Genomic DNA, 278,433 nt, shown 5'->3' with positions numbered 1-278,433 from the left:
TGTGAGTGGAGGAGGGGCAGAGGGAGAGGGAGAGACAGGGAATCTTAAAGCAGGCTCCATGCCTAGCGCAGAGCCCCATGTGTGGCTCCATCTCTCGACCGTGAGATCATGACCTGAGCCAAAATCAAGAATCAGACACTTAATGGACTAAACCACCCAGGCACCCCTAAAAGAACTCTTTTTCACATACCAAACCTGAGGTCAAATTCATTAATCAAGTGCCTAAAAATTAGATTCAATCGCAGATTGCATCTTTGCTTACTCTTCAGAACGCTAAATTACCTACTCCTACATGCTGGAGTCCCGGCTCCTTGAAATGATGCCCGTCACTTCCTGTGTGTCTCATATTACATAGTTATTTTTTAAGAATTTTATTCTGCTGTATTGTTTTTATGTCAGTAAGCCACTTTAAATTCTCTTTGGAACAAAGCAGGGTATATATAAAGAAATTAAATGTCTGGAAAGGATCCTAGACCCAGGAACTAAGATGTGCCACTGTTACCTGTAGGATCTGGAACAGGTCACTCAAAAGTTCTGAGTCTCAGTTTTCTCATCTGCAGAATTATAGGGTTAGCACAAAATGATCTCTAAGGGTTTTTTTTTTCTTATTCCGATCTTGGGGTGCTAGAATTGCCAGTCAATGGAACACATAAAAATCGAGGAAATATCTAAACAGCCACAGGGCTGAATATACTCAGTCGGCACTTAACATTCATTCCCACTTCCTTCCAGTGTGCATTTCTGTACTGCAGAGGCTGCAAAACTAAAAATTACATTATCCAGTCTCGCAGCTAGGGTCCTGGATACAAATGAGGACAGCTAGATGCATTTGCATGAGATTTTAAAGGTGGAAATGAAAGAGGAACTATCTTGGTGCTTTTGGTTGCTGTTGGGAAACAATCTCGTGGAGCGGCTAGTATCCTGTCTCCAGCTTCCTGGAGCAGGAGGCAGCTGTAAGGGGGGTAGATGTTGCACTCCATGCTCTAGACCTAATCACTACCTTCCACTGAGGGTTGTCAAGAAACATTTGTGAAAGCAGTGTTCGTGGCTTCCCAGGCCTGGCTTTCTTAGCACCCATCTTATATTTTGTGATTGAGATTACAGCACCTTGAGAAGGTCATATCCGTGATGTTCTACAAGCATTGCTTGTCTCCTGTTACAGCCTGATTCTCCATTCTCCTAATGGTTTTGTGAGTAACCAGCTCCCTGTATTGAATTCCTTTTTCCTTAAACTACTGAAGGGGATCAAAATATTTTACCCCAAAATATTCTATGTTAGCATAAGCATTATTTCGAATTGAAGGCAATTGAGAAATAGCAGACACAGAAAAACTCTCTACTCTCTTCCCTTATGCTTAAAAGCAGGGTATAAATTTCCCTTTGAGAAGGTGCCTCCTCCCCCCTCTCCAATACCAGGAAAAAGAGACAACTCTTTGAGGCTGTCAAATGCAACACTAACTTGAGTCTACAAAAACAAGTCTTACTAAAATAACCTTAACTTCCATTAGTCTCCCTTCATATATTCACTTTCCCACAATTTGCCACCCCTAGAAGCCCAAAAACTTTGTCTTTGTCTTACCACTTCTTCACAGATTTATCACTTTATTGTTAAAATGGTATGTAAGCTCTCAGGCCTAAACATATCTTTGGGTTTTCACTTCCTTTTCTGTGAGACCCCCATATACACATAAAAATTAAAATATTAACACCAAGGGGCACCTGGTTGGCTCAGTTGGTTAAGCGTCCAACTCTTAACCTCAGCTTGGATCATGATCTCACGGTTCATGGGATTGAGCCCCCACGTTGGGCTCTGTACTGATGGCATGGAGCTTGCTTGGGATTCTCTCTCTCTCTCTCTCTCTCTCTCTCTCTCTCTCTCACTGTGTGTGTGTGTGTGTGTGTGTGTGTGTGTGTGTGTGTCTCAGTCTCTCCCTCTCTCTCTCAAAAATAAATACATAAAGTTTAAAAAAATTAATATTAACATCAAATAAAATTTATGTGCCTTTTTGCCTGTCTTTTGTCAGTTTAATTTGCAGGATTTCGGTCAATGAACTGTTACAAGATACAGGAAAAAGTTGTGTTTTTTTAACCCTACAACACCTGGAGTCGTTTTTGATGTCTTTCTTCTAGCCTAATTTATTTTCAGGTTCTAGTTTCTTCTTCCCTGGTTCTTGCTAAGTTTTATTTGTCCGTGTATAATTTGTTTACATGATGCAAACCTGGTTTGACAAGTGAAAAATGTAATCAAATTGGTCCTTTGAGACCTTTTATAATACCCATTGCAAGGACTTCTTTTTCCTTTTTTTTCCCTTTGAATCAAGTCAAATGTTCTTCCAAACTTATTCAGCACTCAGTGTGATTATCTCTGTGCCATGGCACATAATGACCTAGGGATTTTCTTTGGAAACTATTTATAATGTTTCTTTCTGCATTTCTTTGCCTCTGGTTTAATCTGCTATTTTGAGTTCAGGCTTTTCTCCTGATATCTGAATTAATATATATATATATGATCCTGAAAAACAGGGGGGTACCTTGTGGCTCAGTCAGTTGAGCATTCAACTTCAGTTCAGGTCATGATCTCCTGCTTTGTGGGTTCGAGCCCTGCATTGGGCTCTGTGCTGACGGCTCAGAGCCTGGAGCCTGCTTCGGATTCTCTGTCCCTCCCCCACTGATGCTCTGTCTCTGTCTCTCAAAAATAAACATTAAAAAAAATTGTTGAAAGATCCTAAAATACATTATCCACTATATATTTTTAACTTTTTACTTTGACATAATTGTAGGTTCACAAAAAGTAGCAAAGAAAGTCTCTAACTTTTCTAACACACATCATGCCACATTATTTCCCTCTTCAAAAAGCTGAAGTCAGAAGTGACATCATGGAAAATGGCAGAGAAGGAAATTCTATGGCTTCATCCCTTCATAAAAGCAATTAAGAGTGGTGATGGTTGCACAACAATGTGAATGTAATTAATGTCACTGAACTACTAAAAATGGTTAAAATGTCAAATTTTATGTTCATTTATATACATTTACTATAATAAAAAAATTGAATTATGCATGAGACAAAATCAACTTAATAAAATTGCTTAACAAAATTGTCAATCAACTTTTGCAGAACTCTGGAATCTAGTCAAAAATTAACAGCAATCAGGGAAAACCTAATGATGACAGAAGCTACCACACTTTAGTAAAAGCATTGTGGTATTTCAGGTTGCCCATCTACCGTGGCCCATCCCCAGAGTAGTAATGCCCAAGAAGTTAGTAGCATGCATTCCTGGTATAGGTTGGCAGTGTTGGAGGGAGTGATATGGATATGAGTCTCAAAAAAACTGTGGTAGTGTGTTTCAACTTCTTTGGTAGCTCCCTAAAGGACCAGCCAAGGGCCTGTCTTTGTTTTGCTTGACTCCGAGCATTCCCAGGTCTGGGGTGACTTCCCAGGCAGCATTTGCAGAAAGTATTTAAAAGCACAAGCATTGGCCATGGGAACCTGGAGCAAGGGATAGCAGTCAGGACAAGCAATAGACAAATGAGAAAATCCCAAGGGGGAAAAAAAACATAGGGAAAAGTGATACATGGAGGATAGGGCTTTTAAAAGCTCCTACACAGTACTAGGGAATTGATAAGACCAGGAACATTCCCAGAGCTGGATATATGGTCAGAAAAGTCCTGAAAAGACTTGAAGCTTTTACTCCCGACTGACCTTCAGGCTCTGAGCAAACAGGAAAAGGCAGAGTTGTAAATGGCCTGCCTAGCTGTTTAAGAAGTATTCCCACACAGAGCCAATTTTCAGACTTGGAAGAGTGTTTTTCATTTTTCTTTTTTGCCTTTAGGCATTTAAGGAAATTCTGTCAAAATACTAGATGACCATTAAGCTAATAGAACACAGATTTCTGTAGCCACACACAACAAAGAATACAGATTTTATTAAAATTGTTTAGAAAGGCCACTAAACAAGCCAGCAACAACTCAAAAGAAGCCTCATTAACAAAACTCAGGAAGTGGAGAGAATCTGATCTTCAAAGCTGTCACATTATAATATTAAAAATGTTCAGTTTTCAACAAAATATTGTGAGTTATACAAGGAAACAGGAAAGTATGGTTCACTGACAGGAAGAGAAAAAGAAAGTAATGGAAACTGTCCCCGAGGAAACACAGGCATTGGATTTACTAGACAAAGACTTTATATCAACTGTCTTAAAGATGCTATAAGAGATTAAGGACACCACAGACAGAATCAAAGGAAGCCAAGAGAGTGATGTCTCACAAAAATGATCTACGCATTCAGTGCCATCCTTATCCAAACCCCAACAGTACTTTTTACAGACATGGAAAAGTTGATCCTAAAATCCATATAGGTTTGCAATAGCCAAATCATCTTGAAAAAAGAAAAATTTCCAACAAGGCTGCAAAAATCATCCAGTGGAGAAAGAAGAGTCTCTTTAACATATGATGCTGGCAGAACTGGATGTCCCCATGCAAAACAATGATGTTGGACCCTACTTCCCACCACAAAAAATCCACCCAACATGGATCGAAGACCAAAATGTAAGTGTTAAACCTGTACAATTCTTTGAAGAAAACGTTGAGGAAAATCTCAGTGACCATGGATTTGGCAGTGGATCTTAGACGTGACACCAAAAGTGCAAGGAACAACAACAATAAAAAAGATAAATTGGAATTAATCAAAATGAAAAATGTTTGTGCACCAAAGGACACTGTCAAAAGAGTGAAAATATAACCAGAGAATGGGAGAAAATATTTGCATGTTATATCTCTGATTAGAATCTAGCATCCAGAATATGTAAAGAACTCTTACACCAACCCCAGGAAGACAGTAAAATAAAATAAAATAAAATAAAATAAAATAAAATAAAATAAAATAAAATAAAATAAAATAAAATAAAATAAAATAAAATAAAATGGATAAAGGACTTAAATAGGCATTCTTCCAAAGAAAATATACCAATGGCCAACAAGCACATGAAAATATGTTCAACATTACTAAAAATTAGGGAAATGCAAATCAAAACCACAATGACATTCCACTTTATACTCACTAAAAGGGTTATAATTTTTTCTAATGGAAATAGTAAGTGTTAGCGTGACTGTAGAAAAATTGGAATTCAAGTACTTTACTAGTGGGAATGTAAAATAGTGCAGTTGTTGTGGAAAACAGTTTGACAGTTTCTCAAACAATTAAGTATAAAATTACCATATGACCCAACACTTCCAATCTTAATTATATCCTCAAAGAATTGAAAAGAGGCACTCAAAATCTTGTACATAAATGTTCATCACAGCATTATTCACACGACACTAGCCAAAAGGTGGAAATAACCCAAATGTCCATGAAATCATGAATGGATAAGAATGTTGGTTTATCCAAACACTAGAATATTACTCAACCATGAGAAGGAATGAAATACTGATACATGCTACATACGACATGGATAAACATCAAAATCATTACAGTCGGTGAAAGAAGCCATTCACATAAGGTCACAGGTTGCATGATTCCATTAAATGAAATACCCAGAATAGGTAAATCCTTAGAGACAGACAGTAGATTCAGTTGCTGCCAGCGACTAGTGGGGAAGCAGAGTAATGAGTGACCGTTCAATGGGCACAGGGGTCCTTTTTAGGTGATGAAATATTTTGGAACCAGACAGAGGTGACAGTTGCACAAAATTGTAAGTGCCCCTGAATTGTTCATTTTAAAATTGTTAATTTTATGTTATGTGAATTTTACCACAATTTAAAAAAGCAAAAACTGAAGCCCCTTTCCCTTGTCTACACAACAAAGTACAAACTCCTCACTTACTCTGGCATTCTACACTTTCCATTATCTGACTCTGTCTCTTTCCAGCTTTGTCTCCTTCCATATCCCAAACTCATCAGAGATGTACTGGCAAATGTGTGAATCTTTTATGCCCTCACTCACCTCCACACCATTGCACATGAAATATCCTTTCTTTCTCCTCCCTACTTTGCTTGACTAACTCCTACTTCTTCAAGGTTCTGCTCAGATTTACCCTCTCTGGAGAGCATTACCCACCCCCCACCCCCCAATCTTACTCCCTAGCTCCAGCTGGAGTATAGATTTAACGGTAGGATCCTACAACACCCTTTGCACACTACAGTTGTCACACTGTCTTCTAATTACCTCCTCCTCCAAACTGTGAGGTTCTCAAGAGCAGAAATTGTGCCAGAAATATCTCCTGGCAGTAGTTCTGGCACACAGCACATGCTCGTGAAGTGTTGAATTGATCAATTTTCTCCGGCACGCTTTTTGAACCTAACTTCTGTTTCTTCACCTTAGACTATAGTCTAATACAGTCAAGTGTCCTCACCATCGTGGGCCACTGGTCACCAGGAGCCTCAGAGAGTGTGGATCCTCATAGACACATGACCTCTGAAGAAACATCCCAGCACTCATGCCCTTTTTCTAGTGGATCAGTAAAGCCAGTTCTTTATTCAATGAACACAAGGGGAAGGACACAAGGACCTTGAAGTCAAAGGCATAAAATCCAAGTTCTTGTTGCACCATTCACTTGTACAACCTTGGCCAGGTCACCTATGCCCTATGGGATTCATTTTCCTCATCTATAAAATGGGGATTAAAAATAACTGCCCTGTCTTATTCACAGAATCACTTGAGGATTAAAATGAAATCAATGTATTTGCATAGATTCTATTTTCTAAATTTTATAGCCCTCAACACTTTTCAAGTCCATTCCCAAGAGGAATTTAGAGTCAACCAAAATTGACCATCTTCCCAGTCAAGGTCAGCAATTTTTTATTGAACACATATAATATAACTAAGTAAAAATTCTAACACAGTAAAGAAATACGAATGATTATGTATTCATCTTCCTTGTCTCTAAAATAGCATTCTTGAGACTTATTCTTAGAAATAGTCATGTTCTGGGGAGTTTCTGTCCCACATACATGAATAACTGAGGTAATAGGGATAAGCTGGAGGGTCTGCCTGATCCTGCTATCCTGGTACCTGATCTGTGACTGCATGTTAGGAAACAGGATGCTGGGGGGCAGTTACGCCCATGTTCATGACACAATGAAAGCTGTTTAAACTCCTACCCAGATCTGACAGTATAACCAAAATCCACAATAAATCACTCCCTAGCTTGAGACTGGAGTAAATTCTTTAGAGAATGAAGTTGATTTTAAGCTTTATTGAGGAAAGATTGCCTTATACTTTCCAATGAGCTATGTTTTTAAAAATATCATTCTTGCCCTGATATATTCATGACCCCATTTCAGGACTTCCACTAGTGATGTGTTAAGGGTCACTTTAACCTGTCCATTCATCATAAAAACCTAGAGTCAATTAAGATTGACCACCTTTCTCAGCCATCGTCTACAATTTTTTTCTTTGCTGTTAATGGCTAGCCCATAACAATAGTAAAATGGATAAATAAAGGCAATCATTAAGTGGTTACTTTAGGCTCCTTTTGTATTTGCTTGCTATGAAATAAATAACAAATCCAATGTAAATAAAGTTATTCTTGTCATAACCAATTTTAGGGGCATGAAATGGTCTAGGAAAAAGTTTCAGGCCACGTGAGTCACGAAAGCTTGATAAAGTGAGGGGATGACCACTTCTTCAAATAGCAGAAATATTGTCTTCTACTTTCAATTCGCAATAGTCTGAAAGCTGTTCTCTTTTCCATCAAAATTAAGAGCTGCTTTTATTGCTTCCCTCTTCCCTCAGACTGTCCTTACCAACAAAGCAAAGCATAACTAGAGAGAAGAAGGTGAAAAACACCTAGACACAACTCTTTCCTGGGCAACAGCACTTTACAATCTGCACAGAAGATTCTGAAGTAAAGCCAAGTTTCTTAAGTTCTAGTTGTGCTTGAATCCGTGCAAGAGTAAATTAAGGACAGTGATAGCCTGAGCAAGGGACAGATGATGCATGAAGGCTAAGTCTAAGTTTAGATCCAACTCTAAACATTGAGCCATTACCAACTGTCCACAAAATTAATAGTAAATTCTTATGCAACCTGGCACAGAGCAGGGAAGAACGATGGAGTAGAATGACCGAAGGAGATGAAAGATGTAGATTTCCTAAATGAGGAGAGACTGGAAGTTAACATCCCAACCCAACCAACCCAACCAATCACAGCCACACTGGCCTGAAACATGTCTTTACCCAGGCCATATCCCTAGCAAATTCCTACTCTTTCTTCAGGACTCAGTTCACTTACCATCTCTTCTGTGAATCCTTTCATTCCCCAGATGTTCCACTTCCTGGTGTCATAGATCTTTGTTCATTTCCCTATTAAAGCACTCACCACATTGAATTGCAAAATCTTGGCATACTTGCCTGTTTCCCATGTCTTATAGCTTTGTGTTCCTTGAACTCAGCAAACTGTCCAGCATTGAGCAGAGGCTCATAAATGTTTTTTGAACAGTTAGTGAATCTCCCATTCCCCCTCTCACCAGCCAGCTATCTACCTTCACCATAGCCTTGAAATCTCAGGTCTTATTTCCTTACACAAGGTCCCAGATTATAATCCTCTTTGAGATACTAACATAGGGAACTAAGTTTTGGCTGCAAGATCTTAACAGCATCATTAATTGTGGTCATGGGGAACATGTAGGTTGCCTAACAAAAGCCAGAATGTATGGCCTTACAGTCTTGGCTACCAGTGAATTTATATCAAAGACCAAAAAGTAGACCAAGACGTCTAAATATAAGTTCACGCATGCTCTGCTCTACCCACGGTGGTAGAAGAAAGATAAGACAACTACACAAAATAAATACTACCCTGCATGCTTTAAGATTTTTCAGCAGACTTTCTGGTGAAGATGTATTATGAGGATGGATAGAGAAGGGAGGAAATAAATATCTGATTTGTTACAAGTTTGGGTTTATGATAGCATATATACACTGCGCTCTTCTAGCATGTTCTGTTGTGCCTGGAAGCCAGGTTGCATGGCTTAGTTTTTTCCTTGCCACTCCTTATCCATTTCCTACCCTTCTGTGTCTTGCTCTCTGTCCTAGGAGGCTGCCCAGGATTGATGCATCATTGCCCTCTGGGAATCACCAGCCAAGATCACAGAGCAGAGAGAGACTGCAGTCTATTTCCCCTGCCTTAGGGGCTCCATGACAGCTCCTCTTCCACGCCCCAGCTCTCCCCAGACTTGTAATCCTTTTCCTGGTGGTGCTGCCTTCTGTTTCCTGGAGAAAGCCTGACTGATAGAATAGTCGCCTGCCCGCAACTGGAAAAACATGTGTATAAGCCCATTGATTTTTGCCCATTTCAGAAAGATCACAAGCTTTGGTAGAACAATAGATAGTTCCTCCTGGCAACTGTTTTGAACACCGACAATCTGACCCCACCAGGGACAAATGTCTGAAGCTGCACCTCTCCTTACTGCCACAACTGACCTCTTCATGCACAACCATGGCTCACTTCCTTTCACTTCAGTAAACCTGCTGTAAGCATCCTTACTGGTTCTTCAGTGTCAATAAAAAAAAAAAAAAAAGAGAGAGAGAGTGAATATCTAGGAAGGCTCTTGTGGCCATGTGTTATCTGTGTCAGATTTTACTTGTGTTCTTTTGTTTAAAAACACTTTGGATTCCCTTGGGATTATTACTGATGCAGAACCACATTTTCAAAAAGATTCTTTAATTCTTGACAGAAAAGCAGCTCACCTGTTCTCTGACCATTTTTCAAAATGGATTGAGTTTCATCATTACTTGCACCCCTCCCTTTCCAGGTGCTGGATGCTTAGAGTAGATCCCTCAGGCATAAGGATGGTGTTGTCTGTCACTTCTAAGTGATACTTCCAAGTGCTTTTCTCTAGAAAGGCAGACTCTTCTGGGAGTGAAAGATGATGAATGCCAAAAATTGTTTTTCAGATGTTTGCGGTTTAATGGAACACAGAATGTGCATTGTCGGGTAGCACCAATGTTCATTTTTAAGCTTTCCTTATGTTACCATATATTTGCCTAAAATATTATGTAACTTTGGCTTTCTATATGCCTACATTTCTGTGCAATGTTCTTAAGACTCCAGACATTCTAAAGCCCATTTTAAAAATCACCACCACCACCAACAACAACAAAAAATTTAAGTCCTTCGGCAATTGCATTCAGGTAGGAGCGAAGAATTTAATTTGAGGCTCAAAAGTAAGGATGCTTACAGGAATCCCAAACATGGCCCAGTACTATATGCCTGAGAATTGCTTCGTATAAATACCCTTCTCATTGTGTTAAAACAACTGTTTCGGATATAAATAATATCTACAACATCAGCCATATTCAGAGACACAGACCCTGGTGTTATTGAGATGAATAGTTATTCTCAGCGGTGGGTCCTTGAAAACCTGATTTTTTAGTCTGATGGCTTTCAGTCAGCAGGTATTTTCTGGGTTTCTACGGCATTCGTGGAGGCTAATGTCCCCCACCCACCTCAGAGGGTCAGAAGACAATATTAACTTATCCTTTGTTCTGTCTAGAATTTGCCATTAAACTAGTTAGCATAACAAGAGGGAAGGAAGAAAGAGCAACACCCCTGCCCTTGGGGACATCTAAGAAGCCCGAGCACACCAGGCAAAGTAAGCCCACTAAAGCTAGGTCCATATGAAGAGAATGTTCCCCAGCACTATTAGAATGGCCAAACAGGAATGCAGCCTAAAGAAGTTTATTTTGACCCTCTGTACTGTATGTTTAGGAGAAGAGCTGATCAAAATGAATTTGAATTCACTTTACCACAAAGCCCTTCTACATTGTCATGGCTAGAAGCATGTTAATTAGTCATGAAGACCACTGGAGTCCATATCATTGCCTTTTGAGCACATTATATTTAAGCTAATTAAGCAGTTATTGAACCTATAAAACTGTATCTACCAAGCACTATACCAGATACCTGCATAGAGGCTTACAGGAATACAGATAATCAAATATGGGGGGGGGGCAGGGATGGAGGGGCCCCTGGGTGGCTTAGTCGGTTAAGCCTCTGACTCTTGATTTTGGCTCAGGTCCTGATCTCATGGTTCATGAGTTTGAGCCCCACATCAGGCTCATGCTGACTGTGGAGCCTATTTGGGATTCTCTCTCTTTCCCTCTCTTTCTCTCAAAAATAAATAAATAAACTTAAAAAAAAAAAAGTCAAATATGGTTCCTGATCTTAAGACTACTACCTGGCTGGGAAAAGCAATCATAATCAGATCAATATGGTTGGGGAGAAATAAGTTCATGCCCAAACAGGTTGATTGTTTGGAGTAGGGGTTGACTCCTTTGGAGCTAAGGTAGACAACCATGTCAGTAACAAGAATGAGCTTGAGATGATCAAAATGCTTCCCATCTAGCTGTTTGGTAGTATAACCTGTCTCTCAGGTAAATCCTAACTGTCCTACCAGATCCTTCCAGAGCTGCAATTTTACTCCTTTTCTTCAGGAGGAACTAAGCTGTCTGGGATGCTCAGTTTACAGAAATGGCTTATGGAGCTTTAAGATGGACGTGATTTCTATCTTTTTAAAAAACTAATTCTACCTTACTCACAATCCAATGCAAGTTCCTCCAGACCTAAGGAAATAGTTTTCAAAGCACATTTTAAGGGTCTCTTACATCAAAATCAACTAGGTACATGTTAAAATTAAGTTTTCTGGACTGTACTAACCTCTAAGACCTACTAAACTGGTAGAATAGCTCAAGAATCTTAATTTTAATAAGTATCTCAGGTTGTTATGCCTCTACCACCAACAGTTTGATAACCTGTGTTAAGGGGCTTTGTTTATTTTTTTTGGCATCTTCCTAACCTTATTCTTACCAATTAAATCTATATTAAGAATCATCCCGGCTCGGGGGCACCTGGGTGGCTCAGTTGGTAAGCATCTGACTTTGGCTCAAATCGTGATCTCAAGGTTCATGATTTTGAGTCCCACATCTGGTGAGCACGAGCCCCACATTGGGTAAAACATGAGCCCTGCTTTGGGTAAAACATGAGCCCTGCTTCGGGTGAACCCCACTTCTCTCCCTTTCTCTCTCTCTCCCTCTGCCCTTCCTGGGATTCTCTCTCTCTCTCTGCCCCTTGTTCACTTGCGCCCTCTCTCTGTTTCTCAAAAAAAGAAAAAAAAAAAAAAAAAGAATCCTCCCTGCTAGTTACGTTGTTTTCTATGTTGCAGGAATTACTAGCCCCAAGGCCCTTGGATTTCTACAAAACCCCTGGATGGACTTCAAGACAAAAACCCCTGAACATATATGCAGAATTGTATGCAAGGGTATGTTTTTTTCTGGGGTAAGATTTCATAGATATCTTCAGATTATCAAAGGAGATCCAAGACATAAAATAGTCAACCCACTGCTTTATGGAACTGATTATATGTAAACCCTAGGTCCCCATTGTTGAAATTAGTTTCCCCATGGAGTCAATACATGCATGCATACAAAGCAACCTAAGCAACAGAATTCTCAAGCTAATAAAATGAATCGACATTTATTGAGCATCCTGGGTGATTATGATGCAGTGAACACATATTCATTTCTCACAACAACTCTTCAGCTCCTTACAGTGGAAAGTAGCATTCTCGCTATTTATGTTCCTAATAACAATAATTTATCAAGCATTTACTATTTGCCAAATTTATTCTAAGCACTTCGCATAGAGAAGCTCATTTATATCTTACAACACCTCTATAGCTAAAGTGGGTTCTACTGTTACCTTCATTTTACAGATGAGGAAACTGAGACTTCCCATGAACTCCTTTCCCCTCATTTCCACATCCTTAATAACAATAATAGCAAAAGCAGTAGTAGTAATAATAATAATAATAATAATAACTAACTTTCATTGAACTCATTATGTGCCAGGTACTATTCAAAGCACTCGTTTTAGAGAAGAGGAACCTGAGGCCCAAAAAAGCTTAGTAGCCTTTCAAAAGCCAGCCAACCAGCAGTAGAGAGAGCCAGGATTCAAGTTCCAGCCTGCCCAGAGAGCCCACATCCATCAGGCTCTCTACTATCACAAGTTCTGGACTCTGCCTTACTGAGGAATTAGTGATCAGGAGGGCCTGAGTTTCCGTGGATGCGCCTCTCCAGTCTAATGGATTTCTTTTCTTTCCTCTTTTAAAGCTCGATTTACGCGACAGGCTGCTGGGACTAGCCCTCCCCCCAAGTTTCCACCGGCATCCTACTGCCACCTTGCACTGCAGATGAGTCCCAGGTGACAGTACACCCAGCCACGCTCGCTCGGCTCTACCCGGGTTCCCAGACCACACAAGGTCACACCAGTTGCTCCGGGATGTTGGAGCTCTCGGTTACAATCACAGACACAATAGGACCCGACAGCCCTGCCTGCTGGCAGGAGAACTGGGCAGTATCATATTTCAAGTCTTGCCTCTGCCTAATGCTTTGAGACCATTCAGAGCCCGGTTAAAAAAACACAGTCACGACTCTCCTCGAGGCTGGGGCTGTTGATTTTGTTATGTGAGATCACTTGAGGAATATAAAACGCAAGAGAAAGAGTGGCAAAAAGGAAAAACAATAGGTGGATAGATAGGGTCATACAAAAGTCACAGAGCAGAGGAGGAAGAGCCCAGCACAGCGTTCTGCTCACTTTGAACCTAGGGTTTAAGAACCTAAGGAATTAATTCTTATTTGTTTGAATCCCTTCCCAACTATACAATGTTTACTTGCACAGTGGCTTTTAATTCAGCACGTGTGTGTGTGTGTGTGTGTGTGTCCGTATGTGTGTGTCTATAAAAGAGGCTAAACTATGACTCTCTTAAAAAAAAAATCTCGACAGAGCAGTGTTTCAGACCCCAGCATACACACTGCAAAGGTTTTGTGTTCAAAGCACACAACATTCGTATGGCTGACCATCTACTTATGCTGGGCTTTTAATGTTATGCAAGACTTTTTCCTTCTTTATTCACCACTTAGTGACCATGCTGATTCAACATTTTATAGATGCATAAATTTTCCTTTAGAAGCTGTGCCGAGAATGTGCACCTCCCTGGGCCAGTTTCTTATTGAAATCAGATGATGCAGAAAGCATCCTCTCACATTTCGGTGAGAGGCTGCCCCCTAGTGAAAATTTTCAGCTACACATTCAGCCTACAAATTTATTGTTGCAAACACTGCAGAGGTTTCTTGACACAAAGGAGAAATGTCCTTCAGTTGCCAGGGATGTGACAGCGTTGTGTAATTTAACCATCAATCAGATGTTGCTTTCCTTTCAACTTCCCCAGCCTATTTTTGGTACGTCTCGGTGTTCTGTAAAGTTTTCTTTGATATTTCAAGATGTCTCTGATTTTAAAATATACATACAAGATAAATACAAAAACATAATATAAATAAAATATTCTGAAATATAAACAAAAACATCTTCATGAAACAAAGTGAAAGATGATGACCAGTGCCCTTTCCTTGTTGTTTTGACAGTGAGCTGTATGTGTATTTCCATTTCTACTTATTTCATTTGGCTATCTCATGGTATTCTTTCCTATCGAGGGTAGCTACGTAAAGTAAATGATTTTTGCCTTTAGAAGGTGACTGTATCCATATTCTAAATACTTTAGTGGTCAATGCCTCTATTTTTTTTTTTTATTTTTCAATGTTTATTTATTTTTGAGAGACAGAGAGACAGAGCACGAGCAGGGGAGGGGCAGAGAGAAAGGGAGACAGAATCCGAAGCAGTCTCCAGGCTCTGAGCTGTCAGCACAGAGCTGGATTCAGGGCTTGAACTCACTAACCGAGCCATGAGATCATGACCTGAGCCAAAGTCAAAAGTCGGACACTTAACTGACTGAGCCACCTAGGCGCCCCACCTCTATTTTTAATTGAAGTCTAACATTTGTCCTCATGCAGGTCTTGGAAATAATTCAGATGAAGCATTCTACATAGTGCCTTACAAGCCTTAACTCGTTACTACAAAATTATCCAGTTTAGACAAAAGTTACTTTGAATGCTAAACAAGAATACGGTTAATGTTTTGTTTACGGATTATTTCTACATTGCTGTACAGAGATGAAATAGTTTTCATGACAAGGTTAAACATAGACTCTCCATTAAAAGCTAGTGTTGAGAAACTTTAAAAAAGTGGCCAATTTGACCTTCTTTGTTATTGTTTCTCCCTCTCCCAGTACTCCCATCTATCTAACATCAGTAGAAACGATACTATGTTGCCTGAACTAACCTTTTTGAAACTTTTAAGACTTAAAGATTAAAAAAATCAGTGACTGTGAACAATTGTTATAACATCTGGGTGTTTGGAAACACTCCGCTTTGCTCTTCTGCTGTCTAATTTTGTACAGATGCCATCCAAGATTAGAATCAAAGGGTGTTCTTCATTTTATTTTGGTGATTCTTCCATGGATTTTAAGCTCTTTAGAATCAAAGTTCTTTTAGTTTCTTCTACTCATGTACACTGATGAATATCCTCCATTTTGTAGGTGGTGAGGACTAATTTGGGTGAAACTCACAACAACGCTATGGCAGAGGTATCAGTATACTGTCTTTAGAGTTAATGAGACTTGGCTCAGAGAAGTTGGGTCACTTTCCCAAGGATACACAGCTCATTAATAGCCATCAGAATTCAAACCCTAACCAGTTGAGGCCAAGCCCTGTGCTCTTTCTCATCAAGATTGTTCTACATCCTGCTTTGGCTTGTTGTTTACTAAATCTTAAAGGCATAGGCCATACTGTCCTTACTTAAGAGAGAAAATTACATCAAGGAAGACTAAAAAGCCAGGAGGTGCACACAAATGTCAGCATTTCTCTGTTAAGGTCAGTCAGATGTGCTAAATTAAGAAAAGCTACTCTTGTTGATTTGGGGGAAGAATGAATGGGAGCTGTCCCTAAGCAAGTGAGAAGTATTGGTAATGCCTCTCTTCAGGGAGTCTCACTGAGGCTGCACCCTTTTCCCCAGTCGTGAATAAGTTATGAAGGTGAAATTTCTCTACTTACACAAAGACATTGTCATAATGCAAAAGAAGGGGGCTTCAGATAGACATTGCTAAGAGCAGATGGCATTATCTGAAACAACAAACAAACTGCCCCTTGTGGGATTATTGTATCATGGGAGCTCAAAGAGCTGCTCAAACAACAATATCCATAAATTGTGATTCAGAATTGGATTTGAAATTTCACAGCTGAGGGAATATTGGCAATATTTTTTCCTTCGGTTATTAAACTGAGTAGTTGGTTTTTCTTTGTTTTCTTTTTTTGTTTTTTGTTTTTTGCCTTTTTGTTCTTTTGTTGTTTTTTGTTTTTTTTGTTTTTTTGTATTTTGGGTTTTTGGGTTTTTTTTTTGTTTTTTGTTTTTTGTTTTTTTTTTTGCTTTCTTTTGTTTTGTCTTGGTCCATTACCTACACTCAGGATGAACAACAACAAAGAATTGTTGCTTCTGGAAATTTCTGAATCTTACAAGAATGCTTAATCTGCCTTTTAAAAAGTCATAGCCAGGTGATCCACAGTTATTTTTCTTTTTAAAAAATATGAATTCAGTTATGCGAAGAAGCAGACAGTGGTCAATGAAGTAATTGTTCAGCAAATATTTACTTGCTGTCTTTGGGAGAAACATCCTTACTTCCCTTCCTGGTGGTTTTTCTTGACTATGTGATTTGCTATGGCCATTGGAAGGTGGGTGTCAGAGTATGCCAGGTGCAAGCCTAGGCCGTGAGAGACATCACATTTCTGTGCTCAATCCCCTGGCCCTATCTGTTCACTGACACCTTCACGCTTATTCATAGGACAGAGTCCCAGTAAAAGCCTATTTACTATTATCCTAACAGGCCCTGTTATCTCATTTCCCAGCTACTTTACAGTAGGCAAGGCAAAATTGCTAGATGTAAACTTGCTGGTAACAAGGTAAAAGGTAACTGCATCACAGAAGGAGGAGACAGAAATACCATAAAAAGTAACACAAGCTTTCAAAATCATAGGAAGCTAGGACAAATTAATAGGAAGATAAAATCCCTAAGTGTGTCATTTTCCCAATAGGAAATAAATAAAATAGAGGAGTTCAATCAATTCCAAATAATTTACTTCGAAAATTGCTTAAATAGTAGTTCTTAGGGTTTTTGGAGTATAATCCATTTTGAAACACCTGTAAAAAATATGGATTCTCTCTTTGGAAGAAAATGCACGTGAGGAAACACCACAAAATCTTCCATATAATTTTAGGTTGTTCAGTCCCTAGAACTGATTCATGAACACTGGGATTTAAACCACTATTTTAAGATTAAAAAAAAAAAAAAACAATTTTACTTCCAGGAGGGGTGTAATTTAATTATCAGAATTTTTTTTATTCTTGTGAAACATAATTCCAGATAAATGAGGCATCCTGGAATTCATAAAGCTATAAATAGGTCTTTGCCAATTACCACCCTATTACTGCATAGACTGGCCCTGGAAGAGATTAATGATCTTTACATCTCCTAGGACTTCATGTGATATTCCACATCTCTCAACTTCATTTTTATGAACTTCAAGTTTACAAGAGCTCAATAATTAGATCATTGTTCTATACTTTCATGTCACTGGTCCATTGCTTGTTAGAAAAATAGAAAGCCATTGGATCCATTTTATTCTTTTTGGTAATACAATAAGGGATTTTTTTCCCACATCTGCCCCTTAACTTAAATTTCCTCTGTGAAATATGAGGCATCCATCTTGCTTTTGCTTATGGAAACCTCTACTTTATGAGTAGATATTGAGTTTTCAATGTCAGATCCTTGAACATTTATTTTTCCAACTCCTTATTCTCTCATTCAAAAGAAAAAAAAAAGAGCCCCAAACTGACAGTTATTATTATAGATATCACAACAGTTCACCATTTTGCAGCCACAATTGGTAGTCCACAGGATCAAATTCATAGATTTTAAAAACCAAGGTGGGAGGATAGCAACGATTCTTAGTAAGATTACTGGCATCATGTGCCATTATGACTAAGAATACCTTAATATTATTACATTTTCAAATCACATTTATATTTTATTTCAATTATTACATTCCCAAGAAGGGAAGAAACGTAACATTAATTGCATGCCTACCATGGACCAGCACTGAATTTGAGTCCTTAAACCCTTATCTCATTTAAATCACCATAACACTTTATAAAGTTTGAATTATTATTCCCATTTTACAGATGATGAACCTGAAATCAAAGAAATGACATGACTTGCCCAAGGTCACACTTCATAAGTGACAGTGAAAACTCTTATACCCAGGTTTATCTTATACCCAGGTCATTTCCATTACATCACTGTTAGAGAATAGAAATGACAGGGAGGTTTTGATACCCTTTTTGAAAAAATCTAAAGGATTATCATGTAGAAAAGAGAATAGAATTGTTCTTTGCAAGTCCAAAAAGATGGGATTTATAACCAATGTGTGAATATAAGAAGAGGCAGACCTGGGTTCAATGTTAAAAGAATATTGATGAGTGTCCCTGAGAGGGTACACTGTGCCCACCAAGCTCTGAAATTGATGTTCAAAAATTGAAAATTATTTTTTAAAAAAACCCCACTCGAATACAAAGCTGGGGATCTGAGCAGATAAAACTGCCTTTCGATCACTTACCATCACGGACCCCCTGTACTGCAACAGCACCACGAGGGGCCTGGGGCAGCCTTACAGATTCCTAGTGACCCCTCAAAACATGGGGAACAAACGAATGCCTTCCCTTAAGGCCAACTGTTTGAACACAGCTCAGTGAGGGCTGGAAAAACCATAGGAGCCTTACAGTTAAAGTGAAGAAACTCTGTATTCAGAGCCTGTGTGTCAAGCTGTGGCCCACAGATTCCTGGCGGTCACCGAGGCCCTTTCTGGGCATCCATGAGGTTAAAACTATTTTCATAATAATACCAAGGTATTGTTTGCCTTTTTACTGTGTTGACATTTGCACTAATGATGAAAAAGCAGTAGTGAGTGAATTGCTGGTGCCTTAACCCAAATCAAGGTGGAGACACCAAACTAATCTTAGTTGTCTTTGTATTCTTCCTCACCATACACTCCCAGTGTTGTTTATTTTTTATTTTTTGAAGTTATGTATGCCTTTATTGAAAGTATTCTCTTCTCCCTATATTTACCTCTAATTTTTATGTAGTAGTTGCTTTTTTTTAATATGAAATTTATTGTCAAATTGGTCTCCATACAACACCCAGTGCTCATCCCAATAACCAATATGATAAATATTGATAGGCATAATCCACAGAAACAAAACTATTGGGCCTTCAATAACTTTTAAGTGTATAAATGACTTCTGAGACCAATGGTTCCTGTTTGAGAATGGCTAGTCCAGGTCAATAATTTGAGATAAATGGGGACTCGGATGGTGTAGTCGTTCCCAATATGAGAAGACTCTATGCCCAGGAACCAGGCAGGATTGTGTATTGCAGTGAGTGCCAACATACTACATACTCCAGGACCAGATGTCTCTCAGATGCCCTGATACTATGTAAACATGCATGGCATTAAAACCCGCCACCAGAGAGATGGATTTGACTGAAATGCTGAGTTTACACCTGAAATAATTAAGAAGCCTGGAATTGACCAGATTAACTTTTCTGTCACTAGGTACAATGGCAACAAAAGAGAGACAGTCCTGTCCAGTTGTTGAGAAACAAAGAAAACTATATTGTTTGCAGACCTATTTACATGGCTTTGAAACATCTTAGCTACTGGAGTCAATAACAGCCTCTAAGTAGAAGCCAAATGACCACTGGATAGAAATGACGTAGCGGCTTCAGCTCGAGGGGAGATTAAGACAAGTGCTGGAAGTCCTTTGCCGAATCTTCAGAATTCTACACATTTGGTGTCACAGAACCCCCTGTCAAATAGATAAGGTGTGATTATTCCCATACAGAAAGAGAGACCAAGACTTAGGAGGCACGACTGTACCAGGGGTGGCCAAGAGAGTAGATCCACCAAGTCTCCATTAATGCAACAGAAAATGTGTGATCAACTGGGGAGACTGCAGTTTGTGAAATAACTTAATTCCCTCTGACCTTCATTGAACAGATATTCACCCCATACTTATCAAGAACAGAGAGAATATTAAGATGAACCAGGATGGTCTCCACTCTCGAGGGACCTCAGTTCAGTTTGGATGGAAGGTATGCTCCACTAAATGTGGAATCTGTGGCACAGAAACAAAGAGCAAAGACAAATTCATTCTGATACTACGAGTTAATGTTGAAATTTCCAACCTTCAGTTACAGGTCAAATAGAAACATTCAATCACTTCTCCATAATCCTCTTCATCCTCTGGCCACCGGGCTGGTTTGAAGACACACACCAGATCTGATGAAATTCAGCAGGTCTTTCTACTCTGCATCTCTGGGGGGGCCCTCCACAGGACTTCACTACAACCCATCATTCACAGCCCACAATGATATTGGTGCCCAAAGTAATTGTGCAAGTGGTTATTTTTCTTTAAATACTCATGAGAATTGGCAGGAAGGCAATGTATTTTGCATGAGGAAATAACAGTCTGTTAAACCAAATTGCCCCAGCGGTAGTCTCTTTTTCCTCTTTTCCAGGATTCCCGACTTTGTGACTTTGGCTGGTGGATGAAGTGCATTCTTTTCCTGAGATGAGTTCCTATTTCTCAGCTCCATCTCCCGACATGCATCAAGGGTAACCAGCAGCTTTGTATTCTGAAAATACACTTCCTGGCTGCTCTGTCTCATCCAAAGATTGCTATCCCGCTGCTTTTCTAAGTGCAATTAATATTAAAGCCACGAGTGTTATAGATGACTGATTGTACTAAGCTTTATGCTTGGGTCCTAGACACTAAATAAATCACAAATTTTTCTTTTGTTCACTAAGGCATAATCTGTGTTGGGAATTTCAGTCAATCATCTAAAAATATATATACATATTGCAATACCTGTTATATTTTATATATTGATTATCCCCACCAACCCAGCCCTCCCCTGCCTTAGAAGAAAAATAAGACACTGTGTCAGTAACATAGTAAAATGAAAAACAGATGTTCATGGTTAATGGTATACCAAAAGAGAACTATGTACATCTGAAAAGGAAGAAAAAAAAAGATAACACAAGCCTTGGTATTTGGCTTTAAATGAATATTTGATTCCCCAAAGGTGTGAACTATGGTTTAACAAAAGGAAAGAACTTCTGGGAATGGTGCCCTCTTTCTCCTTCAGATGTGTGAGAATCTAAATGGTTTATTTATACAGAGTGCTATGTATTGATTACATTATGTTGAATATTATGTGATACAGTAACCATTAAATGCATTCTGATTTCTTCTGGTTCTCTTTGGTTCTAAAATAACCTCTCAGTTTTCAGATTGTGATGAAGCAATGTTATCAAAATTGAATTATATAGTTGAGCTATAATTGAGTATTTGGTTCCAGCCTAGAAAGAAGTAGTCCAGAAAGACAGCTCTAAATGACAATTGTGTGTGAGTAAAGAGAAATTTGGGATCTTATTCCTCTAGGCAGAGATGTACCACACTAACACCCTCTCAGGGCATCTCTGAGCAAAATGTCAGAGGTATAAAAGTCCCTTGAAAAGACCTGGAAGTATTATTTCTCTTAGGGGAAATGGGAGCTCTAGGAAGGTGAAAACCATGTTTGTGTTGTTCGTCATTTTATCCCCAGAGTCTAACATAATAGTTTATAGGATTAAATAGGTGATGGGCATTAAGAAGGGCTCTTTTTCAGGATGAGCACTGGATGTCATATGTAGGAGATGAATCACTGGGTTCTACTCCTAACACCAAGACTACACTGTATGTTAACTAACTTGAATTTAAATTAAAAAAAAAAAATAGTACATAGGAGTTGCTCAATAATTGCCTGTTAAGTGAATGAATGAAAGGGACCACTTAAATGGCAGGGCAACAAACCACAGTGGATCATTGACTCTGACAGTTCCAGAAGAGCTGGAGGTAAAGCCGACAAGGTGTTGCTGAGCCCTGAGCGACAGAGATGCACAAGAGCTATACTGGAGCTGCCTCCCACTGACCCTTGGGAGCCACCTGAGTGTACCTTTTCCCAACTCTGCATTCAGTGATTTTGAGCTGGCAGCTTGAAATTGGCCCTGGTGGAAGGGAAAGCAGCACAAATCAGCCTTTTTTCTTTTTTCTGAAGACAGCCATTTTTCTGGCATGCCACTGGCTTATATAATTACTAAACTTGTGTTACCTCAGAATTCTAACACGAGACAGTCCTCCGAACCCTGACCAAAACAAGGGGTAAAAGAAGGGTAAAACTGGACCAGAGACGATGAAGATGAAGGGCCTTCCCACCCTCCTTACAAGTGATGAAAAGGCTTCTGATTTATCACTGGGAAAGTTAAAATCATCTAGAAAGGTCTCAAATATCCCAAGAATCCTGGTTTTCTTTCTCTTTCAGTCCACAAGAGCTTATAATTTCAAATGTTGAATTGAGAACACAGCCTCCCTTCGGGCCTAAATTTAATGGCTTGTTTTTTAACTGAACAAATATTTGTTGAGTGCTCACCACATGCCAGGCATGAGGGTAAAAACTATAGTGTATCATTTGCAAAAGAGCCCCAATTCTCCACTCCCCCTATATCCAAACTCTTTGTAATTTGACTTTCCAGTCTCTCTACAAAGGGGTAAAGTTTATTTCTCCACCCCCTTGAATCTGATCTAGTCTTGAAATTTGCTTTGACCAACTGAATACAGAGGAAATGAGTGTGCTAAGTCTGAACTTAGTCTCAAGAGGTCTTATCCCCCTCACCCTTGTCTTTGCCTTGAGATACAGAAAGCACACAGCCAAGTCATCCAAGCCAAATTTATTCTAGATCGTCCAACCCCCAATCAACCCTAGAGCTAACTGAAAACATGAGAATGAGCCCATCTGAGATCAATGAGCTTCACCCAGAACAACAGAACTGAGTCTGGCCAATCTTGGAGATTCTTGTGAAATCATAAATGATAAATGTTGTTCCTTTAAATAATTTATTGAGGTGAAATTTACATAATTCAAAAGTAACTGTTTTAAAATGAACAATTCAGTAGTATTTAGAACATTCACATTGTTCTATCACCTCTATCTAGTTCCAAAGCATTTTTGCCACCTAAAAGGAAACTCTGCATCCATTGAGCATTTTCTCCCCCATTTTTCCACTCCTTGCAGCCCCTGGCAATCGCTAATCTGCATTCCATCTCTATGGATTTACCTCTCCTGGGTATTTCACATAAATGGGATCATACAGTATGTGCCATTTTATACCTAGCATAGTATTTTGGCGGCTCATCCACATTGTAGCCCATATCCATACTTCATTCTTCCTTGTGGCTGAATATTACTCCATTGTATGTATATACCACAATTTTTTTTTTACCCATTATCCAGCTGTTGGACATATGGGATGTTTCCACCTTTGAATTTCATGTCCATACACTTGTTTGAGTACCTGTTCCTGTTACTTGGGGTATATTCCTAGGAGTGGAATTGTAAGATCATCTATATTCTATGCTTAACTTTTTGAGGAGACATCAGATTGCTCCCCACAGCAGCTGAACTGCTTTACATTCCCACAAACAATGTACGAACATTCCAGTTTTTCCACATGCTTGCCAACACCTGTTTTCCTTTTTATTATTATTATCATAGCCATGCTAATGGGTATGAAGTGGTACTTCATTATGATCTTGATTTTTATCTCCCTAATGGCTAAAAATATTGACCATCTCCTCATATGACAGTGAAATTTTAGAGTGGTTTATTATGTAGCATTACCTAACTAATGGGGGGGGAAACAGGTAAGCAAAATCAGAATGCCATGCCCTCATGAGGCAAACAGTCTAGTAATAGTGACAGACTATAAACCGAATAATTATACAAATGAAGGCATAGTTAAAACTTTGGTTAGTGCTATGAAGGAGAGGTCTTCAGCAGGCTGAGAGCACACAGGAGACCTGAAGTGGAATGTCATGGAAGGTTCTTCTGAAGAAATGACCATTGGACTAAGATCTAAAGAATGAGTAGGACTTAACCAGATCAAGAAGGGAATGAAAGGAACATGTAAAAATAATGGGAGGGAGTATGGCAAAAGGAAGGGTTGAATGAGGGCCAGTGGGACCCGAAGAAGACAATGCTAAAGAAACCAAAGATACAGGTAAAGGATGAGGCAGGAAATATAAGTGGAGGCTAGACCATGTAGGGCCTTGAAGGTCAAGAGAAGGAACTTATCTTTGTCCAAGAGCAGTGGGATACCATTAAGGTTTTTAAACAGTGTGGTGACACAAAACAAATGTTATGTTTTAAAAAGATGATTACCATTACAGGCTTGAAAATATATTGAAGGAGGGAAAGAGTATAAGTTGGAAAATCATTCAGGAGATTATTGTAATGGAGCAGAAACTTTGATTTGGCAGTGGTGGTAAATATGGATAGGTGAAAGTATTCAAAAGGTGTTTCCATAAATTCACCTGGCCTTAGAGATGGATTGAATAAAAGGAGAAACAAGATATCACAGATGACACCTGGGTTTCTAACTTGAGTAAATGGATATAAGATGTTGCTCCTCCATTGAGACTGGAAACACCGATTGAGCACTACATTTGGGACCAAAGATCTAGAGTTTGGTTTTAGATATGTTGAGTGTGAAGTGTTCTCTAAGTGGAGCTGTTCGGGGACAATTATACATACAAGTCTGATGCGTAAGTGAAAAGTTAGGCTAGGGATACAAATTTGTGAATCATGTACATGGTGGGGAAAATTGAAGCCTTGGATGTGGATGAGATCTTGTAGGAAGAGAATGGAGAATGTCAGCAGAGGAAAGCCAGGACTGAAGCTTAAGGGTCCAGTTGTCTGTGGGGAGGAAGATGAGCCTGAAAGAAAGACTGAAACAAGGCACCTGGAAAGATAAGTGTAAAGCTGGAGTCACAGAAGCAGAGAAGCCAGTGTTTGAGATAGGCAGCATGGTGCGCATTGAAATGCTGATGAGAATTCAAGTCAAACAAGGACCAAAATGCGTCAACAGATTTGTGACAATCGTGTACTGAGCAAGAGCTTGAGCAAGAGCTGTTTCTGTGGAAGTGGCAGGAGCCAGGAAGGGTGAACTGAGAAATGAGTGGAAAGTGAGTAACTCTTTAGAAGTACTTTGACAGTTACAACACCATCTTCCTGAGCTCATCACATCCAATCACTCACAAGTCACTGGTCAGGGTCCATTCTGAGATTTCTTGCCAGCAACTCATTCTGAGTCCTGCCTAGCCTAGGCTTGTTTGGAGGTTAAAGGAGACTCCCACTCCAAGTCTCACTGAGCAGAAGACTGTCTCTCTCTTGGAGAGGGAGTAATTTTAATATATTAGAGTATGAAGTGACATTTGCTGTAAATAGTAATTTAGTCTAAATAGAATCCAACTCGAAAGGATACAGAACTCTTGTTAAGTCGGATAAGTTTCCTCAGTGTGCCAAAAATTATCTGGACTAGAGTAAATTCTAGCCAAGTATGAACTATATCTTCATTCAACAAGCATTTATTGAGCTTCATAACATTGTCTCCTAACAGGTAGAGATGCACAGTAAAATAAGATACAGCCATTTTTCCCAAGGAATTTATAATATAAAAGGGAAGACAGAGAAATAGACTAGTGGTTACATTGTGGAGTGGTAAGTGTTCTCAGAAAGCAAACACAGGAAGGGGAAACTCGATCACACCGAGGTTCCAGGGAAGTCTTCTGGTAGACATCCTTCTCAAGTGATATTTTGAAGGGTGAATAGATAAGTTTGGAGGATGAAGAAGAAGAGCAGGACAGTAAAGGGTCTTCTAGGTAGAGAGAACAGGCTGTGCAAAGGCCCAAAAGCAGAAAGCAGCATGGTGCATTAGGAAACTCAACATAGTATATCAGGATAACAAGGAGATAGAGGTAAGCCTTGCCAGAGCATGAATAACTCTGTATATTAGTGTGTGAGTCAAGAATCTTTTGGTTTTAGGTCTTAGGAAAAACAATTCAAATAGCTTAAATAACAAAATTTGGAATGCAGTGACTCCAGTTACTAGGGAGTTCAAGAGGTAAATTATTTTTCCAGTATAGCTGGTTACAGAACTCATAAGGAATCTCTTTTCAACTCCCAACCTAGTTGGCCCATCCCTCAACTAATCTCTAATAGTATCACTGGTCAGGCCTGGGTCAGATGCCCACTCAGTTACATGGAATTTAGTCAAATCCATCCAAACTATGTGGATTGAGAGTGGGGCATGAAAAAATCATAGGTGTTTAGCTGACCATGCAAAGGACTTTAAACTTTATCCTAAGGACAAGGGCAGTCACTGAAGGATTGCAAACAGGACAGTGGAACGATGAGGTTTTCATTTCAGAAAAATCTATGTAGCACTATAAAGCAAATGGGTCAGAGGAATTCAAATTCAAGGCAATTAGAGCTCCTATAGTTGTCCAAGGGATAGTGGTTAGACCTGAGCAATGGCCATGAGGACAGGAAATCATCTTCCCTTCATGGAATCATTAAAAAATCTATCAGCCAGCCACAATGACATGGATTTTTTTTTCCAGTTTCCACCTAGATTTTAGGCAGCAGGAGTCTAAGATATCAGAGATACAAGTCAGGAATGGTTCTTTGCTGGCAGACACCTCTAAAGGAATAGGCCAGATTTCAAATCCATCAGCTGCCTTGACTCTATGACTCTATATGGATTCAGGACAACTCAACCACACATGCTTATGCTTCCTATTACCAGTATAAGGGTCCTTATATTTAAGGATACAGCGTGTTTCTTTACAAGCATCTGAAGAGTTATCCTCCAATTTATTCAACTGGAAATAGAAACAGGAGCAATGAAGAGTCATTGCCTATCCCTGATTTCAGTTTGGGGCATCAGCCCACACAACATTGCCTTAGATTTATGGGAAAATTCTACATATGGTGGTGTTAAATATATACAGTATCTTCAGCTTACAAAAGCACTTTCTGATATGTTAATTCATTGAATCTTTCCAGCAACTCTATGAGATAGGCAGTAGCATCCCCATTTATAAAGAATCAGAAGCTCAGGGAGGGGAAGTGAATTGCCCTGGGTTATGTGCTAGTAAGTCACTGGTCAGGGAGGACAGGTCTTTGGGCGAGAGTCCTATATCTTCTATGAAACCTACTTTTAAAAAAATTTTTTTTAATGCTTATTTATTTTTGAGAGAGCAAGAGAGAGACAGAATATGGGCAGGGGAGGGGCAGAGAGAGTGGGAGACACAGAATCTGAAGCAGGCTCCAGGCTCTGAGCTGTCAGCACAGAGTCTGACACGGGGCTCTAACTCCCGGACCGTGAGATCATGATCTGAGCCAGTCAGTTGCTTAACTAACTGAGCCACCCAGGTGCCCCATGTGAAACCTACTTTTGAGTAATGGTTGTGAGCAAAGACTCTGAAGCCAAATTATCAAGTTTGAAATTTTAGCTTGCTATTGGCTACCTGAGTGTTTTAAGCAGCATATTTTATATATCACCGGCCCTCAGTCTCCTGAACTGTAAATAGAAATTTGAAAAGAAAAATCTGGTTGACAGGGTTGTTGTGAGGATTAATTGAGTAAATAAAAATAAATAAAGTGACCTTATAATACATTGTCTAAAATAAAATACTTCCGAAAGTGAAAAGGAGCACTAAAAATAAGTAAAATACATGTTATTTCTGAAATATTTATTTACTGATCAACAACCTTTTTTTATTTAGTGGTGGATCTATAAAATAGTGCTATTCAAAATGATTTCAGAAATAAATTTTTTCAAAGAAAATAAAATAACACATATCTGTACACATTAAAGCCAAAAAACATTTTTTTGAACTTCTTTATGTCAATTTTCTGAACATTTAGAAAAACGATATAAGCAGAATACTCATTCCTGGCACAGAGTCACGTATTTTAAACAGTTTCTTAACCGTATTTGTCGCCAGTCCCCGTAGGCTAGTAGCTTCTCTCCCAGACCTTGGCACGTCTGCCTAGTCACCAAGCGGCCAGTAGGAACAACAAATGGTATCCTGTCCCCTAACTCCACCCAGCCTGGAAAGAGTCAGCTGTCCCTACGTGCTCCTGCCTGGGAGCACTTCATTTTAACAGTGAGCGTTCTGAATGCAGACCATGAAAAGTAAGCGCTACTTATGTGGTGTCTGGAAGATGCTGGAAAAAACGAGATGGGATCATCATTGGTTGATTCTGTCATAGGTTAGCAAAGCAATGCTAGAAAGTTATTCTGACTTATGTTAATGCAGCTATCAATAAAAATACTGTTAAAAGATGAAAAATCCAAGATCAATGCTATACTGACCAGAATACCCCAGGGCTCCCTTCAGGTAAACTGGCCGTATAGTCAACTAAAAATAAAGCACCAGAACAGAGTCTGGCTCACAGTAAGCGCTGAGTAAGTGCTAGCTATTTATATTGGTTTAGCCCTGATTGTTGCTTTTATCCATTTCTGTGCATTTACTATCAACAATGTGCTGTGCTTTATAAACATCATCTTGTTTAATTTTTCCCAAACCTCCCCCTTTTGCATTTATTTACTTTATTTACACTAACTTGCTCTTCCTATTCCCTATTCCTGTAGCATTTTTAGTAAGAAGCACAATGTATTAGACAAAATGTATGCACTAAATATAGATTCCAGGTGTTTCCTATATGTTAGTCACCTCCAACGCAATACTCTAAACTCCGAGGTCACAGGCAAATGGATCAATCACAGTTCTCAGATAGAAGCAATAGGAACCAACTCTGACTAATTAAAGCAGAAAAAGGAACTTGTTAAAATGTATTATGTAGGGCACAGAATCTTCAGGAGGTCTGGAAAATTAGGCTTAGAGGCTATACAGCCAAAAATGAGGCCACAGATCCCACCACAGAACTGGTCGGTCTTGTGAAGACAAATTCCCAGCATCAATGGACACAGCCCTCCCAATGCACACCTCCAACAGCCCCATTGCTGGACACTGGACACTGCAAATAGAACTGTTGCCACAACCACCTCAGAAACCTCTGTGTTGCAGCCGCTGTGACCACCACCCTCCCTAGGGCAAAATTCAAGTGTTCTAGGTTTCTTTGTTTCAATTGGCTTCCAAAAAAGGGGTCACTGCCCCCAGATGGTAGAATCGAGAGATCTTGGTCTGCTCAGGCTGCTGTAAGAAAATACCATGGACTGGGTGGCTTAAACATCAAACATTTACTTCTCGCAGGTCTAGGAACTAGCAGATTTGGTTTCTGGTGACAGCCCTCTTCCTAGCTTGCAGAGAGCTCCCTTCTTGCTGTGTGATCACATGGCAGAGAGAGAGGGAGAGAGAGAGAGCAAGAGAGAGAGAGAACAAGCTCTCTGGTCTCTTACAAAGACACTAAGCCCATCATGGGGTCCCACCTTCATGACCTCTTCCAAACCTAATTATCTCCCAAAGGCCCCACCTCCAAATATCATTACATTGGGGGTTAGGGCTTCAATATATGAATTTTGAGGAGACCCAATTGTTCAGTCCATAGCACCAAGTCATATGCCCATGCTCCAGTTGTAGAAAAGGCCAGGAAAACAAGCATTTGGCATCTTCACATTCTTTGGCGATAGGAAGATGTTGCTTCATAAGATGAAAACTCCCCACACATAGGTAGAGAGTTAAGCACTGGACACTCAAAAATCATGACAAATGTCTTCTATAGCTATGGCTTGCATTTCTTTCGTATCCTTCTCAGAACTGAGCACCATCAAACCCTGAAGTTGCTGACATCAAAAATTATCACTGACATTATAAATTACGAATGTGATGCCATGGGGACCAATTTAATTAATTAATTAATTGCCTCTAGCAATACAGAAGTTCAAAGTAGTCTACAAATTTCCTGATAAACTCAGAAAAAAGGAGATAACTATACCTACTGTAAATTGCTTTGGTCTCTTTCCTTTAAAGCAAAGTAGGAAAAAAGTAATAGAAGGGAAAATGTGTCTCTGTATCCATTAATTAAATGACTGCTTCCCAGTAGAACACTTGACACCTTAATAGTCATGTTCAATTAAACCTCAAATCTTTCCCACCAGATCCTCCTGATTCAAGACTGCTGAAGCAACAGGCATCAGGGCATGGCATCTTTAGTATCATAGTGCTGAGCAAAAAACACAACAGAAATGATCATAAAAAATCCCAAGGACCATAATCCAAAGAAAAGCTGAAGAACACAAAACATACAAGTTGACCCCGAAAAACTTGAAATGAAAGATTTCAACTGTCACGCATCATACCAGCCAAGGCTGCAATACTAACTGAGACATGTGACTTAATAAGCGGTTGGGAATCATTCCCAGACACCAGGCACCTGCCTTTCATGGTTCCCATGCTAGACTCTGAGAACTCACCAAACACTTACATGCCAGGCACTTTTCTTGGTACTTTGATGACAAATCAAGGTACATAAAATGTCATCCCTAATGCCCCCCAGACTTATAATCTATAGGAAATGAGACATCAAGAATTCAAACTGCTGTAGATAGATAGAACATAATAGATGTCCTAAGGGCTGTACCAAGTGCATGAGGATTCAGTGCAGGGAACGAGCAAGGGACTCAAGAAAGGCAAATGGCAGGACAGACACAATTCCAAAGCCTCCTTCACAACTGAAAGTCATTTTCACAGGTTATTAAAGAGCGGTAAGGCTAGACCAGATCCTATTACTTACCCAGGACAACCCCCTCTTCTTTGCACTTAAACAAAGGGAAGCTTTCAACTAAGTGAGCAGCAATGCCAGAACTAGAATGCAGACTTCCTGACTCCAGAACCTGTGTGAATCCTCCATAATCATGAGACACTTAAGGAAAAGAAATCTTTCCTGTCCTTTCCTGTCCACATAAACACCACTTGGGTCTTTATACCTAAATATGGAGAAAGGCCATTTGTTCTTGGCACGTGGTGGCGTGGCACTGAGGTGCAAATGTTTGGGGAGGAGGGTGATCACAGGGACTCTGAGAGACTGACCTGGTATCTTGCAGAGACAACTGCTTAGCTTAGCGGAGACACTGACAGACACACTGTTGTATAAAAGCCCCTCAGCACAGAAGTTCCGAGACAGTTGGGAGGGGTTGCACAGATTGCCAGCCTCTCATCCAGGGGACTGAGGCTCTGAAGTGAGAATTGAAAATTCAATCTGAAATTGAGCTGATTTGGCTATAGTCCTGCCCAAGCAGGTATGAACTCAGGTGTCTCAGCTTCATGATGTCGTCAGGTGACACCCAAGGACACAGTGTGGGGTAAGCTTGGCAGCAGCATGGGAAAACATGAGAACACCACACACCTTGTCCACAGCCAAGAAATCAGGGCCACGGAGGCTTAATTGGGCTTTGAAATGAGTACTTCACGAAGGGGGAGGTTGATTCCCTTTTGGTTCTGTTCTTTCCAACTCTGGCAAAAGATTCCGCCCAGTAATTAGCTGGTAATATTCCACATCATTTCCTTCCCAGGAAGCTTCAGAGCTTCATATACCCTTGATACACTCATGCTAATTTTTCTTTTTTTTTTTTCTACTCTCTGGGCATGGTGTTTTTCCTGTTTTTGTTTTGTTTTGTTTTGTTCATTGTTTGTTTTTGGTCCCCAAAGAAGTTCATAGTCCTCATTCAGTAATCTAATGGAGACTCCTCTCTTGATTTTCACATATTTTCTTTCTTTGATATCATGACCATGAACCAGCTGTTAACATGTACCGTGACCTCAGGCTGGAGTTTGTTCCTAGGTCTCCATAATGTCACTAAGCTACTTGCTGGAATGTAGTAGACATACAAATGCCCGTGTCGTCACCCCATTGGCATAAAGAGTTGTGACTGCTTTGGTCTCAGTCCTGCTAGCACTTTTGCTGTCACCAAAAACAAAATGATTCTCAACACTTAACAACTGGCTCCAATTATCCCTTCTGCAAGTTCCCGTATCCTTAACTATTATAAACTTTGTGAAGATACCTCTATAATAATTTCCATCATGCTCCGAAGGCTGCATGGCATGTCTTTTTATGGAACATTTCCTAAACCAGGCGTCACACTAAGGTTTCCTTTCATATTGACCAGACTGAATTCAAGAGAGAAGGGAAAGCAGACTTCTACCTGAAGTCCAAACATCCCTGAATTGTGATGACTGGTGGCGGGGAGACAGTAATCTCTGAGATGAGAATCAGTCATCATGGCACTTTCTAGATGCAGGTACCATGCCAGATGCCTTGGGAGCACCACACGAATTGTTGTTTTTGCCCCTAAATCCTTTGAACTGGTGTGTCAGAAGGGACCAAGAAGCAAACTGATTGTTGTGACTTGGAAAGAGGAAGCCACAGAAACTCCTGGGCCCGTGTCTGACAAGCTGAGTGTGCCTCAGTTTCTTCCATCACCTCTTCACAGGGCAAATAGACTGGAAAAGATCTTACCTTAGAAACTTTACAGTGTCTACAGATGCAAGAATCCTTTATACAGGACATTTGTCTTTGAGTTCCTGGCAGCAAGTGCATTTTCTCCTCACTAGTGATACTCCCTTCTTGTGAAGGAGTTTCAGCTAGGTTCAGAATCAGGACAGAATGATCAGGAGTAATTCTCCTCCCTCCTCCAGCCCTGCAGGCAAGTGCAGTCTATCTTGCTGGCAAAAGAAAGTACACCAAGTAAATGCCACCCTCTGCTCTCTTTATGACTCTCAGGCTCCCAGTCCCCACATCTAGGCCTTTGGTTGGGGTGGGGGCAGCCTGATCAGCATGGTGGTGAGTTTTTTTCACATGTTACAGAATAAATTAAAACCAGAGAGATTTGGGTTAGATAGTAAGTTAGAGTAAGGAAGAGTTTCCTAACTGGGAGTTTGAAAATGAAAACATTGGCAAAGTATTCCTCTGGACTCCTTTAAAATTAAGATTGATAATAATCACCTTGTGTGCAATGAAACCAGACTATAGAGGAAAGAGAAACTCACATTTTCTGTTGAGATGTTATTAATCTGTCACACATGTATACACTGGGCACCATGAAGGAGGTATGGATGTACCCATTTTACAGATGAGGAAACAATGACTTTCTCAAATTCATAGATTAGAATAGAAAGTCAAAATTCATGATTTTTTCAATATAACAATTTACCCAAAGAGAGCATGTTATCATTTCATTAAACGCCTATTTTACAATTCCTTACACTCCTCGTCTATCACCATCAGACCCTCTAATTCTTTGCCAATAAACCAATATTTGCCTTACTAGAAAACATTAGAGGTTTTTAAATATCTTGGGAATTAAAAGGACTTTAGAAGAACACAAAAAGAAAAACAAACAAAACAATAAAATAACTGGCCAAGTAAAATCTTTGAAGGAACAACATGCAATGGCCTGACAAGGGTGATAGGCCCTGGGGACAGTTTCATGAAAGCTGTCTCAGCCACAGATGCTGGGGGCTGTATGATGAGAGCAGGGAAGAAATGAAGAAGTGAGCAGGGATATGGAGCCTTGACACAGGTAGCAGTCCTCCACTCTACACACTAGAAGGAATGGTGGCGAACTCTCAGAGATCCTGTCTTGCCAACAGAGATCTCGGGAGCTTAGAAATCAAGTTCACATAAACTGGTGCAGGTTCCTCTGATCAGCTCATCCCACCATGGCTCCCTTGATTGCTAGGATCTGGAATAAACAGACTGGGTTCAGTTTAAGAAGGTCCCAAGTCCATGCTGGTACAAGCATGATTTTCTCGTGTCATCTCAAGACAAGGTACTCTTCCGAAGGTTTGGTCACCCAGAATTTAAGATGTCTATGAGAGGACTGGCCCTCACTGACCGCCCATGTCCCTCTAACCCATCCTTGATTGGCTTCCAGAGGGGGCTGGCAGATGGGGTTCTCCCCAGGGCAAATATATGGCCACTTGATGCTACCTCCAGCTCCCTCGCCCTGGCACACAGCACCAATTGATTGTAGGAAGCCTCAGAATCCTTCTCAGCATAGCTCTGGACAGCCACCACCAATCATTTGGAATTGGCATCCAAAAGGACATCAGTTTTGTCAAATTATCCCAGGGTCCACTGAACAGTGTTTCCAATCTCCCTGTCAAATGGTTTTGCGTCTCCATCCTCCCAGAATCGGAGTCATTATCCAAAGAAACATCCAACAGAGGATGAAAGAAGAGCCTTGTTCATTACTACCATAAGAAAAAAGACTTGAAAGTAATTTAAGCGTTCAACAACAAAAATATATTGTGTGCTTCCATACGCCAGACACTGTGCTATTCTTTACAGGTAAAAAGAAGAGGAAGACATAGTTCTTACTCTCAATGTGCTCACAGTCTAAAAAGAGATAGAAACTAGTAAATCATGATGCATTCTCTGATAGCTACATCTCAATCAGCAAGGCCAAAAGGAGACACAGCCTTATCTCCTGACTCACATACACATGCAGACACACACACACTTCCACACATTCTCAGCGGACTGCCTGAGGCACCTCATCCTTCCCTCTTATTTGCCAACAAGTATTAGTCTAGCTTCGGAAAGCTACCAGCTAACTGAACAAGAGGCCCCCATGACCTCGGGCTGACTAGAATATATGGAAACGAGGGATTAACACATTAACACATGATTTGGTAAAGAGTTCCACTTGGCTCTCCAGTTTCCAGATTTTTCTCCTGGACTTCTTAAAACTTCACAAAGAAAAATTTTTTTTCTCAGTCCAAGTATGTTGATTTCAGCATCCCTGCTTTGGACTAACTTCTAAGGACTCATCTCAAGCTTTATGGTGCATAAGAATCGCCGTGGGATTTGTCAAAATGCAGATTCTTATTCATGAAGTCTGGGACTTATTACATCTCAACATTTCTTCCATCTCTGGATCTCTTTGTGCTGCATTTTGAGGAATGTGAGGAATGCTGGGAGTCAGTATTATAGTGCAGTGGCCAAATACAAGGGCTTTTCCTGAATTCAAGACCAGTTGTGTGACTTCTGACAAATTACTTATCCTTTCTTTGCCTTAGTCTGAATCAATAAAATGGGGATATATATGGTTCTTGTAAGGATTAAATGAGAAAATACATGTTAATTGATTGAATAATGCCCAGCCCATAGCAAGCACTCATTTAAATGTTAGAAAATTTTAGTATTCCTTCAAGTCAATTTTATGCCTCACTAATTCACTCTTCTGTTATACCCAGTCCATCATGTTTAGTTTTGTTATTTCAACAAGGATATTTTTCATTAATTGGTTCTCTTTTATACTATCCCATTCTTGATTCATGACATCTTACTCTTATTTGGTAAGCTCTGTTCTTGTTTTATAGACTTTCACTCCTTTATTATCTCTTTGATGCTATCAAATCATATTTACATTTTTAATCATGTAAAACTGCTGCATTTTCTTTACTTACTCAAATGTAAACTCTTTCTTTTATTGCGTTTTCCCTTTATATTTGGAACTTTTTAGCTATGAACTCATTATGGCCAGGGGAGTTTTCAAGGCTTTGTACTGGATTGTGATTTCCATATACGAAGTTTGTGTGGGACACAGTGCTGGTATACATCTAGCTCAGATAGCTGTGCAGAGAACACCCTGCCAGAAGGGACCATTTCAGAACTTGTTCCTGCAGCAACAGCACAGTTATAGCCCTTAGGCTTAATACAGGTGTCACTGCTCTGACTCCTGGGCTGGTGTTGGCTGCTAAGCTCCAGCTTCTAGAGGTTTCCATTTGTAGGCTATCAGGGCAGTTCCGTCCCTAGCCAACCTCTGGCCTCATGCAGGCCCACCTTCTCAGAGCCTCTTCTTATAGCTTCCAGGCTTAGCCTTTATTCAACTGTTCTGGGCCCTCCCTGGGACTTTTTTCGTCGCCTTCATTCTCAGGCTCTTCTTGTGCTCTTTATCTCTTCCCATCCTCACTTGTTCCACATGTTCCCCTTAGCTCTGTCCTCAACATTACAATTACATTTAGTGACAAAAGATATTTGTTATCAGAAACACTTAGGGAGAGTTCGTTTTCCCCTGCCTTCCTCTAGAGCCCCAAGTTGCAGAGGCTTCCAAACTTGCCACACTGCACTCTTTCAAAAACCTTCAATCCCCCAATCCTGTCATTTACCCTCTACTTCCCCTCCCTTGCAAGAGACACCCCCACCAGAAGCTACTTGGGCTTGGGCAACACTGATCATTTGTCAGGACAGTGGGTCTTGAATTCCAGAAGTGGGGATGGGGGACGATAAAAGTGCCAGGAAGTAAAAGAGGTTGCCGTATTCAAATAGATCTCAGCTCTCTGCACCCGTTCTCCTTGCTCTATGGTTTTCTCTTTATAATTACTAAAGAATTCCCCTACAAGATATGAGTTAGATAAAGCACTGCAGAACTTATTAACCATCATGACACTGTCATGGCAGACGCCGTTTTCCTCTCTCATATAGTATGGACTGGACTTGATAACTTTTTCTTCCTCCAATTATGTGTATATGAAAAACTACTTGTGAGTGTGAACGTGTGTGTGTGTGTGTGTGTGTGTGTGCACCACATACACACACACACACGACACACTTCTCAAGATAAAATAAATTGTATGGTAATAACAGTGGCTGCCTTCTTCCACGATTCATTTCCCCCTTTTCCATATGCTCTCTGCCTACATAAATACCTTTGCCTGTTCATTAATTCCCTGGTAAATGTATTCAATTCTTCCCTCTGTTCCTTTTTTCCAACACTCCAGTTGCATTTTAGAAGTTTTAGCTCTAACCTTATGCTCTCTGTCTCTCTAGCCCTGCAGTGATTGTCACTATCTTTCTGTGTTTCTCTTTCCTCAAAGTCTTGTAAAATATAACATACTGCAAAACAGTGGTGTTCCTGGGATTTAGCATTTGGGGTGGCAGATGGGGTGGTAATGAATCTGCTTGTGGGGGCTGGGTGCATCCCCCAGCACTCTCAACCCATTGCATATATTTTGAACTGGAAATATTAAAGATAATGGAAGTAGAAGCACATTTTGTGCCATTTAATCTATTTAGGAGTAGATAAGAAACTTTTTACCAATACTTATTCCAACACGACTAACATAGCTAAACGAAATCCCCTTGGTAGCAAATAGCCATGAGATATTTAGCTTTTGTGGTCTCACTACAACTTAACCATATATTCTTTATACTGCATCATGCCACTCAATGCTGAACGAATGCATGATGAGTGATGAATGAATGAATCAATGAATAAGTGAGTGAGTGAGTGAGTCCTGGACCCAAGGCACTTCAGTACTGCCAGTCAACTCTGATTGCAAAATAAACGGTGGTCACTTAACCACAGATCTGAAAAATAGGAGAGTTCTGGGGTGAAAAAACAACATTGGGTTCTAAATTTTTTTAATGTTTATTTATTTTTTGAGAGAGAGAGACAGAATGTGAGCAGGTGAGGGGCAGAGAGAGAGAGAGACACAGAATCTGAAGTGGGCTCCAGGCTCTGAGCTGTCAGGACAGAGCCAGACGTGGGGCTTGAACTCTTGGACTGTGAGATCATGACCTGAGCAGAAGTCAGACGCTTACCCACCTGAGCCACCCAGGCGCCCCACATTGGGTCTAAATGAATATTTTCATCACTTAAATATGTAAAACACTGCACAGCAACAATTCTCCTCATGAGACTAGAAGGCATATCAGTTTATTAGCCCATCTGGCAACGGACTGAATGGAAACAGACTAAAGAGGCCAATGTCGTATGGGCTGTTGTTGTCAATCTAGAATTAGAACCACGAGTCTTTGAAAGTTGCATTCTCTGCTCGGTAATCCATACTTTTTTCAAATACTAATGTACAATTCTTTTCCCCAAGAAGTAATGAAACTGTGCACCAGGAAAAAAACTTTATTATCACTTACTCAATATTGAATACCTCTCTAGGATAGACACTGAACAGGTGCTTTTGGGTTTTCTAGAGTAGAAAAACAGACTTCAGTTCTACCCTCCCTTGTGATGTAACCATAGTGAAGTTAGAGGATTACATCAAGCACTGCAGTTGGTATAGAATATCCTAATTACGATTCCAAATTGCACTAAATGCTTTTCTAAATAGCAAAAATCCCAGATAAATTAATTTGAAGGGACATATAAAATTGCAGTCATAGGGAGATAAATATTTCATTAGCAAATCTTTCCATTTTGCCTGACCACTTCTAAGTAACTTTTAGATCACTAAGGACACACACACACACACACACACACACACACACTTCTATGGCTTATGAAAAAAGAAAAAAAAAACATTTCCATTATGTTCTGTTTCTTTTGAAGAATTCCCTGAGGAATTCTTCTAAAGTTGAGGCAAATCAGCATACACAAATACATCCATTTACAATCTCCTTGGAAACTAGAATTGCTGGCCAATTCAGGCAGCAAGCAACAAAATGTTTTCTCCAGGTTTACTTGAAGGGAGAAAAATATTGTGAATATGCAAAGGAAGGTATATGTTGGGTTTCAGGGTTTTATGTGCTATCCTCTAGGGGCCTATATTTCCATGCACCAGAAAGACTGCTGCTTTATGCCAAGTCTACCTGCTGTGCTATCAAAATGAAATAAGGCAAAGAAAAATGATGATAATAAAAATGACTACTATCTATAGAGCACTTAGCAGGTGCAGACACTAGACTTATATTATCTCATGTAATTCTCACAGCCACCTTAGGAAATAGGCATTCCCTCCCTCATTTTACAGAACAGGATATTGAGGCTCAGTGACATTAAGGAACTCGCCTAAGGTCACACCACTAACAAGTAATGAGGCTGGGGGGACATCGCCTCAGTTCTGTGTGTTCTCTGACTCTAAAGCCATGCAACGGCTCCTGTGCTCTAAACACAATGCCACATTCCCGCACGCACAGTTGTGTTGTCAGTAAGACCTCCTCAACTGTCCCTCCACAGTTCAATGATGTAGTTAATGCCAAACTTCAGATGGAATTTTCCACTGAAAATGCTTAAAAGCCACTACAGGTTTTCAGCGGAAACACAGAACCACTAAATAAAGGGGCTGTAACCACAGATCACGTGGCCACCTATTTACCTGTTCCTCGTGACTCACTTCTGCACAAATCTATACCGTAAGGAGAAAGCCACAAGGAGGAAAGTAAATTATTTGTGCTCTACCCCTGGGTGGACAAAAAGATTAAGAGGCATCCTGACACACTCACGCACACACAAATGGAAAACACAGATTTGTTTTGACAGCCTATCATACTACAAAAATATTTATGAATGTAAGCTGCAGCAAAGTGCATCCATCCTCCAAAAGCACACGCACCCCGCCAAAGACGGCTTAGATGTGGGGAAGGTGAGAACACCCCTTCAAAATTAACTGCCCTCAGGCTAAGGGGGTGCGCAAGCGGGAAGCCTCCTGCTTTCCATTATCAGGATTTCTTGTAATGTCGTTCTTCTCACAAAACACTCTTATTTTTCACATCCACTGTTAAGTGACCACCCTTTATTTTGCAATCAGAGAGTCGAGCTGGCAGAACCAAAGTGGCTTGGCAGCTGCAGACATGCAACTCAACTGAACAAACAGATTCTTAAGTGATGCTTAGATGGAAGAACTTGGACAGGATTCAGATTTTTTTTTTAAATTCATTTAAATGTGTGATTGAATCCTGCTCGTTACCCTCTCGGCAGAATATTATATATTCAGCTCTTTATTGTATAATAATGTCGAGGATGGAAAGGAAGAAAGGTACAATATTACCAACTCTTCTTATTATAGAAGGAGAGCAGCTTTGTTTATGTCATAAACAATAGTCAATAAATGCATATAACAAGTTAATTTTTCACAGCAATCCATACCCAGAGCTTGAAACATGTTATTTTATTCTTTGGTCCAAATTTCTTGAGACAAATAAATCCTTCTGTATAGTAATCATACTAAAATCTTGGAGCAAACAGTGTATAAGAGCTTACAGGCCCAATCGCAGAATGTCACTTAGTGCAGATTGGTGACAGGTTAATTTCATTACAGCACTGCCCACACACCTCTAACCCAACTCTTCCTCTCACTGCTCCAGCCAGGCAGAACCTCTTACTTTCCACAACTTTCCCAAGCATGCTCCCTCTTGCTCAGTCTTAGGATCATTGCACTTACTCTTTCCTCCTCCCCAGATAGCCACATGACTTAAACCCTGACCTCTCTCAAGTGTCTGCCCAAATGTTGTTACCTTATGTCTTCACAAATCATCCTCTATCCTCCTAACCCACTTAATTATTTTCTACATATTGGAATCTTGTGATATGTATTTATTTGATCTTCACTTTCTTCTCTTAATCCTTTATTCGCTGCAGCAACCCCAGTGCCAAAAGTGGTACTCACACAAAGCGAGCACTGATGAATGAATGAATCAATGAATGAACGAATGAATGTCGCCAGAACCAATTCAGGGCTGGGAAAGGGTGGGGTGGCTGCCTAAGGTGTCAGTCTATAAAAGGGGGCACAAACATCATTGGAATGGTAAGGCGATGGAGAGTATTCATTTTAGAATTCTCATGAGAAATCTTTCCAATGTTTAGGATTACTTTGATGAACCACATGGGGCAGAGGAAGGATGAGCCTCCCCACATGGAGGTATTAGATGAACTACCCCCTAAGAAGGATAAATACAATTAGCTATAGGGCCTTTCTTCTACTGAGTAGAGTTCACACCATTGGGTCAAAGCAGAATTGCCTGAGTCTAACTAAGGCCCAAAAGAGCCACCAGTGGTTTTCCCTTCCCTCCCTTTCCCCATGTCCTGCTCAGCCTCTCTTCTGAATCAGTGTTGCATGAATAGTTAAATAGTGCTGTCGTCAGTCTTCTCTGTGTATCCACATACCTCTCCTCTGTTCAAGGACCTGCAGAGCTTCTCAGTTACTTTTTGGGTCCCATTCAAACTCCCCAGCCTTGGCATGCAACCCCTAGAAGCCAAGTATATTACTTTACATGGCACAAAGGACTTTGCATATAGAATTAAGATTACAGACCTTAAAATAGAGAGTTCAGGAGATTCTTCAGTTGGGCCCAAGGTAATCACACAAGTCCTCGAAAGTAGAAGAGAAAAGCAGAAGAATGAGAGAGATATGGCAGAAGAGGGAAGCATTGGAGTGATTCAAGATGTAACAAAGACTCAAAGTGCCATTTGTTGGCTTTGAAGTTGGGGGAAGGGACCATAAGCAAAGAATGTAGGCAGCCTCTAGAAGCTGAGAACTACCTCCTTCCAACAGCCAGCAAGGAGACAGAAACCTCAGTCGTATAACCACATCGCCAACTCTGCCACAACCTGAATAAGCCTGGAAGTGGATTCCACCCCAGAGCCCAGCTGTACCAACACCTTAACCTTGGCCTTATGAACTTGAAGCAGAGAAACCAGTCGAGCCCACTGGATTTCTGACCTACAGAACTGTAAGATAATTTTGGATTGTTTAAACTGCTAAAGTTGTGGTAATTTGTTATGGCAACAACAGGAAGCTAATTCAAGACCTTTAGCAAACTGAATCCAAGTTGTATATCCAAAACATCACATTGCTCTGAACCATGAATCCACTGCTCCAGTCACCCTGGTCTCCTTTCAGCCCATAAACATGCTCGTTTGTTATTAATCCCACACTCTGTCTGCATTCAAGCTGTTCTCCTGCCACGCCAGCTCAAATCCAGTCCTCCAAGCCTGAGTCAGACCCACACCCCACCTCTTTCACCTTTTAATCTGGTTGCCCAACAGGACCTTCCACTTAGGGACTTCCAAGTATCACACTACGCTTTATAGAATTATGTAATTTTGTCAAGTGTCTTATCATTTTCTTTCCCAACAAAACTGAGCCTTTCATAAGCTGAAATCATATCTCCTTTGTGTCTGGCAAGGCACAGAACAATGGATGCACAGTAAACATTTCCTAGAAACTTGCTCACTTCGCTTTAAAATACCCACTTGGAGATTTTTACTTGTAGTGCATTCTCAAATCGGCTAACATGAGAGAATTAGAAAATATTTGTCTTTTTGCAACATAGTTGATTGCAGCTTGTATCACAGATCAGATATGCAGCATCCTAACAGATTTAATCCAATGACAGGAAGCAGTTACTTTCACTTATTTCTATTAGCTGGATGTTCCTTGCCAGGACAGAGTTCTCACCTGATGCTTACTTTTCCATTCCACCCTGATTCCAAGGAATTTAGCTCTAACAGCACAAAAGCCATAATCATACCATGTGGGGACCTTAGTGAGAGCGGTATTGTGTCTCATTGCCTAAACAACATCTCTGACTCCTATTGTGGTAGATAGACCAGAGAAACAATGACTCCTCCTTTCCTCTCAAGAATAAGTTCTCACTTTCCATAATAAAAAGAATTGGAAGATAGTGTCTTGATACTAAGAAGTTTTCAATTAGTACACATACATCGCTCAGACTTGCTCTATAAATCTCATAAAAGCAATCTGAAAGGCAAGCAAGTTGTGAAATATTTATTATACTATCCCATGCTTAAAAACATGTGTCTGTAAATTTTGTTTACCTCACATATAGCATCATCACAGTCTCAGATGATAACCACCAAGTTCATACCTCCATTCGGTAAGAAAACATGATTTTTTTCATAACAATGTCAACAGCTTTTTTTTCTTTTCTTTTCTGTTTTTTAATGCTAATAGCTTTTATTATAAATTGTGCCCATTTTAACACAGTCATTCAGGGAAGACTTACTGTTACCTACTATGTGGTTAAAACCTCTCACCCACTGTGTGTGGTTGACTAAGGGATTAAAACTGTTTTGCCCTTCAGGACTCCTGGGTGGTTCACTTGGTTAAGCATCTGACTCTTGGTTTCGGCTCAGGTCATGATCTATGGTCTGTGGGTTTGTGCCCCACATCAGGCTCCATGCTGACAGCATGAATCCTGCTTGGGATTCTCTCTCTCCCTCTCTCTCTCTCTCTGCCCCTCCCCCACTCATTCTCTCTCTCTCTCGCTCTCTCTCTCTCTCTCGCTCTCTCTCTCTCTCAAAATAAATTAACTTTAAAAAAAAATAAAAAAACTGTTTTCCCTTTCATTTTAGCATATGAAGCACTCTTTTATCTAGTTCCTCCCTAACTTTCCAGCTTTGGTTCCCATCATTCTCTGACCCCAGGGTCTCCAACAGCTCTCTGTAGATTCTTACACATGAATATATATCATGACGTCTGGCCTTTGTGGCCTTGTTCATGCTGTCCCTTTTGCCTAAAATTGTTTTATCTCGTAAGCTCCCAGCCTAATTAACCCCAATTCAAACTATAGAATTCAGTTACATGCCACCACCTCCAGGAAGTCTTCCTTACCCCTCTTTTCACTTAGATGTTCCTATATCCCAAAAGACTACAGCTTTCTTGAGGGGAGGAATGGAGTCTTAATCATTTTTTTTAGTCTTGGGACCTAAAAAGTACCTGACACGTAGTAAGTTCTTAAATAAATGACGAATGAAAAAGTTTCAAATACAGTGGTTGTTAACAACTCTTTAAGTAGCTCATAAGAAAGCCAAAACATGGATGCAAATATTAAATATCATAATAAGAATAGGATGGGATAAGTATATTAGCTTCCTAGAGCTGTCATAAAAATTACCACAAATGTGGTGACTTAAAACAGAAATGTATTCTCTCATAGTTCTGGAGACCAGAAGTCCAAAATCGAGGCACTGGCCCACACTCCCTCTCAGGTCTCTGGAGTCGAAATTCTTTCCATGACTCTCTCCTGGCTTCTGATGTTTGCTGGCAATCCTTAGTGTTCCTTGACTTGTAGCCATATCACTCCAATCTCCACCCACATGTTCACATTGTCTTCCCCTCTGAATATGTCTTCTCTGTGCGTTTGTCTCATGAGGATATGTGTGCTTGAATTGAGGGCCTACCAGCATAATCCAGGATAAACTCCTCTCTCAAGGTCCTTAACTTAATCACACCATTTGCCATATAAGGTAATATTTACTCTTTATCATATAGCATAATACCCATAGGTTTCAGGGATTAGGAGGTGGACGTATGTTTTTGGAGCCACCTTCCCATTACAATAGGTGTAAGTTAGTGGGGTATCACCCAAGAAGAGTCATAGAATTTCAGAAGAAAGAGTGAACAACAGGTTGGAGTGATGGCCACATGGCCTTAACACTTTAAAGTGTCAAGGTAATTTTCTGTTCTCACCATGGTTCCTCTAAGGTAGCACAGTGATGTTGATCCCATTAAAAAAGAAACTGAGGAATGGAATGGATAGGTGTGTATTACAGAAAGGTCAAGATCAAAATTTAACTCTCCTCTCCTCAAGTCTTCATTTATTATCTATACTCTCTTACCATCCAAAATGGATTTAAGAGGGATTAAATGACAGACACACCACAGAGCTTCTTGCCATTATTTAAGGGATAGTTTTTAATTTGCCTTTGTTTTATTCCAGCTGAAGTTTTCACAGCATAGATGCTAATGCTATACACTGGACAAAAGGAGTGCAGCCAGGGAGGCTAGGTACTTTCCATCATCAACAAATATCTACTTAGAATCTGCCCTTAGTGAAATATTTTGAGGAATGTTGAAGACGAATTAAGCAGGCATTCAAGCTCAAGGAGCTACCATGTTGTAGAAGATACATGATCAGGTGACAAGTACAGGTAATGTGTAGCCCAGATAGAATGCTGTGGAAGTTTAGAGCAAGAGAGATCACTCCTGGCTGAAGTCAGCAGGGGAGGCTCCATGAAGCAGATGGCATTAGAATAGGGCACTGAAAAGAAAATACTTCACTCAGTAGAAAGGGAGCTGGAGAAGGTCGTAAAGTGTGCAAGGGCAACTTAAGCAGAAGGGAGAATACATACAAAAGCATGGAGGCAAAAGACTCCGAAGTGTATTGGGAAACAACAAGAAATTCAGGGTATATGCAGGAGGTAAAACAAGAGGAGATAAAAATGAAAAGAAAATTCGTTATATGTGGTCCTTGACTGTCAAGCAAATGATATGGACTTTATTAAATAGGCAAGGAGCTGTCATTAGAGATATTTTGAATAAGGAAAAGACATAATCAGACATAATCAGAGTTGTTTGGGAAGATTACTCTGGCAGTGGTGTGAAGGATGTGGAAGGAGGGGGAGGCGAGATGCTCAAAGATATTTGCAATACTAGAGCCAAGAGCTAAATAAGGGTCTTAATTAGGAAGGCAGCCCTGTGAAAGGAACAGAAGAAGTGAGAGCAATTTCAAAGGAAAACTCAATAGGACATAATGACTTATTGGGAACATGTGATTGGAGATATAGGAGGCATATAGAGTTTGAGACTGAATATAGTCATTCAAAATGGCGACGTCAGTGGAAGAATTTGAAAAGTCAGGAGGAGGAACCAGCTTAACAGCAAAAATTATTAACTTAGTTTACAAGTGTTAAATTTTAAGAACTGGCAGGTCATAAGGCAAAGATGCCAAGCAATGACATGATTGGAATATAAATGCAAAACTCATCTGAACATAACTGAAGTCAGAAATTTATAACACTACAAAGGGAGAAAGAAAATACCCTAAAGCTTAAAGAATGTCCATAATTAATGAATAGTAGAAGGGCAGAAGCTAGCCAAGATGGACAAGACCAAAAAGAAATGGTTCCACCAAAGAAGTAATGAGAGTCCAAATGCGGAAGAGAAAAGAATTCAAGGTAGAAGAGCGTTTCAGAGACCAGTCATGAATATCAAGTACTGAAAATTTCAAAAATGTATTATCAAGGCACAGACATTGCATTTGTGTGTAGGATGTCTTTTGTTCGATGGCTAGCGAGTCCAAACTGCAAGAGAATAAAGACTAATTGGTAATGAATAAAGATTGCAGATAAATTTTTCAAGAAGTTTAAAGATAGGGGCACCTGGGTGGTTCACTCCGTTGAGCATCCCACTGTTCATTTCGGCTCAGGGTGATCTCAGGGTCGTGGGATCCAGCTCCACATCGAGCTCTGTGCTGAGCATGGAGCCTGCTTAAGATTCTCTTTCTCCCTCTGTCCTTCTCCCCCCTACCCCCCACCTCTCTCTCTCAAAAAAAAAAAAAAGAGGAAGAAGAAGGAAGAAAGGAAGAAAGGAAGAAAGGAAGAAAGGAAGAAAGGAAGAAAGAAAAGGAAAAGAAAGAAGTTTAAAGATAAAATACCAGGGGTGCCTGGGTGGCTCAGTCGGTTAAGCGGCCGACTTCGGCTCAGGTCATGATCTCGCAGTTCGTGAGTTCGAGCCCCGCGTTGGGCTCTGGGCTGACAGCTCAGAGCCTGGAGCCTGTTTCAGATTCTGTGTCTCCCTCTCTCTCTCTGACCCTCCCCCGTTCATGCTCTGTCTCTCTCTGTCTCAAGAATAAATAAACGTTAAAGGAACGTTTCCTTTCCATTATTAAAGGAAAAAACAAGGTCAAAAGAAAGTTGACATGTTTAGGTGTTTGTGTTTTTTTTTTTCTTTTTAGAATAAATGCTTATATTCTAATTAGTGTTCATCTAGTGCCTACATTGTGCCATTGTGCTACTTGGTGAGCTCTGAAGAGACTCAGAGTGTGATTCTTACTCACGAACAATAAAATTGGATAAAATAGAAATGTAAATGCATTGCTCAACACAGTGTGCTAAGTACTGCAATTATGGTAGGCAGAAGGCAGTGGGGGCCCCAAAGAGGGGCACTAGGCCGGTCTGAGGCAAGGAAAGGTGATGGTGCCCTGGGACCTCCTGGGCAGGTGCTGCCCATTGAGTCTTAAAGGACAAGGACTTAGACTGACATATTTAATAAAGAGCAGGGGAGAGAAGGACTGCCTGTGTTTTCTTCAAAAACAAAGAATCATACAGGAGGGAAAAAAACAGGAGTTGATGAGGAAGACAGAAGGTAAATAATGGCAGCTTAGTTCTGCATGAGGTAGGAAAGGATGAGAGTGAACAGACCAGCAAAGGAATTTGCCTTTGCCGGGAGGAGACAAGAAAAAGGAGGCAGAAACTGATAAAGAAACAGGGCCTAGGAAGGCGGTTAAGGAAAGAGACTGAGGGACCCAGGGGTTCTGCCTTGTTCCTTTTGGGGCAACGCAGGTCAACCACACGCCAAGAGCAGGGTGGGGCTGGGAAGGGCGGAAAAGTGATGATTACTAGGTTAATAGGCTTTCATTCTTTTTAAATAAAAACATGTATTCAAATTGAAGATGATTTGAGGCTCAGTCTCTTCCTAATGCATCTTGTGTGAGAAGCAATTCAGTGTGACGGGGCAGGGCTTGCACTCTGGAGCCAGGCTGACTGTGTCTGATGTTTGTCTTGTCTATTCCTCATAGTAGCTGTGTGATGCAAGTGGCTTTATAATATAAATACTCTCCCTGTGCCTATGTTTGCTCATCTATAAGTGGGACCAGTAATAGTACCTAACTCACAGGTTTATGGTGAGGAATAAAAGAATTAACACCTGTAAAGTGCTGAGAACAGTGCCGGGCACATAATACATACTCAAAAATGTTAGCTCTTACTATTACTAGCTAGACCAGTGCTACCTCCTAGAACTTTCTGAGGTGATGGAAATATCCACTATGCTGTCCAACACAGTAGTCACTAGCCACATCTGGCTATTGAGCACTGGAATTATGGCTTTGGGTTTTTGCTCATTTAAACGCAAAGAGCCGCATGTGGCTCTGCAGAGGAAGGAGCAACCATTTTAAACAGGGTTTCACTGGTGCAAAAAGGATGCTGCGTCCTATCCCCTAGGGACCCTGGTCCTGAAATACTGTAGAATAGGCCCAGCCAATTAAAGATACTGTTGTAGCTCCTAAGACTCAGCTTTGTTGGTGCTGATGATCAAAGACAGTACAGAGAAGAGACATGCTCACACCCCCTGTAATTTCAAAGGAGGTTTTAGTATCTGGTAGGATATCTGTTAGATAAACAAGAGGAAAGTGGCATATCTCCAAGTGAACGGAACAGAGGTTCGCCAGCTTCCTGCGTAAGTGGGTCAGTTGAGAGCCATTAAGAAACAACAGCTGGAGTTCTAAGAGAAGCAAGAGCTTCTACCCAGACGCAGTCTTGAGTCCTGTTAATATCTGCTGACAATGGAGTAATTTCACATCAGAGCCACCAAAAGAGCCACTATCACAGTCTGTGCAACAACATGAAACTCAGTCTACACTATTGATAAAACACAAAAGGAGGAGAAAGGTTATCAATGAATAATGCATTTCCTTTTGTGGAAGCAGGAGGGAAAAAAAAAACAAATGGATCATTAATGGGCTTAATGCGATTAGGGTCCACAGTAGAGGAGGGGTAGACAAGGGGGTGCAGGGAGCGCCAGCTCCTGCCAGCAAGGCCACCAGCACAAAAGGCTAGTGTGGAGTGGGAGCGGAGGGGAGGGGTGAGGCTTGTAGGGGCGTCAGTTTGGAGTCCTGGCTTTCACTTTCCAGTATTTCAGTCTCTTCCTGAATCCAAAATTGGCTGTGTTATCTCTGTGTTTCTAGAACAAAATATCGTAGTGGTAAAAACGGCGTATTCCTGAGAACTTAGGAAAAGGAATTATCACATTTGAAAAGCTTAATTAAGATGGTAGAGTGAGAGAACACACTGTTACTATTATTGCTTTAAAAAGAATTTTTAGAGCAGGTAAACTTTTTTAAAATATTATATTTTCCTTTTATTTGTTATATTTTTTAAATATTCCCCATTTCTTTGTGTAAGTCTGAGGTCTTAGCCTATATAATATTCCATGGCCTGAGGAAGCTTATTTAACTTCTTTGTGAAGTAGGTCCTCTGCCAATAAACGCTCTTGTTTTGTTTGCCTAAAAAAAAAAAAAAAAAAAAGTTTTAAAATGGTCATGTGAGGGGGGCGCCTGGGTGGCGCAGTCGGTTAAGCGTCCGACTTCAGTCAGGTCACGATCTCGCGGTCCGGGAGTTCGAGCCCCGCGTCAGGCTCTGGGCTGATGGCTCGGAGCCTGGAGCCTGTTTCCGATTCTGGGTCTCCCTCTCTCTCTGCCCCTCCCCCGTTCATGCTCTGTCTCTCTCTGTCCCAAAAATAAATAAACGTTGAAAAAAAAAAATTTTAAATGGTCATGTGAGGAAGTGAAGAATAAAGCAACTCAAATAAAAGGACAGGAAGTCATTAAGTGAAGAAAAACTATTCTTTTCTTTTCAAGTTTATTTATTTTGAGAGAGAGAGAAGAGTGCAAGTGGAGAAAGGGGCAGAGAGAGGGGAGAGAAAGAATTCCAAGCAGGCTCTGCACTATCAGAGCACAGCCCAACGTGAACTCGAACTCACCAACCATGAGATCATGACCTGAGCTGAGATCAGGAGTCAGATGCTTAACCAACTGAGCCACCCAGGTGCCCTGGAGAAAAAAGCATTTTTTGGCATTGTGAAGAAAACAGACACAAAAGTTGCAGGCTGTAGCAGCTGACTTTATGCAATAGGGCACTTCCCGGTAGAGTGGCATACCTTGAGCTTTTCAAAGCGAAATGCTTGAAATTTACATTTCGCTATTTAGGAAAACATGCTTGAAATTTACAACATTTCACTATTTAGGAAAACTCTGTGTTTAATGGATGTGTACATGGGGGAAAAAAAAAACCCTTTCTGGTGTAAATAATCCTACCTGATCAATATCAAATCAAATGCAGGCGTTTCTCTTCCTGTTCTATAGAGTAGTCACAGGAGGCCAACAGACCTGGATGCAAACCAAGCTCCAGTTATTTGTATATGTGATCTTGGGTGAGTTGTTTTACCCGATGGGGTGTCAATTTCCTTAGCAGTAAATGGTGATGCTAACACGTACTCATGGAATGTTGTAGAATTGAAAGTAATGGGGCAGCCCATATAAAATACCCAAGAATGACTGGATCCTAGTCGGGGTTGGATAAGCGCTAGCTGCTCTGTCCGGAGGGGGTCAGGGTGTGGGCACTCTCCTGAGAGGAACCAGACTGCACACAAGCTCTGCACAGCTAAGGGCTAACAAACTTGACCCCTATTTAGACACAGAAACCAAGAAATCTTGGCTCTAGGGGATTCCTTCTCCCAAGGAAGTACGCGTGTTCTGGTGACTCTCTCAGGCCTTCTGGATAAGCCAGAGGAGACCCTGGTGATCAGGAATAAAGGACAACTGCTACTTCAGACTCCAGATAAAGTCCTAACTCCCAGCAATCCCCCCTGAGACTGTTAGGACTCTTGCTCCCTCCGACCAGTGTCAGCATTGAACTGTGACCAATACTGACTCCATCTGCCATCCCAGCCTCCAGCATTAGGCAACTGCTGCAAGCCTTGAATTCTCAACTGGTCTGGTAAACTTATTGCTCCCATCTAAAGCAAGAATCATTGCCTAGTCCATCAGATTTTAGGTTTCTATTTTCTTTTTTTTAATTTTTTTTAATGTTTACTCATTTTTGAGAGAGAGACAGACAGACTCAACATGAATGGGGGAGGGGCAGAGAGAGAGACACACACAGAGAATCTGAAGCAGGCTCCAGACTCCAAACTTTCAGCACAGAGCCCAACGCAGGGCTCGAATTCACAAACCCTGAGATCATGACCTGAGCCAAGTCGGATGCTTAACCGACTGAGCCACCCAGGTGCCCCTTACATTTCCATTTTCAAGTATTATCTTTCCTAACATTGAACAATGTGTGTTCGTACTACAGCAGAAGAAGTAAAAGCATGTTTTAGGGAAGCAAGCTGCTAGCCTTGCCTGAGGCAGGCAGTGGAGTTGGATAGTAATCAAGGCTGGCTATGGGTGGCACAGGGGGTGAGCAGAGGTCAGGAAAAGTTAGACACAGTTTGGGACAAGTAGTTGCCCTGGAGTTAGCCAGGCCAAGCAAGACACAGGTTACAGTCACCTGACGGCAGAGCAGACAGAAACCAGAGCTTAGACACTGACCTTCAGGCAGGGAGGGCTCCAGGCAGAGACAATCCTTTTCTTATTCTAGGTGTTCATTGGAGAAGGTGACCTGGAAGTTTCATCAGCTCAGATTCCTCCTGGAACTCTCTAGAGGGTTCTACAGTCTTTAAATTTGAGGTATAGTCCCTAGGACATTGGAAAACATCCTCTTGTCCCATGAGTCTGTGGTTCCCCTCAATAGGGAAAACAATCTTCTAGCCTTACTAAAGCCTCAAGAAGAACTTTATCTTCATGTATCTTACCACCCTTAGAAATGTTATGAGTAATCAAATTTTCCACCATCTCTCCTCTTCCTGGGGCAGGAACTTAACCTCAGGCTAGAATAGTAAAGTATTTAGAAAGTGCATGGTGGAAGGATGCTGAAAACCTGGCTTATTGATGCAAAGCAATTGGCAGGATAAACATGAGAATGTTTGGGAAAGATTGAAAGTAGAGTTCTCTTGACCATCTAAGAGTCCTCTCTACAGCAGCCATCGACGTGCATGTGTGGCTGTGACACCATAACACAATGGCATGTCCTCATTTTAGGATCCAGCCCTAAAACACAAGCACAGTCTCAGTGGTGCAGATCCACGGGAAGAAAGTCCACTGCCCTGACCCTTGAGGATGAAGCCTAGTGTTCCTAAGCATTGCATTAAGGATAGCTCTATGGTACAACATGATTCACTGTTAGGCCTTGGAATTCTCTTAGAGATTAAAAAACAAACAAACAAACATTTCACGTTATCTAGGGCCTGTATGCCATTTCTATCCAGTGCCTCTGTATTTTTCAGAAGCATCCAAGAAAACCATCGCCTCCCCCACAAAATAAATGAACAAGATGCTAAACAGCCTGAGCTGCCTCCCACTCCCCACCTCCCACCTAGAAAATTAATAAGAATTTGAGTTTTATGGTGACCCAACAATGAGTTATATGATCTGGAAGAACACACCCATCTCCCCTTTTCTGAACCCAGGCCTCTCGGGAAATGCATGTAATGTCACAGAGGGCTGATCCTCATCAGGAAGATCTAGAATTTCTAAAACTGTTGAGTTCCTTGTCAGAAAGCCCACATTCCTGTGAAATACAAATAACTATAGAGAAATGCCCTGAACTCAAATTTGTTTCCATTTCAAGGGAACTGGAACAAAGGGTCACTTTGAAATGTAAGAGCAAGATAGGAAAAACAAATAGCAGCCCAGATGTTCTATCCTCCCCCCCTCCCCCAACCCCATGCTAGTAGTGAACGTCTTGCTAGTGCTGACTCCAGGTGAGGTCTGCATTACAATAACGGGAACACACCTGTTAATGCAAACCACCTGTGCTCTAACTCACATGCACTCTGGCCCCAGGTGGGCCTCCATCACAGGAGCACTGGTTCTTCCCCTTCGCTAATAGAGCAGCATCATGAACAGATGTGGTCAGAGTAATATCCAAAAAAGGATTAAAATCGAAGTCTCTGGCCCATTCCAAGGGTGTCCTTGCCTTCCCCCACCCCACCTCTGTACCCTAATAAATTCTCCTTTCCACTTCTTCCAATCCTTATCTTCCCCCCCCCACCCTTGCTTTGCTCTAGGAATTTAAGTGGGACTTGTGGTGAGGGGGGGCCACAGCTCATATTTCAAGGGCTCTGAGCTGGAAAAACACACCAGCTGCTTTCCACCCACTTTCGTCCAACAGAGGCCATCTCTTTCCATCTATATATCTCAATCCCTGTTAATTGCATTTATTACCTGTGATGTACTTCACATGCTACATATAGTAGAATTCCCTAAGAACTATTCCCTTTAATTCATTATTTTAAAAAACATTTATGGAGCTTTTATTATGCCAAATCAATACATTACAATGTTTCTCTCCACATAGGGTTTTGTAAAACATACAGACAAATATGCAAGACCCACTATCTGAATATTACTCATCTCTGGGCTATAAGAACTCAAAACAGCCCCAAGGGCAATCACCAATTCCTTGCGCACAAGCTTACCTGCAAAATCTTTTTGTTTTAGACATGAAACAGGGCAGTCTAGCCAGCCATTATCTCTGAAGTGAATTATGTGCCTTTTACCAAAGCTTGGCTCAATATCCCCCTTCTTACATTTCTTGGCTTTGTTTTGTGTGTGTGTGTGTGTGTGTGTGTGTGTGTTGCTGTTTTCTTTTCTTCTTGAAAATTATAGACATGGTAATTCACTTGCGATGCACCGAGAATCTTAATCTGGCACCAGTGTTACTGGTAAATTGCTTCCTTTTAGCATGAGAGAGGGCAGCTTGCACTTCCTGCGATGGATCATATAGCCATCTCCCTGCCTAGCCACAGTAATAAGCAGACGCTCACATTTTTAAATATAACAACCGTGGTTTCTTCTCTCAGAATAACAAATGAAAGACACAGCGGCTTATTTTTGAGCCGGAGGAGAGAGAATCCCCACAAACCACCGAAAAAAAGCACCGCAGTTAGCATGGATATTTGGGCAGACTAGGGGAGAAGGAAGTACAGAAAAGAAATCATTTCCTGTTTATTATCCCCCTATCAAATTACAACAGTTCACTAGCAGAAAGCAAGAACCCTGAATTCTAAACGCTGGGCAGTGAAGGCTGGACAGCACTGTCATCAGGCAGAGTGTCAGAAGAATATGCCATCATTTGTTGTATAAATTTGTTCTCTTTTCCCTGTTTCTTAGTTTTCTAATAAGAATGGCAGAAGAAGGAGGAGAAGAAGGAGGGGACGGGGGGGGGGGGGGGGAGGAGGAGGAGGAGGAGGAGGAGAAGAAGAAGAAGAAGAAGAAGAAGAAGAAGAAGAAGAAGAAAGATGCCTCCAGTTAAGCAACTTCTTCAGGGTCACTTAATGTTCTCATTCAGGGGGCTTGGCTGTTGCAATGTTTCCTCCACAACTGCAAATTGGATTATAACAGCCAGCCCTGGAAGGTGGGACTCCCCTTATTCTGCATGCATTTGCCACGTGGCATTACCCAAGAAAATGAGCATAGTGTCTCTCTCATTTAAGTTTTTTAATGTGAATTTATTTTTGAGAGAGAAAGTATGAGTGGGGGAAGGGCAGAGACAGAGAGGGACAGAGGCTCTGAAAGCGGGCCCTGTGGTGACAGCGGCGAGCCTGATGTGGGGCCGGAATTCACAAACCCGGCAGATCCTGACCTGAGCCGAGGTCAGACGTTCGACCCACAGAGCCACCCAGGTGCCCCAGTGTCTCTCTCATTTAGAGCAAACTTCCTGAGACCAGTGAAGGACAAGCCTCCTGTTACTGAGGGCCCCTCCAACTTTTGAGTTAAAGATACTAACAGCTATGCAAATGCAAAAGAAAATGGGGTTTTTTTTGGCATCTTCTGCCTAATGTCAGGACGTCTGTAACATCCGTGCCTGGGAAGCCATCGCCAGCGTGTACTGCCTTTGTAGCAAGGCGCCGAGACTTTCGGACAGGAAGGTGCTCTGCAACAGGCAAAGGAAACACATTTCTTATGACATCGGAGCTTTTTGCAAGCGGCTAGTATTTCATATTGTGTGAGGGATATACCTTCAACTCCTTCTGCTTGTCACTTTTGATGTTTTGATTCTAGCTACCAAATCAGCAATTAGGCCACTGAAGAACAGGACCTGCTCTTGCTGTGGTCCCCCTTCATTTTCGCTCGCCTGTTCTCAACGTTACGAACTCTAGGTTGCCAGAGAGAAAACTGCTGGGGTTTCCTCTAAGCTGGACAACGACCTCACGTGCAGTCACTGCCTCCTCCTCACGTACAGTGTTTATTGCTCACGTACGATGTTTATTGCTGCCCTGCTCGCACTCCTCAGCCTGCCTCTGCCTTACTCTGAAAACTGGTCAGAATCTTCGCATTTCCAAGAGAAATGCCCCCTCTCGTGGTCACTACTGAATACTGCAGTTCTCTCTTCCCGCCGGAGCGCTGTGAACTAACCTAGGAACACCAGTGCGCCCAGAGTCGGAAAAAAAAGCTTTAAGCTTTTGCTGTGAGAGCTAAATCCTCTATAACTGCATCCAGCTTTCAGATGTAGATTGAACCATATGAATTGTTGACAGTCAACTACTTCTGACCTGTAAAAATGACAGTTTCATACAGTTCAAAGTCATATGTAAAAATAAGCCAGGCAGGGAAACTTTTACCAACCCCTATGGTTTTAGCTGAGCCCTATGAATACCAGCCAACGATGGAAATCCTTCTATTCTAGTAACTACAGTGAGGAGCTTTAAACACAACAAATAAATAGTTTTCAAGCCCCAAATGCTATGTACTTTGCAAGCCCTGAACTTAACCTTCTGTTTCTTGTCAATTGGAAGTTGATTATAAAGAGCAGGCATAGAAAGTTGGACTTTCCTAGATCAGTCATTTATTTGTTATGGAGCATTTGCCAAATAAGTGACAAAGTTACCTCTAGCCCAGCACAAGTAGCTGGTACTCTGAACAGGCTTCTTTACCTTAGGCAAAGCAAACAGAGTAATGCTAAATAGGGCGTCAGGGTTCTCTCATAGATGTGATTATTTTTGTAAGTGCGACATTTATTTGTTTTTAATATGAGAAATTAAATAATGCGTGATAAATTATGTTAAGCAATCTTTTCCAATAATGGCAATTCATCATGCTAACAAAATTTTTAAATAAAACGTTATGTTTAATTATTCAATATTAAAAAACATTGATGTCAAATGGGAATAAGCCTCTGTCACCTCATATTGGAGACTTTTTATAATAAATAAAGAGGTCCCAGAAATCAATGAGAAAAAAAATCAACAACTCAGTATGGCAAAGAATGTGATCAGACAATTTACACATTTTTTTTTAAAATGTGTTACACACATGAAACTAAAAGGCAACCAACGGAATGGGAAAAGATATTTGCAAATGACATATCGGACAAAGGGCTAGTATCCAAAATCTATAAAGAGCTCACCAAACTCCACACCCGAAAAACAAATAACCCAGTGAAGAAATGGGCAGAAAACATGAATAGACACTTCTCTAAAGAAGACATCCGGATGGCCAACAGGCACATGAAAAGATGCTCAACGTTGCTCCTCATCAGGGAAATACAAATCAAAACCACACTCAGATATCACCTCACGCCAGTCAGAGTGGCCAAAATGAACAAATCAGGAGACTATAGATGCTGGAGAGGATGTGGAGAAACGGGAACCCTCTTGCACTGTTGGTGGGAATGCAAATTGGTGCAGCCACTCTGGAAAACAGTGTGGAGGTTCCTCAGAAAATTAAAAATAGACCTACCCTATGACCCAGCAATAGCACTGCTAGGAATTGACCCAAGGGATACAGGAGTACTGATGCATCGGGGCACTTGTACCCCAATGTTTATAGCAGCACTCTCAACAATAGCCAAATTATGGAAAGAGCTGAAATGTCCATCAACTGATGAATGGATAAAGAAATTGTGGTTTATATACACAATGGAGTACTACCTGGCAATGAGAAAGAACGAAATATGGCCCTTTGTAGCAACGTGGATGGAACTGGAGAGTGTGATGCTAAGTGAAATAAGCCATACAGAGAAAGACAGATACCATATGTTTTCACTCTTATGTGGATCCTGAGAACCTTAACAGAAACCCATGGGGAAGGGGAAGGAAAAAAAAAAAAGAGGTTAGAGTGGGAGAGAGCCAAAGCATAAGAGACTGTTAAAAACTGAGAACAAACTGAGGGTTGATGGGGGGTGGGAGGGAGGGGAGGGTGGGTGATGGGTATTGAGGAGGGCACCTTTTGGGATGAGCACTGGGTGTTGTATGGAAACCAATTTGACAATAAATTTCATATATTGAAAAAAATAAATAAATAAAATGTGTTACACACATGTAAAGAATCTCAATGTCACTCAAAGCAATGAAAATTAAACCTACATCACGATATCAGTTTCACCTCTCAGATTGTCAAAAGCTAAAAACTTTGTTAACATACTCTAGACAAGGTTGTGAAGAAACTGGCACTCTTATAACATTTCTGGTATAAGTATAAATTGGGGCACTCTTTCTAGAAAGGACAATTTAGCAAAAACTATCAACATCACAAATATATATACCCCAGGCTGTGGCAAATTTTGTGTCTGGTAATATAGCCTACAGATATGCTTTCACACATATAACACAATGTACATAAAAGGTTATTAATTGCAGAAGTACTTATGATCGTACAAAATTACAAACAACCAGAAGTCAACTAAGAAGAATAGTTATATCGCTAGTCATTAGGCAAATACAAATCAACACCACAGACACCACCTCACACTTGTTAAAATGGCTATTATCAAAAAGACAAGAAGTAAATGTTGGTGGAGATGTGGAGCAAAGGGAACTCTTGTGCACCACTGGTGGGAATGTAAATTGGTGCAGCCACTATGGAAAACAATATGGAAATTCACCCACAAATTAAAAATACAAGTAACATATGATCCAGCAATTCCACTTCCGGGTATTTATTGGAAGAAAACAACAATACTACCTTGAAAATACATCTGTACCACCACGTTCATTGCAGCATTATTTACAATAGCCAAGATATGGGAACAATCTAAGGGCCCAATGATGGTAAATGGATAAAGAAGATACGATATTATATATTATATATAATACATATCTTAAAAACTCAAAAAAAAGTACAGTTAAACAAACAGAAATATATTCATATAATGAAATACTATGCAGCTGTTAAAAAAGTTGGAAGCTCTCATATACCAATATAAAGCAATATCCAAGATAAAAGGGGTGCAGAAGTGTGCATAATATGCCATTTTATTGTTACAGAAAATATTTTTTTATTTTTGCCTTATAAATATAAAGAAACTCAAGAGAATACACAAAAAAGTAATAACATTGGATAATGGAAAAGGCAGATTATGGAAAGAAAACATTTACTTGTATTCATATGGGGGTAGTGCATATGAAATTATCACATATACAAAAATTAAGTGGAATAGAATCATTTATGTCAATAGGTTAGGGGGAAAAAATCCCTTCTTTTATCTTCAACAAATTTAATAAATTGTATGTTGATGTGTGGGAAGAGTAAGTAAAACTGTTTAAGGGGCGCATATACTTCCTTCCTGCTGACAGACCCTTTGTCTGATCCCAAACAAGCTAAGGTGCCGCTTCTCCGTACGTGAACAGGAACAGAATTTGAGACCCCGATTTGAGCCCCTGACCCCAAGATAAGAGTTCTGCTGAGGGCCACCTTTTTCTCTAAGACCTCCAACCACTTTTAGTATAAGCAGATGTCCAACAACAGGCAAATGAGTCAGTGTCACTCATTTCCATATGAAATGAGCTTAATACTTAAATTATTTAAGTTATTTTAAATAACATTCTCAGTCTTTCAGAGCACTTTTCCTCCTGCTGCTGCCAGTACTCACACATTAATTCACAATCATGAGCCCTACTACCTGTTAGGTGCTATTCTAAGAGCGCCCAAGTAGACAGCTCATGAAGTACCCCAAAAACACAGGAGCTTGAATGATGTACCATCTAGGGTCAAGATTTAACCCCAGGACCAGTTCACTCTTTCTTGTTGACCTTCATGAAGTTGGAATTTGTTATTTATGGCTTAAGAGTGAGATCACATACATACCCCTACCTACAAACCCAGAGAGAAATCAAGTTAAAGAGGACCTTATAAGGAGATTGCTGAACTCGGCAATGTGATGAATGGTTCTTGTGCCTTTTTCCCCCTGAAAACAGTGTAGTTTTTTAAATGTAAACACATGCATATACAGCACTAACTAGCTATGGGACTGGGCAGGATTTTCACTCTCTGATTTTCCTAATCTGTCCCCTAAAAAACGGAGTTAGAGCCGTGTGTCTTAAACTTTTTTTCATTATCACACCCCCCCCCCCAAGGAGCCTTTTTAGATCCTTCTTCCCTATCAAGGGGTACCATAAAATGTTACAATTAAACACACTGCATATGTTGTATGTAACTGTATGTATATCTTTATACATAAAGAGTACTTTTTTTTTTTTTTTTTTGCTCCCTGTGATGGTTAATTTTATGTGTCAACTTGACTGGGCTAAGGAATGCCCAGATAGCTGGTAAAATGTTATTTTGTGGTATCTCTGTGAGGCTGTTTCTGGAAGAGATTAGCATGGGAATATGCAGACTAAGTAAAGAAGATTGTCCTCACCAGTACGGGTGGGCATCATCCAACTTGCTGAGGGCCTAACTAGGGGGAAAAAACAAAGTGTGAATGTGTTCTTTACTTGAGCTGAGACATCCATTTTCTCCTGCCTCATACATCAGCCTCCATGGTTCTCAAAACTTCAAAATCAGACTGAATTGCATCACTAACTTTCCCGTTTATCCCACTTACAAACAGGCGATTGTAACACTACTTGACCTTCATAACCATGTGAGCCAATTTTTATATCTCTTTTTATAGTATCTATTTATCTATCCATCCATCCATCCTGTTTGGATCTCTTTCTTTGGGGAACACTGACTAATACAACCACCAAGAATCAAATTTGTGCCTCCACTGAGAATAAATGAATTATATCCCCAAGGAGAATCCACAAGTTTCCTTCTAGTTTTAAAACTGAGGGAGTAGAGCATGCTGTAGAAATGCATATACCTAAGCACTAGATGGGTTTGAGTCCAATTCTGACACCACTACTTGCTTATCATAGGACACTGAATAAGTTATTTCACTTACACCCATGTGTAAAACAGGTGTAATGACACCTCGTATGGGGCAACCAAGGCAACTAACATCAACTAAGGCAAAGTGGGTGAAGCCTCTGGCACTGCACCTGGCACGCTGTAAGCAATCAATCATTGGCACCTTTTCATGTGCCTGACTTAAAACAAATCTAAACCTTACCTCTATATCTAAAAAATAAAACACTGATGACAGTAACATGCGCAGTAATCATAAATGATGATTTGATGACCTTTCATTTGTGCTGGCACGGTAGCCTACCCAAAATGCTGACTTCAAAATTCTACCCAACTGCAAGGCCACCATCACATGTCACCTGAAACCTTCCCCAGTTGCACCAAATGTAAATCTTCCCATTCTCTCAAGTCCCATACTATACTTGTTTATAACACCGTTGGGTATCAACCACATTCTCCTTTATGATTTATATAGATTTTTTTAATGTTTATTTATTTTTGAGACAGAGAGAGACAGAGCATGAACGGGGGAGGGTCAGAGAGAGAGGGAGACACAGTATCCGGAGCAGGCTCCAGGCTCCGAGCTGTCAGCACAGAGCCCGACGTGGGGCTCGAACCCACGGACCGCGAGATCATGACCTGAGCCGAAGTCAGACGCCCAACCGACTGAGCCACCCAGGCACCCCTGATTTATATAGATTTTTAAGTGCCTTAAGGACAGGAAGTCTGTTCCATTCGTCTGTGCGACACACACACATACACACAAACTCGACATAATTTTCAGTAAACTGTTGTTTGATAAACAAACTAATGCTGTACATTTGGATCCCAGAGATTAAAAGTAACATGAGTACTTAAAAGTAAAAAGAAATAGGTATCTCAATATCTGTGTTCAACATAATGACCTAGACAAGTAACTAAAATATAGATAGACTTGAGTTTGTTTTTGTCATTATTTATTCCTAAAATCCTAAACATGAATCCCAAGTAAAAGCTCATCTTTTCATATTGTAGAGATCGGTGAAAAGTCCTTCTGGAAATAGTCCATTTGTGAGGCATATACATTTTTTTAAAAGAGGCTCCTGCAAGAGGGTTAGGCTGCTTTCTAATATGTGTCAAATTTGAATTCTATTAAAAGTGTACTGAGTATCTGAGTAACAGTCGGAACAGTGTTTTGATCCCCCATTCTATCACTATTACTGATGATCGCTCTTTGTGGCCTCCTGCCTGGGCTAGGGGAGATTCTGTGATAAAAGAAACACATACGTCAAATGTAGTAGCAGAAAGCTAAGTGGAGCCAGAAAGAGAGAGTGACTATGTGAAGCATTTGTTTTTTAGACCCTATGATGTTTTAAGCATATACCTAATGCTTTTTACACATGCTGAATAACCAGGCTAATTAAAAAGCCCATACAGCTCTTGTTAAAATCTGTTCAAATTTTTTGGAGCACCTGTTATAACAGAATGCCCACAGACTTGATAGTTTAGAGCCAAGACACCTGCTACCTTATGTCTCACAGTATGTTCAGTTTTATACTGTTAGCAAAAAAATAAACACTTTTTGACATTTAGCAATCTTATACAAGTGATATGAAATAATCAGGAAAGAATGATAGTTTAACCCTTCTTGTGCTGCGCTGGGCAACCACACCCTTCTTATTTGGAAGTGGATTTTGATTATTTTCCTGAGAAATTACTTATGATTTCTTTAATCAACCTTAATCATGCAAGGTTTTCTAAAGAGTCTGGGTACCTTCTTGGAAGTATGAAGCAGGGAATTTTCTAGTTAAAAGTTCTGTAAGGCCCTTAAAGAAGCACATTACTGTTTTGACTTTATCAACTGTTTATGAAATTTTTTTTTTTTTTTTTTTAAATTTTTTTTTTCAACGTTTATTTATTTTTGGGACAGAGAGAGACAGAGCATGAACGGGGGAGGGGCAGAGAGAGAGGGAGACACAGAATGGGAAACAGGCTCCAGGCTCTGAGCCATCAGCCCAGAGCCCGACGCGGGGCTCGAACTCACGGACTGCGAGATCGTGACCCGGCTGAAGTCGGACGCTTAACCGACTGCGCCACCCAGGCGCCCCCTGTTTATGAAATTTTTAACAGCTTTGATATTATTATTCCTGATGAAAGTTTTACAAGAACATCTATTTGAAAATGCATTTACTTTTAAGGAGAAAATATTATAAAAATTCTCCACAGCTAAGGAATTTTCATAGTCCAGGCATGTACATAGGAACGTTTAAATACTTCTTAGATTCAATCTTATGGTTGGTAAACAAATCTTATAAAGATAATGTGAGAGTGGTTTTCAAGATACATAATTTATAAATAGCTGCCATTTTATCTATAGTATTTAAGTACCTTGAGGTGGAACGTGTCTTATTTGACCATAAGTCCAGAGTTGGTTAAAAAAAAAAATTAATTTTATGCTGTAACCAGTTTAAAATTTAATTCATGTTAATGACATTTCTATTAAGAAAATCTGCCTTTGATCTAGCGATCCCACTTCTAGAATTATGTCCTACAGTAAAGTCACACACATATGTAAAGACTTATGTACAAGAATGTCATTTTCAGTATTGTTCATAGAGCTAAAGATATGAAACAACATAAATGTCCATTTATAGAGAACCAGGTAAATAAATTATGACAAACCAATACAAAAGAATATTATGAAGTCGTTAAGTGAATAAAGCAGGTATGTGTATAGTATTATGAAGTTATCACTAAGATATCGTGTTAAGAAAAAAGATGTACAAGCAAATTAGTAAGCACACACACCATTTGAAAATTTATAGCAATACAGAATATCTTTGGAAGGAAACAATAAAAGGACAATACTGGTTAACTCTGGGGGAGGGAGAAATGTAAGGATAAGAAGACGGGTGGGAGGAACACTTACGGTTCATTAAAAAACACTTTTGTGGGGGCGTCTGGGTGGCTCAGTCAGTTAAGTGCCCAATTTCGGCTTGGGTCATGATCTCACAGTTCCTGAGTTTGAGCCCCACATCCGTGCTGACAGCTATAGCCTGGAGCTGCTTCGGATTCTGTGTCTCCCCCCACCCCCCAACCCCGTTGGGCGTTCTGTGTCTCTCTACCCCTCCCCCACTCGTGCTCTGTCTCACTCTCTCAAAAATAAACATTAAAAAAAAAACTTTAAACGCTTTTATAGCTTCAGCTATTTGTATTGCATATACATCTTACCAATTCAAAATATTTTCAGTTGCAAATTAAAATAATCCATTAAATTTGGGAGAAAAAAATGTGATGCACTATGGGCATACTTTAATGTAACATAATATCCTAAAGTACTTGTAAGTTTCCAGACTGTTACTTAGCTAACTCCAAATCAGTATTTAACAATATAAATCACAATCTAATGTCTAATTATGATGGCGAAAACAGCTTTTGAATGTTGAATGTGTATAGCTGTATTCAAATACAAGCTGTTTTGACTTTTAACCAACATACCAGAACTAGGAGTGATTTTGTTGCATAATTAGAAAGCAACCTAGAATACACTTTTCTAAGATGTTTTTAAAGATAATGAGAAGCATTTTTATTTTTTTTTTTTAATTTTTTTAATGTTTATTTATTTTGGGGACAGAGAGAGACAGAGCATGAACGGGGGAGGGGCAGAGAGGGAGACACAGAATCGGAAGCAGGCTCCAGGCTCTGAGCCATCAGCCCAGAGCCTGACGCGGGGCTCGAACTCACGGACCGTGAGATCTTGACCTGGCTGAAGTCGGACGCTTAACCGACTGCACCACCCAGGCGCCCCATGAGAAGCATTTTTAAATGTTTAAGAGAAAAGATGTTTTAGCTTCTGGACACCTATCAGAAGAGAAAAGTAGGATTCTACCTCTATTGGGCATCATAGTTCACCATGAACCTTGTCATTTGGGGCCAAATGCATCCCCAAACTGGAATTCCTGAGACCTATTTCCTCATATGGACAAGAATAGGTACCACGACGGTTCCAGGGCTTACAACTACCAAGCCGTACATGGTGTTCATCCCCATAAATCTCCACACAAGTGATCAGGATCCACTCTGGACAATATAGTGAAGCAGATGACTTACCTTCAGACATTCTTTCTCATTCATGGTGAGGGTTTTTCGTCTTTCAAAAACAACTTTTTCACCCTCAAGAGCCCAGCAGCAACCAGCTCTCCAAAACCATCAGATAAACACACTAAAATTATAGTATACTTAATGTTTATTTGCATTTTAAAAGAAAGTACAAAATTATTTGGAATTGGCTCAAGTAGTAAGTTCTGGTGAAGGGGTGGCAGGCTTTAGTGGAACAGATTGAGGAGGATGAATGAAGGTGGATAGCCTGAGACCAACACTCACACCCATCGGCCTTCTTGGCCAATGCTTGATTGGCTGTAAGGGTTCACATTACCACTTCATGCAAGTAGCAATGCCCCACTGGTCATTAGTAATGCTCACCAAACATTCCTGATAAGCTTCTTTCTGGCCCAAGGTGGGATTCTATTTCCTGGCTCCTTTGATGGGCGGCACCATGTAACCATTCCTGACTATTGTGATATGAGAAGAGGTGAGGTGTGACACTCTGGGCCAATGTGAGACTCTGCAGAGCTAAGTTGCCCTCTGCCATGGAGGTCAGCAACCCTCCAAATAACAGAAGCTCAGTCACCTAGGTCCTGGAGAAGGAAACAAACCTATGTGAGCAAGAAATAAACCCTTGTTATTTTAAGCCACTAATTGGAGTTATTTGTTATCACAATATACTCCAGCCTCTCCTTACTGATACATATGGGAGACACTGCAACCAGACCTAACCGACTCAGAATAATAGTCTTTAGGTTTGCTAGGTAGTAATTATGCTGAGTTATCAAATGATAAGTTTGATTTTTTTCGTCCCTTTAATTTTATTAAACACTTTTTACTCACTCACTAAGGTCCTTTTCCAAACACAAATTTTGACAACATCCCTGGAAAGTTAGAATTACTCAATTTGGAAACTGAGGAAATGAAACACAGTGTTTCTTTCTCTCTCTCTCTCTCTCTCTCCTTCCCTCCCATAGTTTGATGAGGAATTCTCCTTGAAAGAAAAAGAAAAGAAAAGAAAGAAAAGTGGATAGCCTAGGAATATATTTTTATTAAAGTGCTGTGTAAAAAAATGGCCTATTCTTGGGGAAAGTTGGCATAATTTCAGGGCACTCTAAATTCTTTAGTTTGCTAAATTGACCCAATGGAGGAGAAGAGGTCACACAGCCCTGGAATAAATTATTACAGGCAGAGAAAGTCTTGGAAAAAGCAGAACTCTAGGCGCCTGGGTGGCTCAGTTGGTTTTGGCTCAGGTCATGATCTCACAGTTTTGTAAGTTTGAGCCCCACAGGCTCTGTGCTGACAGCACGGAGCCTGCTTGGGATTCTCTTTCTCCCTCTCTCTGCCCCTCCCCAACTCACACTGACTCTGTGTCTCTCAAGATAAATAAATAAACTTAAGAAAGAAAAAAAAAAAAAAGAACTCAAATCTAAGATCAGCATCCCACATCTGTATAGATAGCACTTTACAATCTGAAAAGTTTTTTCTTCTATATGACCTTTCTCAGGCTTTCTTCATCTTGCACGTGTCTTCTCTTTGTATGTGTATGTCCACCCAACAACACTGAATTTTCTAGGACATGTTCTCTTAATTCTGCATTATTGTCATGGAAATTGAAGCTCAGCGAGCCTACCTAAGTGATTAACTTGTCCAAGATCTCAGAGTCAAGATTCAAAATCAGATTTTCTGAGTCCAAGGAAGTCTCTCACCGCTCTACTCTGCTTGCAGAAATAGGGAAAATGGAAAGAAAAAGCCCAGAGAAATCTCAGCCTATGGTCAGGGAAAGCTTCCTGGAAGAAGTGATACCTGTGCACATGCCTGTCACTGCACTGCCAGGTGTTGGTTTTCCCACTAATCAGTGATTATCTTCAGTGTGGAGCTTAATGTTTGTTAAATGAATAAACAGATGTATTGAATAAGTAAAGATGTTATTTTTAGATGTACAATGAACTTTTATTCTTAAGAGAATGCACATTTAATTCCTGAAATCATAATCCTAAACCATGACCCCCAAGCTTACCCCCAACAATGGTAGGACCCGTTTTGGGAGCCCACACATCACGTCATTTCAACGTTTTTTTTTTAATTTTTTTTTTGGGACAGAGAGAGACAGAGCATGAACGGGGGAGGGGCAGAGAGAGAGGGAGACACAGAATCGGAAACAGGCTCCAGGCTCCGAGCCATCAGCCCAGAGCCTGACGCGGGGCTCGAACTCACGGACCGCGAGATCATGACCTGGCTGAAGTCGGACGCTTAACCGACTGCTCCACCCAGGCTCCCCGACACACCACGTCATTTTAGAGTAGAGAGCAAGCTAACAAGCAGTTAGCTAAAATATGTTCTCTTCTTCTACCTTAACAAATACATCTTCATAACAATCAAAAATGCTTAAAGTATATGTCAAGCTATGACTTTTTATAACACATTTGGAAAATACCAGGAACAATGGAATTTAACTTTTATCATGTGTGCTGTTGGTAGGTCTGTGATGTTTGGGTGAGAAATAAAATGAAAATATGTATAATTCATAAATTATGTATGTGTTCTATAAAATATTTCTCACTTGTTTTAATTTCAGTAGAATCACTAATACTGTCGTTATAATCAAGGTTTTCACATTATTTATGCTTTATTGACAGTAATGCCAAATGAGATCATCTGTCCTGAGTCACTTGTTTTGAAGCAGATTTCTGTTTGTTCCTGTCTGAAGAAACTTTACTCTGCTGAGGTAATCACAACAGGAATTTTCAAATTACCAATGCAATAAATAATGAATAATATATACTTATCTTGCTCAAACATTGTAATGGAGTCACCTAAGATAAATTACTGTTATAAAAAATGTTACAAAATGTTCTGACTTTTACTGCATGCATAGTTAGCACGTATATTACAAATTTTATTTTCTCCCAAAGCACTACATAGATCCATTCAGTAATGTGAAGAATCCATATTCTTTACATGCTTCGTGAATTTTAAGTTTATACCTACATATATACAAATTTGCATAATATAAATTATTTAAATATATAAATATTGCAGAATTTCTGCAGCCTAGTGCAACTCTTTCAAATACTGCTAATTTATGAGCACTTCTGGAACCATAAACTGGAACAAGAATGAAGCAAGAAAATAGACATTTGGCACTACTGAGATACGTCATCATTTAAGAATCCATTTTGGGGCACCTGGATGGCTCAGTCAGTTAAGCATCCGGCTTCGGCTCAGATCATGATCTCACAGTTCGTGGGTTGAAGCCCCGCATCAGGCTCTGTGCTGACAGCTCAGAGCCTGGAGCCTGCTTCGGATTCTGTGTCTCCCTTTCTCTCTGCTCCTCCCCCACCTGTGCTCTGTCTCTGTCTCTCTCTTTCTCTCTCTCTCTGTCTCTCAAAAATAAATAAACATTAAAAAAAAAAAAAAAAAGAATGAGTCACCAAGTTATAGCGGCACCCGTGTGTTCCTTGATGACTTTATTTTATGTGTAAAACATGGGGCCCTCAAAGTGTGGGGCCTGGTCAGAGGCCCCTTTTGCCTGGGCTAAGAGATGTATTGCCAAAGATCCATTGCAGTGATGCTGAGGGACAGTCCAAAGGGGTTTAACCTACTTCTGGAAATTCTTCAGAAGATATTTTGCCAGACCCCTTTCACTTTAGCTCGTCATCGATTGTTCATGGTTAAAGATACGTAAGGAAAGTAAAATAGTACTAGTAATCTTTAGCACTTATATTCTCAAGCATAGATACAAGCATTCTACATACATTATCATACAACCAACGAGGTAAATAATCTCACGGTTCCCCCTCTTATAAGTGAGAAAATTGAGACACACAAAGGCTAAGTAATCAGCTTCAGATCACAAAACTGGTAAGGTGGAGCTGGTACTTAGAATAAGAAAGCCTGCGTCCAGAGTCTTCACTCATAGAACAAAAGTTAGTCATAATCCTTTTATTCCATGACTTCCTCCCTCTTCAGTTCTTAATTTGTATTTGCTTCTTAATTGCTTAAAGCAATTTTTCAAAAAGTACGCGGGGGAGGAGGATGTGGAGAGGGTTCAGCTCGCTTAAGTTGAAATCCTAGCTCTACGGCCTACCAACCGCATGGCCTTGGAAGTCACACTTGCAAAGCAGAGATGGTCAGAGTACAGACCTCACAGGGTTAGTATAAGGAATAAATGACTTATTAATGTAAATTGCTCATAATAGTAAGTGCCATGCAAATATTTGCTTTTGTTGGTGGTGGTGTTACGTATGGTCCATTTTCTGAGCTCTCCAATAAGGATACAAATAGTACCTTCCTCAGAAGTTTGTTGAGTATTAGATGAGTTGAAACATGGGCATGTGAAACAATGCCCCACACAGAGAAAATGCTGTTTGTTTATTATATCATCATCACTGTTTGTTCTTTTTTTTTTTAAGATTTTATTTTTAAATAATCTATATACCCAATGTGGGGGGCTCGAACTCACAGCCCTGAGATCAAGAGTCGCAGGCTCTACCAACTGAGCCAGCGAGGGGCCCCTGTTATTATGATTCTTATGCGTGATGTATTTTCTGAGCCTCCTAACACATGAGAAAAATCTCATTTCTTTCACTCATGAATGAAAATTCAGCTCAATGTAAGTGGTCGGGTCACTGGACATCTGTGCCTGGGAATTTTGCCTACCAGTGGCGCCCATCTCCACCTTTTCCTTCCCCAGCACCCTGAGGCACCAGGGGAACTCCCAGCAGTGCCTGGAGCTATGGAGATGTTTTGAGACTACTTAAGTGATGAGCAGAAAGAACACTTGAGGGGAGTGAGAGGGTAAAGCGAAAAAGAATGAAGAAAGATAAAAACAGCAAAGCCCTGGAGGAAAGAATTCCAAGCAGCCATTAAAGGATTAACTGTAGGAAGGCAGATGAGCACATCCTCATCTGCAGTGTGACAGATCTGAGAAAGCTGTGAGGATTGGGAATACCGAGAAGTTTGCAAGTTTGTTGCTGGAATGTGGGGAAACTTCTCTCTGGTGACCTCACTTTTCCCTGCAAAAATAGGAAGTGAGAGTCACCTGCCAGGAGTGAGGATGCAGAAGTAGTGAGGTCTGGGTTTTGAAAGAGAGAAGAGAGGAAGTTTGAGATGGTAGTTGTGGAGAAGGGGAGATGACGGGCAGTGCTGAGGGCCTATATAACTTTACTCTGGCCCCGCAGCTGTGGTGTGGTTGCGTGGTTTCCTTCAGCCATGCTCAGAAATGCTGCCTGGGCACAGGGAAGACAGACAGCCCGGGCAGAGCTTTTGCAAAGCTGTCGCATTGGAAAGAAAATAGAAGTTTCAAGATATTGACAAGACGTAGGATGAACTGATAAATCATAGCAGCTAGATTAAGTTGAGAAGGAAGGAATTGGAAGAGAGGAAGTGGGGTTTCTCTCAGGAAAAATGAGATTAAGAGCAAAGAAGTTGGGAGTAGACTAGTGTGAAGGTTGCGAGGCAGTATAACTACAGTCAGTACAGATTTGAATGTATTTGAGAAGTTAGCAGGTCTGGATTATGACAACTTCAGGGCACCCCCCAGGGAGGCAAGAAGGAGGATTGGAGGGAAATGAAAGTGAAGGTCCCTAGAGATGAGAAATAAAGAACCTGAGAGTCCAGGCAATTGGATGGTGTGCAAGTTACTAAGGTTGCCATAAGAAAGCACTACAGACTGGGTAGCTTAAACGACAGAAATTCATTTCCTCATCATTTTGAAGGCTAGAAATGTGAGATCAAGTGTCATTAGGGTTGATTTCTTCTGAGGCGTCTCTCCTCAACCCATACCTGGCAGGCTTCTTCCTGTGCCTTCACATGGTCTTTCTTCTGTGTCTAGATCCTACTGTCTTCTTGGAAGCATACCAGTCATATTGGACTAGGGCCCATCTCAATCATCTTATTTTACAGTCATATTGTGAAACTTGAGGTTTAGACTTCAGCATAAGAATTTGGGGAAGACACAGTTCAGCCCATGACTGATGGGTCACCCACAAAGAGGCTGAAGACACTCAGAATGATGGTAGAAAGCAAGATAGAGACGAAGAGGATGAATGAGACATTAAACTCTTTAGTGATTGAAGGACTAACTAATCAGTTTTCTGCCCTTTCATGGAGGTTAGTCTGCTTGCATATTAGGATTTGAAACCCATTTTCTTTGTGCAGTATTTTTTTTCATAGACACATAACCCATTTTAGTTTTTTGCCACAGTCTCAGTTTTTGTCTTTTACCAAAAGACAGGATGTATGGCTGGCACAATCCCGTCCTCTTGGGCATTGGTGTGATCCTCTCACTGACTGTACAGCAGGAGACCTGGTTGATGTGCAGAGTTCCTGGCCATGCCCTATATCTGACAGACACCCATCTTGTGTAACAGTGCAAGACTGAAGGCGAAGCCACTCTCATCCCCTGGCTCGATTCTCCAATACTCTGAAGGGCATGAAATAAAGCTGACTCTACAACACACACACTACTAGAACTGTTAGAACTTTCTCATCTTCTACTCTTCTTTGTCATAATAAAAGTAATATCCACCTTTTATTGTACCCATTGTACCCAGGTCTGTGAACTGAGCTGTATATTTATTATCTCATTTAATACTTATAGCAATCCCAGGAGCACCTAGGTGGCTCAGTCAGTTGGGCGTCTAACTCGTGACTTCAGCTCAGATTGTGATCTCACAATTCATGCGACGGAGCCCCATCATTACTCACTAGTAATGAGCCCCACTGTCTCTCTCTCAAAAAAAAAAAAAATACATACACATTAAAAAAATTATAGCAAGCCCAGATGAGGAAATTGAGAAAAGAGATGTTAAATAATCTACCCAGAGTCACCCAGCCAGTAAGTGGCAAGTCTGTCTGGCTCTTAAGTACTCAACTCAACTACAAAACTTTATTTGTGAGGACCAAATGTGCCCAGATGCAATGTCATTCCACCAATCTCATTTCTTTCGAGATGTTTATGAATTGATTCCTGCCAGAATGTTTATGAAAAGTGAGAATAAAGGAAAACAGTATGTCTCAAAAGGTACTTCCTATGCTGTCCTTTTTCTTCCCCCCAAGGGGTCAATTTACCAGGGTCAATGGAGAAATACATGGCTTTTTCCCTCCTTTCAGCTTAACTGGCTTATTCTATTTCAGGGGGCAAAAATTGGTTAGGTCACAAATTGTCTTGCTCAATCTACTTTCATTTGGCTTGTGGTAATGGGTAAATTGTTCACAGGTTTTAGCAATAGATTATCTGTCAGTTTTTATTTTATCATGAGGTAATGTGAGATTTTGTCTTTTGTCAATGTCTCATAGACATTGTAGTGTGAGATTGGGAGAAACTGAATCAGCGGCTAGTATTTGAATGCTTTTTTATTATAGAATGTTTACAGTGGTGGGGAGGGTCTAGCCTCTTCTTAACTTTCTATCATCTTGGAAAATCACCAGAGTCATTGATTAATTTGGTGTTTGAGATGCTGAGCTAATGTCGGGAGGGACAAACACCAAATCATAATGAGAGTCCACCTACTCATTAATTAAGTAGGTTTTACCTCTTTGTATTTGTGCTTTAGAGATTGGGAATAGAAGGATCTAAGCAGAATATAGGGAGTAATTTCTGGCTATGGAAATTTGCCTTTGCAACACCCACTCTCCTGGACTTGGGTTCAGACTAATAATCAAATTCATGAGACACAAGAGACTTTATTTATCTCCAAAGTGTTTTAAGAAAGAATCAGAACAAGTTACAGCACAGTATACAATTCACAAGTAAACAAATACAAATAACATTTTGTATAGTCAAGGTGTCATAACTCCCAAGCACATCTCCCAATGTCCAGTGCAAAGTCAGGATGACAAATGATGTTGAGTGGACAGAGGCCCTCTCAGCTCAAGGACAGCATCATTTCGGGGGTACCTTCAGCTTTTATACTTAGCTAATTATGCAATCCCCTCTGGGGTTCAGGATTAATGACCATTCTCTCAACCATAGGTGTAGGTACTTGTTTTGGAATATGTTATAGGATTCTCATTTATTTTGGATCTGGCATAGGGAAATTCCTAATAGTTCCTTTAGTTGTGTTTCAGGAAAGATAAGATCAAGCATCAAATCCTCAGGCGCACTGAGGCTAACGAGCCAGAACCTGATATGAACCTTTCCTTGAGCCTGCAAAGCCAACTACAAAAACAAGTTTCCATTACCTAAAAGTTCACTTACTGTATAAGGAGCGTTTTTCATTGTTCAAAAGACCAATGCATCTTTTAAAAAGGGGGGGGGGGGTGGGTAAGAGAAGGATTTCAATTCCTGAAATTCCTTTTTTATTTTTAACGTTTATTTATTTTTAAGAGGGAGAGAGACAGAGCGCAAGCATGGGAGGGGCAGAGAATGTGAGAAACACAGAATCCCAAGCAGGCACCAGGCACCCAGCTGTCAGCACAGAGCCTGATGTGGGGCTCAAACCCATGAACCGCCAGATCATGACCCGACCAAAGTCAGAGGTTGAAAATAAATAAATATTGGCTCTCTAACCCAAAACAAGTTTAACTCTAACTAGTGTTCAAACAAGAACATCCAGAAACATAGTAATTGGAGTAAAGTTTGGGGGAATCCAATTGATCAGAAAGCCCTATCAAGAGGTTATTCGAAAAATTAAAAATACAATTACCATATGATCTAGCAATTCCACTTCTAGGTATTTATCTGGAAAAAAAAAACACAAAAAAACACCAATTCAAAGAGATACACGCACCCCTCTATCCATTGCAGTATGATTTACAATAGCCGAGATATGGAAGCAACCTAAGTTGATAGATGAATGGTTAAAGATGTGATGTTTGAGGGCTCGAGGGGAAGATGGCGGCGTAGGAGGACGCTAGGCTCACCACGCGTCCTGCTGATCACTTAGATTCCACCTACACCTGCCTAAATAACCCAGAAAACCGCCAGAGGATTAGCAGAACGGAGTCGCCAGACCCAAGTGCAGACGAGAGGCCCATGGAAGAGGGTAGGAAGGGCGGCGAGGCGGTGCGTGCTCCACGGACTGGCGGGAGGGAGCCGGGGCGGAGGGGCGGCTCGCCGGCCAAGCAGAGTCCCTGAGTCTGGCTTGCAAAAGCGGAGGGGCCTGATGGACTGTGTTCTGACAGCAAGCGCGACTTAGCGTCTGGGAGGTCATAAGTTAACAGCTCTGCTCAGAAAGCGGGAAGGCTGGAGGACAAAGGGAGGGAGAGCTGCTGAGCCCCCGGACGACAGAGCTCAGTTTGGTGGGGAACAAAGGCGCTCGCCAGCGCCATCTCCCCCGCCCATCCCCCAGCCAAAATCCCAAAGGGAACCGGTTCCTGCCAGGGAAATTGCTCGCTCCGCGCAAATACCCAACTCTGTGCTTCTGCGGAGCCAAACCTCCGGCAGCGGATCTGACTCCCTCCCACGGCCACAGGGCCCCTCCTGAAGTGGATCACCTAAGGAGAAGCGAGCTAAGCCTGCCCCTCCTGCCGCCGTGCACCTTGCCTTCCCACCCCAGCTAATACGCCAGATCCCCAGCATCACAAGCCTGGCAGTGTGCAAGTAGCCCAGACGGGCCACGCCACCCCACAGTGAATCCCGCCCCTAGGAGAGGGGAAGAGAAGGCACACACCAGTCTGACTGTGGCCCCAGCGGTGGGCTGGGGGCAGACATCAGGTCGGACTGAGGCCCCGCCCACCAACTCCAGTTATACACCACAGCACAGGGGAAGTGCCCTGCAGGCCCTCACCACACCAGGGACTATCCAAAATGACCAAGCGGAAGAATTCCCCTCAGAAGAATCTCCAGGAAATAACAACAGCTAATGAGCTGATCAAAAAGGATTTAAATAATATAACAGAAAGTGAATTTAGAATAATAGTCATAAAATTAATCGCTGGGCTGGAAAATAGCATACAGGACAGCAGAGAATCTCTTGCTACAGAGATCAAGGGACTAAGGAACAGTCACGAGGAGCTGAAAAACGCTTTAAAGGAAATGCAAAACAAAATGCAAACCACCACGGCTCGGATGGAAGAGGCAGAGGAGAGAATAGGTGAACTAGAAGATAAAGTTATGGAAAAAGAGGAAGCTGAGAAAAAGAGAGATAAAAAAATCCAGGAGTATGAGGGGAAAATTAGAGAACTAAGTGATACACTAAAAAGAAATAATATACGCATAATTGGCATCCCAGAGGAGGAAGAGAGAGGGAAAGGTGCTGAAGGGGTACTTGAAGAAATAATAGCTGAGAACTTCCCTGAACTGGGAAAGGAAAAAGGCATTGAAATCCAAGAGGCACAGAGAACTCCCTTCAGACGTAACTTGAACCGATCTTCTGCACGACATATCATAGTGAAACTGGCAAAATACAAGGATAAAGAGAAAATTCTGAAAGCAGCAAGGGGTAAACGTGCCCTCACATATAAAGGGAGACCTATAAGACTCGTGACTGATCTCTCTTTTGAAACTTGGCAGGCCAGAAAGAATTGGCACGAGATTTTCAGTGTGCTAGACAGAAAAAATATGCAGCCGAGAATCCTTTATCCAGCAAGTCTGTCATTTAGAATAGAAGGAGAGATAAAGGTCTTCCCAAACAAACAAAAACTGAAGGAATTTGTCACCACTAAACCAGCCCTACAAGAGATCCTAAGGGGGACCCTGTGAGACAAAGTACCAGAGACATCACTACAAGCATAAAACATACAGACATCACAATGACTCTAAACCCGTATCTTTCTATAATAACACTGAATGTAAATGGATTAAATGCGCCAACCAAAAGACATAGGGTATCAGAATGGATAAAAAAACAAGACCCATCTATTTGCTGTCTACAAGAGACTCATTTTAGACCTGAGGACACCTTTAGATTGAGAGTGAGGGGATGGAGAACTATTTATCATGCTACTGGAAGCCAAAAGAAAGCTGGAGTAGCCATACTTATATCAGACAAACTAGACTTTAAATTAAAGGCTGTAACAAGAGATGAAGAAGGACATTATATAATAGTTACAGGGTCTATCCATCAGGAAGAGCTAACAATTATAAATGTCTATGCGCCGAATACCGGAGCCCCCAAATATATAAAACAATTACTCATAAACAGAAGCAACCTTATTGATAAGAATGTGGTAATTGCTGGGGACTTTAACACCCCACTTACAGAAATGGATAGATCATCTAGACACACGGTCAATAAAGAAACAAGGGCCCTGAATGAGACATTGGATCAGATGGACTTGACAGATATATTTAGAACTCTGCATCCCAAAGCAACAGAATATACTTTCTTCTCGAGTGCACATGGAACATTCTCCAAGATAGATCATATACTGGGTCACAAAACAGCCCTTCATAAGTTTACAAGAATTGAAATTATACCATGCATACTTTCAGACCACAATGCTATGAAGCTTGAAATCAACCACAGGAAAAAGTCTGGAAAACCTCCAAAAGCATGGAGGTTAAAGAACACCCTACTAACGAATGAGTGGGTCAACCAGGCAATTAGAGAAGAAATCAAAAAATATATGGAAACAAACGAAAATGAAAATACAACAATGCAAACGCTTTGGGACGCAGAGAAGGCAGTCCTGAGAGGAAAATACATTGCAATCCAGGCCTATCTCAAGAAACAAGAAAAATCCCAAATACAAAATCTAACAGCACACCTAAAGGAAATAGAAGCAGAACAGCAAAGGCAGCCTAAACCCAGCAGAAGAAGAGAAATAATAAAGATCAGAGCAGAAATAAACAGTATAGAATCTAAAAAAAACTGTAGAGCAGATCAACGAAACCAAGAGTTGGTTTTTTGAAAAAATAAACAAAATTGACAAACCTCTAGCCAGGCTTCTCAAAAAGAAAAGGGAGATGACCCAAATAGATAAAATCATGAATGAAAATGGAATTATTACAACCAATCCCTCAGAGATACAAACAATTATCAGGGAATACTATGAAAAATTATATGCCAACAAATTGGACAACCTGGAAGAAATGGACAAATTCCTGAACACCCACACGCTTCCAAAACTCAATCAGGAGGAAATAGAAAGCTTGAACAGACCCATAACCAGCGAAGAAATTGAATCGGTTATCAAAAATCTCCCAACAAATAAGAGTCCAGGACCAGATGGCTTCCCAGGGGAGTTCTACCAGACGTTTAAAGCAGAGATAATACCTATCCTTCTCAAGCTATTCCAAGAAATAGAAAGGGAAGGAAAACTTCCAGACTCATTCTATGAAGCCAGTATTACTTTGATTCCTAAACCAGACAGAGACCCAGTAAAAAAAGAGAACTACAGGCCAATATCCCTGATGAATATGGATGCAAAAATTCTCAATAAGATACTAGCAAATCGAATTCAACAGCATATAAAAAGAATTATTCACCATGATCAAGTGGGATTCATTCCTGGGATGCAAGGCTGGTTCAACATTCACAAATCAATCAACGTGATACATCACATTAACAAAAAAAAAGAGAAGAACCATATGATCCTGTCAATCGATGCAGAAAAGGCCTTTGACAAAATCCAGCACCCTTTCTTAATAAAAACCCTTGAGAAAGTCGGGATAGAAGGAACATACTTAAAGATCATAAAAGCCATTTATGAAAAGCCCACAGATAACATCATCCTCAATGGGGAAAAACTGAAAGCTTTTTCCCTGAGATCAGGAACACGACAGGGATGCCCACTCTCACCGCTGTTGTTTAACATAGTGCTGGAAGTTCTAGCATCAGCAATCAGACAACAAAAGGAAATCAAAGGCATCCAAATTGGCAAAGATGAAGTCAAGCTTTCGCTTTTTGCAGATGACATGATATTATACATGGAAAATCCGATAGACTCCACCAAAAGTCTGCTAGAACTGATACATGAATTCAGCAAAGTTGTAGGATACAAAATCAATGTACAGAAATCAGTTGCATTCTTATACACTAACAATGAAGCAACAGAAAGACAAATAAAGAAACTGATCCCATTCACAATTGCACCAAGAAGCATAAAATACCTAGGAATAAATCTAACCAAAGATGTAAAGGATCTGTATGCTGAAAACTATAGAAAGCTTATGAAGGTAATTGAAGAAGATTTAAAGAAATGGAAAGACATTCCCTGCTCATGGATTGGAAAAATAAATATTGTCAAAATGTCAATACTACCCAAAGCTATCTACACATTCAATGCAATCCCAATCAAAATTGCACCAGCATTCTTCTCGAAACTAGAACAAGCAATCCTAAAATTCATATGGAACCACAAAAGGCCCCGAATAGCCAAAGGAATTTTGAAGAAGAAGACCAAAGCAGGAGGCATCACAATCCCAGACTTTAGCCTCTACTACAAAGCTGTCATCATCAAGACAGCATGGTATTGGCACAAAAACAGACACACAGACCAATGGAATAGAATAGAAACCCCAGAACTAGACCCACAAACGTATGGCCAACTCATCTTTGACAAAGCAGGAAAGAACATCCAATGGAAAAAAGACAGCCTCTTTAACAAATGGTGCTGGGAGAACTGGACAGCAACATGCAGAAGGTTGAAACTAGACCACTTTCTCACACCATTTACAAAAATAAACTCAAAATGGATAAAGGACCTGAATGTGAAACAGGAAACCATCAAAACCTTAGAGGAGAAAGCAGGAAAAGACCTCTCTGACCTCAGCCGTAGCAATCTCTTACTCGACACATCCCCAAAGGCAAGGGAATTAAAAGCAAAAGTGAATTACTGGGACCTTATGAAGATAAAAAGCTTCTGCACAGCAAAGGAAACAACCAACAAAACTAAAAGGCAACCAACAGAATGGGAAAAGATATTTGCAAATGACATATCGGACAAAGGGCTAGTATCCAAAATCTATAAAGAGCTCACCAAACTCCACACCCGAAAAACAAATAACCCAGTGAAGAAATGGGCAGAAAACATGAATAGACACTTCTCTAAAGAAGACATCCGGATGGCCAACAGGCACATGAAAAGATGTTCAGCATCGCTCCTTATCAGGGAAATACAAATCAAAACCACACTCAGGTATCACCTCACGCCAGTCAGAGTGGCTAAAATGAACAAATCAGGAGACTATAGATGCTGGAGAGGATGTGGAGAAACGGGAACCCTCTTGCACTGTTGGTGCAGCAAATTGGTGCAGCCGCTCTGGAAAGCAGTGTGGAGGTTCCTCAGAAAATTAAAAATAGACCTACCCTATGACCCAGCAATAGCACTGCTAGGAATTTATCCAAGGGATACAGGAGTACTGATGCATAGGGGCACTTTGTACCCCAATGTTCATAGCAGCACTCTCAACAATAGCCAAATTATGGAAAGAGCCTAAATGTCCATCAACTGATGAATGGATAAAGAAATTGTGGTTTATATACACAATGGAATACTACGTGGCAATGAGAAAGAATGAAATATGGCCTTTTGTAGCAACGTGGATGGAACTGGAGAGTGTGATGCTAAGTGAAATAAGCCATACAGAGAAAGACAGATACCATATGGTTTCACTCTTATGTGGATCCTGAGAAACTTAACAGGAACCCATGGGGGAGGGGAAGGAAAAAAAAAAAAAAAAAGAGGTTAGAGTTGGAGAGAGCCAAAGCATAAGAGACTGTTAAAAACTGAGAACAAACTGAGGGTTGATGGGGGGTGGGAGGGAGGGGAGGGTGGGTGATGGGTATTGAGGAGGGCACCTTTTGGGATGAGCACTGGGTGTTGTATGGAAACCAATCTGTCAATAAATTTCATATATATATATAAAAAAAAAAGATGTGATGTTTGTGTGTGTATATATAAAATGGAATATTACTCAACCATTAAAAAATGAAGTCTTGCCATTTGTGGTAACACAGATGGACCTAGAGGGTATTATGCTGAGTAAAATAAGTCACACAGAGAAAGACAAATATCACATGGTATCACTTATATGTGAAATGTAAAGAATAAAACAAACAAAACAAACATACTCCTGGATATAGGAAACAAACTGTTTGTTACCAGAGCAGGCAGATGTGGGGGATACAAAATAGATGAAGGATATTAAGAGGTACAAACTTCCAGTTATAAATAAGCCATTAGAATGTCATGTACAGCATAGGAAATATAGTCAATAATATTGTAATAACTTTGGATAGTGACCGATGGTAACTAGATGTATTGTGGGGATCATGTCATCATATATAAAAATATACACCTGAAACTAATAGGATATTATAAGTCAATTATACTTTAAATTTAAAAAAAAGAAAACCCTATCAAAAATCAGACACATACATTTATTGATAACTTATTTCTGCTGTTTATTGATCTTACACAAAGGAAGATATTGCCCATGATGTAGATACTTTTATTTCTATATGCGTGTACTATATGTGAATGTGCAAAGAACATTATATTATTTAATCTGTAAAGCATAAAATAGGTTTCTTTTATATCCTTTTGTCCTCAACCATCTGTTACAGTTATTTTTCCTAAAAAACACAATAATTAAAAATTTCATTATTAAAATGAATAAATATACGTGTGTGTGTGTGTGTGTGTGTGTGTATGTATGTATATATATATATATGTATTTACTAAATTTTTCAAAAATTCCTGGGGAAAACTTTATTATGCTTTTAAAATCCTTATTATTTTGACACGTTTCATTGCTAAATAAAACTGTTTTAATTTAAGCTAAGAAAACTAATTGGTATCAGATACTAAAAGTTCTTGTAAATTGTTGGAAGTGTTAGTTCTGGGAATAGCATTTTTATATTTTTCATATTGATTTGCCTTTGAGACAAACTGCAACAAGAAAGCAGGTGATAAGCCTTTGTTAATGCCTCTGGGAGAAAATGCTGTAGCTACAGACTACTGTTGATAAACAGATTTTGAATTAATTAGTTCTACATAATTATGTGAGCCATCAAGTCCCTAAAATCAAATGCAACTTGTCTTATATCGCTTAATATATAAAGGAGAATAGAAAAAAATTATCTTTCATAACTTAACCTCTTTTAGAGTATAGTTTTAATTTTTTAATTTTAATTTTTTAATAACAATGATTGGAGTTTTTAAATGGCATATGTGCAAGGCATATTAAATATTTATTCTCAGATATGTAAAATGAGATAAGAAGCGATTCACTTTGTGTTACATTAGTGACAGAATTGGGTCTCAGCACATGCTACTATTCCAGCCTCATACTTGGTAGAAATTATATTTTGTTACCAGAAAATGCCAAAGCCAACATCCTGAGAGAAATAGCCTGGCAATATAAGAGTCAAGCTTTCAGTAACATATTTTTAAGAATTTTTCCCACATAGCTGTAACAGCAACAACAACAAAAAACTTTTATAGAAAAACAGAGGAAAATGCTTTAAAAAGCAACAAGCAGGAAAAAACTTCAAATATTTCTGAGAGACATAAAAGAAGCCTCAATAAATGGAGACAAAATGACATAAGAAGATTTAATATTGTAGAGATGTTAATCATTACCAAGTCAATACATATGCTTAAAATAATGTAATTAAAAGTTCAATCAGATTTTTGGAATTTGGATCAATTTTTAAAGAAATTAACTAGAAGAAAAACATGGGGATAAGAGATACATATTTTTAGTTTTTTTTAAAAAAATTTATTTATTTATTTTGAAAGAGATACGGAGAGAGAGAGCAAGGGAGGGGCAGAGAGAGAAGGAGAGACAGAATCAAGCAGGCAAGAAGCCCGATGCAGGGATGCAGGGCTCAAACTCAGGAACCGGAGAGAGATCATGACCTGAGCCAACACCAAGAGTCTGACCCTTCACGGACTGATCCACCCAGGCACCCCGAGAATAAGAGATACATTTAATTTTTTTTAACGTTTATTTATTATTGAGAGACAGAGTGTGAACAGGGGGAGGGGCAGAGAAAGAGGGAGACACAGAATTGGAAGCAGGCTCCAGGCTGCGAGCTGTCAGCACAGAGCCCCACGCGGGGCCCCCACGGGGCTCGAACTCACAAACCGCAAGACCATGACCTGAGCCGAAGTCCGACGCCCAACCGACTGAGCCACCCAGGTGCCCCAAGATACATTTAAAAGATTGGTGTTAGGTGGGGCGCCTGGGTGGCTCAGTCAGTTAGTTAAGCATCTGGCTTTGGCTCAGGTCATGATTTCATGGCTGTGAGTTCGAGCCCTGAATTGGGCTCTGTGCTGGCAGCTCAGAGCCTGGAGCCTGCTTCAGACTCTGTGTCTCCCTATATCTCTGCCCCTCCCCTGCTCACGCCCTGTCTCTCTCTCCTTCAAAAATAAATGTTGAAAAAAAAAATCTTTTTAAAGATTGGTGTTGGGTAACTTGCTCTACTAGAAACTGAAATATATTATAAAACCACAATAATTTTTAAAAAATGATACTGACTAATGTAAGAATAGGCAGAGAAAAAAAAAAAAGACATGGCCCAAAGACAGACCAGCATAAGTTAAAATTTATCCTAAAGACAGAATCCAAGATTTGTACCCAATTATTTGTTTTAATACTTTGTTAAATAGCAAAAATCGTAAGAAACCCCTAAAATAGTCAACCAAAGAGGCTGATTAAAGAGTGATGGCATATCTCTTTAGGTGATGAAGTATTACATAACCATTTAAAAGCATAGTTTTAACAAATAAATAATTGCATGGGAAAATGTTCATGAAAAAATATTCAGTGAAAAACACATGATCCAAGGCTATTTATATATATTTATATATATCTTATATTTAAGTGTATATAAACAAAAAATACATACTCATTTATATTACGCACATTGGATTTTTTTAAAGATTTAAAGGAATTACATCAAAGTATTAAAATTAGTTAACTGTGTATAATTATGTTACTTTTTACTTTCTTTTATACATTTTTTTGTATTTCCCAATTTTCCTGTAACTGTTGTCATCTAAGAGATGTAATGTCTACCTCTACCTCAATGAAAGAAAGAATGGGATACATAAAATATTTTAAAAGCTGGTTATTTTATTTTATTTTATTTTATTTTATTTTATTTTATTTTATTTTAGTAGTGAGGTTATGGCTTATTCAACTCTGTTGGTACTGACTTCAGCCACTTAAAATGCAGTCTTATTTCTCTGTTGCTCACAATTCCAAAAACTCAATGCCATGTTTTCTTTTGGTTACTGCATGAACCACCAAACAACCCGACAAGAACATATAAATAATACATAGGCCAATGTAAGGAGATATTAATTTGCTGTTTCAGATCTGTTAAACAATTATATTAAGTCTAGTTTTACACTTCTCAGTAGAAAAATCCTATTTTTTTTTTTTTAAGTAGATTTAGTACCCAGCACAGAGATCAACGGAGGGCTGGAACTCACAACCCTGAGATCAAGACCTGAACTGAGATCAAGAATCAGGTGCTTAACCAACTGAGCCAGCCAGGCGCCCCAAGCCTATATATTTTTTTAATACCAGGATAATAATTCTCAGTAGAAAAAGGCTTATTTATAATTTGTCTTTGAATCATCTTCATATGTATTTTTCTATACATAATAGACATTCCTAACTCAAATTTATTTGAGCAATGAGGAAATGTATGACCCCATATAAGTCTGGAGTTTAGGTGGACTGGAAGTGGTCTGATCCGTGGTTCAGTTATATCAAAAGGGCCCAAGCCCATTCCACTTCTCCACTCAGGCATTGTTACCCTGTCAGTTCCCAGGCTGGTTCCCTTCATGGGAACAAGAAAGCTACAATGGCTTTAGTCATAAAAATGTCAAGAGGAGTAACATAGGCCACCTCTTCCTATGTCTCTTTCTTAGAAGCAAGAAAACCTTTCACAGAAGCTCTCATTACACTACTCAAACTTCCTTGGCCAGAACTGGGCCATGTGGCCAATTTTAAACTAATGCAAGGGCAAAGGGATTAACATAATTATCATAGGCAATATAGGAAGACAGGATATGTATACACAATCTGGGTTCTGCTGTGGAAAAGGAAGATCGGAGTGGAGGCAGGAACAGGGGTGGGATGAGGGTAGAGTGTGTGGCATGAATGTTGAGTAGGCAATCTTTTATGCTCCAAGCCTCCATTGCTGATAATGACATGAGATGAGGGAGGATTCTTTTTTAACTAAAGATAGTAAGAGACATTGTGATAGATGCTAAAGTTCTAACAGCAGATAGGACCTAAACTTTCTCCTCCAGGAGCTTACAGTTTTAACAAAGAAGATATACAAGTAAACAGGCAACTAAAACAGGGTGCTACATCATGGAGTCCAAAAAGCTCCTTGGATGGGGTACTTCATCAGCCTTAAGTGCCTAAGAAGGCAATATCCAAGCATATTCGAAATTTGGAGAAGAGGAAGTCCTGTGGCAATCAAGAGGTTGGCATATTTGGGGAACCAGAAAGTGTTGAGGCTAAAGATGTAAGACTAGATCAGGTAGGGCCTTGAAGGCCATGCTAAGAAGCTTACATTTGATTCTGCAGAAATTGGGAAGGCAGTAAAATATTAAAAACAAGAAATAACGTAATCTGATCTCCTTTCAGAGCATATACTTCATCTGCAATGTGGAGAATAGACTGAAAAGAGTTAAGCCTATGTTTAGAGATCATCTAGATGCTTTTGTAGTAATCCAGCCCAGAAATCCAGAAATTAGAGGATGATTTGAGTTTCTGGTTTAGGCAACTAAATCGATGCTGCTACTAGAGACAGAGATAGGAAACTCAAGAGGGTAAAACAAGTGCAGGAAAAGATTATGAGTTTATTTCAGACATTATGAGTTTTAAATTCTTATGGGACATCTAAGTGGAAATGTGCAGTAGATAGTACTGTTTGGTTAGGCTTCTTAAGATTACACATTATACGACATTATTAAACTGCTATTAAATATCCCCCATGAAAATCTCATCAAATAATATTAGTAGTTGCCAGATTATTCAGGCATTTTCTTTCATTTCTAGCTCTGACATGATTTGAGTGATATGATGAGAAAAGTCATAGCAAATGTTTTGCATGCTGACAATTTAAACTAATAGATATTTTTAGATGTTGTGTAAGAAAAGAGCTCTGAGCTAAAAATGATGCTGACATTTAAAGGCTTTCTGTAAACTTCAGAAACGTGTAGCCTTAGACACCAAGGCTAGTAGTTTAGAAATAATGCTTAGCATCTAAACTTAATGCCTTTTCAACTTTGCTTTCTGTATTGGGCTCAGATGTTTCTACCCCTACGCACTTTTAAAATGTTCACTCTTCTATGTTAGGCCCTAAAAGCCTCACTTACATTGGGTTCAGAGTATTTCTGGCATGTTTGTCCTTTATAACAAAGCCCTTTGTCCCTCTTTTCAAGTGTCTCGGCAGTGCAGCAAGTCTAGGTCTTGTTCCCCATGAACAAATGGTCTTTTATCTTAAAAGAAAAAGTGGACATAAATCTTTTTAAAGAGTCATCCAAGCTATATTTTCAATAATATTTTTGTTTTGTAGAATTTTGCTTATTTCATGTTATGCAGGTTCTTGGTAGAAATTTGAAAAATACAGAAATGTATAAAGAAAGTAAAACTGGGGGTACCTGGGTGACTCAGTTGGTTAAGCATTGATTCAACTCTTGATTTCAGCTAAGGTCATGATCTCAAGGTTGTGAGATCAAACCCTACATCAGGCTCTGCATGGGGCTTGAAGCCTGCTTAAGATTCTCTCTCTCTCTCTCTCTCTCTGCCTCTCTCTCTGTCTAATAAAAAAGAAGAGTAAGTAAAACTGAATCATAGTAGTACCACCCAGAGGTAACAATGAGACCATTTTTAAAGCTTTTGGTGCATTTTGTCAAATGTTTATTTTCAGGAAGTCTGTACAAATCTATACTCTCATCACTCATTTATATACGATTTAGTTCAGAGTAAATGACTTGTGGTTTCCTTCTCTACTAAACACCATTAGAACAAGTATTCTTTAATGTTTTCATAGTTCCTAATCCACATTCTTATACTCTGAGGTTCACCAGTGAGGTTTCCTCTGAAGCTACAACCACCTGGGAGAAGGAAAGAGCCATTGATTTGGGGCTGGAGAACCAGGCTGTAGTCTTAGCCCTTTTACATACTATACTCAGTGTTGAGTCTGACAATCTAACTTCCTCGGGTCTTAGTTTTCTCTGTCCAAATGACAAGACTGTATTAAAGATCTCCATAGTTCCTTTCAGTAGGGAGAATAATAACAACAACATGGTGCACCTGGGTGGCTCATTTGGTTGAGCATCCAACTCTTGATTTTGGCTCAGGTCATGATCCCGGGGTCGTGGGATCGAGTGCTGCACTGGGCTCCACACTGGGTATGGAGCCTGCTTGGTATTCTCTCTTTCCCTCTGCCCCTCTTCCCTGCTCGCACTCTCCCTCTCTCTCTAAAATAAAAAGGATAAAAATAAATAAAAATAACACTAACAAATTTTATAGGTAAAACAACAAGAATTTTGCAAACAGTCTGATGTTCTCAGTACATAATGTTATAGGATCTGATCTAAGAATATAGCGTTATGGTCTTCTCTAAGTAAATGTGTCTTTCTTTGACAAGTTAGTATCCTTCCTCTGCAAGCAGATTCTGAAGCTTAGATAGGACCAAACTCAGAAGTAGTAGGCTGGTCAGCCACCTTCAGGATATAGATAGAACCCAAAATCTCCACCCAACCTCATTTATTCCACCATTACAGCTTTACTCCTCATATCTATAAATAATATAAATAATCTTAAGAGCAAACTCATAATCACAGCCTTTAGGAGGCTAGGCCTCTACTGGGAGTAGGCATCCTGGGGCCATTTAAACTAGTTAGGGCCAATGATATAAAACCATACTACAATCCTTCAGAAATCATCACAAGACAATGTCTATAAACATTGAAGAAAATTTGATAGTACAACCAAAAGTCACTTTGCCTTTGTTTCACCATTACCCAGGGGCAACCAAAAGTGTTCTCCAGCCATTTCATTACTTTCCAGATTTTCCAAGCTTTTAGTTCATCCATATCTAAATCCTAAGAGACATATTTGTTGAACAGATATGCAATTGCCAAGTGTCTTGTTACTCCAATGAGAGAACACAGGATTACAGCAAGGCTTTGGAGTAAAGGGCAGCAAGTGTGATCATGCCAAGGCTGCCTAGAATGGACCTCAGGGGGAACCTGACCTTGGTTGTTAAACAGGTCTCAAATGCGCACTGCTCAACTCTTAAACCTTGGTAGCCCACTGAAGCCTGAAATACTAGTGCAAAATTAAATTTGATTTTTTTTACCTTCTTAGAGAAGGTAAATTTCAATGTTTTCACCTAAATAGAATAAATGAAGTTTATAGGCAGTAGTTTTCATCTAAATATAAAATACGCACGTTATACGTACACTCACACATATATTTAAGTGATAGAAACTTTATCTAATACTTCATGAAACTGACTGTCTCCTTTCAGAGAACTGAAAACTGGCTAGAGGCAGCTTTTTTTAGGATAAAGAATAAAAAACAAGGGAGAGAAAATTTTTTAAATCTCAGATTGGCTGGGGGCACACAGTCAACCTTATTTGGAATGAGAAGGCCCAGGATGGTTTGGCATTTGGGAATTGGCTGACTGGGTATTCTGTGTTTCTGGCCAAGAAGAGCATTTCCAGGGACATGAAAGTTATCTAAATGTTATCTGACTCACATAGCACCCTGGGCAAGAGCAGCTCCATCTTGGACCTAGAAAAGTATTTCCAAAACCCATAACCAATTAAATCAATATTTTTAAAAGTAGGACCCAAGGATGAGTATATTTTTAGGGCTTCCCAGGTGATTCCAATATGTACTCTCAATACAAGATTTACCTCAGCTAAATTTACCTCAGATAAAAACCTCAATACAAGGCTAAGACCCTCAATACAAGATTTACCTCAGGTAATTATTATATACACTTGAGCTTATTATGTTTGAGTAACACAGAGCCAGAATATATGAGAACAATTAATGCAATGAATCTTTCACAGACCACCCACCCCAGAGACCCAACTACTTTTGGCTCTTCTCTTCTTGTGGGGTACCAGCTGTGGTGTTTGACATATCCCTACCTGAATCCTCAATCCCCAGCTTGGGATTCCCGAGATTACCCCCAGGGATTCTAACACACCTCATAACATATTTTGGGGTTTTTTCTCAGCCTACTCTGAAACCACTTAGCTCAGAATTCCTGAAAGGAATTCTCTCCCCATTAGCTCTCCCCAATCAGCTAAGGCGATTGAATGTAAATTAATGTGAATCTTCTGGGCTCTGTTAGTTCTATGAAGACTTTAGAAAAGTCTAGAACATTAAAAAAAAAAGTCTAGAACATGCCAGCTTCGAGGGATGATTGGGGAAGAGAGGAAGATAAGGGAAAACCTCTGGATCCTCCTGAATTTCAACTTCTCTCTTCCCTCTATTCTTTGATATGGACAATTCACATTTTTTCCGTGTCTTATATGTCTTACATAGGGTATCATAAGAACACAGTGCTAGAATGATTCCCTTGGCAAAAAGACAAGCACCCATTCAACATCTCCACTTAGTCGTCTATGCTTTCTCCTTGGGTGTCCATAGGTGTCACAGTACAAAAAATGATATATTTGAATTATCCTGTTAGGATTTTTCTCATGACCAATTTATGAATATCCACTATGATTTCTAAGCAACTGGCCTTCCAACCTCAAGGCCAGAATTTTGAAGTATTGTGGTTTTCATTTTGTTTTGTTTTAACTTAGAATGACTATATTTACACCTACACATTAGGAAGGTAAATGTTGCTTGTGTGCTACCATTGTGATGAGCATATTGAATACAATGATTGTCAAGGAAAATTTCCAGGTGAAATTCCAGACAACAGACTACAAAGTGTAACCATATATAGCCGCCCCTTTCCTACTGAGTCATGACAAAGCAGGTAGTTAAAAATCATGTTTAGTCTTGTGTCTTTATCTCAGACCATAGGAATCTTCCTAGCAAAAATCTGTTTTTCTTGAAGAACAACTTCAGTTTCCTTGGAGAGTCACTGTGCCCAGATTTGTAGTTCAAACACAGCAGCTCTTTATTTCTATCATTTTCCTTTTTCCTAGCTTTGTCTGCAGGCTCATGTTGCTGCAATTAAGTCTCCTCACTTCATTTGTTCATTGTACACGTTGTACATACTCTGAATCATCTGGCAATACGAAACCCAATTTACCTATTATGCCTACGTGTTACATTTTGTTATCTCTGGGACTGCATTGTGCTTCCATGATTATGACTCAATAGAATTACAGCTCAGTTCAGATCTCCACCACATGGAAAGAGGTTCGCAGGGTTTGTTTACAAGTAAGGATGCCATATGCTCCTCTAAGAAAAAAATACGCTAATTACCAGGGAAGAAATGAGTCAAGAAAACAGGGAACTGCTGCAGACCTACTAAGTAAACAGGGAAGGTGCTTTTGTGCAATGGGACTAAACGTGGTGAATCCATCCCTTGTGTTTTCTTGTTCAGTTGAATCTGCACAGAAAAGGTGAAAGCCAGAAAAAGCCATTTTCTAGCAGTGGCTATATATGCAGATTGACACATTTCATATTTTAGCTCCAAACTGCCTCACATCCTTGTTTTGGTTACAGTAACCTTAAATGTAAAGTAAGATATTGAATCAAAAAAATCTGTGTACAAGAGCAACCTGAACTGAGCGATGACAACTGACCAAATAAAAGTACGCCTTCTTTCTCCTTTACTTTGCTTGAACTTGCGTCTCTTCTCTAAGGTTCCATCTTCACACTAAAACTTGTTGCTGGGGAAAATGTTAAGTTCAGTCAATCATTTGTCTTCAAAATAACTGCTGGTGTTTGAGTTCAATTCTACAGGGTTTTTTCTTTCCTCCAGCTGGTTTGTAATTACAGATAAAGCTTTGTTTAAGGGGGGAAAAGAAAAGAAACCACACAGCTTTTTTCCGCAACACATTGGCAGGAAACTCTGGCACGGTGAGCTATGCCTCCAAGCAGAGTTTTCATACCAAGGCACCTTCCTCCACACACTATCCAAGTACACATTACTCAAGTCTCTCTTCAAACACAGACATCCACACAGAGCTTCCTCCAGAAGAAAATCCAGGCAATGTGTTTACCATTCATAACCATTTATGACTAATTTGTAACTAACAACCATTTATAACTTGGTATCCCCATCAGTTGGGATCTGAAATGGCAGTGCGTAACAAGGACAGTCCTCAACAAGGGACAGTTGTCAGAAACTTTGTAAAGTAGGCAAATAAGCAGGCTTTGTCTCTGTTTTGCTGGCAGAACTAAAATGAGAGAAAAAAAAGAAGGGGTGGTGGTGCCTGGGTGGTTTAGTTGGTTAGGCCTCTGACTCCAGCTCAGCTCATGATCTCACGGTTCATGAAATGGAGTCCCACATTAGGCTCTGTGCTGACAGCACAAAGCCTACTTCAAATCCGCTATCTCCCTCTCTCTCTGCCCCTCCCCAGCTGGCTCTCTCTCTGTCTCTCAAAAATAAACATTAAAAAACAAAAAAAGAAGATCAAAACAACAGGTGAAAAGAAAAGAAAAGAAAAGAAAAGAAAAGAAAAGAAAAGAAAAGAAAAGAAAAGAAAAGAAAGAAAAAAGAAAACATAGGGAAACCTTTAGCAAATGGCCCCTTAATGACGCAAAAACTTCTGGGGGCTAACTCCACATCTAGTCACTTTAGCCTAATGTTACAAGAATTCCAAAGGGGCAAACACTTAACATTTAGCCATTGGGTTTCCCATAAAGCATAAAGCTCCCCATCTCCTTAGCTCTCATGTTACCCAACAAGGAGTCAGAAAGGTATATAACCTTGAAACCATAAAGACCCAAGTTCAATTTATGTAGCACAAATAAGTCTCAGCTTCAGTTTCCTCATCTTCAAAATGGAGATGATAATTTTGTAGCAGCATCATGAGTATTTGGGGGATATTTTCTCACCATTTATTTGCCTCTGTCCAGCAGAAGGATATAACACCCACCATACTCTCTCTCTCCAACAAGAGGTTGAATGTTGGAAGAACAAATATTATCTTTGTGTTGGAAAATTTAACAATAGCATACAGGTTCTCCTGGAAATTTTTCTCCTGGAAAATTTCGGTAAGCACAGTGACAAAATAGGAAATAAAACACAGAAGTAGGTAACTATGGCAGAACAAGACTTTGTTTACTATGGGAATAGAGTGGAACCATAAACGCTCTCGTGAAGTCATCCTTCAATGTGATTTAAAATTAGGGCAAAGAACCAGCTACTTCACTCTGCCCATACTGCTGAGACCACCAAACTTCAGATACACATCTTTTTGCTGGTTGTATAATAATACAAAGTAAAAGTACCCTTAGGCAAGCCCAGTCAACATTCTTGACAATTTGGCTTGTCAAATTGGCTTAAACCTGGCTGGATTTTGTGGTCAGGAGTCACTCTTCATGAAACATGCAGTCCCTTTAACCAATAGAGTGGCCTTATAACTGTCCCTTTTATAGATGAAAAATGTGGTATAAATCAAGAGGTCCGAGGAGATTTGATTCTCCCTAGACTGTAAGTCCTTTAAGGGCAGGGACCAGAAGCTATTTTCCATTATATGCTCTATGCATACCATAGTGCCTGGCATATAATAGGTGTTCAATAATATTTTTTAATGGACTAACTAATAATTGAATAAACAAACAGTCATGGCTTTCTCTCTTCTAATCTCAAGTAGAGGGTGTACCAGTAGCATTGAAACTAGAATCTAAAAAAAAGACACCGAACATCCTTGGTGTCACATTTCCTTTTTTCAGTTTGGATACCTAATGCCTCAAAAACAATGTGAAGTTTTTTGTTAAGTGAAATGTATACATACGTGTGGCCCAACAATTCCACTCCTAGGTATTTATCTGAGATAAACAAAAATATATGTCCATAAAAAAGACTTGTACAAGAATTTTCATAGTAGTTTTTGTGCAAGAATGTTCATAGAAACTTTATTTAAAATAGCCAAAAACTGAAAACAAGGCAAATGTTCATTAGCAGCTAAATGGATAAACATATGGTGCTATATCTGTATAAAGAAATATTACTCTGGCACAAAAACAGACACATAGACCAATGGAATAGAACAGAAACTCCAGAATTAGACCCACAAAAGTATGGCCAACTAATCTTTGACAAAGCAGGAAAGAATATCCAATGGAAAAAAGACAGTCTCTTTAACAAATGGTGCTGGGAGAACTGGACAGCAACATGCAGAAGGATGAAACTAGACCACTTTCTTACACCATTCACAAAAACAAACTCAAAATGGATAAAGGACCTGAATGTGAAACAGGAAACCATCAAAATCCTAGAGGAGAAAGCAGGAAAAAACCTCTCTGACCTCAGCCGCAGCAATTTCTTACTTGACACATCCCCAAAGGCAAGGGAATTAAAAGCAAAAATGCACTATTGGGACCTCATGAGGATAAAAAGCTTCTGCACTGCAAAGGAAACAATCAACAAAACTAAAAGGCAACTGACAGAATGGGAAAAGATATTTACAAATGACATATGGGACAAAGGGCTAGTATCCAAAATCTATAAAGAGCTCACCAAACTCCCCACCTGAAAAACAAATAATCCAGTGAAGAAATGGGCAGAAAACATGAATAGACACTTCTCTAAAGAAGACATCCGGATGGCCAACAGGCACATGAAAAGATGCTCAACGTTGCTCCTCATCAGGGAAATACAAATCAAAACCACACTCAGGTATCACCTCACACCAGTCAGAGTGGCCAAAATGAACAAATCAGGAGACTATAGATGCTGGAGAGGATGTGGAGAAACGGGAACCCTCTTGCACTGTTGGTGGGAATGCAAACTGGTGCAGCCGCTCTGGAAAACAGTGTGGAGGTTCCTCAAAAAATTAAAAATAGATCTACCCTATGATCCAGCAATAGCACTGCTAGGAATTGACCCAAGGGATACAGGAGTGCTGATGCATCGGGGCACTTGTACCCCAATGTTTATAGCAGTACTCTCAACAATAGCCAAATTATGGAAAGAGCTGAAATGTCCATCAACTGATGAATGGATAAAGAAATTGTGGTTTATATACACAATGGAATACTACGTGGCAATGAGAAAGAATGAAATATGGCCTTTTGTAGCAACGTGAATGGAACTGGAGAGTGTGATGCTAAGTGAAATAAGCCATACAGAGAAAGACAGATACCATATGTTTTCACTCTTATGTAGATCCTGAGAACCTTAACAGAAGCCCATGGGGAAGGGGAAGAAAAAAAAAAAGGTTAGAGAGGGAGGGAGCCAAAGTATAAGAGACTGTTAAAAACTGAGAACAAACTGAGGGTTGATGGGGGTGGGAGGGAGGGGAGGGTGGGTGATGGGTATTGAGGAGGGCACCTGTTGGGATGAGCCCTAGGTGTTGTATGGAAACCAATTTGACAATAAACTTCATAAAAAAATAAAAAATAAAAATAAATTACATTTCCCTGAAGAAAAAAAAAAGAAATAAAGAAATATTACTCAGCGATTGAAAGGAACACACCTCCGTTATGTGCAACATGATATCTTGAATTTCATTTAAATGGAATAATACAGTGTATACTCTGGCTTCTTTTGCTCGACATAACGGTCTTAAGATCTGTCCAGAGATTGCTAAAGTTCGTCTGCAATGGTTCAATACACAACAGCCGATTGCATGCATCTCTTCCCAACCCTACATTTAGTAATGTCACATTGGTAGCTTGAATTTGCCTGTGGTAGGAGTATTTATACCATGGAATCAACAAATGCTACCCAGACCCGGGATTTTTTTTTTTTTTTGAGAACCAATGAAACTAATATTGCATTTCAATTTTTCAAGTTAAAAAAGGTGCAGGAGTCCTCAAATCATTCTACTGGTTCATCCTCTGATGTTTGCACATTCAAGCCATCACTAAAAATAAAATGCCTCACTTAGGATCCAATGAGTACTCCTTAGGTACATTTTACCTAGAAGACTCGTAATCCATACAAACTCTCAGCTTAGCAAACCGCCCATTCAGGATGAGTCCCTGGTTTGACACCACCATGCTCCTAAAGACACCTAAAGACCTAAAGACACAAAGGCTTCAGACACCAGTTTCTGGTTGTGTAAGCCAGTCCCTTTAGAAGCAGCTTTCGTCTTATGCCATTGGGACTAGCAGTGGAAATTTCCTGCTGATGAAAGAAAACTTCTCCCACACTCTTCTCCCACTGCTTTGCCTTATCTGCTTTCACTTTGCTGGTTTCTTATCTTGGTCCTCAAATCCTTGATTTCATAACCTCAACCTGGACCCAATGGGATTTCTCTAGAGAGCTATGACTTGGCTCATACTAGGCATTCACTTGTAGGGAGAACTTTTTTTCCCTCTCAAATAATTCTTACAATAAATTGCATAATGAGCCAGAGTACAACGTCCTATACTAATACCTTGAATAATAACAAAAATTTCCATTTGTGTGATTCCTAAGGCCTTGCCATTATTAATGATTAGTAGTTAAGTATACTTCACAGTCTATAGAATGCTTTCATGTATTATCTCTTTTAGCCCTCGTTTTAGCCCAGAGAAAGAAGTATTAATATTATTATTCTCCCTTAACAGATGAGGAAGCTGAGGCTGACAAAAGGTTAGGTTAGGTTTCAGAATCATTTAACTAGTAGGAGGTAGACTACAAGCAAGGCACTCAAAGTAGGTGCTTCTATTGACCACGTAGCTGATCTTGAAGAATGCATGGCGGCTTCAACTTTGTAAAGAACATTTAGAGGCTTAAATCTTATGAATATGTGTGGTGGCTTCAATCTTGAGACCCTGAAGTATCTCTAAACCTTCAAGACATCTGAATAATTAAGTCCATCTAATTACAGGTAATTTTCATTTCTATGACAGTTCCTAAACTGTATTCAATGGAATTGGTGACAGGGGAGTTTCCTTGTTAATTCAACAATTTTTATTATAAGATAATGTACATTTATCATTATAAATTCACTGTTATAAAACTCCTCGACTTTAGTGCCCCTTATGTGTATCCTTCCAGAAAGTGTATTTGTATAAACAAGCATATATGTAAAAAGGCTGTGCTGTATCATTGTCCAGGCCTGCCTAAGTACACATGCTGGGTTTTTCCTTCCTGACTCTCAGTGCCCTGGATGTCAAAGACCTTGCACTACATTTCTAGGAGGGAAGAAACCACACTGGACAATAAAATGGATCGAGACAAAGTGCCAAATCACAGCTGGGGGGGGGGGCGGGGGTCACATCTGTTAAACAATCCACAAGCCATGTGCAGGCAACTTTCTGTGCAAGACACTCACCAGAGCGATAATACAGAAACAGCAGAACAGTCTCTCAGCACAGGCTATGGGTGGTGTTCTCTGGATGGTGACAGATGGTCTGAACTGGCTGGGCTCCCATGGGAGTCCCTGCTGCCTGAGACTGGCAGTATTTAGCTGTCTGAAGATGGTGACTCTGCTATCCTCCATATGATTCTTGCATGGCCAGTAGCCTCACCTTGGGTCCTACCATCTATTTCAAAAGACTTTTCCACCCACTCTTCTCACATTTCAACCATCCCAGGTGACTTTCAGCAGCTCGTGTCCATTGCCTACTATTGAGTTATTCATCTTTTTCTTATTGATTTGTAAGTGTTCTTTGTATATTAAAGGAACCAATTCTTTATTTGCCACATTTGTTGAAGTTATTTTTTCCCAGTATTTGTCTCTTAACTTTATTAATAGTGTGCTTTTTTTCTATTCAGAAGTCTTAAATTTTTACTAGTCAAATGTATAAGTATTTTCCTTTATTATTTCTAGATTTTGTGCCATGCTGAAAAAAGCCTTCTCTGCTCCAAGATTCTTTTAATTGCCCATGTTTTTGTCCAGTGTTTCTACAAGTTTATTTTTCACATTGAATATTTTATTTGTCTGCAGTTTCCTTCAGCTATAGAGTGATACAACTTTATATTTTTCAGATGGCTAACCAGAGCCCCAACATTTTTGCTGAAAATGGGTATTTGCTCCTCTAATTTGAAATGCCAACATATTAAATCCTTGACAAACTTGGGTCCATTTCTGAACTCCCATTTCTATCCATTGGTCTGTTTAGTTTCAAAGTTTTTAAATGGCTATAACCTTATCATGTTTTTTGGTGAACTGTTCCTCACTCCTGGCTCCACCCCCATTACTACTCTTTTGTTTTACAGTTTTCCTGTTTCCTTCCCTACCCCTATTCCAAGGCAAACTTTTACTAGCATTTTGCATGATGTCTGACCTCAGGAATGCAGCAAGAAATGGAAAATGAGAGGTTAGTGCTTGATAGTGAGGTCATACAGACTGTAGACTTGACCCATGGACTCTAATTTTATTTATCTTATAGTTGGCTGGCACTTAAAACGGGACGTGGCCAGTTATTCACTGGCCTGTCCAAGCATGTCATATAATTGTTCCTCCAACTGCTAGCAAACAGGCAGGCTATATTGAAATCAGTTCTTAGATAAACAATAGGCAGCAGGGAAATCTAAGTATATTGCTCCTGCCACTGCAATGCTGGTAGGTAACACTATGGGATGAGAGAGGGAACAGGCAATGATCATTATATTTGCCATTAAAAAAACATAGGGCAAAAAGAAAATACGTTCCTCGTCATACCTCCAATGCAAGAAACCAAGGTCATTGCAAATAGATAAGCTAGCCTATGGATTCAGAAGGTATAAGCCAAGCTGGAGCGGAGGATGTGAGAATTTGACTTTCGCATGACTATGTGGGTCTGGTGTACACTTCACAGGGCTTGAAATCCTGCTAGAAAGGTATCTCCTTTCTGGTATGGATAGCACTAACATTAGTTGGAATATTACAGTCTTACTAACCAGATCTTTTGTTAGAAAAAATAAAAATATAAAATTTTTTTGTGTGAGGTATGTTTGAAAAACCTCATTGTGAAATCTGCATTGAAGGTCATTCTGCAAACTGCAATCTAAAATAGGGAGACAGTTCAGAGTAGGAGCAAGTGGCACATCTGTGTAACGGAAGCAGTTATGCCTTCCCCAAGCTTTAGGTTTCATCTGTAAACCTGAAACCTCCAAACAGTCACTAATGTTGTATAAGCTATCAGAACTGCGATTGCTTCCCCCACGGAGCTAAGTTTTACTTAGGCTTTCTCATCACAGTGAACAGTTTTAAACCAAATGCTTCTATTCTCTCTTTATTCCCTACATCCCTACATCCATACAACAATAAATAGCATTCAAATAATATCACACAACTTCTAAGCTTCTTTTGAAGGTGGGACACTTTGAGTCTAAGATTCCTTCTGAGCCACTACTCTTGGTTTTAGAAATGGCTGCCAGGAAATCATTTGATATCAGACTCCAGCCAAACTCCAAGATGGTAAGTGGACAATTGCTTCAAGTGGGGGAAAGATTCTTTCCCCTTTTGTCAGTTGGAAGATTCCAGGGGTCTTACATCATTTAAACCAAGATCCATGGTGATATCAATCTCAAATTTCTTCATTTATTTATTCAATGCACTGATAGGCAAGTCCCGCTGTATTCTCGAATGGAAACATTAGAGAGTAAACAAGCATAATTTCTTGATAATGAGGGACTTTTTATCATCCTCGTACAAACATTACATGATCCCTTCCCTTGCTGCCATATGTATAATTTATCTTTTATGAAGAGACTCACAGATCCATCCCTAGTATCTCACGTTGTGGTCACAGTTGATTAACACCAAAATACGTCAAGAGTCTTTAAAATGCACATGCCCTTTGACCTAATAATTCTACTTCCTCTATTTTATCCAAACTATAAAATTAGTGAGTGAAAGTAAAAAAATTACATATCAAAAACTATCTCTAATAATAAAAATTGAAAACTAAAATGTCCAATAAATGTTTACCCCATGATAAATTATTATATAAATATTAAAGAGCATATTTTCAAATAATAGTGATATAGAAATATATACCAACACTAATGTGAAGTACTTATTAAAATATTTAGAGGGGCACCTCAGTGGTTCAGTTGGTTGAGCGTCCGACTTCGGCTCAGGTCATGATCTCACAGTTCATAGGTTCAAGCTCCGCATCAGGCTCTGTGCTGACAGCTCAGAGCCTGGAGCCTGCTTTGGATTCTCTGTCTCCTCTCCCTCTGTCCCTCCCCTGCTCATGCTGTCTCTCAAAAATAAAATAAATGTTAAAAACTTTTTTCAAAAAAAAATTGGGGGGTATTTATAAAGGTATAAAATATTCATAAAAATATGAATATATAAATCCAAATTTCCTCTAGGTCCCATAACTTGTTTCTAATAAAGGCCAGTAAATCTGAATAATCATTAGTTATAAACTTCAAAGCCACAAGGTCTCAGTCTTCCTTCTGCTGAATACCCCTTCAGAAGTCCCCAAAGGGCACATGGGTTCTCTAAGATGAAGAGCACAGGCAGGATTCAAGCTGGCATGAGTGCATGTGTCATTTCCTGCTCAACCGGGAACTTCTGCTCTCTTAGCAATCAGGCCCTGTGAATGGGAAGGAAACAGAGGAACAAATCCCCTGCAACCACCTTACAGAAAATTACCAGAAATTGCACATATGACTTCTGTTCATGTGTTGTTGGTAGGAAATTTGCCACATGGCCACACCCAGCCTCAAGGGAACCTGGGAAATGTGGATTTTAGTTGAATGGTCATGTATCCAGGAAGAAGAGCAGAATAAATTTTGAGGTCAACCAGTAGCATACCATATCACATTACAGGCCTTTGAAAAAAAAAATTTTTTTTAACGTAGGGAGGAAATATACCCAAATGTTCACAGGAACCATTTCTAACCAGCAGGGTTCATGTCAATGTTTCTCTTTACACTTTCTGAATTGTCTAAACTTTCTGCAATGGCTATTTCCTTCATAAGGTAATAAAAAGCATTACTAATTTAAAAGAAAAGAACTAGAAATAAATATTCTAAAATATTACCTCAATTATATTCAGAAGATGAAACTACATGTAATTTTTGTCTTTATATTTTCTGAACTTTTTATAATTTATTTTTCATGTTAGAAAGCAGTTCAATAAATGTCTTAACTCCTGCAGGGGCAGGTAGAAATGTTATTTTGGCCTATATTTGGGTTTCACACATGGTTGCAAGTACAGTGTGCTTCTGTCACAACCCTCTGTTTTCTTTGTTTTAAAATAGAAAGTAAGCCTGTTTGTATATGACTTTCAGTAAGATGGTGAACAACATGAAAATTCTTCAACCTGCTCCCCAAAGCAATCATGTTAAGCAGAGAGTATGTGCTTCTATTCTAGAATGGAAGCCATATTGAACTGCTAACTAGTTCTCTACATAGCAAGTTTTACAACTCCCCCTGTCTTCAAAACAAGTTCTCACCTCCCTGATCAGCTATCTTCTTGGGACATTGTTGTCCCTTCTATCCTCACACTTAGCCTATATTACATTTAAGCAGGTTTTATCCCACTGAGGTAAGTTCACCCTACCTACCCACCCTGGTTTCCACTGTTGGAAGCTCAAGATGTTACCTTCCCCAGTATATTTACATTTCAGTGGGACATTTCTGAAGACCTAAAGAAATCAATTCTGAAGAGTTAAACCATAGAGACTGATCAAATAAGAAACTAAAATATTTTGGAAGAGATAGGACTCTCCCAATAACATTACATCCTACCATGAAGGTAACACCTTATTCATAAGGATTAGCTCTGTCTAGGAGCATGTACAATGGAGAGAAACCAATTAGAACAAACTTAAAAAAAAAATGTAGGTCAGATGCCTTTCTGTACACTTATTAATAATGAGCTATCAGAAAAATAAATTAACAAAAAAAGGAAAGAGAAATTAAGACAACAATCCCATTTGCACTTACATCAAAAAAAGAATACTTACATTTAACCAAGGAGGTCAAAGACATTACTCTGAAAATTATAAGACATTGATAAAAGAAACTGAAGATGACATAAATAAATGGGAAACTATACCATGCTCAAGGATTGAAAGAATTAATATCATTAAAATTTTCATACTATCCAAAGTAATTAATCTACAAATTCAATCCCTATCAAAATAACAATGAAATTTTTCATAAAACTAGAACAAATAATCCTAAAATTTGTAGGGAGCCACAAAAGACCCCAAATAGCCAAAGTGATCTTGAGAAAGAACAAAAATGCTAGAGGTATCACCCTCCTTGATTTCAAATTATACTACAAAGCTATAGTAGTCAAAACAGTATGGTACTGGCACAAAAACAGACACATAAATCAATAGAATAGAATAGAAAGCCCAGAAATAAACTCACATATATGTGGCCAACTCATCCATGACAAAGGGGGAAAGTATATACAACAGGGAAAGACAGTCTTTTTAATATATGGTTCTGGGAAAACTGGAGAACTACATGCAAAAGAATGAAACCCTTTGAAGAAAACTCCTTGAAGAAAACATAAGCAGTAAACTTTTTGACATTGGTCTTATCAATACTTTTTTGGACCAGTCTCCATGGGCAAGGGCAACAAAAGCTAAAATAAACAAATGGGACTATATCAAACTAAAAAGCTTTTGCACAGTGAAGGAAATCATCAACTAAATGAAACAGCAACCTACTGAATGGGAGAATATATTTGCACATCATACATCAGATATGGGGTTAATATCCAAAATATATGAAGAATTTACACAACTTAATATCAAAAAAGCAAACAACCTGATTTTTCTAAATGGGCATTTTTCAAAGAAGACATACAGATGACCAATAGGCACATGAAAAGATGCTCAAGTTCAGGAAAATGTAAACCAGAACCACAATGAGATATCACCTCAAAGCTGTTAGACTGGCTATTAACAAAAAGAGAAAAAGAGTAAGTAGTGTAGACAAGGACATGGATAAAAGGGAACTCTTGTGCACTGTTGGTGATAATGTAAATTGGTGTAGCCAGTGTGAAAAACAGTATGGTGGTTCTACAAAAAATAAAAAATACAACTACTATATAATCCAGCAATTCCTCTCCTGGGTATTAATGCAAACAAAACAAAAATGCCAATTTGAAGACATAAGTGTATCCCTATGTTCAATACAGCACTTCAGAAGCACCCAAAGTGTCCACTGACAGATGAATGGATAAAGAAGATATAAGATACACACACACACACACACACACACACACACATACACACACAATGGAATATTACCCAGCCATTTAAAATGAAATCTTGCCATTTACAATAACATGGATGGAACTAGAAGGTTTTATGCTAAGCAAAGTGAGTGAGATAGAAAAATAGAAAAAAAAACAAATACTATATGATTTCACTTATATATGGACTCTAAGAAACAAAACAAATGAACAAACAAAATGAAACAGAAGCAGACACACAGACACAGGAAACAAACAATCGGTTACCAGAGGGAGGAGAAGTTGGAGGAGGCAAAACTGGTGAAGGGAATTAAGAAGTTCAAACTTCCAGTTATAATATAAACAAATCATGTAATAACTTATATGCATCATAATGTGCAACATAGGGAATATAGTTAATTACACTGTAATAACTTTGTATGGTCACAGATAGTAACTAGATTTACTGAGATTATTTCATAATATATAAAACTATCAAATCACTATGATGCATACCTGAAACTAATAGTTTATTATTTGTTAATTATACTTCAATAAAAAAAAATAAATAAAAGACATAATGAATATAAACACATTCTCGGTCATCTGGGTGACCAACCACCATGTGATTTCCTTGCCATGTTTGTGTTTTCCATCATGGGAGTGTCATAGCACAATCCTCTAATCATCAAAGTCTAAAGGGGTAGGGATGAGAGCAGCGTGAATGCACATTGGGGCTGAGAGCAGGTGAAAAAAAAGTATAGAATTCTGTTCATGGAAGTGTAAGCCCTAATTACCCCAAACTCAGACTGGGGAGAGAGGGTATGTACCCTAAAAGACTAATTCGAGACCCATCAGAAGAATGCAGAGAATAGCATATAACACATCCATGCTTTTCTCCATTGAGTCACTCTCAGTCCACACAAGCCCACCGAGGTAGACACCTGGGACTGTGGCCCTCTGGTCTTCTCTCTTTTCTCCTACAGCTTTTGGTCTCTTTCCATCACTATGCCTTTCTTCTGGATCCAGGAATAAAAGAGGTAAAGAAAGAAGGGGTCAAGGAAAGACAGTATCCTTTTCCTGGCACAAACAATGATTCAAACAGAAAAGTGGTAGAAAAACTAAATTAACCCTGCCCCCAGACTACCCCACCCCAAGATATGTAATCTTACCAATCTAGAAAGAACCTGGGTCATAATTGTCAGTTCCAAATTCATGTTGTAAATTTGATTTAGTATCAGCAAAACAACGTCCTTTCCATTAAATGGGTGTTGCTATTTAATTTTTTTTTTTAAAGTAAGCATCAGTTCTCTGGAAAAGTTACAAAGTTCTAAAATATTTCTCCTTTCCCTCTTCTTGCCTGCCTTCTCATTTATCTTTCTTTCCCTGGAGTATTCACACCTGAACATCACACAGAATGCAAATATCATTGTAAAAAAAACCAAAACAGGTAATAGAAACACTATTTATCAGTTATAAAATCACTCTGAATAAGAGTTACTGACATTCTGGATGACTAATGTATACCTTCATGAGAAACCGCCCAGACTGACTGGTTTCATTGACCTTCAACATGATGATTTGGTGGGGAGGAAAGAAACAAAGAGACAGAATGAAAGAAAGAAATATTTCTGTCTCACTATGCATCTTACATTAAGGTTCCAGAATGTCTTTTTTCTTTCTCACCTCCCCACTTCCAAAATCTACTGAGTGCTTTGCTGTCGGTAATTCATTTTCTCATTCAATTATCCTGACACTATGATTCTTCTAAACACAATGTTGTCATTTCTTAATCATTTGTCTTGGCACAAGTCCTTAATTTCCTTTAGTTTTTCTTCTTTCTCATCTGAGAACCATCGGCTGCATGGATTCCTGGAAGCTATTCTGCATCTCTTTTTGTAAAGACTAAGACAAGGAATTAGCTAGGTCTGATACATTTATCAGTCAAATTATCCTGGGATTGTACTTTATAACTACTGTTCTATTTATAATATAAAAAGAGCAAGCTTTATTTCCCTACTTCCAGCTTCAATTTTCCTAAACTAGATTCTTATTTATAAAATACAATAGACAACATTAAACATAGGTGGATAATGCACTTATTTTTTAAAAAGAAAGAGGAGGAAGAAAAGGAGCAGGAGGAAGAGATATTTGCTTGAAACCTTTAATAACTCAAGACTTTGTAAAATAATCCAAAGACTATGGATGTCTTTGTAGATGTAGCTTTTATAAGCCCCAACCCTTTATAGTCTTCAGTTCTTAGAACTTTTTTTTACTTTCTTTTGTTGTTGTTGTTGTTGTTTATCTGAGCTGACAGCGGAGAGCCCCACGCGGGGCTTGAACTCACAAACCGTGAGATCATGACCTGAGCCAAAGTTGGATGCTTAACCGACTGAGCCACCCAGCCACCCCCTTTTTGACTTTCTGAATTAGGAATTATTACAATGTTTGCATCCATACCATTAAATTCCCTTTAAAGCGTTGGTCTAGGCAACTGTGCTAAAGTTATCATTGTCTAGAAAATATTTTAAAAAGAGTCTTTGAAGGGCGTCTGGATGGCTCAGTTGGTTGAGCAACAGACTCCTTGATTTCAGCTTTGTCGTGATCTTACAGTGGTGAGATGGAGTTCTGCCAGGGAGTGTGAAGCCTGCTTGAATTTCTCTCTTCCTCTGCCCTTCTCCCCTGTTCACACTCATTCTCTCTCTGAAAATATAAATAAATAAATAAATAAATAAATAAATAAATAAATAAATAATAAAAATTAAAAAAGCCCTTATTACAGTCTATTTTTATGATACGCTAACCAAGTAGGTCACTGCCAATTTCTGACTGAACTAAGAACCCTTTCTAGTAAACGGGTCTTCTGGAAGAGAATGGCATTATCCAGAGCAAAGTGTTCAATGCTCATGAAACATATTTCTTTGTTTTAATAGAGCCCACTTCCATTGTCTCCCCTAAAGGAGAACAGTCCCCACAGAGTCTAGAAGAGCACCATGACCGAGCACCAAGATATAGAATAAGGCTAAGTCATTGAAGCTGAAGCCTCCTTTCTAAAATAGAAGGCATCGTTGTTATTTGTTTTGTAATAAGGATGAAGAGCATTCTTAATGTAAAGTTTGAAAATCTGTGAACTGGTAATGCATTGTTAGTCAGGACTAAGGGATTTTTTTTTTTTTGCTTGTTTTTGAAAGATATGCTCTATGAAATCATGAATATAGGACCTGTAGAGAAAATGTGGTTGCTGTCACTATCTGGAAGGCACACTAGGGAGGTCAAAGACATCTCAGGCCTGGAGAAATGCAGATAAACTGATAGAATGAATGGCTGCTCCTTTTGTAAAAGCTGTTGATTTCCTTAACAACTTGCAATTCTAGGCTTGCTGTTGGATGCTTTATTGATTGTTGTTTATAGCAGCATACAATGAAAGAATATAAATACGTGGACGGGTTCTAAAAGGGACTTGCGGGAGGAAGATGTAGAATTTTTAAAATAAATCTGAACAGGGAACATACATGGGATCATTCATTTTGACATCCAAAACTAATTCCACATTATAAAATAAAATAAAATGCACATTTGCCTCCACGTAGTAAATGCTGCCCAGATTTTTATGGCCCTAATAAAAGGATTAAGAATATTCTATCAGTGTTTATCCTTTGTGATCAGTTGTTTATCCCGTGTTAAACAAATATTGTGGGAAGAATAAATGGGAACAGGCTCTAAAACTATTCCTTGGATTCTCATCAACAGAAACACAGAGAGACAGCAGAGCTCAGAACTTGGACAGATAAAATCCAACAGGAAAACCAAAAGGAAACTGACTAGAATTTTAAATCTTTAACAATGAATAGAGTCATGGGTATAAATGCAAACCTGATGCTGCAGAAAATAACTTGGGATTTTTTATTCCAAAAAATAAATATATCAACTTGCCTTTCCAAGGAGATCCTTAATGATACATGTGCCAGGGTAATGTATGCATGTATATATATAATGTGTGTATTTTATATATAGTCTTTTTTGAAAAAAGCAAGAGGGGAAAAAAAGCACGAAGAACATATAACATATGGCATTCCCTATCGCCTCAGCTGGTGTTTGCCATTTCCTGCTTGTAACTTTCTTAATTTTACATCTTCTCCTCAATTTCAGTATACTAGACATTTTAATCAGATTTAACATTGGTCTTCTCGGTTTTTTTCACTTGCTGCCCCTGCTCATATTAATCTCTTCAGTTCTATGACTAGGCCTCTTCGATTTGAAGAAAAACTAGTACTTACAATGCCTAGGGTGTCTTCATAAATAATCAATAATGTGCTTATCATGATGTGGCTGTCTGGGTAAGCTCTGATCAGATGCAAGTGGCAGTAAAATAAATGCATGTTCTAATATTTTAATTAAATTTTATGAAATTAATGTATGTGATGTTAGCAAGAGTACAAATCAGTGAGTGGTGTGGAAGCCACCTATGAAACAAACAAACAAAAAATGTAACTTACTTCAAGTAACTCAAGCATTACCCATCAAAGATGAACCTCAGTTTTATCAACTGGCCCTGGCCAAAGCCACACTACATGAAAAAGCAGTTCTCTTTAAGAAAGACAGGAAAACAAAACTGGTCATTTGACCTCAGGCAAACAGGTTGAAGACCTAACTAACATAGGCTGTTGGGATCCTGTCCATGGCTGTAAAATCTTCCACACCAATTCCAAAGTCAAAAGTGAAAGCAAACCAAAGAAAACAAAAGGTGAAAGCCATTCCCCAGATTCTTTTTTTTTTTTTTTAATTTTTTTTTTCAACGTTTATTTATTTTTGGGACAGAGAGAGACAGAGCATGAACGGGGGAGGGGCAGAGAGAGAGGGAGACACAGAATCGGAAACAGGCTCCAGGCTCTGAGCCATCAGCCCAGAGCCCGACACGGGGCTCAAACTCACGGACCTCGAGATCGTGACCTGGCTGAAGTCGGACGCTTAACCGACTGCGCCACCCAGGCGCCCCCATTCCCCAGATTCTAAAATAAATACCGAGCTGTTCTCAACTAGAAATAGGACTTACTGGGTGATCTCCCATTCCAAGCTTCTTACTGCAGGCCGAAGAACATGACAGTCGTCAAGGGTTCTTGCAGTTTGCTTCAGCAGTTAATTCTGCCTCTAGGCACCCCAAGGAGTATTGCTGGCAAAATCAACGAGTAAGTCACCCAAAGCACATTCTTTCACACTCTGGCAGCAGTTTCTAAGATCAGGCAATTATCAGTTAAGGAATTAATGTGACCAGCCAGGGCTCCATGTTGACATATCAGGTGTTAAGATTTTCTGGAGGGATCCTGAGTTAATTTCTTAAAAGTGGTATACATATAATATGCAGGTATCCCATCACATTTTCTCAGCTTCACTAATCAAGGTGGTTCTTAGACTTCACCTTGTCCTAAATTTCTCACCACATATAATTACAAACTCACCCTTCCCTATGTACCTCCCCACAGGGTTGTCTAATCAAGAGGATTATGGGTTACCTCTTCACAGGTCCCCATGTACCAAACAACATAGACATATTTCCTTGGTTATAGAAATTAAAACCCTTTTTGGGGGAGCACCTGGGTGGCTCAGTCGGTTAAGAGCCCGACTCTTGATTTCACCTCAGGTCATGATCTCTCAGTTCATGAGTTCAAGCTGCGCATTGGGCTCTGTGCTGACAGTGCAGAGCCTGCTTGGGATTCTCTCTCTCTGCCTCTCCCCAATGCTCTCTCTCTCTCTCAAAATTAATAAACTTTTTTTTAATATTTTTTGGTCATAAATATTCAGTTTAGAATTTTTTAAATTTATTCATAAAAAGATCCTTCATTATCTTATGTCAATGTAAAATTAATTTCTCCACAAAACAAAATCACCAGACAAATTCAAAATTAAAACATCTCAGAGTCTCACATGGATTGGAGTTCCAAAATTGGTAGCTATAATTATGACTAGGTGTCAGAATGAAATTTTAAGGCAAGAGAGTCTTCAAGTCTGTAAGAATCATGACTGAATAATGCTAGATATAAAAATTTACATTATATTATGTAGGCACAAGGATAAAAATTACACAGCTAAAGAGGTCCAAGACTTAGCCCATCCTCACATACATTTTGACATTTCTCTTCCTTGCCCTCATACCTTATCCTAGCCCAGAATTCATAAGAAACCAAGAGCTTAAGGCAATTAAGTACAACCATCTGTAAATCACCCAGAAAATGACTCAAAGTGTAGTATCAGAAGACTGACAAGAAGGAAATTCTTATGATAAGAATTTACAGCATTCAAGAAAAAAAAAAAAAAAGCAGTGAAGCCAGATGTCAAAATATGTATTTAGTGACTCATAAAATTTCATTGCCCCAAAGTGAAAAAACAGATACCACAGTTAGGCAACATTTTCAGCAGATGCCCTTAAAATACTTCTAACTTCAAAATAGTTTTTTAAATCTTCTTGAAGTACTTCCTACCCTTTTATATTGCTCTTATTTTATTGACATTTTCTTACCACTGTCCTACAGGATTAGGAGTGGACCCAGGAGCAGAAGAAATCAAGATAAACTGGATGTCAAATTCCCATACTCTGCTTATCCACATCTAATTCAAACTTGCTCCAATGTGTAGTCAAATGGGATCGACTGGGCGATGAAATGGAAGCGGAAGATGGATCCATTTTAATTATATCCCTCTCCTCCATCTTTGTAAAAGGCAATCTGTAACATATGCCTCTTACATTTAATATTTTAACATTGTTTTTAAAACTTCAAAAGACAATAGAACTGAGTACTCCACACTGGAAAAGCTGGAGAAAACCCCAGGCATGAGAAGAATCTCCCCAACTCCCTCAATCACCAAGATTTATACTCAGTTAAAACTGCAGGCTCAAGGTTCACATATGTCCACAGATGTGTTTAGTTAACCAGAGTGACTTTCAGTCGAGTTTCACTCTCCAATTTGCCACAATCCCCACCACTGCTTATTATATTTCAGAGTCACTTCATACATTCACCTTACCTATTAGTCCCTGTATACATCTCAGATTTTGACCCTTGCAAATGAAGATTTATCCTCATACACTCACATAAACTCAGCATTGGCAGGGGATTTAGGCTGAAACAATCATCCATTAGATTATTGGATTCTCTAACACATTTCTGCCTAGTTTTTTTGCATGTCAGAAACACCAGAACCTTAACAAATATAGATGCCTGAGCCCCCTCCCTGATATACTGAATTAAAATATCCAAGGATGGAAGTGGGGGGCAGGGGGAGGTTCCTGACCATCAGTGCAGGTGAATCTGATGAACAGCTAGGGTTACAAACCATTTCTTGATTATATTTAGTAATAAAGAACTCACTGCTTCCCAACAGGTCTTTGGAGAAGAACTTAAGAAAATTCTCTCCTCGGGCAAATCTTAGTGTTCAGACTAGAGATAGAGAAGTTACCTGCCTCAGCCCTGGAGTGGCTTGACAGTATATCAGAGAGCCTTGTCAAAACTTGCAGGGGTTTGTTATAGAAGCTAGTCTTCACTTCTTCCACTTCCTGCCATATGTTTCATTCCCCGCTGGCTCCATTCTGAGAAAATTTTCCATCTCTGTGTCCATGTGAAAGCTAAAGTTACCTATTCAGGTGTTGCAGCTGTCATCGATGATATCCTGGTGATGGGATGAAATAGATTTTGCTTCAGAAACTATGAAAAGAAAGTCAGTGCACAGAAATGACACATTATGAAATGATGAAGTACAACATCTGGCTGAGAAGTGAGTCATACAGGTGCCATTAACAAGACAAACAGGAAGCTTCTTTATTAAATCGCAAAGTTAAATTTCCAGGCTATTTTGGACTTTCTCTACACAGGCCTATTCACCAAGTTGACCAAAACATTACAATGGATTTGACCAGATGTTCAGGTGAATTAACTGAAATGGCTGATTATTATAATGTAACAAAGATTCATCCATATGATTGTTAGCAGAAATTTGATAACAGAAGGTCCAAAAAGACATCATCATAATACCAAGTAGAAATATACTGTATAATACTTTATACCTTTCAGAGCACTTGCTTACAGAGAATCTCTTTGAAACTTTAAAAAAATCCTTTTGTCAGGTGATGATAAACCCATGCTATCGATAAACAAACAGAGACTCCGGTGAAAGGACTTACCTAAGTTTAGTCAGTTAGAATCAGAGCCTGCACAATTCCCAGATTTCCTAAATGTAAGGCCGTGCTCAAGTTCTGAGGGCCTGCAGATTTTACATTATAAAAAGAAGCTTAAAAAATGGCAAAATTGTTAACTAACCTAAACCTAACCATAATTCTGGAAAACATGTGACCAAATAGGAAGAAATGCAGTAAAAAAAAAAAAAAAGGAATTGTAAAACAACCTCTATCCCTGGCTGCCAAGGAGACAGTCAGTTTTAAAACCAAGCCCTAAGGAACTACTGGTGATGTAAACATCTGCAGCCAGTCCCCAGGCCCTTTAGGAGCCAGTGGTCAAGGGCACAGACTCAGGGCAGAGAAGAGAAGAATGACACCACCTTATGGTTGTACAGCACTTTATACAGTGACATGGAAGAAGTGAGACGCATTTCCCTGCCAGGTAAACACTGGCTGAGGAATGTTGAGGCACAGGGACATTTTGGGAAAGAAGATGCAAAGTGCAGCTGGAAGGGCTTTTTGAGCCTCAGCCATGACAGTGCTTCCTGGTGCCCAACGGTGATAGGGGTGGAACCGAGGTTCAAGACAGATAGTTTGAAAACACAGGACATAATGCATTACTTGATTCTGTCATATCTGATTGAGCAAACAAAGTTAAGTCATGGGAAAATGAGGAAGAATGTCTCTTAAAAATCAAGATCTTAATGCCCTAAACGATTAAAGCCTTGGATCATTCATCTGAGACAAGAGGAAATTGACAGTGAAAACAGCAGCGCCCTCTATTAAAATGTTGAAGGGATGAAATGAGGTATGGAATGGTTCCCTCTTCCTATCTAATTCCTTGTTATTTAGGATATTTTATTGAGAACACTGCTATAAAATTATTAGTAGATTGAAAATTTCTTATTTCTTTTTACCCTCCAAATTTTGTTAATTTTCAGTGTTGATTTTTAGGATGGAGGAATTAACTCAAAATGTTACGTATCCTTATATGAATACTCCTTAATGGGATATATATGTTTTAGGAAAAAATCAACATATATAATTGATATATATATATATGTTCTATATATATAATTAATATATTTGATATAAAATTAATAATTATATATGGAATATATATTAATAATTATATATAATTACATATGGAATATATTCTAGCTCCAGCTTAAGGAAAGGCCAATGCAAGCAATAAAATTCAAAATTATTAAATGGATAATTATTAATGATTATTTGCCTACATTAATTCAATATATATTTACTAAGTACCTATCCTGTCAAATACTACATAAGACATAAGGATGCAAAGATGAGGAATACAAGACCCCCTGCCCTTGAAAGGTTTACTATAAGAGGAGAAGCTTTCAAGGCTATGAGAAAAAAATGTATTCAGGATATAGTAGAGAAACACAAACCAGTAATCAAAACTCAGGTGATAAATAACCTTATATTCCCCCCTAAGGAATCTAGACTTTTTATGATGGGCAAGGAGAACCATGGAAAAGTTTTAAACAGTGAGTGATTGTTAAAATAATGTTTTGTAAATAGCAACACTCCAGTAATGGGGAACAGCGTAGCTTGAAAGGATTACGACCAGAGATAGGGAAACCACATAGAAGACTACTGCAGAGCCCACAGAAAACATGATCAGGGCTTGAACCAGAGTCCAAGATGGAAGTTAAGCGGGGGTAGAGTAGAGAGCAGGAAATGTGTGCCATTAAGGTACCCTATTAAACATTTTTTACAACCATACTTTAGAGGAGATAAGACTATTAACTATGGGAATTTCCTTACCCAAGAAAAGAGACTTCTTCTACAAGGTAGAAGGAGATGTCAGGAAAAAGAAATATGGACAAAGGACTTAACTAGACACTTCTCCAAAGAAGATATACAAATAGCCAACGTGCACATGAAAAATGTGCAACATCACTAATCATCAGAGAAATGCAAACCAAGACTACAATGAGGTATCACCTCACACCCATTAAGATGGCCACTATCAAAAACAAAACAAAACAAAACAATACAAAAACAAAAACAACAAGTGTTGGCAATAATATGGAGAAATTGGAAGACTAGTGCCCTCTTGGTGGGATTGTAAAATGGTGCAAACTGCTATGGAAGACAGTATAGAGGTTTCTTGAAAAATTAAAAATAGGGGCACCTGGGTGGCTCAGTCGGTTAAGCATCCAACTTTGGCTTAGATCATGAGCTCACAGTTCTTGAGTTTGAGCCCTGCATCGGGCTCTGTGGTGCTGTTTAATCAGACACAAATAAAATTCCTGAGGATCTCAAAAAAATAATAATAAATAAAAAGAAAAAATTTTAAAAAGAAAAATTAAAAATAGAACTACCATATAATCCAGCAATCTCACTTCTGGGTATATATCCAAAAGAACTGAAAGCAAGGTCTCAAAGACATTTGCACTCCCATGGTCATAGCAGCACTATTCACAATAGTGAACAGCCAAAATGTGAACGCGACCCAAATGTCCAACAATGGATGAATGAATAAACAAAATGTGGTCTAGACATACAGTGGAATATTGTTCAGCTCTAAAAAGGAAGGAAATCCTGCCTCATGTTACAACACGGATGAAACTTGAGAACATTACACTAAGTGAAATCAGTCAGTCATAGAAAGATATATACTGGGGCGCCTGGGTGGCTCAGTAGGTTAAGCAGCCAACTTCGGCTCAGGTCACGATCTCGCACTCTGTGAGTTGGAGCCCCGCGTCGGGCTCTGTGCTGACAGCTCAGAGCCTGGAGCCTGTTTCGGATTCTGTGTCTCCCTCTCTCTCTGACCCTCCCCCGTTCATGCTCTGTCTCTCCCTGTCTCAAAAATAAACGTTAAAAAAAATTTTTTTTAAATAAAAAAAAAAAGGAAAGATATATACTGTATACTTCCATTTATATGAGGTACCTGGAGTAATCAAATTCATAGAGACAGAAAATAGAATGGTGGTTGAGAGGGATTTGGGGGAAAGGAAAGTTGTTCGTGGATACAGAGTTTCAGATTTGTGGAAAAAAACTGTTCTGGAGATGTGTTAACACTACTGAACTATACACTTAAAAATGATCAAGATGGTAAAAAAAAAAAAAAAAAGAGGAAGAAGGAGGAGGAGGAGAAGGGGGAGATGAAGAAGAAAACAAGAGATCAAAGCAAATGCACCCACTTCCCCCACCGCCCCCCCCCCACCTCCTCAGGGGTAAACTTTGGATGGGTTGTGCAATAGATAGAGGATAGGAGAAGCCCCAAAGTCACATGGAGCCTCGACGGACACGGTACCTGAACAATAGAGAAGTTACTGAACAAGGTGCCTGACCAGATGGGCCTAGGAGAGTACTTTGTTCCCCAGGGCCTGCACGTGGCTGCAGCGGTCACAGAAGATTGTTCAGGGTGTTGGTTGTCACGCCTGTGAGAAGTTCACAAAGATTATGGGTGAAGAGACTCTAGCAGAGCCAATACTAAGCCAGGGATCACAGCCAGAAGCCAGAGGTTTTGTCTCACTGTAAATAAGGTGAAGGCCAAGTCAGCAAACAACTATGTTACACGATAGTTACTGGGGCCAAGGGCACTTCAGCAGCTCATCAGCAAGAATAGAGTGCAGCACAGGGTAGACACCCTACCCCTCCCATTGCCTAAAGGATAATTAGAATCTCCTCTCGCCTAGATGCCTTCTTGAGAAGACAAAAAGAGAAGAAACTTGAGAGGAGAAAGGAGGAGCAAATCCAGGTTTTGCAGCGCCCAAGGCTTATACAATTTAAGGACTCATCTTTCAGAAAAAGAATACAAATTTGTAAATGGAGAATTGCTAGGGCCATTCCCAAGAATTTCAAGGCGGGGCGGGGCTGGGGGAGGGGGGATCACAGACAAGTGAGGGGCCCTGAAGCATAAGCTTCCTTTAAATTCACTTCTGGGAAGAAACCCTGAAAAACTGAGTAATTGTCAAAAAGAGACTGTTTTGAATCCACAAAGATGAAAGAGCCAATGCACTCTGCCATCAGTGGGAGTGAGGTGTCCAGAGTACAATAAAATCAGTCGTAGAAAATAAAGTGAAAATATGCATCCTAGTGTATAAATTTCCACCACCTACTACATCTTCTATGTTCAGAGACTTAAAAGTCACTTTGTAAATTGCTCAAAAAGGTATAAGCTGCTGGAAGTCGGATTTGAGTTGTGTTGCTGACTTTAACCCAATGCATGCCCAAAACAATGAGGGATGTAAACCATTTGAAAGTAATAAATGCGAGGGTAGTTAAGATCACCTGGTATCTACTTCCTATGAATATTTTTCACTTTTCCTGGAATTGTGGTATAGACAGCTGAGCTAAAAGCTACTCTATGACAGTGGATTCTCAAAGGGTGCATGAGGTCCTCCCCTTTCCAAGTACAAAGCTGTCTGAGACTGGATTTTTTTAAATATACACTTCAACCAAAACAACATTTCACAACAGATTGAATGCAGGAGCAGACATGCGAATCCAGCTGTCTTCTATTAAGCCAAAAAAAGATGGAGATTTGCAAAACTGTAACAAAGCCACTCTCCTCACTAATTTTTTTTTAAAAAAACTATATTTAGGAGCGCCTGGGTGGCTCAGTCGGTTAAGCATCTGACTTCAGCTCAGGTCATGATCTCACAACTTGTGGGTTCGAGCCCCACATCGGACTCTGTGCTGACAGCTCAGAGCCTGGAGCCTGCTTCAGATTCTGTGTCTCCCTCTCTCTCTGCCCCTCCCCTGCTCGTGCTCTGTCTCTCTCTCTCTCAACAATAAATAAACATTAAAAAAAATTTTTAATAAATAACTATATTTATATATGAATGTATTATAATACAAATTGTTACTTATGTTAACAGCATAAACCTATCACATTACTTTAATAAATATGTTTAAATTTTTCTAATTATGAAAAATATTAACATAACCCACATTAACCAAAATTCTTTGGGATCCTCAACAATTGTTAAGAGTGTAAAGGGAGCCTGAGAACCACTGGTCTGTGAGAAGCAAGGTGAATGTTAGGTAGCCAGCTTTATTCCAAAGGAATCAATAATGAAATATCGTTCTACTTTTATAGAATGGAGGATCCAGTATTAAGGAACACACAAATAGTGCAGATGCCACATTAACAGTGGCTTTAGGTCTCAACTTTAATGTCAGCCTCTTAGAAAAGTCTTCCCTGATCACCCTGTCCAAAGAAGCCTTCCCTGGTCTCTGTCTCCCTCTCTGTCTCTCTCTCGTTCTCTCTCTTTCTGTATGTGTGGTGTCTTTACCCTATTTCCTTTAGAGCACTTTTTCAAAATGTCTAATGATCTTATTTCTTTCTTTGGTTTTCTACGTGTTTATTTTCTGTAGTTCCCACTCTTTTCTTGCTTATTTATCTATCTCTCCCTTCGAATATCAGTCCCATGCAGACCCTGGATGTCTTGTTCAATCCTCTGTTCCAATATCTGAGTAAAGATCCGACACAGTAGGAGTTTAAATAATATTTGTTGATTGACTGAATGAACTGACTAAATCTATTAAATACTCACTTCCAGAGCTATGAAATGAGGAAAAACTGGGGCGCCTGGGTGGCTCAGTTGGTTAAGCATCTGACTTGGTTTTGGCTCAGGTCATGATCTCATGGTTTGTGGGTTCCAGCCCTACATGGGGCTCTGTGCTGGCAGTGCAGAGCCTGCTTGGGATTCTCTCTCCCTCTCTCTCTCTGCCCCTCCCCCACTTGTGTTTTTTTAATCTCTCTGTCTCTCTAAATAAACTTTTTTTCAAATGAGGAAAAACTGAGAAACCCAGAGAACATTTTTAAATGTGATATTTGCTCTTCTTTTCTGAATTAGCAAATGCTTCTTAAAATATTAAAGGAGCTGCTGTTTTCCCTATAGTTTTTCTTGTGAAGCACTGTGGTCTTGCCTATAGCCAAGTCTACTCAGACCTCCAACCAGAAATACTTTCTGTTAGTGGAAGATGGCAACCAACGGCATATCCCTAGGAAACCTGCTGGAGTGCCTCTGAGACTAACAGAACTTTTGTTATATATTTACCTCTGACCAGATTTACCACTTGCTGCTTTTTGCCTAATTTGTTCTAATAATGGTAGCTCAGATTTGACCAGCATATCAAAAAGCTCCACACCTAAACATGTACATACACGCACCACACACACATATAGAGAGAGAGAGAGAGAAAGACCTGAACACAGGCTATGCTAAACATAAATTTCTATCAAAAGAACAGGGGCACCTGGGTGGCTCAGTTGGTTAAGCATCCAACTTCGGCTCAGGTCATGATCTCATGGTCCGTGAGTTTGAACCTCACATTGGGCATTGGGCTCTGTGCAGTCTCCCTCTCTCTGCCCCTCCCTCACTCACACTCTCCCTCTCTCTCACACAAATAAATAAATATTTTTAAAAAGGTAAAAAAAAAAAAAGAAAGAAAGAAAGAAAAAGAAAAAAGAAAAAAGAAAAAACAAAGAACAGACGGGTGCTAAAGGACTTTAAGTGCTTTCACCCAGGTAAGGACACTTGTTATTTATCACAAAGAACATATAGCACCATGTATGCAACCAGCATTCCCTAGGCAGAGAATCTGATCTTTGCCCACAATTAGTTTGCAAACAGTACCATTCATGTCATCATATGACATCTGGGCCAGGGTCTACATAGGCCTGCATGGTGTAGCTCCTGCAAAGTTACACCATAGTTATAGCACTTGGTACATGTCCTATATCTGCCCCCACTAACAGTATGACCTTGCTTAAATCACTAAACCCTGTGCTATGGTGTTTCCCATTTACAGAACATAGAAGATAATACCTGTCCCAGGCGCTCCCCCTATAAGGATGTTGTAAAGATGGATGAGATTAGTGATGGCAAAGCTCTTTGTTTGAAAGGTGCTATTTCAATCCCACGTACTATTATTAGGGCTTTCTGCAATTTCTCAGCTAATGGACTGTGCAACAGATGGGGCCTAGACAACGTTTGATATTGATATTTCCCTTGGATTTTTTCTTTTTCCCACCTCTCCTATTTATTATTTATTAAAATCCTAGCTCTGATCTACATAACCAGAAAAAAAAAACAAAAACACAGAAGGCTTCTGTGTTTGGACTGAATTTGTGAAGATCACCCTACCCAGACAGTTACAAATCTATCAGGGCGATGCATCTGTAAGTGCACTGGGGTCTTAGCAGCAGAACAACTGACAGAACTGGATTGAGCAGCTACAGAGCTACTAGGATTTAATGCAGTCGAGTGGATGGATTATGAGTTACTTTCATTTCTTTTAAAACATTCTTTTTTGGTGTTTGATGTTTATGAGATAAGAAAAAAAGAAAAAAATTTTAAGCCCTACCTATACTCAAAACACCTATCTGGGAGGTCTAATGCGAACCCTTTCGACTAAACTGATAAAGTAGCATGAACTATTAACCAGAGACATACTGGTCTTTTACAGTTCCCCAAGGAGGGGATCAGGAAGACTTACTAATGGGTGCACTGGCCACTCACTAGGAGATAAGAGAAGAGGGGCAAAGGATTACATCTGGCAGGTGGAGGTATAACAGCACAGATACTAAAGGTTTAAAAGCAGACTGACTCATGGGCCTGACAGACAAATCTCATGTCCGGTAGCTTCCCCCACCACCTTGCTTTCTGCTTAAAGCCACTTCTGACTAAACCAATTCCATTTTGAGTACGATTTAGTCTTCATCTTAATACAAGTTATTTCAACAGTTAACTCACTGCCATGATGCCACTTTAAACTGAAAAACACACATCCAAGATTTCAGAGGGAGACGATGCCCAACGAGGACACTATTTGGCCCCCATTTCGTTTAACCCAGTCACTTAAAAGTTGCTGCGGCTGGGGGAAGGAAGTCTCCAGCCGAACAGGCTGCTGAATTGAGAGAAAGGAACAGGTTGTGCCTGTTTATTGCTGTTTGGTGTTGTTCCCAAATCAATGGATGCTAATTGAGAGGGATCGTGGCTTCATATTGCATGACACTCTGGGTATACGATAGGAAGTCTCAGGAGGGATGTTTTACATTAAAGCTAATGTTATACTCCACTTAATTAGCATTGCTGTAACAGATTTCATTTTTCCCTGTTAGGAGAAGAATGTGCTATGTTACAGTTTTCCTGCTGCAAAATACTAAACTATATGATGGAGGTGAAGAAGTGGTTTGAGAACTGAACAACTTGCTGGCAAAGCAGAACCAGACGGGATGGCATTTCACTAATCGAGATGAGTGGTACGCTAGCCAGATGGGAGAAATACAGAAGGGAACAATGGAAAGAAATCCTCAGAATGACACCATTATTTCGGAAATTATTATAAATCAGAAGGGGTTGGGAACCTATAAGCAATTCCAGATTAAAAAAAAAAAACTAACAAACGAGTCAGTCACTCTTGAATAGTCTGTGGTAACAAACATTAAGGATGCTGAGGACTAAAACTCCTGAATCTCGTGTAATTCATCTGTACCTGATGGGAATATATTAGGAATAGCAGAGGTGGGAATAGCCCCTACTTTTGCCAGATATCACTGCCAGTCAGCACACCGATTGCTCTACCTTTGACCTCCTTAATTTCATCTCTGACACTGGCTGTTGCTTTGCTCCCATTTACACATAAGCTGTGCAGCCTTTACACGTTAAAGTTCCTTCCTTGCGTGCCAGAGTAAGAGGTGCCATACTGGCTGCCCATTCCCCAAAGCGTTGGTGACTTTAGCGGCAGCAGACGTGAAAGTACAAGACTGGTTGTTTCTGGACTGGCCACCAGACACCAAGCCCTGGCCATTGCATAAGTACAACCGGGCCAGAGAGGCTTTCACAGATTGATAGAGCAACAAGTTGCCCAGACAAAGAAATTCAAGCTTGTAGTTACACCTAAATTGGTTTACTTAAGTGAGCTTATCCTGCTCATGGTCTCAGGAGAATATTTCTGAGGATGACCCATACTCAGCTGCCTACCTCTGCCAAAGAGGTCTGTTGTTATCCCAGAATAAAGAGATGATTATTCAGTTCTCTGATACAAGTCAAAACACTCACATCTTCTGCTCACAAGGAGCCAGCAGAAAATGGGTACTGAGCTGGGAGAACAGGTGTGTTTGCGCTTGGAGGAAGCAGCGAGGGATATGAAAACGACTTAGCAGCTGGTGAAAAAGAAGATTGAAATTGTGCCAGGCAAAGGGTGTTTTTTCCCTAATTATGCAAAAGCCTTAATTCCATTGATCATGTTGTTCTCTTCTTTCTCCATCTAAATAATATAAAATCTATGTAACAACTCTTTTGGGAAGTCAAAAACATTGCCAGGGATGCCTATTAAGGGAATGAGGGTCAAGAAACACTCTTTAGTGGATAACCTTGCTATTTTCTCAGGGTTTGTGAACCATGGTAAGCTTAATTAGAAAAAATAAAAGATGTAATAAAATGAGATGTAGTCATTAAAGCTAAAAAAAAAATGGCATAGAAAGAGTAACCTCGGGAAACAACACCCAGGAAACCTCAAGGCTCTTTTTTCATTTGCACTGTTAGTTAATTGCTGGCATTCATTCCTTCACTCATTTGACAGAAATTTATCAAATATGTATTTTGTGCCAGACACTGAGATACACGTTTAGATACCACAAAGATGAAAAATGTGTTTTCTGCCTTCTGCAGTGGCTCACAATCTGAGGTTGAAAAAGCACTTCTCCCCTTCAGCCGAGCTGGTGGTTGGGGCGGTCACTTAGATATAACTTCATTCTATTTGTGAAGGTTAGTCTGACCTTTCATTTCAGGTGCAAATTGCATTCTTAAAAGTTGAATCTTAGTTGAATTCTTCTGATGATTTGTGAGAAACCCAGCACATGATTTGAATTGAGGGCAAGGACCTTGCTCAGATGTGACCATGCGACCCAGAAGGCCCACGTTCCCCCTCGGTTTGCTTTGTGGGTGTGTAAGTGATCCTACATGAGCACCCAGCCCAGATATGCTCACCATTTCCAAACCCGAATAAAGTAAAAGAGCAAAATAAGACCCAAAACAGTAAAATAAGAAACCATCCTCACCCCCAACTTTCACACAAAAAAAGAACAACTGCTTGAAAGCAAGTTAGCAGCATCATTGCCCCTAGTCTCGGTTCTCTCTCACTCAAGAAGGCAACATGTGCCACACCACCCAGGAGTTAAGGCCACCTTCTGACTCTACAGCTTGTGGTTGCAAACCAGCATTACACATCTCTCCACACTGTCAGAAACTGCATCAGCAGACCTCAGAGCTGGAAACAGCAGTCACAGTATGAGGTTCCATGTCTCTCTGTTTGACTTATAAAATGTCAATCATTGTGTGGTCTCAGATACATTGACTTACTCACTGTTTGGTAACATTGCAATGACAATGTGTTTTAAATATATGCTGGAAGGACAATTTAAACACTTGACAGCAGTGAGAGTCAAGACAGACCATATTTTCCTTTCTGAATCTAGTATGCAAGAGAATCTGCACATACTGCCAGTGTTTTATTGTCATTTACATAGTCTTCAAATGCAAAAGTGTTGGTTAAGCAGGCATTTCGCTGGTTGGTTTTACCTTGAGAGCCTGATAGAGGGAGGAAAAGTTACTGGATGAAGAGAACAAAGAGAGCAGGAGCCAAAGGCACCAATCTGCAGGTTTCCCATTCATTTTGCTTGCTCTGTGTATATCCCATGTCCTTTCTTAAATCCCACTTCTACCCCCGGGCTACCATCCTGGAGCTTATACCCTTAAGTAGTCCATGCCCTAAGGTAAAAATGGTCATCCACTTTTATCAGGGGACAGGATCCAAGGAGAATATAAAAAAAGAAAAGGTATAAAATACATTGCGGCAGGATAATTCATTCAGATATTAAAACAGGCTTTATTCTAAAATTACTTTTCCCCCCTCAGCCCCTTTTGAGAAAAAGAGCCATGCCCTTTGGACTCCTTTGCTCCAGGAGTCCACATGTTTTCTTCTTGGCTTTGTTTTTCAAAAATTGTGAATTCCTTGAAGGTATTAAGTTATGAGGATGCTGAGAAAAAAAAGTTGGCCTGACAGAGAGAAAAGGTTTCCCCACATCCAGAAAGAAAGTGAGGAGCCTAAAACCTGCACCTTCTTCCCTAGATAGAGCTTCAGCAGGGATGTCCATGCAGAAGGTGTCACAGAAGCAGAAGGGTAAGCTGCTTCAAGGGGACCTCACTGGCTTAAACAAAAGGCATTTCAGTGGTGACCATAATGGATGATACTGGCTTTGCCCCATTTTCTGGGCAAAATTTAAACCTCCGGGAGGAAGAAAAAGGAGCACAATAATGACAAAGATTTGGTTTCCTATTTGCTCAGCAACTTATAGAGAATAAAGTAATATGACACTTGTTGGTCACACAAGTTTGTTATTCCAAATTCAGTAATTTCAAATAAAAACAAAATAAACTAACCACATTTGTTAGCAGTTAATTCTACTTAGGGGTGCCTGTGTGGCTCAGTTGGTTGAGTGTCTGACTCTTGATTTCGGTTCAGGTCATGATCCCAGGATCGTGGGATCAAGCCTCGTGTCCAACTCCACACTGAGTGTGGAGTCTGCTTAAGATTCTCTCTCTCTCTCTCTCTCTCTCTCTCTCTCTCTCTCTCTCCCCCCCCTCCCTCCCTCCCTCCCCCTCTCCCCCCCCCCTTTGCCGATCTCCCCCACTCACACACACACACCCACTCTCTCTCTAAAGATAGATAGATAGATAGATAGATAGATAGATAGATAGATGAGAGAGAGAGAGAATTCTACTTAGGTGTCTTTTTCTCCCAGGGTATGTGTGGCTGCTGTTATTTCTTCCTTGGCTATAGTTGGTAGAGCAATGCTGATTTCTCCAAGTGCCATAAATTTGTGGTCAGAAGACCTAGAGTCTATTATTTGGCTGTTGATTCTATTCCACAAACTTTAATTGAACACTGTTTTGTGGTTACCAAGAACCGTGCAGGTTGTGAGATATTACTCTATTGATTAAATAACAAGTTAGCCTGCCACAGTTTCATGATTGTTGGCTGATGACATGAGACTCTTGGGTCAGAGACAAGGGTTTTATTACTCATAGCACAGCAGGCAGCACGAGTAGCATATTTTATCATTCTTCCTTGTCTTCAAGTCCCACAGTGGCTACACAGATGGGCCTAGATGGGTGCTTGCACATGGCATGAGTTGCACTTCAGGAAAGAAAACTTGAACTTAGGGAACTTGAATCTTTCATACTGGACAGCAAGCATAACTGATTATATATATATATTTTTAATATATTTTATATATATTTTACATATTATATATATATATATATATATATATATATTCATTTTTGAGAGAGAAAACATAAGCGGGGGAAGGGCAGCAAGACAGGGGGACAGAGGATCCAAAGCGGGTTCTACACTGACAGCAGCAAGTCGAGCACAAGGCTCAAACTCATGAACCATGAGATCGTGACCTGAGCTGAAGTCATCTGACTGAGCCACCCAGGTGCCCCAAGCATGCCTGCCTTTTGCTCTAGGGAAAACACTATCTCTGTCTTCAAAGGCTGCCTGCTTTATAAACCTCATTGAAAAGACATTCTAGAGCAAAGGCTAGTCCATGTCTCTGTTCCCAAGACATGCAGAAATATGACAGACACATGGAAAATTATCTCCTGGCAGTGTTAAGTCACTTGCTGTAGCACTTATAAAGGCTAAAGAAGCATGACATCAACCCTCAAAGAATCCAGTAAAAGAGATCAATTAGTTGGTATGAGACTATAAGCAAAGAACTTCACTTTTCAGTGTTTCTCTTTCTGTGATTATAAAATAGAAGCGATATCTGCCCACTCACTGCTTATTTTGAGAAATAAAGGAAAAGGAACAGTCTGACAATGCTTTGAGTTTCATGATGGACACTCTAAAATAGAAAAACATCATATAAAGAACATACTGGTTTCTAATCACACTTTATTTTCTGATGCCCTTGGAGGAAATGTGATAAACATAAAGATATTTCATTCTGATAAGGTAGAGATACTGATTCTTTTTTTATGCTGAATGTGTGTGTAAGCCATTAATATTATCAAACTGCAAAGCTGACCAGATATGTTTAAATGCTCTGTTCCAATAGCAATAGAAATCACTGTTCAGATTTCTGGGGAAAAAAATCAAATACATTTGCTATCTCTGTACCACATCACTTTGTAGCTGGAAAAGACAACTGATCTGTGATCCCTGAGTCTGCCTTAGACTGTCTTCCCCACACTTTTCATCATCCACACACACAGCTGACAGGTCTGCCTCCTTGTCTGTCTTCCAGTTGGGGGGTAGCTGATCTCCTCTTCATTCTCCTAGTCTTAACTTCCTTTCTGCTGCCTACCTAGTTTTCACATAAAGTCAAAACTAGATTTTACACTTACAGATACAAGAATCATTAGACTGCACATATTATCTTTAGAAGTTTACCTAAATTCAGATATAGAATCTCCAACACTCTCTGGCCAATTCTAATACTACATGTCTTAAAAGATGCCCTACCTTTCCCTGAAGTCAGTGTTTATCCATGTGCTCTATAACCCCTGCACAAAAAATGCTTAGGCCCACATCCCTGATCTAGTTAATCAAAGCATCTGAAAATAGAGCCAGTAGTGTGCATTTTAACAAGCATCACAGGTGATTCTGACAGCCACTAAAGTTTGAGAACTCCTTTAAAACAATCACCAATAACTTCAATAATTATACTTTTCTTCTAAATTGTAGAATAAAAGACAGAAGCATGAGCCATTCACTGAAAGGCAAAAAAAAAAAAATTCAAGAGGCAAAAATATTTTTAAGGTTTATTTATTTATTTTGAGAGAGAGGGAAAGAGAGAGAAGAAGAGAGAGAGAGAGAGAGAGAGAGAGAGAGAATCCCAAGCAGGCTCTGCATTGTCAGCATGGAGCCCGATGCAGGGCTTGAACTCATGAAATGCAAGATCATGACCTGAGTTGAAACCCAGAGTTGGATGCCCAACTGACTGAGCCACCCAGGCACTCCAAGGCAAAAATATTTTTAATTAAATAGAATGATTTCTAAAGACCAAATGTATTTTAATAATGTATATACATGAATAATAGCCTGATTACTTTCATTAAAAGGAAGAGTCTACAAGATTAAATATCCAACAATAGGAAAACAGTTAACTACAGTGTAGTGCATTCACTTAATGGAATATTTTGCAGTTGCTAGAAGTAATCATTATGAAAACCATATATAAAAAATATCTCTGAGAAAATAAACAAAAATGTGTAGCACAAACTGCATGCACATAATTACTATAACTAAATATATGTAGGTATTAGGGAAAAAACTAGGAAAGGTCAGAGTTATAAAAATTATATGTGACTTGTCCTATTTGTTTTCAAAAATACATTTAATGTTACAATTTTCCTAGAATTTAAGCTAAAGAAATAGATTGTGATAGAACTTGGGAATCCAAATTGCGATTTAAATCTTCTGACAATTCTACCAACTAGATTAACAACACTATTTGGCAGGCATTATGAAACAAGGGACTAGGTAACAGTGACGAATTCTGCTCACCTTGATTTCTGATGGAGTCAGGTTTCACTCTAACATATTAAAATCTTTTTATTGCCCATCATCTTCTCACTAATATCAAACCATATACCATCAAGACTTCTTCTCAAACTAGAAATATAAATTCTCTCCCTCTTCTCCCCCTCCGCCAATGGCCTCCAGTATCTACATCTGTTCACTGTTACGCAATGAATAGCATAAAGACGCACCCTCCAGAAAATACTTGCATTTCTGCTCTCTAGAAATCCACAGGTCATCTGTCCAAACTTAGAATTCACAACAATTTTTCTCTGCAGTGTAGAAGTGACTGATTGACCCATCAAAATTGGACGTTTTGGGGGTTTTTTGTAGTTGTTTTTAGAATTTCAACCTAAGAAGGGAAAATTTTTTTCCCTCTACTTTTAAGTTGAAACATATGATATTGAGAATCTCAGGATGAAATACTCTTCTTAAACCAGCCCCTTATTTTATACGCGGTAAAACAATATAAATAAAAAGAAATCTTATACCAGGACGACACGAAAGTTTGTTCACGAGTTGCAGTACAAAAGAGCTCAGGCAAGAGGTTGAATGGCAGCCAACATCCAGCCAGAACTCTGAGCATTAGCTCTGTTCTTTTGTTGAGGTAACACCTGGAAGGGAGTGTACATTCTCTGTTGAGAGAAGAAATCTGCTATATGTTTGTCTATTTTTAAAGCTCCTTGATTGCATGATTTTCACTCCATCAAAAATGCCTGCCCAGGAAGAGCTTTAATATAACAGACAACCTGTGAATACAGAATTGTTCCCTTTTTCAGAGCTTTTTTTTTCCCCCCTTCCCTGCTCTTTTAACTGTACTGGGAAACAAAAGAGCTGGATCAAACCCTGCCAAGGCTACTCCTGGTGCTCAGCTTCTTCAGGGCACACAGACTCTGGAACAGAGTAAGACTTGGATTCCCTGGACTTAAGGGAAATAATCCTCAATTCCAGTGTCTGTCCTAACCAAGCACAATTCCAGAGAAACTCAGTATAATGATGCTGGTGTCTCTGAAAATGGCATAGCTCCTTCTGGATACAGAGTATAAGATGTAAGCTAGCACTATAAGTGCTATGATACTTATAATAAGTAATGTATACTTATATAATTATAATAATACTTATAATAAGTATATTTATGAACTTTTAAAGTCATAAACTGTAATATATATACATGTGCCTAACACACACTACCTAGGACAGTCATCTACCTAAAGAATCGTACATATTATTATCATCAGGATTGTATCTCTCAACTACACTCTAAATAAAGAGGAAATTAGTCAAACATTAAACTGGAGGTGGGGATATCCCAAAGTAATGCCCTGGGTAAGCTTCAGACTAGCTACAAAACTGTATTTTCCACTTGGCTAACCCTTATCCAGATTAGTGAATGTTCACACCAGACTTAGTATTGAAACCATAACTTGTGACAATCATGTGCCCATACAGCTGTCCCAAACCACCATAAGACTGCTTCTGAGTGGCTGCACCAGTTTGCACTCCCACCAACAGTGCAAGAGGGTTCCCGTTTCTCCACATCCTCTCCAGCATCTATAGTCTCCTGATTTGTTCATTTTAGCCACTCTGACTGGCATGAGGTGGTATCTCAGTGTGGATAAAGAAATTGTGGTTTATATACACAATGGAATACTACTTGGCAATGAGAAAGAATGAAATATGGCCTTTTGTAGCAACGTGGATGGAACTGGAGAAGTGAGATAAGTCAAACAGAGTAAGACAGATACCATATGTTTTCACTCTTATATGGATCCTGAGAAACTTAACAGAAGACCGTGGGGGAGGGGAAGGGGAAAAAAAAGTTAGAGAAGGAGGGAGCCAAACCATAAGAGACCCTTAAAAACTGAGAAAAAACTGCGGGTTGATGGGGGGGGGAGGGAGGGGAGGGAGGGTGATGGGCATTGAGGAGGGCACCTCCTCAATGGGATGAGCACTGGGTGTTCTATGGAAACCAATTTGACAATAAATTTCATATTAAAAAAAATAAAAATGGGGCACCTGGGTGGCTCACTTGGTTAAGCAACCGACTTCGGCTCAGGTCATGATCTTGCAGTTTGTGAGTTTGAGCCCCGTGTCGGGCTCTGTGCTGACAGCTCAGAGCCTGAAGCATACTGCAGATTCTATGTCTCCCCCTCTCTCTACCCCTCCCCTGCTCACATTCTGTGTCTCTCTGTCTCTCAATAATAAATAAACGTTTAAAAAAATTTTTAATAAAAAATAAAATAAAAATAAATAAAAATAAATAAATAAATAAAAGACTGCTTCTATAGTCAAACCCATCTTACAAGTATTACTGATTTTTTTAATCATTAGTATTTTTTATAGAATCACTCATTTTTAAAACTTCCTCTAGTTCAAATCCAATAAAAACCACAGCGTTGATTTCAGTTATTCAATATTTAGTGTCCATTTTTGTTTTTGTTTTTTTAATATTTATTTACTTTTGAGAGAGAACGTGCATGCACTAGCAGGGGAGGGACAGAGAGGATCGGAAGCAGGTTCTGCGCTGACAACAGCCAGCCTGATGTGGAGTTTGAACTCACAAACTATGAGATTATGGCCTGAGCTGAAGTCAAATGCTTAACCAACTAAGCCACCCAGGCTCCCCTTTCCATTTTGTGAAATTCATTAAAAGAATGTTCTCATGAGCTCAGCCTTAGTGATTTAAGCAAGCAGTCTTGAAATATTAAATTATAGTGAAGAAACAACCCCAAAATGAACTTTTAAGAAGAGTTAGTCCCACCAGTTTTTAGAGATATACAAGTTTCTCAGAAACTCATAACATTTACATTGAGTGTTAAATCTGAACTAATTTCTGAGAGTGTTTCAGGCTACAATTCTATTCCAATTCCACCTGGGTCGAACTCAAATCAATGCTCAAACACCATGTAGCTCACTGAACTCTCTTGAACGTCTTCAGGCTTAGGACAATACGACCCTCCACCTAAACTTGCAAAGACTGCCAGGGCAGAATCAGCAGTTATAAGATTGATAGAGAGTCTGGGAGTTAAGCCGGCATTTGATTCTTCAGCTCCACAGGGAGAGAAGGATGGGAATCCCTTCCCACCATAGGATGGGAATCAAAAGTTTACCAGAAAGAGAATGACAGGAGGTGATGTGAAGTGAAGGGAGTCTGATCACAGCTGTACACATCTACCTGTGTTTCACATGAAATTTAGTTGTTGATTCTTTTTTTAATTTTTTTTAATGTTTATTTATTTTTGAGAGAGACAGAGACAGAGTGCAAGCAGGTGAGGAGCAGAGAGAGAGGGAGACGCAGAATTCGAAGCAGGCTTCAGGCTCTGAGCTGTCAGCACAGAGCCCGATGCAGGGCTCCAACTCACGAACCGTAAGATCACGACCTGAGCCGAAGTCATATGCTTAACTGAGCCACCCAGGCGCCCCAGTTGTTGATTCTTAAAGAAACAATTGTCAGCCATATATCATGTTTAAGAAACATCATTACAGACATAAAGGAAAATGATCTCACAGGTCCTTCGGCCCCATGGGGAACATAGCATGTGTGCCATAGAAAGACCATAGGCCCTGGAGAAAGATATACCTGACTTCAAATCCTGATCTGGGATTTATTATCTATGTCCAAGTTACTTAGTCTCTCTGAGCCTCCTTTATCCTCAGAAAAATATCTAATTCACAAGGTTGTTATGAAAACAAAGTGAGAAAGTCTTGCCCAGCACAGAATGCGTACCCAATAAAAGTTAGTCTTTTGCTCCTTTTCTTTCCAGGAATTTACAAACTAGGTGTTAATTAAAAGAATTTCCACATTTCGAAGATTAGACTTTTGTGGAGATGATCCACTTTAAGATGGTCTAATTAACACCCATTCTTCACCTTCATCCATGCATGATCAGGTTAATCACTGGCACGAGGTCATAGGGCACATCCAAGCCTCGCAATTCTTTTTTTTTTTTTCTAATTTTTTACTTATTTTTTAAGTTTATTTATTTTGAGAGAGAGAGAGAGAGAGCACACGAGCGGGGCAGGGTAGAGAGAGAAGGTGAGCGAGAGAATCCTAAGCAGGCTCCATAGAGTCTGATGTGGGGCTTGAACTCAGGAACCGTGAGATCATGACCTGAGTTGAAACCATGAGTCAGACGCTTAACCGACTGAGCAAACCAGGCACCTTTAAAAAAGATATTTCTAATTAAATGTTTACACTATTTTTTGTATTAATTTATATAGCATATACTTATGCTGTGGTAGAGCTGCTTTTTCTATGGAGTATAGATACTTATTAGTTTTTCCCCTGCAGGTCTTTATTTAAAAAATCCTTGAAGAAGTAAAATATTACAGACTTCACCATGCTGTTTGCACATAACCATCAACAATCGACTTGGGACAGACCTCAAACCAATTAAATCAGAATCTCTGGGGATGGTACCCAGGCACTGGAGGGTTTCTGAGGCTCCCCAGATGATTTTAATGAGCAGCCTGAGGGAAGTGGAATGGAGGGGCAAAACTACTTCTCTCCCCTTTTGTTTATGAGACCTCAGAGCCCTGCTCCCCACTGATTAATCTTTGAGTCCCAACTCCAGCCAAAAGCTGGTTGGGAACTTACAGGAGCCTCATCTCCTCCCAGGAAGGAGCCCTGTGAGTTTGCAATGACTTTCCAAGGCACACCCTGGCAGCATTTCCTATGATGCAGCTGTTCCTTTCAACCCTCCTGACAAATTGGCCTGCCCCGCGTCCCAGCCACACTCGACTCCTCTCCTAACCTTGTGCTAAGAATGCCCCCATCTTGCCATAATAGACAAGGTTCCGTCTGCTAGTCCTCGGGTCCTGTTTTCCTCAACAGAACGAGAATCGCCTGGGGATATTGTCAAAATGCAGGTTCTGGTTGAGAAATGGAGAGGCAGGGCCGTGAAATTCTGTAGTTTGACTAGTCTAATGGTGCTGCTGCTGATCAGCCAACCACACTTACGTGGCAAAGACATCAATGCTTTTCTCATCTCTAAATTCTAGGGCGGAGCACAATTCTATTGTTCCAAGACCATTTTCTTTCGCGAGACATTCTTTGTTGATTAAAGCATGGCTCAAATGGAAAAGCACAATCCATTTTACAAAAACCCACTTTTATCTTCAATTCACAGGAGGCATTATGATGAGAAACAGTTTTCTGTATAAATACACAGGTAAGTACAATCTGGAGCAGTATATGCTATGGAGCATTGGCCTGAAATGGCAAATATACCAAATACATCGCCACCACAAATATGTCCACTACTTCTCTTTCAGATTCCTTGGCAGATATCAATGACCATTCATAACATTCTATTTCTTTGAGCCCATGTTTAGCCTTAGAATTGTTCCAGAGCAGTGACCTACCCAATATCCAATATTGGCATCCCTGATAGGGATATAACATAATGGGAGTTCAGAGGAGGAAACCACGGGCTCCAAGTAGGGGCATTTCCTAAAGGGAGCTGATTTTGTTCAGCCTTGCCAGATAATTCAATAGCATCTCTTTCTTTGTGACACTAACCAATCAGTGATGATAAACTAGTGTTTTTAAGTGCTCACACACTTATGATAACATTAACTATTCATTTTATCTGTAACTAAAATCATAATTTGTACTTTATCAATACTTCTTATAAAATCTTTGATTGTTATCTTCCTGATTTACTGTTAATAATAAGAAAACAACATTTTCAAATGGTATTCAGAAATAGCATTGATAGGAAACCCATAGGTGACATTTATGACAGGCTCAGCACCTGCTGCTGACTTAGGGAATTGGGTCTGAAATTTGATGCCATTTTTGTCCCACACTCTGTTTGCCACCATCCAAAGAACATGGTCTCTTCCTGATTAGGTTTCCTGTTTCTTTGTCAAGGGTATTTCACTAGATAGTGTGGTGGCTTATCTCAAAACTTCCAGAATGTTTCAATTTTATAAACTAGTAATATTTTCAAAAACATTTTGGGGACCAATATAAGGTTGTTAATCTTTAATTTGCTAAGCAAAGATATAAAAACAAAGAACGGCTATTCACTAACACTGTTGTTTTATTTTTAAAAAAAACACATATTGATACCAAAAAAATAAACTAAGAGAGAACAAATCTCAGAATAAAAAGCAGTTCCTTAAAATAAATAAATTTAGGTTTAAAGAAAAATCACTACATTATCCTTCTCATTTCATATGGCCTGGTTAAAACTTTATTATAGACAACTGTCCTTTGGGTACTATAGTCCTAAGTGACTGGAACTTTTGACATCAGGTAATATTTTTCTCATCAATGACACAGACTAGGGTCTTTGCTCAAGGCATGAGTAGGCTCTTTCTGAACCAGGTTTGAAAATAAATACCTGCCCAAACCACTCATGTGCATATCATGCTTTTTGTGCTCTGTGTGGTCGACACCAAGCTGGTCCTGGAGGTCCACTTTCTATGTTTTTCCCAACTCCACTTCCTTCTCCCATCTGCTTGTCCATATTGATAAGTTCTATCACGTCCAAGCCATGGCAATCTTCTAACTATTGAGGAAATGCCAGGTTATGGACAAAAAGAGCTTTTTCCTTTTTTCAGTTTTTCCAGGAGTAGAATCTCTGATTTCCATTAAGTTGCTGCAGACTGTTTTACACTTTGGGGCTGCATTTATGAGCCCATTTATGAGCAGCTCACACAGTATAAGTACCTAGAAGAGGGACAACATTCTGAGTCTCTGTCAGGATTTAATTTTCTCATCATTTTTCAAAACTTGCATTGTCTTTGAAGAGAAGGCAAACCTATGTCTTCTCCCATGTTTTAAAAATGACTTCAAGGGGCGCCTGGGTGGCGCAGTCGGTTAAGCGTCCGACTTCAGCCAGGTCACGATCTCGCGGTCCGGGAGTTCGAGCCCCGCGTCAGGCTCTGGGCTGATGGCTCAGAGCCTGGAGCCTGTTTCCAATTCTGTGTCTCCCTCTCTCTCTGCCCCTCCCCCGTTCATGCTCTGTCTCTCTCTGTCCCAAAAATAAATAAACATTGAAAATGACTTCAATAATAATAAAGATGAAATCGAAGAAAAGACTTTTGGAATTAGATACCTTAACCTTTGAAATCTTTATTGGTTAGCAAACTGTGAAAGCACTGGCAGGATCTTTCCTTCTGCGTTGTGACAACGAGATGAATCATAGTGAGGCAAATTCAAGGCCCCAGACACCAGATCCCAAGCAAAGGAGAAGCAGAAATCAGGCCCAGGTTGTAATCAAGAGTAAAGCAGAAATAGCACAGGAACACAGGTTGTTTGAGTCTGGTGGTCATGCCAAAATTCAGAATATAGTAGATCAGAATTAGGCCATTAGTTGAGGATCAGGAACACAAAAGATCAGACATCAATGGATGCTAAGTGAAGCCTCTTCATTCCAGCTTTCTGGGAAAGACGCCTAAGAGACCTTAAACAGGGCTTCTGGAAATGGTCTCCTTGTGAACTGTACCCTGCAAAATAACTCCAATGTGCTCAGTCTATCCATTTGCCTGTATGGAGGGAACCACCCTGAAAGAATGATGAAAGGATCTGAGACTAATCCACACCCTAAACTGGTCCAACCATATTGACGGGAGCAATACTCTGAGAAGACAGGTCTGGAAATTGAGCCAACTTGTTCTGTTTTAGATATACACTACGTCTAAACTTTGTGTTTAAATGATCTCAATAGTAAAATTACTGACCTATATAGCAGTATAAGTAGGCTTGTTCCTGTTGCCTCTGATTCTCCTCTAAAGCCCCAGAGCAGAGAACACTATGAAGAGCCACATTACCTATAATTTTGCTCTGGGGTCACCCAAAAAAGTTGATCTAGAAACTCAATCCCAAAAATAAAAGGAGGCAAAGTGATGAATAGCAGAGAGTTGTTCGGAGAGAGTAGTCAGCATGTAGTGCATTCTCTCTACCCATCTCATGGTAGAATTCAGAAAAGTATTCACAAACACACAACCCTTCAAGCCAGATAAGGAGGAGAGCTTCCAGAGAATCTGTCAGGGGCCTGGCTTGTGTCAACCAAAGTTAATGGGGTACAGAGACTCTTACCTGGAAAAGTTTAGAAGCAAGAGGCCAACCTGGACCTGGCCTTGAAAACAGAGCAAGGAGAGAGGATCATTGTGGATCCTAGAGTTGAGCAGAGCAATGATGGTCCAAGTGGACACTGTGGGAGGTAATGAGGTTAAGTCAAGGTCCCAAAACAGAGTCTCTGTAGGATGTACTGTTCAAGCAGGGACTGAGGAGTCATAGTAACAAGGCAGATAGAGATTGTATTTTTCACACCTGGGACATGACAAATGTCTCGAGACAACTGGGTATCTGTCTTACAAGAGGCACCCAGAGTCAAATGATCACTCCAGCCAACCAGTAGTACATCTTCTGTCCCATACCTCTCCTCCCTCCTCACAACCCTGCACCCATGTCTGGAAGATGCAGAGGTAACATAGACAGGAGACTGGGAAATGAAAGAGCAAGACAAGAAAATAATGAAGAGGTCTACATGTCCTCTTTTGCCCCTTTTCTTACTGCAGGTCCTGAAGTAAAGCTGGGAGAAAAGTTTGTTGTTGTTGTTGTTGTTTATATAGAATAATACTATTTATTTATTTTTTTATTTTTATTTTTATTTTTGAGAGAGAGCACAAGTTAGGGAGAAGGCCAAAGGGTGAGAGAGTCTCAAGCAGGCTCCATGCTCAGCATGGAGCCGGATGCAGGACTTGATCCCATGACCCTGGGATCATGATATAAGCTGAAATCAAGAGTCAGATGCTCAACCAACTGAGCCATCCAGGCACCCCCTAGAAAAAGAACTTTTAAAACCTAAAAGAAGACTTTGCATTAAATATGGCAAGGAGACTGGATACATTTTAGGACTTACCCAGACTTCTTCAAGGGTCAGGGAAAAATTCAATTAAGTACAGATAAAAAGCAGTGGTGGGAAAAGAAATTAAGTTCAGTTCATATAATGTTATTAGCTATATTATGTCCCATCAAATTCATATGTTGAAGCCCTCATCCCCAGTACCTCAAAATGTAACTGTATTTGGAGAGAGGGACTTTAAAGAGGCGACTAAGTTAATATGAGGCTCTTTGGGAAAACCCTAAGTCAACCTGACTGGTATTTTTATAAAAAGAGGACATTTGGACACAAGTCAGGGGCATGTCTGCATAGAGAGACCACTGTGGGAAGAGGAAGCGAGAGGGCAGCCATCTACAAGCCAAGAAGAGAAATCTAGAACAGTTTTCTCCCTTATGGCCCTCAGAGGAAACCATCTCTGCCAACATCTAGATCTCCATCTTTCAGGTTTTCTCCAGAACTATGAGAAAATAACTTCATTATTTAAGCCACCTAGCCTCTGGTATTTTGTTTTGGCAGTCCTAGTAGATTAACATCTCTAAAATACCAGCTGGTGGAGGGAAAAAGTTCTTCTGCTTACTAACTTAAATGCTGTAGGTCTTGTAGCCACACAAAACTTCTGAACCACACCTCTAATCAAATTTAAAATTAACCTAAAAAATCAAGTTAAAATTCAGTTCCCTATCTTTTTAAGAAATTTTACCATCTTGCTAGAAAAAGGAAATAAAATTCTCTATCTTCAATCTTCACATTCCATAATATCTGAAATATTGCAGCCTCATACTGCTTCTTATCATGTGTCAGAAAAATAAACACTTATCCCCACATAAAATAAGTGAACTTTTCTCATTAACATAAGTGCATGTTTAGAAAGGAGTACTACTTGTGAGGCTTTAATTGTGTTTCTGAAGCTAGAGAAGAAGAGAGACTATTGAAAGCTCAGTCTCATACCATTTGTAGAAAAGTTGCAAAAGAGAATGGTGATTAAAGATACAGAGCTTCAGTTAAAGTCTCCTCCTCAGCCTCTTGGTAGGACTTACTGCCTTACTACTCAGTGGGTGGATGGAAATCCTGATAGATCTCATGCCCTACTACTTACTGGATATCTCCACACAAATGCTCTACTCACTGCTGAATAGCCATGTCTATAAAACTGAACATCTCTTCTCTGCCACCATGATCCTGTTCTCTCTACATCTTTTCATCTGGGTTCTAGCATGGTTGGGAAGATTCTGCAAAATGACATATTTGTGTGTGGCAGCTAAAATGGTGCTTGGACAGCAGCTACACTCACAGTCACGGGCATTACCAACTTCCCAATCACCCTGCTGGAAATCCAGTAGCCTTATCAATGCTCCCTTTCCCTGGTTTCCCACATTTAGTCAGTCCCCATACTCTGCCAATTTTACAGTCAGGTAATTATTCCTAACTGATCTTGCCTCTAATCTGTCTCCTCTCCACTAGATTCAATTATGTTATTCCTCTCTGTATCTCACATAGTAGTACAACATGATTTGCTCTATTCAATTAGAGCTTTCAGCTATTAACAAACCATTCACGCTAAAGCCTCAGAAATAGCATTGTATACACAAGGTGCCTCCTCTAGTTGACAAATATAAAAATATAATGGGAAATTCCAAGAAATAAATATTTAAGTTACTTTTATCTTCAAAAATTTACGAAGCTCCAGAGCTAGATGAGCTGTGACACTACCTGTTTCCAAACCACACCCCCTCCCTCTGGCAAGGAGCGCCCCACTGGAGAAAGTCTTTACCAGCTCACTGCCCCCAAAACCTGCTGGGCCACCAACTGGACTAAGACTATGGCTCTTACCTAGGCAGTTTCCTTGACAAGCTCCCACTCTACTCCAGCCAATCTCATTCAAAGCTACAAACCCAATCCCCACGGAAATGTTACCTGCTTTTATTTTTTTTAAATGCCTATTTACTGAGGGAGGAGCCAAGATGGAGGAACAGCATGAAAGTTTTTTTGTGTCTCGCGTCTATGAAATACAGCCAGACCAACACTAACCATCCTGCACACCTAGAAAACTGACCTGAGGATTAACGCAACAATCTGCACAACCTGAACCACAGAATTCAGCAGGTAGGCGGGGCGGAGAAGTGAACTGGGGGAGGGAGAAGCCACGGAGGGCAGGGAACCATTTTTGCATGCAGACAGAGAACGGAGACAGGGGTAGGGGGAAGAATACAGGAAAAGCACCCCCCCAAAAGCAGCTGGAGAGAAAGTGGACAAGTGGAAACATCTGCAGGGACTGAACTAAAAAGGAGAAAGGAGAAAGGAGAGGGTTTAAATTCCATTAAGACTCTATAAACAGGGAGAGTGCAGAGTCTGAAACTCCGCGGCTCGATACCTGGCAGTGCTCTGGTGAGCGCGAATCCCCAGGAGCAGAGTGAAATCCGGAGGTCTTTGGGCCACGCGAGGAGAGCTGGTTCCCCTGCTGGGAGGACACCTGGTAGAGGCTGTGTGGGTCCCCCAAAGGCAAGGCCCTAGTGGACCCAGGAGAACAATCACTTTCGCTGGTGCTGGAACAAGGTCGCTGGGGGTAAAGCCTGGTGCCAGATGTGTGTTGAGATTTTCCATAATTCCTGAAACGCTGCCGCTACTCGGTGATGTGAACTTTTTCTGGAGCGGGCTGGCACCCGGCCGTAGTCTCTGGGAGTCGGCACCAGCATGGTTCCGCACACATTACTGGGTGAGGCCAGCACCCAGCCGTTGCTCCGTGAGACCCTTCCGCAGAGGGGCTAAACGGGTCAAAGCCACAGTACCTCAGAAATAGGAGGTCAGGAAAAACACCTGCATCTGAGATAAAGCCCAGGAGGGAGGTTCTGCCTGGGGCTTGGTCACAGACAGTGTAAAAGCAGGGAGTGGACGGAAGCTGAATACAAAGGACAGGTTCGAGGTTGCTGACGGGGCAGATCAGAGTCCTGATACTAGAGACTGGATAGATGGGTAACTCCATTTTCATCACTCCTGCGCATGCGCACACATCTACAAGCGCCAGAACAATCCACCCCAGTAAGCTAAGCAGCACCATCTAGTGGAGAATGGAGCCATTACACTAAGCCCCGCGCAACTGGGCCAACCTTGCTCTTCAGGAACACAAGTCTCTCCGCTTGCTTAGTTGATGGACTATAACGAGCTTCATAGTTTGACTTCTAGGGGAAAATGAAGTAATTTCAGTCGTATTTCAGTCTGTTCACCAGTCCATCTATTCAATTTTCTTTATTTTTTTCTTTTTTCTCTTTTTTGTTTCTTTTCTTTTTCTTGAATACAGAAAGAGATGGCACAAAAACAGACACACAGACCAATGGAATAGAATAGAAACCCCAGAACTAGACCCACAAACGTATGGCCAACTCATCTTTGACAAAGCAGGAAAGAACATCCAATGGAAAAAAGACAGCCTCTTTAACAAATGGTGCTGGGAGAACTGGACAGCAACATGCAGAAGGTTGAAACTAGACCACTTTCTCACACCATTTACAAAAATAAACTCAAAATGGATAAAGGACCTAAATGTGAGACAGGAAACCATCAAAACCTTAGAGGAGAAAGCAGGAAAAGACCTCTCTGACCTCAGCCGTAGCAATCTCTTACTCGACACATCCCCAAAGGCAAGGGAATTAAAAGCAAAAGTGAATTACTGGGACCTTATGAAGATAAAAAGCTTCTGCACAGCAAAGGAAACAACCAACAAAACTAAAAGGCAACCAACGGAATAGGAAAAGATATTTGCAAATGACATATCGGACAAAGGGCTAGTATCTAAAATCTATAAAGAGCTCACCAAACTCCACACCCAAAAAACAAATAACCCAGTGAAGAAATGGGCAGAAAACATGAATAGACACTTCTCTAAAGAAGACATCCAGATGGCCAACAGGCACATGAAAAGATGTTCAGCGTCGCTCCTTATCAGGGAAATACAAATCAAAACCACACTCAGGTATCACCTCACGCCAGTCAGAGTGGCCAAAATGAACAAATCAGGAGACTATAGATGCTGGAGAGGATGTGGAGAAACGGGAACCCTCTTGCACTGTTGGTGAGAATGCAAATTGGTGCAGCCGCTCTGGAAAGCAGTGTGGAGGTTCCTCAGAAAATTAAAAATAGACCTACCCTATGACCCAGCAATAGCACTGCTAGGAATTTACCCAAGGGATACAGGAGTACTGATGCATAGGGGCACTTGTACCCCAATGTTCATAGCAGCACTGTCAACAATAGCCAAATTATGGAAAGAGCCTAAATGTCCATCAACTGATGAATGGATAAAGAAATTGTGGTTTATATACACAATGGAATACTACGTGGCAATGAGAAAAAATGAAATATGGCCTTTTGTAGCAACGTGGATGGAACTGGAGAGTGTGATGCTAAGTGAAATAAGCCATACAGAGAAAGACAGATACCATATGGTTTCACTCTTATGTGGATCCTGAGAAACTTAACAGGAACCCATGGGGGAGGGGAAGGAAAAAAAAAAAAAAAAAAAAAAAAGGACGTTAGAGTGGGAGAGAGCCAAAGCATAAGAGACTGTTAAAAACTGAGAACAAACTGAGGGTTGATGGGGGGTGGAAGGGAGGGGAGGGTGGGTGATGGGTATTGAGGAGGGCACCTTTTGGGATGAGCACTGGGTGTTGTATGGAAACCAATTTGTCAATAAATTTCATATATATATAAAAAAATACAGAAAGAGAAAAAATTCATTTTTATTTTCAACTTTTATTAAAAATATTTTCTTTAATTTTTTTCTACCATATTTTTTACTTTTGTGTAATTTAATTCAAAGTCTATTTTACTTCCATCATTTGATTTTGATCTACTTCAGTGTATTCTCTTTATCAAATTTTCAAATGATTTCCTTTTTTTTCTCTCTTTCCCCTTTTTTCTCTAATCTATCAAGCCCCTTTCAACACCCAAGCCAACACACATCTAGGATCTAGCATCATTTATTCAATTTTGTGTGTGTGTTTGTTTTTAATTTTTTAATTGTAATATTTTTTTTAATTGTAATATTTTTTTAATTTTAAGGTTTTTACCTCATTAATTCCTTTTCTCCCTTCAAAATGATGAAATGAAGGAATTTACCCCAAAAGAAAGAGCAGGAAGAAACGACTGCCAGGAACTTAACCAACACAGATACAAGCAAGATGTCTGAGCCAGAATTTAGAATCATGATAACAAGAATACTAGCTGGAGTCGAAAATAGATTAGGATCCCTTGCTGTGGAGATAAAAGAAGTAAAAGCTAGCCAGAATGAAACAAAAAAATGCTATAACTGAGCTGCAATCTCGAATGGGTGCCAGGGCAGCAAGGATGGATGAGGCAGAACAGAGAATCAGTGATATAGAGGACAAACTTATGGAAAATAATGAAGCAGAAAAAAAAGAGGGAGATTAAGGCAAAAGAGCACAATTTAAGAATTTGAGAAATCATGGGGTGCCTGGGTGGCGCAGTCGGTTAAGCGTCCGACTTCAGCCAGGTCACAATCTCGCGGTCCGTGAGTTTGAGCCCCGCGTCGGGCTCTGGGCTGATGGCTCAGAGCCTGGAGCCTGTTTCTGATTCTGTCTCCCTCTCTCTCTGCCCCTCCCCCGTTCATGCTCTGTCTCTCTCTGTCCCAAAAATAAATAAAGGTTGAAAAAAAATTTAAAAAAAAAAGAATTTGAGAAATCAGTGACTCATTAAAAAGGAACAACATCAGAATCATAGGGGTCCCAGAAGAGAAAGAGAGAGAAATAGGGGGAAAAGGATTATGTGAGCAAATCATAGTGGAAAACTTTCCTAACCTGGGGAGAGACACAGACACAGACACAGACACAGACACAGACACAGATCCAGGAAGCTCAGAGGACTCCCACGAGATTCAACAAAAATTGACCATCAACAAGGCATACCATAGTCAAATTCATAAAATACTCAGGCAAGGAAAGAATCATGAAGGCAGCAAAGGAAAAAAAGTTCGTAACCTACAAGGGAAGACAGATCAGGTTTGCAGCACACCTATCCACAGAAACTTGGCAGGCCAGAAAGGAGTGGCAGGATATATTCAATGTGCTGAATCAGAAAAATATGCAGCCAAGAATTCTTTATCCAGCAAGGCTGTCATTCAAAACAGAAGGAGAGATAAAAAGTTTCCCAGACAAACAAAAATTAAGGAAGTTTGTGACCATTAAACCAGACCTGCAAGAAATTTTAAGAGGGACTCTCTGAGAGGAGAAAAGATAAAAACAACAACAACAACAACAACAACAAATAAATAAAGACCAAAAGCAACAAAGACTAGAAAGGACCATAGAACACCACCAGAGACTTCAACTCTACACGCAACATAATGGCAATAAATTCCTATCTTTCAGTACTCACTCTAAACGTCAATGAACTAAATGCTCCAATCAAAAGACATAGGGTAACAGAATGGATAAGAAAACACAATCCATCTATATGCTATTTACAAGAGACCCACTTTAGACCTAAAGACACCTTCAGATTGAAAGTAAGGGGACGGAGAACCATCTATCATGCTTATGGTCAACAAAAGAAAGCCAGAGTAGCCATACTTATATCAGACAATCTAGAGTTTAAAATAAAGACTGTATCAAGAGATGAAGACGGGCATTATATCATAATCAAGGAGTCTATCCACCAAGACCTAACAATTGTAAACATTCATGTGCCAAATTTAGAAGCACCCAAATATAAATCAATTAATCACAAACATAAAGAAACTCATTGATAATAATACCATGATAGTAGGGGACTCCAACACCCCACTTAGAGCAGTGGACAGATCATCTAATCAAAAAATCAACAAGGAAACAATGACTATGAATGACACACTGGACCAGATGGACTAAACAGATATATTCAGAACATTTCATCCTAAAGCAGCAGAATATGCATTCTCCAGTGCACATGGAACATTCTCCACAATAGACCACATACTGGGACACAAATCAGCCCTCAACAAGTACAAAAAGATTGAGATCATACTGTGCATATTTTCAGACCACAACGCTATGAAACTCGAAATCAACCACAAGAAAAAATTTGGAAAGGTAACAAATACTTGGAGACTAAAGAACATCTTACTAAAGAATGAATGGGCTAACCAAGAAGCTAAAGAGGAAATTAAAAAGTTCATGGAAGCCAATGAAAATGATAACACCACAACCCAAAACCTCTGGGACACAGCAAAGGCAGTCATAAGAGGAAACTATATAGTAATCCAGGCCTTGTTAAAGAAGGAAGAAAGAGGGGCGCCTGGGTGGCGCAGTCGGTAAAGCGTCCGACTTCAGCCAGGTCACGATCTCGCGGTCCGGGAGTTCGAGCCCCGCGTCAGGCTCTGGGCTGATGGCTCAGAGCCTGGAGCCTGGTTTCCGATTCTGTGTCTCCCTCTCTCTCTGCCCCTCCCCCGTTCATGCTCTGTCTCTCTCTGTCCCAAAAATAAATAAACGCTGAAAAAAAAAATTTTTAAAAAAAAAAGAAAAAAAAAAAAGAAGGAAGAAAGATCTCAGATATACAATCTAACCTTACACCTTAAAGAGCTGGAAAAAGAACAGCAAATAAAACCCAAACCCAGCAGAAGACAGGAAATTATAAAGATTAGAGGAGAAATTAATGCTATCAAAACAACAACAACAAAAAAAAACCCAAAAAACAGTAGAACAGATCAATGAAACCAGAAGCTGGTTCTTTGAGAGAATTAACAAAATTGAGGGGCGTCTGGGTGGCTCGGTCGGTTAAGTGTCTGACTTCAGCTCAGGTCATGATCTCATGGTCCGTGAGTTCAAGCCCCGCGTTGGGCCCTGTGCTGACAGCTCAGAGCCTGGAGCCTGCTTCAGATTCTGTGTCTCCCTCTCTCTCTGACCCTCCCCCGTTCATGCTCTGTCTCTTTCTGTCTCAAAAATAAATAAAACATTAAAAAAAAAGAATTAACAAAATTGATAAACCACTAGACAGTTTGATCAAAAAGAAAAAGGAAAGGACCCAAGTAAATAAAATTAAGAATGAAAGAATAGAGATCACAACCAACACAGCAGAAATAACAACAATAATAAAATAATATTATGAGCAATTATATGTCAATAAAATGGACAATCTGGAAGAAATTGACAAGTTCCTAGAAATATATACACTACCAAAACTGAAATAGGAAGAAATACAAAATTTGAACAGACCCATAACCAGTAAAGAAATTGAATTAGCAATCAAAAATCTGCCAAAAAACAAGAGTCCAGGGCCAGATGGCTTTCCAGGGGAATTCTACCAAACATTTAAAGAAGGGTTAACACCTATTCTCTTGAGCAGTTCCAAAAAATAGAAGTGGAAGGAAAATTTCCAAACTCTTTCTATGAAGCCAGCATTACCTTGATTCCAAAACCAGACAGAAACCCCACTAAAAAGGAGAACTATAGACCAATTTCCTTGAGGAACATGGATGCAAAAATCCTCAACAAGATATTAGCCAACCGGATCCAACAATACATTAAAAAAATTATCCACCACAACCAAATGGGATTTATACCTGGGATGCAGGGCTGGTTCAATATCTGCAAAACAATCAATGTGATTCACCACATCAATAAAAGAAAGGGCAAGAACCATATGATCCTCTCGGTAGATGCAGAGAAAGCATTTGACAAAATACAGCACCCTTTCTTGATAAAAACCCTCAAGAAAGTAGGGATAGAAGGATCACACCTTAAGATCATAAAAGCCATATGTGAAAGACCCAACACTAATGTCATCCTCAATGGGGAAAAACTGGGAGCTTTCCCCCTAAGGTCAGGAGCAAGACAGGGATGTCCACTGTTGCCACTGTTTTCCAACATAGTATTAGAAGTCTTAGCCTCTATAATCAGACAAAGATATAAAAGGCATCCAAATCGGCCAGGAGGAGGTCAAACTTTCACTCTTCGCAGATGAGTGATATTCTATATGATATTCTATATTCTTCGCAGATGAGTGATATTCCATATGATATTCTATATGGAAAACCCAAAAGATTCCACCAAAAAACTGCTAGAACTGATTCATGAATTCAGCAAAGTTGCAGGATACAAAATCAAGGCACAGAAATCGGTTGCATTCCTATATACCAACAATGAAGCAACAGAAAGAGAAATCAAGGAATTGATCCCATTTACAATTGCACCAAAAACCATAAAATACCTATGAATAAATCTAACCAAAGAGGTGAAAAATCTATACACCAAAAACTATAGAAAGCTTATGAAAGAAATTGAAGAAGACAAAAAAAAATGGAAAAATATTCCATGCAGCTGGATAGGAAGAACAAATATTGTTAAAATGATGATACTACCCAAAGCAATCTACATATTCAATGCAATATGTATCAAAATAACACCAGCATTCTTCACAGAGCTAGAATAAATAATCCTAAAATTTGTATGGAACTAGAAAAGACCCCAAATAGTCAAAGCCATCTTGAAAAAGAAAACCAAAGCAGGAGGCATCACAATCCCAGACTTCAAGCTGTACTACAAAGCTGTAATCATCAAGACAGTATAGTACTGGCACAAGAACAGACACTCAGATCAATGGAACAGAATAGAGAACCCAGAAATGGACCCACAAACGTATGGTTAACTAATCTTTGAAAAAGCAGGAAAGAATATCCAATGGAATAAAGACAGTCTCTTCAGCAAATGGTGCTGGGAAAACTGGACAGCGACATGCAGAAGAATGAACCTGGACCACTTTCTTACACCATATACAAAAATAAACTCAAAATGGATGCAAGACCTCAATGCAAGACAGGAAGCCTTCAAAATCCTCGAAGAAAGCAAGCAAAAACCTCTTTGATCTTGGTGGCAGCAACTTCTTACTCAACACGTCTCCAGAGACAAGGGAAACAAAAACAAAAATAAACTACTAGAACCTCATCAAAATAAAAAGCTTCTTCACAGTGAAGGAAACAATCAACAAAACTAAAAGGCAACCAATGGAATGGGAGAAGATATTTGCAAATGGCATATCAGATAAAGGGTTAATATCCAAAATCTATAAAGAACTTATCAAACTCAACACCCAAAAAACAAATAATCCAATGAAAAAAATGGGCAAAAGACATGAATAGACACTTCTCCAAAGAAGACATACAGATGGCCAACCGACACATGAAAAAATGCTCAACATCATCAGGGAAATCAAAACCACAATGTGATACCACTTCACACCTATCAGAATGGCTGACATTAACAACTCAGGCAACAACAGATGTTGGCGAGGATACGGAGAAAGAGGATCTCTTTTGCACTGCTGGTGGGAATGCAAACTGCTGCAGCCACTCTGGAAAACAGTATGAAGTTTCCTCAAAACATTAAAAATAGAACTACCCTACGACCTAGCAATTGCACTACTGGGTATTTATCCAAGGGATACAGGAATGCTGTTTCAAAGGGGCACATGCACCCCCCATGTTTATAGCAGCACTATCAACAATAGCCAAAGTATGGAAAGAGCCCAAATGTCCATCGACGGATGAATGGATAAAGAAGATGTGGTATATTCCTGTGTGTGTGTGTGTGTGTGTGTGTGTGTGTGCGTGCGCGCGTGTGTGTGGAGTATTACTCCGCAATCAAAAAGAATGAAATCTTGCCATTTGCAACTATGTGGATGGAACTAGAGGGTATTATGCTAAGTGAAATTTGTTAGTCAGAGAAAGACAAATATCATATGACTTCACTCATACAAGGACTTTAAGACACAGAACAGATGAACACAAGAGAAGGGAAGCAAAAATAATAGAAAAACAGGGAGGGGGACAAAACATAAGAGACTCTTAAATATGGAGAACAAACTGAGGGTTACTGGAGGGGTTGTGGGAGGGGGGATGGGCTAAATGGTAGGGGGCATTAAAGAATCTACTCCTGAAATCATTGTTGCACTATATGCTAACTAATTTGGATGTAAATTAAAAAAACAAAATTTAAATTTAAAAAAAATGCCTATTTATTTATTTTGAGAGAGAGAGTAGGGGAGGGGCAGAAACAGAGGGAGAGAAAGAGAATCCCAAGCAGGCTCTGTACTGTCAGCGCAGAGCTTGATGCAGGGCTCGAACTCACGAACCATGAGATCATGACCTGAGCCAAAATCAAGAGTCCGACATTTAACCAACTGAGCCACCCAGGCACCCCTGTTACCTGCTTTTAGAGGATACCCATGTCATGGGCCTAACGTATGTCCATTTTCTACTGATTCTGATTATTATAGATTCTCTTCTTAAGAGACACCACGTCATGTGGTGGTAACAGCATAGGTTCCAGAGTTGGACCAGACTTGATTCTAATCCTGGTTTCAGATTAGTAGCTATATGACTCTTGTACCTCTGTTTTCTCATCTGCAGAATGAGAATAAAATTTACTTCATGGTGTGGTTGAGATGACTCAGTAAGGTAATGTATTTGTATATTGCCACCAATGTGGTAGCTGGCATAATGAAGTTACTTAATAAATATGTTTATTTATATTCTTTATTAATTTATTTTTGTCTCTCTCATCATATACCTTAAATTACATTGAGGATCTTGGAAGAAAGCCTGGAGTCCTGCCAGCAATGACTTCACCTTATACTAAGTATTGTCATAAATTTCTTTGTTTAATGTCTTGTACTATAATTCTTATAAGTGCGTTGGGCCAAGGTATTCGATTGGGTAGTTTCCTCAAGTTTCTGGGTAGAAATCAACTCAAGAGAGGAGTAAATGAAATCTGTTAACTTATTTCTTTGAATTAGAGTCTTGCTACCATAAAAAGTTTTTCTTAATGTATAATGCCAAAGAGGAAATTCTTCCTTCAGTAATATAAACTCATTCTGTGTGACCACCCATTCAGCAGTAATAAAGAATGTCAGGTTGCAAAGCCAGTCTTATATTTCTCTATGCCCCAGATATATCATGGACTATCAAGTGCCTAGCAATGGCATAGCACTTCTAGCAGTTTGTGAGGGTACAAAATACACACAAGTCATGGCCTCTGCTCTCAAAATACATAGGACAGTTATAACAATGAAGGAATGTATAAAATAAGCTAACTTATATGCCTCAGAGTCTCAGTGCTAGAAAAGTTCAGAAGAGAAAGGAAAGTTTTCTAATGGTAGGGGAAAGTTTCACCTTTGGGCAAAAAGGACAGCTAATTCAATTAAATAGAATGTCCCAAATGAATGTGCCATCAAACACTAAATACATTGTATTTGTTTCTGGATAGCTTCATTTTTTTTCTTCTTAAAAACCCTACCTCCTCCTTTCATACTTCAAGAATGCAAGGAACCCTCTCTGTGCAGCCATCCTGAACACAGCCATCCTTCTTCACATTCTTCCTTCTCACGCCCTCACCCTCACTTTACCTGCTTTTCTTCTCTATTATCTCCTGTGTCCTATCCCCTAATAAACAAGCTCTGTGTAAGAAACTCAATCCTGCCAGGGGATAGAATCAGGAAGTATTGGTATGTTAGAGTTGATTGACATTTGAGGCACTGGAGAGTTACTCTTCCCTTCATTCACTGTATGCAGCCAAGGACTTTCCATCTTCTGGTATCATTCAGTCATTTATTCTTTCACTTAAGAGGATACAAGCCACTCTATCATATACAAAGTTCCCAGTAACTGTATTTCTGCCAAATTTCCCTTATTCTTAAAAATCATATCCTCTGCCTCATTTCCATGTAATCAGTTTAGACAAAATCGAGAAATGGGTAAAACTATCTTTTGTACTCACAGACTCCTCATTCTTCGCCATGTTCCTCTTCAGTGACCACCTCCAACCTAGTTTCTCAAATATTTCTCATTGTCCTTATCAATAGTTAGCATTAGAGTCTCAGCCACCTTGAGGTTTAATGGCCCACAACAGTATAATGGTTCTCCTTAATGGATAGATTTAATTGGGTTCAAAGTCTTGTATTGTAAATAAAGGTCAAACCTATTTCAGACATCACTCAAGGACGATTTGGTGAGCCCCAAGATTTTGGTGGGGACCACGCCTGAAGAGACATTTTGTAGTTAACACTGTTTTACCTACCTTCAAGTAATATAGATAATATGCTTAGTAAAAGCTACTGTTAAATATTGACATAACAGAATATAATGAAAACAAATCCCTTACATTCAAAAGTGTGACAGCTAAAAATATTTTGTCTCCCAGTTCCAAAGCCACGCTTTATTTTCTACTCTGAAAAAATGGAGCTAAAATATTGAAACAATTCTCCTTTTCAGTGAAGATGATGGTAACCTTTGTCAGTGCAGGGATCTGGAGAGACATTATGAGAGAAATAGGGCTTCACTTTCTGAGTCTGGTGTTTCCTATTTGCTTCTTCTGGTTCCTATCTCACTGCTTCCAGCTTTACGTTTGGGGTTCACCCAGTGGCACACACCCCCACTGAGTTTCAGTGGCAAACATATGGATGGCTTCCCATCAAGTCTCAATAACATCTCTATTGACAGTTTCCCAATGAGTCTCGTTTGTGTCAGAAGTCAGCATCCCAGTCTTGGCCCACCTACATTTAGGAGGAGTGTTTCAACCTCTTTCCTCAGCATCTGTGGATCAGTTCTGGCCGGGCAACCAAGCAAAATTCTCTGTAATCCAGTGATGTGAAGCCACATCCTTTCCAATGTGGCCAGAATTTCAGCCTTGGAGAGGAAGGCTCTTTTCCACGTTGTTCCTTCCTTAGGTACTCTGAGTCCTAGGGTTTTGTTTTGTTTTTAGTTGTCTTTACCTCTTTATAGATCATCAGCTGCTATAGTTAATAATTCTTTATATTAAACTTTTCCTATTCAAACTACTGTATGTTTTCTGTTTCCTGATTGGACCTTGATTGATATAAGAGGGAGGATAAGAGATGTTTGTCCCTAAAAAATAAAGGTTCAAAGAATTTGTTTAAGGGGCACCTGGATGGCTCAGTCAACTGAACATCTGACTCTTGTTTTCAGCTCAGATCATGATCTCATGGTTCGGGGGTTTCAAGCCCTTTGTCAGGCTCTGTACCAGTACTGCACTACTGGTGTTTGGGATTCTCTCTCTCTCTCCCTCTCTATCTGCCCCACCTCTGCTCACCTGCACTCTCTCTCAAAATAAATAAATAAACAAACAAACAAACATTTTTAAAAATTTATCTATGGGAATAGGGAAGAGGGACCCTGGCCAATTAGGTTTCTAAATTGAGGTATAATTGACATATAACATTATACTAGATTCAGGTGTACAACATAATGATTCAAGATTTGTATATATTGAAAAATGACCACCACAATAAGTTTAGTTAATATCCATCACCATATATAGTTACAGTTTTCTTCAATGATGAGAATTTTTAGGAGCTACTCTCTTAGCAACTTTCAAGTATGCAATACCGTATTAACTATAGTCACCATGTTGTACATTACATCTCCGTGACTGATTGATTTTATAACTAGAAGTTTTTACTTTTTGACTCTATTCATCCACTTCACCCACCCTTGACCCCCCACTTCTAGCAGCCACCAATCTGTTCTCTACATCAATAAGCTCAGTTTTTGTTTGTTTCTTTGTTTGTTTGTTTTTAGGTTCCACATATAAGTGAGATCATACAGTATTTGCTTTTTTCTATCTGGCTTATTTTACTTAGCGTGATGCCCTTGAAGTCAATCAATCCATGTTGTTGCAAATGGCAAAATTTCATTCTTTTTGATGGCTCAACTATATTCCGTTGTATATATACACCACATCTTCTTTACCCATTTATCTATTGATGACTACTTAGATCATTTCTATATCTTGGCTATTGTAAATAATGCTGCAATGAATATGGAGGTGCAGGTATCTTTTTGAGTTAGTGCTTTCTCTTTTATCTATAAACACCCAAAAATTGAATTGCTGATCACATGGTAGTTTAACTTTTAACTTTTGGGGGGAAATTTTTTCACCAATTTAAATCCCCACTAGTTACACAAGGGTTCCCTTTTCCCCACATCCTCACCAACACTTCTTATTTATTGTCTTTTGATAATAGCTTTTCTAACAGGTATGAAGTGATTTTTATTTGCATTTCCCCGATAATTAGTAATGTTGAGCCTCTTTTCATGTGTCTATTGGCCATCTGTATGTTTTCTTTGGAAAAATGACTATTCAGATACTCTGCCCACTTCTTTAATCAGAGTTTTTTGTTTTTTGTTTTGTTTTGTTTTTGTCACTGAATTTTATGAGTGTTTTATATATTTTGGATATTAACCTCTTCCCAGATATATAATGTACAAATATTTCTTCTATTCAGCAAGTTGTCTTTTCATTTTATTGATGGTTTCCTTTGCTGTGCAGAAGCTTTTTAGTATAATGTAGTTCCACTTGTTTATTTTTGCTTTTGTTGCCTTTGCTTTTGGTGTCAAATCTTAAAAATCATCAAGACCTATATCAAGGAACTTGCCACCTATGTTTTTTTCTGGGAGTTTTGTGATTTAATTGGACTTTATACATCTGTTTCTGCAAAAATATTAGCACAAAATAGGCCACAAACAGGCCATGTTGGAAATATAAGAACTGCAGTCATAATATTTTGCACATGGTATTCAGACTTCCAAACTTTGAGAGACAGAGAAAGAGAATACCTGTCTCAGGGAGTTGTAAAGATCAGTACCTAGGACAGTGCTTGCCAAGTAGCAAATTCTCCAAAAGGCTGTTTTTGTGTGTGTGTGGTTATTGCTGTTATTCATGACTTCTTTCTTACTATATGAGTATTATGTCAAGATTTCAATTATGAGTAACAGAAAATCCAACTCAAACTACCTTAAACAATAGAAAAAGACTTTGGGGATTACATAATAACAAAGTCAGGAACTTCAAAGTTGATTGATTCAAAGACTCAGAGATACCATTAAAGATTCATTTTTGTCTATCACTCTTTCTGGACACCCAGTGGTGGCTTATCCTAAGGCTGAAACTTTTTGTACAGTTAGGCTGGCTGTCAGACATAACAAGTTTTGTGCATCCTTGTTTACTCTCAGTGAGAAAGTGACCTTTGTATTCCAAACAAGAGTACTGGGATTCACCAAGATCATTGCTTACCCATGTATCAGGAATGGAATTAGCTTCCCAAACAGCACATAGGCTATAAGGGGGAATAAGAAAAGTCAGTATGGATGCTGCATAGATGAACCAAAATATATTGCTAAATAATTTAATTTCCTCTGTCAGGTTTTCCTGCAGTCCTTGTACATATTCACATTATGATTTTTACAGAGACAGTAAATAAAAATATGACAAGGAATAAAGAACATAACAAAAAACCTTTTATATAGTCTTACCATGTGCTCAGTGTTTTAAATGTTTTGCATATACTCACCAATTTGATCCTCAAAAGTACCATAAGATTTAGACAAGAAGCTATTCAAGAATGGAATCAGGATCTGGAATATAGGCAATATGGCTCAGGTATCTATGCGCTTAATGCTTCTGCTATAATGCCTCTTAACAAAGAGGTGATTTTCAATTCCTCTGATGTGTTAAACAAAAAGCTTGGTTCTATGGTACCCTCTCCCCAGAGGTGATCAGCATAGAGCAACTGGTGAATGAAGGACTAATGAATAAATGAATGGCATGGAAAAGCAGTGCTTCTAGGATTTTTTTCCCCATCCAAACAATATTTTAAAACTTGAAACCCAATGACAAGAGGCAAAACACAACACCAATAGGGTAAATAGAAAAAGTTCTCTAATCACATCCCACTCAGCTTTCAAACCTTTACAGCATCCTCAAATTATAAAGTCAGAGATGATCAAGTACTTTGGAACTAGGTTGTCTAATGCCAGTGGAAATCTGTCAACACCATCAATCAGCTGCTTGATATTGACAAAATCAACCTCTTGGAGTCTGTTTCTCCTTCTTTGAAGTGAAGGGATTCAACCAGGTTATATGAAAAACAACATGCACACACACACACATGCACACGCATGCACACATACACAATTACTCTTACACTTCCAGCACTACTTCAATCTTTCCTCCTCAAACAATAGCTTGTGATTTTACTTAGAACCATGTTTATTGACTCTTTCATCGTGGCTCTGGCATCCCTCCAAATATGAACAAATTCAAAGGCAACTGGTAAACCAAAGAACAAATAACACACAAAGAGCCCTGAAATCTTTCTGTGAGCTTCAACTAGTTAAGCCTTCCAGTGACCCCCCCCGGAATCAAGCTAAACAGTTTCCAAAGGGCAGATGTCTTTGAAAGTTTGACTTATTTTCTTAAAGCCATAAAAAAACCCAGAGTTTATGGATTATCCTTTTTGTCTCTCCCTCTTTTCTCTCTAATTTCTATCTCATTGTCATTGCGTCTTAGAGGTTACAGATGGGTTAACATGGGTTTTTTTTAATCTCCTCATTTGTAGAAAATTACAAGTATGAACTATTAATCCTGCTAATATTAGAAAATATATCAGGACTAAATTACCGTACTGTATGTGTTTGCATAGAAAATTATTGATGACCTTAATGACTTTAAGCATCTCGCAGTAATTTCAATTTCATGAATTCATAAATCCAAAAGAAATATGTTTCCAGTAATGCAAATTTGTTTTCTACCATTTATAAATTCTGGATCTCTGTGAAGGAGCCAAGTAATTTTTATTTTCTTTGTTCCAATATCTAAACCATTTTTCTGGGTTTCTCAGTTTAGAAAGAAAATGACTGTGAGACTCATTCTTTTGGTCGGTGGTTCTCATTAACCTTGGACAGGAGAAATCCCAGTATATAGATCAAAATAAAAAGGCTATTTGGCAATAAACTAAATGTATCACTACCTTGGCCACTAAAAGAGAAAGTAGGATGCATAACATCAGACGCAGACATTTCAATAGTGAGGTGCATTTATTCCTTGGTGAAATTTTGTCAACTTATAAGATTTTTAATGGAAAGTTAGATAGTTCACGTTGTACCCTGAAGAAAGTACCATGGGTTTTGCTTTTGTGTGTGACTTACTAAATTATACATAACAGATTAGAAAGGAAAAAATTGAAGGATAATTAAATCTTCACAATCAAAAGGTGCACTGTCATTTTTCTTAACTAATGACATTGAATCTGCTCCCAGTCTGCCCTATTTTCCTAAATTGATATTTTAGAAAAGGCATGAAGTCTAATTCACTATTCCACTCTCAGAAAAAAAAACCCTTCTGCATCACCCTCCTTTTCCTTTCCCATCTTCTTGTTGTCTCTGATTACACCATTCTTACATGCCCTTCCTAAAGCCAAACTAGTGCATATCGAGCAGGGATTGGAGGTGATATACTCTCTATTCATTAACTTCTTGTCAGTCTGGCAGCTTTCAAAATTAGGCATAAGAAGAAATAAAAATTGGTAGGGAAAACATCTGAACTTCTTTTCACCTCTAAAATTCCATAGTATCAGTGAATGAAAAGATCTGTATTAAATAATGTGCCCTATAATGGACATCAGCCTGCCAGCAAGTGGAGGCTAGAAAATTCTACTGCTTCTACAAATACCATGCCTGTAACAAGGATCCACCCTGAAGTTTCCCATGTGATCCATCATCTGAACCAAGTTGCTCAATCAGATACCTATCCCATGCAGCCCAGCTGTTTAACTAGCTTCTTGGCCAGAGTTGCAGGTACTTGGTGTCCCCTCATGGAGGAGAGAACCTATCCCTGAATCCCAGTCAGCAATGAAGGGCACTGGCCTTCCTGCCCTCCACTTTTCCCAGGGAAGACTCTTGCTTTCCTAGAATTTTTCTTAGGAAGACCTTTCACCCAGATCTGCCCTGAGAACCCTGCCACCCCAAGGTGGCATTATTTGTTCATTATATGTTCATTATTTGATTAGAAACTCCTTGGCCACTCTCCTCTGCCTGAATGGGAACCTGACTTTTGCCTCTCATTCTCTAATTTGGGCTTGGAGCACCCTCCCATCTCCTCCTGCCCAGGTCATCGTACCCTAACCTTTGCCATATTGGCTTGGTGCCATTTTGCTCCTTCCTCCCCTGCAGTAATCTCCACATTTCTATCAGCCTGGTCACGGGGTTTATGACTCTGAGAGGAAAAAAGGAGGGGGAGGGAATAGGAAAAGGAACTGATAAAGACAACAGAGTTAAGAACTTACATCTACCTCACATGTTCTGCCTAGAGCCAGAACCAGTCGGTGGCACAGGTTTTAAATACCATACACTCAAAAAGATTTTCAAAAATCTCTAACTACAGCTTCTCTGTCTTGCCTCAAGACCCTCTTGCAGCCAGTGCCCCTCCAGGTTGAGGCCAAGTACTCAGGACTAGCCTGCTCTGCAGGCGCTTGGACATCAGCCAAGCTCACATGCCAAAGTAAATAGAAAAGGGAAAGGGCACAGAATAGAGAGATCAAAAGGGCATTTCCCAGTTAAGACATCAGCACCACTTTTTTTTTAAGGTGTATTTTTAAAATTCTGCTCATGGGAAAATATAAATTTTTGAGAAGAAAATTCTCCTTCCACTGTTTTATTTTGTGGTACTTACAGTATTAGATAGGTTTTATTTTTCCATTGTATACAAGAGAGTTTAATGTTTGATATCAGTAAGATAATTTGTAAAACACAAAGTTCTGAAAGAAATTAATATTTCACTGTATGTTAGATGAGTAAACGGAATGTTTTTCATTACAAGCTAACTCATCATTTTAGACATTTTTAAAAAGTATTTCCTTTTCAGGGGCACCTGGATGGCTCAGTCAGTTAAGTGTCTGACTTCAGCTCAGGTCCTGTCTCCCAGTTGGTGGATTTGAGCACTGGGTCGGAGCCATCAGGCTCTGTGCTGACAGCTCGGAGCCTGTAGCCTGTTTCAGATTCTGTGCCTCCCTCTCTCTCTGCCCCTCCCCCACTCACACTCTCTGTATCTCTCTCTCTCAAAACTAAATAAACATTTTTAAAAATTTTTAAGTATTTCCTTTTCATAGAATAATGTCATCATGGGTAGAAATATCTCAGACTTATTTAACATCTAATTTAAGAGAAGGCAATGTTTTAAAGTAGAAAAGAAACTAGGGGCGCCTGGGTGGCTCAATCAGTTAAGCATCCAACTTTGGTTTAGGTCATAATCTCACAGTTTGTGAGTTCGAGCCCCACTTGGGACTTCACGTTGACAGTGCAGAGCCTGCATGGGATTCTCTCTCTCTCTCTCTCTCTCTCTCTCTCTCTCTTTCTCTCTCCTCTCTCTCCTCATAGGATTCTCTCTCTCCCTCTCTCTCTGCCCCTCGCGCACTCGCACCTTCTCTCTCAAAAAGTAAATAAAATAAAATAATTAAAAAAATAAAAGTCCTTAAAAAAGAGAGAGAGAAGAAAAGAAACTAGACTGACAATCAGAAGTTCTAAATTCTAGTCATTCTTCTGACCGTGGAACTTCTGGTAACGTCTCAAATTCCTCATCTGCAAAATGCAGAAATTGAACAAAGAGACTCTCCACCTTTTGTTGTTGTTGTGATTACGGTCATTTTCCTGCTCAATAACTTGCTGTGCTGAGAGTATAGTACAGTAAAAAAAAAAAAAGTGCACTTGGATACAAAGCCTCAGATGCCTCTAACTTTCTTTGTGACTGAGGATTTACCCTCTCCTGTTTCCTCATCTGTAATAAAAAGGAAATGGAACATATGGTGTCTCAGGACATTTCCAGCTCTAAAATTTTATAACAAAGAAAAATGTCTGTGGTGCCTATGCTGCCTTCCATTTGCATGTAAAACTCGATGTTTTGCTCCAAGTGGCCTGAGAAGAATACACGCATTTGTGGAGCATTTCCCCAGTGTGCTAGAACATGCACTCATCCATATGAACAGGGCACCTCAGCTCCCAAGGAGAAAGCTGAATTAAGAGCCTTTTTTGCTTCACCTTTTTCATTAGTCCCTGAGATGATGCTCTGGCATCCAGCATAAACTTTATTATTACCAGGCTTCATCCATGTGACCTCTGAAGGCCTTGAAGCAAAGACAACCACCCTCAAGTCTAGTCATTACCTGCTGTTTATAAATATGCCGCTTAGGTTGAAAAATGCCTTCTTAAAAGCCAAAAAAAAAAAAAGCGCCATTTATCAAATGAACTTTAAAATTCTCTTGCATGAAAATGTGTTTCATACAAAAATATTTTTGTGTTTACAATTTCCGGATTTTTGTTAAAATGCCCTAACTATTCAAGAAAAAGTATCTTTGATTCAGAAGGAAGTCAGGGCTATAGTCATGGGTGGTTTACAGAACATTTTCTGGTAGTCTTTACTTCATTTCAATATCTTGCCACGATTGGCTGTTGAGAGCTACAAATAAGGAAGTCTTCAATTTAGGGGATTTCTCAGTGGAAGTTCCCAGTTCAACACAAGGGAGAGCTCAGGACAGTTTGGGCGGCATTGCTAGAGTCTGCAGATAAAGTTTCCAGACTCTGTAACTGCCTACGTCTTTCAAGAGCACTACTCTGTGAAGGAAGACTTCTAACTTGGAAAAGAGATAAGCCAAACTTGGGCTGTTCCTACCAATTCTCAACTAGCAAGGTGGACTGGATGTCTTAGACTGAAGCGTTGCAGATTTGTTCCGCTCTTGCTTCTGCAAAGTGAGTAATTTATGACATGATTCGATAATGCCTTGTATTCATTGTCATAACTGGAAATTTGGCCTTTAAAAAATACGGCCCCTAGCCAAGACCAAAGAAAATTTTTGAAAATACTGTGCTCTTTTTACATTCCTCTCAACTTTTAAGAGCAAATGTATGTCTCTACTTGAAATAATTTTTTTAAGTTTATATCTGGAATATAGATCTTCTCCAATGAGTGGTTTTTATAACATAATGTAAGACTTGAAAGATATGTATTTGGCATATGTTAAGGTATAATTAGCTTACTAGATTTAAAAGTAAAATAATACTGTATATATTTGTACTTCTGGGGAGCTAAATTCTTAAAGATCACTTCTGGCCTGATCCAGTGTATCCATTCAAAAATTAACTCAAGTTTAGTATTTTTTCATCTCCTAAGAAACATATGCTAATGAATATTTTTTTACAGTAAAATATTAACCTTATAGACAACTTTGCATTTCCTATCTTAAAACATTTAAGAGTTCACCATTACGGTAATCCAGGCTTATTTGATTACCAATTGGCTGTTATATTCACTATCAAAAATGAATATTTAAGGATTGTGTACTATTTCTTTAAGTTTTTTCTTAAGGATAGTCCTAGGAAAAGTTGATAGTTTGGACAGATTAAACATCAGAAATCATTATTAGCATCAATAGCTGCCATTTATTGAATGTCTGCTAGAGAAAAAGTTACAGGATCTTCCAGCTTGTAAGTGGCAGACCCAGGGCTTAAACCTGAGCCCTGAGGTTCAGGGCTGGACCTGACTGAGGTTCCTGCAAGCAGCTAGTAGGGCCCTACGGCCAACATCCAGTTATTTCCTTAAACACTTGTGACAGTAAAAGACATGGCCAAGTGGAAACTTTTAAATACATTCGTTAAATTCTGCCAAGAAAAAACAGTTCTAGCTGGAATTTCATGGAACTTAGGCACTAATTGAAGGAAAAGATCATCCTTACAATACAGAACCTTCCTGTCTGCACACATTATTTTTCTTTCCGTATATTAAGGCCTTGGGAAACATATAGGTTCTTTGTTTATTATCAAATGTATTCCAATATATTTTATCGTTTTTGTGTGTAGAGTTAGGGACGCTATTGGAGAGGGATGTTCTTTCCTCTGTATTTTCTAACTAATTACTGCTATCATTTAGGAGAGTTCTTTATTTCGTATTTTTATCTTGTATCCAGCTATTATATTGTTCTTCTATTTGTTCTAAATTAGTTAGGTAATTCATATGTGATGCCTGTTTAGGAAAAATATAATTTTTTCTCCTCTTTTTTTTGTTTTACTTCTCTCCAAAACTTCTAGAACAGTGTTTAATAACAGAGGAGATAGCAGCTAACCATGTCTTGTTCTGATCTCAGTGGGAATTTCCCTAGTGGTTAACATTAAGAATGACGATGGCTGTTGGTTTGAGATAAATACATTTATCATGAAAACCAAGTAACTACCAAATCTACTTCTCATTCTATTTTAGTAAAGGTGTGTCAGTACTTCATGTTAAACAAATTCAATGTAATTTTGGTATTATTATAGACAACTCTATGGTTTGTCTACTTTAAAGTATATAGTGCTCTGCTGTTACACAATATGGTAATTGCATTATTTAAAATTTCTATGTTATCAGGGCACTTGGGTGGCTCAGTCAGTCAAGCTTCTGATTCTTGATTTCAGCTCAGGTTGTGATCTCATGGTTCGTGAGTTCAAGCCCCACATCAGGCTCTGTGCTGACAGTGTGAATCCCTGCTTGAGATTCTCTCTCTCTCTCTCCCTCTCTCCCTGCCCCTCCCCTGCTTGCACTCTGTCTCTCAAAACGGATAAATAAACTTAAAAAAACATGTTATAAAAAATCATGCCTCCATCATAAAGGTAGATTTATAATATAAAGCATATTTAGTTATTGCTTTAGTTAAAATAATAAATTAGTTGATCAAAATGAACCAAGCCAAACCTACACATTTCCTCATTTTCTCTTTATCCACATGCTTAGATGCCTCTCCTCTATTATTTTGGCTTCACAATTTAGTTCGCAGCTCAAATTAACAGAAAAGAATGAAAACAATGTAGCATAGCCAAGGAACCCTATCCAGGCAGAGTAACCAGATACTCAAACAAAGCAGCTGTTCCTACAGCTTTGTGCAAAAAAGCTTTCTCCTTATTATGACTGTGCTAGTTGTAAGCCACAACTCTGTTATAACCAACAGTGGTGTGCAAAGTATGTGTCCAAATTAATTAATTTTATGACTGCTTTGGATTCTGTGTCTCCCTCTCTCTCTGTTTCTCCCCCACTCATGCTCTGTCTCTGTTTCTCAAAATAAATAAATGTTAAAAAAAAATCAAATTAATTTTATGCCAATTTATATTAAGAAAATGTATGCCAAAAGAGAATTATCTGGGGGCGCCTGGGTGGCTCAGGTGGTTAAGTGTCTGCTTTGGCTTAGGTCACGATCTCGTGGTTCATGGGCTCGAGCCCCACATAGGGCTCTGTGCTAACAGCTCAGAGCTTGGAGACTGCTTTGAATTCTGTGTCTCCCTCTCTCTGCCCTTCCCCAACTCGTGCTCTGTTTCTCTCTCTTAAAAAATAAGCATAAAAAATTTTTTTTAATAGAAATTAAAAAAAAAGAAATATCTGTAATTTACTGAGAACTTTTGCTTTCATTTTCACAAGTGAAATGAATCTGTATTTTTATTTTCTGATAAAAATACCAAAGTTTTCTATGTTCTAAAAAGGTTTAATGAGAGTTTTCTGTTCCTTGAAATATTTAAAGAGCAAATCTTCACACTGTTTATCTTTGGCACCCACTTTTGGATGTAGTTCTTTAAAAGCTTTCTGATATTTTCTATGGTTATTGATATTGTTGGATTTTATGCTGTTTTTTTCACGCAGTTTAGGTTGCTTATAAATGATCCTTGTCATCAAATTTTTCAAAGGTATTACCATACACAGTATTCTCGTACTTTTTCATAATCTCCACAATCATGTAGATAACCCTTTTTCATTACCAATTTTGTTTATTTATGATTTCAAAGGGTTTTTTTTTAATGTTTATTTAAGAGAGAGAATACATGGGCATGAGCAGGAGAGGAACAGAGAGAGAGAGGGAGACAGAGGATCCAAAGCAGGCTCCGAGCTGACAGCAGAGAGCCTGATGCATGGCTCAAACTCGTAAACTGTGAGATCATTACTTAAGCCGAAGTCAGATGCTTAAATGACTGAGCCACCCAGGCCCCTCATCATTTTAAGTTTTCAAAATAAGTTTGCAGTTTTGTGTCCTCTTTGATCCAAGAATTATTTAGGACAACGAAGTCTTTTTTCAGTTAATAGATTTTGTTTGTTTAGAACAGTTTTCGATTTAGAGAAATGTTGAGCAAACACAACAGTTTCCATACACCACCCCATCACCCAGTGTCCCCGGTTATTAACATCTTACATTAGTATGGTACATTAAGGAACCAGTATTCGTACATTTTTCTTAACTCAATGCATAGTTTATTCAGATTTTCTTATTTTCTCCCTTTTTGAAAAATTGAGGTAAAAGCCACATAACATAAAATTAAACTTTACAAAGTGAAAAATTCAGTGGCATTGACTACATTCACAAGGTTGTGCAACCAACCACTTCTATCCAGTGTTAAAACATTTTTATTACCCCAAAAGAAAACTCTGTTGTCCATTAAGCAATGCTCTGCTTTTCTTGCTCCTCTCAACCTCTGGCAATCCATGTTCTGTCTCTATGGATGGACCTGTTCTGGATATTTCGTGTGAGTGAAATCATGTAACATGTGACTTTTTCTGACTGGCTTCTTTCATTTAACATAATGTTTTCAAGATTCATCCATGCTGTAGCATGTGTCAGTACTTCATTCCTTTTATGGCCAAGCAATATTCTATCATATGTATATACCTCAATTTGTTTATCCATTCATGTATTGTTGAGTAGGATAGTAGGGCTACTTTCACTTTATGGCTATTGTAAATAGTGCTGCTATGACTATGCATTTACATGTATATGTTTGAGTACCTGTTTTCAATTCTTCCTGGGTATATACCAAGCAGTGAAATTGTGCAGTCATATGGTAATTCTCTTTAACTTTTTAAGGAGCAACCAAACTCACTTATTAGCTCTAGTAGCTTTCTTGTGGATTCCTCAGGATATTTTCTGTATATAAAATAATGCCATCTGTAAATATAAATATTTTTGCTTCTTTCTAATTTACATGCCTTTTATTTCTTTTTCTCATTTAATCCCTCTAGCTGAAACTTTCAGGACAATGTTGAATAGTAGTGGTGAAAGAAAACATCCTTGTCTTTTCCTGATCTCAGGGGGAAAACTTCTGGTCTTTCATCATTGAGTATGATGTTAGCTATGGGTTTTCATAAATTCTTTTTTTTGTGTTGTAGAAGTTCCCTTCTATTCCTAGTTTTCTAAGTCTTTTTTTTTATTCATGAAAGGATGTTAGTTTTGTTAAATGCCTTTTCTGCATCAGTAGAGAGCATCATGTAGGGTGTTTTTCCTTTATTCGATAATGTAGTGTATTTCATTGATTTTTTTTCTTTAACCATCTTTGCATTCCAGGGAAAAATCACATTTTGTCATGATGCATAATCTATTTAATATGCTATAGAATCCAGTTTACTAGCATTTTGTAGAATCTTAAATCTTTATTCATAAATCATGTTGGTTTTTAGTTTTCTCTTTTTCTGGTGTTTTTGTCTGACTTTGATATCACAGTAATGCTGGCTTCATAAAATGAGTTGGGAAGCATTCCCTCCTCTTATATTTTTTTAAAGCATTTAAGAAGGATAGATGCTAATTCTTTTTAAAGTGTTTGATAGACTTCTCCAGTGAAGCCATCTGGTTCTGGACTTTTCTTTGTTGGGAAGTTTTTGATTACTGATTCAATCTCTTTGTTATAGGTCTGTTCAGGTTTTCTGTTTCTTGTAGATTTAGTTTTCATTGTTTGTGTGTTTCTAGGAATTTCTACATTTCAGCTAGATCATCTTATTTGTTAACAGATAGTTGTTTATAGTATTGTCTTATAATCCTTGTTATTTCTATTTGGTTGGTAACAACGTCTCCACTTTCATATCTGACTTTAGTTACTTATTATTCTCTGAAAAAGTTTTGTCAATTTTGCGGTCTTTTCAAAGAACTGACTTAGCCTTCATTGATTCTTTTGTTTTTCTATTCTCTATTTCATTTATCTCTGCTCTAATCTTTATTCTTTCCTCCCTTCTGCTAGTTTTGGGTTTAGTTTGCTTTTTTTTCTAGTTCCTTGAAGTGTGAAGTTAGGTTATTGATTACAGATCTTTCTTCTCTTCTATTGTAGATGTTTACTACTATTAATTTCTCTCTGAGCACTGCTTTCACTCATTCCATAAGTTTTGGTATAGTACAATTTTGTTTTCATTAATCTCTAAGTAAATCTCATTTCCCTTGTGATTTCCTCTTTTGATTGGTTGTTTAAGAATGTGCTGCTTACTTTGCACATATTTGAATTTTCCAGTTTTCCTTCTGTTAATTGGCATCTAGCTTCATTTCATTCTGGTTAGAAAAGATACTTTGTATGGCTTCAATCTTTTTAAATATATTGAGGCTTTTGTGTGTGTGTGTGGCCTACCATTTGATTTATCCTGAAGAAGTTTCCATTGAGAGTAATGTGTCTTTTGCTGTTGTCGGGTGGAGTGATCTATAGATGTCTGTTAAGTCTAGTTGATTAATACTATTATTCAAGTTCTCTCTTTTTTCATCTTCTGTTTTCTACCCATTATTAAAAGTGGTAAAGTAAAAAAAAGCGATAAGTAGTAAAGTCTCCAACTGTTATTGTAGTACTGTCTGTTTCTCCCTTCAATTCTATCAATATTTGCTTCATATATTTGGGGGATCTATTGTTTGGTGTGTATATGTGCATAATTGCTGTATCTTTTTGATTAATGGCCCTTTTGTCAGTGTATAATGTCCTTCTTTGTCTCTTGTAACAGTTTTTGATTTGAAAGCTATTTTGTCTGATGTTAATATAACCACCCCCATCTTTCTTTTGGTTACTGTTTGCACGGAAAATCTTTTTTCCATCATTTTACTTTCAACTTATGTCTTTGGATCTAAAGTAAGTCTCTGGTAGGAACCATATCATTTGATCATGTTACATTATCCATTCTGCTAAGTTTTGCCTTTGGATTAGAAAGGTTAATTCATTCATATTTAAAGAAATCACTGATAAGGAAGAACTTATTTCTGCCATTTTGCTATTTGATTTCTGTATGCTTTATACCATTTTTCTGTTCCTCACTTCTTACATTAATGTCTTCTTTTGTGTTTAATTGGTTCTTGGCTTTGTACCACCTTATTCCTTCTCATTTTATTTTATGTATTTTTTTCAATGTTGTCTTAGTGCTTACCATAAGGATTACAATTAGCAACTTAATTTGTAACTATCCAATTTGAATTAATACCAACTTAACTTCAATAATATACAAAAGCTTTACTCCTATACAGCTTAGCTTCTCTCTTATGTTGTTGTAATAACAGATTTTTATCTTTATACACTATGTACACATTAATGTAGATTTATGATTTTTAGAAGCATTCGTCTTTTTTAAATCATGTAGGAAATAAAAAGAGGAGTTATAATCATGCTGGCTTTCATATTCACCAATGTAATTGCCTCTGTCAAAGTTTATTTTTTGTAATGCTTTGAATTACTGTCTAGTAGCCTTTTATCTGAGCCTTCAAGACTCCCTTTATCTACTAGCACTGAACTCCTTCAGTCTACCAGCACTGAACTCATTCAGCTTTTGATTGTCTCAGAACATCTTAAATTTTCCTTCATTTTTGAAGAATAGTTTGTCTAGATAGAGAATTCTTGGTTGACATCTATTTTTTTTTTTAGCACTTTAAATATGTCATCCCACTGCCTTCTGAATTCCATGATTTCAAAGTGAAATTGGCTGTTAATCTCACTGAGGCTCCCTTGTGCATAATGAGTCACTTCTGTCTTACTATTTTCAAGATTCTTTCATCTGTGGCTCTCAATGGTTTGCTTATAATATGCTTTGGTATAGATATCTTTGAGTTTATCCTTCTGGAGTTCACTGAGTATAACATTCAGAGTTTGACAAGAGAGAAAGGGAAGTGAACCATTAGGAGGCTAGTATGATACATTAGAATTGATGGTGTCTTGAACAAAGAGTGGCAATAGAAACAGAAAATGGCTATGAAGACAGTGTTTAACAATGAGAACAGAAAGTATATGCATGCAAGAAATGTTGCAGAGGAGTACTCATATGAGTTACCTTATTGGGGGACTGATTAAATGTCAGGAAGTAAGAGTTTTATATCTTTGTTATATGGGCAATGTTTGCTTTTCATCCTTCCTCTCTTAATGTGAAAAAATAACCATAAAAATTTGAATTCTACTTATAGCTACTTACCTTCACATTAAAAAAGAAACTAAAACAATATATGTTCAATTATTATTGTTAAAAGGACATCCTATCTATTATTTCTTATTCCTACATGTAGAAGATAAGAAAATTAGTAAATTAGAACATTTTACTTCCTGCCACTTCTCTTCCACCCACTTGAGTTTTTGTTTCTATAAACAAGAATTTTAGAATACATTCTTATTAAGCTATTTATTTATACTTGCACCTTATGTCTTCAAAGTTACTTTTAATAGCCTCATTATATTTGCTACAGATTTTTACTTAATCCAATAATTAAATCATTTCCAATATTTAGAAATATTTCTTTTATCTCAGAATTTTACCTTTCCTTCTTTTTAAAAGTTTGATTCCCTTCTTGACCAACACAAGTGTATCTTCAACTATTTCAGGAAATGGGTGGTATATTTGTGAGCCTTGAAGTATCAAAGAATATCTTTGTTTTCATTTCCTATGTGAATGACAACTTGGGTGGGTATCGACTTTAAAAGTTAAACCTTTCCCATGCAATTATAGATGTTATTCTGTTCAGCTTCTGAAGCTTAATGTTGAAGATAGTCTATTTTTTTCTATTCTTCTTTCTTTGCAAGTAATTTATTTTTTTTCTTCCTGTATTCTTGTTGAATTTTTGCTGTACTTTAGATATAAGAAAACTTCCCTCATCTCTCAAGCCTGAACTCAAGCCTCTCCAGTGTGTTTTCAAAGTACCCTATACTTAACCCGTATTGTAATATTGTAATACCACATTGTGGAGCAATTGCCTGCTTCTTCTATGTGTGTTACCCACAACAGACAGGAAGTTCTTTTAAAGTAGGACTGTGTCTTAGTCATCTTTGTAGCCCCAACTTTTAGCACATAGCAAGCACTCACAAAATATTTGCTGAATAAATAAATTGATAGATCATTTAATATCAAAATTGTATCAGGATATGTCCAAGTGTTTGGTCTCATTCCATTAATTACGTTTCAAAACTTAGAGTCCTTTTCATCTCCAATTGCTTTGGATACATCTTCTGATGTTTCTATAGTTGGTATTTCTGTTCCATTTACTCTGATCTTTTCTCCAGGAAGAAGGTAGAGAACTATCTTTCCACTATTCCATTTCATGGTTTTCTTCTGTTTGACCTTTCCATTGACACTTGAGAGAGTTTTTCAAGCTTTTACTCTAATCATTGATTAATATTCTGTAGTATTGATTCCATCCTTGATTATGTTCAAATAATATCTGAATTTTGCCATTGCATGTTTCTATAATCTTAACTTATCCAACTTTGTTGTTATTTCTCCCTGCCTCTTAGCTAGGTCCTTCCTTTTCTTCGTCTAATATCCTGTCTAATATGACATCTCTTTTTTCATAGAAAATGCAAAGCAGATTTTTTCCATTTACTTATGCTTCTGGTAAACCATTTTCCAAAGTGTTCATTTTCTTTGCATTTTGAGAACTCTATTTTCTTCCTTTATACAGCATAATCTTTCAAAATGGATGCTTTGTCTTGTATTTTCTCATTCCCAGCATTCTATAGCCCTTACTAACCAGATATATGGATTTTTCTTGGTTCTTCTCATTATCTGCTCGATTTCTATTAGTTCCTCAGCACAGATATAGAGCTGAGAGACAAGTAGACATGCACAGGTCACAGCTACACTTTTGCCTGAAGCTGACATTTATCAATTTTGTCACTATAGGTATTTACCTGAGCCAAAATCCCTTACCCTTATTGCCTAGTTATTTCACTATGAAGAGGAGAATTCCTGGTTAATCAGCAGCAATCACTGGTCTTTTCCTTGATAGGAACCATAGATTAAAAATCAAAGTCTCAGAGAGAGCCCAACACACAGCTCTGTCTGCTCATCCCTTTTCATTATTGGCTTCACATACCCTTAAATATGGAACATTTGTCCACTCTCATTGGGATCATGTTGGTATACTTCAAACCACAGCTCCAAAATGGACAACAGAGAGAAGTATTATTGGGTGATATTTGGGCAAAGAATTGTCAAATACTATGTGAAGGTCCCACATAGTAGTGGGACTTAATTGCTTAGTTGACTAGTAGGTGCCATGAGGCAGATAGTTTTATTACTATTCTTCAGGCCAATTATAACCATTACTATTCTTTATCTTCAAGAAACAAAGGTTATGTCCATTTCAATCCCACGGGTCTTGCAAATGATTGGAAATCCTGTCACAATTTGTTACTAGGATGCTTGTCAACAGGGTTACAGTTTCTCTTTTGACATCTTTTTCTGACTTAGAAAAAGGCACCCCTTTGGGGTATACTCAAGCCCAAGGGGGCAAGGTTTGGCAAGTGACCACCTCTGTCAGCTGGGTGCTCTGTACAGGGGAGAGCCTGCTCAGCCATCCATACATGCTGGATCTGGCCACCAGTTCTTCCTTTCAAAACTATTATGAGTTTTCATATTTCTCTAATTTTTCTTTAGTAATTTAATTTAGAGTCTAAGGCACAAACAGCTAGTCCAGATGTCATCCTAAATCAGAAGTCAACCAGATTCTATTAATAGTGATATTTCACATCAAAGATTTGGCTAAGATCATTGATGCTTACCTGGCATTCCAAGTTGTAGTAGGTGTTTATACTGGCAGCTTTCCTTTTCCCTAGATTTATATTCAGAACTCTCAATAAAATATTAAGCAGTTTGAAAATAGAACCTAAAATATATTCAATGAGTATGCAGTTCTCATTTTCCTTTTTTTTTATTTTATTTACTTATTTTTGATAGAGAGAGAGAGAGACAGAGAGAGAGAGACAGAGAGAGAGCAGGAGAGGGGCAGAGAGAGAGGGAGACAGAGGGCAGAGAATGGGACTCAAACTCATGAACCATGACATCATGACCTGAGCTGATATCAAGAGTCAGGTCCTTACCCTGCTGAGCCACCCAGGTGCCCCCCTTTTTTTCAGTTCTCATTTTCATCCCACTCCACCTTAAAGTCCTGCTTGCTAACCTAAGGTATATAAACATAATATGAATAAAGGAAAATTGTAGGGAAATTATGTCAACCTTTTAAAGGATTAATCCTCAAATAAATGTCTCAACTCAAGTCTTAACCTCAGTAAAACATACTGTATGTCAATTCTAAAAAATTAATCATCATTATAGAAAAAGGAAAATGTTTGAAACTGTTTTAGCATGAAATTCCTCTATCTATCCCAGCATGCATGCATGTTTCATACACTGGAGAAATATGTAGCCATTTCTCTTTATGACTACAATATCATGGAATTGAAAAGAGAGGAAAAAGTATATTTAAGAAATGTGTATGTTTAATTTTTTCTTCCTTATTCAAATTTTTTAGCATCTCCACGTTCAAAATGCTTATGCATTCTAGGTGTATTATTACATTCCACCATTTCAATTAGAAGTCACCAAGCAGCTCTTTCAATTTACTAAAAAGTTGGATGAGTTGGACTTCATTAAAATTAAAAATTTCTGCTCTGCAAAAGATAATGTGAAGAGAATAAAAACACAAGCCACAGACTGGGACAAAATGCTTGCAAAAGATACATCTGATAAAGGACTGTTAGACAAAATACACAAAGAACTCTAAGTTCAACAACAAGAAAACTAAAAACCCAAATTTTATATTATTTTATTTTATTTTTATTTTTTCAATATATGAAATTTATATACCCATCACCCACCCTCCCCTCCCTCCCACCCCCCATCAACCCTCAGTTTGTTCTCAGTTTTTAAGAGTCTCTTATGCTTTGGCTCTCTCTCACTCTAACCTCTTTTTTTTTTCCTTCCCCTCCCCCATGGGTTTCTGTTAAGTTTCTCAGGATCCACATAAGAGTGAAAACATATGGTATCTGTCTTTCTCTGTATGGCTTATAAAAACCCAAATTTTAAATGGGTCAAAGACCCTAACAGATATCTCACCAGAGAAGATGTATGTATGGATGGCAAATAAGCATATGAAAAGATGCTCCACATCATATGTCATCAAGGAAGTGAAAATTAAAACACAGTGAGATATACTACATGCTTGTTAGGATGGCTGAAATCCAGAACACTGACAACACAAAATGCTGACAGGGATGTGGAGCAACAGGAACGCTCATTCATTGCTGGTGGGCATACATTGCTGGTGGTCCAGTCACTTTGGAACATAGTTTGATAGCTTCCAACAAAACTAAACATACTAAGGGTGCCTGGGTGGCTCAGTTGGTCAAGCATCCTACTCTTGGTTTCAGCTGAGGTCATGATCTCATGGTTCTTGAGACCGAAACACTGGTTGGGCTCTATGCTGACAGCATGGAGCCTGCTTGGGATTCTCTCTCTCCCTCTCTCTCTCTGCACCCCCCCATAAGTAAGTAAACATTTTTAAAAAACATACTAAAAATATATATGATCCAGCAATTCCACTCCTTTGTATTTACCTAAAGGCGTTGAAAACTTATGTCCACACAAAAACCTGCACACTTATGTTATAGCAGCTTTATTTGTAATCACCAAAAATTGAAAGCAACCAAGATGTCCTTCAGTAGGTTATTGGATAAATAACCTGGCATGCCCAAGCAATGTAATACTATTCAGTGCTAAAAAGAAATAAACAGCCAAGCCATGAAAAGACATGGAAGAAACTGAAATGTTTATTACTAAGTGAAAGGAGTCCATCTGAAAAGCCTACGTACCTTTTTATTCCAACCATATGACATTATAGAAAAGGCAAAACTATGGAGACAGTAAAAAGATTAGTGGTTGCCTGGGACTGGGGGTGGAATGGATGAATAGGTGGAGCACAGAGGATTTTTAGGGCAGTGAAACTACTCTACTATAGTATGATACTATAATGATGGATACATGTCATTATCTATCTGTCCAAACTCATAGAATGTACAACATGAAGACTGACCCCTAAAATAAACTATGGACTTTAGATGATAATATTACGTTGATGTAGACTCATCAGTTGTGACAAATGTACCACTTGGTGGGAGATGTTGATAATGGAAGAGGCTTATGCATATATTGTACTTTCCACTCAATTTTGCTATAAACCCAAAACTGCCATAAAAAATAAATTCTTTAGGGGCGCCTGGGTGGCGCAGTCGGTTAAGCGTCCGACTTCAGCCAGGTCACGATCTCGCGGTCCGGGAGTTCGAGCCCCGCGTCGGGCTCTGGGCTGACAGCTCAGAGCCTGGAGCCTGTTTCGGATTCTGTGTCTCCCTCTCTCTCTGCCCCTCCCCCGTTCATGCTCTGTCTCTCTCTGTCCCAAAAATAAATAAACGTTGAAAAAAAAAATTAAAAAAAAATAAATAAATAAATTCTTTAAAAAAACAGTGTTTTACTGTCATGTTTAACTCAATTACTACTTACTACAGAAACTTTTCAACTGATCACAATGTTATATACAAGATGTTTCTGTTTGTTTAAATGTTTTTTGCAATATATTTTGGCTTTAACTTTTAAAAGTAAGCTCAATATTTAAAAACGCACTGCAACTTGGCAGGCTTTTAAACCCTTGGACTTGCAGGCTTAAGGAAAGTAATGCAAATAACCATGGCTCAGAAGTGTAAGAAGAAAGTGAGGCAACCAGAATCTGATCCTCCTGCTCTAACAAAGAAAAACTACAATCCCAGCGAGCAAGATACTGAGTTCCCATGAGAAGATACCACCTTCTAAGTTATATGGGACCATGTGACCAGAAAAAAGGGAGCTCAAGAATTCCAGGGCTGGGCTTGAGTCTTCAGAATGAAGAAAGAATCACTGACTGAAGACCTGTTCAGGCAGGGCTTGGCCAAGATCCCTAGGACAAGAAAGTTCTCAATTGCAGAAGATTTTGCCAAGTCTATGGATAGAGAACCTATGTTCTAGAGCAGGCTGTACCTGATAACAGCCTATAGTATTCACAGTCATTTTATTTATTTATTTGTTTGTTTGTTTTTAATTTTTATTTATTTATTTTGAGAGAGAGAGAAAGAGTGTGAGCAGGGGAGGGGGGGAGAGAGAGAGAGAGAGAGAGAGAGAGAATCTCAAGCAGGCTTGACATTGTCAGCACAGAGCCCAATGCAGGGCCCTATCCCACGACCCTGGGATAATGACCTGAGCTGAAATCTAGAGTAAGATGCTCATCCCACCGAGCCACTCCTGCTCATTTTAATCCTGTCTATCAAACTGTTACTTCAATGTCCTTAGTATGCTTGTGCTTGGTGATGAGGTCTTTTTCAAACAGCATCAACCCATGTAAGATATGTACAAAAGCAGTGAGAGTTCTAAAAATATTTTTAGGGGCACCTGGATGGCTCAGTCGATTAAGCACCCAACTTTGGCTCAGGTCATGATCTTTCAGTTCGTGGGTTCGAGCCCTGTGTCGGGCTGTGTGCTGATAGGAGCCTGGAGCCTGCTTCAGATTCTGTTGTCTCCCTCTCTCTCTGCCCCTCCCCCGCTCATGCTCTCTCTCTCTCTCTCTCTCTCTCTCAAAAATAAATATTTATATAATAATAATATTTTTTAAATTAAATAAATAAATAGGTAATTAATATGGAAGCTTCTGAGAGTGCTATATGCATTCAGTCAGATGCAATTATGCTCCAGTCAATGTGGAAAGTCCTAGACTTCAATGCTGTCAGGAAGCTTCCACATGTGCAGTAGTTTCATGCAAAGAATCCCAGGGAAAACCTTGATGGTGGCAAGAAGCCAGCCTGACATGAGGCTGTCAGGACAATATCTTTCATTTGCAGAACATTCTAAAATTTACCATGTGCTTTTGCTTACATTATTGGATTGACCATTCATCCAGCGAAGTAGGTTATCACTGTCTCCATTTGTCAGACAAGAAATTAAGGTTCATTAGGTTAAGCAACTTGCCTGAACCAGTAGGTATCAGAGCTAAAACTGGGAGTTCCAACATTTCTAGATGTAATGTCTAAAATTTCTATCCTGGAGAATATTCAGGCATGCCGAGGAAATGGAATAATGGGGAAGTCTTAATTCATGAGAATTTTCTATGAAGTTCTGCTTGTATTTACCAACTATCCAACTTTAGCAAGTATATTTAGTGAAAGGTGTTACAGTTGGGAAAAAGCCAAATGGGTGTGTGTGTGTGTGTGTGTGTGTGTGTGTGTAGTGCTTCTCAGTGTGGACCTTAACCACCTTAATCACATTCACATGAGGATTCGATAAAAATGCAGGTTCCAGGCTTCCGCCCACAACCCAGTTTGCTCTGAACTCTAAGATCTCTAGGGGTGAATTGGTAAATCTCCGTCTTTAACAAGTCTGTCAGATGATTCTTGTGTATGCTAACCCACTTACAGGGTGATGTTAAACCTGGTTATTTTCTCTTTAGGAAAAATTCTAACCAAGGCCGGCAGGTGACCTTTAACCTTGACATTGATGGTTTTTGGCTGCCGTCCTTTTTCCTTTCCCCAGTGAGACGGGACGGGGCGGGGCTTGGACGGGCGGGGCTTGGACGGGCGGGGCGAGTGTGGGTGGGGCGAGAGGGGTCTGGTTCGGCCTGGCCGGGTGGAGGGTGAAGGGTTAAAAGCTCCGCGCGCAGGCGCTGCCCTCTGAACAGGAACGGAAAGCAACTTCCGGTCGATTCACTCGGCCGGGCGCCGCCGATCCCGGGCGCGGAATCCCTGAACTGTGAGTAAGAAACTTCGCGAGCGAGTTCGTCTTTCGGAACCCGTCGAACACAATGGCGGGGAACTTGTGTGTGTGAGCGAGGGCGGTGCGCTGGTAGTACTGGTGCCGCAGGGAAAGAAGCCGAAGAGCTGCGGAGACAACCAGCTCTCAAGAGTGGAGAGGGACGTTGTGCGAGAGAAACCACCCGGGTGTACGTCCCAGAGCGGACCCGGGAGGGGTTTTCCGGGCCCGCGACGTCAGCACTGCAACGCTGTCCCCGCCGTGACGCCCCGTGGGGAGGGATCCTGCCCAACTCCGCGTCCAGCGCTCGCGCCGACTTGACCTATTCGCCGGGAGACAGGGGAGGCAGGGCTTGCGATGTCTGGGTGAGCAGTGGGTCCCGGCACGAGTGTCCCAGACTCCCTTTGGGGCAAGGGTTGTCTTCCGGAAGCTAGTATTATCGTGGTTATTCTTTCGAAAACTTTTAAATAGGTCTTTCTGTTCTTCCCAAGGTTGTTGCATAATTCCGCTCTCTGCTTTCCTGTGGGGTGTCATCATAGCCGTGTCAATGAGAAGTGGGGTAACTTCCCCGAGGGTGACGGAGAGAATGGGTGGGCGAGGCGGAAAAAGCAAAAGCATACCCTACCCGCAGTGGGAACCAGGCGTTACTTAGGGTCTCCACTCTCGTGTGAACAGAAACAATGAGTTACAGGTGTAAAAAGCTGTGCTTGTCAAGCGAAGAACATAGGGGGAAGATACTCAAACCAAGGAGTGGGTGTGTCCCTTGTTATACTGTAACAAGCAAAAGTAGAGCAGCCTTGCTATGTAAAGTGTCATTTATCTCACCGATGCTTTTGACAAGTTATCCTAAGGGAAAAAGGGTAGTAACAGAAGTGAAGTGATATGAAAATGTAGGAAAATAAAATGATCTTCCTGCTTACCATGGTTGGAATACACATTTCAAATGTAGCAGAGAAGCAAGTACTGTACTCTGTTGAAAAATTATTTTCTCATCATTTGGAAGGGGTGGAAAACCCCAAAATGATACAACCATGTATAAAGCCAACAATTTCTAAAGAAAATGAAACGTTCTCAGGCCTTTCTCCAGTCGTAGGTACTCCAAGACCGTCCACATCTCTCTTACATGCACAAAACATGTTATTTCGTTCTCTTGTGAAAGTGAGAAAACTATTCTGTTTTCTGAGTTTTCAGACCAAAAAATATATGGTGCAAGTCTTGCCATGCATAGCTCTATTTTATCTTAATGTCAGCATGGTATTCCTCTATCAGCATGTACCATAACATAGTTAACCATCTCTTAATCTGGCTTGTCCCTATATTTTGCCCATTATTATTCAAAATTATTTATCTGTATTTGATTAGAGTACAGATATATTAATCCTTAATGAAATATATGGCAGATATTTTCAAGAACTGTCAGTCTTTTGGTTTAAAATGCCCAGGTTTTGTTTTTGTTTTTTATCACTTAAGGCAGTTCCTACTCAAAAATTATTAAAATATTTTCCTATATTGCCGGTTAATTATTTTATAGTTTTTTTATGCTCTACTCTTTAAAACATCTGAAAATTATTTTTGTACATTATATAAGATAGGGATTTAGCCATTTTTTTCTGAACTCATTTGTTAAAATCAATTCTTCCTGACTAGAAACACTGCCTTAGTATAATAAATTTACATGGGTCTTTTTATTATTATTATTATTCTGTCGCTTTGTTCTATTTGTCTCTCCCTATACAAATACCAATCTCTTTGATTCTGGCATTTTTTAAGTAATTCCTACAGCAAGTCCTTCTTCATTTATCTTTTTCAAATTTTCTTGAATATTATTGCACTCATTTTGACATAAAATTTAAAGTAAACTGTTTATGTTTCATTAAAATAATCCTTTGGTCTGTTTTAGCTATTATATTCACTAATACTTTGTGGCTGGTATGTAGGTGAGTGATTATACATCTGGCCGATTTTCTAAATTTATTAGTTTTAATAAATTGTCCCCCTTGAATTTTCTAGGAAAACAATCATTTAAACATAGTCTTATCTTTCTTTATACTTTTTTTCTTTCTTTGGTTTAATGAATTGCTAGTTTCTTCAGCCTAGTGCTATGTAATCCAGCCTAGTGATATGTAATAACAGTGATTCTGGCCGTCCTTTTCTTATTTCTTAGTTTTTGGATACTTTTACCATGTCATCATTAAATATGGCATTTACTATTAATTTCCAATAAGTTCTGTTTATCAAGGAAGTGTCTTTAATATTTCTAGCTTACTAGGATTTTTCGAAAGAGTGGATTTTGGACCAACGTGTGTGTGTGTGTGTGTGTGTGTGTGTGTGTGTGTGTGTTTACATTGGCTAGCATATTGCGAGCAATTTTGAATAATAGATGTTGAGTGTTCATTTGGTCTGTATATTTCTTGTTGTTAAGATGATGTCTTCTCATTACTACTTAACTAAACATTTTTATCAGGAGTGAAAGTTGAGTTTTGTCATATGGCTTTTAGGCATCTGTCGTGACCTATTGTGTGCTTTTCTTTGACCTATTAGGATGATGGGTTATTTTAGTTGATTTCCAGTTTGTGAACCAACCTTACAGTTGATCATGGTGTAATATTTAAGCATATAGGTTCCTTTTTGGTAACATTTTTACTTAAAATTAGTAATTGGGTGTCATCTATAGTCCTCTTCTTCTGTATTATCTTTGCTAGAGTTTGATATCAGGGTTATGATGGTTTCCTAAAAAGAACTGAGAAGAGTTTCTTCTTTCTCTGCTCTGAAGTAGTTTAAAGAGCATAAGAGCCCTCTATTCTTTGAAGGTTCCTTTTTGGTAACATTTTTACTTAAAATCAGTAATTGGGTGTCATCTATAGTCCTCTTCTTATGTATTATCTTTGCTAGAGTTTGATATCAGGGTTATGATGGTTTCCTAAAAAGAACTGAGAAGAGTTCCTTCTTTCTCTGCTCTGAAGTAGTTTAAAGAGCATAAGAGCTCTCTATTCTTTGAAGATCTGAAAGAATTAACTCATGAAACCATCTTGGCCTGAAAGTACTATTGTTCTTAAAATAGCAACATCCACAGAAAAAGGCTCAGAACTTAAAAAAGCTAACAATCAGAAACTCCTCAGAGTAAATCCAAATAAATGAAAGAGTCTAAAATACCCGTATGTTGAGAACAAAGAAGAATTCTGTGTTTATCCTAGTCCTTTCTCTCTCCCACCTCTTTTTTTTTTCATGGACAGAGAAAATGCTATAGGTAGGCTGAGGCTGATAATAAAAGGTATTGCTGTCCTTTCCTCTATTCCAGTTATACTATAAAGAAAGTAAAGGGTGTTGCTTCTACATGGGCAAGTTCTTCTATGCCTTGAAGGAAACCAGGAGTGACACTCAACTGGGAAAGCATCAGTTTCACTTTGTTGTCATTAGCTTCCCAATTTTGTTGGGAAATTTCTTTCTTTAGAGGTAATAACCAAGCTTACATGCTACTGTAGCCAAATCCCATAAGAGGGTTTCAAAATGAGTTGGTGAAAAAAACATACAAGCTCAGCATGCCTGTACTTATTTAATATGAAGTGAAAATTATTAACACAGTCCAGATATGTGTGTGACACGTGCACACACATAGAACAGGGATGGCTTTTAACAAGTACAAACCACCAAAGGCCACCTTTTTTCTAGACTAATAGTTTACTGTTTATATGTGGATAATAGTGTATTTTGTACTCTTTGGTAGAGTTATTACCTTTTTTTTTTTTTTTTTAAATAGGCTTCACGCCCAGTGCAGAATCCAACACAAGGCTTGAACTCCTGCCCCTACAATTAAGACCTGAGCTCAGATCAAGAGTCTGACACTCAACCGACTGAGCCACCAGGCGCCCCGAGTTATTACCTTTTTTTTTTTTTTAATTTTTTTTTTCAACGTTTATTTATTTTTGGGACAGAGAGAGACAGAGCATGAACGGGGGAGGGGCAGAGAGAGAGGGAGACACAGAATCGGAAACAGGCTCCAGGCTCTGAGCCATCAGCCCAGAGCCCGACGCGGGGCTCGAACTCGTGGACCGCGAGATCGTGACCTGGCTGAAGTCGGACGCTTAACCGACTGCGCCACCCAGGCGCCCCGAGTTATTACTTTTTATAAATGATTATTCCAGACACTTTTTGATCACTGTCAAGAATATGACCTTGGGCGGATAATGTCATATAACAGTATACATCTGTAAACTATGGAGGACTTTAAGACACTCATAAGTGCTGTTTACAGAGAGATGCAGTCATTATCTGAATGCTTGCATATTGGAGTATTTTAACTGACTTTGTATCAATCTAGAAAAAAATAATTATTGACATGATTTGGGAGTGTGCCTTATAACAACGAGAAACTTTGCATGCTTTTTAAAATTTTGCTCATTATCTAAAAGTAAATGGTAAATAAAAATAGATAGCCTGTGATATAAAACTTCACTATTCTAACTGTTCTGATGTGATGCATTAACTGATTAGCTGTTAACTACTGTTTGGTTTTTTGTTTTCTAACACCTTATAAACATCTGTATTACTGTTTAATTTCACGTAGTTTGTGTTTCATTATATCAAGACAAGTTTGGGTTTCTGGTTCCTGTAGGATTTATGTTGTGGCTGCCATTCCCTTTTACTCGTGTCCCCCCCCCCCCCCATTCTTCTATACTTGCTGCTGTGGTTTTCAGTCATGGGTAGAGGGAAAGAAGAGGCTATTATCTAGAATAGGTAACAAAAATCTCTTTATAGTCTGGGACCAAGATTCTGAGTCATCTTCAAAAAAGGCTAGCAGAGAATATAAAATGAACTGCCTTGTGGGTGGATGGCTAATTAGTGTACAGTCTTTTGAACTAGGTGCAATATTTGACACTGTTCAAAAAAATTGAGAAGGACTGGAACTAGGTTCTTTGAAACTGAAAACAAGCCTTTGAGACCTGTGTAATACATATGTCATAGTTTTTCAATCCCCAGTCTATAAAACATTTTTTTAAATTATGGTAAGATACATATTACATGAAATTACCATCATAACTATTTTTAAGTACAGTTTGGTAGGGTTTAATGCATTTGCATTGTTGTACAACCAAGAAAAACATTTAAGGGACTTACTCTTTTAAGAAAAAGAGTCTGGGAAGTAGATAATGATAATCATTTATCTCACAAGGGAGATGTCCTGTATAGTAACTTGATAGTAACCTGAGTTTTCTTCCTTTTACGCAGGGATACTCTCTTTGATAGTAATTATCAATACTAAATTATGAGAATAAACTGAGCAGTGGTAATCTGAAGTTGCTTTCACTTACTACCAACAGTTTTGCTTTGCAAAAAAAAAAAGTGTTGAAAGTAGATTGTGAACACAAGGTCTATCTTTTCAAGTCATTTCAGCAAGGCACTAACTGGGAATTGAGTGGACTAAGAAAAATAATGTAAGTTCCATTTTGATTGTTACTCAAGAAGTTGAAGTTATAAGAATCTTTGAAACATTTGCATAGAATGAGTTATAGAAAATTATCTCTGGAACAGCAGAACAAACACAACTAGGTAATTTGCTAGGGAGAGTGACTTGTTAAAAGAACAGAAATCAGGGACTGAGATCTGTTTAAGAAAATATTTCAAATTGCTTGAATAAAATCAACTATTGTGGGATATTTAAATGCATTTACTGTTCATGGCCATTTGTTATGTAGCATTTACTATAATATAATTTCATGATTTCATATATTTGCTGTCTCTAAACTAGAAATGTCTTTCCATTGATATTGATGTTTCTTGGTTTTTTAGAATCCTTAACTCCTTTTTGATTAACGTTTAAATCTCACAGATCCTAGGACATTTCATATTTGCTCCTCTTTCCCACACAGTCTTCTTTCTGTTGTAGTTCCCCCATCCAAGAATATTCTGCAGAGCACTGCTTTATATGACTTAAGAAAACAGATTTTTAATATTAAACAGTCATTTTAAACTGCATAAACCTCACCCCCACCCACCATTTCCAGATTTTAACATGGCCCTAATGCAGGAGAGGATACCCCTTAGGAAGCTGAGCAAGCTAACTGAGCAGTGCCATGTTTCTGTTCACATCAGGGTGGAATACCACATGTCATGTCCGGTTTTCTTTTGGTGTTACACTGATTGTACACTTCAACTCACAAAATTTGATAAACAGTCTGAGAGAAAGAAGTACTACTGGAGAAAAAAAGGAAGTAAAGCAAAGCTGAAATACATGGGTGTGGTCTTTGGCTGTGAAATCTTTCAACTCTTAAAAGATAGCACAAAAAGTTTCACCAAGTTTTAACATCCAGCAAAATGGAAACCTGGTCTGGGGAGCTTTTGGTTTGATGAGTAGGGAGTTGTCTTACCTTGTTTATCGTGATGCATTTAGCTAACCACCAGCTTATAGAAAAAATACTAAATCTAAATTCTAACACTGCTGGTTCAATGATATTTAAGTTTCTATTATTTCAGCTGCCTGACTGTAACACACTAACAGTTGAGGTACAGCGTGCTATGGGTATATTGGAAAGTGAGACTACAAATGCAAACTGTCATTTTGGGAAATTGGCTGCTTATGTTAGGGAACTCTCTTAAAAGTGGGAAATGATTATAACTAAATGTTAGGAGTGACAGTTCTTATCCATTTCCCTTCTTCAAGTAGGGAAAACACACATACTTTTGCGTGTCTTTAAAATTTTACCCTAACTGTGTAAGACAGAGGATGTCCTTTTATTTAAGGGTACGTACTCCCATTATTGACTTGTACTTTTGTTTCTGATACTAATTGTGGGTAAGGAGGCTAATACAGAACTAAAATACAGAAAAGACAGGGTGTATCTCTCACTAATTTATTTATCTCTTTTGCTAAGGTGGCAACTTTTCTGAAGTAGAATGTCAATGCTTATTACTATTCGTACCTCAGAGGGTTGGAAAAGCAGGCGACTTTCTTTTCTAGGACAGAGTGGAAGAGGTAACTCAAGGTGATTTCCTCCCCCTGTCCCGAAACTGCATTGGATTTGAAGTGCCCTCTTACCACAAGTGTGAACCCTGGAAGAACACTTACATAGAAGTAGAATAGTCTCAGCAGTGGGGGAAACCCAGCAGAGGGGCCTTTCCCACCTTCCAAATCACCCATATTGTCTCTACTACTCCACAAAAAATAGACCTTATTAAAGCATTATAAATCATTCTGGGTGGAGACGGTGGGAATGTGATACCTATAAGCCGGTGATTCTTTTCAAACTTGAAATCCCAAAATATATAACTAATCAAAGTTAAGTTATTCTGGTTGAGCTGGGCAATTGGTGGTGGAATGTTGTTTGGTTCACATACACCCAGCCTCAGTAGAGCTCTGGAAGCACTACCACTTTGATTACTATTTTATTTTCTTCAGGATTGGTTAACTGTCACTTAGAGAATAATATTGGTTACCAAAGACAGCAAGCTTAAGATATTTTATCTATGAAGTAAGAAAAGTTCATTTAAAAAGAAGGTGGGTGGGAGGAATTAGAGTAACACTTAAGAAGAATCAACATCCTGATAGAGGAGTCCCACAAAGGAATACAGAAAGAATGAAATTGGCCAAAAAATATTTGAAGAAAATTTCCCAGAACTGAAGGATGAACTTCCAGGTGAGTTTAGTATAAGATCATGAATCAAAATGGCTCTAGACTTCAACAAAAACAAATGGAAGCTAGAAGAGAGCATAGCAAAGCTTTCAAAATTCTGTGGAAAAATTGCTTCCAACTTAGAATTTTTAACCTGGCAAACTACCAGTTAAATCTGAGGGTAGAGTAAAGGTATTTTCAGTGATGCAAGGTCTCAAAAAATTTTCTTTGCAAACACTTTCTCAGGAAGCTGTTGGAGGGTTTAGTCCACCAAATGGGATGAGTAAAACAAGAAAGATGAAAATTTGGGATACTGAAAATGAGGGATTCAACTAGAGAGAGAGATGAACAAAGGGAATCCTCAAAATCAAGGTGAAAGAAGGTCTTGAGATGAAGGTTTACCTTCAGGCATAGAGATCAACAAATCTAGACTGAAGTCAAAAAGCTCAAGGGGAGTTCCTCTAAGAAGATGAAGTGTCTGAATCGATTGTATTAGTATGATGGGAAATAAAGTAAATAAGGTTTTTTCAGGGAAAGGTGTTTCAGGGAAGGGAAAGGAGTCATAGTATGGCTTTCCAGTGAATAACATTGCATAGTTATAAGAAAGTAAAAGCTGAATGTTTATCTAACTATCCTCTTTTTAGAAGATATAACTATTTTGGGAGAATGGGGAAAGTATAAAATTGCAGGTCAGGGCCAGGGAGTGGGGGGTTAAAAAGAGCTGAATCCTTACTTTGCATAGTGGGAAGAAAAGTAAAACTGAAAAATCAATAGTAGCAACATTAGCATGTTTGGAGATACAGAGATAAATACCAGAAAGAACCAAAAGAACTGAAAATTGTTGCCAAGGTGAAGCAGGAAATGGGGAGGGGAAAGAAGAGAGCAAGGGACTTAATGTTTTTCTTAAGCCTTGTGAAGATCTTTGACTCATTAAAATATAGATATGTATCTGTGGTTAAAAATAAAAACTAAATTAGAATAAAATGAGCTAGAGATTGGACTTTCATATTGGAGAGACCTGGAGTTATCTGGGTCTTCCATTTTCTAATTCTTTGACCTTAGTCAACTTACATAAATTTGAGGCTCAGTATCCTTATGTAGAAAGGGAAGGCAATTTGTGATCCTGCAATAGAAAAATTAAAATAAGGTACTTTATATAAAGCACCTGAGGCAAGTAATATTACCTCAGTAGGTATCGATCCTTACCCCCATCCCTGATGTTCTCTGTGAGGAAATCCCTCCTTCATTGTTGGAATTGTTGTCATTCAAACAGAAATCTAAAATTGTCTTTTTGGTCCATGGCTGTGTGCCTTTTTGGAATGAAGTCATGTCATTGAGATCTATGTCCTTTCTCAACTATCTGTAGATAGTTTGAGAATTTAGATAGAATTGAAATGATTAGGGTATTGGTAGGGGGAGCATCGAGTGGAAAGGGCCATTGCTGCTTGGTGGGAGAAGACTTGGTCCCACTCAAATTTCTCTCTCAAAATGAACCTCAGTGCAAATGCAATCAATGTAGTCTCTTCCATTAACAGTGTTTCCAAGAGGAAACACTTGTCATATAAACTGATGAGTTGTGGAATTTTCACAGAACCAAGATTAACATTAGAGTGCTATTGCTGTGGGCCATCTGCCAAAGTATCAAAATACCTTTTTTCTTTCTTTCTTTTTCTTTCTTTCTTTCTTTCTTTTAAAGAACATCTTCTACCTTAGCAACTGCTATTTTTGTTTCCAAATTCTATATGCTTCTTCTGAAACAGTTCAAAAAGCAGATCATTGTGGAACACAAAGACACTTTATCAAAAGTCTCTTTCCCTGCCATGGTGCGTATTTGTACAGTGTTATACAGAATACAGGGCTTTCCTAGTTATGAATTGACCCCCTGTGGCAGTGATCCTAAATTTGTCTTACATCCGCTTTTCCCCCTCTCCCCCGCCCCCCAAATTATCCAGGAGGTCTTGGACAGTGTTTACTGATCCGTTTTTTTTTTTTAAATCACCCTGGATGATTCTGTTAACCCACGTCCTACAGGATGTTCTACCCCAAACATCCTAAACTGGGGCAGATGAGGGAACTGAGGTCCACAGAAAGGTTAAATGACTTGTTTACTCTTACCTGTCAACAAGTTTGTACTCTGTACTCCTACATCTGATTTTATCTTTGGTTGACTAGGCTTTTTAATTTTGATCTATAATGTTCAAATTGTCTCAATAAAGAAATTAATATATTTTACACAAGATGTTGTCTCAGTTAAAAATTAACTTTGGAATCTGCATTTTATAGCATCTTTTTTTTTCCAGATACAAAAAGAAGTGAAAGTGAAAAAAGTGAAAATTTTTAATAAGCTCTTGTTTCCTCACAGTAGGATAGCACAGCAAGTGTTACTTGGTCTGAATATTCACGTGTGAGAAAAACTGGCCTTGAGGAGAGTGGAAACTTGGGTAATTTGGGCACAAATGCCGGTTTGAGAGGTTGGTTTGTCAGGATATCCAGGGATTTGGGGGTTTTGTCTTCAGGAGTATCCAACAGTTGGAGTGAGAGAGTGTGTTGCATGGTATTGTATCTGATTTTAAACTTTTATCATATTATACATTTAAAGTCACACCCTAAACGTCTTGGGAATGACTGGAAATAGAGATCTGGAAATCTCTGAAACCTTATTTATTTTCCCATTGGAGTTCTCACAATTACTTCTAATAAAACAAGTTGTGACTTGCAAACATTTGCCCAGCAGCCTTTAGGTGTTCCTCAGGGAAATTAAAAACAACGTTATGAAGAGCTGAGGAGTCCTGTGCCCGTGGTTAAGAGCACAGAGTACAGCTTTATAATTATGTAAGCTTTTGCCTTTTTCCATTTATCATTGGTAATATTCTCAACACTAAATGACTGCTCAGCAATTTAAACTGTGATTTAAGAGAAAACAGGCCTTTTTGTGAAAAGGTCCCCTGTCTCCTGAAGTTTCACTATCTTCATAGAAGAGCTCTTTCCTTTCATAGTGGTTTTATTTTGTTCTGATACAGTAAATGACTCAGAGATGCTGGAGGGGTCCCTAATCTGTTAACTCATGAGATTTTAGCTACTTCTTTTTCAAAAACAACTTTGCCTTTTATGAATCTTGTGCAGCCTGTGACATCTCTTATATTATTGTGGTCTGTGTAGGGGGACTTTTTTAAGATTACTGAAAATATTTTTTTTTTCCAACTCTTCTGGTTAGCACCAGAAGATAGGTACAAACCATCCTACTCTTGTGAAAGATCATTAGTAATGCTACTTTATTGTCACAGATTTGGCAGAGTAGAAGGGAGGAGACTTAAAAAAGATCACACAATCAGACAGAATTATTTTTCCTGTTACTCAGCAGCATGTAAGGGTTAACAGACCCTTTGGATAACATTCCTACCTATTTGCCTTTGTATAAGATAACAGACTTCTGCTAAAATGCCTTACTATTTTATGCATTCCCTAGTTTATTTACCTTCTGACATGACCTTGTCCAGATAATAAGTGGTCCTATCTTTTTTGCTTTATATTTGGAAGGAAAAGAGTGTACATTTTGTGACATGAAATGATACAATAATGGGCATTGCTTCTTTCTCTTTCCATTATTTTCTTTACAAAAATGTAGGGTTTTGTTTGTTGGTTTGTTTGTTTTTGGTAAAAAGATTTGGGCTTGGTTGACTGTCAAAGGACTTACCAGTATCAGAGGACTTTCAAAAGTCCTGGTATTTTGAAAAATATCGCTGGTGAACCATCTTCAACAAAGTCACCTGGGTTGCTTTGCTTATTGAAATGCATATTCCCATCCCAGGCCAGCTGATTTAGAATTGCAGGGACCTGAATGCTGCATTCCTGTGTATTGTGGACATCCATTTGGCCAACAAATCCTGTTGATTCTGACTTTGAAATGTCTCTTGAATCCATTCATCTTTCATTTCCCCTGCTCTAGTTCAAGCCCATCTTTCACCCAGAATACAGCAGTAGCTTCCTATAGATATCCTCACTTTGTCTCCAGGTTTGTATTCCACAGTGTATCCAGTTTACCTTTCTAAAATGTGTTCATCTCCTGCTTGAAAATCCTCCATTACTTCTTTTTTTTATAAAATTTTTTTCTAATGTTTATTTATTTTTGAGAGAGAGAGCATGACCAGGGGAAGGGCAGAGAGAGAGGGAGACAGAGAATCCACAGCAGGCTCCGTGCTGTCAGTAGAGAGCTGAATGCAGGGCTTGAACTCATGAACTGTAAGATCATGACCGGAGTCAAAGTTGGACATTCGACCAACTGAGCCACCCAGGCATCCTAGTCCTCCATTACTTCTTAATGTCAGCAGGTTAAAACCTAAATTTCTTATAGTAACATTAAGGGTCCACTGCAATCCGGCCATAACTGAGTCTGCTGCATATAGTTAATGCAGTTAGCACACTCTATAACTCTGGGGGTTCCAATTATGGTCTGCATGAATCCCCTAGGGCTTTTACAGTGCAGCACAATCATACCTGGTAGCCTTGACTTCTGTCTTAACACCCTCACCTCTCCTTCCTCTCTGTACACATCCTAGACTTCATAAATAAAATACCTACAGTCCCTAAATGCACTATACTAGTGGCTTCTCAATTCCTCTGCTCTTTCAGAGTGAATATTCTTTCCTCCCTCTCAATTCTCCACTAGTTGAAATCCTCATGTGTCAGATCCTGTGTGAAGCTTTCCACAATCCCTCTCATTTTAATTGTTCTTCCTCTTGAGCTGTTATCCTGCTTACACCTTTTATTTAGCAGTTCTTTTTTCTTCTTTTGAGGTAAAACTTACATGCAATAAATCTTCAGTGAACTGTTGGGTGAATTCCCACAAATGTTTCCACCTGTGCTTCCCAGACCCCTATCAAGATATGATATGATCATACCTTTTTACACATTTATAATTGGCCTGCTAGTGTGGTTAATCATTTTCATGCATGCCTGCCTTACTAAATTACAAGCTCTAATTAGAGAAAAAGGCAAAGACGATGACTTTGTCTCTTTCCCATGGAAAAAAGGAACATGTACGATGGATTCAGCACTGAACTAGTGTTGACTGTTGTACCAGTTAACATACAGCTCACCTCCTCTCTTAAGGGACCCTCAAAGACAGTGGCTTAAATAAGACAGAAATTTTATTTCTTCCACATACTACAATTTAAAGTATAAGATGTCCAGGGCTGATCTGGCAGCTCCACGGTATCAAGGACATAGACATCTTCATTCTTGTTGTTCCAGCCTTATGAAGTGTTGTCCTCACCATGGTGTTCTAGGTGACTAACCACAACATCCTGTCCAGTTGGGGAAGGGAAAAAAAAGTGAGGAGAAGAGCTCCTTTTGGAAGTTGCACTTACTTGCCAATGACCATAACATAGTCACATGACCATACCAGCTATAAGTCAGGAATACTAGAGAAGAGAACAGATGTTGAGGAACAGATAATATACATACTTCATATTTAATCTGCACAATAACACTACAAACTGTGTATCATAAGAAAACTAATACACAAAGAAGCTAAGTAAATGGCTAGAAAATTGCAGATCTGGGATCTGAATCCAGAACCTTTACTTTTCTTCCTTCTATCCGGTACAATGTTAGGAGGGCATACTTAAATGTTATTAAGTAAATAAAAGTAGTCTTTACAGTGTTATTTCACATTTTTTATATCACATACTTTCACAGTATCATATCATTTCTTTACTTCCAGGACACCCTATGTAACTTGACTCCATGCTTCTTGCCATCCTAAAATTAAATGCCATATCAGCTGATTTGTAACCAAGGCCTAGTTTATAATAAAAATTAAAACAAAATGAATACTTCTTTTAAATCTATATCATATGAGGAAAAATATATCACTGTACTTGCCAAGCAATCGCTTCTGTACTCTTTTTGCTTGGAAATGCTATATAATCATAAAGTTGAAGGAGATTAAATCGTTTAGCTCCTTCATTTTAAAAGCAAGGAAAATTGAGGTCCAGTGAAGGTACAAGACTTGCCTTTTATTTCGTTCCCACTGTTACTTCTTTTCAAGTATCATGGGAAGAGCACTAGCCTAATCAACCCTTTCTGTAAGTAACCATCATTATTATACTGAAGAATTATCTCAGGTTTGCAGAGTTGTATGATCAGAAAAATCAAGCTGAACAATGCACAAAGAAATGCTTGTTATCCTAGCCTTTTTTAGTGAAGAACAAATAATTACCTAACACTAAAAACCTCTTTATAGCCCTTGGGAACCCACTTTAGAAAGGATGACTGCTGTTTGATAATCAAATAAAAGGAATGGGTGAGGTCATTCCTATCCATAATTCAAAACCCTGTGCAAATGTTACCTACCTCTCAAAGCCTTTCCTAAACCTCAAGAATAGATGTGACCACTTTCCTCTCCAAATTTTGTGGCCTTTAGATACCTCAGGGAGTGTGTGTGTGTGCGCGCGTGCGTCCGTGTGCACACGCACTTTAAGTTACAGCTAATGATGTCGTCGTGAGGATAGGTTTTGTGTATGTTTTGTTCTCACTGTGTCAGTGGTGCCCAGTACAGGCTTTGCTCCTCCTTGGCAATGTTTCATCAAATGAACATATCCACCATGGCACCCTGGGAGAATACTTTGCAGTTGCCTTTAATAAACAGTTCTTGAACTAAGAGTTTCAAATCTTTATTCCCAGTTCGCACACTTACAGCTTTGTAGCTCTAGGCAAGTCATTTAATGTCTCTGAGCTCTTAATCAGTCAAATGGCAATGTGAATAATAAGAAATAAAGAATTGGTGGAAAAACTTTGTAAAAGGAACACAACTCTAATGTGGTACTCTCTGAAGCCCCTTGCTAATAAGTAAACTTTTTTTTTAATTGAATTGAATAGTAATGGGATATATTTTATTAAAATCTAAGTTTGACCCTAGCAGTTGGCAAACTTGTGTTGGAGCTTGGAAACTTTTCCAAGGAAAGATAAAATTATCTCCCTTACGTAGGCTACCTCTTTATTATTGAACAGTTTCATTATTGAACCAAGGGATTCATGAAAGAGGAAGCAGCCTGCTGCCCAGGGATTTTCTTGGTGCCTCCTCCTAGTGGGCACACAATGGACCCAGGAGGCAGAACAGGAACTTGCTGTCCTTCATTTTCCTTCTCACACGAACCACCCAGGGGAAAAAAGGAACTACTGCCAGAGGGGCAGATGTGGGTGGGTAGGGACTATCCTAGCTTCAGGGGATTGCCCTGAGTGAGTAGGGGTGCTTTGCCTTCTCCTTGCCCAGATGCATTCTAGGGCATCAGTGACTTAATCTTTTCCTCATAGAATGGAGGGGAGCCAGCAAACCAGACCATGGATGGCTTTCCTAAAAATACACTTAAGAGAGAAAAACCAGGGGCGCCTGGATGGCTCAGTTGGTTGAGCGTCTGACTTCAGCTCAGGTCATGATCTCATGGTTTGTGAGTTCGAGCCCCGCATCGGACTCTGTGCTGACAGCTCGGAGCCTGGAGCCTGCTTCGGCTTCTGTGTCTCCTTCTCTCTCTGCCCCTCCCCCACTTGTGCTCTGTCTCTCTCTGTCTCTCAAAAATAAATAAATGTAAAAAAAAATTAAAAAAAAAAAAAAAGAGAGAAAAACCATAACTGTAAGAATGTTTCTAAGGCAGAGGTTGCTCTAGCTTGGATCTCCTGGGTTTAGGTGATGAGATTTGCGTTTGAGCATGTTTACTATAAATAAAACCATTTCCCTGGAGCCTGGCAAGTTTTGCAGAAGGCATACCAAAATGTAATTGAAATGTGACTGCCTCTTAAATTGTGAAATTAATTTTACACTTAACAAATGCTTTAAAAAAATTGAGGAACAAGTGGCTTTAAAGTTCAGGGTGTTAATATTTGAAATCTGTCCAATTTAATTAGTTGGGTCCCAGCGACTTTTTCTGTGGTCAGTGTCACTGATCTAACACCCAATTCTCTTCTTGGTTGTGAAATAGAAATTAAATGTATCATTTATTTAGTTGTATTGACCTGAATTGTATCTCTCCACCACACATTCTTATTTCAGGAAATAGGATGCATCCATGTGGAATTTACTCAGTAACTCTTCTTAGTGACATTTGTGTGATCTAATTCAAGGACCTGAAGTAAAGCCTCCACACTATTTACTTGCATATGATGCAGCTATTTCTAGTACTGCATTTACATTTTTAAAAACAAGAATGCACCTTCTTGATGGAGCAGACCTGCATTTTTAGACTCACAGACTCAAGAACTGTAGAACAAATAAGTTTCTTAGACATCAAGTCCAAACATCTTTTTTTGTATTGGAGAGAAATAAACTTGGGTTCAGAAAGATTTAAGGGCTCCTGGGTGGCTCAGTCGGTTAAGCAACCAACTCTTGATTTCAGCTCAGGTCATGATCTCGCTCACAGTTTGTGAGTTCAAGCCCTATAAATTTTAGGGCTATGTGCTGACAGCATAGGACCTGCTTAAGATTCTCTCCCTCTCTCTGCCCCTCCTCCATTTATGTGCATGTTCTCTCTCTCTCGCTCTCGCTCTCGCTCTCTCTCGCTCTCAAAATAAATAAAACCTAAAAAAAAATAAAAGATTTAGTTGCCCTGAACTCAGGTCACAGACTTATTCAATGATAGAACAAAATAAGAAACTAGATGGATTCCCAATTCAAGGCTCCTGTTTGTCTCAGATTTTAAAATATAAATGTGTTGTATGTTGACAATTTGTTATGATATGCAGGTTTTTAAGACAGTGATAGGTAACTTAGTCACTTAGTTACTTAAAACCTCTAATTTCTGCATTAGCATACTACAGTATATTATAGTCTCTATAGCTGCCTATCCTTGTTTTCTTTCGCTTCTTGTATACTTATTTTTATCTTGCTTGTATTTTTATAAGCTGCCTTAAATCCTTCTTTGAATGATATGGTGTCCAAAGTACTCAAAGTGATACTTTGTGTGTTAATATTATTTATTTTTCTGTAGTGTCTATGGCATGTCAGAGATCCTGGCAGTGTTAGTTATCCTAACGGTATTTTGTCCTTTATATCTATCAGAGGTGGCAGTAGAAACAAACTTCCTGAGTGGAATGCCAAAAAAAATTACCATTCTTTTATTTATTCAGAAAACAGTAACATTCTGATTCCCATAACAAAACCCTCAAAATTGTTTTTATTAAACCTGAAAATGACTTAGTGTATTTAGTATCTTAAAATGAAAAGACCATCTGATAGGATTGAAATATTACCTAGGTATTTAAAAAAGCATTGTGATTTACGGTCAACTAATTTTGATAAGAATGCCAAGGCCATTCATTAGGAAAAGGCAGGGCAGCTGGATAGCCACATGCCAAAGAAAGAGTTTGGACCCCTACCTCATGCCATATACAGATAAACTCTGTGTGGATCAAAGATCCAAATATAAGGCTAAAAGTATAAAATTCTTGTAGGGAAACATAGATGAAAATCTGCATGACCTTGAATTAGGCAACAGTTTTTTAGATATGACATGAAAAAAAGCCAGCAACAAAATGAAAAATAGATAAATCAGACCTCATCAAAATTAAAATCAAGGAGTAGAAAGACAATCTACAGAATGGGAGAACAATTTGTAAATTACATATATCTGATAAATCTCTAGTTTCCAGAATATATAAAGAACTCTTACAACTCAGCAATGTGAAGGGCCACCTGGGTGACTCAGTCATTTTGAGCATCTGACTCTTGATTTCGGCTTGGGTCTTGGACCTGGGGTCATGGGATCAAGCCCTATGTTGGGCTCCGTGCTGAGTGTGGAGCCTGCTGGAGATTCTCTCCCTTCTCCCTCATCCCCTTCCCCCCACTTGCACGCTCTCAACAATATGAAGACAAATAACCGAATTTAAAAGTGGACAAAGGATTTGATAGATAGGCATTTCTCTAAAGAAGATACACAAATGACCAGTATGCACTGGAAAGATGTTCAACATCATCAGGGAAATGCAAATCAAAATTGTTGAGGTACCACTTCACACCCACTAGGATGGGTGTCCATTTAAAAAATGAACAATAAACGTTGGTGAAGATGTAGAGAAATTAGGGCTCTTATATATTACTAGTAGAGATAGAAATTTGTACACATTCTGTGGAAACAGCTTTGGCAGTTCCTTAAAAAGTTAAAGAGGATTATCATCTAACTAGCAATTCTGCTCCTAGGTATGTAACCAAGAGAATTGAAAACATATATTCACACAAGTATGCATTCACAAATAGTAACTTCCTTCAGGATAATCAAGAAATGGAAAGAACTCAAATGTCCATTAACCGAGGAACATATAAACAAATGTGGTAAATTCATACAACGGAATATTAGACATCAAAAGCAGTGAAGTACTATTACGTGCTACAACATGGGTAAACCTCAGAAATTGTATGCCATGTGAAAAAAGCCAGACACAAAAGCCATATATTGCATGTTTCCATTTATATGAAATGTCCAAAATAGGCAAATCCATAGAGTCAGAAAGAAGATTAGTGATTGCTAGGGGATTGATGGGAGGGGGGAGTTGGGATTAACTGCTAATGTTACCTTCTTTGTGTAGTGATAAAAATATTCTGCAACTAGGGGCTCCTGAGTGGCTCAGGTCGTTGAGTGTCTGACTTCGGCTCTGGTCGTGATCTTGTGGTTCGTGAGTTCAAGCCCTGCATCATGCTCACCGCTGTCAGCGTGGAGCCTGCTTCAGATCCGCTGTCCCCCTCTCTCTGTCCCTTCCCCGCTTGCACGCTTTCTCTCTCTCTCTCAAAAATAAACATTGTAAAAAAATGTTCTGGAATTAGGTAATGGTGATGATTGTACAACAAAAAGCCACAGAAGTGTATGCTTTAATGTGGTGGATTTTATGTTATATAAATTGTATTTTTAATTTAATTTTTTTATGTTTATTCATTGAGAGAGAAAGAGCGGGCAGGCATGAGCAGGGGGGTGGGTTGCAGAGAGAGAGGAAGAGAGAGAATCCCAAGCAGGCTCCACACTGTCAGCACCAAGCTCGAAACAAGATTTGATCCCCCAAACCATGAGATCATGAACTGAGCCGAAATCAAGAGTCGGAATCTTAACTGACTGAGCCACCCAGGCTCCCCTATGTGATTGTGTTTTAATGTAAAATACTGGAAAAAAAAATTTTTTTAAAGCATTGTGTACCCAAAATAAAATGAAAGATGTTATGAAAGCTTAAAGTGTAAGATTAAGAAGGATTTCCAATCATTAAGAAGTGAAATAATTTAATACCCTCAAGCCCCCTAGGACTGATAGAGAATTTTATCTATTCTCTGGCTTTCAGAGGATTAAGAGAAAAGTCCTGTGGTGTTGTTTTTTACAGCTGGACAGGAGGAATCAGAAGCATTATATGGTCCTCTGCTCAGAGCCAAGGAATGTGGTTAGAGATGTTATGCAAATTGAGATGATAAAACCAAATTACCTCCACTCAGTAGATCACCTGTAGTTCAAAAACAGCAGGGAGTTTGGAAAACTAATAGAGAGTGTGGGTAGGACTGAAGGGATGTGATTTTTTCTTTTTTAATGTACAATCCAACAGCAACTCTCCCTAGATTTTGTGCTAAAATAAGAGCATTTTCACACATTTTAATTGCTCTGCGATAACAGCAGTGTGAACTCCATCCACAAACATTTATTATCTATTTAACTTTGCTCTAATTTCAGTGTAGCAAGAATTCACCTTGTAAGTGGGAATAACCGTCCGTTTAGTAAAAAGAAATCCCTTCCCACGTTGTTAATCCTGTTGTGCATTTCTATAATAAAGTATTAATAACAAATGGCCTTTTATATTTCTCCATTTTAAGGTTGCATTTATAGATTACTGTTTTCAAAGTAGCATCTTTGTGAATTGGAACCCCACTTGCTCCTTGAACATTAGTAAAGAATATTAAAAATTGTAGAAGTTAAGGTTTCTTAACATTTCTCATCAGGATTTTAGATGAGACCCATATGCCTTTATAAACCTTTATAGTACTTGGTGCTATAATGTTCATGATAAACTGTATGGAACTGTTTTTAAGATGTGTCTTAAAAATGAGATTTGTGTAACTTCATAGCTATCTAAATTGTTTTATTTTCCAGACCTGTCATTTACTCCATCCTTTATAGTGATGCTACAGAACAGAAAGGAATGGATAAAAATATTGGCGAGCAACTCAATAAAGCTTATGAAGCCTTTCGACAGGCATGTATGGATAGAGATTCTGCAGTAAAAGAGCTACAGCAAAAGGTATATGGTTTTGGTTTTGAAAGTTATTTCTTCTGGTAAATGGAATTTGAGAATCTTTTGCAACTAAAAAATATTGTACTGTTTGAAACTTTCTTGAAGAACTATAAATAACTAAAACACGGAGATTTATATTAATGGATGGAATTTAAGATTGTTATTGTTTTTTTAAAAAAAAAACATTGTGACCAGAGGGAAGAGTTCACAAAGAGTATTATCTTCCATGAATAATTTTTAATTTTCAGTTGCAAAAGAGGGTAAGTTAGAGGAAAGGTATACTTCCTAGGCATAAATTTACCTTAGTAGTTCCTAGGCACATGTCTGCTATTGGCCCATAATTAGGTCTCCACTGATCTGTAGCAAAATGAGAAAAATAAGAATGTAATGAACTTCTTGTAATGCTAAATTTATCCAATTCAAAAGTCTGTCCTTTATTCTCATATTATGTTTCCATGTTTCCACACTATCAGAGTATAGGGCAGAATTGTATTAACACACACTTTTGTGGGGCACCTGGATGGTTCAGTCGGTTGAGCATCCATCTCTTGACTTCAGCTCAGGTCATGATCCCTTCCCAGAAGATCAAGCCCTGCATTGGGCTCCATGCTGAGGATGGAGCCTCCTTAAGATTCTCTCTCTTTCCCTCTGCCACTCCCCCCTGCTTGTGGGTTCTCTTCTCTTTTTCTATCTAAAAAAAAAACAAACAAACCAAAAACAACAAAAAAATCCGCCCCCCACTTTTGTGAGATGATAATGATAGAGTTTTTGTTTATTTATTTAATATCACTATTTAGTAGTGTCTTGGGGATCCCCAATAGCATATATACATTCTGTGTTTCTAAAGGGACTCACAGGACTTAGCATACAGTAATGCTCACAGCCAAGATTTATTACAGTGTCATGATAAAGATACACAGCCAGATCATTAATATAAAAAAACCATCAGGCAGATTCTAGAAGGATCCACTTGCAGGCCTCCTATGCTCTTTCCCACCTATGAGGAGTCACACAGAGTGCACCCTGCCTCCAGTCAAAAATTTAGTCACACATGTGCAGTGCTTCTACATAGGGAACTCCATTTGAGACGCAAGAGTTAAGGGTTTTTATTAAGAACTAGTCCCATAGAACATCTACAAAGGCAAGGTAATTAAAAGCAAAAATGAACTATTGGGACCTCATGAAGATAAAAAGCTTCTGCACTGCAAAGGAAACAATCAACAAAACTAAAAGGCAACCAACGGAATGGGAAAAGATATTTGCAAATGACTTATCAGACAAAGGGCTAGTATCCAAAATCTATAAAGAGCTCACCAAACTCCCCACCTGAAAAACAAATAATCCAGTGAAGAAATGGGCAGAAAACATGAATAGACACTTCTCTAAAGAAGACATCCAGATGGTCAACAGGCACATGAAAAGATGCTCAACGTCACTCCTCACCAGGGAAATACAAATCAAAACCACACTGAGATACCACCTCACGCTAGTCAGAGTGGCTAAAATGAACAAATCAGGAGACTATAGATGCTGGAGAGGATGTGGAGAAACGGGAACCCTCTTGCACTGTTGGTGGGAATGCAAACTGGTGCAGCCACTCTGGAAAACAGTGTGGAGGTTCCTCAAAAAATTAAAAATAGATCTACCCTATGACCCAGCAATAGCACTGCTAGGAATTTACCCAAGGGATACAGGAGTACTGATGCATAGGGGCACTTGTACCCCAATGTTTATAGCAGCACTCTCAACAATAGCCAAATTATGGAAAGAGCTGAAATGTCCATCAACTGATGAATGGATAAAGAAATTGTGGTTTACATACACAATGGAATATACTTGGCAATGAGAAAGCATGAAATATGGCCTTTTGTAGCAACGTGAATGGAACTGGAGAGTGTGATGCTAAGTGAAAGAAGTCATACAGAGAAAGACAGATACCCTATGTTTTCACTCTTATGTGGATCCTGAGAACTTTAACAGAAGACCATGGGGGAGGGGAAGGGACAAAAAAAAGTTAGAGAGGGAGGGAGCCAAAACATGAGACTCTTAAAAACTGAGAACAAACTGAGGGTTGATGGGGGGTGCGAGGGAGGGGAAAATGGGTGATGGGCATTGAGGAGGGCACCTGTTGAGATGAGCACTGGGTGTTGTATGGAAACCAATTTGACAATAAATTTCATATTAAAAAAATAATAAAAGTAAAGACAAAAAAAAAAAAAGAACTAGTCCCATAGATACCCTATGTCAACCAAAATTTCAGACTCTCAGAAGGAAAGTAGGTCTTCATCATAAATCTCATAGTGTCTTGGTATAGTCTAAGTAAGCTGTCATAGCAGTCAACTTTATCACTTAGGAAATGTTCTCAAAGTTAGGCTCCCAGATGCCAGCCAAGGGCTAACCTTCATTAGTTTCAACAGGCAGTTGAAAGTGGGAGATCTTACATTGGTTCCCTCATTTAAGAAAAAAATATATTAGCCTTGAAATTCTGAAGTCTAAGAAATATGCTAGCCATGCAGTTCTTAGTTTCTTCCATAAATTTAGGAACTACACAATTCTCTTCATCCTACTTTAAACATCTATAAAACTAGCTGTTATACATATTTCCCTGCATTCCTCCGAAATCATTTGTGATTCTCCTGTTGGTTTATAAAAGAATACTTCCATTTGTATAGGCAGACTTATGGACTAAGTTCTTCCTTGGGGTGCGCAGAGGAGAAACAGACACATAACAATGACAGGGAGTTTTCTAAAATTATTGAAGTTTAGAATTTGGATTTTTCCTTTCTAGTTCAGGTATAAAGCATAATCACTTTTTAAAAAACAAAACAGAAAAAGAAAAACAACAAAATTCCCAACTTTTATTCTTCTTATTTTCCTATTAGGTTCATTAAGAAATTTCAACAATCCTATACTTGTTCTAGGAAAGTTAGGAAACACAGAATTAGGGAAGAGCAGTATTGACATATTCTTAGGTTAAGGCAGAGACAGAAATTTCTCTAACTGCTCCTCTGCCTGCACTAGCCAATGGTAAGCAACTCTTATATTTACTCTTGTAATGGTAAGAAACTCTTGTAATTTAACCTTTTAACTGTCATGGAAGAAGCCTTTGTTCACGTCAGCAATTATTTCAAGGAGGGTAAAGGGATTTTTTTTTTTTAATATTTGTCAAGTACTCAAGAATAAAAGAAAACATGTATACTATATATTCTTATGTACTAAACTCAAAATATCCTGATCTATTTTAAAATATTATTGTATGCCTGCCATATACTAGGCCCTTGCTGAGGTTCTGAGAATGCTGAAACAAAACATAGTTTATACCTTTAAGGAACTTTCCAATTAGAAGCTAAAAAGGAAGAGTAATAGTTCTTATCATAGGATACTAAGTGCTAAAGTGGAAATCTGTGGAGGATAACATAGGAGCACAGAGAAGGGGCACCTCAATCAGTCTGGGAGGATCAGGTGATAAGTCAACTCTCACACCCCTCACTTAGGCTAAGATTAGGAGTTGGGTAAATTAAGGAAGAAGAGTCCTACAAGCAGGGGGAGCAGTGTATGTAATAAAAACACAAAAGGAAGGGAATATATGGTACGTTCCACATACAATAAAGTGATTCTATGGCTCCAACAAGAACAATAGAGCAGTACAGGAAAAGAAGCTGTGAAGGTAGATTAGGGGCCTATCATGAGGAATAGGACTAAGTAGTTCATACTGCATTCTTAATCAAAATGTACTGAAGGATTAGTATACATGCTTCAGAAAAGGCTTCCTGACATTACGATATAGGATAGAGGAAAATGTAGGATTCAGCTCAGCAAACATATTGATAATAAACAGTGTTCTAAGAGCTAGGAATATAAAAATAAGTGGTAGGGGCGCCTGGGTGGCGCAGTCGGTTAAGCGTCCGACTTCAGCCAGGTCACGATCTCGCGGTCCGGGAGTTCGAGCCCCGCGTCAGGCTCTGGGCTGATGGCTCAGAGCCTGGAGCCTGTTTCCGATTCTGTGTCTCCCTCTCTCTCTGCCCCTCCCCCGTTCATGCTCTGTCTCTCTCTGTCCCCCAAAAAATAAATAAACGTTGAAAAAAAAAATTAAAAAAAAAAAAATAAATAAAAATAAGTGGTAATCATCAAGGCACTTTATCAACTTTAATATATATATATATATATATATATACACACACACATATGTTTCATGTATTATGTGTATGTAAAGGTATACATATATAAATGGTATGATTATATATAAGTATCCATTAATATGCATATGTTTTATATACATACAGTTGACCTTGAATAACGCAGGCGGTTAGGGGTGCTGACCACCATCCCCGCCCCCCCGCGCTGTCAGAAATCTGCATGTAACTTTTGATTCTCCAAAAACATAACTACTGTTAGTCTACTGTTGACTGGAAACCTTACCAATAACATAAAACAATCGATTAACACATATTTTGTATGTTATATGTATTATATACTGTATTGTTTCAATAAAGGTGAGCTAGAGAAAAAATGTTATTAAGAAAATTATAAGGAAGAGAAAATACATTTATATATAGTACTGTACTGTATTTATTGGGGGGAAAATCCACATATAAGTGGACCTGTGCTGTTCAGGGGTCAACTGTACATATATTATACTTCAATGTAAAAAAGAAAAAATGAATCATTTTAAGCAGTCAACATGCAGACTTAAGCATTAGGGATGAATTAGGGAAGCAGTCTAATGTTTATTTAGAAAACAGAATGGAAAGTAGGTGGCACCTGAATGCAGGCCACTTCTGAGTGTGATAACATAGATTCTAGATGATAACTAAGTATCTGGAATAGAAGACTGGATTGATGGTGGTACTGATGACTGAAAGGAACAGTAGAGAAGATGGAGATTTACAGATGGGGAAATAAGATGTGTAATTAGGTTTTAGCTATCGAGTTTAGTTACCTGTGGGACATGCAGGTGAAATTGTATAATGGATGGTTACAAATATGGATTTAGAAGCCTAGGTAGAATTGTGAAGAAGAGATTATAGTTATAGATTATAGAATAACAAATTTTATTATAGCATTGAATAAAATAGCATTTCCAAGTTAGAGTGTATAGAGCAAAGGAGTATTTGAAGGATAAGAGGGTGAGAGGATGGAAATAAGACCAACCAGTTGGTCATTGGAGATTTAAAACTAAAGAATTGACTATGAAACAAGAGGAGAAACACCTATTCCTCAGAACTGGAAGGGATGAGGGAAAAAAAAAAAAAACAGGTTCACACGAAGATAAGTTTGCAGATAGGAGTTGGTGGTGGCAGGAAGTTAGCAGGGTTATCATGTATCACTTATATGTGGAATCTAAAAAAGTCAAACCTATTGAAAACAGTAAAATGGTGGTTACCAGGGATTAGGAGGTGGGCATAATATTGATGGTGTTTAAGGGTTTAAACTTGTAATGAGGTAATGATTAGTGAATAAGCCAAAGAGATCTAATGCACAGTATAATGAATATAGAAAATAATATCATACTATAATTATATAATGTGATAAATACTGCTACGGGGGCAGTCATATTACAATATATAAATGTATCAAAGTAACACACTGTACACCTCAAACTTACACAATGTTACATGTCAGATTTATTCAATAAAAGAAAAACAGGGTTATAATGTAAGAGTCTATTTTTTTCTGTGAAATACATGGTGAGGTCATCTGAGTGAAGTGATTTTAGGATATTCTGAGAGTGGTAGTAAAGAATTGAAATAGCTTCAGTTAAAAAGTGGGAGAAGAAATATGTTGCATCCAACATTTACCATGAATTTTTGGTGGTATCAATCCATGTTTGTTGGTCATTTCTTTCAGCAGCTTTCTTCGTATAGAAGTGGAATGAGCAGATGGCCAAATCCAGGATTAGGAGATTGCAGAGTTAAGAGTAGAAGAATGTGGATAGTGGTGGCCAGCAAGTGGGTACAAAAGCAATTGAAATTGTGTGCTTTGAGATACAAACTAACATCAAGAAGAAGTTAATCTAGCAGTCTAATAGACTAAAACAAAAAAAGAGGGTTTATGTCCGAAGTTTCCATGAAGTGAAAGAACAGATCCAGAAGGAGTAAAAGAATGTGAGAAGTGAAAGGATTGACTGTTCGCAATGAGTTTGAATTGATGTTTAGGATTTTCTGTTTTCATGAGTCATGAAAGTGGTAGCCGGAGTGGGATTGAGAAATTTTAAGAAACTCAGATTAGAGCACTTCTCCTTAAAGTGGTGACAAAATTAGGAGCATTTAGAAAGACTGTGTGAGAGGAAGAGCCGAAATTCTTGAATGTGAGAGAATGACTAGTATGTTGTAAGATAAACAGTTTTGAGGAGAGACTGGTATTAATTGCATGCCTTGTGGATGGCCTTTTGCTTAAGCTTAAAGGAATATGGCTCAAAAGTGGCAATGATGAGGCGAGATACTGTTTATCTTCTTGTTCTCCCACTTCCTATTTCATTGCCCAACCCCTGTGGTTTGATAGGACATTAGACAGCTTCATATGAGGGGACTGCAGAGGTATTTGTATCCTCCAGAGACAGCATAATAATTCCCATTTTAAAGTGAGGTGTGCCTAGGTTACTCAGTCGGTTAAGTGTCCAACTTTGACTCAGCTCATGATCTTTCAAGTTCATGAGTTTGAGCCCCACATCGGGCTCCGTGCTGACAGCCCAGAGCCTGGAGCCTGCTTCAGATTCTGTGTTTCCCTCTCTGTCTCTCTACCCCTCCCCTGCTCACACTCTGTCTCTCTCTGCTCAAAAAAAATAAATAAACTTCAAAAAAAATAAATAATTGAGATACAGTCTTTTTGAAATTCAATTGTTTTTAGCCATTACACTTCCCTATAGTATAACGAAATAGTTCTGACATTAGGTTTTATGCTTCGATCTCATTTGTTATGCTTTTTTAAGTTAACAATTTTCTAAAATATTTTTGTGGGAAGACCTGTATACTTCCTCTTGACATTTCTTGGGATTTTATTTTATGGAATATTTATTGTTTTTTGAATTACAGACTGAAACATACCAAGTGTAAATCACTAATTTGTTCTCATCTACTCCCAGAAATGAAATTGAACTTTGAAGTAAAACCAGCTAAATATTCCTCATTTAGAATCTTTAGTAATAAGATGATACATACAAGTTCTCAAACTCATAGTATGAAGATAAGAGCAAAGGTTCTGAATGCTGATTTTGGTAAAGGAAATTATTACTTGATTTGATCTGGATATTTTGAGTTCAAGTGTTAGAAGATTAGGCGAAGATGATCAGCAGGCAATTGAAGTGTACATCTTTGAAGTAAAGCATCAGTTGAAAACACAAATTTGGGAATCATCTTCACAGAGATATTTGGAGCAATAGGAGAAGGAGCTACAAATGGGGAAGAGAATCAGGTGAGAGAAGAGAAGCAAGAGGACAGCCTTGCAGAAGTTGCCTGGCATTCTGATGTCAGAAGGGCCCCAAGGGATGTGCTGTCAGTAAGCCTAGCTGCCCTTCCTAACACTGTGCTTGAAGAATTGGTCTATTGAGTGACATCAGCAAGATGGCAAACTAGGAAGTTCCAGGCCTTGTTCTTCCATGAAAACGTCAAATAAACAACTACAGATTGATTGAAATAATTTTATAGGAGTTCTGGAAATCAGTGATTATCAGCAACCAAGCAAACGCCTAGTCAAGGAAAAGCCATATTCAGAACTGTAGGAAATTTCATGGCATTTCTACTTGCCCTTGACCCACTACCTGCCCAGTGTGGTATGGTGCATTTGGGAGGAAATAGCCCAATTCCTGGTTCCCTCCCTCAGGAAGGAAGGAGAAGAGTGAAACTTGTTTGAAACATCCTGACCTGTCTGTGGACTATCCAAGGGAGTGTGTTCTGTCTCATCTGACTTGGAGCTCAGAGTTGGGAATGGTAGCATAAGTTTGGGTCTCAAGCTAAAAGTCATGGAAGGCAGTGGTTCTCAAGCTAAAAGTCATGGAAGGCAGTGGTGGGCACTTTAGCCTGTGGAAACTGCAGGGGGACTGCAGTGGACAGCTGAGTGCAAGAGATTGAAGGAAGAAGACTATAATAGAACATCTAAGATCCTAAGAAGCTGGGGTAAGACCTTTTGAGAAGCTAAGATACTTCCAGCCAGCCAGGGAAAATCAGAAACAAACAGAAACCTACACCCACTGGCCCAAACAGGATACACACTCGGCAATACCGAGGAAGACCTTAAGGCTTTACCCTGAGCCAATCTCAAGGCTAAGGGGCCTGCTAATTAGTTTTTGTTAGTTTTCTTTTCTTTTCCTCTGACTTCTTCTTTATTATTATTACTAAATATAATTTACTGTCAAATTGGTTTCCATACAACACCCAGTGCTCATCCCAACAGGTGCCCTCCTCAATGCCCATCACCCACTGTCCCCTCTCCCCCAACCCCCATCAGCCCTCAGTTTGTTCTCAGTATTTAAGAGTCTCTTATGGTTTGCCTCCTTCCCTCTCTGTAACTTATTCCCCCCTTCCCTCCCCCACAGTCTTCTGTTAAGTTTCACAGGATCCACATATGAATGAAAACATATGGTATCTGTCTTTCTCTGCCTGATTTATTTCGCTTAGCATAATACTCTCCAGTTCCATCCACATTGCTACAAATGGCCAGATTTCATTCTTTCTCATTAGGGGCCTGCTAATTAGTGAAGATCTTCCACACCAGGCTTTAGAGACTGGAAGAGTTTATTCACATGCCCCAGTTTTCAATAAATTACAAGGCCTATGAAGAAACAGGGAAATGTGGCCCTGTCAAAGAATAAAATAAATTTCCAGAAACAGTTGCTGATAAACATGCATCAGACTTACTAGACAAGGACTTTAAAACACTGTCATAAATATGCTCAGAGAGCATACAAAATAAACAAAGGAGGGATGCCTGTGTGACTCAGTTGTTAAATGTCTGACTTCAGCTCAGGTCATGATCTCATGGTTCATGAGCTCAGGCCCTGCATCAGGCTCTTTGCTGACAGTTTGGAAACTGCTTGGGATTCTCTCTCTCCCTCTCTCTGCCCCTCCCCCACTCGTGCTCTGTCTCACTCTGTCTCTAAAAAATAAATAAATGTTTAAAAAAAAAAATCAGTGAACTCCAAGACAGGCCATTTGAAATAATGGAGTCTGAAGAGCAAAAAGAAAAAAGTAAGAAAAGTGAGCAGAGCCTAAGAGACTTAGGGGACACTATCAAGTGGGGCAATATACACATTATAGAAGAAGGTGAAGAGAGACAAATTATTTTTTTAAAATAGAAAAAAAAGAAATAGGTTATTTAAAGAAATATTAAATGATGACTTCCCAAATTTAGGGAACAACATAGATATACATATCCAAGAAGCTCAACAAATTCTATGTAGGATAAATTCAGAGAGCCCCATGTCAAACTCCATTATAACCAACTGTCAACAAAAACAATCTAGAAAGCAGCAAGAGAAAAGGAACTAACTCATTATATTCAAGGGAGTCCAAATAAGACTGTCAGTGGATTTCTCAGCAGAAGTCTTACAGGCTAGAAGGCAATGGGATGACATATTTAAAGTGCTATAAGGGGCGCCTGGGTGGCTCAGTCGGTTGAGCATCCGACTTCGGTTCAGGTCATGATCTCACGGTTTGTGAGTTCGAGCCCTGCATCGGGCTCTGTGCTGACGGCTTAGAGCCTGGAGCCTGCTTTGGATTCTGTGTCTCCTCCTGTCTCTGCCTTTCACCTGCTCATGCTCTGTCTCTCTCTGTCTCTCAATAATAAATAAACGTTAAAAAAATTTAAAAAAAAGTAAAGTGCTGTAAGAAGAAAACCTGTTAACAAGAATTCTGTATATCTGGTAAAACTACCTGACCTAGAAGACCTGACCACTAGACCTGACGTAGAAGAAATGCTGAAGAATTGAAATGCCTTCAAGTTGAAATGAAAGGATGCTGCATAGTAAATTGAAGCCATATGAAAATGGGTTTTCTGTAAAAGTAAATATACAGACAAATATAAAAACTAGCATTATTGTAATTTTAGATTGTAACTCCCCTTTTTATTTTCTACAGGATTTAAAAGACAAATGTATAAAAATTACTTTAAATCCTTATTAATGGGTGAACAATATATAAAGATGTAATTTGTGATATCAGTAACAAAGTAGGGAGGTGGAGCTATAAAGTTGGAGGGTTTGTTGTATGCAGTTGAAGTTAGTTTGGTATCAACTTAAGATACTGTCATAACTTCAGGATGTTGTATGTAGTCTCAGTGGTAACCACAAAGAAGATATCTACAGAATATGCACAAATGGAAAGGAGAAGACATCAAAATGTGTCACTACAAAAAAACAGCTAAACACAGAATAATGGGGCAAATGAAGAACAAAAAGCTGTAACATATACAGAAAACAAATAACAAAATGGCAAAAGTAAGTACTTCCCTATTGGTAATTACTTTAAGTGTAAATGAATAAAACACCCTAATCAAAAAACATCGATTTCCAAACACCATAAAATACCTAGGAATAAACATAACCAAAGAGGTGAAAAATCTCTACACTGAAAACTATAGAAAGCTTACGAAAGAAATTGAAGAAGATGCACAAAAATGGAAAAATATTCCATGCTCCTGGATTGGAAGAACAAACATTGTTAAAATGTTGATACTACCCAAAGCAATCTGCATATTCAATGCAACCCCTATCAAAATAACACCAGCATTCTTCACAGAACTAGAACAAACAATCCTATAATTTGTGTGGAACCAGAAAAGACCCCGAATAGCTAAAGCCATCGTGAAAAAGAAAACTGAAGCTGGAGGCATCACACTCTCGGACTTCAAGACATATTACAAAGCTGTAATCATCAAGACAGTATGGTACTGGCACAAGAACAGACACTCAGATCAGTGGAACAGAGTAGAGAACATAAATGGACCCATAAAGGTATGGCCAACTAATCTTTGACAAAGCAGGAAAGAGTATCCAGTGGAATAAAGACAGTCTCTTCAGCAAATGGTGCTGGGAAACCGGACAGCAACATGCAGAAGAATGAACCTGGACCACTTTCTTGCACCATACACCAAAAAACCCCCTCAAAATGGAAGAAGGACTTAAATGTAAGACAGGAAGCCATCAAACTCCTCAAGGAGAAAGCAGTTAAAAACCTCTTTGACCTCAGCTGCAGCAGCTTCTTACTCAACACCTCTCCAGAGGCAAGGGAAACAAAAGCAAAAATGAACTATTGAGACCTCATCAGGGTAAAAACTTCTGCACTGCAAAGGAAACAGTCAGCAAAACTAAAAGGCAACCAACAGAATGGGACAAGATATTTGCAAATGACATAGATAAAGGGTTAGTACCCAAAATCTATAAAGAACTTATCAAACTCAGCACCCCAAAAAAACAAATAATCCAGTGAAGAAATGGGCAAAAGACATGAATAGACACTTCTCCAAAGAAGACATCCAGATGGCAAACAGACTCATGAAGAGATGCTCAACATCACTCATCATCAGGGAAATACAAATCAAAACTATAAGGAGGTACCACCTCACACCTGTCAGAATGGCTAACATTGACAACTCAGGCAGCAACAGATGTTGGCAAGGATACAGAGAAAGAAGATCTCTTGCACTGCTGGTGGGAATGCAAACTGGTGTAGCCCCTCTGGAAAACAGTATGGAGGTTCCTCAAAAAATTAAGAATAGAACTACCCTACGACCCAGCAATTGTACTACTAGGTATTTATCCAAGGGACACAGGTATGCTGTTTCGAAGGGGCACATGCACCCCAATGTTTATAGCAGTGCTATCGACAATAACCAAAGTATGGAAAGAGCCCAAATGTCCATTGATGGATGAATGGATAAAGAAGATGCGGTATATGTGTACACACACACACACACACACACACACACACACACACACACAATGGAGTATTATGCAGCAGTCAAAAAGAATGAAATCTTGCCATTTGCAACTATATGGTTGGAACTGGAGGGTATTATGCTAAGTGAAATTAGTCAGAGAAAGACAAATATATGACCTTACCATATGAGGAATTTAGGATACAAAACAGATGAACATAAGGGAAGGGGGACAAAACATAAAAGATTCTTAAATATAGAGAACAAACAGTGTTGCTGGAGGGGATGTGGGAGGGGGGATGGTCTAAATGGGTAAGGGGCATTAAGGAATCTACTCCTAATATCATTGTTGCACCATATGCTAACTAACTTGGATGTAAATTAAATAATAAATGAATTTTTTAAAAAATGGGTTAGCAGAATGGATTAAGAAATGGAATCCCACTGTGTTATCCTACACAGATAACACTGTGTGTTATCTACAAGCGTCACTTTAGATTTAAGCACATACATAATAGGTTGAAAATGAAAGGATGAGAGAAGATTCTATGCAAGTAGTTACCAAAATAGAACAAGGGTGTCTGTATTGACATCAGACAAAACAGACTTTACATCAGAGATTTTTATAGAAGATAAAGAGGGGCATTTCATAATGGCAAAGTTATTAATTTGTCAAGAAGATACAGTAATTATGCACTAATCAGAGCTCTAAAACATATGATACAAACATTGACAGTATTAAAAGAAGAAATTATAGCTCTACAGCAGCCATCAGAGACTTTAGTACTCTATTTTCAACACTTTCAGTAATGGATAGAACAACCAGATTAGAAGATTAATAAGGAAAATGAGGTCTTGAACAGCATTGTAGGCCAGTTGGAACATATACAGAATACCCTACTCAACAACAGTAAAATTCGTATTTTTTCTCAAGTTCATATGGAACAGTATCCAGGATAGCCCATATGTTGGGCCATTAAAAAAGACTCAATAAATACTAAAAGATTGGAATCATACAAAGCATCTTTTCTAATCACAATAGAATGAAACTAGAAGTCAACGACAGAAGGAAAACTGGGAAACTAAAAATATGTAGAAATTAAATAGCACAGTCTTAAACAGCTAGTGGGTCAAAGAAGAAATCACAAGGGAAATTAGAAAATATCTTGAGACCAATGAAAATGAAAACAAAATACCAAAATTTATGGGATGCAGTGAAAGCTCTGCCAAGAGGAAGGTTTTTAACTATAAATACTTATCTTAGAAGAGAGATCTCAAATCAATAACCTAACTTTACACCATAGGAAACTAGACAAGAAAGCACAAACTAAATCAAAATCTAGCAGAAAGAAGTGATTAATAGTAGTGATTAATAGTAATTAAAAAGCTCCCAAGAATGCCTAGTACCCAGTGGCTTCGTAGTGAATTCTGCAAACATTCAAAGAGGAATTAACACCAGTCCTTCTCATATTCTTCCAAAAATTGAACAGGATGGAACATTTCCTGATGCACTCTATGAGGCCAGCATTACCCTCATACCAAAGCTATATACACAGACACTGCAAGAAGACTGCAGACAAATTTTCTTAAGAACATTGATATAAAAATCCTCAACAAAATACTAGGAAACCAACTTCAACAGCATATTAAAATGATTTTACACCTTGACCAACTGAGATTTATTCTTGCAATGCAAGAAAGGAGCAGCATACAAAATCAGCGTAGTACATCACTTTAACAGAATGAAGGGGGGTTACCACATGATCATTTCAATTGATGCAGAAGAAGCAGTTGACAAAATTCAACATCCTTTTATGGTAAAAACACTCAATAAACCAAGAATAGAAGGAAGTATTTCAACATAATAAAGGCCATTTATGAAAATCCCACAACTAACATAATCATAGTAAAAGACTGAAGGCTTTTAAGATCAGGAATAAGACAAGGATATCCACTTTTGCCACTTTTGTTCAACATAGTACTGTTTCCAGTACTACCCAGAGCTATTAGACAAGAAAAACAATATCCAAATTGGAAAGGAAGAAGTAAAATTATTTGTTTGCAGACAACTTAATCTTATATGTAGAAAACTCTAAAGATTTCACCAAAACTGTTAGAACTAATGAATTCAGCAAAATTGTAGGATACAAAATCACACAAAAATTAATAACATTTCTATACATTGACATTAAACAGTGTGAAAAAAATTAAGAAAGCTTCATTTGCAATATCATCAAAGTAAATAATATACTTTGGAATAAACTTAACCAAGTAGGTGACGGACTTTTACAAAACATTACTGGGAAAAATAAGACACCAGCATATGGTGGAAAATTCCATGCTCATGGATTGGATTTACCTTTACCATATACAAAAATGATCTCAAACCAGGACCTAAATGCAAGAGCTAATACTATAAAACTCTTAGAAGAAGTCATAGGGGGAAAGCTTCATAACATTGAATTTGGCAGTGATTTCTTGAATATGACCCGAAAAGATCAGGCAACAAAAGGAAATTAGGTAACTTGAACTTCATCAAAATTGAAACTTTTGTGTATCAAAGGATACTATCAACAGAGTGAAAAGGCAACCCAAGGAAAGTGAGAGAACAGGCGTGCTTGGATGGCTCAGTCAGTTAAGCATCCAGCTTTGGCTCTGGTCAAGATCCCGCAGTTCATGGGTTCAGGCCCTGCATCAGGCTCTGTGCTGACAGCTGACAGCACAGAGCCTGGAGATTCTGTGTCTCCCTCGCTCTCTGCGCCTCCCCCACTAGCACTTGCTCGCTCGCTCTCTCAAAAAAAAAAAAAATGAATAAACATTTAAAAAATAAAGTATTTGCAAATTGTATATCTGATGAGGAGTTGATATCTAGAATATATAAAGAACTCCTACAACTGAACAACAACAACAACAAAATAATCTGAATAAAAAATAAGCAAGGATATGAATAGACATTCTCCAAAGAAATTATAAAATGACCTATAAGCACATGAAGTGATCCTCAACATCATTAGCAGTTAGGGAAATGCAAATCAAAACCACAATGAGATACAACTTCATACCCAACTTCCTTCAAAGATGTGGAGAAGTTAGAATTCTTATACATTGCTGATGGGAATGTAAAATGGTGTAACCACTGTGGGAAACGTATAGTATTTCCTCAAAAAAATAAACATAGGATTACCATATGACCTAGTAGTTCCACTTCTGGCTATGTACCCCAAAAGAATTGAAAGCAGGGACTCAAAGAGATATTTGTACATCCTAACATCCGTGTTCATAGCAATCTTTGTAAGTCAGAAGGTGGAAGCAACCCAGATGTCCATGGATGGATGAATGGATAAACAAAATGCAGTATATACATATAATGGAATTTATTCAGCCTTTAAAAAGAAGGAAATTCTGACACATAGTATAACATGAATTAACCTTGAAGATATGCTAAGTGAAATAAGCTAGTCACAAAAGGACATGTTTATGTATGATTCTACTTACATGAGTTACCTAGTCAGATTATAGAGATAGAAAGTAGTAGGGTGGTTCCTAGAAGCTGAGAGAAGGGAATGGGGAATTAGTGTTTAAAAGATACAGAGTTTCAGTTGAGGAAGATGAAAAAGTTCTGGAAATAGTTTGTGGTGATGATTACACCACATTGTGAGTGTTGCTTAATGTCACAGAACTGTACACTGAAAAATAGTTAAAATGGCAAATTGTACATATATATTTTACCACAACTTTAAAAAATCTGTTGCAAAAAAAGAAAAGAATTGGTGTGAGCCTAGATTCTCTTACTAGATATGTTTTATTGCTATGCTATTCATCTATACAAACTCACCAGCCTTTCACCACTTAGTTGTCCATACTCCAAGCCAGTTTTTCTCATAGTGTTTCTGTGAAGAAGTACACTTTAGGGCTCTTCTCGGGCCCTAGGTGGCTCCATTGGTTGAGCATCTGACTCTTGAGTTTGGCCCAGATCATGATCGCAAAGTCGTGGGATCAAACCCCACATCAGGCTCCATGCTGAGTGTGGACCCTGCTTAAGATTCTCTCCCTCTCCCCTGCTCATGCATGTGCGCTCTCTCTCCCTCTCTGTCTCTTACATTAAAAAATAGTAAAATTTTAAAGACTCCTCTTTAAGAAGTCAGTGTGCTACATCCATTTAAGAGCATTCGGTCAAAAAAAAAAAAGTATTCGGTCAAGCAAAGACATCCAACTATTACAAATTAATGAAGGAAACAAAGACAAATAAGGGCAAGTCAGTGATTTTTAAAATATTACTGGCTGAAATTACAAAAGCAGCACATGCTTATTGAAAAAAATGCAAGTAATTCAGGATATACAGAACGTAAAGTGATTGTCTTTTCCCTTACTCTCCAAGGGTCAGCATTGTTAGTAATGTGATATATATTCTTCCAGAACATGTGAATCATATTTTTTTAAATGGAATGGTGCTGATCTGAAAAAGGCTAAAATTTTTCAAAAATGTCTTTATCTTCACTATCATCATCACTAAGATTTATCAAAGCTATGTTTACCAGAGTGCTTTATACAGTCATCTAATTTAATCATTATACAAATCTGGTGAGGAAGTATTATTTTCATTTTTTCAGATGAGGAAAAGAAAGTGCAGAGAGGTGAAGTAGCTTGCCCACAACCACACATCTAATGAGTAATAAAGGTGGTAGAACTGTGATTTGACCATAAATTTTACAAGTATCAAATGACTTTGTATGTAAATCCCCCTAGCTCTGCAAAGTTAAGCATTGTTAGCCCACTTTCAAATGAAGAAATTGAGACTCAGAAATAAGTTAATTTTTTTATGCAAAGTGGCAGAATGTGTACTGAAACTAGGTTTATCTGAATCCAGAGGCCACATTTATTTTACTAACCTAGCAAATCACAGCCCACTCCAGGTACTCAAAAGTGTTCTTCCCATTACTATGAATAATCTAATTTGGCTTCCTATTTTCTTGGATAAATCCTTACTTTGTGTTTTATACATCTCTTATGAAAAGAAGCTGGGGAGTATAAGGCTTACTGTTCGTATTTCTTTCATTCATTCTACAATTTTTGATGTGCCAGGTACATAATAAATGCTAGGGATTACAAGATAAGTAAAACAGATCATACACTTAAAGGGTTCACAATCTGATATTGCTTCTTCTGTTTGTTGCCTTGTATAAGCATTCATATGTACCCATGCTAAAAGGTCTTCTGATTTTTTCCAAAGTAGAGTGATGTTTTAATCATAGTAGCCCCTAACATGGGCAACTTTTAATATGCTTACAGAATAAGAGAAGAAACTATTAAATAGAACAGTGGTAGAGTTGGCTTGGTCCTTGAATCAGTTACTGTACAGGGTAACTAATTCAAGAGACCAGGAAGTACTGTGTTTAAATAAGATAAAAGTTTGTCCTCTCATGCAACAGTCCAGAGTAGCCAGGGATAGTGGGGCAGCTCTACCATCCTTAAAATACGGTTTCCCCCTCTGGAATCACAGCGGCCATTCTACTTGTTAACATTTCCCTGCCAGTGAGAACAGAAAGAAGCAGTGAAAAGCAGACAGCTTTCTTTTAATAATGTGGTCCAAAATTTGTACAGGTCACTTCTGTTCACATCCTGTTAGCCAGAACTTAGTCATATGATCATATGGCTAGTAAATGTATTCTCTAGCTGGATGACCATGTGCACAGGTAAAAGTCTATATTACTAAAAGAAAAACCGAGAATGTATATGGGGGAATAACTAGCAGTCTTTGCCACACATTTTGACTGACTAGGCTAAGGTTTCAAATATCACAAGAGTCTATAATGTGGACTTAAATATTTAATCAACTGTATTACTTACACCAAGTTGCTTCTGATCCATTTCTGCCACTGTTCTGTGGAAGAAACCAAATATATTTAATAAAGACTTAAGTACCCTCTATTGCTTATTTGACCATCTTTCCAAGAGAAGTATCAGTAATAAGTAATTTAAAAATCTGAAAATTTTAAAACTGATTGCCATTTAAAAATCAGATTACAGTATTCATAAATGATTAAGTTTCAGAAAACTTCCTAGAGCGGGTCTCCTGCTTTTCCCAAGATCTTTGTATTATGTAAAAAGAAAATATAAATCTCCTTTGTTGAAAGAGAAATGTTTCTGTTGAAACAGAAATTTGTGCACTTTTTGTCATAAATTATTGAGCCAAACATTTTTCCAACAACAATGTTAAACCATTAAGGACTGTGTTATCAGATTGCTTTATTCTAGAGCTAGTCTTGACCCATCTGAAATGTAAAGTGTCAGGCTTATGTTACCTGTAAAAGCTGGTAAACTATGTTTACTAAAGCATAATGTGCCTTTATTATAGGTAGTACTTTATTTAAAAATCCTTTATTTTCACTTAAGATGTGAATGGCCTCATTGTTTACCACCCTTCTTTTTTTCCTTTCTTTGTTCCCCAAAATCTCTGTGTAAAGTGTCAGTGGAAATGGAGCAATTTACTCTTCTTTCTTTCTACAGAAACTAGTGGTATTAGAATAAAGGTGCTTCTGCTGTTTCTGACTGAAGTTTTATTTCTTCTATTGTACATTGTCAGTACGTTGCCATAGACTCATTTTCTACCTATCAAAATTTAAAATATTTGTATCCTTTGTTCCAGGTTTTTATTTCCAGAAATACGTTCTGTCAAAACTTCTAGACAGGCATGCTAAGGTAGAAGTTCAAGAAGTTATGTTAATAATTAGGAATGTTTAAATTATGATATCCATTCAAAGATACTGTGAGCACCTACTCAGTATATTGTGTCAGGAACTGTTCTAAGTACTGGGTCCACCATGATAAGCATACACGCTGTCTGCTTCGTGGAATGGTGGCACATCTAGTAAAGAATAGACTAGTCAAATAACCTCATAAATGTGAATTTTCGTGATGCCTGGGTGGCTCAGTTGGCTAAGCAGCCGACTTCAGTCAGGTCATGATATTGCGGTTTGTGGGTTCGAGCCCTGCCTCGGGGTCTGTGCCAACAGCTCAGAGCCTGGAGCCTGCATCACATTCTGTGTCTCCCTCTCTCTCTCTCTCTGCCCTCCCCCTTCTCTCTCTCTCTCTCTCTCTCTCTCTCTCAAAAATAACTAAACATTTAAAAAATTATTTTTAAATAAATGTGAAATTTCAAACTCTGGTTAGTATTAGGAAGAAAAGTAAACTGTTGTTAGAACATCTGTTAGGGAGTTGACCTCATCTAGGAGATCAGAGAAGATAATATTTATGAAGTGATTTTTGAAAGGACAGGTTTGAGGTACTTTCCAAGTAAACAAACTGTGTTACAATGACTCATTGGCCTGAAGAATTGAAAGTATAAGAGAAAAGTGCAATAAGAATCAGGGGCAAAACTAGGCTCTTTAGAGGCCATGTTGAGGATTTTTGATTCTTTATTTTGAAAACAGTAGGAAACCATTTAAGACATTTATGAGGGAAGGGTGAGAGAACCCAGTGGGTGTTATGATTATATTTGCATTTTGCAAAATACATAATGGCTACAGTTTAGACAGTGGATTGGCTGCTACACTTAGGGAGAGCAGTAAGGCTATTGCAGTAGTCTATTAAGGATGTGATGGCTTGAATGGTGATGGCTACATTGAAGACAAAAAAGTGGACAAATTTGAGAGATAATTCAGTATTAAAATTGACACTTGGTAATGGATTGGCTATAGAACAAGTAGATGTCAAGGATGGTTATAGCTTTCCAGATGGATAGTGGTGCCCTGTACTGAAAGAAGGAATGCAAAGGACCTGATTTTCCCAGGGGCTGGGGTGGTAGGAGGGAGAAGGAGATGTTGGAGGGAAAAGATGGTCAATTTTGAATATGTAAAATTTAAAATGCTTTCCCGGCAGCACTTGGCCACATAGATCTAGAAGAGAGACCTAGAAATCCCAGGGAAGTCTGGGCTAGAAGGAGATATTTGAGAGTCTGGAGTATAACCTGCCACTTGGGATGATATTGCTTAAGGGGAGCCCATATAGCAAAAAGAGGACCTTGCTAGAATATACTAGCACAATATACTAGAATATACCTTGCTAAATATACTCACGTGATCTGCCATGGTGGTTATTTGGGGTCTTGGGCTTTGGTGGTCAGGCAAAACCTGGATTAAAATCCCAGCTCCACTGCCTACTAAGAAACTTTGGCCAGGTTTTTTTGTACCTCTTTGTGCTTCAGTTTTCTCACCTGTAAAATGTAGGAAATAACTGCCTCAGAAGATTAGTCAGTTTAACAGCTAAAATGAAATAAAGGTCTCTGATTTTGGTGCATAGTAAGTATTCGGTGAAATGATCATATGATGATCGTGTATTGTTGAAAATTTTGATTGTGGAACAGTTCACAGTTTTGTTTTGTTTTTTTTAATTTTTTTTTTCAACATTTATTTATTTTTGGGACAGAGAGAGACAGAGCATGAATGGGCAAGGGGCAGAGAGAGAGGCAGACACAGAATGGGAAACAGGCTCCAGGCTCTGAGCCATCAGCCCAGAGCCCGACGCGGGGCTCGAACTCACGGACTGCGAGATCGTGACCTGGCTGAAGTCGGACGCTTAACCGACTGCGCCACCCAGGCGCCCCAACAGTTCACAGTTTTTAAGAAGTAGAATACATATACACGTGCACGGAAGTTCCCAAAGGATATAGACCAAAGCATCAGTAGTTACCTCTGAGGAGGAATGAAAGGCATAGTAAAGGGAAAGACTTACTCTTTACCTTGTACATGTGGGGTTTTGTGGTGGTAGTGATAGTAGACATTTTGTTGTTTTGTGCATTTTCTCAACAAATGTGCCACTTTTGTAATTTTTAACAGCCATTAATGGTTCCGTAATCATTTTTGACTATTTTTTCTCTTTGTAAACTTTGAACAACCAGGGCTCTTAGTTTTTTTTGCTTGACAGAATGTTTTTGATTCAATGGAGGTACCATACTGCTTTCTCAAAAAGAAACTTCTGAATCCTGGGTTACAATGAACTAGAAGAAAGACTGAGAAAACTGGCTTAGAGCATGGGGAAGTTGTGTGGTAAGTCTGGTGACAAATTGTCCATGTTCAGGGGTAATAGAGCTACATGCTATGGTAACAGGTACTATGTAGATACCTTGCTCATTATTAAAAGAAAGGAACTACCATTTGCAAAGAGCTTATTATGTACCACATAATTTATACATGTCATTTCCTTCAGTTCTTCAAGTAAATACCATTTTCATTTCAGGAAGAGAGAAACCAAACCTCAAAAAGGCTAATAAGTAATCAGAACCAAAACACAAGATTGCAAAATAAAAATAGCTTGTCATAGTTTACCATTTGGCATGCTGAGAAATTGGTGGCAGCACTGAGTAGTAGATATTCACATTGATAATTTGGTCTGTCAGATTGCAGGTCTAGGTAAGACTTGATGCCAGGAGGATGGGGGAGGGCAGGGTTTATAACCTAGTTATAATAAGAAAATATAGCAGAGAATGGTTGAAGAATAGGCTGTATAAATCAGGATCTCTGAGTTGCTAATCCTATACAATCTTTTTTTTTTTTTAACTTGAAGTTGATGTTTAGTTTACCAGAGTTTCAAGATAAAACAGTTTGTGATCAAAGTGCTGTGTATTGAGACAGTTATTATTTAATTGTCTTCCTTCAAGAACTGTGGAGCTTCCATATTGAGAACATTTGTGGTAGCGTTCTACAAAGCTTTTGTTCTCTCTGTTAATCTTGGAACAGTCTGAAAGATTTTTACATTGAGATTCTTTTTTTTTTTTAATCCATTCAATTTATTAAATTCCTATTCTTCTTATACCTGGAGGAAAACAGTGGTATTTTTCAGAATATTGAGATTAGTTTTTAAGGATGAAAAGAGATAATGTTTGACCTTTAGCAAGTATCATCAATGACGTAAGGGTACTTGAACTTTTTTTCCCTCATCTAGGAAATAAGTGCTTTGAAAGATATTTAAAAAATGAGAATTTTCAGTGTCAGCAATAGGGAAAAAAACAATTTATAGAACTCTTTTAATATTTATAAAACACATGAAAACTTGAGCAGCTGTATATCCAAAATTATAGAGAATATGCTGCCTTAGCTTTAAAGGTGGATTGAAATTTCCCGGGATAAAGGGACAGTTCTAAAGATAATCTTTTTGCTTTGTTTATGATAATCAAGGAAGGCATGTATGGACAACCATTTTTAATAAATTTAAAATGTATACCATACTTGATCAGCATTGTTTTCAGCTTTGCTTTTGAACACTAAGAAAGAATACAAGTGCATTATGGCACAAATACCTAAGTACCTGTTTACCTCTTTCAGATACTGGTAGACCACTTGTTTTGCTAGTCTTTGGAATTGGAAGGAGTGTCAAATACACAGAAGCCAGAGTCATCTTGGCCAGATGGTGTTTGATACAGATGGATGGTTAGTTGTCATGCAGATCTCCTAGTTGGTAACTTGTTGCTGCCATCTGACTCAAAGAATCATTCACACACACTGGCTGTCAAAAGCATCTTCTCTTCTGTCTGTTTTAGCTGTCATGTCTGTGCTCTGTACAGACGTGTTGACAAGACATTGCTGTTGTACATTTTCAATGTGGTTGTTAGTGATTTTTCTGTTTTGTGGGATCTTTGATCGGGCTGGAATGTACTTGGTTTGTAATTGTGTTGTTTTTTAAAAAATACTGTGACAGTGCAACAATTATCTGACCTTTTAAAAGGACTTTTCAGGTTATAAGTTTATTCAGATCTGTTCAGTGAACAAAAAGCATTTAATAAAAAGGAAAGAAACCTTCTTGTTTCAGTTTCCAAATATAACAAATAAACTGAATTCTACTGGTTATTTCTGAATTTGAATCAATATCTTCTTGTGGACTCTCCATTTTATAGCCTTGTGGTCAAAATCTTTATACTATTTTCTGAGTATGTATTTTCTTTTCTTGAAATGGTACCTTTTTGGGGCGCCTGGGTGGCGCAGTCGGTTGAGCGTCCGACTTCAGCCAGGTCACGATCTCGCGGTCCGGGAGTTCGAGCCCCGCGTCGGGCTCTGGGCTGATGGCTCGGAGCCTGGAGCCTGTTTCCGATTCTGTGTCTCCCTCTCTCTCTGCCCCTCCCCCCGTTCATGCTCTGTCTCTCTCTGTCTCAAAAATAAATAAACGCTGAAAAAAAATTAAAAAAAAAAAAGAAAGAAATGGTACCTTTTTTTCTGACAGTAAAAGCTTCCCTTTTTCTTCCCCCGCCCCCCCCCCAAAAAAAAGAGAAAGAAAAGATCTTCAGACATTGCCTATCTTTTGCACCCATTTTCTCAAACTTAATTTCCTTTTCTCTTACTCACCTAGTGACCTGTCTCCTATTTTTCCTGTTTCCCTTATAAAATATAAGCAAAGCCTTTCTCCATTCTTTCAGGTAGCTTCTTAAGTTATTTCTGAAGTCTATTTCTCTGATAATTAACAACTTAATTAACAACTTAAAGTCTATTTATTCAACTAATACTTAGCATCTCAAAATGTGCCACTCTGCTATACTCTAGAGATACCAGAAGAAAATGGTCTGTGCTCTTTTTTTAAATTTTTTTTTTCAACGTTTATTTATTTTTTTTGGAACAGAGAGAGACAGAGCATGAACGGGGGAGGGGCAGAGAGAGAGGGAGACACAGAATCGGAAGCAGGCTCCAGGCTCTGAGCCATCAGCCCAGAGCCCGACGCGGGGCTCGAACTCACGGACCGCGAGATCGTGACCTGGCTGAAGTCGGACGCTTAACCGACTGCGCCACCCAGGCGCCCCAGTCTGTGCTCTTGAAGAGGTCATAGTCTAAAGTGAAATCAGAAGTATAGATAATGAGACTAGAATACTACAATTGCTTTAAGTATGTGGAAAAAGCAGTAAGAGAACAAGGGCCATTGCTCTTCTTTTCCCCCACTGTATTTCCAGAATATCAGTTTTTAATTTATTACAGAATTTGCTTGAGTTTACAAAGTACTTTATTAAGTGGTTTAAGAAATAGTTCAAGGGGCGCCTGGGTGGCTCAGTCGGTTAAGCGGCCGACTTCGGCTCAGGTCATGATCTCGCGGTCCGTGAGTTCGAGCCCCGCGTCGGGCTCTGTGCTGACAGCTCAGAGCCTGGAGCCTGTTTCCACTTCTGTGTCTCCCTCTCTCTGACCCTCCCCCGTTCATGCTCTGTCTCTCTCTGTCTCAAAAATAAATAAAAACATAAAAAAAAAAATAAAAAATAAAATAAAAAGAAATAGTTCAAAACTTTAACTTGAAAGAGTTGTTGATTTTTCCCATCCAGTGACTACATTTTCAGCATTATTCATTTATTATAATATTTTATATGCAGGCATGCTAAAGTATGTTTTTAAGCCAGAGATAAAAGATGAATATTACCTGGCAGAACCTTCTGACTTGCTTCCAAAAGAAAATACGAGTCCTTTGGTTTTCCATGCAGGTGGGGAAAAAATATATAGTAGAAAGAGAATAGGCTGAAGTTTGAATCACTTACACACTCATTCTGGGCCTATCTCTAACTTGCTAAGTTTTTTATACTGGTTACTTAGTGTCTGGATAATAGAATATTTTTACTTATCAAAACATAGTGATGAAAGAATGGGCAATTATTGGTTAGTATTTATGAAGAGCTTTGAGTTCTTTGGAAAAAGCCGTAAATACACAGAAGTAGATAGTGAGGAAGTAACATCAGCATGTTTGCTGATTCCTCAGCCTGGTAGCTCTGTGCAGCCCAGGTAAATTTAGGTATTACAGAATTTGCTATAGACATTTAAATCCTTTCAGTCAGCCAACTCACTCTTTCTAGGGACTTGGGTATAAATTTATCTAGGAAAGAGATGTCTTGTCCTGAGAGGCATGGCCCTAGACTGGATTTTGGTATTTAAGGTTTAGTTCTGAGATTCATAATCGTAGGATATGTGACCCATATGGATTAACAAGATACATTCTTCTATTTGCAATAATAAAGTTTGGATTCCTTTTTTTTTTTAACTTGGATTCTTTATTTCCATTATATTTTTTTCAACCAGCATGTACTAAATATCTCCTGTGTATAAGTTACTTTGCAAAGTTTAATGGGAGTATCAAGTCCTATAACACTACCCTCAGGCAACATGCAAAGAAAATGAACCACCTAAGTTACTTATCAGCTCTGTCAGTTACTCTTCTTTGAAGTGTATTACTTATAAAATTTCACCTTTTGTTTGGCAAAATGTGGTATTTTGCTTTAATTTCCTAAGCTAATGTATTTTGGGAATCTAGGAACCACTATATAATTTATAAAGAACTTTAAGCTTACTGGTCTCTGAAAAGAATAATTTCATTAATTTTGAACTCTGAATTAAAAAAAAAATCAAAATCAAATACTTAGTATGTACTGAAGGACATTCCAAGATTATTAGGACACTTCTTTTATATTCAGGGAATTTACAATTTAGTCATTTATTGTTGCACCAGTGATAAAAATTGATAAAGAATTCTCTGTTATTTGTTGGTGATATTTTTTAAGACTTTGTACTAATTTGGTAATTGTAATGTAGCATTTTCAAATTTGCTTGAAGGTTTGTTAACATCTGTATTCTCTAATGCAAACTGCTGTCTTTTTTCATTGCGTAATTTTCACAGCCACTGCAATAAAATAGCAAGATGAATGGATTAAAAATATAAGGGAAATTATGATATTTAAGATATCCAGTAAGGATTAAGCACATATTCTCTTGACTTCTTAAAACTTAATCTGAGAAAATAAGTTTTTGGTCAGTATAATTTTGTGATTTGTACTCATCCCTTTAATTTTCATAGGGTTTTAGTCAGAGCTACTTTCTTTGTGATTTTATACCCTAAGTATAAATTCAAAAGTGTTTTTACTTAAGAGACGTGAAATGTTAACATTTTTTAAGTTACAGGTATTTTTATACAGTAGCATAGAATGATAGAATGAATCCATTTTGTCATTCATGCTTTTTTTGTTGCTGCCATTAAGAACTGAATTCTAAATTAGAATTTTTATCCTAACTGAAAGACCAAGAGTTGAACTATTAACTGAAATTTCTCTAATTAAAGTGACTTTTTAAATTTTACAGTGTTTTATGTCAGTGATGTTTATAATGATTATTACTGTATTGTTGGATCTGGTTTTTGGCTCACAAATAACATGCTCACTACCTGGGAAATGGCAATAGGGCAAACCATATCTATATGTAATTCTAAATGGACAGTAGATGTATGTACACACATCTGTCAGTAAATATAAGGCTGAATGGTTTTTATGTCCACAGACTGAAAACTATGAGCAGAGAATACGTGAGCAACAGGAACAGCTGTCACTTCAACAAACTATTATTGACAAGCTGAAATCACAGTTACTTCTTATGAATTCCAGTCAAGGTATCTTCATATTTATTTTTTACGTATTTCTTAAACCTCTTGAAGAACAGAAAGATGGAAATCAAGTTTTTCTATTTTATTTCTCCATTGTTTCTCAGTAGTTCTGATATTTTAATGATTGCGGTGCAGTTACATGTTTTCATTTACGAAATGAGTACTTGCCAGGGTGTGGGAAAATGAACATTCTTGTAGAACTCTGTGTTGATAAAACTTCTTAGAGGGCAATTTGCCAGTAAGTAGTGAAAGCTTTCTTAAATGTCTGTGCCTTTTAAACAAAAAATTCAAGTCCTAACCATATGCCATAAGAAAATGTTTGTTCAAATACTCAAAGATACGTATGTAAGGATGCTTATCACAGTATAACTTCTAATAATGAAAAATCAGATATAATGAAATGTTCAACAGTTAAATTATAGTCTTTCATATAATCATCAGCTGTGTAGAAAAAGCGATGATAATAGATGTTAACTTACTAACATGAGACATGTTCATTATATATAGGAAAGAACAAAACAAGATTTTATATATATACATGTATTTTATATATATACATATATGTATACATATATATATACATATATATGTATATATATAATTTTATTTTTTGTGTGCAACAAAAAAGATTCTTGTATGAATTTATATGTATTGGAAAAGAAAAACTGTGATAAAATATAAACTAAAATTTTGACAGGAATAATTCACAGGTCATAAAGGTTGTGAGCAGCTTTTATTTATTTATTTATTTTTGGTATGTCTGCATTTTCTAATTTTCCTATAATAAGTATGGAGTAGTTATGCAAATGATTGTCTTAAACAAGAAGTGCACACCTGAAAATACTGCTTATTACAAGTTTCACTGCTATTGTTGATGGTAGGCCTCAAAGAGCTTCTAGTTTTCTAAATTCTACATAGTTTTTATACCACTGATTTGGGGAGTGTAGTTTTGTGGGAATGGAAAAAAATCTAAATGGGCAAATTTAAGTTGTCAAGGTAGGTTTTATCTTAAGAATTTCTGAAACTCATAGTTTAAAATTTCTTTAAAATTAGGTTTCTGATTTGTTTTTATTTTTTCAGCTGGTACCAAAAACAGGGATATCCTACTTATATCCAAGAGGTTTATGTCTTGCAGATAACAGTTTTGGCTATGTTCCTCTGCTTGAAGACAGTGAAGCAAGAAAGAATAATTTGCCTCTTGATCAGCCACATGATAAAGTAAAATCAGGAATACCAAGAGAAAAAGAATTAAAGGTAGACTGCACTGCTGGTTTATTCCCTAAAGGAAATAAGAAGTGATGGGATGCCTGGGTGGCTCAGTCTGTTGAGCGCCCAACTTTTGCATGGGTCATGCTCTCGCGGTTCGTGGGTTCAGACCCCGCGTCGGGCTCTGTGCTGACAGCTCAGAGCTGGGAGCCTGCTTTCATTATTAGATTTTATGTCTCCTTCTCTCTCTGCCCCTCTCCCACTTGTGCTTGGTCTCTCTCTCTCTCTCTCTCTCTCTCTCTCTCTCTCTCTGTCAAAAATAAACATTGAAAAAAAATTTTTTAAAGAAAATAAGAAATGAGAAATTGGGTTCCACAGACTTACTGAATTATTCAGTCAGTATTCTATCGAATTTGGGTGGGCGAGAGCAAGGGAGAAGGTGGAGGAGATTTTTTTCACTCCTACCATTGCTTCAAAAAGCAACATTCAAATGCTGACACATAACACATGTGCTTCTTTGTTTTGTTCTCCTGCGGTAGATCCACCACTGGAATTCTAAACAAATTGTAGATGTACACAAACAAATGACTTACATATTTCAAATAGAAGCACTATTTCCAGGTAAAATAAAGGCTTAGGGTTCATGTTTCCTAGTATTCTCTTTTCTATATCACAAAGAAATAAAACATTTAACTAAGGTAGGTAGTAAGGCACAGATGATTCTGGATTAGAAAATAACATTCTAGTTTGTTCTTAAATTTCCTGTGCTTAATTTTTTAAAAAATCCACCTAACCAGTTCGGCAAAAGTCTTCACTGAAACAATATAAGAAGGAACGTTCCATATCTCTGCAAGGAGACATGTATAAGGATGTTGGTTAGAAACAAATTAAACATCCATCAGTGGCAGAACAGTACACCTTTACAGGAAACACTTTAGAAAAATTAAAATTAACCAAACATTTGTATACTAGTATGCCTAGATTTCAGAAACAGCATTGAACAAAAAGTGGAAATTACAAAATGATAAAATGGGAATGACTTATGTAAATTTTTTCAGATATAAAATATTATGACACTGTTTCTAAAAACACAAGTATGTAGTAAAAGTATAAAAACATGGACAAGAACGTTCCACAACTTTCTTAGAAAAATGATCACCTCCATAGTTGGGGAGAGAAGAGTCTCTGATTCTGGGAAGGGAATAAAATAAAAGATCAGTTGTATCTATAACTTTTCTTTTTTTCAAGAAAACTACTGAAGTGAAATGTTAACACTTGTTAAATCAGGGTACCAGATACATAGATGTATATTATTTTCCATGTTTTTATGAATCCTTGAAATGTGTGTTTAAAAAGGAATTTTTTAATGAGTTAGGTTTTCGAAGGATGAAATAGCTTTTCAATAAAATAAGATTTCCTAACTAATGAGGACTCTTAACATCCACAAGACCAATTAAGTCAAGAATGCTATATTTATTTCTTTTCTTCTAAATATGGTAGAAGATTTTAGCTTTGTGTGCCAAGGTTATTCATTTATCGATCCCATAACTAAGACTGTTGTAATTTGTTTTTATTTAACATGAAATATGAGAAACCCAGTTTAAATACTTTTCTATATATAAAAATTTATAAAATTTATATAATATATAAAATTATATAAAATATATATATAAATATATATAAAAAATAGAATGAGAAGTTCTCTAATGTATCTCCCCTTTCATTTTTTAAAAATCAATCTTGTTTTTTTATTTGAATCATTCAGCTCTCTTCACCCTCACTCCAATTTCCATTTATCTAAAAATGCTGATAAACACAAGAAACTCTGGCACTGGAATATGTTTCAGTTTATTTTGCAAAAGACAAAATTCAGAAACAGTGATTCTGACTTCTGAAATACAATTTTATGATTGGGTCTATTATAGTGCATTATAAAATAATTGAATTACTGTGAAATGGCAGCACATAAACTTAGTGCTTAAGTAAACAATATTTACATTCCATTTTCATGTTTTGGGGACTTCTTTTTTTTACTTAAAAAATTTTTTTTTAGTATTTATTTTTGAGAGAGAGAGACAGTGTGAGCAGGGAAGGGGCAGAGAGAAAGGGAGACACAGCATCTGAAGCAGGCTCCAGGCTCTGAGCTGCCAGCACAGAGCCTGGTGCAGGGCTTGAACTCAGGAACTACAAGATCATGACCTGAGCCGAAGTTGGTTGCTTAACCAACTGAGCCACCCAGGTGCCCCTTGTTTTGAAGACTTTGAAATGTGATTATTTACCATCAATTTTTAATCAAAATCCCTACATATATTCCAGTTATAACATTTCTTTGAAGATAATAAAATATCTCTAGTTCAAAATATACAGAAGGCATTTTTGAAAATATTAATCTTGGTTAGAACAAACAGGATGGTGTAAAAGGCTCTTAGATATGTTAGTAATTTCATTTATTTTATATTTGGGTAATTTGTCATTGTTTATGAAAGGTTTAGGGTTTATTTTTCAGTCAGTAAGTGTTCAGTGGGAACCTTCCTCTGAATTATTTTTTAAATTACATTCGTTTTATTTTTATAAGATGTCTTTTGTCTATAAAATATATACTATCTGGATATCTGGCCTACATTAAGTGTAAGTAATAGAAATTATGTCAGAGATGGCTTATTTCCAAAGAATTAATAATGTTGCACAATTGTAACTTTATTTGTAAACAGACAATAGAGGAAAAAATAAAGTGAGAAATATAAATCTAGTGAGTTCTCTTAATGATCTTTACGAATAGGGGAAACATTTATGTGACAGCCACATATTTAATACTTGGAATAGCTCATCAACTCAGTCTTCTTATACTGTAACTATTTAATAAAAATAAAATTAACTCTTATATTTCCGGTTTCTCATCTTTATCTAGAGTCAAAGTGCTAATGAGCACTAAATATGCAACAGATTAAAAGGAAGAAATATATTCCAAAAGAAGGAAGGAATTGGATTTATTGAATATTTGAGAGCTGGCTGTATATTGTAAAAAAATAGGCCTCATTTAGAAAAATACTGGCCAATTAAGCAGTTGAAACTCAATTCAGTTTTAGTTAATACAAGTGAAATCCTTTCCTAAAGAATTTTGATTTTGGATGTATCAGGGTTTTTCCAAAATGAAAAATTGCATATTGGTTGTCAGTTGCAGCTTTGTAAAAGTGTGCATGTACGTGTAGAAACTGAAAGGCAGCATGTACAAATGGCTAAGAGAATGGTACAGTTCACTTTTTTTCTGTTTCCAATATAATTTTATGTAATTAGTCTTTTTAAAAACTAAACAATTTCTAGAAATCACGTTCCCAATCAGTTGGCCTAGGCTCTGTAAAGAATAAGTTAATAGAAATGCTTTGAACCAATAACACAAGGAAGCTACTGCTAACCGCTCACAGTCCTTTCCTCCTTCTGTTTGGTGAGTTGTTTGAGGATTTGTTTTCTTTTGACTATTTTGTTCAGGATTGGGTTAGGATATTTGACAGCAACAAATGACATTATGGCATTATGGCAAATGATGTGGCTTTCTTGTTGCTCTCTTCTCTTGGATCTCTTACTTTCTTACTTTGAGGAAATAATGCCATAATGCCAGGCTGCCCTGGAAAATGAGACAAAAAGCAGAGGAAAAGGGTATTTGAGGGGAAAAAAGCCCTTTTAGAAAATTTTATTTGAGAAACATGAAATTTGTAGATCGGCCTCTGTTCATGGTACTCCTCCACAAAGAACATGCAAGAATTCTTCGACTTCTAAAAGGACATAAGGAAGTCACGACAGCAGAGCTTGTATAATTGGGTGGCCCTTAATACTCTGCTTTAGTTTAGAGACATTAGAGAAAAAGTACTCAGTTTAGTGGAAAACCTGAATTTCACTTCTCATATACCACCATAGTTTGCACAGTCTTTCTTGAGGAGATACGGTTTTGGCAAAGGGGTCATTGCGTTATCTATCATACAACAAAGTACCCCGAATTTTATGCCCAAACTTAACAACTTAAAACAACAAATATTTATTATTTCATTTTCTGTGGGTCAGAAATTTGGAAGTGACTTAGCTGGGTAGTTCTGGTTCAAGATCTCATTTGACTGAAGTTAGGATGTGGGCAAGGGCTTCAGTCATCTGAAGGCTTGGCGTGGTTGGAGGATCCACGTCCAAGATGGCTCACTCAAATGACTGTTGGCAGGAGACATCTCCATGGCCTTTTCTCACAACCTGGCCAATAATTTCCTCAAAGTAAGAGAGTAAAAGATCCAAGAGAAGAGAGCAACAAGAAAGCCGCAGTGCTTTACATGACCTAGTTTCTAAAAATCACATACCTTTACTTCCACTTTATTCTGCTCATTAGAAATAAGTCACAAAGTGCTTCAGAGGCAAGGAAATACGTTCCTCTTCTTGAAAGGAGGAGTACCAGAGATTTTGTACATGTATTTTAAAAGCATCACGGGATGGTAGATTGTGGCATACAGAGAGGGTACCATAGATCAGGGTGTGGTGTGTAGTATTTGATTTATATGATAAATACTAATGAAAAGTCAAGGACCTTGGCAGAATTTAATAGTAAATTCAGCTTCCTGAATCCTATCAGTGTTAATCTCAGAAGAAACAAATATCATAGCTTCTCATCTTAACAATTTGAAAAATTCTGGGGCGCCTGAGTGGCTCAGTCGGTTAAGCGTCCGACTTTGGCTCAGGTCATGATCTCGCGGTTTGTGGATTCGAGCCCCACGTTGGGCTCTGTGCTGACAGCTCAGAGCCTGGAGCCTGCTTCAGATTCAGTGTCTCATCCTCTCTCTGCCCCTCCCATGCTCGTGCTCTGTCTCTCTTTGTCTCTCAATAATAAATAAATGTTAAAAAAAATTAAAAAAAAAACAATTTCAAAAATTCTGACGTGAATGTAGACTTTCCAGAGAACAGCTGAGCAGTGTTTTAGAGAACCAAGAAACTATTGCCTGTTGTTACGTTTTCTTTTTTTATAACCAGTTTTGAAAATTGAAAATATTTATATGTAGAAAATCAACACAAAAATGCACACACTTATTCTTGACAAAACTATCTCTTGTTTATAGAACACCATTGTCAGACACAGTAGCATATGTCATGAGAGCAGTTATTTAAATAACAAATTGTGTTTCTTAATGTAGATATAAATTGGCATTGTTTAATTCACTTTTTTAAAAACTAGGATTGTAATATACTGGATCATTTTTAAGATCTTGGAAATAAGAGATTTTTATAATACTGCTTCTGAGAGGCACTTCAGTTGCCAAACTGAATACTATTCTAGGTGTCCAGGGTTTGACAAAAATTGTTTGCCCTCATCTTTCTATCCTACAGTATTTTTTTTGGAAGTTACACAAGAGTCTAGATAGAATGTTGGGATGCAAGAAAATGTATAGGGAGTGATGATATTGAATACATAGAAGAATTTGGTGATACTGGTAAATTTTCTTCGCTCACTCGTCCAGTGACTGAACTGCTACGTACCTGACACTGCCAGCCGCTGGAAGAACAAAGAAATATTGTCGATGCTGGCTTAAAGTTTTGATTTAATAACCAAAATCAACGTTACTGAATATTGTAAGGTCATTTCAGAGTCTAGGATCCAGGATACAAAGTGTAATATGAGTTTATTTGAACTTCTGTTTTTTAACATAGAGATCATGTGTCCAAAGAGCTGATTTTCTGCTTTGTTTCTGATTTTATGTATGTATTTCTCATTTGTTCTTTATACATGTCTTTTTTCATCTGAGTTACATGCTTTAAGCAAAAGTGTAAAAATACAAAGAATGCAGTTATTACGGAAAGATGCCAGTTAGACAGTTGGCCCATCCCTCATGTCGCCATTCTTGTGATTAGATCGGTAGATAGACGGTAGCATCAAGGAGCAGCAAAGATTTTGTGGGTTTTGAAGAGTAAAACAGTGACGTAGCCATGGAGCTGCCATCAGTGCTAACATTAAGGAAATAAGATGTGCTGTACCTGGTAATTCTAGTGAATATAGAGGCTCTGACATGTTTGAAGAAAGCTGATGTCTAAAAATTCACTTGTCAATCACTTAGACAAGAAGTATTTGTTGAACTCCTTCTATTTGCCTAGTCTTGCTAATCATTGACAGGAGTACAAAAAAAGAATGAGACATGATCCGTCTCTAACTTTAAGGAGCCATGTAGTCTGATTGGAGAAACAAAGATTTGGACCCCAAAGCAATTAGCAAACATTGTAAGTCAATGTGAAGTCTTAATTATATCATAAAATGAAATGCTAATTATAATTTTATGGTACAGATAAAACATATAGGACCTTAATTTAAAAATAAAATTCCCAGTGAGCTAAAAGGTAGGCTTGAGCAGGGGATCAACATTTAGTTCAAGGAGAGAAAAGAAAACATATTCTTGGGGCGCCTGGGTGGCGCAGTTGGTTAAGCGTCCGGCTTCAGCCAGGTCACGATCTCGCGGTCTGTGGGTTCGAGCCCCGCGTCGGGCTCTGGGCTGATGGCTCGGAGCCTGGAGCCTGTTTCCAATTCTGTGTCTCCCTCTCTCTCTGCCCCTCCCCCGTTCATGCTCTGTCTCTCTCTGTCCCAAAAATAAATAAACGTTGAAAAAAAAAAATTTTAAAAAAAAAGAAAACATATTCTTATGTGCCTATGTTTTGGTACTGTGTGCATAGATATGAAAACCTAATTTTCTGCAAGATTTTAATGGGAAAAGAATAATTTCTAGATACGAGCTCAGATTATTCAAGACCACTTTGGAGAACATTATGTAAACTGAATCTGGGTGCCTGGGTGGCTTAGTCAGTAAAGTGTGTAACTTTTGATCTTAGGGTCATGAGTTCATGCCCCACACTGGGTACAGGATTACATACATACATACATAATACATACATAACTGAAAGGTAAAACTGATGATTTTGAAAGATCAATTTCATTTACTATAAGCTTTTTTTTTTTAAGTTTATTTTGAGAGAGAGCACACACAAAGAGAGGAGGGACAGAGAGAGACAGGGAGACAGAGAATCCCAAGCAGGTCCCATGCTGTCAGCGCAGAGTCCAACACGGGGCTCAAATTCACAAACTGTGAGATCGTGACCTGAGCCCAAATCAAGAGTCAGACACTTACCTGACTATAGTAGGTGCCCCTACTATAACCTTTTTAAAATGACATAATCATGGCTTCAGAAGACAGAATGCCCCCTACTATTTTGTTACCTTATTCTATAGATGGTCCTTGAGAGGCATTGGTGTGTTCCTCCAGTTGTTATGCATGACAGTTTCAACAGACAGTGTATGAACTTTAATGCTGCTTTACTTTCTGAACTTTCGTAACTTATAAAACTGGCCTCACAAGTCTAAGTCTTAGATGATATCCCCATCCTTGCAGTGTTCATTTGTCATATACTATGGATTTCAGATGCAGCTCCCACTTAAGGATCTATCTCTGAGTTTAGGTCCCCTATAGTTTCTCCCTTTTTTTTTTAATGTTTATTTATTTTGAGAGAGAGTGCACACACAAGCTTGCACAAGTGCGGGGGAGGGACAAAAGAGGGAGAGAATCACAAGCAGGCTCCATGCTGTCAGTGCAGAGATGCAAGGCTTGATCTCACAAACTCGTGAGATCATGACCTGAGCTGAGATCAGGAGTCAGATGCTGAATCAACTGAGCCACCCAGGTGCCCCAGCTTCTCCTTTTTTCTATTGCAGGTCTTTTCAACTAAGTTTGTTGGCCAACTTGCCATATATTGTCCAAGTACCTGGTTTTATAAGCATTATAAAAGCTTTATAATAGACTGTCGTATTATGAATACCTTGCCACACGTTTCTGTCAATGCATATAGCAGTTTTTGTGAAAGTGTAGCTGATAAAGCCTCTCATCTATAATTTTGAATACTGCTCTAACAACAAAACCATAATATGAAACCAGTTAAGTTTTGCACGAAGAGCTCTTACAATAGAACTTGCATACTGTTTCCCCCTTCCTTTAGCAGTTTACTATCTTCAACCATTAATAATTTGTGTTTTTTTAATCCAGAAGGTATATAGGAACCTTTTCAGCTTTTTCTTCTCTTATTTGCTCATGTGGATGTAGTTCTATTCAAATACCTTATTTTACCTTACAGATATTTGTTACATAAGCAGACACTGCTATATTTAGAAATGTTTATTTTAGTCCATTAAAAACTGTAAAACCAATCTGTATCATGTACCAAACTGATTTAAAATATACATATTTCTTGGAAAAAAATAGACTGTCATATACAGGTATATGATAAATATTTTTTCATCATTTGAATGAAAGTTAGAAATTAGACCATTAGTCAAGCTATGTAACCATCAAGTGATTTCTGTGGGAAAAGTCAAATTTGGTTACATTGTCTAAACACTACCTTTTCGAAGAGAGGAACTTGAAATAAATTCACTTAATGTTCATTACTCAACTTTGTTAAAAAAATGACTATATTTTAATGCTCAAGCTTCTCTTTTTATCATCTTTTATTAGATAAAAATAGGGATGTACCCTCTCTACAATGGCACATGCCAGCCTAAGCTGAGGCTTATGTAGTATTGGAGAAATGTGTGTGAGCACCCTGTCTTCTCAGTCACAGCAAATGTCCTAGTCCCCCTAAGTTGTTTCTAGAGACTGGATTGAATATACCTTCTTTCAAAGTATTACATTTCTGTATTACTCCTCTTTGGAGACCGGCTTTTGTTTATAGATTATCTGGTAGAAAAATAATTAGAAGGCAGAAAAATCCTCTTGAGTCAGCTCATTCATCAAAGTTCAGAGTTTTTTCCCAAAGTGTTATAATAAATGTATCACAGATTTTAAGAAACAAAAAAATATATATTAATATCCAAAACATTTCAATATTTTGAATATTTCAATATATTGAAACTTCTGTTGCAGTTTTGATTGTTTCCAAATCTGAGTTATTAATCCATCCTAACCCTTTCCTGTTCTGGGTCTCTTTTTTTTTTTTTTTTTTTTTTTTTTTAATTTTTTTTTTCAACGTTTTTTATTTATTTTTGGGACAGAGAGAGACAGAGCATGAACGGGGAGGGGCAGAGAGAGAGCAAGACACAGAATCGGAAACAGGCTCCAGGCTCCGAGCCATCAGCCCCGAGCCTGACGCGGGGCTCGAACTCACGGACCGCGAGATCGTGACCTGGCTGAAGTCAGACGCTTAACCGACTGCGCCACCCAGGCGCCCCTCTGGGTCTCTTTTTTAATTCAATACATCATTTTAGAGTTTTTGTTTTTATAATACTGGAAATAATTTTTAAGGGGAGAAAAAATGAGAAGTGGCATATCACTTCTTAAATTCTCTTCCCAGGCTTCTAAGCAGATTTGATTATTTCTGGTATGGTTTTTCTCCCCTCATTTCCCCCTATTAAGCTCTTCCTCGCATTTCCCATTTTTCTTTTCTCTACTCTTCTCCAGAGGCCACAAACCAAGAGTTAGTATATTCTGTTCAGCCTTGATTTCTCTTGACCCAAGCATGAAAGTCTATTCTCTCAGCCTCAGTAGGTTAGGACTAGCCCCCCAAAACAATCTAGTTTCTCTCATATTATTATCTGTCATCCTAATTTCAAAATCTGTTTTGAAGACATTTGTTTTTCAACATTATAAAATGCTTCTGCATTGGACCTGGTGTGATTTGTTGTGTTTATTGTTTTGGTTTTTTTGGTTGAATTATCTGAAGAAAACCTTGTTTCATATAGATACGTAGTTAGGAAAGAGAATAATATTTTAATAACCTTTTTAGAAATTGTGGCTGTTCTCCTTTGATACTATACCAAAATTCAGTAAGTAGTAGTTTAAGTGTCAATTGCAATATAAAAGCTGAAACCAATGAACTTTTCTACTGCATTAAAAGCCAGAGGTCTATCTTGTCTATCTTTAGATCTATCTTTTACCTATATGATTTTGTAGCATCATAAATCGGTCATTTGAAAAATACTGGTTCACTGTGCTATGCAGATCTTGCAAATGTTGACTTATGATATTTAAAAATCACATTTAACATCATCACTGATCTCATCATAAAAGTCTTTTTAAGTATTGGGCAATTGTCAAGCTTACTATAAGGGGTACACAGTTCCCAAGATTTTAATTTTCACTTTCTAAAATTTTTTTCATGGACAACAAATCTTGTCAGTTTTCTATAAAGTGAGAGGCTAACTTCATTTGCTTTTGAGAATGTCTGAATAACCATAGCATGCATGTCAGTCATTCTTTCAAGTGAAAATTGTGTTCCATTAAAAAAGTGACTAGTTCAGCTTGCAACTCTCAAACAGTTGAACCAGTGCTTTTCCCCAAGACAACCCTTGTAGTTTGGTATGAGATAGAAGTCCTTTGTGTGTATTTCCTATTTTGTCTCACACAGTATTTAAAAGCTATTAACTTGGGATCAAAATTTAATAAAATTAATAATTTTTACTATCTCATCAAGGAGACATTTCAGGACCCCAAGGATTTTTTTTTTTTTTTTTTTTTTACTGAGTATGTGGCATTAAAGAGAACGGTAACTCCAGTTTTGTGTCATGGCCTTGATATGTTCAGGCACTAGCAGTTTTACTCACCATTGCTTTTGCATCATCAATATAAATATCAAAAGAGTAAAAAAAACAAATAACATCTAATAGTACTGTGATAATAGTTGACGCCATATATGTCAGGGTCAGGGATTTGATTTTACGCTACCCACGAGCTAGTAAGTTAGCCAGTTACTGCTTCAGAGATGCTGTAATAAGACACAAGGCTCTTGAATCAGAAAAAAATCTTTGTTATACACAGCACATAAGCAGCAAGAGCATTATTATTTGTGTTGGTCCCTCCAGGGAAGAGGGAAGGGTAACGTGGTAAGACCCAGATGGATGTCTACGTATGTAATGGGTTGCATTAAAAGTGAGGAACACTGAGCTTGGGAGATGGGTCATTTTACAGCAAGCAGTAAGTAGCATGCTTATTGTCCAAGAGAGACATTAGCTTTCATGTTTGCCCTCTGCAAACACAGTCCTCAGAAATATCCCAGGTAAAGAACAATCAGAGCCTTATATTCTTGGCATACACAGCAAAAATGTAGGGATACTCAGGGCCCAGGCAGATTTCTTTCCCAAAGGTAGATCCCTTGAAAGAATCTCAGGACTTCCAGGGATCCTAGACCTTATTTTGAGAACCACTGTTTTACTAGATTATAATTTTCTGTTAGAAAAATATTGCCTTTTTCTCAGTAAGTTACTTACTTTTCCTTCTATTGAAAAAACGTCATACTTTAAGAATACTCTTAACATCCCCTCAGGAACCCTTATTTATGTATGGAAGTCATACTGCTTGTTCATCATTTTCACATTTATTAGATAACTAATTGTTTTACATCTTTATACTTTATTTTGTTGTTGCTGTTACATAAATTACCCATTTATTATAGGCTAACAATGTTTCAAATGGTGGAGCTTCTACCGGTCTTCCAACTCCTTAGTCTTTTGATGGCTGACTTTCCTGTAATGGCAGAAGTGATGTTGGTCCAAACACCACCAGCTACCGTTTTTATGTAAGAACCACAGTGCCAGATCCCCACAGCTCATCTTTTCATCTTGGTTTTGCCACAGAAGGAGCACGTGTATTTGGCATGCTGGTTTATTTCAGTCTTCTTCACCATTTTCCCAAGGGAGGCACCATAATGGGTCCCATATTTACCGGTGATTCCGACCTTGGTATGTTTAGCCATGTCACTGCAAACTAGGTCTGAGCCCAGAGAGCTACATCTTTATACATTAAGTCATGATATCTGTAAACTGCTCCCAGTTACTTACTATACCTAATATATTAAGTCTGGAGCAAACTGAATTTTGACTCTCATCTGTTAAAAGATAGTGTGGTACCTGATACATTTCCTGAAGTGTTCCACAGAACCCCAGACCTGTAAAGTGCTGCATACTGTGTACTCTTTCTGATGAATTTTAAAGGCGTAAGAATGTATTATAGGATCTGAAATCAGCAGTAAGAAAACCACTTCGCTTCATTTAACCGCAGAATCTCTAGCTAGCATTTTCCCCAATATTGTATTTTAACAACTTCTTGCCAGATTTGTAGTCCCCTTTAAGATATTTCTAGAATTTGGTGGGGGAGAGGCAGGGAAGGCTCACCCAATTTTTCATTTGTACCTAATACGTTATACTCTCTGAACTCTGCTGCTTACTTGCTATGTTATGAAACCTGATGTTTTCTCTGAAAAATTTTTTTTTCTATCAAAGATGGGTGTCTTTTATTTTCTCTCTCCCATTTTGTCAGCAGTGGTGTGATTTTTGTATTCCAGCTCAGTTTTCCTCTGAGTAATTCCATAACGGCCATATTGGATGGGTTTACTCAGTTCTTCTATCCCTAATTGCTCTTCACTATTTAACATTAAGGACAGTGTGTTTCCCTATACGTTGCATCCACATAATGTTGCTCACTGACTTGTCCATATTCCCCAGAAGTGTCATTTGAAATTAATTTATGCTGGATGGCCAAATAGCCACGATAACTCTTGCTTTCCTTCTTGCTGTAGCTGTTTAAACATTCTCTCCTCCTCTTTTTCCATGCTGCAGCCTTGGAGTCCCAAGTCCTATCCCTAGCTCTTGCTTCACCTCTTGTCCTAAGGACAAAGTGGTAATAACTTTTTTTCTAAAGCTGAATCTAAAACTCTCTCCTTCCTACTTTTTTGATAAATGTCTATTCTTTTTTGACATAAGAAAGATAATAGATATTGGCATTTTATTGCTCTTTGTCAGACCTACAGTTTTGTTTTGGATTTTGCTATGTCAGGAAAGCCTTACCTCACTTTCTTTAAGATTTTATCTTGCCCTAAGATTTTTGATGCTAAGGAGAACAGCCTTATATTTAAAAAAAAAAAGGGGGGGGGAATAAAGATTAGAAATAGGAACTATATTTGAGGAAAAGGTAATTAGGTTAGGTTTTAAAACTCGGTCTACAGTAGATAACAGAACAAGTGAAAATCCATTGGCTCAAAAGAGATGAGAGTGGTTATCAAGAGAGAGGATAGGCCTGAAAATACAGACTGTAGGAAATGAATACTCAATAGAATTGACATGAGAATGAATGATAAGAAAAGTATATAATGAGAGAAGAACAGTGTACCCATGTCTGAACCTTAGAGAATGCCCACATTTATGGCCTAGGAAGAGAAGCCAATGAAAATATCAAACTTTAAGTAGAAAACCTAAATAGCATGTTATACTGGTAGCCAAAAAATGTTTCAAGAGGGACGATATGGTCAGTAGTGTGAAATACTGTCAAATGAGCAGTGAACAAAATGAGAGTTTTAAGAGAAGCCATTGGATTAGTGATGAAGACATCTCTGGAAAACCATGGTAAATCTCAGAAGAATGAAGGGATTAAAAAAAAACCCTGAGTTTGCTAGTTGGAGCTTCTGTTATAGAAGAATGAGTACTTAACCATCCCTCTACAAATAACAGTATTAACTCTAGCAACATATACAAGAACAACTCCCTGAGAAACTGGACACTGAACTTTGCATATTTTAGAGAGGAGTCAAAATGTGGAGCAAGTAATCAGTTCAGAGTAAATTCCCAGTTTTCTATAGTTTTGTCCTGAGAATGGCCATAGTTGCAGTGGCTGAAATTCCAATAGAAAGCCCACCATCCTTCAGGCTGTAAGAATCAGGAAAGAGAATGAGTTCAGAAGAAGCATAGCCACCAGGGAGAGGGAAGGAGCCCCAAAGAGGAGAGAGCCAGAGAAGGAAGGAGAACCATAAGCTCTGTGTTTAGATTCAGCTCAAGTTTCTGGCTGTTCCCAGAGCCCATGGATGTGCTGAGCAAATAAAGCAGTTTGCAGCTAAAGCTTAAAAAGGACTGATCTGAAATCTGAACTACCCTTCTTGAAAGGAGTGACAGTTTGGAATCTAAGCCTAACCAAGTGCCTGCAAAAACAAAATCATCACCACTTTTGGCACCATGTAGCATAATGTCTCCACAACGTATTCAGTGTTCAGGGTACAGTCCAAAATTACTCAACATGTGGAGAGTCAGTAAAACGTGACCCAGTTTCAAGGGAACACACCAACTCTGAGTAGATATAGATAGTGAAATTATCAGGCAAGGGTTTTAAATCAGCTACTAAAACTATGCCTAGTCCTCTACTGGGAGATGAGAAGTCAGGAAGAGAGTTCAGGTTTTGAGAGGATAGAATTAACAAGAAGATACCTCATTGGCATTCTTTGTCAAATGGCTAACTTCTAATAGTAAGTTTGAGAAATATTTGAACTGTGAAGTTTTGGTTAAGAAAAACTATTGCCAGATTACTTCTGTCAGCAAGTGAACTGGTTTGACAGAACTTGGGTAAATCTATCTGAGTTATTTTTAAATGTAAATTTCTACTTGGACATTCTTGAGCACACACACACACACACACAAAAAAGCCATACCAAAGGTTTTTTCCCAGGCAAAATTTAAACATCAAAACTTGGCTTATCACTACTCAGTGAAAAATGTATTTGTTGTATGACAAGTTTTAGAAGCTTAAAATTAGTTTGCATTGGTACAGTGTGTAAATGTCACCATTCTATATCTACCTCACCATGCTAGATACCCACTACTGAACTTCTCTGGCAGCCAAGCCCTCTCTCAACTGTAGAAGTTAAGATCATACAGTGATAAGGGTTCCAACTGCAGCTACCCCACGTACCGAACTGTAGGCAAATCATTTACCTCTCCAAAGCCTTATTTGCTACAGCAAACTTTAAAATTAAAGTACCTAATTTACAAGATTATGTGGATTAAGTTAAATAATTAATATATACAAGTTGCTTAAGTAACAGCTACTTTCATGAAGGTATTTTCTGTTTACCATGACAATGCTGTAACATTAAATTTGTGGCTAATGAAGAGGGTTTTCCCAAATCAGTTTGTTTTAAATGTAGTGTTTGGAGAAGGGGTGAGGGGAATGGGTTATCTTATTTTTTTTAATTGGTCGTTTAAGGTATTCATTTTCTATTTTTCATAAAAAGGCATCCCCACAATTCAGTATTTCTTCCTATTAAGAAAATAAATTCAGGGGTGCCTGGGTGACTCAGTTAGTTAAACATCTGACTCTTGATTTCAGCTCAGGTCGAGATCTCACGGTTCGTGGGATCGAGCCCTGCGTCGGGCTCTCCAAGAAATTCAGAAAGATGTGTGCAGAAGGAACCTAATACACAGTGAAGACTCCAAAGGCAGGTGATAGGAAAGTATTAATCTCACTCTGCTTCAAATTAACATAATAGAATTGAAACCATGGGATCGAGCCCTGCGTCGGGCTCTCCAAGAAATTCAGAAAGATGTGTGCAGAAGGAACCTAATACACAGTGAAGACTCCAAAGGCAGATGATAGGAAAGTATTAATCTCACTCTGCTTCAAATTAACATAATAGAATTGAAACCATAGTCGTTGTGTTACTACTAGTAAAGGATTTTAACTTTTTTAAAAGAATACTGTAGAACTGATAGTGATTTGGGGGTATTTATATTAAACCAGAATCCTGTAAAGATCTTGGAAGTAATTGGGGTATTTAACTTCATGCTTATATTGTTTATTTTCTTGCTGCTTCCTTCAGAACTCTGGAATGGATCCCATTTTGCCTTGAAATTGTTCCTGCACTGGCAGTGGGTTTACCTGGCATACTCTGCCATGCCAAGCGGATTAGACTCAGGATTTGTGTTCCTCTTGCTTTGCTAGATTTTCAATAATATTAATGAGGGTGAGAGAACCATAGATTTCACACGGCCGCAAATACTCATAAATACGCTTTTCTTGTATTTTTTGTTTACCTTTTACTATGCTTTTGTACTCTCATCAGATCTCTTTTTTTGTAATTTTTTGTTCACGTTTCCACCTTAATCTCTTTTGTCTTAGCCCTATTCTCACTTTCTCCCTATTTAGACCGTATTCAGTGCTTGACTTTACCATAATATCTTTGTCTAAATATATCTAAAACTGGTAAGAAAATACTCAACCTTAGTTTCTCCTTTCATTTCATTCTTACTTTCAGTAACCTAAGTGATAAGTAAATTATTTTCAGTTTCTTTTTACGCTGCTCATTTATTTCTCCTTTTTCTGTAGAAAACTTTATCAAGCTAGTATTTATAACTATTCCACAGTTTATATTTCCTTTACTAATCCATCCTATCTCACCTTGGCTCATTTCTTGAATTATATTGTTCCAAGTAAGAGCGTAGTTCTCTTTTCTGTTTTAAAAGCATAATTCTATTGGGGCACCTGGGTGGCTCAGTAGGTTAAGCATCCGACTTCGGCTCAGGTCATGATCTCACAGTTCGTGATTTCGAGCCCAGCGTGGGACTCTGTGCTGAGAGCTTGGAGCCTGCTTTAAATTTTGTGTCTCCCTCTCTTTGCCACCCCCCTGCTCACACTCTGTCTCTCCCTCTCAAAAAAAAAAAAAAAAAAAAGTGTGTGTGTGTATGTATATATATATAAAACATTTTTAAGTTAAAAAAATAAAGTAAAATAAAAGAATAATTCTATTAAGCCTCATCCAGAAACAAAATCCAATAGTGGCTACATACAGTTGGTTGAGCCACCTAAAAATAAATATTCCTTCTGCATCTTAACTAAATGTTAGAGGACATCTTTGATAGGAACACTGGAATAGAATGATAGTCATTGCTGTAGTTCAAATATGTATCATTGCAAACTTACCACCTTTATTCAATATTAGCCTTTTAAAGTTTAAATTCCGTATGACAAAGTATACACTGTACTAATGAATTTAGTATTATCTTTAAAAGTTTCATAACAATTTAATTCTGCTGACTTCAGTTGCTTAAAATTTTTAAGGAAAAAAAATGATTTTGAGTCTAAATTTTATTGCATTTTCCCCCCAGCTTTATGGAGGTATAATTGACAAATAAAAATTGCATAGGGGCGCCTGGGTGGCTCAGTCAGTTTAAGCATGCAATTTCAGTTCAGGTCATGATCTCACGGTTCATGGGTCCGAGCCCACATTGGACTCTGTGCTGACAGCTTGGAGCCTAGAGCCTGGTTCAGATTCTGTGTCTACCTCTCTCTCTGCCCCTCCCTCGCTCACACTCTATCTCTCTCTCTGTGTCTCTCTCTCTCAAAAATAAGTAAACATTTAAAAAATTTTCATTGTATATGTTTTTAGTATATATGGTGCTTTGATACATATATACATTATGAAATGATTACCATAGTCAAGCCAACATATCCATCATTTTACTTGGTTATCTTTTTTTCCATCGTGATGAATACATATAAGATTTTATTAGCAAGTTTCAAGTGTACAATGTAATAGTATTAACTATAATCATCATGCTATATATTAGATCTTCAGAATTTATCCTGCATAACTGAAACTTTCTACTCTTTGACCAACATCCCCCCCATTTCCCCCACCCCGAAACCCTGGCAACCACCATTCTACTCCCCACTTCAATGATTTTTGGCTTCTTTAGATTCCATATATAAGTGAGATCGTGCAAATTTGTCTTTCTGTGCCTGCCTTATGTCATGCAGCGTGATGTCCTCCAGATTCATCCATGTTTTCTCAAATGACCTGATTTCCTTCCTTTTTTAAGGTTGATCTATTCATTATGTATGTGTGTGGATATAGATATAGATATAGATATATATAGATATATAGTTAGGGACACTGACTCCCCACATAGTTGAAAATCCACATCTAACTTTTGGCTTCCCCAAATCATAGCTACTAATAGCCTACTATTGACCAGAAGCCTTACTGTTATCAGTTGACTAACACATATTTTGCATATGTATTATATATTGTATTCTTATAATAAAATAAGCTAGACAAAAGAAAATATTAAGAAAATCGTAAGGAAAATACATTTACAGTACTGCCCTGTATTTGTTGAAAAAATCTGCATAGAAGTGGGCCTGCACAGTTCAAACTGATATGGTTCAAGACTCAACTGTACTATATATATATATATATATGTGTATATATATATATATATATATATGTACACACACATACACACACACACACACACACTACATTTTCTTTAGCATTCATCCATTTACACACTTAGGTTAGATCCATATTTTGGTTATTGTGAGTCATTTCTTTATTTTTCAAATCAGTTTATAAAAGGAATAAAATACTTTCACTTTTGTGCTAAATATTTTATAAAGGCAAGAATTAGGGAAAGCATACATTTCTTTCTTTAAGATGCTGATATGTGCCAGATCCCAGACCAACACAAAAATGTTTTCCATTATCTGTGCATTAAGAATAAACCTGGTTTTCGACTAACAAAAATATTAGCCACTTTTTCTTTTTCCTTCTTAAGTATCATTGCATATTCAGCTGGCCCTGGAGCATATATTTTTAATATGATACCCATCTATGAGAAACTTAAATTGATTTACACTAAAACAAAATTCTCCCAATTCACATAAGAGGCAATTTAAGGAATCATTTCACAACATCTTTCAACTGTTTCAAATGGGTTTATCGTAATGATTTAGTTGAATGACTTCTCCAGCGCCATAGTGGAAGTGTAAATGAAAAGTACGACGTGTAAAGCTCTTATTTCAGTATTCATTCCACAACTTCGGCATTTCCAAACTAGTACTTGGAACAGTTTATAATGTTAAGTATTTTAAGTTTTAGTACCTCAAAATAAACTCATTTGTTGAATGATTTAACGTTTAAAATCTCCTAAAATATAATGTTCAAAGTTCCCTTGCTTTCTTATTTGAAGTCGCAGTAACTTCAGCTTCCTGCAGTGCAGGGTCCGCCTGGATAATATTTGAGAATAGAAAGAAAGCTACAAGTTACCTCCTTTAATGTTTATTTACTCTCTGGGATGTTCAACAAACTGCATAGTCTTTATTAAGTAAATTAACTTGGCATTGAAAAGCAAGTCTTGAGTTTCTGGGAGAAATGTTGGAGCTGCCATTGACTACACTAATTCTACATCCTTTGAGGTATAAATGATTGTTTTCAGAAAGTTGTGTCAGATAGCTACAATGGAAAATAGCATTGACATGCTACACCCATTCTAGATAAAACCCTGCTTCACAGTGTCGGAGAACTGTTTGCCAATTTTGTTGTTTGTTTGCAGAGCTAACATGTTAAAAGGCCCCTTTTAAAATTTTTTCTTAGGATGCTGGAAACCTAAAATTTTCATTTGAACTATATCAAGAGATGTATTTGGTGTGAATGATAGAAGATGCAGTGTATTGCATAGTACAATCGTAGTATTTTTCTTCAATAATAGTAACAAAGATAACAGTAAGCAGGGCTGTATTCCTAATCCCAAAGAAGCTGAAGACCTTAAATTTACATACTTTGTGGAAATTTCTTAATAAGAGAGTCCTCCCTTTACCCCCTACCAATACACCTGAGGAGTCTTTTCTGGATAAATTAATTCACCCACACCAGTTATCAAATCTAAACGACAAACAAGTAGGTTGTCACAGGTTATTTACCAAACCATACACAAGTTTATCATTCTTTTCCTGTCTTTTCCTTCACCTTCTTCTCATCTCCACCCCCACCCCCTCAATTTTTAAGGTTTCTTTTTAACATAAGAAGCAATCATTCCAAGTACTGATTCCAAAATCAGTACTTTGGTACTGGAATAGTCTTCACTACTTTATGTAAATATCTTCATTTTTAGGTTTAAAATTAGAGTACAGTTAATCCTTGAACAACACAAGTTTGAACTGATTGGGTCCACTTATATGTGGATTTTTCCCCATAAACACAGTACACTACTGTAAATGTAATTTTCTCTTCTTCGTGATTCTTGTAATAACATTTTCTTTTCTCTAGCTAACTGTATTGTAAGAATACAGTATGTAATATATATAACATACAAAATATGTGTTAACTATTTATGTTATTGTAAGGCTTCTGGTCAATAGTAGGCTATTAGTAATTAAGTTTTGGGGGAGTCAGAAGTTATACATGGGTTTTATACATGGGGGTTGGCACTTCTAACCCCATAGTTCAAGGGTCAACTGTGCTTCTTTTTGGTTCTTTCTGGCTTGTGATAAAATAATTTTGTTTCATATTCAGGATTTCTAGTAAATTTTAAAAGAAGATTAGTCATTTTATTTAATCACATATTATGATTTGTTTAACATTAAATTGCCAAGTGTTTCTATTCTCTTAATATTACCTCTTCTCTGATTTTGTTGATACAGATTTAATATAATATCTTTATTTTATTTTATTTTTTTAAGTAAACTCTACACCCAACATGGGGCTTGAACTCATGATCCCCACGATCAAGAGTCTACATGCTCTACTGACTGAGCCAGCCAGGCACCCCTTAATATAGTATCTTTTAAAAGTTTGCTTTCCTACTTATAGCATCCTGAATGATTGGCTATCTTTAAAATGTCGCCTCTCTTCCTAGTACACACTAAAATCCACTGAGTGTTTTTTAATTGCACATAACACTAAAGAAAAACCTTGTCTACTGCTTTTAAAAACAAACTGTGAATGTGAAAATGTCTTCTGATGTGACTGCTTTGTAAGCTCAGTAAAACACTTTTCATCCAGAAGAAGACCTGGCCTAAGTGTTTGCCAGACAAAAAGTATGCAGCAGCAAATGATCTTTTTGTTACCTCAGTCTGACAACATAATATATAAAATCACAAATTGTTTGGGTTGCTGAGATTTCATTTTACTAATTAAAGGAATACTCTATTTTAGAAATGTTAAGCCAACACTGGTATTTAGAAAAAGCTGGAGAAGTAGAGCAATAAACTGAAATAAATTGGAGAAGATACTAATTTAAAAAAACAAACTGGAATCAAGTCTTTTTCTTAAAGAACAAATGAGACTCCTAAGAAACTGAAGGAACTTTTCGAAAAGCAAGATTAAAAGAGTTATACTCAGATGACAAGAAACAATGAAGTAAAATCATCCACTTTAATAATGGCTACAATGACCTTAAATCTTAAAAAGTCACTAAATATAAATGACCACTGGTTTCATTTTAACTTAAACAAGACCTATGCAGGTTTGGTAGAATTATAATTTATGATTGTATAATATTAAGACTTCTTCAAATCTTTGTATTTGTCAATTTGTGACTTTAGAACATACACAGAGTTTTCTAGGTATGATTAAAGATTTTTTAAAAATCTAAACCATACAGTGGATGTATTACATGTTTTTTAATGTTGACTTTTAAATGTCAGAATGAATGTAATACCAGAATAAGCCACAGGGTGGGAGTGAAAGGCAAGAACTTAGCTTCAGAAAGTAGCTTAAATACATCATTGCACTATCTGTAAAATGCTTGTTAAATGCTAAGGTGCTGTAGCCTGGTTTTCTTTCTTCCTGTCTACATAGCTGCATTCCTCAGCAAAGAATCTATAACAAAATACAAAGACATTAATTTAAACCTATAGACCAATAATGGAAAAGAAGTAAATACACATACATACACAGATTTTTTTTTCCTGGTTTCTGGTCATATCAGGTGCTTCTTAAATTGTCAGTACTGGAAATAGTAATTACAGAAGTTGCCTGAAATACTTCTTGTCTCCATCCTATTTTTCTGCCTCAGTTTTCCTTTTTCCCTGATGATTCTTATTTAAAGAAAAGAAAGATATGTATCTGTAAGCTACCTACATATATGTTTCAATGACGGAGGTGAATTTTCCATTGTATTTTCTGTTAACCTATTCTCATTTGAGTTTAGAAGCAATTTAAATTGGTGATTATTTTGTATCTTTAAGGTAAGAAGACAAGAGGTTTCTTCTCCTAGAAAAGAAACTTCACCAAGGAGTCTTGGCATTCCTTTATTCCATGAAAGGTATTAATATTTCAATAGACCAAGTATTATGGCCATATTATGTTATATGGACAGATCTTAACGTAAACATTATCAAAATGAGGAACATTTCATTTTCTTCTATTTAAGATGTTTACTGAGAACAAAAATCCATGTATTGAAATTTCTAATGTGAGAATGAGACAGCCAGCAAAAGTGTGATTTATAAATAAGTAGATATGCTAGTCTGTGCTACATCTATGTATTAGAACTTTTAACTTACTGCTTACTTTGTGCCTTTGTGCCTGGCTCTCCAAACATTAGAGTAGTTCTCTGGGACATTTTCTAGGATTTTAAAATAATTTTTTAACTTTAACCTTTCAGTAATTATTTTGTGGTACATAAAATGGTGCTATGTAAATTTAATGACAATAGAAAATATTTAAAGATAAAGCTTCATATTTTAAAATATTCATTTCTAGGGCTTATATAGAGAAGACTTTCCAGGATCTAAAAGAAGAATTTCACAGAATATGCATGCTAGCAAAAGCACAAAAAGACCACTTAAGCAAACTTAATGTACCAGCCACTGCAACTGGTAAGGTTTGATTTAACACACAGTACTATTAACTTGATTGATTTAAATGTATTTCTTTTTGATCGTAAAAATATTTCTAAATGCTTGTTAAGTGCTAAGGATCTGCAATTTGCGCCTCCTACCACTTATAATGGGTAAGTGCTGTTAAAGTTCTGTACTGTATTACATTATCTAATGATTGGCTTTTTCTCTCTTTATTGTGTGTGGGGTTATGTAGAGTGACTTGAGTGATGTAATTACTAATCATCTTAATGAGAAGTCCCACCTTGCAAAGGGTACAAAATAAATATAGGAAATATGTCTCAAAGTTTTCAGTTGCTATTTGGGGGGGGTTAATTAAACATTAATTCATGTATTAGTAAGCAGCCTTGAAGCTGCACTACCATATATAAGCTAAGTAAAATTAGAACATCAGGTTTGTTTTTAACTTCTGCTTGAAAGTTCGTTGGACACTATGGATTTTTATAATTTGGTTCAAGAAATAAACATTTCACATTTCGTGAGGCTAGCCTGTTGGAGATACAAAGTACAAATTTAGTATAAAATATAACTTAAAAGGAACATCTGTTTTTACACATGTGTTGCCGTGTGTTTTTTAAAGCCTGTACCCTTTCCTAAAACCCCACACCAGGGTTTGCTTCAGCCGTTCCATATGAATAGCAAAACACCAGAGATTGAATCTGGCTACCAAGCACTTCCATAACAAAAGGAAGGTAAACTGATCATTTAAAATGGTAAATTCTCCTTTACCCTTGTGATTTGAGATATTCTGCATATGGTTCCCTAGAGATGTGATTTACAGTTTTCACTCTGAAAGATGTTGCGGCAGTGCTAATGCCCCTTTAATTAAAGATCACTTTCCATCTCTTCCATCTCTTCTATCTAGACTATTTAAAAATCATTTTATAGTGTAAATTCACTTTTTGCGTACTACTCCTGTTTTATCTTCAGAAAAGGTACACAATATGGTGGAGAAACAAAACAGTCTTTGTAGACAGACATAATTTATTTCTTCCCCTTTTCCCCCTCCAGCTACCCAGAAAGAATGCTAATTCTTTCACCTGAATTTTTATCATTTTCATGAGAAATTGATCTTTTGTGTAGGCTAAAGACACTAAGTACCTCTGAAGTAAAAGAATTATTTTTATTTAAAATCTACTAGCTAAAGAGATGTAGTACATAGAACTCATAAACATGATTTTTTTTAACATCAGCATCTTATCAAAACATTGTAATGGTGATATATTCATCGTTATACAGAGAACCTACCCCATTATCAGTGGCTTAATACTTTGACCATTTTTAAATTGTGCAGGTCTAAATCTGAGTATGTATCTGTCAACTAGGACACTGAGTGTTTAGCTTCATTTTCTTCCCCACTAAAACCGCTTCCTAATGTTATTCTTATGTTTTATAGTAAATGTGTCACAAATAATAAGTACAGCATATTCTTGAAATGTTTTAGATCTGTTGTGCCATAGACTGCAGTGAAGTTTTGCTGGGTCTAGACAAAACTCAAAATATTAAATATTATTCTGGTAGTAGTAGATCAAAAAGGGAAAGAAAGAAAAATGTTTTGGGAAAAGATGCCTATTCAGGCCTTTTAAGGATGAACATTACATTGAATAAAAATATAAGGAAAATATTTTAAATGTGGTTTGCATAATACATCTGGAAAGAGCGTATTTAGCAGTATTGTCCCCATGTTATTTTTTTTGTTAAAATTGACTTTTACCTTTAGATAAACATATAATTCATGAAAAATTGCTGAGTTAGTAGAATTGTACATTTCCTTTTTCTTTTTTCTTCTCATCCACTTATGACAGTAGCCTTGAGAAGGGATAAAGATAAAATGTATGTTTAAGCAAATGTGGCTTCATAAAAAGTGCTATTTGGTCCATAAAGGAGAGTCCTATTTCAGGGAAGATGAAGAGAGTAGAATATAGGATCACAACTTACAAACAACCATCAGATCTTTTTCTTTTGTCATATACAAGGTAATTAGACTAAGAAGTAATCTAAATGGACAGCCTGTACTTAAAATTTAGAAACCTAAAAATGTTTCTCATTGTGTTTTTTGTGTCCTTGCAAAAAGAAGTGTTCTGAAAATAAACAAAATAGAAAGGCAATTTGCTCCACCTGATCATGTTTCTCAGTATAGTGTCAGGATCACAAGTGCTTTTATGCACCTCATTTAAATCTTTTTTTTTTTTTTAATGTTTATTTATTTTTGGGAGACAGGGTTGGGGGAGGGGCAGAGAGACAGGGAGACACAGAATCTGAAGCAGGCTCCAGGCTCTGAACTGTCCGCACAGAGCCTGATGCAGGGCTCAAACCCACGAAGCACAGGATCATGACCTGGGCTGAAGTTGGACGCTCAATTGATTGAGTCACCCAGGCACCCCAAATCCTTTTTTTTTTTATAGTAACATCGCTTGAACAGATTAATTCCAAAAATTATTTTAATGTGGCTGAGGTATGCCTGCTAGCTATAAAAAAGAAAATATCTGCTTTATTATAGGTGTTTTGAGTTTCCCAGGTTTTGTTCACAAGGGAGATAGGTCATCTATTGGAAAAGAAAATCATTTCAGGGACTCTTCTCTGTGTGTGTGTGTGTGTGTGTGTGTGTGTATGTGTGTGTGTGTGTGTGTGTACATGTGTGTACATACATATACACACACATACAGTATGTTTGTCTTCTGTGTCTTCTGTGTGTATGTGTGTATATGTACAGCATACAGTATGTTTGATTTAACATAATGGTTGAGAGCACAGGATCTAGATTAGGTTGCCTGGGTTCCAATGCCAGATGTACCACTCATTCATTAGGTGTGTAGCCTTGGAAGTAACTGCTCCATGTCTCAGTTTCTTCGCATGTAAAGTGGGGATAATCTAATGCCTACCACATGATTATTTTGAGTATGAAATGAATTAAGACACATAAAATGATTATAGTAGTGCATGACACAGAAGTGCTATTGATGTTAATAGTTGTCATTAGCAGCAGCAGCAGATTCTTCATCGTTCTCCCTGTTCTCCTTGTGAAGATCATTTTGATAAGCATTTCCTCCTCAGGTGTTGTAAAATGTAGTTACCTCAGCAGTTGATTTTCCTGATTTGTTACCTACAGTTAGCAAATGTAATCTGCAAAGAAAGTACCGTTGCCTAGAATTCCTGCTACTGTTAAGTCTACTATCAGGAAAAACGACTACTTGAGAGTTAAAGGACTTTGAGAAACCTGCAAGGACAAAGAAATCCTACCAGACAATTGAGCTCGGTCTTTGTTACTGTACTACTTCTAGTCACAGACAGATTATCTAGTGAATGTGGATTATTACACTGGGCTGTCTTGGGAACAGAATACAAATGCATTCAGAATACATTTATTGAGGGCATACTATGTGTCAGGCACTGGGCAGGGTACTGGGGTTAAGTGGGAAACAAAGCATGGTTTAAGACCTTAAAAAATGTACTTCAGTGGAAGAAAGAACAAATACAGTGCAACATGTGTAAGCCTCGGGACACCTGCGAGTCATGCCTAACCCGGTCTTGGGGAGCTAGAGAGAACTATCCAGAGAAATTAAGTCTACATTAAGGAATGAAGGACAAGTAAGACTTTGGTAAAGAGTACTTGGAGAGGACATTTCAGGCAGCCTGCACAGCTTGTGCAAAGGCCCAAAGACAGGAGAGCCTGGCTGTTTTGGAGAACTGTGCAAAGTCCATTATAGCTGGAATAAGAAGTGCAACAGTTGGGAAAGATGAGAGTATGGACAGGTGACCAGGGACCAGTCATGAAGAGTTTTATATGACTTTTCTGAGGGATGAGGCTTTGGAGAGCCATGAAAATGTTCTATGAGGAAGGTAACATGATCAGATTTGTGCTTTAGAAAGGAAATAGGGAGCAATGTAGAGAATGGATTGGCTATGAGCTAAGTTTAAAGGGCAGAGAAGCAGTTCAAAGGCTATTGTAATAATCCAACAAGATAAGGTGGTGTGTACTAAAGAGAGGCAGTAGATATGTAAGAAGGTAAACTTGAGGATTTGGTTGCAATATACTGCAGTTGTGTCCAAACAGAAAATACCTTGTGTTGGAATGTGCTGTGGCAAAAGATAGGAAGGTGTCATGAGACTGCAAGGACCAGAAGGAAAGGAACTGATGTTTGTTAAGTGCCTACTAACTTTGACAGACACTACACAAGGTGTTCTGTGTACCCCGTCTGCTTAAATCGGCATCCTTGGGCAAGTCTCCTTTTGTGAAGATAAAACTTCTCTGATGACTACCTTTTTAAAGTGCTGATTTCTTTTTTAATCTCTACCTTCTGTCCGCTTAATGAAAATCACACATTACCAATCTCCAACCTACTGTCTTCTTAGGTAAGATTGTGGAGCATAATTTAGTGTTTTCTAATGTCTCAGGATTATCAGCACAGAGAATGCTTTGATCATTGTGTTTTTGCATTGAGAAATGTAGCCCTTATTGGCCCTACACCAGACTGTAGTGTTTTGTGAGTTCTTATATCTGCTATTTTGTTTTTCTCGTCTCCTCTCATGCTTTCAGCTCTTGTTGATATCTATATCTGTCTTCAGCAACTCCTATCCCTACCTTTTAATTTGCTGCTTCTAACCAGCTCTGAGCTAAGGGAAATATCATCAAGCTTGTTAGAATAAATCTAAAATGAGAGTAAGAGCAAAATACATATATCTGTGGGCCTTTTGGCTCTAATTCTGACTCCTCAGAAGCTCTGTTTACTTACTTTCTAGCTTTTGCCTGTGTCCTAGAGAGCTGAATTTGTTCTGGAGCTGAATTTGTTGGATGAGCAGCTTCCAGATAAATGAGCTGCAGGGGCCATGGTATCTACCTGATATCCACCTGCTATCTTCATAGGCCTTTTATATATATGTGTGTGTGTGTGTGTGTGTGTGTGTGTGTGTGTGTGTGTGTGTGTATAAATGGGAGAATTATATATTCATATACAGTTTTCTGAACATGCATCCCAAAATTTCATCCTTCTTTTGCCTTTACTGTCTTCTTTCTCTCCAACCCCCACCACTACCACTCCCTCACATGAATTATTGAGAATACCTAAGGGCTAGACTGATTGCTGATATATTTTGTGACACAGTGATATTAGGGCTAATAAATGGCCGAATTCATGTCGATTCTTAACCTGTATAGTGTTATATATGCCTAGTAAGGAATTTTCTTTTTAACAACTTATTTGTCTAAGCAAGCTCACAGTTGTAGCTTCCATTACTGACAAAATGTTTAAATGTATACACTACAAGCAAATGTTTTTTAAGCATAGAGCAGTGTAACTGTGAACAAGATGCAAAGCTTACAGCAAAAGACCTAGGAAAAGACAAAGTAGTTTCACTGCAACTAATAAGCTACGTTCCAGTTCACCCACTGGAGACTGCTAATATTCCGTGGAAGGTGGTAGCAAAGGTAAAAAGTACCAGTTGTCTTCAGTTGCTATAAGAAGGAATTGTAAAAATAATATTCATCATTTTTAAGAATGATTGGAATGCAACCATTTTCCTTTTGTGTTCTTTTCCCTGCAGAAACACAGTGCTCTCTTCCTGTACAGTGTACGGATACAACAGATAAACAAGAAGAGCTGTTTAAGCCTCAGGCTAAAGATGATATAAATAGAGGTGCACCATGCATCACATCTGTCACACCGAGAGGACTGGCCCGAGATGAGGAAGATACCTCTTTCGAATCACTTTCCAAATTCAATGTCAAGTTTCCACCTATGGACAATGACTCTACTTTCTTACATAGCACTCCAGAAAGACCCAACATCCTTGGTCCTGCCACATCTGAGGCAGTGTGCCAGGATAAATTTAATATGGAGTTCAGAGACAACCCGGGAAACTTTGTTAAAACAGAAGAAACTTTATTTGAAATTCAGGGAATTGACCCCATAGCATCAGCTATACAAAACCTTAAAACAACTGACAAAACAAAACCCTCCAATCTTGTAAACACTTGTATCAGGACAACTCTGGATAGAGCTACGTGTTTGCCACCTGGAAACCATAACGCATTATATGTAAATACATTACCACTTCAGGACCCATCCGATGCACCTTTTCCTTCACTTGATTCCCCGGGAAAAGCTATCCGAGGACCACAGCAGGTAACTGTTTTGCATTAAAAAATATATTATGCATGAACACATATTTTACCATACATGCACAGATATGCAGCTTTTTTAGGTTATCAGATATTCCTTTTAAACTAATGACTGGTTAAAGTTAAGACTTAAAAAAAAAAATCCAAGTCCTATAATAAATGACATGAAATTATAGAAGATACTCATCTTCTATAGTACGGCTCTATTATAAAGTACCTTAAAATTTAGGGAACATTTTTAAAAAATACATGTCAGCCTAATCCATAGCTAGTATGTGTCACTTTCTTAGTCCCTTACTCAAAGCTTTTTACTCAGCACCAGTGTTACAATAGGATTCTTTGTTAAATTTCATACTGGGAGACAAATGGCATTTTTTAAATTAAAAAGTTTGTGTATATCATACTCATCTTTAAAAGAATGCTTTTCATAAGTAAATAATTGCATTGCATATTTTTATATATGAAAATAAGTGAACTGTCTTTCGTCTAATACTCTGTTACATTCTCAGTTATACAGTACGCAGATCTGTAGGGTTTGGTTTCTAATCTGGCAATGAATATGCAGCCTAATACATTTTTTAAATGGCCTCTGCATATGTATGATTTTAATCAAACACTTCGATGTTTTTAAAGCTTGCAGCCCCCCAGTCCACTACTACCCTCCCATTTATTCAGGTTCTATCAGAGAATGGTGCTTTTATTTAAAAAAAAAAAAAAATTAATGCCTGAAGGCAAATGAAAAATATATCATTGTTACAATAAGCAAAAGCCTGTGAAAATACTGACTGGTGTAAATATCTATATAATTTGCAAACATTTGTTTAATTTCTTTTTGCCTTGAGATACTTATTTAAAAAAAATCCAACACCTTGATGGATACCTTTTGGCTTTATAAGTGCTGTATAGGTTACAGACTTACATCAGCATACAAAGGAGGCAGTAGTCAAGCTGTGGCATATTTTAGTAGTGGGGAAAAACTAGGCATCTCTGACAATCCGCTTTAATTATAAACTCACTTATGTTCTACATTGTGCCTTATTTCACATCATAGTCTCAGTTATAGTTACTACTAAATGAAACAAATTAAACAATTTCATTTATTACAAGTAGAATTCCTGTGGAGCTGTGAAGTGCATCAGTTCTAATGCTTGTTACTTTTTTCTCCATTATATCTCCTGCTTGTTCTTTTACTAGTTAGTCTGTGTGCATTCATGTTTCAGTAGATGGCACCCTGCATTGTGCATTTGCTTTCTATGCTACAGCAAGGGAAACAGCTGGTATGTGATTACAACTTGATGGAAAAGTATTCAGCTTAAAAAATGCAGGAGAATTGGTGTTGAGCTGTCACAAGACATGGGGCATAAGGTTAGATAATTGATATTTTGGCAGAAAAGGCAAAGAAATTTGTTTGAAGGCCATGTTGCAGTTTAGGATTGAAAGAATATTTCTTAATTTTTAAAAACATTTTGCTGTTTGATTTGTATTAATAAAGCTAGTATGATAAATACAAAATTCTTGAATTGTTGGTAATGACAAAGAGAAGTGAAAATTTGGGGTTTCATGTTTCCGATTTTTATGCTATATCGATTACCACTACTTAACACCTTTTTAAACATTCAGCTATCATAACAAAGCCTAAAATTAAAATATATCTGCTTATTTTTGCTCTGTGTGACTTTATTTTCTTCCATAGTTTTGCTGAGTCAGTGAGTGGGGTCCCAACTGAATTCTCTGAAAAGATCCAATCTGAACTAATAACTCCTAATAGAGAAGGATAAGGATGGACTTTGAAGATAAACTGGCAGTGGAAGATTGGCTCACCAAATTTAGAAGCTAAATTGCTTCTAAATCTATTTCTTACTGTTTTATAGATCTTAATAAGAATCATCTTTATTTATAAATAATCTTTTATTTATATCCATATCAGTTTCCCATTAAAGAGATGCATATTAATCGCTTGTACTTTTTGTTTAAACTGCAAACAGTAAAATTTAGATCTGGCTGACTCTAACTTATTTTGGCTTATATACTCACATTTATTACCACTGCTTTTTAATCATACCTTTTCTGAAGAAAATTATCTTACCCCAGATTTTAAAATACACATGTTAAATATTACTATTTTTTTGTGATAAAATTGTCACTTCTCTAAAAAGCAATTGAGTCAATGTTATCATAAACCCTCTGTTCTGATATTTGAACGTATCTCGGTCTAGACAGACTTTGTATATTTACACCAACTGTACGCAGCTGTCCAGTAAAATGTTTATAAGACAGTGATGTCGTGAAACTTAAATGCTTCAATTAGTAATACACTGTTTATTGTAAATGATTGGTTAACTAGAATGAAAGAGATTGGTTAAGGGAATGAAGACTTAACACTGTATCAGGTGTTGGACTAATAAAAACATATTAGTAATAAGAGCCCAAAAAGGTCTCTTTAAATTGACTTTTTAAGTGATTTTCCTCAAAGTATCAGAAATTAACTGTGTCAAGGTAATTTACCTATGTCAAGGTATACCAGAAAGCAAATTTTAAAAATAATTTGGTATGCAGTTCAGGAAAATAAGATATTCCAATCAAAAAATATTTATTGAGCACCTACTATTGAACTAAATGCTTTTTCTGCCCTGTTAGATATTTTTTTAGAAAGAATAAATGCAGTATTTTCACGTATTTATGTGCTGCTTATAATGGAGGTAGTTCTGTTGAATTGTGATTTTCCATAATTATTTAATTGGGCAACTGTTGACACTATTCAGTCACAAGAAAGGGGAAAGAAGGCAAAACTACGCACTATATAGCAGGAGCAAAATAAGCCAAAAGAATGCATCCCATGTTAGATTTTGTTGAATGATTAAATATTTGAGGTTTCAAAGAAACAACTGATCATTGGACTTTGTTTAGTACTTAAAAAATTTCGTTTCGAAACCAAAACAACTTATTCCTATGTGTTTTATTCATTGTATATTTCCTTATAAATAGTGAAATTTAAATTGCTCTTGATCAAACTGCATGTGTACACACATCATGTCTAGTGCACTTTGTATTAATCAGAGCCCTATAACTTAAGGTTTCTGTTGTAAGACAGAAAAGATAGAATTCAATTTTTAAAAAGTCTTAATGATTGACTGTTGTGCCAAAACTACTGCTGTTACGATAACGAGTATTAAAATTTGCTGGTGGTAAAAATGGAAAAATTTTAAATATGTGAAGATAAAGTGCATGTATGTTTTTTAAGTGACTAAATCAAAGTTTAGCTGGGCCCTTAATGAAAGGAAAATTGAGTTAGGTCTTCATGCTAACTCTGTAGAAAGGTAATTTGCTTTCATAGAAAGGAATTTTGTACTTATGCACAAAACCCACTCAAAAAATTTGAATTTGAAATTTATTCTAAGTTGATTTTACCTACAAATAACAGAAGATATTTTTGTTTGTTTCCCATAGCCCGTTTGGAAGCCCTTTCCTAATCAAGACAGTGATATATCATCGGTACTAGGTGGCACAGGCTCAGAACTGCATATACCTCGAGTATGTGAATTCTGTCAAGCAGTTTTCCCACCATCCATTACATCCAGGGGGGATTTCCTCCGGCATCTTAATTCACACTTTAATGGGGAGACTTAAGATGCATTTGAAAACAGCTCCGTGTAATGATTCTATGTGATCATCAGGTTCTATGTGATGATCTTGGGTTTGTAATACTATAAATACTTGATTGAAAACTTAGTTCAAGATCGTTCATTGAAAAATAGCTATGTCACAGCTATTTGAATTTTTTCCTAAACTTATATTGTAACTTTCTTTTATTAACTTTTATGGATCATTCTGTATAAAACTGTAATTCATTGCATTCATGTTTACAGTGTTTATTACCTTAATTTATGTTTGTTTCAAATGTCTAAGCTTATTGCTTGGATTTCTAGTTAAATTTATTAAATTTGTTGATGTCAAATGTTTATAGGGTGTTTCACTTAAAAACTAGATTATTTATGCTATCGGTGATTTTTTTTTTAATAAACCTGTAATACAGAACAGCAGACAACATAAATGTCTAAGTAAATACCAAAATCTAAGATTTGTTACCCAGTGATAAAATCACTGGTAGGATTATTCAAACACTTCAGATTGTTTTTTCTTTTAATAATATACATGGTTTTAAATTTTACTATGTGTATAGCTACATGATGAAATGAGTTGAATATTTAAAAAGTTACTTATGTCATGATCATTAAATATGTTCTCTGTTCCTGAGTTAAAAAAAAAAAAGGAATAAATTACATTTGGGGGAAGTTTAAAACATTCATGTTTTCTAATGATAGAAGGGTGATATCAGATCTGGTGACATTTAATTACAAGTAGTCGATCACTTTGAATTTAAAAATTATTTTCAAAGTAAACTTGCTAAAGAAACGTATTTGTATTTATTGGGAGCAAATCTAAAACCCTGTAGGAACTATCCACATTTATTGATTTGTATTAGAAATGTTTACATTGTTGTTGAGAAATTTGTTATTCATTGTCAGCAGCCTGACTGATGGCCACTGGAAGACATTTGTGAGAAAGGCTACCAAATCAGAATGCTGCAAAATTTTGTTTAAAATGAGACTTCCCTTTCATTTTTCTTCCCTATGCTGCTTGTTTTTTAGGTTTCCCTTTGCCCTCCAATTTTTAAAATGAGGCATGGCTTCTGTTTTATAAAGTGAACACTGATTTGCAACTCTCAAAACAGAAATTTAAGCCTTCTTTGGAGGAAGTGTTTTTAAAAATTGGAAGGTTTTAGGATGGGGGAATTTGAGAGGCCTCTGTGCTGCAGTGAGGAGCCTTAACTGGTGGAAGCATGAGAATGGTGCCTCGACTGCTCAGGGTGCCAAGCACGTCAGGTTGACATCTTCCTCACCAAGGTGACATAGCGATTATTAGGTATTCACTGTGAAGGTTTCTGAGACGTGTACATCTTTCCTCCACTGCCACTGGGGCTGAATGGAAATACCTAGACAATTACCCATGTCTCCTCCCTACCTCCCACCCACCCAGCCTCCCCTCTCACTCACTTCTCTCTCTCTCTCTCTCCCTCTCTCTCTCACACACACAAGCACACACACAATTAAAAATAAAAACTTCTCAGCCTGTACCAGCCAGAATATACCACTGTACCTATCTCGTAAACGGGGTTTCTTTTTCCTTCTCCTTTTCTAGAAGAGAAAGAGCCCCTCTCACACAGTTGACATCTACTAGCCTGCTGACAGCCAAAGGAAATTATAGCCCACAAAGTGACTCGAATTAAAGTGTTATCACAGACTCTTCCCCAGTCCTCCTTTTTCCCACCTCCACCACCGTTAGTAAGAGCGGGAAACTCTCCTTTGCTTTTGGGTTCCAGGGCTCCAACTTCCGAGGGACAAAGGCCCTCTTGGGCCACAGGAAATGCAGCCTGGGGAGCAAGCTCCAGCCCCGCGCCGCAGAGGTGGCGCTGACTGCAGCTTTCAAGGTGGAATGGGCACCCGCCAGGTCTCTCCCTCTGTCTCCTATTACGGAGTCGTGCAGGGGCCGCATCTTGGCATCTGCTAAGCGTGGCCGGGTAAGAACAGCTCCCAGGTAAAAAAGCTGCACACGCGAAACGCTGAGTCTGAAAAAACCACCCCCGCCGAGACGAGGCAGTTGTGAGCGGGATGCCTGAGAAGTGGGAGGTGAATGTCCTCGGGAGGGCCCCCCCGGTGCAGCTTTCCCCGGAGGCTGAGGCTGCTGCCAGCGGGGACATCTGCTTTCTTACACTCCAGCCTGGCTCACCCCGCCCCCTCAGCCCGGGTTGCGTGGTTATTTTACCAACACGGAGGGAGGGAGAGCTCGAGGAGGTAGAAAAGGGGTGGATGGGAGCTCAGGAGATGTTCTTCCCACTCCCCCACGTCCCCTCCTTTTTTTTCACATCTTTTAACCTTCAAGGTAAAGACTTTATAAATATGAAACGGATAAACGCGTCCGCTGGCTCCCAGGCCCGCCTTCTGCTCGCGGGGCTCTCGGGTGCGGGGCCTTGTCCTCTCCATCCTGTATCCTCCCCGGAGCCGGGCCGGTTTGGGCGGTTGGGCCGGGCGCAGGGGCCGGCCTGGTGCGCTCCGCCTGTGGCGCCTTCTCTCCCGGGCTGCTGCCTCGACAGCTGCTTGTAGCTACAGTAATTAGACTGTCAGTGCTTGTTAGAGGAGAGCGGGGAGAACACGCTTCTGACAGCAGATTCCGAGACTCCCCAGTTTGTTAATTTCTGAGAGATCTTTAAAGCATTAATTGAGGTCTCCCCAAGTCTCCCCTCCGGTCCCTCTCCCCAACTCCTCCCTTCCCCAAAATATCTTCAGGAGAAGAGAATTCTCTCCCCGTGGAAGCAGTGATTCCCGCAAAGCTGCAGGGCCGCCCGCGACACTCGCACAGACACCCTGTTTTACATATACGCATATATGCGCACACGTATACGCGTGAGGTGAACTCCACGGGGGCCGGGTCCAAATAGGAACCAGGATTGCATTTAAAATAATAATAAATAAATAAATAAATAAATAAATAAATAAATGGGGGTGGGGAGGGAAGCAGAAGTCGGGAAGAAAAGAGAAAAGCAGCAGGCTGATTACGAGGTGTCAAAACTGCCAGGAGCAAGAAGGTGATAGCAATCAGGGGTGAGAAGAGTGCGGCATTCGTGCGGGGCAACTAATTATCCGTCTCATTTGAGAAGAGCAGCATTTGAGGCAGCAGCGTTCGCCTGCTGAACGGTGACAGATTGGCGCGGAGGAGAGGGGAGGTGTTAAAACAATGGAGCCGGGCGCGCGAGCGCTGCTGCATGCTAATCAGCCCTCCCTCCGCCTGCCTGCCGCGCTCCCTCCTTCCTCCCAGCCTCCCTCCTCCGCGCTCCCTCCTCCCGCCTGCGGCGCTCCCTCCTTTCCAGCGGGCCCGCCGCCGCCGCCGCCGCCGCCACCCGCTTCCTGCTCCCTCGCTTTCCCGCGCGTCCTTCCCGCCGCTGGCAAGTGGAACTCAGCCACAGCTATCGCGTCCCTCGCGGGCCGGGAGCCCCCTCGCAGCCCGCCGCGGGCATCCTCCGCTGGGCCCGGCCGCAAGCTCGCCGAGGGCCAGAGCCACCCGGCGCCAGAGAGCCCAGGACCGGCCCGCGCCCAGCGCCTACCCCTGGGCGCCTCCTGGGGGTGGGGCAAGCGCCCGCGCTCTCGCACCCACCTCTTGGAGAAGAGGCCGAGGAGCCTGCACTCTCCTGCCCGCCTTGCTTTCGGCTGGTGGACTGAACGCGTTGGGCAGCGAGTGGGAACCCAAGCGAATTCATGAAGGGCAAGGGCCAGGAGGGGCAGACAGGAGTGGAAAGAGAGTTGAGATCAGAAAGGCAAAGACGGCCCCGGGACAACCTGCAGATCTGATAACCGGCCCTAGGGCAGCCGCCACCCCCAAAGGCCTCCGGCGGCCCGCAGCCTGCCCCGGGGCAGCCGCGCAGCGAGCGAGGTCACACCCTAGCGAAGGCTCCCTCATTGTGCCCCGCAGACCGCCCCCCGCCCCCGCCCCCGCCCCAGCACCTTCTACACCCCACCAAGCCAGAGCAGCTCTCACGACGTAATAATCAGAGTGAGGAGGACAAATAAAGGACCTTGGCATTAGTTGCGTTTCCAAGGCCTGACCTCCTGACCCCAAGACTAGACCGGATCCCCAGAGACACACCATTACACTGTTGCTGGTGAGAGAAAGCCATTACCAAAACGGCCACCCCACCCTCTGCCGCATAGCCTGGGAGGCAAGAGGGGGCCGGGCATTTCCGGAAGGACAGGTCTCTGCTTGGTTGCTCCTCTCAGTACTCTGACCTGAGTGAATTTGGTCTCTCGACAGAGAGTCCACCAGAACCAGAGTCCGCTGGAAAAGGTCTATACCTGTTGAGGCAGGCAGGCCTGGGACCTGAGGTTTTGCATCAATTTCCTCCTACTTTTTGAGTTTAAAAGCTGATTGTTGAGCTTGAAGCTTTTGCTTAAAATACACTTTTACCCATACCCAACACTTTTATATTTGCATATGTATTAAAACATTGAAACACTGACTGACGTACTCGTGCCTTGAGAGGGTTAACCGAAACACAGCTTCAGAGAACTGGTAGGAATTTGGACTGAATGAAAATGCAATTCCTTCCAACGAGTTCCGTGCTATTTAGCTAAGCAGGTGTCTAAATTAACATCATAAAACTTCCTTCCCCCAAAACATAGATGGAAAAGGAAAGCCCCTGAAAGATAATCCAGCCATTATAATTTTTTTTCTGCTGACCTTTACCATTGCATTAATTTACACACACAACTGTTCATTTAAAAAAGATCAATTTAAAACGTGAAGGCTTGATAAAGCTGTCATTTATACATAAGAGTTTCATTTATATTAACCTCTCTACCTTTATCTGTTTGTAATGTTTCATAATAAAAGTACAATATGAAAAAATAAAATAAAAATGACTTGAGTAAATTTTGCAATTTTATACCATCATTGATCTAGTCATATGAAAACCTACACAAACACAGAGTGAATCATTTTTCCTTTTAGAAGATGCCCAGACATACCAATACAATAGGTGAGTGCAAAATTGTTGGGATCTACTAAAATAATAGAGAATGTTTAAAAGTTTTAAAATTGAGAATTTTTTAAAGGCGTTATATCAATAATTTTGTATATAAATAATGGGGTTTTTTGTCGTTTTTTGTTTGGTTTGGGGGTTTTGGGGTTTTTTTGTTTTTTGGTTTGGTTTTGTGTGTGTGTGTGTGTGTGTGTGTTTGTGTGGTTTCTACTCCTTGGAAAACCACTAAGCAGCACTCTCTGCACTTAATGCAACACAGACTTTTCAGTGCTAAAGTACTATCTGGTATTTGGAAACTCCCTAGCATCTGAATCTATTAAAATATCTCACAGAAAAAAAATTAACCTTACGTTTATTAATGTAAATTTGGAGGTTCAGACGCTTCATCAGCATCAAAATTAATCAATTCATTATCTATTCATCAGTCTTTTCTTCATTAACCAATTCTATAGAACCAAAACCTCTCTCCCTGAAGTGGTAAACCAATAGAGTTCAAACATACATTTAGTTCAGTTCCGTGTTGCATTATTTATTTCTAGTATCTAATATCTAATCAAATTCTTTACCTTCCAATATCTTGGTTGGGATGACTTTAATGCAATTTCTTCTCAGTCTACAGACTTCACAAATTTGCATCGTTGTTCTAATGGTGTATTTACAGATAAGTTTTTATTTGCACATAAGGACAAAAAGGTGAAGTGAAATTTGGTCCCAACGGAAACCTGTTAGGTTCCCTGAACATATGGCTCATTGGGCTGTTACTTCCTTTTTGAGATCATTTCCAAGATTTTTTAATATATACATCAATTTGACACCAGTTATAAAGAAAATATATTGGCTTTGGAGATGCCTCCACCTGGGGCATATCTCTCCTTAACAAACCATCTAGTCAAGTGGGCCTCTGAATGTACAGGTTTCCAGTGTCCAAGAACAGGGTACAATTTGAAAGCAGTCAGAACTGATAGTTAATTTACACTGTCTTTGAAATTAGGTAGTTCTTTGGATTCTTAGAATGCCACAATGATTTGATTAATACAGTTTAGGGGAGACTGCTTAAAACCCTTTTTACAGAGGCTGCGCATTTGGAATCTACAGTATCACAACGATTCCTCTCAGTAGATACAAGTGATGTAAGTCTCATTTATTGAAAGTGTGTGGTGCCAGCTTAAGACTTAAGGGGAAAATCACAGCACTTTGAAAAAGATGTAAATGTTCAATTGGTAAAAAAAAAAAAAAAAAAAGGTGGGGGGGGACCGTGCTAAAACATGTGCCTATTTCCATTATGCTTAATTTACTATTCAAAACAAGTTTTTCCTAATAAGCTCTATTGTTTCTTTCTGTTTTGTAAAATTTAATATGTGTGAGACAAAAACCAGATTCAGAATGTGAATGAAGTCTGTTTAGCGAAAGCGTGTTGGAGCTTACGGTACCAGGAGGGCCTCAAATTAAAAGACCTATCACTTTATAACCCTGATACGATGTAAGGAGGTGAGTTCCTTGGGTCTTTTCAAGAATCAGTTACAACTAGATTGCTAACTTCCTCTGGCCTCAGAGCTCTTCATGGGTGAAGAGCACTTCATACTTAAAATGCAGCAAATGCCAGAATATTCACGATAGTGATACCATGTATATTTACTAAATAATTTTAGCTTTCTCTTTACTGCAGTCTTCTTTCTGAGGTCTCAATCCCCAAATAGGACTCAACCATAAGTTCTAGAACATGTTATGCCCTTGTCCTGGGTATATAGGGTTAAGTGGCTCACACGTCTCCAGACTTTTTGCACCTGTTTCTGGTATATCTTGATGTTGAACTGGTCTCCCTTGTTTGAAGATCCCCTGGGAATCTGGAATGCCTGGATAACCTGAAGTGTGCCCATGCTTCCTTTGTTGTTTAGAGCTATAGCATGAATAAATTCTTTAAATATCTTACTTATATCTTTTGGAAGCAGTGTACCAAAGATAAGTTACCACTTACTAATTAATTCAAGGAATAATTGTTTTCGAAATAACAAAATCTTAAAGATTGCCTAATCCAACTTTCTTTTTGTTTGGATGAAAAACAAAAATAAAAAACAAACCAAAAAGAAAAATGCAGCTAAAGAGAATGAATGAGTTCTTCAAACCCACTCAAATAGTTAGAACCTAACTCAAGCTCTCCTGTCTTTCAATCCACTATTTTTTCCATTATAATCCTTTACCTCAAAACAGGTATACTTTTTCACTGGCTTTGTACTTGGCTTCATAGAAAGCTTTAATCATTCTATCAGAAGTCTTTTATACACAAAGAGACTAACCATTATATTAAACCACAGGGACAGTGGGGAGCCTGACATTAACCTGACCAGGGGTGGGATGTATTATTTAGGGATTATCCATTAATCACCCCCCTAACACAGGCCTCAAAACATTTCTACTGGGAGGAAGAAGCACCTCCGTGCACTGAGTGTCAAGAATTTCTCTTCCCTTGCTCCAGGCAGCAAGCGTTGGGATGTATTTTTATAGCTTGAGACACAAACAAGGTAGGAGAAAAGGTTAAAAAGATTTGTACCTCTAAAGCTTAGAGTTAAACCTCACTGTAACACCCACACCACTACACTACCTTTAATCATCTAAATTCTAAACCAAAGGCTATAGTTTGTATGGTAAAGGGAAAAAAGTGAACCAGAGGCACCTGGGTAGTTCAGTGGGTTAAGTGTCTGACTTCGGCTCAGGTCATGATCTTATGGTTTATGGGTTCAAGCCCTGCATCAGGTTCTGCACCGACAGTGCAGAGCCTGTCTGAGATTCTCTCTCTCTCCCTCTCTCTGCCCCTTCCTGACTTGCATGCCTGCTCTCTCTCTCTCTTTCTCTCTCTCAAAATAAATAAACTTAAAAAAAAAGTAAATCAGTATGAACTGGAAGTGAGCATATATATTTTCTAAAACTATCAAACTGGAACTAAAACATTCTCTAAACCAAACAAATGTTCCATTGGTTCAAGAGTTTGCCTTCACTTGTCTCAAGATGGCCCTGAGGCTCGTGAGGAGGTCTTGGCATTATATTATCTTCCCTTACATGTTGGTGAATCAGCTCTGAAAACAGCTCTCATTAGACAAATAGTTTCTCCCTTTGCAGTTGTTAAAGGGGCATCCTGTGTGGGTGTATTCAGACAACTTCAAGCAATTGGCTTAAAAGGAAGGCACGCTCCCTGGGAATCCAAAGTATCAGTGAGGGTGATAAAGCTCCCTTGAAAAAGCTCTCACTAACCAGAACTGAGGGAGAAACTCAACCAGCAGGCTTCTACCGTTCAGCTTTTGGTTTCTCTCTCTCTCTCTCTCTCTCACACACACACACACACACACACACACACACACACACACAGACACACACACACACACACACACACACACATTCCAATATGCAAAGACTCACTGTTTAGTTTCTCCTGAGGTTTTACCACTGGCATTCTGAAAGTCTTTTCTTTCAGCATCTGTATGGCCTGGATGAGATCTGTTTTATTGGTTTAGACCACTTGATAAATTTCAAAGCAGATTTTGCTCTTCCCTTCCACCTTTAACGTTTTCAAGTCCCAACTTTGTCTCTTTCAAAGTAAAATAAATATCAAAGAGTAGTGTGGCTCTATAGTAAGAGATTAGAAAACGTATATAATCCTGACATGGGAACACCACTGTAACTGACACTCTACCTTCAGACATGCTATGGTTACCCTGTACTGGCCTGGAAAGGACCCAATCTCAGTGAAGGAACCCTGGCCCATTTTCTGTTCAAGTCAATGACACTGCCACTTCCTCTAAAATATAAGAACATTTCCAAGTGTTTTCATCATTTCTTCTTCCTCCACCCTACAATGTGCTTGGAAAAGTATCCTGTGAAAGTAACTCATTTCCTCTGAAAGGCAAAGTCCTATTGAAAAGTCTGAAATATTCTGATTAATAAATACATCAGAGAATGAGCCTTGCTTCTTGTATGGTTTCTTCCCAAAAAAGGTGGGGGGGGTGGTTCAGTTAGTATTGCCAGACTTGGCAAACAAAAATACAGGATGCCCAATTAAATTTCAGATAAACAACAAATAATTTTTTACTGTAAGTATGCCCTATGCAATATCTGGGAATCCTATTTTTAATATTTCATTGAATATAAAAATGTGAAATCAGGTCTTACTTAACAGATTTTCCTCTTGGTTTTTTTTTTTTTTTTTTTTTTGGTTTTGGTTTGTTTTGGTTTGGGTTTTGTTTTTTTTTTGTTTTTTTTTTTTTTTTCTTTTTGCGGATTTGGAGGTGGGTGATTAGGTTTGAGGCAATTACCCCTTTTTTGTGATTGGAAAGGTCTTCCTTTCTCACCCCTCAAGGAAAATCTCAGTGCCTCTTAAATCTCTCTCAGCATTTGTTGTACATACTGCTCCCCTCGTTTTCGATTATACAGTGTTTTGTGTTGTGTTTAAATGTGTTTATAAAGCCTCCCCCATGATCCTGTGAGCTTCTCCAAGAGACAGAATCCGTGTCAGGTAGCTTCCTCCCTCCCACAGGCCGCAGGCGCCTTTCTAGCCTCTCCCTCCAGGTGGGTCAGGTGGGTCCGGAGGCACAGTGGAGGGCTCCACTTTCGCCGCTGACCCAGAGCCGGAAGCTCTGGGCCAGGGCCCTCGTCGGAGCGGACCGAAAGGGAAAGGAGAGAGCCAGGAGGGCTTTTCGATCCCTGCAGCCCAGCACTGCGAAGGGTGGAGGGCCTAGGCAGGCCCTTCCCCGAGGCCTGCACTGGAGGCCTGCATAGCCGCGAGGGCCCGCGAGGCCTGGAGGCCCGTCGCCGGGCCCGGGGTCGGGGAGGCCGGGGAGCGGCGCGGGGGGCCGGCCGCTGCGGGCCCGGGGTCGGGGCGGCCGGGGAGCCCGGCTCCGGGGCGGGACGTGCCCAGGCCCTTCCCCGCCCGGCCGCGCCGCTCGGCGCCTCGCTCCAGCCGGGCGGTTCTTCCCCTCATTTGTTGCATTGTTTGCATTAATATGAATATCTTGTTCTGTTTGTTTTGTCTCCTGGGAGCCAATAAAGCTGTGAGTTTTTTCTTTACACCAAATGCAGCTCTACGGGCGATCAATCAATGGGTAGTCTTCGGATAATCTGTGAGAGTGAGAAATCTAATAAAGCTAGCGACTAAAAAAGGAAAACAATCTATTTTCCTCTTAGGTGAACTACGTCAGGATGGGTGTGTTCCACTTCTGCTGCTTGAGGTGGGTTTACCTCTTGTTCTTGTTTTGTTTTGTTTTGTTGCTGTTTTTTAAGCAAATGGATAAAAATGTCAAGGCGGGAGGGGAGCGTGTGGAGAAGAGGGGTGTTTAGGGGCCTCATAACGTTTTTCTCATGATTGGTGGGTTCTTGCAAGAAGAGGAAGGAAGGGACTTTCTAATGTCCCAGAAAAGCTGCGAGAGGTGTAGGATTCTATGAAGACGCACTTTGGCGACTAGGGCCTTCCTCAGTGTTCCAAGCAGACAGGAAGTGTAAATCAATAACGAAGTAAACCAAGGACTCATAATAAATCAAGGCATGATTAGTGGCCCTCGCCCCCGTCACGTGTTCCCTCCTGCTAGACCCGAAGCTCCCCAAATGCATTTTGGGAAGTGCCCTCAGCCGCCCTGCGCACCGCAGTAAAGACGAGAAGATCTTCTGCCTCGGCGGCTGCAGTTCGCCTCCCAGCACAATGCAACCTAAATCATTTATAAACAGATCAAAATAACAATCTGAATTATCTAACATTAACAGCTGAACTGAAGAGCCCAAGATTACGTGATGAATTGTTAAATTGCAGTAGCATTGTTTTGGATTGCTAATTAAAAAAAATAAGCAAACCCCATGACTCTAGATATGACAACTGAAAATACCCACAAATTATTTAATAAATGAAGCGTCTAACAACTTTAACACTTCCTGGTCGCCTTGTTAATAAATGTAATTTGAGGTAGATTTTAAAAATCTTCAATCTAAACAGTGAATTCATTACGCGCCATTCAGATCTCTGGATGCCTATGGACTTCTTGGAATTAGGTGTTAAATAGACAAAAGTGAACCAAACTGCCTTTAAAAGCACAGCATGACCATGTAATTCTTTTTCCAGTTTGTGGTAAAAAATGATGAAACTTCTTTCCAAGTAGCTATCACCCAGATTTAGTGTGAAAAGTAGTGTAATTGTAATTCACGCCATCAGGGTCTATGGCTGATAGACGATCAGCTGTTCTGTAGTGGGGAGAGGCTTTCTTTTCAAATAGGAAAGCTGCCAAGTGCTCTGCGATACCTCCAGCAAGCTTATCGGATTGAGTTCAGAGCCAAAACAGCAGCTGCACACATATGCAAATTGGCAATTAATAGTATAACATTCTGTAAAAAAAAAAAAAAATGTTTAAAAAAATTTTAAAGAAAATAGAAAGAAGCTACCTGAACATTAACCTCCACTGTAACTGGGACTTCTAGGATGAATGACTAAGGATTAATTACCCTCTGGAGAGGACTTGCTCTTTATTACCTTCTCTCCTGCAGATCAAGTCTTTGTTGTCTTGCTGAGTTTTGTCTGTTTCATGGAACACAGCAATGGACTCTACAGGAAGAAGTTTAAAAATAACTAAAAAGCCCTTATAGTTTGATTCCAGAAAAGGGGGAAAATTAAGTCCTCTCCATTGATCATTCTTTCTTATACACAGAGATCACAAAGCAAGAGCTCTAGCATGCTCGGGGCAAAAACATTTTGTTCTGGATGTCATCATCTCCTTCCACTACAGCTTGCAGTAGGAACAAGCTTCACATCCTGGGGGTGCTGCCTGTCTCTGTCTTGATTTCTGTCTGTCTCTTCCTCCCATTGACAGGAATGCCGTTTGTAGGCTTCAAGCAGCAATAGCAGAAATCTAGCAAGATTTATGATTTACATTGCCCAGCGTGTATAAACACAACGCGCTCAAATGATGAAAGAAAAAAAATCATATGAATTTGTTAAATGTCTTGACATCCTGGCCCCACCCCAGTTCTCACACACACGAGTACACTGTTTTCTCTGATAAGGTCATCTAATAGCTATGGCTGGACTTAGGTGGACAACCTGAGCCCCTAAGAAGGGCCTGGCATTTTCACAGCAGGCCTTCACCAATGCTTGGAGTCTTCCTCTCCCTCTAGCCTAGGGGGGTGGGGTGATTAGCAAATGTTTCAGATAATCTGTGAATTCTTAATAGTCATATCTCCATGGTTGAAGAGCTGCCTACTTCTGGGATGTGGCAGGTTTCAGAAACCTTGGTGTTGGGGTTTTTACAGATATTTCCAAGTTCCAGGAGTTTGAAATTTGGGTGAGGATCCTGATTGCCTTCAATGTGTGAAAGTGAAAGAGGTTTTATTTTGCTTTATTTTTCTGGATGTTTTGGGGTGAGATTGTATTGGTCCTGGCTGTAACATAGACCATCGATACAGAGTTGTGACCGTTACCTCTGCCTTTTTCTCCTTTTATCACCAACACTTCTGACGTTATTACTTTCAGTTTTATTGCAAATCAAGTGTGCCTTTATTTTAAAAATATTCGTTTTCCTACACCCATAGGGAAACCGCTGTTATAATCTGAGATAAATTTGGGATTAACATCCCACTTGAAAGCAGTACTTTCATTGCCAACATGGGCTTTGAAGCTTGAAGATCAAAATTTTAATAGAAAATTCACCCACATACAACTTAAATGTATTTGTTCATATTTCTTGGAAAAGAAAATTTTTGATAGCTATCTATTAAGCATCCAATCCCATGTTAAGTTCAAAAAATTTTGAGCTCCTAATAAGGACAAAATTTTTTTCCATTAGTGATTGACTCTGGATCAGTAGATTGTACTTTCTAAATATTTATGATTAACTGAACTTTTTTTTGTCTGATTCCAGTAGGGGTATCCTATGTGTTGAAGATTTGAGGTACAGGAGAAAAACTGTCAAGCCTGTATTCTGTTCATAAGCAAGGTATTATTTTTCTTGACTTGTGATCCAATTTGAATGCATTGTTAGGCTTTTCTGTTTTCTTATGACTGAATGAAAAGTGATTTAAAATGACATAGTGAGTCAACTGAAAAGTTGCTTTTGAATAAAACAGAAAAATGGGAACGCCAACTTTCCTTCTCTATAACTTCATTAACATGGTTGTATAGACATTTGCATGCAAAATGTAGTTAACAAAAATTACACAGAAGTAAATTTAGTCCTTTAGTGCCTACCTCTATGGTAAAATCAGACCATTTGGCATAGTTTGAAGTCTTCCAAGAAGCCTGGTTTCCACCTGGAAAATAAATTACTAAATTTGAATGTGTTACTTATACTATGGTGAGTTGTCTATCTGTTAACATTTTATTTTAGTGCATATACTAGAAGTTCTATTTAGGTTTTTTCTAAAATTGTCATCTGTCAAGGTAGAGAATTATAATAATATAATTATATCCAAGGAAGGTGTTCTGACTTCAGATTATTTTGATGCTGTTATAAATATGATGCATTTTTCAAAATTCAGAAAGTCACAAGTTTATATGTTTCATTGTCAGATTTTGAGATTAACTTAGATTAGCTGTAACACTTATAACATAGCTTATTTTCTTGGCATTTATTGATGCATAGATAATGTTTACATAGGGGTTCATTGTAACACATATACACTATTGGAATATTTAGCTGTACTTACTTTGCTCCATCTTTAAACGGAAGTTCATTTAAAAAATTCATCTCAAAAATTTCTAATATAGCATATTTATCAAATCATTGTTTTAGTCTCAATTCAGGATATCCTACTGTTTTAAGTCATAAACAGTTTGTGGTGTTATAAGAACCATTTTGATTCATGAAAGATTCTGTGTCATATGACACAAAGTATCATAATGAGGTGATTGGTGAGATGTCATGGACAGTGAAGACAACACTGGATTAATATATCTAGAGAGAAACTATGTTTTGGAATGCTGTCGGCTTCCACAGTGGGAGCAGGTGAAGATGTGGGACCATGGCTCAGTAAAAACTCATTACCACAGCTAGCGATCAGGGGAAACAATGTGTCTTATTAAAATGTGTTTGTAGGGTTTTCTTCATCTGAAAGGGGAGCACGTTAATCTCCTAAAGGAGGCAATATTTCTTTCTGAAGTGTATATTTTCTGAGTTGAGTAAATAGCCAGAACACGGGTATACTCTCAAGACCAAAGACTTCACGGTTCAGGCCAGTGTACCCAACTATGTCTAAATCCTCTACCACTTTCATCATAATTATAATTCTTATGTTTGTCAATTTTAAAATTCTGAAGTGCTTTGTGAATCCAGGTGAAAATATAATAGATACCATCTTCTGTGGGATTGAAACGAAGAAAAACTTTATTCATATAAAGATGCTATATTTGAGCCATATGACATTAATATATTTTATCTTAGCTCAGGGCATTTGTTTTGGATAAGTTTTTGGGAGGACTCAGGACAGCTTCTATATATTAAACTGAATGAGGGGACTTTACTTAAAATGGTACAAGAGTAATAATTTTAGAAAATCATGCCTCTAGGACATTTACTTGCCCATTGGTTTAATAGTCTAAGCAGTGATGGTGATTGTGACGGTCATTATTAACTTTATCCACTGATGAGGAAAATGAGGCTAAGTTTAAGTCACAGAGCTGGTAACGGATGAGCCCCTAGGGCTGTGGTACTCTAGCCCTTGCTCTTATGCAAGGTACTAACATTCTGGTGTCTGAAGGATAGACACATGGGAGGTTAAGATACCACCTCTCTCCTCTTAAAATTCCATTTTTGCTTTCCTAAATCCAAAAGACTCAATGAAGTAGTCCAAAAATTTAGCAGTGTAATTGAGGTCCATTTGATTAGGAAGACTCTGTATGACTAGAAACAGGATTGCTTTGGCACAGGCATAAAGACTCAGGCGATCTACACATCCATCTTCAAATTTAGCAATTCGAAGCAGTTAGCTACACGGACAGTTTTGTATGCATTGCTAAATGCAGACACAAAAACTGCATTTGCAAAAAGAGGAAACCCAGTTAAACTAGGTTGCAAATTTGGCCCTAATTTAGCGTAGCATTTGTGATACATATAGGTTAGAGTGACATTTATATAATGGTGTGAAATATGAGAAACTTCCAATGCTAGACACAAAGACTTTTTAAAATTGCTTTTGCCTACTTTGGTTAGTTTAAGAAACAGGAGGAAGAATTTGGTTTTTCAAGTGATGGGAAGCCTTTAAGGATGTTGGAACACTGTTCAGTCCCCTGGGGTTCTGCCTGCTGTACAATTTTAAATGTCTTTTAGCTAAAAAATTGGCCAACAAGGGAAACATAGAGATGAAATCTCTTTTTCCTTATCTGGGAAGTGAGAAGCATAGGTGGCTAACATAATCCAATTGTGACTGTCAAATGAATGGTCAGCTTTGGGGGTCAGACAGCCATAATCATTCCCCCTATCTAATAGGACTATTTAACTGGAGTCGCTACTTGTAAACTAGAATTTACTTCAGAGGTTTTGTCCTTATGCTCAGTTGTAGACATAGGCTTCAGCTTAAGAAATATAGCCAGAAAGGAGACTAGATATATACACAATGTTTTATAGAAGTGCTGCAGTCATGGTACCTGAAACTATTTCCATTTCTCCAGGAAAGACCACTGGAGGGCAGTATTTTCTCCTTTGGGAATAGCACCTGGTTTCAGATGGAAACTGCACAGATAAATTAAAAAGGCATCTGGCTCATGGAAAAAGAGTTGCACTTCTCATTCAGGCTGTGCTTGGAGCTTACCCCTCTATGTCATTCAGGTTGCTGCTTATCATACTGCTGGCCGAATTAGTCAGACCTAAAATCAGATCCTAAAATAATACTATGTGTAATATTTGCTACTTGGGAGTCTTTTAAAGGTTTGTATTAATTAACCATTTGAGGAGTGTGCAAAGTGTGTTCTATGAATTTAAATAGCAAATGAAAGGATACATGAGCAAGAATGGGTAGTTTTAACTAGCTGCTTTGTGCTTCACAATTTTAATATTAAGTTTACATTAATTTTTTTTCTTTTCAAATGTTATTTTTGAGAGAGTGTGCGTGCACGCAGGGGAGGGGCAGAGAGAATGGAAGACAGAGAACCCCAAGCCTGCTCTGTGCTCTGAGCGCAGAACCCCAGAGCAGAGCCCAATGCAGGGCTCCAACTCATAAACCATGAGATCATGACTTGAGGTGAAATCCAGCAGGGCCCCTAATTTTATTTTTAATACAATATGTATACATATATTTATCACCAAATCAACAAATTAGCATATTCCAGAAAGAAGAAATGAAGAATTTTCCCTAGAGTTTATTTTGCCATATTCTGTGGTATGATTTGTTCCCTAGGGAAAGTATATGGAAAAATATTTACAAATTTTTTATTAAAAAAATGATCTGGGGGCCCCTGGGTGGCTCCGTCGGTTAAGGCTTTGACTTCGGCTCAGGTCATGATCTCATGGTTTGTGAGTTTAAGCCCTGCTTGGGGCTCTGTGCTGACAGATCAGAGCCTACAGCCTGCTTCAGATTCTGTCTCTCTCTCTCTCTCTCTCTCTCTCTCTCTCTCTCTCTCTCTGCCCCTCCCCCACTTGTGCACGTGCTCTCTCTCTCTCTCTCTGTCTCTCAAAAATAAATTTTAAAAAAATGTAAAAAAAAAAAAGATCTGTTGCTGAGTATCAAATTTTAAAATTATGCTTTTTTGTGTTCCCATTAATTAAAAAATGAGGTTAGATTACATAACAAAATTTAAGGAGAAGCCATTTAATCTTTATTTAAAGGCATATAATGCTAATTGAATTCTTTTAATTATGATAGTTGTTTGTTTCACTTAAAAATAAAAATATAACGTATGTAAACTGTGATTTTGTCTAACAAAGATCACGATTTTTTTGCAAAATCAACCTCTAATGTTATTCTCATGATTTACTTGATATATTTTTTCAATAAAATGCCAACAAGCTGACCTGGGCTTATGCTTAAACAAAGTGACCCAAAGCAACAAGTCACTTGAGAAAAAAACATAAATTTCAATGTCTGCATCATAAACATTTGTTTAAAGTATTTTATTTTTATAACATTATTGCTGATTGTAAAGTTAATAAATGTTCTTTAAAATTATGGAAATAATATATAATAATATATTATATATATTATATATAATACATAATAATTAAATAAATAATAATATAATAAACATCACCCATAGTCCAACCAGTTAGAGATAGTCACTGTTAATATTTTTTTGTATTTTTTTTTAATATTTATTTATTTTCAGAGGGAGAGAGCATGTGCAGGGGAGCAGCAGAAGGAGAGGGAGAGAGAAAACCCCAAGCAGTCTCCGTGCTATTAGCACAGATCCCCACATGGGGCTGGATTCCACAACCACGAGATCATGACCTGAGTTGAAATCAAGAGTTGGGCACTTAACCGACTGAGCCACCCAGGCACCCAGTCACTGTTAATGTTTTAATGTATATTGTTATAGCACATTTTTCTGTGTACTAATACATATTAAAAATAATTAGAAGGGTGCCTGGGTGGGTCAGTTGGTTGAGCATCTGACTTCAGCTCAGTCATGATCTCACAGTTTGTGAGTTCGAGCCCCACATAGGGCTCTTTGCTGTCGGTTCGGAACCCTCTTTGGATCCTTGGTCTCCCTCTCTCTGCCCCTCCCCTGCTCACACTCTCTCTCTCTCTCAAAAATAAAAAAAAAAAACACTTAAAAAATAATTAGAATACATGGCATCTTATTTGTGAGTTACCCTTTTCATTTAGAATATATCACAAATATTTCCTCACGTCGTTAAATGTTTGTTATCAACATTATTTTGGATGACTATATAGTACACCATAGTTTAACAAATCCTTTAACACTATCTGGTGGTATCTAATTTTCCTACATTATAAACAACACTAAGATGAACATCTCTGTAGACAAAATTTGCATACATCTATAATGATATCCTCCATACAAATTCCCAAAAGGGGAATTTCAGCTCAGAAAATTTCTTTATAAGCTTTAATACGTAAGGACAAAGTGTTTTTCAAAATGGAAGGATATGAAGGTGTTCATTTGTCCATTCTACACCAACACTAAATGTTACCAGGTTTTAATCTACTCTGATGTTTAAAAAACAATTCTGTTCTTCTAGTTGTTATTTTGGCTTAAAAATTTTAATGTATTTCATATGTTTATTTGCCACTTATGTTGTTTCAGAGTGGCTTCCTTTTTTCTCTACATCATCCATTTTTTCTATTGAGATGTTTTTATTTTTTAATTAATTTATGACATTTTTTATATAATAGTGATAGTAACACTGTGCCATACATTATAGAGTATTTTTCCAAGGTAATATGATATTTTATGTTGACTTTCTCATTTTTAAAAATTTTTTAAGTGAACTCTACACGTAACATGGGGCTCAAACTCATGACCCAGAGATCAAGAGTCACATGCTCCACCGACTGAGCCAGCCAGGCATGCCAACATTTTCATTTTTAAATGACCAGTTTCTCAAATGTTTTCATTAAAACTTCTACCCCTGCTTATACATTTAAAAAATACTTTTTATGAAGATCAGATATTCACTTATATTTCCTCCTACATATTTGACAACTTTGGTTTATTTTTATTTTTTGTTTTCATTTCATGCATTTAATGTTTTAAGCAATCTGCAGTTTATTTCAGCTTATCATGTGAGGCAAGGATTTGATCTTTTCTTTCCAGTTGTTCAGCAATTGTCCCTGAATATTTATTGAATGCTATACTTCTTTCCTATTGATGTAAAAAGACTTTTGAATCAAGCCAAAAGACTTTACATTCCAGAGTTCACTCCTGTGATTAACTTCTGCCCCTCTGATTTCTCTATTCTTCCACCTTAATCACGATATATTAATTATACATTCTTACATCCGATGTTGCAAATCTCTCTTTAGTAGTTTTTTCCCCTCAAAGTCATCTTTGTCATTCTTGAGTACTTATTCTTTGTATGTTTCAGAATTACTTTATCAAGTTAAAAAATTCACTTGAGAACATATGTTTTGTTATGGAAAAATGCCCAAGATATATTAAGTGGAAAAATCAAGTCGTAGAACAGTATGTATGATATTATCTCTCCTATAATTAAAAAAGTCAGAAAAAAATCTAGAAGTGTGTGTGCATGCCCCTGTATATGTGAGCATGTGCCTTATAGACACATGAAAACTTACTGAAGGAATAAAGAAGAAAAATTGTTAACAACGGTTACCTTTGGAGAGTGGGAATGGACATTGTGGGGAAGAGGGACTTCTCCTTTTTAGTATAAAGTAGCCTTTTAGGCAGATTGGATTTAAAAACTCACCTGAAAGTCTAAACAGAATTGGACTCAATTTATAAATGAATTGGGACACCTTTATATAATACTGTAATTTTCCCGTATGGGAACAGTTTATAAAAATTTTTATGTTCCTAATAAAGATTTTTAATTGTTCTCAGATGGGTCTTACACAAGCTGTGCAGTTTTTTATACCTAGATTTTAACTATCTATAAATATGTGAATTATATATCTATATCTATATATTGATATACAGAAATATAAAGACATGCAACATCATAAATATATATATTGCATAACTGCTATTGTTTGTAAAGTTAATTTGTCTCATTGAAGACTATTTCCTAGTTGTTTTTTTTTTCCTTTAAAAAATTGATTTTTTAGTTTTCTTGACTTTAACTTCCACAATAATCCTAAAATAATTGGTCAGCTCAAGTTGGTCAATTTAAGTTCAGGCTAAAATTATTGGCTTATGTAGAAAAATACTCTAATTTTACCCAATGTAATTGTTTTTATTTATATGCTTCTTTTTGGAATCATGTAAATATGCCTTAAGAAAGTAGCAATTATGAGGAATATTCTGAAATATAAATGACTGTAGAAGACAATACCTGTCATTTTTTGAAAAGAAATGCAAAGGAGTAATGAACAAAAATAATTATTAGTATAGACAGGATTTCCATGAATAATTTATGAGGACCTAGACAAGGAAGAAATAATAGATATGACCTATTTTGAATCCTGTGGACTTGTTTCCATATTTGTAGTAGAAGATACTGCTATTTTAAATGTTCTTTTCAAAAAGGAAAGTGTTTTATTGCTCTTATTCCTGACTATAAATATGTAATATTCTCATTGTAAAAAGCATTCAAATATTATAGAAAAAAAGGACTTCCTTATATGAAGTTCAACCACAACCCTATCATTCAGAAAAAAAAAAAATACTGTTAATAGTATTTTGCCTATTCTTCAAGAATTAATTCTTTTGTTATTTATTTATTTATTTATTTATTTATTTATTTATTTATTTTATTTATTTTGAGAGAGAGTATGAGCAGGGGAGAGGTAGAGAGAGGGGGAGGGACAGAATCTCAAGGAGGCCCAATGCGGGGCTTTATCTCATAACTGTGAGATGATGACGTGAGCCGAAATCCAACTGAACTACCCAAATGCCCCTGTATTTCACATATTTATAAAATGAGACCATACTATGCATACTGTTTAATGGCTTTCTTTTTCTTTTAGTGTGTAATCAGTACTGTCTTTTAATTTTCGTAAATGCAGATCTTCATAATTCTTAATGGCTACCATTAAAATGTTTATTTTATTTTATGATGTTCCACAATTTGATCAGTCTTCCAAGTTCTTTTAGGTACTTTCCAGTATTTTACAATGAATATTCTAAAACATCTTTTCACATTTGACACATAATTTCCTTAAGAAATGCAAATGCTGGAGCAACAAGTTTGAATAATTTTAAGACTTTGTATACATACAACCAAACTGGCCCCCCAAAACTCCATAGTGACTTTTCTCTCAAACCTTTCCAGTATTGAGCGTTGACATTATTTCTTAAATCTGTAATCTGACAGGTGACAAATGGTATTTCACTGTTTTTTTTAATTTCCAGAACTTGATTACCAAGGTTTTTTGTGTTTTTGCATGTTTATAGTCCATTGTTATTTCCATATTTGTGAGTTAGCTATTCTATCCTTTCCAGTTTTTCTTCTGGATTATATATCTTGTTGTTATTGACCTGAAAATGGCTCTTTAAGGATTAAGAATGTTAATCCTTTGTTTGTTATATCCACATATTGCAGTGTATCTTTGGTCTTCTTACCTTGTTTGTGTCATTTACCGTACAAATTTTTATGTGATCAGATTTGCAAATTATCGCTGAATTTAATATCTTTGGCATCATTCTTAGACATTCTCTATGACAAGATTACTAAGAAAAGATTCTCATATGTTTTATGCTAACTATATTTATGTTTTCTTATTTTGCATTTATATCTTTAACTTATCTAGATTTTCTTTTCTAACACAAAATAGAGATCTAACCATATTTTTTCCACACCATTAATGTTACCACACCATTTTTGAGCAATCCATACTTTTCCCTAAGTTCTTAGATATGTTGTAATCTAGTTCCAGACTTTATTTTTATCTTCTATTTCATTTATCTGTATTAGCATGATCTGTATTAGTGAGATTCTGAGAATATTGTTCAGGGTTTACGGCAATAGTGCTGTGTAACAAAGACTCCCCCAAATCTCAATGGATTACAGCAACAAACCTTTTTTATTCTTTTTCTTTCTCATGGGTATCTGGGTCAACTGTGACATTGCTGGGTTCTGCTAGATATAAATGGACTTAACTCCAGGCTCCAGGTCAGGCTTATGAATGTTCCACAGGCCTCTTTTGTTTTCAGTAACAATAGCTCCTTAAAACATACTCTTCTTACAATAAGTGGCAGGAATTCAAGAGGGCTGGCAAAATTTTGGCCATACTTCCTAAATCTCAACTCAGCACATTCTCTTTTCCATCCACATTCCGTTGCTCTGGCCATGCCCTAGGTGAATGGCAAAGGAAAGTATATCACCTAGCCAGGAAAAGCATGTTAAAACGATGAAAACTTATAAACAAATAATACGATCTACCTCACTGAACCAGTTATATTTTTAAAGCCTCAGGTTTTTAATGATTAAATATAATTGTAAAGATTCAATAATATAAATAATAAATGTAAAACACCTGGCATCTAGTAATTCAATAAATGTGTATCTGCTTCCTTACCATATACGACAGATTTACAACCTACTTTAATATGTGAAAGGGCAGATTAGCTCCTACCCCATCACTCTTTCTTCACATCATTTTTCTAACTATACCGTTTTTTTCCAGGTAAATAAACAAACTTTTGATTCCATCACATATGTTCATCTCATTAATAGCTGAAAAAAAAAAATCTTCTCAGTCATGCTACTTTTAGAATGATGAGCAAGTTGTTTCAAGGCCTTACCAAAAAGGGATTGAGGGATTACTTGTAAGACCTATAATACTCAATGTTTTTTTCTGTGTATTCAAAAAAGTCAAAACAATACTGCACTAGTTTTCAAATGATATCAAATCAATTGAGGTGCTTGGTATCTTGAAAAAAATAAACTATAATTCAATTTAGGATAATAATCATATTTTTTAAAACTATGCTCCAAAGAAATAAAAACAAGGCACATTCATAATTATTCAGTGCAATATAGGATCGTAATCAGTATCAGGGCAAAAGGACAGAAGAAAAAGACTTTAAGATCTACAAAGTACAATCTACAAAGTACAAATAGTCAATGATATGGGAGAACACAAACATAATTTTTATGATTTCCTAAATATTCTTAAACAGACAAGGGACAATTTCTCCTCTGTATCATACATATGTTAATTTGCTTGAAAATCACTCCCTGTTTAGGATCACATTTTTAAAGGATGTGAAGAAATTGATGCGAGTTCAAAGAACAGGAAAATAGCTAAAGAGATCTAATTTAGGTCCTCAATTGGGGGAAAGCTAAAGGAATTTGTATTATTTAGTTGTAAAAGGATAAGGTGTGACTTGACTAGTATTCAAAAGTAGAATTTATTTTCAGAGAAAAGATACTGAGCAAGAGACCTCTGTGTCTAAATAAGAACAGAAATTTTCATTAAAACAGTTTGAGGTGACTTTTTTTTGTTTTTTTAAAGATTCTATTTCTAAGTAACCTCTAAACCCAACATGGGGCTTGAACTTGAGATCAAGAGTCTCATGCTCCACCGACTGAGCCAGCCAGGCACCCCTAATGTGACGTTTATAAGGAAGCATTGATTGTTAGGTCACGGAAACACTAGAGATAAGTAAACATAGAAATCAAATTTCTTTATGTAGAAAGAGAATTTTTTTTTTTAACTAAGAGAATAGACAATTATCAGTTGGCTAAAACTGTCATTTGAAGGTCAGTGACAGACCAGATGAACCCTTCCAACAGTGTTAGCCTATGAGTTTGTCTCAAGATGTGTAACACATTAATCTGTATTATTCATTAATAAATTAGCTCAAATATTTATTGTGTAGTTTAATCATAGTAATATATTGACATATTTATATGCATTTTGAACATGAAATAAAATAGCATAGTTGCCTAATTGACTCTTATTTCTTCCTAATAAATAGCAATAGATATATTAGAAATGCATTTGGTTAGTTATGTTCTGTGAATCATTTTAGGCTATTATTCATATGCATCCAACAAAATGTTGCCAAAACTATGCCCATTTATTCTTTTTTTTTTTTTTAATTTTTTTTTTCAACGTTTATTTATTTTTGGGACAGAGAGAGACAGAGCACGAATGGGGGAGGGGCAGAGAGAGAGGGAGACACAGAACCGGAAACAGGCTCCAGGCTCTGAGCCATCAGCCCAGAGCCCGACGCGGGGCTCGAAGTCACTGACCGCGAGATCGTGACCTGGCTGAAGTCGGACGCTTAACCGACTGCGCCACCCAGGCGCCCCGCATTTATTCTTGATTATAACAGAAGCTCAGAGTTTAAACTGTATTTTTAAGTGATACTTTAAGGCTTAATTTTAGAGTCGGATATTTCAGGTTGTCCTCCAAAGACCCAGGTTTTAGAACTAAAATGCCCTTTTAAATGTTATTTGTTAGTGCTGTAAACTGATTTCTCAAAGAGGGCATCTTTAATGCATTTAAAAAGGGGTCTGTAACATAAAAACCAAGAAATTCTCAGTAAAAGGGCAATTGGGAGGAGCTGAGACATCCTTTGCTTTCAGTCTTATGAGGCACTGGCTGTTTCTTGTGTGTGTGTGTGTGTGTGTGTGTGTGTGTGTGTGTGTGTGATGAGAATTTTTAAGAAAGAGTAAATGTCAGCTTTCAAAAATATAATGCAAACCTGTCAATTAATTTAGATCTAGTCACAAGAAATGTGTTTTGGTAGAAAGCAAGAATGAGGTACGGTGATTTTGTTTTTATTTAATCACCTGCCAATGGTTCTGAGAAATGTGTGTGTGTGTGTGTGTGTGTGTGTGTGTGTGTGTGTGTATGTGGAAAACGCATTAGTTTATTCCCAGATCTCAGCTCAGTGGAGGAAACTTTGTGTAAGAAAGCAGTGCATTTGCATATTATAAATAGGTCAGTTAATTCTGCCCAATTTTTTTATAAATATTCTTTTTGAACTGCTAATATGATTAGCCCTGATTGCCTTTTGAACCAAGTGAAGGCCTATTCTCACTTTTTGATGCCTTACTCACCATTATGTGGTTAAATAGCCTTTGTTGCTTGAAAGCTTCCCGCGGGTTCCACTTTTTTAAGTTGCATTATTCCAACTATTGATAATTTCATGTTTGTATTATTAATAGACTGTCAAAGCATATTGATGTCTGCATTAGTTTTGAAAATCCTTTAATGTTTTCTTTGCATTGGGTCTAGAGAGATCAAACCATTTGGAGAAGAGTGTGATCAAAAGTGATAGCCCTGCTCTCTTGGTGATGGAATCACCAATGCATGCACATATATGCACAGGTTGCAAATTAAATAGATAGGATGTCTACTTCAGTTTCAAAAATCAATTTATTCTTATTTATTTTTATAACTTTTTAAATGTTTATTTATTTTTGAGAGAGAGAGAGTGAGCAGCGGAGGGGCAGAGAGAGAGGGAGACACAGAATCTGAAACAGGCTCCAAGCTCTGAGCTGTCAGCACAGAGCCCGACACAGGGCTTGAACTCACAAACCACGAGATCATGACCTGAGCTGAAGTCAGACACTTACCGGACTGAGCCACCCAGGTGCCCCTAAAATCAATTTAGTTTTATATTATTTTGTCTTTTATTCATTTATTCCTTTTTTTTGTAAAACAAAAGGAAAATTGCATCCTAAGACTCTGCTATCAGGACTATGCTCTTAAGGATGAGAATAGTGTTTATTCTGCCTTGTAGCTGACTGACTGTCCCACCACCAAACAACACCTGAGGCATGACCACACTCCATACTGTTTCTCAGTTTGGTGGTATCCAAACTGGCCCTTTGGTAGGTTCTTTGAACTTGGACACAACTTTGCTGTTTTTAAAGCTACAGTTTAAAAGTAGTTAGCTGGCATTTTCATTCCTTGTAGTTGGCAATTTGGTAGTGTTCATCAAAATTTAATACATACACATTTGGCCCAGTGATTCCAGTTTTTAAACCTATCCCATAAAGTACTCAAACATACAGAGGTTGGTATACAAAGCCACTCACTGCATTATTGCTTTCAACAGAAATATTTGAAAGTAATTAAATGTTCATCCTTGGCAGATAGTTAAATAAATTGAGGTACATCAATACTATACAGCAATTTTGACAGAAGGAGGTAGGTGTATGCATTAGTACATGGAAAGATCTCCAAGATGTATTGTTGAGAGTTAAAAAAAAAACTCTCCAAATAATTTATGTGATGTAAATGAATGAGAACATGTTCTAAAATGATAGGCACAACACTTTCTTTTTATTTTTTTTAATGTTCATTTTTTTAAATTTATTTTTGAGAGAGAGAGAGACAGAGCACAAGCACGGGAGGAGCAGAGAGAGAGGGAGACACAGAATCCGAAGCAGGCTCCAGGCTCTGAGCTGTCAGCACAGAGCCTGACGCGGGGCTCGAACTCACAAACTGTGAGATCATGACCTGAGCCAAAGCCAGGCGCTCAACTGACTTCAGGCGCCCCAGAACACTTTTAATATTATTTACCTTTAGAATACAGAGGTATACTGATAAAATCATGTGTTTGAAGGTTCTGACATGGGCTTTTATACTCTAATGTATTGGTATTGTGTTTTAATTTTTAACAACAGCATGCATTTATGAATGAGATAATTAAATAAACCTGTGAGTTTTTTAAACAATACTATTTTATGCAGAGAAACTTTTCCCTGGTAAATAATTGTTAAAGTTTAAACATTTGTAATTATTCTCCACATCTCCGTCTTTTCTGCCGTTCCTCTCTTCACACACTCTACCCATTACAAAGCTACAAAAAGCCAAAACCTCTTTAAAAACAGAAAAAAGGAAATAAAGATATGCCTAGATAATGCCTCATTTAGATTATATCCATCTCTTTGTTCAGTGTCAAAAAACCAAATTTCTCTTTAACCTGGTGAATACCATTCATACACATGGTATTAAGAGCACCAGAACCTGGCATGTTGGTCCCTCTTGGTAAATTTCCAGGGAGATGCAGCTGATCATTTCTACCAAAAGTTAAAGACAGAACAGTTCTTAAATGCTTTTGAATCAGTAGATACATCCTGTTAGCATTTTATCTGATTGTCTTATATTGAATAATATCAGACTGGTGTTAATGTTTTTCTTTAAGTACAGGTTACATTGCTTTTAATCCTACTAGGTATTAATATTTATTAATGTATGTTCTGTTGTGATAATGCGTGTTCTATTGCCTAGTTGTCTACCTCACACATGACATTATTGATAGTTGAGACTAAGTCTTATCTATGTCTTTGTAAACCAAAGAGGGGTGCCTGGCTGGCTCAGTCAGTAGAACATGTGACTTTTGATCTTGGGGTCCTGAGTTTGAGCCCCATGTTGGGGGTAGAGTTTAATTTAAAAAAAACGCTTTTTAGGGGTACTTGGGTGGCTCAGTCAGCTGAGTATCTGACTCTTTATTTAGCTCAGGTTATGATCCCAGGGTCATGGGATCGAGGACCAAGTCAAGGCCTGCATCTGGCTCCACACTCAGCATGGAGCCCGCTTAAAATTCTTTCTTCCTTCTCTCTGTCTCTCTCTCTCCCTCTCCCTCTCTCTCTCCCTCACTCACACATGCTCTCACTCTCTCTCTCAAATAGATAGATGGATAGATTAAAAAAATAAATTAAAAAATAAAAATAAGTAGAAAAGCACTACTTAGCTCTTGTCACTTCTTACTCTCTACTTTTACATATACTTGTATACAATCTAACATGTGGTTATAAAATTATTTCCTGTTCTGTGTTATCATGAGGAATATTTTTATTTATTTATTTAGTGAGAGAGGGAGACAATCTTTTTTTTTCTTTAATTTTGTTTTTAACGTTTATTTATTTTGGAGACAGAGAGTGTGAACGGGGGAGGGTCAGAGAGAGAGGGAGACACAGAATCTGAAGCAGGCTCCAGGCTCTGAGCTCCGAGCTGTCAGCACAGAGCCCGACACTGGGCTTGAACTCAAAAACCGTGAGATCATTACCTGAGTCGAGGTCAGACACTCAACCGACAGAGCCACCCAGGCGCCCTGAGAGAGAGACAATCTTAAGCAGACTCCACACTCAGCATGGAGCCAAACATAGGGTTCAATCTCCATCCTGAGATCATGACCTGAGATTGTGACCGGAGCTAAAATCAAGAGTTGAACTTAACTGACTGAGGGACCTAAGTGCCTCAAGATATATTTTAAATAATGAATAGGGAGGAAAATGCTCATGTATGAGAAGTTGCTTTCAAAAAAAGGTAATTTTTTTAAATGTTACAAATGTTTAAACTTACTTTCTCTATGTAAACTCTCACTTAGATTTCCCTACAGGTTTTGATCTCCATTTTTCAAAACTGAATATCTAAACCATGTCTTTCATTATTTCCTCTGAAGCCTAACTTAATCTGAACAGATGTCATTCTTGAAAAGAGGAAAACAATTTTTTAAGTTTGTTTTGAGAGAGGGAGAGCACACATGTGAGTGAGTGGGGGAGGGGCTGAGAGAGAGGAGACAGAGAATCCCAGACGGTCTCCACGCTGTCAGCACAGAGCCCAACCTTGGTCTTGATCCCACAAACCATAAGAATGTGACCTGAGCTGAAATCGAGAATCAGATTCTTAACCTACTGAGCCACCCAGGTGCCCCCAAAAAGAGGAACATTTTTAAAGATTGAGGCCTGAGGTTGTCAATTGTCTCATTTAATGCCATTTTGAGCTAACTTATAACATAAGACGATTAAGAAGAAAATTTGGGCATCACCTGCCTCATTATCCTCCACAGAATCTGATCTGGTCAGTAGAACTAATGACAAAATAATCCGTTCCTAAAACATATTGGTACTTTCTAAGTGAAAAAGCATTAATCTAATAAGATGAAACAAAATCTAATGACAGTCAACTCTTTCTGCTCTTTTCAAATCCAGAAGTAGCCACCATTTTCCCCAAGAAAGGAAGATTTGTAACTAAACAAGTAGAAAACAAAACTAGTTTCATATATTTTTCTATTATAGTGTTGCAAGGAAAAAAGAGGCAGGTAAAACTTTAAAGCAGAAAAATACAGCAAGAAATAATGTTTTTTGTTTGTTTTTAATCATTTATATTATTTTTTTTATTCTTTAAATATGCTTCCCTCTTCCTTCTAAAAGAGTTGTATTTCTAAAAAAAAAAAAAAAAAAATGAGGTTAGAGAGGGAGGGAGCCAAAGCATAAGAGACTCTTAAAAACTGAGAACAGGGCGCCTGGGTGGCGCAGTCGGTTAAGCGTCCGACTTCAGCCAGGTCACGATCTCGCGGTCAGTGACTTCGAGCCCCGCGTCGGGCTCTGGGCTGACAGCTCAGAGCCTGGAGCCTGTTTCCGATTCTGTGTCTCCCTCTCTCTCTGACCCTCCCCCGTTCATGCTCTGTCTCTCTCTGTCCCAAAAATAAATAAACGTTGAAAAAAAAAAAAAAAACTGAGAACAAACTGAGGGTTGATGGGGGGTGGGAGGGAGGGGAGGGTGGGTGATGGGTGTTGAGGAGGGCACCTTTTGGGATGAGCACTGGGTGTTGTATGGAAACCAACTTGACAATAAATTTCATATTTAAAAAAAATAATAAAAAAAATAAAAGAGTTGTATTTCTAAAGTCAATGGAAAATGAAGACATTGTTGCATACGAAGTAATAGAAGATGCATTAATGCTTGGTCAAAATGTAGAAAATTTTGAGGTCTTAACAGTTGTTCAGGATTTTGGCCTCTCCTTACATTCTATTTTTTCATCTTTCACCACCTCCATTTTTAATCAGTACTACCATCATTACTAAGACCAGCAGATCTTAGTAATGATGTAGTGGGAGCTACAACTTTCACTTAAATATAGTTCAATTTTTAAATAGCTGATGGTCTAGGAGGAGAGACGAGAAAAGCTTGAAATGAGCTCACTTAAAATTAGCTAATATGGGTATTCAGTTACTCATGTTATGTATTTGTAGGTTTGCTTATTATATAATATTTATATGCATTCATTGAATATATTGTTGCCTGTGAATACAGTCACATGTAGGGGACAAAGTGGTTAATTGCTTATATTAATGAGGGAAGGCTTCTAAGAGAAGGGGACTCCACAAATCTCAACATATGGAGGGCTGATAATTCCACATTTGTAATCAGCTTTAAGATTATAATGGACCAAAGGACTGCCTGAACTTTTTACTCTAGAAATTGCAGTCCTGTCACAGGAATAATTGCTGTCTGTGGGACAACTAAATATACATTTATATTTATATTATTATGCACAATTATTATTGGCCTCTCTGCCTGAAGATGAAAAACTTCGTGTCTTTGAGATTTGTTTCATACTGAGTACTGATGGATTGGAAATAACTGAATATATGAAGAAAATGTTCTTCCTGTTTTCCATTTTTGTACATAGAACAACAAACACACACAGTTTGATGACCAATTTTTATTTAGAACTATTTTTCACACAAATCTAAAGAATACACATTGAAAGAAATGTCTGTGTTGTCAGCAGGAATGGAAAATTTAAATTACTTTACTAGAAATATAAATAGTCCTCGTGTAACTTTCACTCAAAAGAGCCAAAAAGCAAGATAAGTGTATCCCATATACTGAAATCACCATTAATTTTTCTAACATCGATTTTAGTAAGATTATATTTTTTAAAAGTTAACAGACTGAAAGTATTGTATTTACCAGTATCTGCATGAAGGTATAAATGAGACTATAAAACTAATTTTATCTATTTATTTGCTAAATGTTTCAATAGGAATTGTGCTTTAATAAATCCACTTCTAATGATCTTTTTCTTGACCTTGTTGGCATGAGTTGAGATACCATTTCTGAGATTTTTTTGTACTGAGTGAGGATACTTCCATAAAACTTCAAAATCCAGATACTCTTGAAGATCTCATCTAGCACAACTTCCATTAAAGATATATTTCCTACCTGTAACTAAAGGGCAAATATCAATTGTTGTTCAACAGCAAAATGGGGAGAGTATTCTGAGTTACTTCTCAAACTTGGTCCATTTCTCTTTAGAGTGCACCGAACAATTAAATAATTTTCCCCCTATTTTCTTGGTTAAATGGACTTTTAATGGTAAAACAAGCCCCCTAAATGGTTTTCCTTTGAAATGAGAAGTCCTATAGAGACATTGGGTTATTTTACCCAACATTTTTTGACATTAACAACACATGGTTCTGTTCTGAACTAGACTGTTAACATGCCTTTCATGGTCTAACTTTGTAGGTTCTGAAGAACGAAACTTTCACTCCTTTCCCGGGAAGACAATTCTCCCGTGTAGTCCCTCTAATTATTTAAGGTAGGTCCTCATTTCTTTAAAATAGCTGAGTTATTCAAGTTTGAAAAGCAGCGACTGCGTCAGCAGCCTGACTTAAACTGACAAAAGCAAGGAAATTCTGGATCCATAATTCACCTTCCACCCCTCGACCTCACAAACCGCCATATTAGCGTGATCACACCAAAATACCAGCTTGTGTTTACAGTTTCAGTCCTCCTGATGGCGGACGGGCGCGTGTACACGAGCTCTCGCTCTGTGTGCACTGAATA

At 38.3% G+C, this 278,433-nt stretch overlaps 1 protein-coding gene and 1 pseudogene across 6 annotated transcripts; one reads left to right on the top strand and one right to left on the bottom strand.

Annotated features, from left to right (window-relative positions):
• Positions 1–152,565: 152,565 nt before the first annotated feature.
• Positions 152,566–247,659, top strand: TANK (TRAF family member associated NFKB activator). Of its 6 annotated transcripts, none has more exons than XM_047083298.1 (8): positions 152,566–152,753; positions 187,550–187,697; positions 213,842–213,950; positions 215,080–215,198; positions 236,933–237,009; positions 237,450–237,565; positions 243,128–243,708; positions 247,152–247,659. In XM_047083298.1, exons 2-8 carry the CDS (start codon positions 187,599–187,601, stop codon positions 247,329–247,331), a joined length of 1,281 nt encoding a protein of 426 aa, XP_046939254.1. In that variant the 5' UTR covers positions 152,566–152,753; positions 187,550–187,598; the 3' UTR covers positions 247,332–247,659. The 6 variants fall into 6 exon arrangements, with proteins under 6 accessions (XP_046939254.1, XP_046939257.1, XP_046939258.1 ...); XM_047083301.1 differs by lacking the exon at positions 152,566–152,753 and adding an exon at positions 167,752–167,832; XM_047083297.1 differs by lacking the exon at positions 152,566–152,753 and adding an exon at positions 168,049–168,197.
• LOC124515659 (60S ribosomal protein L37a-like) lies at positions 226,611–226,898 on the bottom strand (annotated as a pseudogene).
• Positions 247,660–278,433: the final 30,774 nt, after the last annotated feature.

This window comes from Lynx rufus, unplaced genomic scaffold (assembly GCF_022079265.1).
Source record: "Lynx rufus isolate CCGP_SWC_20201006 ecotype Redwood Valley unplaced genomic scaffold, mLynRuf1.p SCAF_2, whole genome shotgun sequence".
In the NCBI taxonomy this organism is placed as follows: Eukaryota; Metazoa; Chordata; class Mammalia; order Carnivora; family Felidae; genus Lynx; species Lynx rufus.
This window is presented reverse-complemented; position numbering and strand designations above follow the sequence as displayed.

Excerpts from the sequence above, each read along its gene's own strand:
- TANK (XM_047083297.1), top strand. Across the intron at positions 237,010-237,449 it reads ATTCCTTTATTCCATGAAAG|GGCTTATATAGAGAAGACTT; the intron begins GTATTAATATTT and ends ATTCATTTCTAG. Across the intron at positions 237,566-243,127 it reads TGTACCAGCCACTGCAACTG|AAACACAGTGCTCTCTTCCT; the intron begins GTAAGGTTTGAT and ends TTTTCCCTGCAG.